At 41.1% G+C, this 288358-nt stretch overlaps 11 protein-coding genes, 2 long non-coding RNA genes and 1 other non-coding gene across 27 annotated transcripts in view; 10 read left to right on the plus strand and 4 right to left on the minus strand.

Moving 5' to 3' along the window:
* The window catches only part of LOC120718992 (deoxynucleoside triphosphate triphosphohydrolase SAMHD1-like), a 10092-nt gene extending 2435 nt beyond the window's left edge, over positions 1-7657 (plus strand). The window contains exons 2-15 of the mRNA XM_040007810.1: positions 2784-2944; positions 3036-3166; positions 3443-3516; positions 4349-4516; positions 4617-4717; positions 4918-5026; positions 5121-5212; positions 5305-5420; positions 5525-5652; positions 6305-6334; positions 6417-6503; positions 6659-6766; positions 6846-6959; positions 7045-7657. Coding sequence (XP_039863744.1) covers positions 2784-2944; positions 3036-3166; positions 3443-3516; positions 4349-4516; positions 4617-4717; positions 4918-5026; positions 5121-5212; positions 5305-5420; positions 5525-5652; positions 6305-6334; positions 6417-6503; positions 6659-6766; positions 6846-6959; positions 7045-7062 — 1437 coding nt within the window. The 3' untranslated portion in view covers positions 7063-7657. The remainder of the gene's footprint in view (positions 1-2783; positions 2945-3035; positions 3167-3442; positions 3517-4348; positions 4517-4616; positions 4718-4917; positions 5027-5120; positions 5213-5304; positions 5421-5524; positions 5653-6304; positions 6335-6416; positions 6504-6658; positions 6767-6845; positions 6960-7044) is intronic.
* A 2485-nt stretch (positions 7658-10142) lies between these two features.
* Positions 10143-22452, plus strand: samhd1 (SAM domain and HD domain 1). The gene is made up of 16 exons (XM_040007805.1): positions 10143-10490; positions 10615-10681; positions 11665-11737; positions 13008-13168; positions 13635-13750; positions 13985-14055; positions 15235-15393; positions 15983-16083; positions 16195-16303; positions 16400-16491; positions 16603-16718; positions 17456-17595; positions 18792-18887; positions 19076-19180; positions 19305-19442; positions 21587-22452. Exons 1-16 carry the CDS (start codon positions 10310-10312, stop codon positions 21728-21730), a joined length of 1869 nt encoding a protein of 622 aa, XP_039863739.1. The 5' UTR covers positions 10143-10309; the 3' UTR covers positions 21731-22452.
* Positions 22453-39671: 17219 nt separating this feature from the next.
* On the minus strand, positions 39672-42061 carry snai1b (snail family zinc finger 1b). The gene is made up of 3 exons (XM_040007820.1): positions 41740-42061; positions 40913-41449; positions 39672-40592 (listed from the first exon to the last, which is right to left on the minus strand). The coding sequence occupies exons 1-3, from the start codon at positions 41819-41821 to the stop codon at positions 40411-40413; spliced, it is 801 nt and encodes a 266-aa protein (XP_039863754.1). The 5' UTR covers positions 41822-42061; the 3' UTR covers positions 39672-40410.
* A 10068-nt stretch (positions 42062-52129) lies between these two features.
* On the minus strand, positions 52130-52201 carry trnaa-ugc. The gene has a single exon. It is a non-coding gene; the product is annotated as a tRNA-Ala (tRNA).
* Positions 52202-57971: 5770 nt separating this feature from the next.
* Positions 57972-68068, plus strand: LOC120718995 (tumor protein p53-inducible nuclear protein 2). 4 transcript variants are annotated; one of them, XM_040007818.1, is made up of 5 exons: positions 57980-58299; positions 62672-63022; positions 63730-63906; positions 64147-64303; positions 64398-68068. In XM_040007818.1, exons 2-5 carry the CDS (start codon positions 62899-62901, stop codon positions 64660-64662), a joined length of 723 nt encoding a protein of 240 aa, XP_039863752.1. In that variant the 5' UTR covers positions 57980-58299; positions 62672-62898; the 3' UTR covers positions 64663-68068. The 4 variants fall into 4 exon arrangements, with proteins under 4 accessions (XP_039863751.1, XP_039863750.1, XP_039863752.1 ...); XM_040007817.1 differs by having other exon boundaries at positions 57972-58299; positions 63733-64303; XM_040007816.1 differs by having other exon boundaries at positions 57974-58299; positions 63730-64303.
* A 3836-nt stretch (positions 68069-71904) lies between these two features.
* Positions 71905-91926, plus strand: LOC120718987 (glutathione hydrolase 7). 7 transcript variants are annotated; one of them, XM_040007802.1, is made up of 17 exons: positions 71905-72170; positions 72846-72984; positions 73185-73435; positions 73552-73778; positions 73962-74113; positions 74203-74320; positions 74441-74508; positions 75009-75082; positions 75182-75375; positions 85597-85684; positions 86104-86231; positions 86338-86426; positions 86526-86678; positions 86800-86914; positions 87010-87147; positions 87253-87352; positions 90266-91926. In XM_040007802.1, exons 3-17 carry the CDS (start codon positions 73219-73221, stop codon positions 90436-90438), a joined length of 2034 nt encoding a protein of 677 aa, XP_039863736.1. In that variant the 5' UTR covers positions 71905-72170; positions 72846-72984; positions 73185-73218; the 3' UTR covers positions 90439-91926. The 7 variants fall into 7 exon arrangements, with proteins under 7 accessions (XP_039863736.1, XP_039863738.1, XP_039863733.1 ...); XM_040007799.1 differs by having other exon boundaries at positions 71906-72170; positions 72846-73072; XM_040007800.1 differs by having other exon boundaries at positions 71907-72170; positions 73142-73435.
* A 2100-nt stretch (positions 91927-94026) lies between these two features.
* On the plus strand, positions 94027-109032 carry ncoa6 (nuclear receptor coactivator 6). The gene is made up of 17 exons (XM_040007823.1): positions 94027-94157; positions 97297-97634; positions 98073-98228; positions 98374-98496; positions 98750-98872; positions 98969-99775; positions 99892-100023; positions 101097-102408; positions 102504-102622; positions 102803-103012; positions 103427-103665; positions 103796-106817; positions 107181-107237; positions 107351-107381; positions 107835-107876; positions 108125-108258; positions 108349-109032. The coding sequence occupies exons 2-17, from the start codon at positions 97337-97339 to the stop codon at positions 108393-108395; spliced, it is 6852 nt and encodes a 2283-aa protein (XP_039863757.1). The 5' UTR covers positions 94027-94157; positions 97297-97336; the 3' UTR covers positions 108396-109032.
* A 247-nt stretch (positions 109033-109279) lies between these two features.
* Positions 109280-109924, minus strand: LOC120719008. The gene is made up of 2 exons (XR_005692613.1): positions 109875-109924; positions 109280-109720 (listed from the first exon to the last, which is right to left on the minus strand). It is a non-coding gene; the product is annotated as an uncharacterized LOC120719008 (long non-coding RNA).
* A 235-nt stretch (positions 109925-110159) lies between these two features.
* Positions 110160-126206, plus strand: top1 (DNA topoisomerase I). Its single transcript, XM_040007793.1, has 21 exons — positions 110160-110818; positions 111132-111156; positions 113180-113276; positions 113826-113958; positions 114254-114309; positions 115194-115298; positions 115382-115472; positions 115576-115661; positions 115777-115892; positions 115980-116101; positions 116187-116309; positions 116390-116577; positions 117473-117617; positions 117767-117910; positions 119145-119330; positions 119850-119918; positions 120040-120154; positions 121865-121992; positions 122155-122249; positions 122493-122642; positions 125261-126206. Exons 1-21 carry the CDS (start codon positions 110786-110788, stop codon positions 125361-125363), a joined length of 2310 nt encoding a protein of 769 aa, XP_039863727.1. The 5' UTR covers positions 110160-110785; the 3' UTR covers positions 125364-126206.
* A 2497-nt stretch (positions 126207-128703) lies between these two features.
* Positions 128704-158354, plus strand: plcg1 (phospholipase C, gamma 1). Its single transcript, XM_040007777.1, has 33 exons — positions 128704-128985; positions 130137-130424; positions 138836-138988; positions 139168-139261; positions 139360-139407; positions 139946-140030; positions 140190-140273; positions 140612-140634; positions 140725-140794; positions 140885-140986; positions 142506-142624; positions 143139-143224; positions 143679-143799; positions 144059-144227; positions 144325-144447; positions 144801-144902; positions 145076-145263; positions 145716-145916; positions 146008-146127; positions 146241-146421; positions 146573-146650; positions 146749-146852; positions 147068-147161; positions 147316-147385; positions 148650-148813; positions 148936-149032; positions 149134-149358; positions 149473-149621; positions 150241-150355; positions 151301-151462; positions 153473-153561; positions 154824-155089; positions 155196-158354. The coding sequence occupies exons 2-33, from the start codon at positions 130208-130210 to the stop codon at positions 155230-155232; spliced, it is 3936 nt and encodes a 1311-aa protein (XP_039863711.1). The 5' UTR covers positions 128704-128985; positions 130137-130207; the 3' UTR covers positions 155233-158354.
* Positions 158355-160107: 1753 nt separating this feature from the next.
* Positions 160108-174279, minus strand: zhx3 (zinc fingers and homeoboxes 3). Of its 2 annotated transcripts, none has more exons than XM_040007778.1 (7): positions 173885-174279; positions 167173-168089; positions 166929-167036; positions 165285-166853; positions 163965-164678; positions 161870-162155; positions 160108-161392 (listed from the first exon to the last, which is right to left on the minus strand). In XM_040007778.1, the coding sequence occupies exons 2-7, from the start codon at positions 167911-167913 to the stop codon at positions 161382-161384; spliced, it is 3429 nt and encodes a 1142-aa protein (XP_039863712.1). In that variant the 5' UTR covers positions 167914-168089; positions 173885-174279; the 3' UTR covers positions 160108-161381. The 2 variants fall into 2 exon arrangements, with proteins under 2 accessions (XP_039863712.1, XP_039863713.1); XM_040007779.1 differs by lacking the exon at positions 173885-174279 and adding an exon at positions 168243-168480.
* Positions 174280-178896: 4617 nt separating this feature from the next.
* On the plus strand, positions 178897-184256 carry rab5if (RAB5 interacting factor). Its single transcript, XM_040007822.1, has 4 exons — positions 178897-179219; positions 180302-180405; positions 180526-180655; positions 182787-184256. Exons 1-4 carry the CDS (start codon positions 179112-179114, stop codon positions 182826-182828), a joined length of 384 nt encoding a protein of 127 aa, XP_039863756.1. The 5' UTR covers positions 178897-179111; the 3' UTR covers positions 182829-184256.
* dhx35 (DEAH-box helicase 35) lies at positions 182152-194746 on the plus strand. 3 transcript variants are annotated; one of them, XM_040007796.1, is made up of 21 exons: positions 182152-182156; positions 186465-186592; positions 186704-186796; positions 187132-187209; positions 187356-187460; positions 187855-187916; positions 188157-188226; positions 188356-188415; positions 188944-189056; positions 189162-189258; positions 189382-189540; positions 189792-190002; positions 190143-190267; positions 190514-190568; positions 190732-190922; positions 191035-191112; positions 191222-191351; positions 191487-191568; positions 191702-191773; positions 191926-192037; positions 193064-194746. In XM_040007796.1, the coding sequence occupies exons 6-21, from the start codon at positions 187870-187872 to the stop codon at positions 193100-193102; spliced, it is 1641 nt and encodes a 546-aa protein (XP_039863730.1). In that variant the 5' UTR covers positions 182152-182156; positions 186465-186592; positions 186704-186796; positions 187132-187209; positions 187356-187460; positions 187855-187869; the 3' UTR covers positions 193103-194746. The 3 variants fall into 3 exon arrangements, with proteins under 3 accessions (XP_039863730.1, XP_039863728.1, XP_039863729.1); XM_040007794.1 differs by lacking the exon at positions 182152-182156 and adding an exon at positions 185932-186067; XM_040007795.1 differs by lacking the exon at positions 182152-182156 and adding an exon at positions 186168-186291.
* A 430-nt stretch (positions 194747-195176) lies between these two features.
* LOC120719003 lies at positions 195177-223041 on the plus strand. 2 transcript variants are annotated; one of them, XR_005692608.1, is made up of 5 exons: positions 195177-195960; positions 196653-196721; positions 197339-197444; positions 220214-220278; positions 220439-223041. It is a non-coding gene; the product is annotated as an uncharacterized LOC120719003 (long non-coding RNA). The 2 variants fall into 2 exon arrangements; XR_005692607.1 differs by having other exon boundaries at positions 220214-223041.
* Positions 223042-288358: the final 65317 nt, after the last annotated feature.

A 288358-nucleotide genomic window follows, 5' to 3' on the forward strand; every position in this document is an offset into this window, starting at 1 on the left:
GCAGTGACCAGTTTTGCTCACAATAACTGCATAAGAGGAGACAAATACTCCAGTCTCAAGAAACAGAGGTGCGTCATGTCATGATGCCGTCACCTCAGTGCTACTGTTTTTGTTTTGTTTTTATTCCAATAAAGGTAATACATACTATTGGTGATATTGTAAAAGTGAGTGAGATTTTTTGTTTTTTATTTCTTGATTGGCTGCATCAGTCTTGTGTTGTGGCTGTCTGTGGAGTTCTGAAAGTGAAATTCCTAGAAATATATGTGTAATGATGTCACAGCAAAAATGACAGAGCAGGTGGGGTCGTATCTACCAACTGTCTTCACCAGACATTAGTGTAAACTAGCTACTGATCAAGAGGCACAGTATCGGTTTGGAACTGAAAGGCATTGACAGTGAAGGTATTTTAGTGGTTGACTTTATCAGAGATGTATTTGTAGGAGCTTCCATTAAAGCACACAAAACAATTTCAGGTTTACATGGTAGAATAGTTCGGAATAATGCAGCTCTTGCCTCTGGATAGGTCTACCTGATACCCCCATATTAGTTTTCTTCCTATATCATCATAATAATAACATTGGCCCAGGATTGTGATTTTCACAGGATAACCGATGCCCTCTAGAGGACTACATATATCCCACAACATGCTAGAATGGCAATTTATAACATCTAGCCCACAAAATACAGTTTTTGTGGGCTAGATGTGAATGTGATGCTATTCCTTCAATAGTTTGTTTGAAGTCCTAAGTAGGTGAAATAAAATACGTACTTCCCCTAATTCTCCTAAGCATTGTACTAATACCATTTCATACCATAAAATAGTCACACAGTGGGCCCATCTATTCAGAACCATTTATTGCAAAGTTGATTTAACAGTATTGCCAGAATGTTCAAGGTTCCTTTATTACATGTTGCCACCATTTGGAGGTACAGACTGCGAACAGGAAATAGTAACTTCCAAACCTCTTTATAGTAGAGAGGAATTGGGCTCTTACTAAGCAGTAAGAAACAGAGGGCAGTTTGTCAATCTTTTGTTTAAATAGCCTTTTAGTCATTGTGAATAAATTTCTGTATTTGTGATTTTTGTGTCGAAGCCTCAGAAGTGATAAACAGAATATCGTTGTCATATTTTGGTTATGAGTATCGAGTATAAACTAATTAATTACTTGTATGGTTTGTTCTTAGGGGAGGGGCTTAAGCTTTATGAGGCTGAGTTCCTGAGGGTGGAGTTCAAGGTGGCTCTGTAAGAATAAAGGCTGGTCGGCCTTTGAAATTATCTGTAGTTGATTTATAAGTCTCCTTCATTTTTTTAACAGTTTGTTTGTACAAATTTACTTTTGGTTGTTCATACCACCAACCTGTGCCGCCTGACTATCAGTATTTCTTCTTTTTTTTGTAAACAAATTGCACCTCAGGTGAAGAGAATCCCTGCATCTGTGACCTCCTTAATGTGCCCTCTGGATTTGTGCTCCACTTGAGTCTCAGTCCTAAAGAGCTCACACAGTCACAGAAATTTTTAATATTTTACTTTTATATCAAAACCACATTTATTCTTCTTCAGCGTCCCCAAATTTATCTGCTCATGATGCTTTCAGGAAAAAAAACATGCATAAAACCTGCACTTTCATATTACCCACAGTATTATTATTATTTAAGACATTGTTGCCTCACTGGGAGGGTGTGCTTGTTTTTAGAATAGCCTTTATTGTCATTGTACAGAGTACAACGAAATTGGAGTGCCACTCCCTTGGTGCAAGTTTCAATAATAAATATAAATGTAAAATATAAAAAGTACAAAAAAAACAATCGTAAGTACTCAAACAATAGTATGTACAATATATACAGGATAGCAGCATTAATATAATGACAAGGTTTTGGCGACTGCAAACATTCAAAAATATCCACATTAGAAGTAAAAACGAGCACCAAACTGGAGAGCTAAGAGCCGCTGCACCCGTGCGCGCCGCCATCTTGAGATCAAACTTTTTAGGCATTTTTAAGATTTTAAGGCACTAATTTGTGCTACTTGATAGTAATAATTATTGAGATAAACTGAGCAGCTACATCTTGGTATAGAAATCAGTGCACTGTCAGTAGAACAGTAAAGAACTTTCCACTCCCATGTTTACATATTTTCAAATGTGTCATCAGGCTAAATGCCCCCCAAAATACTGGCACTGTTCCTCTTTAGTAAAATCCAACAGAAGTGACTGCCCCTTGTGCAAAGCACTAGTAAATGTAGACCTAAATATCACATCACAGCTTTGACCAATTTTTTTTGTCTCTATGGGCTTTCTTGCATCACATATGCTTAAAGTGTTTGTTTGGTAGCATCTTGCAGTAAAATGGCTGATCATAAGATGTTAAATGTGTTATGTTAAACACAGAAAAAAGGTAAGTTGTAGATTATGGTTTTTAGGAAATATTTTTTGTTGTTCATGTTTAATTCCTTAACATTATTTGTTTAATTCTATGACTCTTTTCCCTCTTGCATTGGAAAATAAATGGGTGTGTGGGTGCAGTCCTGAGCAGCACACAGCATTACATGCTTTACTGTTACCTTTTGGTTTTTCAACAGCTGTTATTAATCCATCCACATGTACCTTTTTAATGGTTATGGTATATTGAGCCTGTTGGCAGTCTATGACAAATAAGAAGTGAAATATAGTAACAAATCAAATTAAGGGAGAATAAATAAAAAAATTTAAAAAAGACTCAGCGCTACTACTCATCTTTAGATAGACACAGTTTATCAAAAAAATGTCTTTCTTTTTTTCACTCAGGTGTTTAATGATCCCATCCATGGCCACATCGAGTTACCTCCACTTCTTGTCAAGATCATAGACACGCCCCAGTTTCAGAGACTACGAAAAATCAAGCAACTTGGGGGCGGTTATTATGTTTTTCCAGGAGCGTCACACAACCGCTTTGAGCACTCAGTTGGGTATGTCAACATGTTTGGAGTTACACATTTTTTGATAAATTGTTTGTTTTTTCAGTTTTTTTCATGGTGAACTGTGTGTTTTGTGATACAGAGTGGGGCATTTGGCAGGAGAGCTTGTAAAAGCTTTGAGGGCAAAACAGGAGCAGTCACTGAACTCAGAATCCCTCATCAATGACCGAGATGTCCTTTGTGTGCAGATTGCAGGCCTTTGCCATGACCTGGGTAAATCATACACGCGTTTTTCAGTATTACATGCATTATATTGAAGATGTAAGGTGGCTCTGTCATGTAGTCCATACACCCCTCCTTCAAACAAGTTGTTCTGTTTGAAAGTTGGAGGAGACTGTTTTTTCCTGGAAATTTACAAAAGTATTAATAACCAAATATAATCAAATAGATTTTTATTTGATTTTTGTCAGTGCCTTACAGGAATTTATCACAAGTCACCCAATCTGAAGTTCACACACATTCACCTTTTTTTCCCCCCTTCAATTCAAGGTCACGGGCCTTTTTCTCATGTCTTTGATGGAATGTTCAACCCTCAAGCAGACCCAAATGGTGAAAAATGGGAGGTAAGAAAGAAAAATATTAGTTTCAGTTTGTGTGAAATGGGTCGTAGCAGTCATTCCAAAAACTGAAACATATATAAAAATACAGAAAAAAATGGAAATGGACCAGCAATTATTTCGCTGTTTTTCTGGTCTCATTGACTACTTGAAGCACTACAAAACTTTATTTCCACACACTTTGAGCACTTTCTCTACTTTACATGGCCCATTGACAAATACATATTAACAGAATATGCACATCTTTGGATCATGTGAGAAGTACCTGGAGGAAATCCAAAGTCCATACAGAATAAATATAGGTTCACTGAGTTAGCTCCACTGTGACTGAAGACTGAAGACTTAAAACAAACTGTCTCTGTCCAAAGTTAGGAAAATCTGAGCCTCTGTAAAAGAAACTGAAGAATACTAATTTAGATGGATGTAAAAACAAAAAACAAAAAACAAAATCATATTGGTGCAGGCAGGGGGTGAAAAGAAGAACAGTAAATCTCTCCTTTTGTTACTGCTGTCAATATTTTGCATCTATTATGATGGGGCTTTTATTTGTTTAAATAAAATTTAATTAATAAATTTGCCAAGTAACATTAGCTACAGCAGTTCCACTAAATGGTAAATTAACAATGAACATGCATTTCACTGGTTAGGTCAGACCTGTTGGCTTTGTAAAAGGAATTGTGACTGTTACATTTGAAATTTGAAATGCATATAAATGTTGTTTGATTACTTATTACCTGAGAAGTTAACCTGTGTTTTTGTTTGTTTGTTTTGGGGGGGGGGAGGGGGGGTCCACTTTGAATCTGTGATCATTAAAATGCTTGTCTTTGTGTTCTTGCAGCATGAGGATGCCTCTATATTAATGTTTGATCACCTAGTGGATGACAATAAACTGACGCCAGTGATGAATGAGTACGGACTGATAACAGAAGGTGACAATGAGAATGACCTGGTGTTTATCAAGGAGATGATTAAAGGATCTGTGAAGAACAATTCACCTCTGAATGAGGTATTCATCGTTTTTTTTTGTGTGAATGTTTTGAAATCAGTCAGGATTATTCCTGGAAAAAACTGTGCCTAATGTTATTATTCTGGCTTCATCTCCACAGCAGTTGTATAAAGGTCGAAACAATGAAAAATCCTTTCTCTATGAAATTGTGGCAAACAAACAAAATGGAATAGATGTGGACAAGTTTGACTACTTCGCAAGGTGAAGCTTGCTATCCAGTAAAACTGTCCTCTTTTAACTTGTATTGCTAAATTTCTCTGTGTCAGTTCCTGTTGAACATCAACAATATTCAATAATGTTTGTTTTACTACACGATATGAAGAATCTCAGGAATACTTTGAACATCTTTGTGGGGGGAATGGTTGTTTTTTGAAATCCACATCTTCTCACTCCTATTTCAGGGATTGCCACCACCTGGGCATCCAGAACAACTTTGACCATCGACGCTTTATCGTATTTGCCAGAGTGTGTAATGTGGACGGGCAGTTACACATTTGTTCAAGAGACAAGGTGCTGACCTGTTTTGGGTTTTTTTATTAATTTTGAAAAGAGCGAGCTATTTATCTCATTATCTGTGACTAAACTATAGGCATGCTTTCAACAGGAAATGGCAAATCTGTATGACATGTTCCACACAAGAAACTCTCTCCACAGAAGAGCCTACCAGCACAGAGTAAAAATGGCAGTAGAGATTATGTGAGTACCTGTAGTTCAGGTGTCAGTACTACACAACATTTAATTTGTCTACTGTCTCACCTAAAACTGACATGTTGGCCATTTTTATTCAGGATTAAAGACGCTCTCTTAAAAGCAGGTCAGGACCTCCAAATTAAATGGGCAGAAGGGAAGGCGTGCTGTCTCTCCAAAGCTAAAAAGCACAAGGAGGCATACACCAAGCTGACAGGTAGAGGATTTGAAGTGTGGTGTTTAAAATTAACTACTCATTTAACTTTTAAAACATCTGAAGTTGTCTATACATGCATTTTATTTGTTCTGCTTGCTCTGTAGATGAAGTGATTGAACAAATACTCCACCATGGTGCCTGTTCTTCCACCCCTTCCTCTCTGGAGGAGGCAGCACAGATTATACAGAGGATAATGTGTCGAGATTTGTACCAGCTTGTGGGTGAAATAAAGGTCTGCAGTTAGATTTTCATGAGTTTGTATTACAAGTTCACTATTGACAGCTGAAGATGTTTTCTTATCTACAATTTCTAAACCTGACATTATGAATATGCAGTCATGGCCAAAAAGTTTTGACAATGGAACAAATTTTTCATGTGCATGGCTGCAAAAAACGCTTAGCAACAATAAATCTTTGTCGCTAATGTTGCTTGACGAAAGGAATTTCAATACATAGTCTTTAATAGTTATTCAGTAAACCTCTCTTATTAGCCCAGTTTAATCTCCATGTTTATTCCCTGTTGTTGTTAATAAAATCAACCTAATATAAAGCCTGGTGTCAGCACGTGATATGTGACTGGCTTTTCTGACATTGCCTTTTCACACATGCCCTAACAGGAGCTAGACAGGTATACACTACTACTACTTTCTGAGTATTTTTTCTATGTGTGAACTAAAACACCAAGCTGTAGATTTAAATATTTTAAAGTCTTGGAAGACCTAAGAAAGTCTTGAATTCAGGAATCTAAGAAAAGTCCAGTTTCAAACCGAAAAAAAATTGAAAATTGAGAAACACATGGAAGGAGTGTAAGGTAAAGGTTCTCTTACTGTTACCAATAATGAACAAATCTCTGTCTTCTCACTCCAATTTTTCTGACTTTCTCAGCTCAAGAAAAAAGACCAAGAGAAAGCAGAGGTAAGAATGAGAATTCATCATAAAACAAGATTAACATATCAATAATAAGATAAAGGCTCAGGTTCTCTCTTCCTTATTTCAGGACGTGACTAAACGTTTAAAAACAGAACTGACTAAAGTCATTCCTAAGGATGGAAAACAGGATGAAAACGACAACTTTGAAGTTAAAGTGAGTTTTTAATTTAATTGCCTTCAATAAGTCTTTTCTTAATATCTTGGATTTTGTTAATAATCATTTGTTTCAAAAGACGTTGCGAACCTCCAATGAGCCATTATTTACATGTGAATATAAACACCAGCTTCTCTGTCACACTTCTCTTTTAGGTTGCCAAATTTGACTATGGAAAGAAAAATGAAGACCCGATCAGTAACTATACATATTTCTACAGCAAGTTTAACCCTACCATTGGATTCAAGATCAAGCCAGAAGAGGTCAGAATCACAGTGCATATATAGGGCAACTTTCTGCTGCATATTTTTGTCATTTTTATGTCACTGTCCTTGTTGTCAGGTATCCAATCTTCTCCCAGAATGCTTTTCTGAGAAGCATATTAGAGTTTACTGGAAGAGACGTAATGATAAGCGTCTGGAAGATGCAAAGAAGTGCTTCGAGGCTGTGAAAAAGGTATTAATATTAGAGTCCTAATTACGAATTACAGATTTATAACTTTGCCTTTTTGGTTGTACTAATGAACTTTATATAAATACAGGAGGTGGAGGAGAATTAGAGTGACGTCAAAAAAGCAACACCAGGAGACGCCCAGTGAATCTGAAGATGTTAAACATTCAGACACTAAGTTTTAATGATACTGCAGAGATTCTGAAACAGGAATTTAAATCATAAAAGTTAAGTACTTTGTCTATTTTACAATATCTTCTTTTTGTTTTTTGTCTTTTATTTTAACTAAGTGGTTTAGTTTGGAAATTAAATATAACCAATATATTTACATACTGAATGATTTGTAAATCTTCCACATCTCCGGTTGATATGGTTTTGTGGTTAGCAAGGCTTTTTTACTTTCTGCAATATGTATCTATGTGAAGTAAGAACCTAAAATCTAAAACAAGTCATGTATTGCATAAACTATATATCACGCAATTTTCACTATTATATTATATCACATAGCTCAGCTCTGATCAATATATGGTTAAGACAAGCATTGGGTACTCTTGTGAGTTTTGACTGTGTGAAAATTTATTCTTTATTATGTAATGGGTCTCTAAATGAAAACCTACCAAAGGTTAATTGAAACTTTTAGCTGTTTTACTGTTTAGATGTGTTTGTTGATTTCGGGTCTATTCAAAATAAAAGCTCCTTTTCTCTTTCTGTTGTATCATTTTGAAGTTACACCAAAAGAAGAGATTTTGATATAATGCTATATTTATAAAAGTATATATTGACTTCCCATACATACAACGATGGAAAAAAGGTAAACATTTTAGTTTACCTTACTTTCCTAATTTAAAGGCCATTTATTTCCCATTTTATGGGGCATTTTCTCCTATCAATAACAGATGATAAACTGGTATTAAAAAGATCATCCAAGGCTGAGCCAAAGGAGGGAGGTTGCAGGAATTAGGCTGGGGAAGAAGCACTGATGCTATCAGGCTAGAAATGCACCTATTCTTAACAGCTACATATTCAGCTAAGTGTTTTAACGTCAGTCTACAATGTGGCAGGGTGTTGGAGTGGGCACCAGGTATTTATGACAACAGCTGATTAACAACAGCTGGTGACTTGAAGGTCCACACCTTACTACTGCAAACAAGCATCTACAGGCAGAACATACAGGAAGTAAAGGGGACAGAGTGCACAGCCAGATACTAGAAAACTGAGGTAGAGCTTTAGGACATGTCCAAGCATGTGGTTTATATGTAGTGATTTTTGAGAAAATAACACTAAATCAAATTACTGATGGTGAATAGGAACAAGTTCAAGGTATAATGGATGACTAAAAATCCAGCAGCAGGTTTACAGTTTACATTTATCAGAGTGAATTGTAAGCACCAAAACTGATGGTAGAATTGATTCAAATGGGGTTATCATCAGTACATTAGTATCATTAGATATAGTTATAAGAAATTAGAGAAAAAAAATTATAACTATGCAAATATTTATTTTACTTGTTTTATAAACCATTCAATTAATTAATCAAAGTAAATAGAATAAAATTGCTACACTTGTATTTTAAATATTTAAAGAACAGAGCAGACTACTATACAGTGTTGTTTAATCAGTGTGTTTTACCGGACAGCGTCCATGATAATGACCGTCTCTCCTTGACAGCTCCGACGGTTTTAATCCATATGAAGTTACTGTACATAACACCGCCTTTTTTATGCGTTTACGTCACCGAGTCACTTTATGTGAGGCTTCATTCGCTTCATCGCAATTTGCTCCGCCCCCTACTTGTCATCCAAGTACTTGCGACGTGCATCAAGCTGTCTGCAAGTAGCGAGTTATAGACCGGAAGCAGAATGTGTTGCCTATTTTTTAAATATGTATCAAGAAGATCTTTTTCATTTATTTAATTATTAACCAATACTTTAGCAGCACTCTTTATAAGGGGTTATTGATCTATAAAATTTAACAGTGAAGTAGGGAGCGTATCAGAAAAACAGGAATAAAATTGTTGTTGTTTTTTCAGTCATCTTTAGTCATTGGATACTTTTATAATTCAACATCATAATCTTTGGTGTATAAGTGTCTGAGTTACGGGTTTCTGGTTTTGTTCTGTATTCAGAGTCTGCTGTCATAAAGACCCAGAACTTTATGGAAATACTTTTTGAGGTAAACACAGATATGTCAGGCTCAAAAGTGGCCCAAATGTGCCATTCCTATAAGTCAAACCCGATCCTGAGTGATATTCTTGATTCGGGTCAATATTAGGTCAGCTACAAGTCTGCCGTACAGTACAAGCCAGATGTCAGAGATATCAGGTGTTTTATAACATTTGTCTCCAAAAGTTGATTCTGTTCATCTGGACATAGCGTTTTGTGGGAGAAACATTCAGTCCTTCAGTCTCAAACCTTCAGTCTCAGCTGACTGCAGGTTTCCCCAATCTCAGTGGTTGTTGATCAATGGTCATGAGAATTTGCATAATTAAGATTAAGGAACTGACCTCCCAGCCCATTGTTCCTTCAGTGGGCTGGTTTCAGTCATTATGCAAATGTACTGTTTATAAGATTGGGGAAACCTGCAGTCAGCTGAAGAAGTCACTTGGATGAGTGATGAAACGCTACGTCCAGATGAACAGAATCAACTTTTGGAGATTTACTTACGTGGATGATTGAGCATGCATCAAGACCTTCTAACATTTGGTTATAGCAGACCCAGATGGCACTTGCCATCACATATACCAAACCCAGTTCATAACTTCTGGGCCTCATGTGGAGAACACCATAGACTTTTAGCCCAAATAACAATTTAGCAGTGCCATTACTGATCAGTCAGTAATAAAAAATAGCCCAGATTAGATGGGGGATGGAAATGTGGAACGATAATAGTTTTGGGGGGATCTTTGCTTTTGCTTTTTGGTTATGCCACCCAAAAAGCAGGGCGTTAAGATGGGTTTTATGCTGCAATATCCCATTAAAATGGCATACTGAAAACATTATTTGGACACACAAATTTTGTTTTCACATGAAGAGCAATTTTAAAAAATCACTATAGCTGAGCATAATATAATTTATCTTTAAAAGAAAACAATGAGTCATAACGTCTTGGTCGGTCAGCCATGTGAACAAAACAGTCTTATTTTGAAAGGAATCCCCGGAAGCGCTGTTAGTGTTTCGCTATGTTTTGTGGCTCCCTGAGGAAAGTCAAAACCCCGGCATTTTTCACTTCTCTCGTGTCTTCTCTGCACAGTTGTCAGATCAGCTGCAGTAGTCGACGGGAGAACGGCTATCGGCTATAATTTCTCGTGCTTTAACTTGCGCATCTAAAGCGAAAAGGTGCCAATTTGTTAGCTCACCATGGAGAACCGAAAGCGACCATTAGCAGCGGTTTCAAGCCCAGATGATAGCTTCAAAACGCCGGAAAAGAAAGTGTCAGTGGTCCGGGTGTCGGATTCGGACTACATGCAGTGGGGAGTGGAGGAAATGTGCCGGTACCTGCGAAGAGAAGGTCTTGGAGAATGGGTGGACACATTCAAGGGTTGGTTTTCTGCTTTTGCCATCTTAAATTAGGCGCTCGAAGCTAATTGTTATTAGCGCTAATCTGCGGACTTCTGTTTTCATTGTAACATCTAAGCTAACATTGAAACTGTTGTGTTGTACAGCGCAAAAAATCACAGGTGTCGGGCTTCGGGATCTCAGGGATGCTGACCTGGAGAAGATTGGCGTAAAGTAAGTGCGTCCTCTGTAAAACTTGGGTTGGGCGTGTGGACTGGGGGAAGTCTGGTGTCCTGCCAAAAAGCAATTTCCGGTTTCTTTGCCAGAAAACGATTACCAATATTTAAACCACTGTAAACGACACGCTGAACTGTAAGCTGTCACATACATACGTACATACATACATTTTGACTCAGAGAGAGCATCCCTGTCACAGGGTACAAGCTGACTTTTACATATCGTTCATGTCATTGAGATTTAAAATGTCTCTTTCAAAAGCGATCTGGCTGACAGGACTGTATAAATTGCAAGAAATAAAACAAAGCACGTATATTAATATATTTAAAAGTACTGGGTTGGATTACCGTGTGGAACTTAAAGTAGTTACAGTAATTCAGTCATAACAAAACTTGCAAAAATGGTAATTTCAATATTTTCATATAACCCTTCGTAAATCTTCTTACTACAGGCTATTTATCAATATAGTCAAAGTTATTGGACCTAAAACAAATGCATAGAAACATCAGCAATCAGTTTGTGTCACAGCTGGTTAACCCATTAAAGAGAGCAGCGCACACCTGTAGTGTCAAAGAAGGGCAATTTGGTGTGTATGTACAGCACCCATAAAAAAAAACACCAGAGCCAGGCTCAGGGAGGATCAGCCATTTGCTGCGGTATAACTAAGGTATGATTCAGGATCACCTGATCCAGGCCGAACTATGAGCTTTATCAAGCCTCAGACTGAGAAGAGTGTCTGTTTCCTGAACCCAAAGTGGAACTGGTTCCACAGGTGAGAACTCAAAAATTGAATTCCTAGCCTCCCATTCTGCTTCTGTTTTCACAGCAACCTGGTGGACTAGTTTTTCAGCATCACTCTGACACAGGACGTTTCTAATTTTATCAATATTACGCAAGACATTTTATGCATCTCACCAGATATTCCTGCAACTTTTTCACTTTTATTTTTACCTCTTCTTTTTCTATTTTATTCTTCCAAGTTGTCTGGGTGACCGTCTGCGGATCCTAAACAGCCTCAGGAAGCTGTGGCAGATTGAAACTGAGCCAAGCAAGGTAACAGTTGTTTCACTGTTTTGTGCGCTTTCAAGGCTGTGGAGATAAGTAACACACAATTTGGGAAACGGAAACGTGGAGCACTGCAACCCTGATTTGGATAAGCTGTTAGGAAATGTGGCATAACACCACAGTCTCTGAATGAAAGACATTCTCTGTCCTCATTGGCAGAAGGACCTACCTGATAGTTCTACTAAGAAAAATTTAGAGCTTTTTAAATTAACCAAATTCCTGTCACTCTGCAGCCATATTGATAACACCTCTTTTGCCATTTTTTTCAGGCAGGAAATGTTAAGAATTAATTGCTGTATTTCAGTCAAACCATAAAAGATTAAAATTGAAGATGTGTGCTGAAAACAGGGTTTCAGAAAGTCTTTTTGGTTCTGGAAGTCATCTACATTTGGGCTATATAAATATATCCATTGGTAATCATAAGGTTTTTTGTCTGATTATTCACACTACAAATAAAATGTGACAGCAAACGCGCTCTAGTGTGAACCGTTCACAACCCTCAAACCCTCACAACCGCATGCACAAAAGAAGACGTCACACACAACGCGCTCTGTTTACACCCAGACCAACAGTATTGTTTGACTGATGGCCCTTAATATAAAGACTTGTTTCAGACTTTACGTTTCCCAATTTTGCTTTAAGTTATAAAGTTATTTTGTTATTTACATTTGGCCTAATAATCATCCTTATTGCTGTTTTAGAGAGGAGCGGTGCTTCAAAGGATAGTTGCAGATTTCTGTCAGAATCTGCAGATTATACAGTACAAATAAAATGTTCACATTTCTCCAACGTTGTCTTCCCAACAGTTTCACTAACATCTACACTGAATGGCCAGGAAGCGTTCACGATGTCTTCTCCAGCGCTGATAATTGGCGTCTGTCTTGTGTCGGTGACGTAAAAGACGGATTTAATGCGACATGACCGTTCAAACAGCAGTCGCTTTCTAAAACATCAGATATGTATCGGATTCAGTACCACATACAAAAGTGACCCAGATCGGATTTGAAAATATCGGATGTGTGCTGTTCACACTGTCATACCATGATCGGATACGGGTCCCATAGGGTCAAAAAAGTCAGATTTGATGCGCTTTCGCCTGCAGTGTGAACGTAGCCAAAGAAATGTTTGCCAACATTTCCACTGAAGTGTAAACTGAGCATATTTGCACACTGCTGTGTTGAATATACTGTATGTACGGCCACATAAATGTCTTTTGTGGTGATATACTCATACTGTTTGTTATTGTTTGTGCTTCCAGGTGTTTAACGATCCTATCCACGGGCATGTGGCGTTACACCCGCTTCTCATCAAAATCATCGACACACCTCAGTTCCAAAGATTGCGAAACATCAAGCAGCTAGGAGGGACCTACTTTGTCTTTCCCGGAGCGTCCCACAACCGATTCGAACATTCGCTTGGGTATGTTTTTAGTTCAACAGACTGTTTATTGAGAAGTGTTAAACTGATCTTGTTTTGCTGTTAACTACACATAAAGCTGTAAAATCATACCGAAGAGCATATCCTTCTCTCTAATATAATAGTATTAGAGTTTTATCACAGGTCACACAGAAAAATTAGCTCCAAGTGTATTTTACAGTGACAAACAACCTATTCATCCCTGCCTGCCTCTAATAACAGCTTTCTGTTACACTGGCAAATATGGGTGTGGCAGAAAATAAGTGGAATAACAACACACAAAGTCAACATTTCAATGACTGTGAAACATAGATGTGCTGCACATTTTTAAACCTTGCCAACCTTTTTTCAGATAAACTCATTGTTTGAAATACCTGAAATTGCTAAACTAAAAGTGAAATTTATCACATAATCAAGTTTCACTGTGTATCTTATTTGAAATTAGCGGTTTTGTTTTGTCCTGGCACAGTGTGGGTTACTTGGCTGGACGGCTTGTAAAAGCTCTAAACGAGAGGCAGCCGGAGCTCCTTATCTCTCGCAGAGACATCTTGTGCGTGCAGATCGCTGGGCTGTGCCACGACCTGGGTAAGTGGTGTTATAAAAGAAACTTATTAAAACGTGTCACATGATACTGATGTAAATTAAAATGGACTAAAGATGATTTGCTCAGCCAATGCTGCGTTTACCGTGATTACTTACTGGGTCTGAGCACAAGTTAAAATAAAAGTGAAGCTGTGTTATTTTATTCTTATCATCTGTTTACCAGACCGCAGTGGAGCAAAGTTAACACAAACACATTATGTACTTTTCCCTTCCTAGGACATGGGCCATTTTCCCACATGTTCGATGGTGTGTTCATCCCCAAAGCACGTCCTGGTATAACCTGGAAGGTACTGAACTCCGTGGCACAAATGTTAAATGAAAACAGCAGTTAAGGAGAACACACAAGGTCGCATACAGGGCAGTATCAGCCACAGAGGGAGTCGCAGTAGTTCAGCACCACTTTATTCTGAGTAACCCAAAATAAAAATATATAATTATATATTTTTGTAGCTCCACTTTTTCTCAGTAGCAGCGTGGAGCCTCTCTATGTCCTCAGTTTCATTTTCCCTGAAATTACTCTTGCATTGTTGACATGTGTTGTTTTCTTGAGGTTTTAGCTGCTTAATAAAACTATTTGGCAAACAAAGAAATGAGAATCAGCACCAATGAGTCACATCTACAACCTACTTGCCCGATCTTGCATTTAAGCATGCAAGGAAAAATACTTTTTTTTTTTCTTTTCAAAAGCCATCATACTTGACCTGAAGTCCTGAAGCTAGTTATGATTTCTAAAGGAAATAATGTTTCTGTTTCTGAGTTGTTTAAAATTAGGAAGTTACTGCTTTAACAAGATGTTTTTAAAAATAAAACCACACTGGATCTGACTTTTTCCAGACAGATGATGACTACTGTCTGGAAAACAGGCGATCTTTGTTGTGGCTGTTTTGGGAAGTTAATGGAAAAGGCCTCGAGTTGTCTAAGTCATCTCACTTTGGAGGATAATGAAGCTTGAGTGCTATTGTGTAAATAATTTCACTGCTACCTAAAGACATCCAGCTAATGTTAACATTTAATTGGTGATGTAGGCTTTTAAAATGCCTACCTGCTCAACTTCCTTCATTCTATCGATAGTTGAAACAGTTTTTTAAAATCAAATCATAGTTCTGAAATTATTTCCACTCGACCTTACAGTGAAGATCAATTTGCAGCAGTTGCTGGCGATTTTTGTTTACAGAAGCTTTTTATTGGCAATTATAACAACTGCGGGTCAAGACCTAAGCACAAAGCATTATTTGATTTGATACTTTCTCAGTTAACGGCAAAGATAGCGATTGTAGTGTTCAGACTGATAAGGAGAGCTGATAAGAACCACTAAGCACACGGTCATTGTGTACGTTATGACCACAGGCATGCTGTCTGGCAAACGTGAGAGATAAGACGAGCTTTCACGGTTGTTTCCTGTCATGTTTATTCTGAAGTCAGCACTTTCAAGTCACTGATAGTTCAATCTACTGTGTATCTCCCAGCATGAGACTGCCTCTCTCTCCATGTTTGACTACCTGGTGGAGGCCAATGGGCTGAGGCCTGTGATGGAGGAGCACGGGCTGGTGCTGCCTGAGGACCTGGACTTCATTAAGGAGCAGATTGCTGGACCATTAGACACAATAGCAGCTAAGGGCAAAAAGGTACCTATCAGTTATTCCTGTATATTTGTATATGTATATTTACACGCTGGTGTGTGTGTGTCTGCAATGCATTGTTATACCATCACAGGTGAAACTGTGTCTTTATGTTGAGACTTCTGTTAGAGTTTCTCTATATTGGGCACATCAGACTACAGTGTAGGTTAAAGGTTTAGACTAATCCAAAATCTTCAGGTTCAAAAAAACCTTGTTGAAGTTTAGTTTTTTATATTTAACCTTAACTTTTTTTTCTTAGATTCTTTAGATGAATTTACTTTGAAAATGTAATTATTGAAAGACAATTGGAAAGTCTCCTTTAGCATAAAGTGCAAGTTTATTAGGTTAACCATTAACCTGATTTGGTGCCATCACATTAATTGTGAACTTAAACAACTTTTATACAGGTTATCTGTCTCAGAGCTGTGTGTTTGTTTTTTTTTTTTTTCCTAATGTTTTCCTTGGTTGTTCATGCTTTTGTTTTTTGTCTGTTTGTATATTTGTTTTTGACACTATAAAAACCCAGCAGCTGGAAATTGAGGCAGATAACTGCCCTGTTTAATCACACTTCTGATATTATCAATCATCTCCACAGTGGCCGTATAAAGGCCGTCAAAAAGACAAGTCCTTCCTCTACGAAATCGTGGCCAACAAAAGGAATGGCATTGACGTAGATAAGTGGGACTATTTTGCAAGGTGGGGCTTATTGAGTTAGTGTTGTTTTAAAATGATTTCTTAGTTTGTATATTTTCTATTAGATTTAATTACCTATCTCCCTTATGTTTCTCTTTCTCCATCTTAACTCAGGGACTGTTACCACCTGGGCATCAATAACAACTTTGATTATAGCCGCTTCCTAAACTTTGCCAGGGTGTGTGAGGTGGACGGGCAGAAGCACATCTGCACTCGAGACAAGGTGCTAGATTTTGTTGCATCTGTTTGCTTACTTTAAGCAGCAGTTTGAGTTTTAAAAGATATTTGGTCACTAAAATACATCCGCTCCCTTCAACAGGAAGTGGGAAATCTATATGACATGTTCCACACCAGGAACTGTCTTCACAGAAGAGCCTACCAGCACAAAGTGTGCAACATCATAGAGACTATGTGAGTAGCTGATCCCTCCGATAGTTTTGCTTTGCTTCATGCTTTATATTCTCTAACTGTACACAGCAAAATGTCCTCACATGTAAATATCTGTTGGACATGTTTCTCCAGGATCACAGAGGCTTTTTTAAAAGCAGACCCACACCTTCAGTTTGAAGGTACAGAAGGCAAGATGTTCACACTCTCCACAGCCATTGATGACATGGTGGCCTACACCAAGCTAACAGGTGTGTATGAAGAGTGTTGTTAGCTTATATTTGTAGTGCATCAGGACAAAAGACGAGGCGAGGTCAAGACTTCATCCCATCAAAAACTATCTGTATAAAAGAAAATTTAATTTCTTTTTCAGTCAAAACCTGTAATTTTCAAGCTTGTGTTTCAAGTGACAGTATAGTAAAGATCTTTATCGATATTGATAACCCAAGAAAATTCTGCTAAATTAAACGTGATCAGTTTTTATTACTTGTGCTTGTCGTTACTTGTTAATAATCTGCAGAACTAGCTGGCTTCTTTTAGGTGTGCACCTGCAGGTTTAGTGACTACAGAGTTTTGGCAAACCCTCAGTAAATATTTTTATTCTCTCAGACAACCTTGATCTGTTTGTGCACTGTGTTAACTGCCTCTGTGATTAATGGTGAACTTGTGGAAATACCAGTTTGGATTAAAGAACAACCTCGCTTTTAATATATGGAGAAAAAAAGAAACGTTATGATTGGTGTTAAGGTACAATTTCTAATCAACTAATTAACTAACTAATAAACTCCAACCACTTATGCACTAAAATACAGTATGTGTTGTGCGTGTCAAGTAACTCAGATGAGTAGAAAAAGACTAATTTGTGTTTCTGTGATAATCGTGTGCATGAGAGATTGAACCGTAAAGCCACATTTTTATTGAAGGATCTTTTTAAATACTGACATTTTTGGTTCTTTATTTACCTGTACCCTCTTTGTTTGCCTGGTAGATAATGTGTTTGAACAAATACTCAACTCCTCCTCCCCCGAGCTTGCAGAGGCGAAACAGATCCTGCACAACATCGTCTGCCGGCGCCTCTACAAGTGTCTGGGCCAAACTACCTCAGAAACTTCCATACATGTCACCCAGGTATTTTTTTTTTTTCTTAGAGGATTTCTTATAAAAGCAAAAGAATTAGCAACAAAGCATGAAAAAAATTAAAACAACTTTGCTCAATAAAATAATACATAACAAAATAGCTCAGAAAGGTTAAAAAATTGCCTTCAAAATTGAAAGTAAAATGCAAAAGATGGCAGGGGTGTTTGAGTAAATCAGAACCCCAGTAAATAGGAGCAGGTTTAGCACGTTTATTGGCCCGACGAGGTTCTCCCACCTTTGTTTTCTCTCAACAAACAAATTTTCTAATAGAAAAAAATATTGAAAATGACACACTTGCTTTCAGTGTTATTTGTGATTGAGCTCCAGCCTCTACTCTACACACACGCAGAGGGATGAAAAGAGGCTGCATCCAAGTGAAGTAAAAGTTGAGCTGAAGTTAGTAATTAATTAAACTCCTTGTGGTTAAAAAAGCCAAAAGACTCAATTTTAAGTTCAGACTGAGCTTAAATGTGGAGGAAGGTGATCTTTTCACTTGTTTCCATTGATAATGAGCATGTTCTGCAAAGCAACAGCACAAATGATGTAAGAAGACACTAAAACAACAACCGTGTATGCAGTTTGTAACAATCTTCACACTTTGCAGACTAACAGCAGCCGTCTTTCTGTCTCATCACTGCAGCATGCAGGGAGAAAGCATGAACTCCTCCTAATTTAACTTCCTAATTATCTTTGCACTTTGAGATGATGATGATGATGGTGGTGATGAGGGGACATTATGCGTCCTGAAAGTAAAGACATAATGTTTCAGTTAATACTGAAATGAACGTAATCTGACAGCTGATAACGTGAGTTGCAGTCCGAGCTTTCCCGGTTGCTTGTTTTGTGCAACCAAGAAACAAAACAAAACAACAAAACACAGAGAGATTCTCTGTTCACTGACGCATACAGAAAAGAAAATGATCAGTACTGAAGTTTCAGCCAAATGTTGACATTTTGCAGTTCGCTAATTAAAAAATGAAATTGAAAAATCTGCCTGTTATGTTTCTGCTGTTTTGCCAAATGGATTTGATATGAGAAATTGCTCAATCTGTGGTTCTGTGTTTGTTAGTTTGTTTGTTTTTTTATTTACATGCTATATATAGAATTTCAGTTATTTATAATATGTAACAAAAAAATATGATACAATGATATATTTGTTAACTCTGCAATTTCTTGCTGTTTACAAGGAGACGATCAAGAGCTTGGAAGCTGACCTGGCCCGATCCATCCCTCAGAGCGGCACCCAGGACGTCAATCTACAGCCAGAGGACTTCGTAGTTAGTGTGAGTTTTTAATTAATGTAAATATATTCATCATATAATTTGCTCATGGCCTTAAAACCGGGAGATTCTTTTTAATATGGATATGCTTTTGTTGCTTGTCATTGGATTTAGTTATATTTGGAGTCAGGGTGTTGCCTGTACTTTTGGGGCTTTAGGCTCTTCTCGATCTAATACTTTGTCTGTTTTAGGTTATTGTCATGGATTATGGGATGAAGGAGAAGAACCCCATCAACAATGTGCGTTTCTATTGCAAGAACGACGTGACTAAAGCCATCCAGATCCGCAAGAATCAGGTCAGAAGTAAATTCTTGAATATATGAGCACGTTTCCTTTGGTTTTTCATTTATTCTTCTTTTAAAAAAAGAGTGTCTCTTTCCCTCCGCCTCTGTAATTTGTGGCTGCTGTTGTTCTTGTCAGGTGTCTAAACTTCTTCCAGAGCACTTTGTTGAGCAGCTGATCAGGGTCTACTGTAAGAAGACAGATGATAAGACTTTGGAGGCTGCCAAGAAGCACTTTGTTCAGTGGTGCATGGACAGGAACTTCTCAAAGCCTCAGGTACTGTTTATCTGCTGCACTGTAAAGAATTGCAGTTGAATGCAGCGACAGTGGTTAAAATATTGAATGAAGTCACATAATGAATAGGTCTGTGTTGTTACCTCTCTGCCACGCCTTCTAGCCTTGCAGCGGTAATGCAAGAGTCTATGTGGATTGCATGGGCTTAAGTGCTAATTGCTTTTATCCATATGTTATTATGTGTGGATAAAGGCATGTGTAACAGTTGTCCTCTCCTTGCGGCAGTTATGCAATTTATCTCCAAGTTTCGGCTGCAATTATCTGGTGCTTTAAATTCTAAAAAGAGGCCATTAGTAGCATGTTATATCTGCAGAGTGTGCAGGTAAGTTATGTTAGATTATTAGCTGATTCAGTCAAGCTATAATAGATGTTTTTAACATTTGTATCAAGTGTTTACATTCACAGAGCTTTATACGTCCCACATAACTGTTTAGCTGCAACAGTGTGCTTTTTGTTTTCTGGCTTTGGGACACTGATCCAGCTCTGCACCCTCTCCAGGAAACTTGGAGAGGCATGTTCTTTGTGGACTTGGAAAAGGCTTGGTGTATCCTCCCACAGTGTGCCCTGTGGGAGTGTATATCGGGCCCATAAGGGCACAAGACTTGTTCACTGAGGGCGTAGAACTCTGTCAGACCTTCTTTTTGTCACATATTCTGTTCATCGCTCTTATGGACAGAATTTCTTGGCTGTACCTAGAAAGTGTGTCCATAAAACACTGGAAAGCTTTCCAGTGTGGTGGCCTCAGGATGGAAGTCATAGAGCTGCTTCTCTGCTCCTCCATGACAAAAGGAGCCAATTAAAAAATAAAATTGTACACAGAACTTTTAAAAGACTGTGTGGTTTGCTTTGTAGGTTAGATATAATGCCACTTCTGTTTTTTAACATAATGAACATACAGCTCATTAGCATTCGTGTTTACGAAGTATTATGTATGAATTTGAAACCGATATGCTGTTAAATCCGGAATAAGTAGCATCACTTAACAGTCGAACTCCCTCTCGTGACTTGCATATCATTTTTTCCACTGCAGCTGGCAGCTCCTCATACACTGTACCAATAGCAAACAAAAGCCCTTTTCATGAAGGATTATTATTTCCAGGGTTGGTCATGTGACTTAGAAATGTTTTGTCACATATTTGAGCTTGTGATTCCTGTAAAAAACAAAAACAAAAACAAGTCTCCATGCTTTGAAAGGACCAAAACCTCAATTTGCATCCTGAATATTTTCCAAAAACCAATATATTCTAAAACAAACTCCCTAATTTTGTTATTCAATATACTCAAAATGGTGATAAAGACAATCTGAAACCTTGTGGAGGGAAAACAAAGAGCACAAATAGCTGAGATGCCATCTGTGAGTTATATGGTTGGGAATTTGTGGTGCAGTTTGTACAGAAGAAGTAACGAACATGTAAATGAGGTTAAACCTGGTGACGAAATGATGAAGAGCTTGGGATTTAGCAGCTAAAAAGCCAAATATACAGACAAAAAAAAAAATCGAGGAGAAATGTAAATACTGAGTTTACACTTGCCACGTGGCCAGAAACTGCACTATAGAGGCTCTATAAAACTGCTCTGTGACTGCTAGATGATTTAGTAATCAGCTGTTTTCTAAACAGCAGGCTGAAGTAAATAAAAGGTGCTCACAGCTGGCTCAGACCCTGAACAACCAGGCAATATTTTTCCATGTATCTATTTATACACTTATAATTTGCAGTACTGTAGTGTAATGGCATCTCTCCATATTAGAAAGGACAGGGGGTAAACACTAATCTTTTGTTGCTGAAGAGAAAGCAACTGTTTGACAGCACTTCCACCGACTAACAGCAGAGAGACATTTTCTCTGTGCATTAAAGGAAGTGACAGATCGAGATATTTTAGTTTTAATTTACATCTAGTATCAGTACTAATCATATAGAACATGCTCTGAGGCCTTGTTACTTTAGCATTTTTGCATAATTTAAAAAGGCATAAGTTGCTTGCTGCTCCTGTCTTTTGCTTAAAGACTGTAAGTCAATGTCCTAGAAAGGAAGAATTGTCTTCCAGATCCTTCAATTCCTGCAATCACTTGTTTATTTCCACCGCTCGTCTCAACATCAGTATCTTTTGTTTCTGTTCTCACGCAGGATGGAGACATAATAGCCCCAGAGCTGACTCCTCTGAAACCCAGCTGGTCGAACATCAACGAGGATAGTGAAGAGGGCGCATCCACAGAAGCAAACGGTGTCAATTTAAATGGAAAAAAGACGGCCAAAACGAAGCTTTTCTAGTGAGAGAGGGAGATTTTACATATGGAGAAAGATCAGATGAAACGGTGTGCTATATTTTTCTGTGAGGAGTGTGCTGATGAACACAGCAAGTTGTTTTATATCAAAAAGGTTTAAAATATTCAAAAAGAGAAGAAGCATAGATGTCTTTCAGAACTTCTCAGGGTTTTTTGTTTGTTTGTGAATATGGTTTTAATTTAGACTTCTCTGGGGGGAAAAAGGTCTTATCATGTCATTAGATACCAAATGATGAATCAGGTCAGTTCAAATGTTACACAGACTACATTTCAGGGCAGTATATCTTATAGCTGGGATTTAGGTATTTTATTCAGCTTCAGCTAAAGTTTGAGGCTGTTTTCAGAACTCAGGCTTTCACGCACAAAATGTTACATATGAATCTGTGATGATATTTAAAGTGAGCATTTGTTTTTACTCTTGGGGTGGTTTGGAGAGTTGGTTTGATTTTTGTTTTGTGGTGTTTTATTTATTCTCCTTATTGTATCTCAGATTGCTCACTGTCATCTTCACCTCAAAGTTCAGTGCGACATTTTATTGGTAATGTGTTTGGGACACCTTTTAAAATGATTCTTCTCTTGCCACGATATGGGGCATCATCATCAGATTTTTGCTCTGTTTGAAAATACATGTATTTTTAAAACATGCGATTTAAAACAATCAAAATGATGGAGATAATCCTGTCAAAATAAATACTTTCCTTCAACCATGTCCTTCTGTATGAAATTTTTATTGAACACTAGAGGGCAGCATGCTCCCAGTCATGGCAAGGCAAGGAGTTTAATAAGTAAATGGCAATTTTGTGGTGTGATGGATCCAGCTCAGTGTATGAGCATGCAAATCACATGTCAGATGGCTGGAGTGCAGCACCTGGGTTCAACTGTGCCTTCTCTCTCTATCCACACCTGTCTGTTTATTGACTAAAATTAAAGAAATAATAATTATATTTCCATACACATAGAAGCTTTATATTGTATTGAATTGAGCTCTGAGTTGTGGATGTGGCAAAAATTGTTTTGCAATATATATGTAAATGTCAGATGTTTTAAAAAAAAATAAAAACTTAGCCCAAACTGCAAAACATTTTAAGCCAAGAGTAACAAGTTAATAACAAGTTTACCAATAAAAGCAGAATAAATGTTTAAGGTTCCCATAACTAAACTAGGTTTTGTTTGCTGTCATATCTGCCTATCTCACAATAATTTAAAAAAATGTCTTTTAAACATAAATTTAGTACTTTGGATAACATTTTGCATAAACTAAGTCTAAAGCAGTGTAAGCATGGTAACTTAAGGAGGAACTTTATACATGTAGAACACCTTTGTGAGGAGCATGCTACAAACACTTTAGACATCATCAGTACTCCCAAGATCAGTACACACCTGCTTTTTTGTTTATATTTTTGTTTTTTAAATTATACAATAGACCAAATATGACAGAATTTTTCATTCATTTACAGAATTATAGTTTTTCAGATATTTCATTGCAAGCACAGCAAGGTCTGCAGTTTTTCAGTGTCGCTAAACAGATTTTGTTCTGAATAAAACAAACATGGTAAGACAGCTGTATCAATAGATGGATGGACAGACCAACTTAATACTTCGCTGAATAGTGAAAAAGTGGACTTTCTCAAAATAAATGTTGTATACATCCAACAAGTTTAAACATGATTCTTGAAAATTATTGGCACATAGTTCTAAAATGTATTTACAAACGTTTTAAATGCATTTTTTGCAAAGTTTATCTCAGTCTTGTCAAAAATGTACATTTAATGTTATAGTGTGGGTTGTTTTAGGTTTTTTTAATCCACTGAGTCGTTTTATTTCTTTCTGATAGCGGATCATATCCCGTCCATGGTTCTCCGAAGAATAATAGTAAAAATGGAAGAAGAAAAGTGCTTGACTCGTGCATTCAGTAACGGGTCACTGACTGTTTTGATTACACAGCCTATAATATTGCAGTCATATGGTCTTTGTGGTGGCCTCAGGGTCGGCAGCACATCATGGGTTGTGATATTTGCGGCTTCAAGATGAACCCATTTTATCGCCATTCTTCTATAAATCACGAGGTAATCTAAGATTATCCGCCTTTAAGCAGGTGGGATTGACTGTTTTGACCCAAATTTAAGAATGGTTCATCGTCTGAGTTATCCAAACGTTTTTTGATGTAACAAAAGTTTTTCACTGATGTAACAAGGAATGTTCCAGGTTTATTGTTGTATTTATAGTAGTCATGTTTCAGCTGTTTTAATAAGAGTTCTTTTTAAAATAATGAATCTGAAAATTATTTCCCTGCTTATTAATATTTTTGCGGTGCCAGATTAAAGTAGTTGTTTTGACTTTAAAAAGAAGAGAAGTATTATAGCGCCATCTGGTGGGTTGTTTATGGACCCATCTGCTGTTGAGAGTAATCGAAATAGAGAAGTGAATCAATTGATGTATTCAATATATTCTAAAACAAAGTGACTGATTTATTATTGAGGAATAATATATCTGCAAAAGAATGAATCAATCATGAAAAGTCTTTCTTTGCGTGCTGTCAAATATGAAGTTCAAAATCTTCTGTCTTTCTTTTTTATCTCTTTAGATTGACAATTTGTTCTTCATATGATAATTTTGGAATGTGATCAGTTGTTTTGTTTCTTAAATAATTTTTGTTTGCTATGGTACAGTTAGTGCCAATAATGCAGCGGTCCCCAACCTTTTTTGCGCCACGGACCAGTTTATGCCCGACAATATTTTCACGGACCGGCCTTTATGGTGTTGCGGATAAATACAACAAAATAAAACTAGTACCGGTACCGAAAAAAAGAAGATTTATTCATAACACACGTGAAAAGACCCAGGAAAACCGAGTTAACGATAAAAACGATAACAAAATAGCGCTGAAAACCGATAAAAACCCTGAAAACCATACATTTCACACATGAGCCTCAACTCTCGCGGCCCAGTACCAAACGACTCACGGACAGGTACCGGTCCGAGGCCCGGGGGTTGGGGACCGCTGCAATAATGGATGTATTTAAACTGATAAATCTACCTTATGAGTCAGGATTAGTTTAGGTTTCAGTCAGTGTAATCTTCTGATCGATCTGTACAGGGAGTGCAGAATTATTAGGCAAATGAGTATTTTGTCCACATCATCCTCTTCATGCATGTTGTCTTACTCAAATCAAATCAAATCAAATCAAATCACTTTTATTATCACATCACATGTGCAGGCACACTGGCACAGCACATGCGAGTGAAATTCTTGTGTGCGAGCCCCACAAGCAACAGAGATGTGCAAACACAACAACACAAACGAGCAAAATACAAGAATGGCCAACCTGAAACTAATAAATATATGTACAATATATAATAGTGTATGCATTTCTGGATGCAAGCTGTATAGGCTTGAAAGCCTACTACCAATTAAGCATATTAGGTGATGTGCATCTCTGTAATGAGAAGGGGTGTGGTCTAATGACATCAACACCCTACATCAGGTGTGCATAATTATTAGGCAACGTCCTTTCCTTTGGCAAAATGGGTCAAAAGAAGCACTTGACAGGCTCAGAAAAGTCAAAAATAGTGAGATATCTTGCAGAGGAATGCAGCAGTCTCAAAATTGCAAAGCTTCTGAAGCGTGATCATCGAACAATCAAGCGTTTCATTCAAAATAGTCAACAGGGTCGCAAGAAGCGTGTGGAAAAACCAAGGCGCAAAATAACTGCCCATGAACTGAGAAAAGTCAAGCATGCAGCTGCCAAGATGCTACTTGCCACCAGTTTGGCCATATTTCAGAGCTGCAACATCACTGGAGTGCCCAAAAGCACAAGGTGTGCAATACTCAGAGACATGGCCAAGGTAAGAAAGGCTGAAAGACGACCACCACTGAACAAGACACACAAGCTGAAACGTCAAGACTGGGCCAAGAAATATCTCAAGACTGGTTTTTCTAAGGTTTTATGGACTGATGAAATGAGAGTGAGTCTTGATGGGCCAGATGGATGGGCCCGTGGCTGGATTGGTAAAGGGCAGAGAGCTCCAGTCCGACTCAGACGCCAGCAAGGTGGAGGTGGAGTACTGGTTTGGGCTGGTATCATCAAAGATGAGCTTGTGGGGCCTTTTCGGGTTGAGGATGGAGTCAAGCTCAACTCCCAGTCCTACTGCCAGTTTCTGGAAGACACCTTCTTCAAGCAGTGGTACAGGAAGAAGTCTGCATCCTTCAAGAAAAACATGATTTCCATGCAGGACAATGCTCCATCACACGCGTCCAAGTACTCCACAGCGTGGCTGGCAAGAAAGAGTATAAAAGAAGAAAATCTAATGACATGGCCTCCTTGTTCACCTGATCTGAACCCCATTGAGAACCTGTGGTCCATCATCAAATGTGAGATTTACAAGCAGGGAAAACAGTACACCTCTCTGAACAGTGTCTGGGAGGCTGTGGTTGCTGCTGCACACAATGTTGATGGTGAACAGATCAAAACACTGACAGAATCCATGGATGGCAGGCTTTTGAGTGTCCTTGCAAAGAAAGGTGGCTATATTGGTCGCTGATTTGTTTTTGTTTTGTTTTTGAATGTCAGAGATGTATATTTGTGAATGTGGAGATGTTATATTGGTTTCACTGGTCAAAATAAATAATTGAAATGGGTATATATTTGTTTTTTGTTAAGTTGCCTAATAATTATGCACAGTAATAGTCACCTGCACACACAGATATCCCCCTAAAATAGCTAAAACTAAAAACTACTTCCAAAAACATTCAGCTTTGATATTAATGAGTTTTTTGGGTTCATTGAGAACATGGTTGTTGTTCAATAATAAAATTATTCCTCAAAAATACAACTTGCCTAATAATTCTGCACTCCCTGTACAGATATACCTCTTTGCCTTAAGTTATAGCAGGAAGGAAAGTATTAATAATACACTGTGGAGTCTATTGTTTAATCTATTGTCACTGGGGTTTGGTAAATGACTTTGTAGTGGATATTTATTAGAATTAAACTGGTTTAGGTAAATAAATATTTTTGTAAGATTTTAACCAGGAAGCCCAGTCCTCGTCATGAAATAACAGCTACTAATATCAGCTGCTAAATAAGATGTTAAGCATGGAGAAAGACTTGGATTTATTAAAGAGTTCTGAAAAGGGTTTATGAAATAAGTTGTCTGACAATAACTGAGGAAAAAAAATTCTTGCAAATTTATTAAAAGTAAAAAGCAAAAATATAACATATTTATAAGCTTAGCAAACCTAATTTCAGACAGTTTCTCCCATTTGTCTTTGCACAACCTTTCAGTTCAATCCTCACTGCATCCACTTGTATTAAACTGTGTTGAACACAAGAGGGAATCATACACTCATCTTTGGCTGCTGATCAGGAAATGCTGCTGAACTTCTTTCAATATAAACAATAATCATTTGATACAAAATACACAACACTCACCAAAACTCTGTGTTTGTTTGTTTTTCACATTTTAGAAATATGGGGACTAAATGTCTCTAAATATTTGTATTTCATGTAGGAAAGAAGCACTTTTGTTCTTTGTGCCAGAAAAAAGTAAACGATTGATTTGAATTCAAAACTTTACTGATTCACTAAATATCATTTCAGTCATAGTCAGTCTGGGGTCTGACTGTGATTGACTAAAACATCATTTTTGTAATCTTTTTCTTTTTTTAACTACCTGAACAACTGGTGCAGCAGTAATTGATTAAAAAACAACAACATGGGATGAGCCCCTGTTACTCAACCAGGAAGGTTATCTCACAGGATGTATGCAGAAACACCCGCCCTGATGCACCATGGGCACTCTTCCACATCCTGTGGCACTGCGGCAGGCAAAGAGTATCTGCCACACACACTCACACTGTGCACCGGCAGGACCAAGGCCAACTGCCTGCTAGTATTTTTATAATCTTCATCCTCTCTGACCTGTTGCACCCCTCCTGGCGCCACTGGTCTCAGCCCTCCCCCTGTGATGCCTCAGCTTTACACACATGCACACACATACACACACATGCTCCTGTACACTCAGCAGTCACTCCATGTATAATTGAGACCAGCTGTTGCAAGGTGCCTCTTCCCTTGACCCTATACCCTTCCCTCACCCTGCTGCTGCTGCTGCTGCACTTGCCTTTCTGACTTAAAGCTATTCCAAAGCCCTCCTCCCCTCCCTTTCCTTTCTCTTGCCTTACTCACCCTCCTCCTATTCCTCTCTTCCTCTCCCCCCCCCCCACATGCCTCCAAGTGTGTTTACTATCAGTTGTTGTGCTGATTGATAAATTGGTGTGATTTTGTTTTTGTTCTGCTCTTTTGTTTTTGTCTTTTCTCATTGATGATGCCTCTCAAGGAAAAAAATGTTGTTGTTTTTTTTTAGCTGAAGTTGAATCCCGAAACAGATTTTTTTTTAATTTAAGAGAAGACATTCAATCCACACATTGTAATAGTCGTTTAGAGTCACAGCAGACTTTACTGATCTCTCAAAGCAAACTTTTCTGAGGCTCATCTGCAAGGTGGATCTATAACCTCCAGCTTCTCTTTGATTTTTTACTAATTTCAGCCCAGTTTAAGTTTAAATTGGTGAAAAGGCTAGCCCACAAACAGCAACACTGTACAGACATTAAATATAATCTGTAGCTTTTTTTAATAACAAGTAATTTAAGTTAATTTTTAAGCACATATTTTTTTTAAAAACAATTATCTCGTGGTAGATTTAGATTATTTTTTAAGGTTTTGGCAATTCTTTGATTAAATGATAACTAAATAATTACTTTTAATTTCTGGACATTTCTGATTACCATGCCAAACATAATCAGAAGTAACTTTTTCTTATGAAGATGTAAAGATTTTTCTTTACTTTTTGACAACTTCACATGAAACAGTCACTTTATTTACAAAGTTTTGGCAAACAAAACTCCAGTTAAAGTAATCCTTCCTGTTTGATAGATATCCATTGGATTGAGGTATGTTAGGGAGGTGAGATGTAATTGGCCCACTGGTGACGGCGAACTGCTGCACTGGGTCTGGAATGTGTGGATTTTTGGCAGAGGAATGGAAGAGGCAAGTGGAGGAAGGAGGGTGAGGAGAGGGCAGTAGGAACAGGCATGTCAGACTCTCTTTTCCAGCTGGTCGTGAGGGGTCAAACTGTGCGAGGATGTGTGCATGTCATGGCCTCTCATTAGGGGGTGAGACGCTGCGGCTCCAGACCCCCATGGTAGGATTGCTGGGTGAGTCTGCGGTGATCCTGCCACTTTGATGCCCCTGACCCCCACACCCCCCGCCAGGAGGTTAATGAGCCTCAGTGAGCTCCTAAACTATGCTGTTATTGTGTGTAGCTGTGGGTGTCTGTGTTGTTAGATTTGAGCTGCAAAGACCCTCCATAGTTTGCAGTGGTTAGATCACATGACCAGGTTGCATATGTTTGGGTGTGAAGCAGGATGTTAGAATCATTTCCAAACAGCTAAAGTAGCACCTGCTCCTCGTGGCGGCGCCGTCCGAAGTATCACATTCTCGTATCGCCCATTTAGTTGTATTTGTTGTCTGTAAGCTGCTGCATGTGTCACTGCAATCAATAATCACCATCTTCTAATTTGTTTTTCATCAGCATTTTGGCCATCATTGGACTTGAACACATGGAGTATGCATGGTTAACAAGCATTAGAAATAAAAAGTATGAAAAACTCAAATCATCTTTTTCTCTTTTGTGCTGCCAGTTTAAAGTAAAAGGCTTTTTCTCATATCTTTTGACACAAACATGTTCCAAACCAGTCATATAGAAAGTGAAATCATTTCCTGATGAGAGCACAATGGTAAGTATGGCAGTGTTATCACACCTGCAGTGTGTGCACAGATCACTTTTTTTTCACCTGCAGATGGTTGAACCTTTTTCAGAGCCACAAAATGCACCTGTTTGGTTTTCAAGCTAAAATAAAACAAACCTGCATTTTGCCGTTTGTCTTCTCCCCTGTTCACGTTGCCTCACCATTAGGCTGCTTAACAGAATGAAGTCTGCTGTTTTGTGTACTGCCTCAACATTGGTGATTACTGACCATAATTGCCGGTCTTACTTGACTATTTTCCCATTTGTGTTTTCCTCTAACCCCTTGAAAATTGACCCCGGCATTACTTCACATTGCTGAGCAGGCACTGAGACGTAAATGTGTTGTTAAGGGCGGGGCAGAGCGAGCCCCAGCCTGCAGAGGGAAGGCACGGGAGTCCAAAACAGGTGCTCATGTTCCCTTTTTCTTTTTTTTTCTCTCCTTTCTTTTCATCATTCGTTCTTTTTCCTTCTTTCTTTTCTCCACACCTGTTGAAGTGTGAAGAATCATGCTGTTTTATCCAAGCAGCTTCAGCCAAGCAAAGCTATGCCAAAAACAGTGGGAGTCTGTGGGTAATTACTTAACTAGTATGTTTTATCTCCTCTGCCTCCTCCCCCCCCTGTCCTCCTACCTAATTCCCACATTTTATATCAGGTGTTACTTCTGGGCTGATGAGTTGTGTGTCTTTTAGCAGGTCATGCCAAAAAGGGGGAGGGATGGGGCAACATGTTTGTGAGAGTGCAAATGGCAAACCCCCAATAAGTAAGAAAGGTTACATGGATAAGAACAAAACAGAACGCAACCTGTTACGTTACACCTGTGCCATCTGCTCAGAGCTCAGCACTGTGCGCTCTTACTGCAGTAGAAACCAAAGTGGCAGCAGAGACCTTCAGTGATTTGATTGTGGGGGGGGGGGGGGGGGTCTCTCAGGTGGAGCACCTTATGGGGCCCACAGAAAGCCCTCTGGCTTCTGTCTGTTGTCCCACAACAGGGGATCAAGATTTACCCAGCTGTTTGGGATCTGTGGTTATGCTTGACAAATGAAAGTTGACTCTAGGTGCAAAGCCCAACTGATGAACACTACTGTCTGCTGAAAACTATATAAATGTCTTGAGATTATTGGGGTTTTTATCAGGAGCGTGTGTGAGGAGATCTGTTAAAAAAGAATAAGATAACACCACATAAATAAATGATCAGCAGCCCTCACCAAACAAAGAAGGTCCAAGAAGAGTACAAGAGATGCACGATAACTTTTTTTTGTGTAACATATGTGTATGATGTACACACCTGTTCATTAGAGTGTCTGGAGATCAGCAGCTGGTTTTCCTACCTGCAAGTGTAACCCTTGGATGTGTTAGAGAAAGAGGTCAGGAAAGGTAAAGACTTTGACAAGACAAAAGATTCAGCTCAGACAGCAAAATACAAGTGAACTTTGACAGAAGGTTTAGTCTAAATGTGTCTAATTTTCACTGACAATACATCTGTCTGCAGAGTTTTCTGCAGTCTGAACCTGATATCAAAGCTTTGCCCTGAACCGAATGAACAACAAAAGAATAAAGAAAAATTAAATGGGAAGAAAAATTATTAAGGTTGTTTTTGTTTTCATTTTCTATTATCATCAAGTGACGTGTGACACACATTTTAATTAAATTGCACACCTCTGGTTCTCAGCATAGAAAACGAAAACATCTTTATTGTCACACAAGATGACAATAAAGACCAAGCCCAAGGTGAGCACATTATCTACCCCGTTGACTCTCGTTGACTGTGCTACACACATTGTTTATTGGATGACCATGGACGTTTATTTCAGCGACCTCTTATTTAATTATAAATTAGACATTTCCTGCAGACACAACCATTTTGCATTGTTTTGTTTTTTCCCTTGCAGTTTCCTTGCAAATGTTCTCATTGTTTTCCTTCACGCTGGCTTGAACAGACCAGTGAAATCAGGTGGAAGCTGACGTTGTTGCTGTAAGTAAATAGCACAGTTAAATTAGAAGTTAGAAGAATTAGTGTGACAATATCACTCACTTTTAATGTCTCTATATTAATATGGCCACTCTTCAGGAAATGATTGTGATGGAAAAAGAAGGTATGTATTTATACTTGATGACTAATCGTGAATACATGGAATAAAATATTGACAGTGCTATCAGTTTTATACTTTTATTTTAAGAATGATTTCCTTAAGGATGCTTCGGCAGTACTAATGTTTAAAACCAATGAGTTCTGCAGCCTGAAGACTGCAGCTAACCAGTATGTGGGAGCTAAATAATGTAGTACCAGGACGTGTTTATTGTGCTGCATGGACTCACAGTGGAGCAAATTACATATTGTACACTGAAATAAAGCTTTACAAATAAAATCAAATTGTCCAGCCACAAGTCACCCAAAGTCAATCATTAAATGAAACACGAACTCACACTACTGAGGGCTAAATACAACAACTTTTTGCATATAATGAAAAGTTTCAGTTTCTATAATAATACCTGAATGTAACTGCACATTCAACTATAAGTTATAAGTTAATTTTTACAATATGGCGATTCAGATGAGATAATGTGTAATTTAAGTTTGTAGAAACCGTTTGAAATAAATATGTTTACTGTAACTCTACAACCAAATTGACACTTATGCTTTCTGCGCTGATTTTCTTCTACAGGTGAGAAAAATAACTGCACCTAGTATTTGTTTCACTGATTAAATAACTGTGTTAAATCTAACGGTGGATGTTAAAGTGGCGTCATTGCAGTGAAAACTGACTTGGTCACATCTGGAAAGGCTTTGTGTGGAGCCTCTAGTTTCAAATGCTGCATTTTGTGTGTGTTTGGGTGGCACTGGGAGGCTGTCATGTGTGAATCCTTTCAGCATTCTCCACAGGGGTGTTGTTTTCTTTGGGTTTCAAAAAAACAAGCTCTCGGGTAATGATTTCAGCGTGGGGTTTTTTTTTCTTTGTGCTACCAAAAGTTCTGCCTCATTCAGTGCAACGTATCAGGTGCAAATCTTCCATTAAAGTGCTGCGGCATCCGGCAATGTGGCGTGTTCAATCGATAAACCAACGGTGCGTGTCAGATGATGTGCTGTATGTGTGTGCTCGGGCACATGTGCGTGCATGCATGCCACCCTGTGCTCCTGTCATCTGTTTGGCCCCTCTAGCTGGTAATCTGAGCATAGAGATTAGAAAGAAAAACACCACAGAAGAATGTCTTTGGTTGAGCCAACGAGGAATTTACAATGGCCTTCAGGCTGCTTTGACCTGTCCCTGCCTTTCTCTTGCTGACTCTTTCTCTCACACACACAAACACACACAAAAATAAGAGAAGAAAATATCAACCTGCACCCTTTTTCAGTTTATCAATTATTAAAACATTTATTTCACCAACTTCAAATTAGGCCAAACAACACATTCGTTCGAAAAATAACAAATATTAGAAACTTTATCTCATTTATCTGGCAGCAAACCAAATGTTAGCTCTCAGGGTAAACTCTAATTATCCTTTAAAAATATAATAATATGCACTTGTATTGAAGCTGTAATATCAATTAACAATCTGGGTAATCATTTCATGAAATTGCCTGTCTTTTCTCTTTTGATGCTGACGATTATTTACAGTTTATATGAACTTAACAGTGTTATCATTCCTTTTCCCTTCTCTACTGTTCACAGGGGCTGAAGCATCTTAAGGAATAGGTTGCAGTAATGTCACCATGTGGGTAGACATGACAACATGTAACATGTTGTAGGGCAGAAAGGGAGCTTGAGGTCGATGCGTCGGTGGAGTTCTAGTTTCAGTGGGACAGCTGCTTCAGCGCCCAGGTCAAACTGGACACCAGACCGTCTGATCTGATTCCTCTCACTCCGTCACAGCCCAGCAACCTGCCTTCCTCATAGACAAGCCACAGCCGGTGTGTGTGTGTGTGTGTGTGTGCGTGCGTGTGTAACACAGGCAAAAAGGAGGTCTTTGCCCCGACGAAGGGGACAGGTGTTAGGGACAGGAGGTGCCGTGTGGCCCGGGGGTGTGGTCAGGTGGTGACACACCTGTCCCCCCTTGCACAGGCGGGTCTAGTTACACACAAATACACGCTGACTCGCATGCAGACGACTCACATCAGCCAGACCATGTGTTCTGACATGCACCATTAGACCATCTACCCGCTGATGCCATCTGGGATTGATGACAAACCTGGTGCGCCATAGAAAGCAGTAGATATGTTACACAAAGCTTTGCGTGGATATTTGGTTACCGTGAAAAATGTGCATGACAAAGAGAGAGAGACAGCTTATAGAAAGTTTGTCTGGATGTGATAGATAATTTTTCCAAATATACTGTGGCTTAAGTTCCCCTATGTAATGTGGCTCAGAAAATCAGTGTTGACTCTGTTGATGAACTTAGGAAGATGGCAAACCAGTGAAATGAGGAGGTTAACTCCCTACATCCAAAATGTTTAACCGCTAGTACTTGACTAACTAAGAATATCATCACAGCAGAGGCTGATTTATTCTCCTCTGAGTTCGTCTGAGAGCTAATGTAGCCTCAAGCCCTTGTGATTTTTTTTTTTTTTGCTTTTGCAGACTTGTCATCTTAAGCTGAAACGTACACTGACTCAAGTTACAAAGTTGAAGCAATTTATTGGATTTCACTCAGCTTCCCCTGGAGCCATTAAATGTGTTATACAGCTTCTTTTTACATACACTATTGTCATCCTTAAAAGCTGTAAACAGACTTCAATTCCAGATTTTGGACCCTTAAGGTGCACCGTTGCTACATGTCCCTCTGTGCTTTCCATTTAAAAGAGTGTAAATGGACACCAGTGTGTGTGGCACATGCGGCATTTCTGTAAAACCTTGGAGATGGGGAGATAGGCGTCTGGCCCTGGGGTGTGGATTTCAGGCAGGTGCATGTGCCTGCCCTGCGGCTCCTCAAGGGACAGGACAGGACGGGACAAAACGAAGAGGAGGAGGAGGAGAAGAGGGGAGGCAATCTGCAGTAACACACACAAACCCCAGATCCTCACTCAAAGGCTGTTCCCCACCCATCTTGTCCTCCCTGCCCAGAGCCCCTCCTTCCTTCGCTCCCCACCATATCCTTCATTGACTGGAATGTGCTTGGACAATAGAACTGTCCTGGTCCTTCGGCTGGTGCCCACCCACTCCACGCCGGGCCCACACAGGCCCTGACAAGAGGACAAAAGTGCACCTTGCACTTCTCAGCACTACCAGCAGCACCCTGGGGGCGAATACCTGAATACCTGAGGTAAAGAAAAGGAGACAGGCGGCCAAGAAAGAATGAAACAACACGAGGAGAGAGAGGGGAGAAGGATGAATTTTAAAAAAACAAAAACAAAATAATACTCAGCGCAAGATAATTTTCACTCTCAGCTGCCAAATGAAACACAGACTCCTGGAGAGATCCAAGCAAAACACAAGAGAGGTATTGCAGTTTTAATATCCTCCCCCTCATTAGTCATTATGTTGCTCATGCTTATATATTATATCCATTTTGATACCTGCTTTCTTGGCAATATCTCACCCAGAAAGTGTTTGATCCTGCTCTTCCTCCAGTACTCCTTTATTCCCTCATGTCACGACTTGCTGGCCCCTGCCTAGCTTGTCCTGCGTGTGGTTTGCTCACAATCAACCCTTACACTCCTTTTCTTGCATCACAGTTAGTCCTAACTGGCTCACAGCTGAAATACACACCAATGCCACTGGCAGAGCAGCAGATTGGTGATTTAACTGTTGAGCTTCGAGCAACTTTTCTCACCAAATTGAAGCTTCACAGCCTCTCCTTTCATTCCCTCCTCCTGTCTCTGGGCGAAGGCGTGCTAATCAGTGAAGTGAAGTGTGCTAAGCCTCAGTCACATTACCACTGATGAAACCGCAATCACTTTTCCACTGCACGGCAAATGTATGTGAGGTCATGATACTGAAAAAGTAAAGCAACTTTTAATAGAACACCCAGTCGCTTCACCTCTGGCAATACTTCATCAGTGCTTCTGCTCTTTGCCCAAGTAAGAACTTCATGAAGCATACTGTATGCAAAACCTCTCCTCCACCATTTCCTAAACCATGCTGCTCCCTTTGCACATGCATTACAATACCTACAGGTAGTGTGCAGTTGCAAAAGGTTAACAGATAAAATAACGTCAAATAAAGTTGCACATAAAACAACTTCACAATGAATATCTGTTGGTAGACACTGAGCATGTGCAGCCAAAACTACACTGATCCACTGGGGCAAAGACACAGGATCTCAGGGGGTTTCCTGTGGTTGCACTGGGATGTTGGCAGCAAGCTCTTTGGGATAGAGCCTCCGTGAATCGGGAATATTCCACCATCTTGAGGGATTGTTGACCAGATTTTGATGTGGGGAGTCTGGGCTCTTTTTTTCCCCCTCCAGCTGTTCTTGAGCACTCTTTATGTGTGGCAGGGAGTCTTGTCCTGCTGTTGACTACAGGGTTTTGCATGGCGGTCTTTAACAATGTTAACGTGGGTGGTACATGTCACGTACACATGAATTCTGAAGATCACTGCAGATCATTGCACTGTGATGAGATGAAGAATGTCTCTCATTTCACCAGCCATGTTGTGGCTCATTAACGGACCTGTTTGAATCTAAATCTAACTTGAATCTAAGTTGAATCTAAAGGAATTTTGTCCTAACATATTGGTATGTTTTAACAATTACATAATCATCTATTTATTTTTGTTTATTCTGACGAGAGATATTTGCATCCATACTACCCCTGTATTCTCTTGCCCCATATTCCCATGTAACTAAAGATTAGTAGTTCTTTAACTGTTTATGAGCAGTAGAAACATTCATGTAGACAGCTCTGCAGGACACAAAGTTGGAAACTTCTGTTAAGCACAAAGTATCTCATTTGTTTACGCTCCTGTTTCTTTATGGCTCATCCTCTACCCTCTGACCCTGTGGGACAGAGTGTCTGTGTTTAGGAGGAAAGCACTGGCCACATAACACTGATACACTCACACACTCACACACACACACACCACTGAAAGGGGACAGCAGGAGTGCGGAGGTGGGCAGGAAATGGCGTGTACCCCCTCCTGCAGGCCATATCCTGTCCTTGGGTAAAACTGGTTTATTTGTGCAGAGATCTGAGCTCTGCGTGCGCATGTCTCACATAGTTGAATGTGGATGTCTTCGGAGAGGTATTGAAAAACAAGAATTTAAAACAAACAGAGTTGGAACAAGAAATAATTTCTTTGGACTCGGCACAGGAATAAAAAATAAATTTAAAAAAAAGATCTGCACGTGATTTGCACATTGATTGTGTGTTTGTGGGAAACTCTCACTTGAAAACCTTCCATAGTCAGCATATCTCACACAGCATGTCATTGATCAAGTCTGCATTGCAACATGTAGCATTCCTCTGTAAATTCTACTCCCTAGTGATTTGATTAATGGCCCACAAACAGAAACAGTCATTCTTCTCCAGACACCCACCAAGCCACCCCACCCCCACGCTCCTCCAGTGTCCAGTCTCCTCTCCCTCGTTCTGTTCCTCCTCCCGTTATTATCTTCTTATCCTTACTTCACCCTCCCATGCAAACCTCAAGCCATTACTTTCCCCATCCTGCATTATTTTCTGGAGTAGAGAGGTGGAGATTTGTCAGCCCTCTGAAAAAATTGAGCTTTTTTAATGGCTTTTTAAGGACAAAGGTAGACAAGAGTCCATTGGGACAGCTCCAGGAGAAGAGCGGTGGCATTGTGTAAGAGCCACTTGCAAAAAAAAAAGTTTGAAACTTTAACCCAGTGACTTAACCCTCCTGGCTTGAATCTGATCCTCTAGTGAATTGGTTTTGCAACCCCTGCCAATTCTGATTTCAGCAACATACCTTCTTCAATATGGACCACTGTAAAATCCCAGCAGAGACACATCAGCCCCTCACAGAGACTCACAAATGCTCTCATGCAGTATGTGCACAGAAACAGCCGTAGCCGCACCCAGATGCTTTATATCAGCACTTTTTGGGGCAGGCTGTGTTTGTACAAGACCGACAGGCCACTTCCCGTGTCCTAAACATTACCCGAAACCTTTCAACATATCGGGTCCCAAAAATGGTCCCAAAAATGTTCATGCTACACGTTTGAAAAAAGTTTATTTCATTGTTGATATCCTCTGCTGCTTACCATTTCTCAAATCCAGAGACCCGGCTTAACCCAGCCTTGTGATCTGTTCTTTTACACTCATGCAAAGCCCCACTTATGAGTCAGGGTGATTGTTTAGAGAAAGCCATATATTTTGTGTTTCCAGGATGACGCCATCCTAACAAAATAAAACTCATCCCACTGCGTATTGTCAAACATCAGCTTTTGCATACACAAAACCAAAAGCAGGGTTTGTTCTTCACTGGACACCGTCCAGCTTTTAAAATCACAGAGTTATCAGTGAATACATTTTCACTGTTTCATTTGTTGGAGCAAACTAATAACACTTCAGACATTCTTTCCATGACAGTAACACATGTGGTATATTTAAATGATCGGCAATCCCCTTTTCTTCGTAATCATCTCAGCATTACATTATTTCCTGTTACTGGAAAATCTAATTATTACTTTAATTCAGGAGCAAACTGCAATGACAGTAGACAGAGCAGCCCTCTCTGTGTTAGGCTGTGGTATTGTATGTCTGTCACTAATGGCTCAGGAATGTTAAATTAGTCAGGGGCTACATGCGTGACGATGTGAACATTAAAGCACTTTGAGGAGACCAATATGATATTACACACACACCGAAAAAGAAAGGTGACAGGTCCAGTGATCTCATTGCCTCAAAGCTACAGAGTGATAGACTGCCTCCCACACACTGCAAACCAGGAAAAATGCCCCCTGAGCAAGATGTCAGAGTTAAATTTCAAAACGGCCGAAACACATAAGAAATGACAGTCTGTTTGGTGGCATTGTTTTGGATAAATTTGGTTTGGCCGAGCTTCAATGTCCCAAGGAGAAAATGCAATATCTTTCTTTTCTATCTTTCTTTTTTCTTTTTTGCATTATTTGACATGTTTTGCATCTATCTAACACATAAAAGTGACAAGTTCAAGCTCAGTTCAGTCCCTTGTGGCGTGCTTTTCTGACTCACTGCCTGCGTAGGTGTGCAATGACTAAATGACTCTCACCTCACAATTAACAGGAGCCCAGGACAGACAAATGTTTAAAAAAAATCCCCCTTGATCACCTCTTTATTCAGCCGGTGTGTGTTTGAATGTGTGCACACACGTGTGTAGTCTTTCGGGTGCTGTTTACATTGGACAAGCTAAGTCATGCAATCTGATCTCAAGCTTTTTGAGTGCCCCCGCAAACCCCTGTCACACACACACACATGCATCCACCTCTCAACACCGTGAGCTATTGGAGGAAACACTTTGTTACCTCACTAAGACATGCTGGCGTCAGTGTGTGTGGGTCAGGAGGGCAGTAGGGATTGGAGACACATTGCTGCCATGTGTTCACCCTGAATGTTCACATTCAGGTTGTGGAAGACTGCACTTTCACCAGAACTTCCTACCAGGTAACCCAGAGATTAACCATTCCTGCACAAGCTGCAAGTTATTTCTGCATTTGCTCATCTTGACCCCAGAGCGCTCCTTCCTCTCCCAAAGCTGGATGTGGGTCAGTGGGACTCTTCTCAGCTGATTTCACACAAATTTTCTTCTGAAAAATAAAATCGCATCCTTTTTCTAGCTTACCATCTTCTTTGACGCCAGTTTACTTGCCTGCCTTTTCCCCCCGCACCTGCAACCGCAGTGTTCCCCGCCTCTTGGGCATGTGTCCTCCATCTGTGCATGCTGACAGCCTGGCAGGTGTGCGCAGGTGTTCCCCTCATCACTCAGCATTATACAAACCCATCACCGCTCCCCCTTAACACACATGAACCCATATACAACAACGCACAGCTCTATCTTCCCATTCAGAAACTGTCATGTCTGTCCTGATGAACTCATTTGTATTTAAATAAGAAGCCTGCTGACACACTTCTTTAAAGGACAAGAAGCAGACGAGAACGAGCTGTTATTTTAAAACAATGCTTTTATTTACAAATGACAGAAAAATTCACAACCTTTAAAAAAGGCACATTCAGTTCAATGTTTCATAAAAACTGTATGTCAACACTTATCCTAAATACAAATGTCATTTAGATTGTAAAATAGCCCTGAGCAGTTAGTCCCTGGTTCAATTCCTGGCTGACTGAACCATTTGTTGCACAGTCATGAGTGTTTGTTGTATATTTCCACTATTTCCTGTGACTCTCCACTTAAAAATGACAACTTTTTTCTTTTCAAATGAGACATTTGTAAAAAGGCAAGGTGTATTTTTGGTCCTATAACACACACATATTGGAGTGCCTATTGAAAGTGTTTCTGGCTTGCAGAGAGGCACACCAGGCGGGGGGTGTCACCTGTTGTCGAGGTCACAGCTAACACGTCCCTCAGCGCCCTGCCTCCACAGTGCACCATGCAGACAGCTGTCTCAACACTCACATTTGCTCAGATACACACATGTCATGTATGCATAGTATAGTGAGGAAGGACATCCCCACATACACACACACACACAAGCAGCTGCAACATTGCCAAAGTCCCGGACTGGCGGGCACCAACGGGCTCCCCTGGGAATTAATTGAATGTCCACCTGCTCTCAAATCACAATGGATGAGACAAAATTGTGCCACAGATAGGACCTCAATCTGATCCTCTAATTGATTAAGGCACATTTCATAAAAGTATAACTGCATTTTTTTTCCATGTGTGTGTGTGCAGCTAATAGCATTGGCTCCCATCACAACAGGTAGCTTCAACTGAAAGGACAACAGGAGGAATGTGACTTTTACGAGGAAGGACAGCATCCAGAGGCGCTGTGTTTGTTCAGAAGAGACATGCGACTGAAGGTCCTGGAGCAGGAGCCACACTGGTACTTCTTCACCTCAGAGTGGGTCTGCATGTGGGCGCGCAGGTTGGAGCGATCGGCAAAGGCCCGGCTACAGTGCTGACAAGCAAAGGGGCGCTCACCTGGTTAAAAAGAAAAGAAAGAAAGAGAGAGAGAGACAATCAGTGCCAGCCCAACACATTAACAAAAGTTTACCCCCGAGTCATTGTTTTTTTTTTCAGATACTCTAGAGATAACAGAAAACAGTGGTAGGACACACTAACTTCATTAATACAGAGTGCCTTTTAACATGCAAAGCACCTGTGAGGAAGATTAGATTATGTCCCCCCCAGCATTTGCTCACACATCAGGAAAAATCAATGAATATCAATGAGAACAAGGTGCAACCAGCTGTTAAGTTAACAAGCCTACAGATCTTGGAAAAATCAATTGTCTGACATACCTGTGTGTGTGCGAATGTGTCCCCTGAGGAGCCACGGTCTGGAGAAAGCCTTGCCACACGTGGTGCACACGCAGGGCAACGTGTGTGATCGAATGTGCATTTTCAGGGCACCCAGGCTATTGTACTCCTTGGGGCAGTGTTTGCAGTGGAAGACCGGGCGTGCTGAAGCCTCTGTGGTCATAGGAGTCTCGGGAGCACAGGGGGGGAGCTGGTGGGACATCTGATGCTGGGAAAATGCAGAGAGGCTGGTGTAGCTCTTGGTGCAGTGCAAACAGTGATAGATTGGCTGAATTGTATCTGGGCTTGGTGGATCCGAAGTACGTCCGCCGTCCTCCTCTTCCTCACCGCTGCTGCAGGAGGGAGAGCTGCTGAGGTCCAAAGGGCCCATGGGTGAAGGGGGGAGAGATTCTGGGGAAATCAGGGGGTGAGGTCGAGGCAGGATGTCCACGCTGAATATTAGTGTGGCGGGTTGGCAGGTCAGTGCAGAGCTGTTCTCTGATGGAAGCTCAGCCAGTGGAAAGTTTTCTGGCACAAAAGCTGGAGATGCAAAGGAAATGAAGTCAGGTTAGTTAAATGGGACAGACGATCTAATAAACCACTAAACCCGTTTTCATTCTTCGGGTTCACGTTACAGCCTATTTTAATCACAAGCTTTCTTATCATGAGTTTTTCCAGGTGACAGGGACAAGAATTAGGAATGCCCAAGCTGCTACATGACTGTTATGTGTCTGCAGGTAACTTAATGGGGAGCTCATGACTGTGATTCCCTATGTGTCTAATGCACTCGCAAATATCTTGCATACAATCACGGACAATAGCAAACTTACCTGTGTGGCTCTCCGGGTAGCTTTCCCTATTATGCTGCTTCTTGTAGGGAAAATACTTCTTGACAAGGAACGACCGAGGCATCTTGAGCTCTAGCTTCACCGATGGAATAACAATACAAAATTTAAAAAAAAAACGGGGGGGAAAAATACAGTCCAAGGCGTTGTGCGCTCTAATCACAGCTTGAGCAAACAGCGGATTCCTGTCGGGGTGGAGAGAAAACTCTTGGAAGATTGACAAGACGACTACCAAAGTTGAATCTGTCTGGGGGATCCCAAACTTGCCTCCTCATATAGTAAGCAGAGGAGAGAAGCAGCGGAGTGGGTGGGCACGTCTCCGCCCACATACACACCCCGTGCGTCCGGGCTGGGCGCCACCGGCTCCATTCATCACAGGTGACCAATGTGCCAAAAGCTGTTGCAGCGCCCTGATCTAATTATGCATTTCACGCCTCTAATGGCTGACTTTCAAACATCGGGCATACTCGTATTGTCATGAAATGTGAACGGCCGAGTGTTCGATTCAATGTGAAACACGGCCGAACTGTTTTCATAGCCTACCTGAACTGAAATGTGCATATCAATGCTTTTCATTGTGAGGAAGACCCGGAGGGAGAAGTGAATATGTAAAACAGACGGAGGGGGAGAAGTTTGCCTTCAGGGCCAAAAAATTACTTTTATATTGTGTTCAGTCGAAGATCCTGATATGAGTTCAAATATGTCCACGGTAATCCTAACGGGGCGTCCTGCAGGAAAAGCACCAAAACCAAAGCATTTCCCATTTTTGCAATAATTTTGCAAAGAAATAAATCATACACCTTACCAAAAAGTCGCAGCCCTTTAAAAAAAAAAAAGGGCCAGCAATAACTTGAGCGTCCTCTGTTGGTCCATACTGCAATGCAGTCAGTGGTTTGTGGTGGAAGAATATGTTTTGCACAATATATATTCACAAATACCCGAAAAGCAGTGTTAAAAAATAAGATTTGGGGCACTGATTTGCACAAAATATTGTTCTTTCTACTTACAACCCGCACAATAATGTGCAAAAATGTCAGAAGTAATCGCATAAGCAGTTTGAGAATTTCACCATTATCATTGCATTGCAAAACAAGTGACACTACATGACTTTTACAAGCAAATGAGAATAAGCTGAGGTTTTGTCCTCACTGACTACCCCTCTCATTCTCTCTCTGCGGGGGACACGTCCGTTTGAATAAAGGCGCCGCTGTTCTCCAGATTGCTCACAGCGTGATATAAGGTAAAAAATTAACAGAGCCGACAGGAGCACATGATGATGTAAACTGAGACCTATTAAATCCACTTTAGGCGCTTCTCTCGAATGCGCATCACATGATGTTTTAGACTTCACCCCAAGGTTTTCCAATCAAAAGTCATGTCTTTGTCTCCGTTGTGTTTGTGACTAAAGTGAGCATGGGTTACAGGGACCGTTGGAAAGATCAGCAGGCAAAGGTTTATTGTTGTTATTATTATTATTATATTTTTTATTACATACCAGAAAGTTATTTTACCTTTATGATCACTTTAGAAAGCTGTATTATTCTCTAATATCCTTGCTTAGATTGGTTATAATGGTAAATATTGTCTAGTCTTAAAGATTTATGTATATATATAAAAAAGAAATTACCTCTTTTTGTAAATATCCTTATTACTTGTACCCATTCTGTGTTTTACGTAATAATCAATCCCAAAAGAAGTGTAATTTATGGACAGATAAAATACCTTTATGGTACTGTTGTGTTCTATTTGTTGCTGTTTCTGCTGCTCTCTTGACCAGATATCGCAGTGACACTTTTTACCTGGATAAATAAAGGATAAAAGTCACCTTGCCAAAAACTGTTTTGAAGCATCCTCCTGAAATGACAGATGTATATTTAAAAGACTCTATGTCGACGGGTTATCTACAAAATGTTAAAAACCCACAATCTTTTTTTTTTCTTTTGCAAATGCCAGCAGTCACTGTGCACCCTCTAAGTGTGAAAATCACGTGAATGCCATTCACTAGACAAGACCATCACAGTCTTCACTGGTCCTATTTAGCACTGCAAAAGAGAGTGTGTGAAGGGTGTATATACACCTGTCTAAAGGCGCCATTGTCATGGCAGGCCCGATAGTTCACACATCGTTAGAGCGCTCCTTGACTCCGACGCCACGTAGGCTGGAGGGTCATGAGGGCAGGTCGGCAGTAAAAACAAAAGCAAATAGCAAAGACACACGTGAAAGTGATCTGAGCGGTGCTTCTGTGCATGTTTAACCTGACTCTTAAAAGTCAGTTGAAATAATTGACATTAAAGGTATGCGCAGTGATATGATTACGTGTGTGTGTCTAACCCTGACACACTTTCATAAGATTTTCTCTTTTGAAGAAGTCGTAAGAGTGAAAACAGCTGATTATACACTGCTGAATCTGCCCCTCCGTGCAGAGCAGTGTGTCTGCGGACAATTTGTGACACAACAGGGTTGGAGTGACCTCATGACACAGTGGGGACACGAAGACATGAAAAGTTTTCTGCTTGGAACAGATGTTATTCTTTTTTCTGGCCTCCAGAATAAAGCAGCCAGTGTTCTCAAAGCCTCCTCAAAAGGGAACTGTTGTGGAGGACGAGTCTTAATTCAGACTCATCTTAGACGGGCTTTACTGGTGGAGAACCACAAAACTAAAACGACACACTGTCTGTCTAACGTTAACTGGGTTCTTTAGAAAACTGAATAAAGATATGGATGAAACCAAAGGGTAAAAGAAAAGGTGTCACACAGTCCAGGATAAACTGTAGTACAGAGCAGGTTACAAAAACTAAACTCTGGGCGTTTATCAATAAACTCAGAGTACAAAGAACAACTTACTGTTTTTCTATGACATTATAAAGCATCATAAATTGTCTTCTGTATGAGGATAGACAGTTTTATAATGACAGGAATAGGTCATTTCATTGAATTGTACATTGCTAAACTAGTAATTATTTTATCACCAGTGTACTGTAGATAAAATGTGTTTCTTGTATGCACACATAAATGAATGCATTCATTCATTTATAAATTATAACTTTTTTCATGCATTGAATGGAACATTTCAAAGCAAGCCTTACCTGTGCAGCTGCATATGTAAACAAAGCATATATCAAGTATTATAAACGTGAGTTGTGAAAGTGATACAATATAAAATCAGTGGGAGTCAAACTGACATTTTAAACCTCTGTAGCTGCTGACCACTGCTGACCGCCCCCATTTCATTCTCATTAGATTCTGTGTCCTTGTGTGGGGACATCACATTGTGGCTTTTCTGCACCTTTATCCCCTGTTCTTCTCAAGAAATTATTAGCAGTCTGTTCTAATGTCATACACAAACCTTTACTTCAGGATTCATTTTTTGAGCACTTAATCCTGAAATTGAAGATCCAGAGTTTTGTACAGGGTCAAAAATTATTCATTATTTATATAAGTGATATATGTCAGGTATGTGATATTTTTAAATCAGTATTTATTGCAAATCACACAAATATTTTTTTTTCTCTGGGGCTAATCTAAAGGAGCCACTGTGGTCACTTCATAAATGTGCAAAATAAAAAAAAAAGAAGCTTGACAGGAACAAACTGTCATTAAATCTAAAGAAAGTTAAATAAGGTCATTTGGGAATTTTAAAAGAAATTAACAAGTGCATATAGATGGGCTCGACATGGAAGAAGTTCATGAAAATAGGTTTGTTGGTGTGATAATAAATAATAAAATAAGCTGTAAATCTCATATAAAACATACAGTATTAACTAAAGCAAAACATATACTGGATCTCAAATCACTTCACATTCTCGACTGCTGACAGATATCACTGTATTCAAATTACTGTGCAGAGGGTTTCATTAGTGCTTATAAATGTTCCATATTGCAGAGAAGAAGGGTGGGTGTGTGTGTGTGGGGGGGGGGGGGGGGCTCCTTAATACTGGATATAAATCCACTATTCTTAAAATCAAAAATACAAAAATTCTCTGATCAGGTTCAATTTAAAGCAGCACAAATTATGTACAAAGCTTTAAACAACCTACTTACTCACAGTATGCTCAAATTGTTTTCTAGAGAATAAGTTAAATTTAAAACTTTCATGTATCCGTACGACATAAAAAAGGAGTGAAGCTGTGGAACACACTGAGTGATGAACCATCCCAGCATGACTCTATTAAAAAGCAGCACAAAAATATGTTTTTGCAAGGTACAGAGTGTGCACTATTTAAACACTATGTGTGTTTATACATGTATGTGTGTGTACATTTATGTGTATATATACATCTGTAAATATCTAAATCTCTTTTCATGTTACTGAGGTTATAAAACCTAATTCATGTAACAAATTATAAGAAAGGATTTATGACAGGACAGGGCATAAACAGGGGGAAACTTGTGGTTATAAGTTACTAAATAGTTTCAAAGTAGAGGGAATAAATAAGATTGTCTCCTCGTACTCATTTTAGACATTTATAAAGTTATTTATTAAGATTTGTCATTTTACCCGGGGGGGGGGGGGGGGTCTGTGTTGTTGTTGTTTTATTATTTTTAACATGTTCAAAATAAAGGCACACATCCCATCTCATAATACAATAAGGAAAAACATTATAAGCTCCTAAATCTTTTATTTAGCCAACTTTTACTGGAGCTGAGGATATTTATTTAGCATGTTTTGATATGTTTTTCTTTTGTTTTCTGAGCAAGTCACCATTTCATTATCTTCACATCACACATCAGATCAACATCCAAACACTTGCTTGGACATGTGTTTTTTTTTTTGTTGTTTTTTGCTCAAGTGCAGCTTAAAACCCCTTTTTTTTGCATTTTAAAACCACCTTGATCACCTTTGGTCAGCCAGGTGCATTGTTACCATTCAGTCTATTCAAGCAGCAGGTAACAGCCACTCAGGCACATTAGTATTTGTTTATGCATATTGACTTCCAGGCTGAAAACAGGTCAAGTCTTCTTTGAACGACGATTGATGATAGGCAGGAATACTGTAGCCCTCCTGGTGTGCCTCTAATTTAATCTGGAAGAAAGGTGATAAGTCTTTAATTTTTGGCTCTATTGAGTTTTTTTAAGGGTTTCATCTACTAACTAAGTGATGGATTTTCACATATTAAACTGAGCAGTTATATCTTCAACTCACAGGATGGAAAATATTTGTTCCTTGAACAAAATGCTCCATCCTTTCACCACCACAAGTTTGCTTTGTTTGTGCTTGTGCATGTGAGAGTGTTGCCCTACAGTTCAGAGGTCTTTAAGCTCATCAGCAGGGAGATAAGATTATCCCAGAGGAATGCAGAGGTGGACTCCGACACATATGTTCTGTGGATTTCACATGTTTCTGTTCCAGTCTCTTTCTCCAAGACACAATCACTGGTTGTTAAACTCCGGCCCATTCAAACACATTTTGATGTGGGGAGGCAAACCGACATATCATGCAGATTAAAGCTGGTCTACCAGGAGTTTATACAATCGACTGGATATTGTCTGTTTTTGTAATCAGCCAAGTGAATTGCACACTCACTTACATTTACAGTGGCTCTTTCAATCATCACTAACAATTTCAAAGGCTCGGTTCAATTCGTTTTCATTTAAATGCGCCAGTTCACAATAACAGTCTGCCACTGAAACTGTGGAGCAAAAGCGTCGTTAGATTTATAGTAAAACATTAAGGATAAGGTCAAGTTACATATTTAAAGACATTTTGTGCTTTACTTTAGTGGTAAATATTGTACTTTGTACTCAACTAAATGTAACTAAAAGTTGCATTACTTCAGCTACAACTTTATACAAAACCTACGAGTCTTACAATAAACCATGCGACACATGGATCATGATAAATAAAGCCTGAGCTTTGGGAATTAGCTCATTTAAATGGTTAAACATCTGTAGTGAAAGGGTTTCTATGCTAGACTTTATTTCATTTTTTTTATGTCACCTTTATTTATTGTGATACTGACATTGTATCCTCTGTATGCTTTAACCACGGGTTTTGTCTTAAACAGAGACAATAACTACATTTTGGTTCTAAATTCGTTTTGTGCTTTTCTACCAGACTCAGACTGTTCAAATCTCACGTGTGCCATCTCCATCCTAAACTTGCAATGTCTTTCTGAACTCCACCCCTGCCATGAAAATATGATAGGAAGATAAGCTGCTACTTTATAAAGGCAGTTTTTCTTGGATTTGATGCTTTGTGTTCCTTATATCAGTATATGTAAGATATGTGCATATTTCTACATTTTGACAGTGCACTATGAAACATACAGACATATACAGGATAAGAAAACGAAACATACATGCAAACAAAAAACACATCATCATAACACAAGTTACGCTTCATGTCAGGATAAATACTAATAACATAGGATTTGCATAACATAACTTTAAATAAACTATTAACGCTACAGCACAAAAATGACGATGTCGAACTGAAGTGGCCAAATCAGGCGGTCAGATTTGACTTTGATTTTCTCGTCAGTTATAATTCATTTACTGTTTTTTATATGCTACAAATGTGGAGTTTGTTGTGCTGAATGCCAGATATCATAATGACAGTTGTTTCTTTACAATCAGCACGTAGCAGAAGTCTAAAGACTTGAAATAATAATTTGACAAACTGTCAGTGATTACCACGAAAATACAAATTAACAGTGTTTTTATGTTAAATATGAAGAGCTAAGTTGGTCAGATGAACAAATAAAAGTGAGATTGTTTACTCTTTACTATTATATTAAACACCCATTTTCGGGAACTATTAAAATGCTGAATAATAAGTATCATCGCTATTCTTATTCTCATCAATGTGCGTATGCTGCACAAGCGTATTGCATTATGTACAGTTTTCATACACCTGTCACCACCAGATAATAACTCTGGTGATAATAGACTTCTGCCGCTGCACGGTCATCTAAACAAACATTTGACAAGACAACAGACTTGGTAATGAGAAAACACGTAGATGGAAACATTTTCTCTCTTTAAATGAGGCGATGAAGGCTGATGTTTGTTTAAAACAACATCTGGAAATTTGAAGCACAGAGTTAGTTTCTGTGCCTTTACATTTACTTTTCTTTCCTTCAATCCTAAAACTTGGATCAATTCCCATCTCCAGATGCTGACAGAGATGGAATTTGCCCAGATGCATTCAAGCGTCTCTTTCTGTGCGTCTGTTTGCAAGCTTCTGTTCTACCCTTATCTGGATAACATGCAGACACCACAGTCCAATCACAGGCAACCTTTGATGTAATATATGCTACAAGCAAAGGTCAGTTGATGGCCAGTTTTTTTCTAGGCAAAATTAAAGCTCTTGCAAAGAACACATAAGGAAAGTGCATGCTTTTTTTTTTTCTTTTTTGCTTTGTTTTTACAGCATAGTGTGATCTAATCTAAATTACTCCTTTGAAAGTCTTTTATTTTTCTTTTCATTCAAAGCTCATGTCTCACGTAACGCTTTGTTAAGTATGTTTGCAGAAAATGTGTTAATTAGAAAGAAAGAAAGAAAGAAAGAAAGAAAGAAAGAAAGAAAGAAAGAAAGAAAGAAAGAAAGTTAACAACTTTATAAAAACATATGCAAATTTGGGGGATTAAATCAATAAAAAATTCAATACTATTTTTATTTAAAACATGTAAGTGACAAGCATTGATAAGCATAAAAAAACGGAACATGAAACCTGGGAAAACCTTCATATTCACATTTTAAACATCTGTTTTGATCATACAGTCTGATATCTACACGAACTCTATAAATAATACCCTACAAATAGTTTACACTGGCAATACTAACCTGTACCTTTGCAACTGTGCACACAATATATTAATCATTGTTATAAACATTAAACAGTGTTATATAACACTCATACATTCTGAATGTTTTAACATGCATAACTCAATGCACATTATATTCTGACCATTATTTTCACTCGCAACATAATAATTTCGTTCCCCAGGGTAACCAGTGTGTTTCACAGTGTTTAAGACAATACATTTTTTGAGTCTTGATAAATATACCTTCCCCATACACAGCCTTCACAATCACTAATTCTCTGATATCTCTTTCCACTTTAATTTAGTGATTTTTCAGGAGAGGAATTGGCGCCCCCTACTCTTCATAAACTGAACTGATATACAGAAGGGATATTCTAGGATTAATCACAGGGGGGCGACTGTAGACCAGAAATACCACTGCTGTTCACGAATCAATTATCAGGTCAGAAACAACTAAATAATCTGGCCAATAAGATGGCTGCTCCGCATTAACCTGTTATGTGTGATTAGTAGGTGAGAAAACAGGTTGGATCATAACAGCACTTAAGCTGATGACAGGGTGAAACACAAGAATCCTACCTGCCCAGAAACACACACCAAACACACTGTTGGTGGGGTTTGTTTGTTTTTTTCTTTAGTGGTTATCAATGAAAATCTTTATGCAAACCGACACTTGCATGCGTTCTGTAGAAAACATGTTATGTAACACTTTGATAAATAAAACACTGACCTTTTTGATAAGATGTTTTTGATAAGATTCTGATCTCTGTAGGCAATATGGTTCCTCTACAAATCCTTTATTAACTTGTTTCGCTGATGAGCTTGTGGCTCCTGCGTTTCTGTTTTTTGTTTTTGTTGTTGTTGTTTTTAAAGGTACACTTTTTGCACGCGTCTAAACGTGCATTTCAAATGGGACAAACACGTGGTGCAGCAGGCAGCTGGGGTGTTAAAAGTGACTGACGTTTCTCCTCCTTTCCCACCTTCAGCAATATTTGCATGACACTTTGTATGCATGTATCACACTTTGGAAATGTAAAGGTTCTTGTGATACAACATTTTCAGTTCATAATGTGCTGTATTATGTGGGTCAGGCTGGATCTAGATTATTTTCTAGGAAGCATTTTGAACGAAATATAGGTCATTTTTAAAGTGTTGCTTCACAATTGTAAAAATAAGACAAATATACACCAATAGAAATCATATGTAAATATCTGTGTTTGCAGTGGGTGTAAAATAAACATAGTTTTTTGTTTGGTTGTTTTTAATGATTAAGCTACGTTAGATTAACTTACAAAGTTTTCTCTTAGGTAAGAGAACTGTAGACTCTATGACTCTTAATAATTAAGACTTGCAAGAACTAAGAGACATACACGACCTGATGACATACTGCGAGAAAATGCAGGTGATTAGGTGTGGCTGTTGCGCTTTTGTCTGAAAACTCAGCACAACTTACTCATGTACATGAAAATCACCATGTGTACCACACCTTTATATTTATTCATTTATAGTTAAAGGCATCTGAAAAGATGGACCTGACTGTCCAAACCGGCCCTTCAGTTTCTCAGAAAAATGTCTTGGAAGTATTTTGCATAATGATTGTTAACACACAAATGTAACAAAGAGGCTCTGGTGCTCACGTCCCTGGGTTCACCCTTTCCTCAAACTGAATAAAAACTACAAACAAGATAATAAGATTAAGTTCAAGACCCCTCAACACAAAAATGTAAAGGGCATTAAGTAAAACATAAAGATGTAGACGTGCAGAACCTGATGATGGTGTGAAGAATGTAATAATCTGGATTAGCAAAACATTACTGTGTAATATAAAGATATAAATACAGGTGCAGACATTAGAGCACAGCATGTAAGCATATTTTATAAGGTTATCTGATGAATTAAAATAGCAATTAAAACTTAAGCTTATATTAAATAGCCAATATTCACGTTTAATGGCGTAGAGCACAGACTAGTCGAGTTTTTATTTGTACAAAAAATAAAGTACCCTATATTTCATTACTCCTGTGTGTTAAAGTTTTGCTCCTCTGCTCCATTTTTCATAAATCTCAACGTTTTAGTGACTAGATACAGTAACATTCTTTGTTAGGCTGAAGAATAAAATGTGATTCAGCGCCTCCTGGCGGTTGAAAGAAGGGCCTGCCAATCAAAAACACGCTAAAAGTGTATCGTTTAATTTTTATAACAACATCTTATTTAATTATGTTTTACTGTGGATCTTGGGTTGCTAAAGGCCGCGTGTTTTTTAATATAAATGTACAACCCCCCCCCCCCCAAAAAAAAAAAAAAAACACACACACATACACCCTCCTCTTGAAATTCTAAGTACAGCAAACGCGATTTAATCAATGTAAGCAAAATAAACAGGCGTACAATTGATTAGCTGCTAGGCTTCTACTCAGAAAATAAATTCAGATAAAAGCTAACAGTTTATCTCAATCTGATTTAACCTGAGTGCTAGATCCAAATCAGATCACTGCTAAAATAAACGTTATCGTTCAATAATAGCTTCGTAAAAAGAGAAGTTATCGCAGTATTTGTTCGCCTTCCCCCACTCACAACATACAAAAAATATAAACCCTGGTAAAAGAAGTGGAGATGCCGGGGATTGAACCCGGGGCCTCATACATGCAAAGCATGCGCTCTACCACTGAGCTACATCCCCTGTTGGAAATCATGGCGCATTACTGCGTATATAACATTACGCATTTATGAACCGGAAGTTGATATTCCTTCTGTAAAATGAGTCGACGTTGAGCAGGTTATTTTTGTTCTCCTTGAGACCAGGTTATATAATTTCAGATCACAGCTTTAGCCTTTGACCCTTGCAGTATTTCTCTGGGTACAAGTACATTACTGTAAGTTACCTTTTTGAATGGATGAAGAAAAGTCCCGAGGTACTCCAGCTCAAAGGGGTGTTTTTTTTAGTAGTGGTTTTGTAAACACAGGAACTCAACTGACGTCAGGATGGATGAATGGGAAATGTATCTGCTTTTTTGTATCCTTGTTTTGTGCTATTTTTAGCCTGCACATCTGAGCAATCTGCTCCTCATTTTCCATGCTATCTGTAAAGCAGATAAACTGATGGTGGTGATGAGGGCTAAAACTATACTGAAAGACACAGGCACAAAGCCTGATTATAATAATTCTGAAATGAAGTGAGTTTGACACGAGTGGCTGAAAAGCAGGTCCTTCTCACCATCCTAGGTACCCTAATCCTTCAGAGAATTTAAAATAGCTCCCCTCATTAAGTTTCATAATATTCTCCAGGGGAGCACGAGCGAGGGGCTGTCGGCCCCCTCTGGAGAGCACAGTCTGTCCTCACTCATTCTGTGTTTATCTGCACACCCTTGCCAAGGACACCACTTACAGGCCCTGTTTGCTCTGCCCATGTAGGGACAGACCCGACCCATGGGATGCACGCATGGCCTGAGGGTTGAAGGAGGGCTGAAGGAAGGAGAAGAGAAAGGGTGAGAGCCTTTGTCTACACAGGGCTCTCCCAGGATGAGGAGGGATGGGCACACACTGATGCTGTTATTGTGTAAATTGTGTAAATTTGGACTGGTGACAGAATGCCACCATGCTGAGTCTGTGCTGAGTAATAAGGAAAGGCTGACAACCATTATGTGGTGAGGGTTATCTGGGGACTGTAGAGTGCTGCATGTACAGACAGGCTGTATGCAATATGAGATCCAAAAAGGAATTCTTTATCTAAGGCCACAGACCTCCAGATGTTACACTGGACAGTGTCAAAGAGGAAGACTCCAACTTTGGAGTTTCAAGTGTTTCTGTATACAGTGTTACATATTACAGTAGTTTATACAGTTAGTGTGGATTAGTTATAGTGTGGATTTATAAAAGAATGGTTTGATATTTATGTTTTGACAATGTTCTTGTAGTCTTAACACTTGCAAAGTTAGATGACCAGTGCATGAGCTTTGGTGGTAGAGCTACCATATCCAAGTAAAACAGAGCTGATCAGTAAGTCTAGCTCTTACCAGATTTCAAAAATATACTTAAAAGCCTTAAAAATAAATACATTTATTAGCAAGTCTTCTCTTCACAATCAAATTGTGGCTTTGCATCTTGGTGTCATTACTACCCTCCACTGGCTGCATTGCAAACCTCATTGAGGCAGGATTATGCAACCTTTTTCTCCCCCATATGATCAAACTGATGTAGACAAAGTATTCATAACGCCACATATTCAACAACTCATGAAAATAGGGCTACAAGCTGCTATGAAATTCACTTACTTACGACAGCTCTTCGACTGCATAGGACACTGATGAATCACACTAAACATTACAGTCACTTGCCTCGAGCTTCTTTGGCACGATGATACCACTTATAGATTTTTGTGGGTTTTCTTTTGTTTTTCTGGATAGAGATGTGCACTCCAGTTTTGTACCTCTGCCTGTGTTTGTTTTACCTAAAGGTGTTCGAGGAAGTAGGAAGTAATGAATTGTTTCAACATATAACGTACTGTTAAACCCTACAAACTGCAATGTCAGTCAGTCTGTCATTTTTATACAGATTAAAATATCTTTTGTACAGAGGCTCATAATTCCTAGAGTATAAATCCTAATGATTGGTGCTCTAGTACCTACTAAATTAGCATTATCACTTCTTTGAGTGACCAATATCAAAAAGATGACTTCCAAAGAGTGTGGCACCTCTGATTCCCCTGTGAACTGTAATAGTATTGGTAAACTTTTTAAGCCATTAACACCTTTTTTATACAAATATCAGAAGAAACTCGCAGATTATTCAATTAGTCCTTTCAGTTCTCCACCCCTTGTAATGTGTGTCATTTACTTTACTTCTGGCACTGTTAAGTTGTCTGACCTCCTATCTCCTGGGGCTACTGTCTTATCATCAGCTGACAGCCAGCTACGCAGAAGCAGAAAGGCCCGAAAGAAGAGAGGGGCACCAAAAATAAAGCCTTCATAACAGGGTGAAGAAGAGGTGAATAAGGTAATGCTGGGAGTCGACTCAAAACAAAGTGACATACTTTTGAAAGTATGTCAGATCAGTCGATTTGATTTATGAGCCAAAATACAAAAAGATTTTATGCAAACCACGAAGAAAATAAATTCTCTGAAGATCAAACTGAAAATGTTGTTTAGAAGTAAAACACAAATTTCTGTGAACACTAAGTCCTAATCGTCTCTCCTGCTCCCAGCAAGTCCCATCAGTATTTGTTTTGTTCCAGTCAGGAACTCACTTTATTGTCTGATTCAAGCTTCAACATGCAAAAAAGCTGGACTTCCAAGTGAGCTGAATCATTGCTGCGCCTCTGTATTTCACCACAGTGTTATCCTTCTCTTGCTGGGAACCTGGGTTAGCTGTGTTGGCCATGAAAAGAACAGGTTTGCTGTGAAATAGGAACATGACCATGAACGTGAACCCAGACAGGGAGGGGGAATAAGGGAGCTAGAGAGGGAAATACTGCTCTGACCTTTCACCTATATTTTTTCCAGCTGGTAGGGGAAACTGTGGGAATCCGCGAATGCAGGAAAAAGCTCTATAGCCTTAGGCAGAAAATGGAAAACCGGAGCCTCTCTTCTCTGTGAGCAAGCTGGTGTGGCTGTGCTGCTATTCATTGCAGCATATTGCTAACACCTTAAAAAGCATCTGAAGCACGTCATAGCGACTGACAAAGTGTTTTACAAAGATGTACACAGGAGCGAGCCAGTGACATGTACTGATTAGTTTGAGAACACAGACATTACACAAACACAAGCACAGATAGCTCTTCCTGAATGTTTGTGTTCACTGTGTTACTGGGGTTGAGATATCATCATCACTGCAGGGTGAATGAGTCTGTGTCTTCATGAGTTGCCAAGCACCTGGTAACCGTATAGGCCGAAACCTTATCAACCTGACGTTAGAAAGCTCGTGCTGAACTCATTGTCTGTGAGCAGGCAGCAATTACATACCAAATGTCTAAAGCAGAAAAAACTAGCTCTCAAAGAATGTGTGTGAAACATGAGAGGTGTGGCACATTTGTTTGTTTGCATTTGAGACATCCAGTCACACACCCTGGTCTTATTACTCAAGTTCAAAGATGCTTCAAAATATAAGACAGCATTTCTGGCTAAATCAACCATGGAGAAATTTCAAGATCATGCTCTTGTCATTGTGTAAAAGCTTTTTAACTTAAAAATATAAGCATAGGCCTTTAATAACATGTTTATTATAATCTATTCTTAAGAAATACACCAACAGATTTACAATTAAAAGCTCTCACACTCAGCTGCCGCTTTAATCGGTATGCCTGTTTGCCAGCTTTTTAGTGCAAATATCTAATCAGCGATCACATAGCAGCAGCTCAGTGCATATCTACATTTTGGTCTAGAAGAGCTCCTGAAGTTCAAACTAAGCATCAGAAATTGAAAGCAAGTGTCAGTGTCAGCTATCTCTGGGATTTTACAGAGAATGGCCCAAAAAAGGGAAAATACCTTATTGATGTTAGAGGTCAGAGGAGAATGGCGAGACTGCTTTGAGCTAGTAACTCAAATAATAACCACATATTTATCTAAGGTAAGCAGAAAAGCAGCTGCACAAAACAGCAAACCTTGAATCAGATATAGCAGCAGACTGCGTGGCCTCACGTTGGCTGGTCTGAGGAGTCTCGATTTCTGCTGTGGAAAATCAGACACTAGTCTGTTGGATTTGTTGTAAACAACATGAAAGCTTGAATCTGTCCTGTTTTTTATCAACGGTTTGGGCTGCTGCTGGTAGTTTAATTGTGTGGGGATATTTTCTTGGCACACTTTGGTTCCCTTAGCACCAGTGAAGCCTTGTTTAAATGCCATAGCCTACCTGACTATTCTTGCTAACCAGGCCTAACACTTTATGACTACAGCATACCCATCATTTTGTTAACACACCATGTCACAAAGCTCAGATGAACTCAAAGTAGTCTTTTGAACATGGCAATGAGTTTGATGTATTCAGGTGGTCTGCACAGTCGCAGAACCTCAATCAAATAGATGACCTTTGGGATGTGGTGGAACCGAAGATTGATCTTGGATGTACAGCTGACAAATCTGCATCATGGTATCATTTTAATATGGACTGTGTGGAACCTTTAGCACCTTGTTGGATCAGTGCCATGAACTATTAAAGCAGCTCTGGGGGCAAAAGGAGCTCCAATCCAGTACTAGCAAGTTGCATCTGATAAGGTGTGAATACATACAGTTATCCACTTATTTAAAGAGGACCAGCTGCTACTGAATAATTCCCAAATTTATAGCAGCCATGTTATAAAATTTAAATAAGTCATTATGTGTTTGGCTGAGTTTCAGCTAGAAGAACAGAGGTATGTTTCACCCTGAATGATGACTGAGAAGCATGCAGGTACACACCCATGGAGACATAAACATGCATGTTGCCAACAAGAACCATTTCTATTAATCATTATACAATATGTATTTTATAAAAAAACACAACACCTAAAGAAACACACATGTATAAAACACACACAGTAATGGGAACAGTCACAATGTGCTAACACAAAGAGCAGTGGATAATCTCATTGCTTTACAAACTGCTGGGTACAAAAGTGACCACAAGGGGTATTTCAAACATCTAAAAATCCCATTGGTTACACAAAAGCTGCATTCAAAATAGCAAATATGATTGGCCGATATAGGCTGAAAAGCAAAAGTCGTCCCCACCAGTGGAATGAAAAAAAATATGCTGAAGGGGAAGAGAATGAGGTTTATTTACTATTGAAATGTAAAGTAAAACCACCAGCATCACCGGACAAGAAAAAATTAACATGATGTAAACTGCGGCTATTAAATGATTTGAATATTTGAGGTTTTAGTAAATAAGTCACCCTCAGGGAAAAACATGCAAATGAGATTGCTGTTGTCAGTGTTGTCCAGCATCCAGCATATGAGTAGAAGTAAAAACTACACCGGAAATGATACTGTTTCATATTTTAAATATCTTGTTTATAGGATTTCACCTCATATCACATTTGGGCCCCTAATATGTTAAAAATTAACTGCAAAGGCCTCACTAAAACTGGATCACACAAAGTTATTGCAAACATGTTGTGTCTGTGGTTCAAATTCCATTCAGATGGTGACATAACCGGTTTGTTGCATCAGATTCCTCTTTCTCATTCTCTTGATAGTTTAAATACTTTCATTTCTACATCCTACTTTTTCCTAGTCCTATATTAAAGACGTGTGAAAACAGACCCAGAGTCAGTTTACCTCCCCCCAGCCCAGCTTTCAAAAACCACGGATGCTGTTCGTGGAAGCTGATTAGAGTTCAGATTCCCAGTGAAGTCACCCTTTCCATCTGGGTGCAGGTTGACGGCTCATCTTGCCCAGCCCCCACCCTGTCACCAAGTAGACCGGCTTGCATCGGGTGTAATATTCTGATTGGCCGCTTTCTTTGGCGTGGGCGGGGTGATAGGCGTGGCTCTGAGTGATCTCACAATCAGCTGTTTTGTACGCTCTACATTCTGATCCGAGGATCAGCTGGAGGCAGCAATAAACAGGAAAATCTGCAGCGTAAAAACTAGAGGAAAGGAGGGGAAAGCTGCAGATGTTATGATCTGAAAACGTCCGTGTAAACATTTTTACACGAAGCCCTTCTTCTAAGAAGAAAGCCTTTTATTTTTATATAATGGTGTTCTAACTACCTCACATAAAGGCTATCTAAAGCTATGCTTTAAGAGTTGTCGTTTCTACTGTGTGTGAGATCTCGTTTACAACTTGAATAACACTGCAAGGGCAGGTAAGCTATTTCATTTTCTGTATTTTTTATCTCTATTTCTTTTTCCAGATTAAACGCTCGGTGTGTTTTGTGTCTAACTGTGCTTTTAAAGAGGCATCAGACTAACCTACATCTTTGCAATTGAACCTGCTGCTTTCCTTTTAAGGTTATTCATAAAAAATACCCATTACATATCAGCTGTCGTGAAATCATAGGGAGTCTTATTATTGAATTGCATCCCTTTGTCTTGGCCTGCCTTTGAGTGTGTGTTTTTTCTTATACTATGAAATGACCTGTTAATAGGACATGAATAGATGGGGAAGCAGTATGTTATAGGCCCAAACAGCCTTAGTTGGGTCGATTCGACGTCCTGCAGCTGCAGAAATGACACCAGCCTGCATATAGATTAATCCTATAGGACGCCAGCAGTCGTTGTTTTGCAAACTGCACCAAATGCTGGTGTGGAGTCGATGGCGGATGTTGATGTATTTGTTGCAGGTCGACCTTTTTAGGTTTTGATTTCCACTAAAAATACACCAGGCCTAACCTGAGCTGCTCTGTCAAATAACCGACTCGCTGTGTATTCAGGAGCCTCTTTTCTCCTGTCTTTCGTGCAGTGTTGCTGAGCCACAACTGTCATTGCTTTGACCCCTCAGCTGTAGCCAGAGCTTATACGGATAATTCATGTTTAACCTGGATACCCTGCGCAGAAAGTCGCGTCTTCTCTGGGCTCGTCGACGCTCTGGCATCGAGGTCGATGTTTTATTTTACATGAAGAGGCTATTCTTTGTGTTGGAAACGTAAACACCGCTGCATATTTTTTTCATAAGCGTTTGAAGTCCAGACGACAGCCGTCGACAACAGCAGCCGCTCTCACACGGATGGTTTTTCGGTACCGTGTTGCAAAATGCAGATCAAACACGAAAACTATGTCGACTGCAAACACGCGATCAGAAAATCTCGATATTTTTCCCCTGTTTGTTATTCTGACCGATTTTCTTTTTTCCTCCGGTCGCAAAATAGGCTGGATCCTCTCCGTCAGTGTCAGTGGCGTGACGTCAGACGCAACTTGTTTTTACTTCTCGGGAGCCCCGCCCACTCCTCTTATGAAATAAATAAAATAAAAAACCTCAATCAATAGAGCTGCCTATAAATCCGGAACATATTAAATATATACTGTTGTGTTACTGCCACATTTTAATAAATCCACAAAACTTCTTGTTCAACATGTAAGAAGGCTTTCTTCTGCATTATTCATGCCAATTCTGTATCTGAGGTACAGTCTAATATATATATATATATATATATATATATATATATATATATATATATATATATATATATATATATATATATATATATATAGTTCCTTTTGACCTGTAAGGTCTCCTTATTATCTAACAGCATCAGTGATCATATAAACTATAAATGAGCTACAGTTACCCTAGAGGGCCAAATGTCACCTGCTGTCCCTGGCCAGATAAGGTATCCTAAAATAGAAAAAATAAAATGTGTTATGAAAATATTATTTACCTCACAAGAAATATTCAATCAGCTCTTATTTCCTACTGTACTGTACATATGCTCAGCTACAAGCAGTGATAATAAAGAAAAAGAAAGGGAAAATGTAATGAGCGAGAGTCACTTTTATTGCTTTTAACTTTCAGATAACACATATCTTTCTGCTTTTTTACAAGACAGTCAGCATCATGAATCTTTGTCATTGTGTTAATGGGTGGATTTGACAAGGTTTCCACAAAACATACATCATCTGGTCATTAGCTATCATTGTTTCTTTGGGCCCTTTTGGCAGTGTCAGTACCTATAAGGCCAATCAGTAGCTCTCAGTTGGCAAGCTAACAAAATGGTCAGGGAAGTGCTTCTTACGAGTCCATGTTGGGTGTTTATTGTGCGGATCTCCTCTCCACCTTATGCAAAGCAGCACTGAGGCCTGAAAAACGTTGTTTATCAGAATTTACTTGTCATAGTCCCATGACTTAATGCTTTATTAGTCAAGGAATGCATTAATCTTTGTGCTGAGGTATGCACTGCACCGCATCAGCTGAAAGACAGTTCCTCAAAAACATTTCATAGTCATTGTTTAGTGACTGAATGTTTTTTTTCTCACAAGATCTAAAAAACAGGTCATGCAACCCAGATCTTTTTTTAATTAAGAGATAAGAGATAAGAAAGATAAGTCTTTATTGTCATTGCACAGTCATACCTAGTACAATAGTACAACAACATTGGAAACTGTCCTGCATCGGCACTATGCACAACAAAACACAACACAAATAAGACAACACAACACAAGACAATAACTTAACTGAATACATTTAAAAAAGAATGAGTGTATGACAGTAACTTAATTATATATATAACAAGTTAAATTGCTTTCATCATTTAAAGAAAGGTTTAGCTTTTTTTCTTTTTGCACCAGTTACTGCTTCACTTGATTTATTTCATATCTTATCGTATCACTTCAAGCACCTGACATCAGCAATCCCACAAGCATGCTCTGTATGACTGCAATTAGGATGTGTCTTCCCTTTTTTGCTCCGTTATCATGGTGATTCTCCAAATAAGGACAGAAACCCATCATGCATCCATGCATATCTGCTCCCATGACTCTTTGCTCTATAAATCCTTGTCTTTCACCTTATCTTTACTAACCTTCTCATTTATTTAGTGAGAAAGTTCAGCTTCATACACTTTACATTATAGTCAATGAGATTTCTGGGGCAAATGAGACTGTGGTTGAATGTGATGATTACTTAAATAGGTTATGGCCTGATATCGAACCTCTCCTTTAGTAAATAAACACTAACCTTGAATTCACAAACAAAAACAACTGTGTCAGACAGTTGCAGAGCGTGTTGAACTCTGTGATCTCTTGGGTCTCTTTGCCCTATATACTCAGTTTAAATAAAACTCAACCTTCGAACATGCAGAACATTGTCACATAAGCTAAACTTCAGGTTAACATTACATCAGTGTGTTCACATGTAGTTCACATCCTCGTCCTTTGGCCTCTGCACCTGCTGTCACAATGTTTCTGGTTTTCTTTGCATCTTTCACATGTGTACACACACATTACTTGGTTTTGTAAGAGTGTGGCTCTTTGTAAATATACCTTTTTTAGTTTTGCCTACCTTTTTCTAGAGGTGGATACCAACACTGGACAGATACTTTGTTTCACTATGTTGCCTTCTTAATTGTGTTAAATACTTAATTATTTCAAAATTAATAATTTCTAAATACACGCAAAACTGAAAGGTGTGTTTTGTTTTATTAGCTAATAATTAATCACAACCACAATAAATTACAATGAAAAGTCTTCATTCAAATTTGCACAGAAATGCAAATGAATGTTGATTCAACTCACAAACCATGACACACTGCTCTCCCCTACATAAGCTGCCTTTATAGGTTAAAAGTATCAGTATTGGTACTGGTATCAGTAATACTGGCCCTATATTTACTTGGTATTAGATGAATACCAAAATCTTCTTCTTCTTCTTCTTCTGTGCTCTGCCCATCTGTCTAGAAACTGAGAGTTGATTGGTTTTCTTGACCTAATAGGGGAGGGCAGTGTAGTTATTACACACTGGCTTGCTGATTAACTCATTAACTCCTGTTTCTTATGTAACTTCGCAGTACCTTCACAGTCCACTAGGGGGGGCCCGACCCACATTTTGGAAATCACTGCACGAGATTGCTTGTAGTAACAAACCTGTAATTATTATTCGATCGTTCTCAGCTCTAAAAAATATTTCAGCATCTTTCAAGTATTTGTCCTTTTGTTTAGTTTCATCTACTATTACTGCAGTAACTGTTAAAAAAACGCATTCATTAACACATTTACCTGGACAGGCAGGCAAAATTAGCAACTATCTTGCAAATATGAGGAGATGTTTAGCTGCTAAGGCCAAATATTCCCTCAGGGGTGCATGGCAACCAAAAACACAGCAGCCAGAAGTAAGATGCCAAATGAATGACAGGCACAGTGTTGATGTGCAGCCCCCAAGTGGTCAAAACATTTTTTTTTCAGTTTTCTGTGACCTTTCAAAAGTGTTAAAATATAAAGTGTTTAAAGTGAGTGTTGTTGAAGTTTGTTTGTTTTTTCAAAAAAGCCCTGTTGTTTTATAAACTCATTATAAGATTCCCACCTCTTCTAATTAACACGTTAATGTTCAAAATAATAATAGTAATTTTTTTAAAAAGAGCAACACTTTTAATGCCACTAAGGTTTGAGTTCAGGCTAAAAACAATGACTGCATTGCATTTTTAAATAATCCTGACCTCTTTTATTTCTTACTCTCTTTATCTAATGTATGTTTCATCTTTTCATTGCAACTAATTATCCCCTTTTTCCTCTCTCCCTCTCCCTCAGGCCTTTGCTCCAAACCAAGTGAAACCTTATATTTGCACTACAGAAGCCTGTCCACACCTGTTTGTCAAAACAAGGTCCAGCAAGAGGCTTCAAGTTGGGGAAAAAAATAATCAAAGAACAGCGTAAAATAGCAACCGACAAGAAATTCAAAAAGGCAGCTACAGCTTTTTCTTTGTGCACCACAACAAAAGCACCAGAGTCATCAACACTTGACAATACGCGCAGCAATGTTTCAGCGTCTTAGCAACCTGCTGTTTGGGGAGGTGGAAGAGGTGGCAGCTGAGCTGAAGGGACCCAACCCATGTGTGACTGAGGCCGACGAGGAGGGATGGATGATTGTCAATCTGCCTGGTGAGTCAGAGAGAGCATTGTGCTGGGCTTGTGTTGAAGGGATGGTTATTTTAAAAGCTACATCAAAAGTGAGGAAATAGTCAAATTATGCTTTGTGTGCTGCTGTGCATGTTTATGATACTGACTAATATATGAAGTGTAGTGATAACAACAGTGGGATGATGAGATGGGGTGAAGTATTATGATAAGGGCGTGGCTCAGCTACACTGCCGCTCATCCATATTGCTGCCATGCCAAAGGTTGTGTTGTCTGTCAAATGGCGGAAACACATAGCTACCTGTGAACATGCATCTCCTTCCACTTTGTTTATGATCTTGATCATGACAAAGACAATTTTAAAGTATGAGAATGTGCTTTAATGCCTGCTCAGAAGAAGCCAAGCAAACAACATAACATAAAAGTACCTCTCAGCAGAGTCAAGGCAGAAATTATGTCAATGACATAATCACAGCTTTAGAGGGTCAACACAACTAATGATGTGACTCTTTTATGTTTCCTTACCCCTCCTCCCCCCTCTTCCTTTCCTCCAATTTTTTTAAATACCCTTACATTCCTCACACTGGTATGTGTGTGCGTGCGTATGTGATCCCTTCTTTGACCTGCATGGCTTTTTGAAAAATCTGCCACATTTGCATAACTTGTGCAACATCTTCCCCCACCCTGACCCCCCTCTCATCTGAACCATCTCATCGCTGCCATGTGCTCAGAAGAGTCTGACTGCATGATGCAGGTTGATGATGAGTCAGGAATCCCACTGATCGCACAATCATTCCCAGAGAATAACTTGTCAAATCGTCAAGACGCACGTACAAGGACTGAATGCCCGGCCCCTGTCCCCCACCCCCCTCACAAGCGTCGTAGGACACATAAAGGCCGGCCACAAGGTGCAGTAGCATTAGTAGACCCTGTGTCCTGTCCCAGCCCCAGCCCATCAGACATGGGTGCTACTACACCCGTGACCCTGCCAAGACGGGTCAGACTGTCCACGCCCTCCTCCACGCCGTCAATGTCCCCAGGCTCTGGGAGTGAGTGTGGGGGCAGTGAGTGTAGCAGTAGGGCAGGCTCAGAGAGAGGCTGCATGGATGAGAGCTGGTTTGTCACCCCTCCCCCCTGTTTCACTGCAGAGGGAGCCACTGCAGAGGCCAGCCCGATGGAAGACCTGCTCATAGAGCACCCCAGCATGTCTGTGTACGTCTCCCCGAGCAACCTGTCCATGGTGTCCAACAGCAACCTGTCTGCAGTGGCAGAGGAAAGCATGGTTAGCCTGGGGGGCAGCGTGAGGTGAGAGCGATTGGCTAAAAATATACCTGCCCTTTATCCACTTTTTTCCCCAGCATCAGCATAACTATGTTATCTTTTCTCTCTTTTCCATCAGAGCGGCTGAACCAGCTTCGGTCCCCGCCACTCACGGCACTATGCCCACCAGGGTGAGCCGTGGAGCAGCTGCCCAGGCCGGTGCTCTGGCCAAGGTCACCCAAGTGGCCAGGGTCCAGCGTAGCAAAGCCCGAGTGGAACGCCGCCATCTGGGGCGCAACCGCATCCAACGCCAAAACCGCACCAGGGAGCAGATCCCTCGCCACGCAGCCCACACCAGAAACACCTTCCTTCACCAGCCCAGCAAGCGTAACTTCTGCCACTAAACTCCCCAGCGCACATGGGGCATTGTTTACTCTGAGGGCATTAGTAGTCACACATGAATAAACGCAGTCAACCACAGCATTTTTAATTTCCGTTGCACTTAAGATAACAGTAGTGTTTTGTTGTTTAGACATAATCTGACTTCACCTGGTAGCTCAATTCCCATTCTGGTGTTATGAAACCGAACCCTCTGAGTAGATGTTGTTGACCTTTTTACTACTTATTGTCCGACGCAGTATCCAAACCACAAAAAAAGTCTTTAAAATCTTAAAAGAAGCTATTCGTAGTAATAATAATGCTTGAAAAGCACGAAAAACTTGATTTCTATAAAGTTTCTGTCCAATCTTGCCTCCCCAAGTTCATTCCTCCACAGTGCATTTTATTTTAGAGAAATTAATTCAGCTAATACACCTCCGTTAAATGTATTTAATTATTTTGGAGACAATAAACTCAAATTGAAGTTTATTTTTCTCTGGCTGGAATAACAGTTTTCTGATTTTTCCGGTGGAAACAATGCAAGACAGGTTTTTTTCTTTATAACACCAAAAACAAGTCATCATGTCTTCAAAGCTTTATGTTAAAGAGATAAAAGGATTCAATCAAAATATGATTTTTTTTTTAATAGTTCAGAAGAGGTGGAAGGATATACCGTGTGTGACGAGGGGGAGAGGAAATTCACTAGACATTTGTTTCTCTCCAATTTGGTGCGCTAATGAGCAAAGTACACGACAAAGCCCAGGAAACATGAAGCAACCGATTTCATCAGAGGAAACCAAATGTTGTGAGATTTTCTCTCTTCTTACTTTGTGAAGGATAACAGCAAGTTGATGATGGCGAGAGCAAAACAGATTAAAGAGTAAAGCAAAAAGACATGATGAATTGGAACATAACTGAATGAAGACTGAGGTGGTTTAACGAGAAAGGTTCACAGGAAAGTGTAACGTAACCCTCTGAGCAGCCTGAGTCCTTAAAATGTAACATCACATTTTATTGGAGAGCTTTTAGAGTACAGCTGCTGCTTTTGCATATTCAAATAGTTGTCGTTGGCACTTCTATAGTCATTAAAGGTGAGGATTATAAATGCAGTGGAAATATCCAAGGCTAGCCTTTGGGTTACAGGGTATGGCAGGTCATAGTAAGTGCAGGGCGGTATCGGTGGTAACTCATTATTTTGTTTTGTCATGTGTTTTTCTGCTTACTTTGTCTCGTAAACAGTAATTTTATTGGACTGTTTCTGTTTGCATGATTCCAACCGGAGAGAAAATCTAAACTGTTCCCTGCCAGATAAACAGAAAGTAGACATTTGGGCTTTTTAAAGTCAACACATTATAATCGTTTCTCCCCCTGCAGATCATAAAACAGCACGATTATCATTATTTGTGTCCTCTGTAAACTAAAGCAATGTGCCCAGCACACACATCAGTCATTCTTTTTACACAGTGTGTGCTGTGATCTTATGTTATCCATGTGAACACCAACACAGAGAGCATTTTTACGTCTGTCCCTTTTATGGATAAAAGCACTGTCTTCACGGGACTTTTTTTTTTTTTTTATAAAGCCTAACACAAGCATCTTCATCCCAGATTCAACACTTTCAACAAATATCATCTTCCTCATGGACGCGCAGCACATTGCTGATATCTCCTTCATGGTTCTCATATTTCATATTAGCACATGCAGCTCTAACAGTGTCCACTTAAAAATCTAGCTTACTGATATGTATTCAACAACAATAGTAAACAATGGTGCTGAAGTGTATACTGATGTTTGTAAATTATTTGAGAAATGGATGTACGTTTGCACTGTCATACATTTTGTGAGTCAAAAAGTTTTAGCGGTGTGCCGTGTGCTTGTTTTGTTTTCTTTTTTCCTTTTGTGATCATTTTTTCTTCTTTTCATTTTGACCCAGACTGTGTGTGAGGTGTCCCAATACGTTGAATCCTACGAAAAAGACACAAATATCTGTCATCTTTTTCTTCTTGTAAATATTACAGAACAATTTATAATGCTTTGCTAGATGTCATAGCCTCTCAGGACTCGAGTCCACATTATTGTGTCCAACGGGACTGATGAGAATCCAGTCTCTGCCGCATCTCTGTGCTCGCTTTTTAAACCAGGAGGGCCACAAGTGGTGTCATTGCTCCATTTTCAGTGTCACCTTGTTGAGATGCACCATTTAAAAAAGAAAAAAAGATATAGGCTCAGAGTTGACGTGCCATAGGCAAACACTGCCCTCCAGAGGGCCCACTCGACACAGCGCCAGCTGCTGTGTAAATGCTGTTGAGGGTCCAGTCTTATGACCGTACTGAAGTGTTAAAAGGACAGACTGAGATACATCGAGAAAATAGATGTCCTGTGTGGTTCTTGAGTCACATGCTAAACCTTTTTTTCTGTCAATAATCCTACAAATTACTTCATTTTATTAAATTACAAATGTTTCTGCTTTAAGGGTGGCTATAATGTATCCTGTCAGTCTCTCAAGTGCAGTGGGTGTATCTGAGGTGATGAGCCTGCACACATACACATCAAGATATCTCTGTTTAGGCTTTCACACTCTCTCCAAGGGGCTTTTACTATTCTCACTGTGCCTCAGAGGAAGCATCTTGTTTGAGGGGAAAACAGAAAAAACAGGTTAATGATGAGAGATCACAGGTGGATTATGGGTGCATGCCAAATCGCCGCAGATACCACTGATGCTGCAAATTTCATTTACTTTTATTTTCTGTCCTTTATCAGCAATGAAATGTAAAAAAGGAAACATGTTTAGGTATGTTGTGTGTGATTATTGCAATGTGTGGTTTTAGGAGGCAAGGTCATTCAAAACTTGCAGGGGAGGGAGTGGGCACCCACTGTGTTGAGCCTATAGCAGATGTGGGATGTGGATAGTGACAAAATGAGGCAGTAGACATATAGTTTATATATTTAAAAAAAAAAAGAAATGTATTATAAAAATACAATAGAACATGCTTGTATTTTCCCATATAGTTATTAGAAGAGTTGTTCGACAATATAATATTTTAAATGAAAGCGTTGAATGTCTGGGGAGTTTCACATGTTTTACGTCGTGCCCTAATATGACGGCAGCTTCAAAACACTTGGGGTTTCCCCCCCATGTTACATCTCAGTTAGTACACCCTCCCTCCCCTCCATGAAAATGAAAGATATAGACATATAAAATTTGATGTATCTGATATCTATGGTGATTGTGCCTTTCACTATTTCTGCATGGTTTTTGTGATGTACTGATTTTTTTTTCCACACCCAAAGCGGACAGTTGTCCACTGACAGGCAAGACCTATGCAAAAATCAACGGATGGGTTGTCCAACATCCATTCAGAAAACACAGGTACCCTGCCAAAAATACCCCCACGACAATAACAACAATAAATGCTCAGGTTAACACCTGAATCTCGTGTCATTATTTTCATGTGGGACCGCAAAAAGAGGTGTTGGAATGCAGTCTTACATAGGAAATCTTAAAAAGGCCGTAGTACTTATTATTATAACACTTAGTGTTATTATTTTATAGCCTAACATTTAGAAATAATGCATAAGCACCTGGTTGAAAGTGCAATAATTGTGAATATTAAACTATATATGGTAAATGGCCTGCATTTGTATAGCGCTTTTACTCAGTCCCTAAGGACCCCCAAAGCGCTTTACACTACATTCAGTCATTCACCCATTCACACACACATTCACACACTGGCAATGGCAAGCTACATTGTAGCAGCTGCCCTGGGGCGCACTGACACACTGACAGAGGCGAGGCTGCCGGACACTGGCCCTCTGACCACCACCAGTAGGCAAACATGGGGTTAATATCTTGCCCAATGCCATATTTGGCATGCAGCCAGGAGGCAGCCTTCTGATTAGTGGCTGACCTGCTCTGCCACCTGAGCTACAGCCACCCGCTATATGGCTTGTGACTTGGCATTATAAATATCCAAATTGGTTGGATTATAAAATTTTATAGCTGAAGTATTTAACCAAATAATTGTACAGTGTAGGGTTAAGGTGACCAGATGTCCCTCTTTAGCATGTTTATTCCTTGTCCCCCTGTCCCACATCTGGAGACAATGTCCCACATTTTGACTTGTTCTACACTCCTTCTAAAGTCTTTCTTTTACCAGACGTGTGTGAAGGGAAGACTTTTTATGATATTCAAAACACAGAGGGTCAGTTTGTTTAATGCTTGTTTAATGATTTTGTCTTTTTTTCCCTTAAGTATATTTTTCTGTTTCATGCAGTGGCAGTGACACTCAAAAAGGTATGCTAATCTAGTGATACATATGAACTGAAAGTAAGAATGTGTTAGCATAGAGAAGAGCAGCTGAAATAACACTTAATATATAAAGTGGAATTTATAAAGATTGTCGTATGAGAGCATGGACACGTTGTATTTGTTTGGAGAGAGAGCAGGGGATATATTTGGCATGTGCTTGCTATTAACAATATAAAACCATACACATTTTATCAAATTTCTATTTGCAAGCTAGACATGAAAATTTCATTGGTGGCATTGATGATGTTTTCCTCTCTGCCCACCAAAAACACAGTGTTTGTTTTGCATTAGTTTGCTGAGACCTGGCTACCAAGTAGCAAGTACCTTTAAGTACACCTATTTGAATATAGGCAGTTCTTTAAGTGTCTTAACTGCTGATGAAAGTAGGTTTTTTTTGTAGGCAGATGTAACTGTTTGCAAAAAGGGAACAAGCGAATAGACAGGTGTGGTTAAAGAGAGTACTGTCTGTGGACTGAAACTGGGTGGAGTCCTGTTATGCTTAGCTTTGAGTACATTAGTCCAAGCTGAGCAGGAAACTTAAAAGGCTGACGAGGATTTAAAAAATAAAATAAAATAATTATGTCACACAGCATGGTTTTTCATTGTTTTAAACAAACCAAAATACTTTTTATTATTTGGATTTCTCAAAGCTGCCACTACTGTTTGTCCTGATCCAGCACAGACTGCTGCTGTCTGGTAAAAATGCAAACCAATGTGCAAAATACAAGTGAACAAAAGAATCTAAATGAAGCTTAATTTGGATAGCGCCTCACGTACCTTAAAATGTTCTTGTTTCAAAACCTAACCCAATGACCCTGAATGTTCTAACAAGGACAGCGCCTGCAATGTTTTAACGCTCTGAGGGGTTTGCTGCCAGTCAACATCGGGCCCATTACTCCCCCCTAGCGGCCAGGAGTACTTCCGGTTTCTTTCTCGCGGTCATTCACTGTTTATGATGGTAAATGGTTTATGATATGTATGGAGCGCATTTCTCTTAATGTGTGTGCCTTTACTCATACATCTGTTGACTTTACAGTTCTCCGCTATTACTCAGCTCTATGATATGGCAAGTTAGAGCCTGCCCCCCAAAGCTTCCTCCAAATATTTTTAATCATTAACAACAAAAGAGGATCCAAGTTAGAATGTAGAGACATAAAGGTCACCATGATAACATTTGCAAACACTTCTTTGTTTACTTTTTCCTGTTTAAATCGTGCTAACAAGACTCTTATCAAGTTAGTTACTACTTCTCCACAGTCCAGCCCTTTAGTCGGTGCAAGAAGTTTTCAGGAACTTTAAAAATGTCTTTGAGTGCAAGAAAGTAAGATTAATCACTACAGAGGATGTATTCATTAGACACTGGGGACTGACAGTTAAAAAAGTCTAAGTCAAACTAATGGTTTTTGAAGTATAGGGAAACACAAAAATGCAAAGCTCAGGGTTCACATAATAAAAGCACAATAATAAAACACGACATTATGCTTCGATATAGAGAACAGAAATTAAACTATGTGGTAATTTTTAATATATCATTCCTCCATTCACAGAGAATATACAGTGATTCTTGAATTTGCAAAGCATGCCCCGAGCATCTTAATCTGAATGTTAGAAGATGTACTGTATGAGATTAGATCATATATACAATACGTCAACACTTCACAGTTCAGATACATATCTCAGCAGGAAGCTGCATGAACCAGATCTTCAGACTAGAAACTACAAGGCTGAATGAGACAAGTGAACATAGATAAAATGTAACTCGAGAAAGGGGACTTCAGTTAGTGGAAAATTAGGTCAGGATGACTTTAAATGTATGTGTTTGCTGGGCACAGAGAATGTGCACTGATTGTACATGCATATGGATTCTCTGTTGTGAAGCCTGAAGCTAGGGGCGTGATGGTATAATGAGTGCTTTGCATTTGACACTGTTTTTTTCTTTTTTTAAAAATCAGGTTTCAAGGCAACACTTTATCAGCAATGGTAGTCCCAGAGTAGCAGCTACACAAAATCCCATTTCATTTGTGCTCATGGGATTCATTTATCATCAGGAAATGATGCAAAAACACACAGACTTACACCACAGACTAAGAGGAATAAACTGAAGTAGCGACCTGACCTCCATAATCTCCCGGCGTGCAGCTTACATGCTTGGTGAATGTAATTTATTTGGTTTTGTTTGTTTTCCTCTGCACCTTGTTTCTGAAATCTGTCAGATTTTTCAAGGTAAGTTCTTTACCCCTTTGCCTCTACCACTATTGGATTTGGTATATTCCTACTGATCTACCACAGTAGAACTTTGGTTCTTCAATCAGTCAACCAAAACTTTATTTCAAACATATAAGTAACAAATGTTCATACATATAAAATAATAACTGAAAGCATCATATTCACATGAAAAAGAAAATGTTGACCATTTCCAGTTCAAAAGAAGCAGGAGGAAGCAAATCCTTTTTAATTCATACCCCTGTCTAGCTCATCTTCTATACTGGTTTCAGTTAATAACAGTACCACTTTTAAATATGTCCATTTAACACACTGATTCATGCTATGTTGATACATAGATCTTTACACATTGATCTATAACTATTTAACTACACTTATGCAAAAGTATTGCTTTTTAAAATATATCATTATATGTAAATATCAATTTTGTAATGCACAGTACAAAAGTATAAACATATAACACATACCTCATCCATAAACTGCGTTATAAATGGGTTTTTTTTACACAATTTCAACACTGATTCATATCCTTAGTGTCCTTGTTTTAACATATGTATTAAATATGGATTATTTTAGCCCTTAATTAGACTACCTTTCTTTTAATCAGGCTTATTGTTGTTGTTTAATATGAAGCATAAGATTCCCCCCCTGCATCACAGTTAATCTAACCCCAGACGCTTTGCTTTGAAAGAAATAAACAGAGGAATTTCCCATTAAGAGATGACATAAGCAGGCCACTATTGCAACTCTATCACTGAAGTAATTTCATGTCTCTTGCCTCCTATTTCACAGACGGAGGAACAAGAATAGAATAAGGCTTTATGGGAGGGACCGAAGTTTTGTGAGTAGAACAGGTTTTTGTGCACCTGCTGTGACCTGTTTGTCCAGCTCACAAACACACAGGGTGGAGGTGGACGGTGTGCTATGGTCGACCCTTGTGAAAACAGAACTGGATTAATGGTCTTCAGCTGTGAGGCTGTTCGCGGCCCCAACGCTATCTAAGTAAGTTTAATATTGGTAGGGGGACTGTCGATGATATGCGTGGTTTAATGATGTTTATTTACAGTGTAATATATTTAAATTATTAGCTTCCCTCGGTTATTAGTTCGCACTCACATGTATATTTAAAACACCCTTATCCCGAACAAGTCCAGCCGGTTATCCTGAGCTGTGGGGCTTTGGTGTGGGCTGTAACACGAAGCTAGCTTCCCAGAGCTGCGCGGTGGTGATTCAGCTTTGGCGACGGAGCTGCGTTCACCTCAGCTCACCTGCTGCTTTTAAAAATCCAAAACAACCCAGTCGGGAACGACTTTTTATTTTAGTATCACTGGTATTATTTGACTGGAGGTACCTTACAACGACGGTAAGTGACGTTAGCCGAGCTCCGAGCGCTTTGTAGCTGAATTTAAAAAAGGAGATGTGCTAGCTTGTGGCATCGCGGTGGTGGAGGCGCCGCGGAGGGAGGAAGGTCCGTGTTTAACCGGCAATAACGCTGTTATTCTGCAATAGTAATAGTTTATGTGTCTGTGTGTGTTATAGGCAAGCATGAAAACATTTAGATTAAGCCATATTTCGCGAGGGTTTAGATACATAATAAGCATGGTTATGAACATGTGCGTCTTTAAGGAAATTCATCCTCAAAAACTAGTTATTCTGCGTGGTTTCTCGTCTTTGCAGGTTGTAGAAAATGCACCATCACTGGAGCTACACATCCGCGTCTTGGCCTATTAATAACATTCCCCTAAGGAGGACAAATGAGGCTGCTGTGATCTTTTTGTAAGGGTGCCAATGTCACACTAGAGATTTACAGATCACGGTAAGAAAACTGTGATTTATTGGGACATTAAAGATAAAGCAGATGAGGTCATTCTCCAGCGCCACAGCAACACTAGCGGTCCATAAAGGTATATTTTAGTGATTTATTTGTGTTTTAGTGTGGGTAATAGTAGCATGTGTGTGGCTTACTATCCCAGACAAGGAACAAGTGGGACAGTGAATATGGATATCCTGCATTAGGTCCTCAAAGATAAAGATACAGTACGTAGAAGTCATGCACAACGCTGCTCCGGAAATCGTGGCCGGATACCCGAGTGGAAGCGTGGTGGATAAAGATGCCAATCCAGAGACAACCTTGGGGAGCGCTTACTCTCCAGTGGACTACATGAGCATCACCAGCTTCCCCAGGTTGCCAGAAGATGACGTGTCTGGGGAAAATACCCTGAAATCCCGCAAGGATGATGACAACGTCCTGAGTGAGCAAGATACAGGTCAGACAGAAGTTATCAAAGAAAATCGTTTATCTCACACACCGTCATGGTTACAAGGGAGCTTTTTTTGTGATTTGCTGACTAATAGCATTTGGTATGGTGGTGCTGTGTCTCAGACCCAGATCTGTTTCTGAAGTCGGCTCGCCTCCAGCGCCTCCCCTCCTCGGCTTCAGACCTAGCTAGCCATGATGCTGTGTCGCTGCAGGAGACCAACAGAGACCCTTTTACAGAAGAATGTGCCTGCCAGCGAGATGGCTTGACAGTCATCATCACGGCCTGTCTCACCTTTGCTACAGGAGTCACTGTGGCTCTCATCATGCAGATCTACTTTGGAGACCCACAGGTAGGGTTGCATGTCATTTTTCTGTAGTCGTGTTGCAATGCTGTTGCTTCACTCAAATAAGTATGGGTTATTATAGGATTACGGGTGACTCCACATGCTTCTTAGCCTCCTTACATGCAAGCCTCTGTCATTCTGAATGTTTTTTTAACTGCCTCTCTCCCTTTCTGCTTTGTCTACTGCAAGGTCTTTAACCAAGGAGCAGTGGTGACAGATGTGGCTCAGTGTACATCTCTGGGCTTTGACGTTCTTGAAAAGCAGGGCTCCAGTGTTGACGCCGCCATCACCGCTGCTCTCTGTTTGGGAATTGTGCACCCTCACACGTCTGGTATTGGAGGGTGAGTTATAGGAACAGATCAATCTCTGCTAAGCAGAACCACCATTAAGTATGAATTTGAAGACCACTTTTTGCTCTTTTGATGATCAGTGGAGGCGTTATGTTGGTGCACGACATCCGTAAGAATGAGACAAGGGTCATTGACTTCAGAGAGACAGCACCATCGGCAATCGACGAGAAGATGCTGCTGACAGACCTTCAAGATAATGTAAGGAATTACTCTGGAGGACTCCTTATTATACCTATATGGGGTTGCTCAGAGAGTTGAAGTCAGCCTTGTCACTCTTTTGATTATTTATGCACTGTTTACTTTGCATTGGCATTTCAGAATGGCTTGCTGGTAGGAGTTCCTGGCATGCTCAGTGGGCTGCATCAGGCACACCAGCTCTATGGCAGGTAAACAGCATATCATGCAGTCCTTTCTTCTTATGCCATAAATAGTTGCGGCTTTCTGGATTATCTGCATTCCTTTCTTCTTGGTTATTGTTTAATTCACTTTGTTTGTGACACTCCTCAATGAAACAAATCATTTTCTTTCATTGTTCTTTTAAGGCAAGAATAGCAAAAGCTGATATTTTGAGCTGTTGACAATAACTGTGCTTCTCTCATTGTTCAGAACTTAAGCAGTGACTCATTGTGAATGTACACCAGCTGTGTTTAAAGAAAAGCCAGTAGCTTATTTTTGTCAGATTGTTAAGCCGCAGTTACTCTAATGCTGTGTAATTATCCTGATCCAGAGGCCTCGGCTGTTAAGAGCTAACCTGTTTGATCCGTTTAGGGAGAAAATGTGGCTTCTCAATTTGGCAAAATATACTCTTTGAAAATGAGGAGTGTCTGTATGAAACATATCATATTTGTAAAAGAAGGCAGACTTGTATGACCTTTGATTTCAACAGGATCCCCTGGAAAGATGTCGTTGCCATGGCAGCAGATGTGGCCAGAAATGGATTTAACGTTACTCATGACTTTGGTAAGTATAGGGTAATATATAGAACAAATTGCTTGGTGTGAAATCAGTGGGGGTTTTTTTTTTTTAATCTCATCTGCCTCCCTTTTGTTCTCTCCACAGCTGAAGCTTTGGCAAAAGTTAAGAGCCAAAACATGTCGGCTGCATTTCGGGATTTATTCCTACCCAAAGACCAGGTTCCCCTCACCGGACAGTTCACCAGACGCCTCGATTTAGCAGCTGTTCTCGATGCTGTCGCTGTTAAAGGGATATCAGAGTTCTATAGTGGAATTGTGGCTCAGAAAATGGCATCTGCAGTAAGGATAAACATTTTTTTCACCAAGCTACAGATGTGATTATATAAGTGGTCATGAATCCTGCATAGTCTCAGTGGCGAGTCGTTTCCCTCTCCTATAATAAGTCACTGTTATACTTGCCCGCTTGTTCCCTGTACGACTCAGGGAAATAAGGCTTCAGAGAAATTCAACTTCACTGTGACTCTCAACTACCTATCTTCAGATTAAAATAAACACATTTTATAAACTAGAAGTATTGCTTCTTTTTGGAAGTACTTTCATGTCTACAAAATTAAAACATATAAGAAAAAGCTTACATAAATACTAGGGGTGCAACGATACTCGTATCGATATTGAACTGTTCGATACAGTGCTTTCGGTTCGGTACGCATATGTATCGAACAATACAAAATACATTTTTAATTTATTTTATCAACTTTCCTTCTGACGATGCTGTCTGTGTTGAGCGCTCAGTGGATCTGCGCTCGACAGTGCAGCCTAGGCGGAGTAGTCCAACGCAGATTCACTGAGCGCAGGGCAAGCTAGCGAGACAGAAGTTAAGCTGTGTTGCAACATGGCAAATTGAACCTCCCCCACCCTCATTCAGATCTGGCGTTTGGAACTATTTTGGTTTTCATGTGACGTATGACCCTGAAGGTAAGCGCGTCATGGACTAAAGTAAAACAGTATGTTGGATGTGCCACGCAATGCTCAATTAGATGGGTGGGAACTAGTGTGTTAGGCAGTTAGCTCGTTAACGTGTTGGCCGTCCAGCCCCATGCACAGGCGATCTGCGGTAGCTCGTTAACGGAGATTTGCCGTGTTTTGGCGTTAACGTCATTTCAACGAGATTTATGCTGACAGCACTAGTGGGAACACAACAAATATGACTGCACATTTACACCGACATCATCCTAGTGCAAAGACAAGTGGAAGCAGACAAAAACAACAAGCACGCATGCTACAAACTTTAGCCGAGTCATTTAGACAGCCGTTAGCACATGATTCTTCTTATGGGGACCTGATATGTTTAATATGCTGCTGAGAATATAGCCCAGAAGAAGCGTATAGTATAGCTTTTATTTTGGAAAGAGCCATTTCTCTGTAATAAACTCTCTTTTCCAAAGATGAGCGATTCCTCAATCAGATACAGGGCTCGCAAAATCGCTAGCCCGATGTCCCGGGGCTAGCGATTTTTCCAGTCGGGCTACCAAAATCTATCTCTGCCCTGCCCGTCGGCCTATCATTGGCATCGGTGAGCCACTGTCAATATGTGACATATTGAAATCGCGTTTGAATTTGCGCTTGTTTTTTTGCTTTCACTTTGCAATCGCGCGAACTGTGTATAGAGAGCGACAGCACTGATTGGTGAGTGATGATAATTTGCGCACCAATTCCTCTGACATCGTCTTATCAATCGTTAGCTTACTATGCAAACATGACAAGTGAAATCTCCCGCAGCAAACTTAAACATGTGAGAGGTTGATCGCGCAGAGAATCGCTGAGCGTTATGTGAGTGCGTGTGTAAAAGCAGCAGGATATATATTGTAGCGGATCAGGGCTGTTCGGGGTTCTGTTTGTACAGTTATGTTTTGTTTATGTTGCCATAGTGACGGGTGACGCCCTCTCGCTGCGACGGTGTGTCCTTCCGGAGTCAGAGGGCGCCCTGTGTGGTGGTGTTGTTGTTGTTGCTGTGCTGTTGCCGCGCTGAGCAGTTAGCTAGCGGCAGTGTTCTTCTGCAGATGTCAATAAACGGCTGTGCTCCCTGGCTAGCTCACGGGAAGCAAGACCAAACGATACCTCCGTCTCCTCCTTGTCTGAGCTCGCCACATTGGTGTCAGAAGTGGGATGATGGTGGCACCCCATGTTCTGAGCCGAGTGACTTTTCCCCCGCCGGTCGTGACCGGCCGGTGCGCCAAAAGAAGGCACCTGGACATTTGCAGGACTTTGTGTGGGGTAATGGGGTCGTCGGGGACGACTGACCCCTTAAGTGGGGGCTATGTAGCGGGTCAGGGCTGTTCGGGGTTCTGTTTGTACAGTTATGTTTTGTTTATGTTGCCATAGTGACGGGTGACGCCCTCTCGCTGCGACGGTGTGTCCTTCCGGGGTCAGAGGGCGCCCTGTGTGGTGGTGTTGTTGTTGTTGTTGTTGCTGTGCTGTTGCCGCGCTGAGCAGTTAGCTAGCGGCAGTGTTCTTCTGCAGATGTCAATAAACGGCTGTGCTCCCTGGCTAGCTCACGGGAAGCAAGACCAAACGATACCTCCGTCTCCTCCTTGTCTGAGCTCGCCACAATATTTTAGTTCTGCTGAGCCAAATAAGACAGGTCAGGGTGAAGAAGTGACAGCCAAAGAAAAGCTTACCACAAAACGGAAAAGTTATGACAAATCAGACTATAAGGCAAAAAGAAAGTGCAGCTTTATGGTTTCATGGACAAAAGAATTTCTGTGGCTGCAATATGACAAGCGAAATAACCAGGGCTGCACATAAGTGGTCCGCAGGTGCGCATTCGCTGTCAAAATAAAAAACGGGCACAAGATAAGAAGTTGCAACGCGTGTTTGCATACATAAGATTTTCAGGAGGAGGACAGACATTTGTTTAGAACTCTTAAAGATGTCGAAGAAGCAAGCTCCTTTAAGCAATTACTGTGATGTTCCTCCACCTCCAAAGAAATGTCAGAAGGAGTCCGAACCATAAAAGAAGCACGTATTCTCGGAAAAGTAGTTGCAGGAGGTGAGCTGGCTTCAAACAAATGATGAACGCACAGAGATGTGGTGCAGAATGTTCCGTGAAAATTTAAAGGTACAAAAAAAATGTTCATGCCTTTTTAATTTGTCATTTATTAAAATTATAAATATATATTTTAACTCAAAAGTACAGTTTTTAAATTTAACCCTAACCCTTGTGCGTGTTTTTTATTTTGACAGCGAAATGCGCACCTGCAGACACTTATGTGCAGCCCTGGTTATTTAGCTCGTCATATTGCAGCCACAGAAATTATTTTGTCCATGAAACCATAAAGCTGCACTTTCTTTTTGCCTTATAGTCTGATTTGTCATAACTTCTCCGTTTTGTGGTAAGCTTTTCTTTGGCTGTCACTTCTTCACCCTGACCTGTCTTATTTGGCTCAGCAGAACTAAAATATAAATCCTGCTGCTTTTACACACACACACATAAGCTCAGCGATTCTCTGCGCGATCAACCTCTCACATGTTTAAGTTTGCTGCGGGAGATTTCACTTGTCATGTTTGCATAGTAAGCTAACGATTGATAAGACGATGTCAGAGGAATTGGTGCACAAATTATCATCACTCACAGATCAGTGCTGTCGCTCTCTATACACAGTTCACACGATTGCAAAGTGAAAGCAAAAAAACAAGCGCAAATTCAAACGCGATTTCAATATGTCACATATTGACAGTGGCTCACCGATGCCAATGACATAATTACCCAGCTACATTTCTGAAAGAATGCAAAAGCATTGACATATATTTTTCCTTCCTACAATAGCCCAACGGGCAGGGCAGAGATAGATTTTGGTAGCCCGACTGAAAAAATCGCTAGCCCCGGGACGTCGGGCTAGCGATATTGCGAGCCCTGTATCTGATTGAGGAATCACTCATCTTTGGAAAAGAGAGTTTATTACAGAGAAATGTCTCTTTCCAAAATAAAAGCTATACTATCTGCTTCTTCTGGGCTATATTCTCAGCAGCATATTAAACAGCTGTCTAAATGACTCGGCTAAAGTTAGTAGCATGCTTGCTTGTTTTTGTCTTTGCACTAGGATGATGTCGGCGTAAATGTGCAGTCATATTCGTTGTGTTCCCACTAGTGCTTTCAGGTTAATCTCGTTGAAATGACCTTAACGCCACAACACGGCAAATCTCCGTTAACGAGCTACCGCCGATCGCCCCGTGCATGGGGCTAGACGGCCAACACGTTAACGAGCTAACTGCGCTAACACACTAGTTTCCACCCATGTAATTGAGCATTGCATGGCACATCCAACATACTGTTTTACTTTAGTCCAGGACTCGCTTACCTTCAGGGTCATACGTCACATGAAAACCAAAATAATTCCAAACACCAGATCTGAATGAGGGTGGGGGAGGTCCATGTTGCAAGGAGAGCTTAACTTCTGTCTCGCTAGCTTGCCCTGCTCTCTTCCTTCTGACCATGCTGTCTGTGTTGAGCGCTCAGTGGATCTGCGCTCGACAGTGCAGCCTAGGCGGAGTAGTCGAACGCAGATTCACTGAGCGCTCAACACAGACAGCATTGTCAGAAGGAAAGTTGATAAAATAAATTACAAATTTTGTATTGTTCGATACATATGCGTACCGAACCGAAAGCACTGTATCGAATGGTTCAATATCGATACGAATATCGTTGCACCCCTAATATATATATATATATATATATATATATATATATATATATATATTTCGTTATTGGGATGAGAAATATCTTATATTTGGTAATATCGCACAGCCCTATTATTTAGAATCTCAGGATTAATTTAAGATTGTGTAATTTATGATTTTGTTTACAGAAAAAAGTAAAAAAAACAAACAAACATTTGAAGACTGAAAATATCAGGTCTGGTATAACCTGCTGTGATGCCTGCTACCCCACATGTTAAAAAAACAAACAAAAAAAACCCCACAACAACTTATGCTTAATTAGAGAACTCATATTCAAATTTCATTGCAATGAATTATTTTATTAAGCTAGTGCTGCTTGGAATATCATTAAATCTACACCAGTCACTGTCACAATAATTGCATGTAATGATTTTCTGTTGTGAGATCTGTAATTTTAGCCCAGTCTCAGAGCAAAATGTGAAACAATCACAAAAAAGCAATTTCTGTCATCATCCATCTTCGTTGACCTGAATCATGACATCACTTATATTGTCCAGACAAAGTGGGGATGGGTCACCTTGGCAACCAAGAAATCTGCCCTGTAAAAGAAGTAGCAACTGTTGCATCTTATTTTTGTTAAACCTAATCCACTAGTTTTTAATCCCCAGCTCTAAACAAGTTCTTTAAAATGTCTAATCCAGTTCATGTTGATTTTGTGTAGATTTACACACACCAAAAAGTACTCTTTTACACAATGTTCATTATTTTACTGAAATGTAATGCAGTATTTTACTCACACAGTTACTCACCGGAGAAAGTAATTTGTTACACTACTTGTTGCATTGCTTTCTAGTTATTATTAATGAGGACACACCTACTACCTACCTACCAGATGCTTGCAAAGAGCAAATGCTGTGGTTTGCATTTTGCTCTTCTCAGAAAAAAACGTGCAGTAAAGATAAAAGTCGTCTCAACATCTCCACTCCTCAAAGAGTGGAAACCGCTCCATCATTTCCCTTCTGACAAACTGAAATCAGCTGATTGCAGCGCAAGTGTACAGGAAGAAAAAGGCATATATTTTTTGTAATTACTTACAGGTATTAGCGCAGCGATACCTGTAAGTAATTACCGGACTAACTGTACAAATAACTGTAATGTTATTACTGAATTTAGTATCGTAACCTAGACCTTTACTGAAAACTGTTACACCCAACAGTGATGGACACGTTTCAGGACATATGAGACAAGACTAGGGATGGGTATCGTTTAGGTTTTATCCGATACCGGTGCCAAACCGGTACTTTTGAAACGGTGCCGGTGCTTAAACGGTGCTCAAACCGGTGCTTAAAGAATGGAGAACACAAAATTGGTCCAAAAACCTCTCATGTTCAGCTGTTTTTTTGTAAAAAGATAACAATGTTAGCCTTTTCTGCAGCTATGGGGCATATATGGTATCACTCTTGGCTGGAAGCAGTGCTTAATCAATGGAAAAAACACAAACTTTGTCCAAAAACCTCTCATGTTTAACTGTTTTCCACTTTTTCTTTGGTCATTTTAGCCTTTTTGGCCAGGGTGAAGGGAGTATCTGCCATCAAACAAGAAGACAGCCGCATGTAGCTATGATGATGTTTGCTAGTTCACCTTACATGCATTAATGTAATAACGTGGTTAGCCTACTCAACGTAAATTACACACGAACAACATTAAGCTACTCACGCAGAGAAGAACGGCTGCTGCTGCCGTCATCGTCCGTCATCATTTCTGCTACACTGGCAGGGCTAGGGGCCAGGACTCTATTCTTCGGGTTTTTGGGGGATGTTGCTCCGGGTCCGATAACTGGCAACCCACCCGCAGTAGATGTGCACGGTGTGAGGTCTTGCAGCACGCTATCAAATACGGCGCATTTCTCGGCTTTTAAAAAAAAAACGCTATGCGTCGCCAGGTGTTTCATCGGATTTGAGGTGTTATCTCCTTTGACAGTATCACAGTATCACCTTAAAGCACTTGTTGCAGGCTGCTGAGTTTCCATATTTTGCTGTGAAGTACATCCAGACTTTTGACCGCTTTGTCTTGGGCATTTTAATCTGTAGCTCTGCATAAAAGAACGTACGTACCTAGACCCGCCTACTATCCTCGGAAACGTAAAATGATTGGCTAGAATCTAAAGTGTATCACAGCTTAGGAAAAAAAAAGCACCGAAATAAAGCACCGAAATGTGCGCTGCTTTTCGGTCTGGTTACTACCGTTTATGTCAGAACCGGTGCCATCATGGCACCGGATACCGGTACCCATCCCTAGACAAGACTAATGAAAAATTATGTTCAGGGGCCTAAAAATAATAGAAATTATTGCCCAGGAACAGGAAGAAGTAGATTAGAGGTCATGGCTATCTCATGAACTGCTATGAATATTGAATACTGCACTAAATATTTCTGTATTTATTAGGGGTGCAACAATACACAAAATTCACGGTTCGGTTCGATACTTTGGTGTCACGGTTCGATATTTTTTCGATACAAAAAAAATGTTCATGCCTTTTTAATTTGTCATTTATTAAATTTTCACGGCACATTCCGCACCACATCTCTGTGCTTTCATCATTTGTTTGAAGCCAGCTCACCTCCTGCAACTACTTTTCCGAGAATACGTGCTTCTTTTGTGGTTCGGACTCCTTCTGACATTTCTTTGGAGGTGGAGGAACATCACAGTAATTGCTTAAAGGAGCTTGCTTCTTCGACATCTTTAAGAGTTCTAAACAAATGTCTGTCCTCCTCCTGAAAATCTTATGTATGCAAACACGCGTTGCAACTTCTTATCTTGTGCCCGTTTTTTATTTTGACAGCGAATGCGCACCTGCGGACCACTTATGTGCAGCCCTGGTTATTTCGCTTGTCATATTGCAGCCACAGAAATTCTTTTGTCCATGAAACCATAAAGCTGCACTTTCTTTTTGCCTTATAGTCTGATTTGTCATAACTTTTCCGTTTTGTGGTAAGCTTTTCTTTGGCTGTCACTTCTTCACCCTGACCTGTCTTATTTGGCTCAGCAGAACTAAAATATTGTGGCGAGCTCAGACAAGGAGGAGACGGAGGTATTGTTTGGTCTTGCTTCCCGTGAGCTAGCCAGGGAGCACAGCCGTTTATTGACATCTGCAGAAGAACACTGCCGCTAGCTAACTGCTCAGCGCGGCAACAGCACAGCAGCAACAACAACAACAACAACAACACACAGGGCGCCCTCTGACCCCGGAAGGACACACCGTCGCAGCGAGAGGGCGTCACCCGTCACTATGGCAACATAAACAAAACATAACTGTACAAACAGAACCCCGAACAGCCCTGACCCGCTACATAGCCCCCACCTAAGGGGTCAGTCGTCCCCGACGACCCCATTACCCCACACAAAGTCCTGCAAATGTCCAGGTGCCTTCTTTTGGCGCACCGGCCGGTCACGACCGGCGGGGGAAAAGTCACTCGGCTCAGAACATGGGGTGCCACCATCATCCCACTTCTGACACCAATGTGGCGAGCTCAGACAAGGAGGAGACGGAGGTATCGTTTGGTCTTGCTTCCCGTGAGCTAGCCAGGGAGCACAGCCGTTTATTGACATCTGCAGAAGAACACTGCTGCTAGCTAACTGCTCAGCGCGGCAACAGCACAGCAACAACAACAACACACAGGGCGCCCTCTGACCCCAGAAGGACACACCGTCGCAGCGAGAGGGCGTCACCCGTCACTATGGCAACATAAACAAAACATAACTGTACAAACAGAACCCCGAACAGCCCTGACCCGCTACAATATATATCCTGCTGCTTTTACACACGCACTCACATAACGCTCAGCGATTCTCTGCGCGATCAACCTCTCACATGTTTAAGTTTGCTGCAGGAGATTTCACTTGCCATGTTTGCATAGTAAGCTAACGATTGATAAGACGATGTCAGAGGAATTGGTGCGCAAATAATCATCACTCACAAATCAGTGCTGTCGCTCTCTATACACAGTTCGCGCGATTGCAAAGTGAAAGCAAAAAACAAGCGCAAATTCAAACGCGATTTCAATATGTCACATATTGACAGTGGCTCACCGATGCCAATGACATAATTACCCAGCTACATTTCCGAAAGAATGCAAAAGCATTGACATATATTTTTCCTTCCTATGATAGGCCGACGGGCAGGGCAGAGATAGATTTTGGTAGCCCGACTGGAAAAATCGCTAGCCCCGGGACGTTGGGCAGGCGATTTTGCGAGCCCTGTATCTGATTGAGGAATCGTTCATCTTTGGAAAAGAGAGTTTATTACAGAGAAATGGCTCTTTCCAAAATAAAAGCTATACTATACGCTTCTTCTGGGCTATATTCTCAGCAGCATATTAAACATATCAGGTCCCCATAAGGAGAATCATGTGCTAACGGCTGTCTAAATGACTCAGCTAAAGTTTGTAGCATGCGTGCTTGTTGTTTTTGTCTGCTTCCACTTGTCTTTGCACTAGGATGATGTCGGTGTAAATGTGCAGTCATATTCGTTGTGTTCCCACTAGTGCTGTCAGCGTAAATCTCATTGAAATGACGTTAACGCCACAACACGGCAAATCTCCGTTAACGAGCTACCGTGGATTGCCCTGCATGGGGCTGGACGGCCAACACGTTAACGAGCTAACTGTGCTAACACACTAGCTCCCACCCATGTAATTGAGCATTGCGTGGCACATCCAACATACTGTTTTACTTTAGTCCATGACGCGCTTACCTTCAGGGTCATACGTCACATGAAAACCAAAATAGTTCCAAACGCCAGATCTGAATGAGGGTGGGGGAGATTCACTTTGCCATGTTGCAAGGAGAGCTTAACTTCTGTCTCGCTAGCTTGCCCTGCGCTCAGTGAATCTGCGTTGGACTACTCCGCCTAGGCTGCACTGTCGAGCGCAGATCCACTGAGCGCTCAACACAGACAGCATCGTCAGAAGAAGGAAAGTTGATAAAATAAATTAAAAATTTATTTTGTATTGTTCGATACATATGCGTACCGAACCGAAAGCACTGTATCGAACGGTTCAATATCGACACGAGTATCGTTGCACCCCTAATATATATATATATATATATATATATAGTGCTTTTTCTGTAAATTCTGTGAATCTCTGGCAAATCGACTTATGTGAAGTGTTTTCAGCTGGGCGTCATGTACCTGGAGTCGAGTGTTTTGACCGATGCATGAAGTGATATATTTTTTGACGTAAGTTGTAACAGCCACCATTTTCTTTGTGAGTATTTATTACATGGCGTGCTGCAGAGGAAAGCCTGTTCTAACGTTTGAGTCTAGGGTTTATTTTGAGCACCTGATGCCTCTTTTTTGTTTCTCATCCGTAAACTCTCTCCATTCTCTTTCATGTGATTCTTGCATAGGTGGTTGACGAGGTTTGTCGTGTTTGAGTCCGTGTTGGGACCGGTTTGTGGCATAATTTGCATAGTTTTCTGGTCCGTGTCAGACTTTTCATAACCAAACCATGTCCATGCTACAGAGGTAGCCTCTTGTTTAGGAATAACGTCCTCGATTTGTTTTGACTGATCTTTCTGTTTGGAGCTACCTGGTTCTGCCTCATCTTCACGGGCTATGCTGGTATTCTCTGTGCTGAAAAAATATTATAAACAGTGTATTTTGCGACAACATGAAACAACAATAACGTATCATTTCAAAAGATAGATATTTTCATTTCGTCATCCAATATATTTCTTCATATCGCACAGCCCTACTAAATAAGCATAAGAGTAAGGTAAATGAAATGTTCCTGACTCTTAAAATGTCCAGTTAGTAACAGTAACACACAGGATAAAGAATACTCGCCTCTAAATTTCAGTTTATCCTTCATTTTTTAATAGGTGAAAGCGAGAGGCGGAGTGCTCACAGAGGATGACATTCGAAACTACAGCTCAATCATACAGAAGCCAGCAGAAATCACCTATCAGGGTAAATACCAGTTCAGCTATTTTCAAGAACACAGCACTGATCTGAAGCAGTTCTGTGAACACAGCTTGTCCTTCCAGTATTTATTTAGTAACAGCCAGTTACATTTGAAGTTGACAAGGTTAAAGGGTTAAAGCTGGGTTGGGCAACATGTTTTTGGTATCATCAGACCAAAATCCGTAACAGCCTTTCAGCATATTGTTATTTAACCGATCTGTAAATGAACTGCACCGCCTCCGCGCTTCAGGCGCTGTTTTGCAGCTAGATAAAATCCAGCCCCTGACCAGACTTTGGTCTGTTTTTTGATCAGATCAGGTGTATAGAGTGAAGAAGTCCATGGCAGAAATGAGAGTTGGTGCCCTTGGCGAACACATTAAGGATTTATATCTATTCTGTCTAATGATCTGTTGGTGTTTCTGAAGGACACCATGTGATGGCAGCCCCAGCCCCACATGCAGGCGTTGCTTTGATCACTGCACTCAACATCCTTGAAGGGTACAACATCACCAGCCAGATGCCGAGGACCACTACCTACCACTGGATTGCAGAGGTAATGCAAAACAGTTTAGCACAACTTACAAAGCCTATTAAATGTGTGTAAAGTAAATTAATTGACAGGATTAAAAAAATATGTTAATTATGCGTTAATCTTCCAGGCTGTGAAAATATCTCTGGGCCTGGCTAGTAAGCTGGGAGATCCCATGTATGACTCCACCGTTCCAGAGATTGTTGATAAGATGTTGAGGTAGATATCAGCTCCCACTGCCTTTTATATTTTATAAATACAGCCTAATTAAGTAAGATATTTTATTTGAACCCTGCCCTTTCTTATGCAACCTTCAAGCAAATCCCAGGCTTCCCAACTTCGCGAGATGATCAGTGACTCTCAGGCATTCCCTGTCCAGCATTACACAACAACCTTTACCTTGGAGGACGGTGCAGCAGCGGCCCAGGTCATGGTCATGGGCCCAGACGACCTCATTGTGTCTGTAATGAGGTATGCAACCCTTTAAAAGGACTGTAGGGGATTTAAACAATCCCAAAGATGTTTAAGAGTTGATTAAAATTCATGAATAATACAAGTTAAGACTTTTTTTCCTCACTTCTGCTTGTTTTAGCTCGCTAAACAAGCCCTTTGGCAGTGGGATTGTGACTCCTTCAGGAATCCTTTTGAATAGCCAGATTCTGGACTTCTCATGGACTAATAAAACACAGAGCTCATCACCCAACCCAGTAACTGCGACTTTTTTCTTTCAGTGTTAACGGATTTGTTCTTAACACATTTGCAGCATTTCTTATGGATTTTGTTTTCTTTTGGTTGGCTGTAGCATAACAACCTCCACCCTGGGAAAAGACCCATGTCCTTCTTGATGCCCACAGCAGTGAGGCCAGCCGTGGGGTTATGTGGCACATATGTAGCCGTTGGATCATCCAATGGAGAGAAGGCTCTCAGCGGCATAACACAGGTTGCTTGATTACTGGAGGAATTTGTAACATTCATAGTTATTCTTATAAATGTGGAAATACACGTTGACAGAAGTTTACTTTGATGTTATTCTGATCCTTCGTAGGTGCTGATGAATGTTTTGTCTTCACGTAAAAACATGAGTGACAGTTTAGCATATGGAAGACTCCACCCACAGCTGCAGCCCAACACCCTCCTAGTGGACTGTGAGTTTTTCTTACTGATAACCTCTTTTATCAGGTTTGATCCAAGCATAACAGTGTTGGCTCACCATTACTGCTATGACATGCAGTATACACCATGCAGAGAGTCCTGTAGTACCCTTGCACCTCTATGGCGTTATTTTTGTTCCACTCTTCTGAGCGCACGTAAAAAAAAAATTGAGCGCACGTAAAAAAAAGTTTGCAGGTGCAAGTGTTGCATTTTGAGGAGAAATTTATTTTGAGTGAAGAAAAGCTGAATTTGAGTGAACAAAATTCATTGCTGCGTGCAAAAAATGTATTTCTGTGTTTGCTATTATCCACACACACACAATAGCAGCCCTCTCGCTCAGTTTTTGCATTTGCGCTTGCTCACATTGTGTTGCTCGCGCTCTCAACATTTCTGCCCGTGCGTGCTCAATTCTTTCTGTACACCGTTATATTTGTGCCACAAAACCCGCCAATCACAGACTTGGATGCAAAAAAATAAACTTATATTTTGAGAGCACTTGTGCAAATATGTGATGCCTTGATAAATCGAGCAGGTATTTGAAGTTTACACAGAACCATTCTCGCATGAAAATATCTTAAAAGTTTATTTTGTGACCCAGAAAGAGTAATATTTCAAATTCTGCCACTCTGTGTTCCTCCGCCACTGCCTCGTTTGAGTTTCGGACGAAATGGATTCTGGGATATTGCATTTCGTCATTTCAAGCTGATTGGAGACCAGAACAGCCAATCAGATTTTTTTGCATCCAAGTCTGTGATTGGCTGGTTTTGTGGCACAAATATAATGGTGTACAGAAAGAGTTGAGCGCACACGGGCAGAAATGTTGAGAGCGCGAGCAACACATTGCGAGCAAGCGCAAATGCAAAAACTGAGCGAGAGGGGCTGCTACTGTGTGTGTGGATAATAGCAAACACAGAAATACATTTTTTGCACGCAGCAATGAATTTTGTTCACTCTAATTCAGCTTTTCTTCACTCAAAATAAATTTCTCCTCAAAATGCAACACTTGCACCTGCAAACTTTTTTTTACGTGCGCTCAATTTTTTTTTACGTGCGCTCAGAAGAGTGGAACAAAAATAATGGCATACACCTCTGCTTACGTTGTCTTTAGGTTGTGTTTTCTGTTTACACTATGCAAAGTAGAGGAGGAGCAGGAAAAGCAGCAGGTACTTCTGCTGTAATGGGAAGCAGATGCTGAGGTTTAGTGTTTCCATGGAACAGCGAAGTGTCTTGATTAAAAGATCAGTCTTCTGTAGTTTTAGTAGGATGTAGCATAAATGGACTGGAGTGGTACTTATATAGCACTTCTCTGACTGAGCACTCAAAGTGGTTTTTACTACAAGCCTAATTCTATCAGTCACACACACATTCACACAGCGCTTCCATTCTATACCTTAAAGCACCATGTCTTGCATTCGCACACACCCTCACACTCAGACTGATCCATCGAGAGCAGCTTGGCCAATGATCAAACCACCAACCTTCCAATCAGTGGACGACCTGAGCCACACCCACCCCCTAAATCTTAAGGTCATATGTGGAAATCCCATGAGAATTTTGTTTATGAATAATAATATAGAATCAGTAGCCACTTAATTAGTTATACATAGACTAACCGATATTGGACTACAGAAGAAAAGCATTGCCTGCTCTGATGGGTCTTAATTTGCGCTGCAGCATTTAGATTCATACTTTGGCAACATGAAGACATGGATCCAGCCTGACTTTCCTCAACAGTTCAGGCTGTTGCTGGTGGTGTAATGATGGGGATGATATTTTCTTGCCACACTTTGGGCCACTTAGTAAGAATTAAGCCTCATTTAAATGTCACAGCTTAACTGAGTATTGTTGGTAACTGTTATGACCAAAGTGTACACACCTTCTGATGGCTGCTAACTGAAGCCAGCTATTGATCTGGCTAATAATGAACCCACAGTTAACTTGTCCACATAATCTAGCAACTTAGTGCACGGGCTCTTAAAAAAGAATGAAGCTTGGCAGTTTGATATCTATTATTGCCTGGGAAAATTGTGAGGATGAATACTGTGTTACAAAAAACATTATCTGGTTTATACACTTTAATTCTTGTCCTCTGGCTCCATTTTTATAGCAAGAGGGACAAACTACTAACTGAAAGCTTCTAGATAGATCTAACCAATCTACAGCATTTGGCTCCAATCAGTTCACTAAAGAACAAAAGAAAAATGTGACCAGCTAATCTAGGTAGCCTGAATCTATTGGTATTAATTCAAAGGGATCCTAATGTAGAATCACGAATTATCATCTTGGTTGAATTAATAATAATAATGGATTGGATTTATATAGCGTTTTTCAAGGCACCCAAAGGGCTTTACAATTCCACTATTCATTCACTCTTGCATTCACACACTGGTGGAGGCAAGCTACGGTTGTAGCCACAGCTGCCCTGGGGCAGACTGACAGAAGCAAGGCTGCCATATTGCAGCAGCCTCCTGGCCAACACCAGTAGGCGGTAGGGTAAAGTGTCTTGCCCAAGGACACAATGACCAGGACAGAGAGCCCGGGGATCGAACCGGCGACCTTCCGGTTACAGATACGGTTCCCAACCCCCTGAGCCATGGTCGCCCATGGCTCAGGGGCAATAGTCCATCTCTCACCTACCAGAGCTTATTGACTGGTATATGAGCAGCAGAGTGATGATCATTGGCTCAATCAGAGCCTCTGCTAACTTCTCACTTGTCTTAATCTTGCCCTTGAATCCATTCATAAGTCAAAAGCCAAAAAACACGTGCTTGGTTACAAACATGATATACTAGGTCCTTGTAGAATTAGAGTTTAACCTAATTGTGATCCCACAGCTACTGTTTTTATTAGCTCAACATTATGTTAGTACCGTCTTCTGTCTCACACTTTGTCTTTCTCTCTTGCAGCCAAGTTTTTAGAAGAGGATGTGGAGGGGCTGGAAGCTAAAGGTCACAAAGTTCAGAAAAGAGATATTTTGTCATTGGTGGAGGGCACACGGAGAACTAATGACCTCATCATTGGAGTGAAGGACCCCCGTAGTGCAGATGCCTCTGCCCTTACTATGTCCAATATGCCTTAGTGCATCCGTCCAATCTTACAAACATATAATGCCAAGATAGTAAGACTTACTCTGTATGATGCCTAAAGAGGGAGTAAGGAGGCTGCTGATCAGATAAAAGTAGATAGGCAAAAGATTCTGAAAGGGATCCTCTGATACTAATTTGTTTTGCTCACAAGAATACTAAACTGGTCACCATCTTGCATATCAATCACTCTGCCACATCCTCACATAACGTCCAGTCACGGTGTACATAGTGTTGAAAATGTGTGTTCAGTACCTTTACCCTTAGTGGCATCAGTCTGCAGCCTGCATTATGCAGAGCAGGGTAAAGAAATGTTAGGTGTGCTCATTAATTATTATCCAACACACTCGAGGTCGGTGATGAAAACAGTAATTTTTAAAGGTTAGAAATTATTGGGAGTAGCAGCTAGTTGAGACCTGAGTGAGCGGTTTTATATAAATTAATGAAAGAAATGATGCCACACCATTTAAACGACACATGCATGGTGCAAAGTGCATATGAGCCATCGGATTGCTTTTCATCTTTTGCACTACATTTCACCATTAAACCAGATTGCGCGTGAGATCAAGTGGAGTGGTGAAAGTGATTAAGACGTGTATTGTCACGCATGAACAAGACTGTCCTGAACTGAAACACAGAGGCTAAAGCTTTTACTTTCCTGCTCGTTATATGGTGTGTAACTGTGATTTGATGTTGTTTGGTACAGCTGCTGCAGCTTTAACTGTTGCAAACAATCAGTGGCTCTCTGGACCATTTTTAAGACTAGCATTGTATGTTGTACACAAATGTGATGAGACCGTCCTATCTCAATCGATTTCCTTCATCAAGTGGATTTGATTCAGTTTAAAGGGTTTTAAATATCAGTAGAGTGAACGTATTTAAATACATAATTTAAGAAATTTGAGTTGTTGCATGATTTTGTTCTCACTTTGAACCTGTAAAGGCTTTTTTTTTCTAGAGCTGGGTGCACTTGTTCGTAAATTTGGATTGATCAAATTCTTTAGAGATGGAATGAATGTAATGACTATTTTTATATGAACATTTGTTGTGCTGTACACATTATTTTTACTGTTGGAGCATTACATTCACTCGGCACATATTTAGGAAGGGATGTTCTGTTTACTTTTTGCCTACTTTTGTTGTTATGTTAGCTAGAATATTTGAGGAGCCAGCAACTTTTGTAAAGCATTGCACTTGTACACAAAATGGGTTTGATCTTTGCGTCCAGAACGGCCAGTGCTGACTAATCAAATTGGGGTTTTCACCTTGTTTTCTCCCTCACCAGTGCAATATGACTGTTGATGCTTGTTTCCTGTACTGTAGAGTGCCATGCCTTAAGGCACACATTTGCACAGTCTGATGTTGCACCTGTCTGATTTTTTGTTTGTTTGTTTTTTTATGTTTGCATTTGTTGCTGATTTTAACAAAAATCGGCACTGTTCAGACCCAACAAATAAAAAGCTTGCACACATCCTAAACAGTAATGATTGTTTATCTGTTTTTTGAGTCTTCATACACTGAGCAAAACATTTGAGCCACCACCTATTTCCACCAGATTTTCTTGTAATTTTTACAAATTGGTCTTGAGCAGTAGCTCTCCAGGTTTTTTGAAGACTTTTCAAAGTGTTTCTCTGGACGTTACTACTCATTTTCATTCCTATCTGTTTAACTGAGGAATCTGTTTTTGTCAGTTAAACCATTTGACACTGACCTCTCAATCATTCAAACAACAAAAACCTTAGCAAAGGATTTTTAATTGTATCTTTACATGACTATGAAAAATACAAAATATAGCAGTTTAATTGGCATAAAATTTTCTTTTTACATTTAACAAGGTGATTCCCAAAGTGCTATTAGCTGAAAATTTGGGTTATCTTGGTCCTGTGTGCAATGTGTCCCTAAAAAAATTTGAGTAAACTGGATAAGTGGAGGACAGAAGAAGTGCCAGGCTGAGAAAACTACCTACACCAGATAAAGATTATCTGAAAAACATGCCTTTAACAAAAAGAAAAAAAATCCCTGCAGTTAATACATCTACTGAAGCCTGATCGCAAATGATCTTAGTGGAAGGGTGTCATCAAGAAATCATTAAGGAAGGGAAATGGGGAGAAAATGCTGAGGGATGTCAAATTATGCAAGACCTGAACTGAAAATCAGTGGCAAAGAGTTATATGGGGTAATGCATGAAAGCAAACATTTTCCAAGCAAAGTATAAAGAAATGAGGGGTGGGTCAAGGCTTTTGTACTGTACTGTATTTGACCAAAAACTGAAGGAATAAGGTAGACCCTGGTAGACCAGGGTTGGTTGTCACATGCTTTTCTCTTGCACAAACTGCTCTTTCAGTACTCCTTCAGTAACCATTCCTTTGTTCAATCAAAATGTGTGTCCTTCTCATTTTTGCAATTAATTGCAACAAAACGTAATTAACCATCACCAGCACTGACACTTTGTGACAACCAACCCCATAGCAGGTTTGGTTGTACCTATAGTTATTAATTGGGTTTCAATAAAAATTTTGATTAAAGAATGTGTAATGTTGTGAGGGGGTTTTCTGCCTTTCAGATAGAGCCATCCATAAGTTTGAACACCACCTAGTGTTCTGTGTATTTAAACTGTGAATTTGAAGCAGTGATAATTATTGTGACTTATTCTACAAATGAGCAGTTAAAATTAGGAATTTGCAGTGCTTTGACAATGTAACCTTTATTAAAGCCACAAAAACAAATGAGAACAGATTCCACATTCATGAGTGTATTCTGAAGTTTTGTATCACTGATATCATTAAAACAGCCAGAATCTTTTTAAAATATTTTTGTGCAGGATTTTTACAACAGGTAATCTACGCAATAGTGAACAAGTCAGTGTAAACATGTCAGAAGAAGAATGAAAGTCTGGATGGATGCTCAGTTATACATGTAAGGAAAGAGATGTATTTTAAAGTTCTAAAGATCTAGCAACCCTGTAACTTACCCAGGTCAATTATGACAAATCTACACCCCTGGACTGGTACAATATTTGTGAGATTATTTTTTCAGACAACAAATTGGGCTGGCTATTTGTGCATGATTTAACACAAACCATTCTGCCAACCAACAAACAAAAAGATTTGTCATACCTGTGAGAACCAACCCTAAGACTAGTGAGACAACCTTCCCCAACTGATCTCTTGTTAAACATTTTAACTTTTCTACCACCACGGCTTGTGAAAAACTGTTTCAAAGCAAAGCTACTGCTTTGAGCTTTTTAATAAGTGTCTATTTTTAATTACTAATATTATGGGATCTTTTAATACCAAAACAAAACAAAAAATAGTCACACCAATGAAAATTACAAGATACAAGTGCAAATGTGTGATACTGACAGAATTCCATAGTGCTTTCTAATGTGGTAGTAACAAGTAGTGACAACCCCACTACTCTATTTGACAGAAAATGCCCATTTAAAATTATTCAGCTGGTATTTTACAAACCGAATTATAAAATAATAATATTTATTATTATTATTACAATTTTAGAATGATGTAAATTATTTTTATTTACTTCAGTTACCTTTATTACAAAAAAAACGTTGTTACTTCCTCTGTTTTTATTTTGAAAATCATCGCCGGAAGTTGTAACTTGCTGTAAATTTACACTGTATTTGATTCATGTTTTGTTAGCTAATCTAGCAAGCAGATGCCGACTGCTTCAACTTATTTTCAGATGAATATATGTGGTAAGGCTTTTGTTTTTCTTACGCATATTTTACTTATCATATGTTGTAAGCTAAACTTAGGGAATTGGAAAGCTAATGCATTGCGTTTCAATGCATTCATGCTGAATTACCTTCTGTGCTAACCAGCTAACGTAGCTAACGATCGCTAACTGGAGCCTATGGAGAAGCCAGGGGGAACAGCCTTGACGTTAATTTTGACGTCTTTCACAGTGTGGTGAAAACCGTGTTACTTTCGGCTATTAAATGTGCTCAAGAGGCCAAGAAAATGCATAGCAGCATAGGATATGGGCAATCTGTGGTCGCCCTGCGGATTTTGATCGCTTTACGTTAGCTTATGTTTGCGCTAAGGCCTGTGCCACGGCTGGGCCGTTGATGTAAAGCAAGTTACGGTTCATGGCAGTAAATTTATGTGTTGTAACACTTTAATTGGCAGTGATGGAAATTAACCTATACTTCAAATAACTGTACCTCTTACAGAACAATCTTCTGTTATTTGACATGTCTTCGATAAGTTCACCATCACCGGTCAAAGTGACGTCATTGTATTACAGGTGTGTTAACGTATGATTTGCAATGATGGCCATTTACATACTTGACGGGAATTTATAGGTCTTTGCTGTACTGTGCTATTGTCTTGAGCCACTACTCATTTCTGTTCAGTTTGCTTGAAAAATGGTGCAGAGATTTAGTTAAACATGTGGAAAAATACAGTATATGAGGTGAAAGCAGAGTTTGTACAATTCTAAAAAGCTTGAAAGTCAACATCTGATATGACCACGTTTATTCTTCAACACAGCCTGAACTCTTAGGCAAGCTTTCTTTTAGGGAAGTCATTTCCTTAAGTAGCCTTTAGGAATAGTTCTATGGAACAGAGCTAACAACCATGCCACCATGCTATTGTGCATGGTGGATCAAAATCTGACGGTGCTTTTCCTCAATGCAGCCCTAAACCAAGACAGAGTGGTCCACCGTGTTTGACAGATGGTTGTAGATACTTTTTTCTCTCCTGACTTCTCCCATATATTATCTGCCATTTGACACAGAACAGGGCTGTAGACTAGCCTTTTGCCACGGTTGCACTGGTGCGTCTAACTTTTTTTTTTTTAGGTGGACCAGCACAAAAGAACAGCTTGATAGCTTATGGACTATCCTCCATTGCAGTGCATCATGTTGTCAGCTTTACTGTATCTTGTCAGGGAAACTGGTCAAGCCGCTCTCTTCGAAATGTATACACTTTCCCCCTTTTACTTTCAGTGGGCTCTGGCTCGGAGTTGATCGTATGTGGCTCATTATCTGATGCGGTCTCCAGACCAGTATTAGACATAACCTGAGAGGATGATGGGTCCGTGTCAGAACACTGGCTATGAATTTCGGACGGATCGGGCCTTAACTTAACGAAGAAGTTATCAAGCGTTCTTTTCATCTTTTCTCATTACCCACAGCTACATCCACTTCTATCGAGCCTAGGCTACTTACCCCTTTCTATCCACCTGCACTTTCAAACGTACACACACACACGTAGGCCTACAGGAATATCTGGACCACGGACAATCAGAGAGGTCCCGCACCCTTGACTATCTCTGATTGGTTTAGACCACGATAAGGGCATAATGTGTGTCTGTTGTTGACCACACAGAGACTTTTTTTTAATTTACTCGAATGGTTGGTCGCACCGGTGCAACCTAGCCTAACCCAATTTTTTTTTTTAGTCACACCATTAAGAAATTAGGTCGCATGTGCGACCAAATTGGTTGCACTCTAGAGCCCTGCAGAACTTTCAAATTTCAGTTCATCACTCTAATTTTTGGTCCATTTCAGGCGTAATTTGGCATACCACTGCCTTTTTTCCTCTTTTCCCTTTCCTTAAGAATGGTACTGTTTTTTTGCAATATGTAGTTCAGTTTAGGCCTGTCACTTCTGTTGTACCCCAGATTTTTAAGGACACTTTTTTTGTTTCACCTCAAACAAAACAAGATGTGTCCTGGGAACAAATTATGTTTTTGCAACAGGCTGCTTGCAACAAAGTGCCTTAAGATACAGTTTAGACAGGTTCTTTGCTGTCTGTTATGTGTAGATACAACACGGGTCATTCCTTTAGTTAGGTGCCTTTTTATGTTTGAATGATTCATAGGTCAGTGTTAAGTGACTTCACAAATAAAACCACATTCTTCTGAAATGGTCATGGACAGTGAATGAAAAAGCCAAAGACCAGTGAAAATCTTTGAAAGACCTTCAGAAAGCCTGGAGAACTATTGCTGGAGACCACTTAAAAAAATAAAAGCAAGTGTAGCTCCATCCTTCTATTTTCGTCCACTTATCCAGGGTTGTTGGGGGTTCTGGAGCCTATCCCAACCTGCGATAGGGCTACAGACTGAGTACGCCTTGGATAGGTTGCCAGTCTGTCGCAGGACAGACAGAGAGACAGACAATCATTCACACTCAAATTCACACCTATGGACAATTTAGAATTACCATATTACTAGTTAACCGAACCTAACTGCATGTCTTTGGACTGTAGGGGGAAGCCAGAGTACCCGGAAAGAACTCACACAGATGTGGGGAGAACATGTAAACTCCACTCGAAACTGCTCAATGTGACAGCGGTTAGCATTGTTACCTCAAAGCAAGAAGGGCCTGAGTTTAAATCTACCATCAGGCCAGGGCCTTTTTGTGTAGTGTTTCCAAAGAAAATATAAACAAATGAGGGGTCACGCAACTCTTTTTCATAGAACTTTGTGTCCTTACCTTGTTTCCCTTTAAGATTGGCGCCTACCACCTACCGTTGAGCCATCAAGCATATATATTATACTAATATATAATACATATTAAAAAAAAGTCAATTATAACTCACATTTTCAGTTATTTGTCACAAACACTGATGCTGTCCAGTTTATTTTATTTTTTCAACTGAGACATTTTGGATTATAAAATGAATTTGGGATTATTTATGTATTTAATCTTTTTTCTGAACCAGTGTAGTTAGTTTGGTTTGGGTTTCAACAGAGGTCACATATCAGTTAAAATGTAAAATAAAATAATTGGCTGTATATTGTCTATCAGGCACCATGTGGCTTAACATAAACTTTGTGTCAGGCCTACCCTATTATACTCTTAATCTATGTCTAATGTGTGATTGCAGCATAAAACAGCTCACACGCCACTCCTACTAAGAAGGGAGGATGGCACACCACCGCACCCCACCTGAGACATCCCAGAGGACGGAGTACCTAGAGGCTGATAATGAATCCGACAGGGACTCTGGTGTTGGGGATGATGCAGGAGAGGATGCTGACAGTTGCCATGAAAGCACAGTAACAGAAGAAGAGAAACTTGAGAAGCACGATGGCGGGGAAGGAAAAAGTGGGGAGGGAGAAGATTTTACAGTCTTTGTTGCCTTTCAAGGAAATATGGATGATGAAGACTTCATTCAGAAACTTGAGACAATCCTCAGAGGGATACCAAACGTGCTTGATATGGGTTAGTTCTATTTCCTTTAATGCTTTTATTTTGAAAAAGTTATTTGTGTTTGACAATTTGCATTTTAAAAAGCTGCTCATTAATAGATGAACAAATGCAAACTTTCAAGTGCTACTGAAAGTTGTTTCTACTGATGTCTGCATTTATATCAGTCTTGAGCAGAATCCACTTGGATCTTTCCATGTTTCTGATTGTAATGTTGACTCTTAGGGGTCTGTTGACACTTGACAATATAAAATGGCATTCTAATGTCATGAATCTTTAATGATCTATGGTACACTGACTTTGATTCTGTCTTGTAAAACAAGTTTTACAAGGATTGCAAATGCAGACATGTTACCATTTGTGTCCTGGTCTTTCCCCCCCAATAACCAGAAAAAAAATTCCCTTCTGTGCACTGTAATTGCAAGACCACCTCATTAATTATTGCTCCTCTAGGCCCTGAGCGGCTTCAACCACAGCATGTGGAGCCGTGGAACAGTGTGCGGGTTACCTTCAACATTCCTCGGGATGCTGCTGAGCGTCTCCGTCTGTTGGCCCAGAACAACCAGCAGCAGCTCAGAGACCTGGGGATTCTCTCTGTCCAGATAGAAGGTAACGGCACAGTCCTCACGGTTCACTGCACGTCAAAGCAGGATGCATGAGACCATTTTTGTCGATGGCACTTCAATATAAAGCATGCAAACAGGACTTTCTGTACAGATTAAGTTACTTATTGTTTCTGTCCATTGATGTTCAGGGGAAGGTGCCATCAATGTGGCTATGGGACCAAATCGAGGACAAGAAGTCAGGGTGAATGGACCAATGGGTGCACCTGGTCAGATAAGAATGGATGCTGGTTTTCCTGGTCAGCCTGGTCCAGGTATTACTTTACTCAAATTAACACACAGAGTAGCCATAGGAAGTTCTTGAAAATTTGTTTAATATTTCTTTTACTAGTTTTTTGAATAAATTACAATTTGTATTGGATACTTCTTTTTTGGTTCTTGTTATCCCTAATGTGGTCTTGTTAGTAATTGTGAATTTGTTTTGTTTTCAAAGAAGTATTTACACATTTTTGCATTATTTTTATTTTTGTATTTCATAATGAATAAATATGCTTATATTTCCTCTAGGAGGGGTTCGAATGGCTAATCCATCAATGGTTCCTCCAGGGCCTGGCATGGTAGGTCAGACTATGTTACCAAGTAGTAGTGGACAGATCCACCCTCGACTTCAGAGACCACCTTCACAAACAGGTTCAGGTTTCTTATTTCTCTACATGTTGCATTTTAGGATATGTTGCATTTTATACTGTACTGTAACAGGAAAAATTGCATCTTCCTGACTCACAGATGCGATGGATCCAATGATGTCAGTCCAGCAGCAGCAACAGCTTCAGCACCAACAGGCTGGTCCCCATGGCTCAGGCCCCATGCCTCCTCAAGCTGCCCATCACATGCAGGCTCTACAGGCTGGGAGACCGCTCAATCCTGCTGCACTGCAGCAGCTACAACATCAGCATCACCAGCAGCAACAGGCTCAGCTCTCCCAACTTGGACCTAGACCTCCATTCAACCAATCAGGCCAGATGGCTGCGCCCTCTGGCTGGAATCAGTTGCCTCCTGGTGTCCTCCAACCACCCACAGCCCAAGGAGGCCCTGCCTGGAGAAAGCCCCCACCCCAAGCACAGATGGTTCAACGCCCACCTTCCCTTGCTACAGTTCAGACCCCCAGTCATCCTCCGCCCCCCTACCCAGTTGGCAGCCAGCAGGCTGGACAGGTATTCGGTGCGATGGGACAGGGACAATTACAGCAACAACAACAACAGGCTGGAATGGGTCAGTTTGCTGCTCCCCAGCCTAAAGGTCAACAGCCTGCCACTGGTGTTGCAGGGCCACCAAGACCCCCTCCACCCCTACCACCAACTACTGGACCACAGGGTAACCTCACTGCCAAATCCCCTGGTTCGTCCTCATCTCCTTTTCAGCAGGGTTCACCAGGGACACCACCTATGATGGCTCAGAGACCTACAACTCCACAGGGCTTCCCCCAGGGTGTAGGTTCACCAGGAAGGGCAGCCCTCAGTCAACAGGGTAACATGCAACAGGCATTTATGGGAATGCCCCAGCATGGACAGCCTGGGGCCCAAGTTCACCCAGGTGAGATGCTTCATAATTATTTATTGTCACACTAAAAACACGTTTTTGGTTATCAGAAAAACATTACGTATTTGGTTCTAAGATGTCTAAAATATCAAAATGTTTTATATATGCAGGTATGCCAAAGCGACCCATAGGCTTTCCAACCCCAAACTTTGTTCAAGGTCAGGTGAGTGCTAGCACTCCAGGAACCCCTGTTGGAGGCCCCGGCCAGCAGCTACAGAGCAGCCAAGCAATGGCTCACACAGGTAAAATGTCTACAACACTGCACACATGTGGGATTTATGTCTTAGGTGCAACACAGTTATCTGCTTTCTAATACATTAAAATGGGCGTCTTTTATATAGTTATTTATTTTCTTTTGGCCATTAAACTGTTAAGACAATCAGAATTATTTACATTTAATAAATATATTTGTATTGTTAGAGCGTATAGTTGCAGAGTTTGTAGTTTAGCATTATTAGATCACTGAGAAACAGCTTAAAATAGTTAATAATGTATAATAATGCAATAATGTATAATAAATAGCAATAAATTCATTATAGGCCTTAACTTTGATTTTGACAAACTTAATAGCGGTCGGCAGGCCATACAATGCCATTTGTACTAAAATAAAAGGGTTCATTAAAAAAATGGCATCAGTAAGTAGCTTAATCTATTTTCCTTTTTGTTAAGAGTAATGTATTCTGTTTACCCTTGTTAAGACCAAGTCACAATTCGTCTTTTTTTTTTTTTTTTATCAAGTTTTTCATTAAAATATTAGAGTAATGTATTTTAAATTATTTATGCTATGGATCCACCTGTGCCGTTTCTGATAAAGATGAGAATGTATTTGTCAGTGTCAGTGCAACATGCGTAAGACTGACACATTGAATAAGAGCACGATCTTAACTCTGCAAAAAGCCAGTGCTCCATTTTGTCAAGCAGGCCTAGAGACCCATCAGCAAGCCCGTAGCAACTCAGCAACCTAGGCAGACCGGTCTCTAGGCCTTTGTGACTGGGGCTTTAAAGAAAGTGATGAGAATTTGCACCAAAATTTAATCGACTCTTCCTTTGGACATGTTTCACTTCTCCAGCAATTCAGATGAAAGATATGGTAGTTTTTGTGTGAACTTCATGTCAAACAAATTAACTACACCTTTCACATAATAGTAGGTGACTTATAGTAGACTAATAGTAATTTATCTCTGGACACTTTATAATCTAATTTAACAAAGCATGGCTCTGTGTGCAGTTAGCAGAAGGCATAATAGCTGATTACCTCACATGAAATCCATTAAGTTATTGTCTTTATGTTCCTCCCCAACCCATTTTGCATTAGGAGCTCAACCATCAGCCTCTACACCAAACTCAATGCAGGGACCACCCCATGCTCCACCTAATGTTATGGGTGTTCAAAGTAGCATGGCAGGTTCAGCACCTGGTACAACTGCTGGGCCTAGTATGGGCCAGCAACAGCCTGGCCTCCAGACCCAGATGATGGGCCTCCAGCATCAGGCCCAGCCTGTGTCCTCCTCCCCCAGCCAGATGGTTCAAGGCCAGGGTGCAGGTCAGACTGTCCTCTCAAGGCCCATCAATCAAGGGCAGAGAGGAGGGATGACCCCACCCAAGCAGATGATGCCTCAGCAAGGCCAGGGGGTGATGCATGGGCAGGGTCAGATGGTTGGAGGCCAAGGGCACCAGGCCATGCTCCTGCAGCAGCAGCAGCAACAACAACAGCAGCAACAAAACTCAATGATGGAACAAATGGTTGCCAACCAGATGCAAGGCAACAAGCAGGCTTTCGGGGGCAAGATGCCAGCCGGGGTTATGCCTGGGCAGATGATGCGTGGCCCTTCTCCAAATGTACCAGGTAACATGGCTCAGTTCCAGGGTCAGGTTGGTCCACAGCAGATGACTCCACAGCAACAACAACAAATGGCTCAACTTCAGCAGCAGCAAATGCAACAACACCAGCTGCAACAGCAGCTGCAACAGCAGCAGCAACAGCAGCACCAGCAGATGAATCCGCAACAGTCTCAGCAGGTTCCTGTTGCTGGAAATCCTAATCAAGTTATGGGCATGCATGGGCAACAGATGAGACTGCCTTCAGGGCACCCTCTCATTCAACAACAGTTGCAACAGCAGCAGTTACAACAGCAGCAGAAGCAACAACAAGCCATGATGCAACAGCAGCAGCAGCAGCAGCAACAACAACAACAACAGGCAGCTCAGCAACATCCACATGCCATGGGGGATCCAAACAGTGGGACAGGAGATTTGGGAGTACAACAAATGGTTCCTGATATGCAGGCACAGCAACAGCAAAGCATGATGGGAGGCCCCCAGCACATGCAGATGGGAAATGGGCACTTTCCAGGTCATGGCATGAATTTCAACTCACAGTTTCCAGGTCAGATGCAGATTGCAGGACCTTGTGGACAGCCAGGTGGCTTTCCCGTTAGCAAAGATGTTACACTGACTAGCCCACTGCTGGTCAATCTGCTGCAGAGTGATATTTCAGCCAGCCAATTTGGACCAGGAGGAAAACAAGGAGCAGGTGGGGGAAATCCAGCCAAACCCAAAAAGAAGAAGCCAGCACGCAAGAAGAAGCCCAAAGAGGGAGAAGGTCAACAGCAAGTAGAGGGACTTGGGTAATAATTTGTACTTGTAACAGTTTTTGCCATGGGATGCAATTTATTTTCATCACTCATTGGTTAATTGTTCAACAATTTCTTTCTCTTCTTAGTAGTCTTGAAGTGGCTGCTGGCATGGAGGATGCTGAACTGCCAAATCTTGGTGGTGAACATGGTATGGGCTTAGACAACGCAGGCCAGAAACACCCTGAATTTGCTAACAGGCCTGCAGGTAAATAGCAACATACATTTCTAGTTATTTTGTGCACATTTAAGTTGCATTCGGTCCAGGGTAAATACCCTAACATTATTTATTTGCAGTAAACTTTTTTAATACATGGCATCTTTAAAAAAGTGTGTGTGTGTGTGTATTTATTTATTTATTTGTGAATCTTTTTATGCTTTTACTTAGGCTTTCCTGGCCAGCCTGGAGATCAGAGAGTATTGCAGCAAGTACCCATGCAATTTATGCAGCAGCAGCAACAACAACCACCATCGCAGCAACAACAACAACAGCAGCAGCAACAACAACCACCATCGCAGCAACAACAACAGCAGATGCAGCAGCAGCAGCAGCAGCAACAACAACCACCATCACAGCAACAGCAACAACAGATGCAGCACATACAACAACAGCAGATGCAGCAACAACAAATGCAGCAGCAGCAAATGCAACAGCAAATACAGCAACAGCAGCAACAGTTGCAGCAGCAGCAACAGTTGCAGCAGCAGCAGCAACAGTTACAGCAGCAGCAACAGTTACAGCAACAGCAGCAACAGTTGCAGCAGCAGCAGATGCAACACATGCAACAGATACAAGGTCTCCAGAATGCGCAAGGACAGCAGGGAATGACAGGACAGCAGACTACAGGTCAAGGCCAGCCCCAAATGCACCCTCATCAGCTACAGCAGCAACCACAACAGCAACCACACCTGCAACAGCAGGTAATGAAGTTATGTACATTGGTGATAATTTTTGGTATTAGCATAACAATATGTCAGTTCATACTTAGCAGTGAGCCTCATGTTTCTTTCTAGCAACAACAGCAGATGATGATGATGCTGAAGATGCAACAGGAGCAGGCGAAGAATCGTATGCCCATCCCTCCAGGAGGGCAGCTACCTCCCCGAGGAATGGGCAATCAAACTGAGGTGCAAAGACATCCTGTCTCACAGCAAGGCAACATGCCTGTGATGATCAGCCTTCAAGGACCTGGAGGGGTGCCACCATCACCTGACAAAGCCAGAGGAATGCCCCTGATAGTGAACCCACAGGTGAGGGCCCTGTTGGGACATACATTAACATAGTGCTGAAATTCTCATCTATTTTTTTTTAGCATTTAAGTTTGGAGTGCAAAGATGTAATATGAACAATTTGCCTTTGTTTTTCCTCTCTACTTTTTAGCTTGCAGGGGCTGCACGACGAATGTCCCATTCTGATGCAGGACAGGCTCCTCAAGGAACTGGATCTGAAGAAGCCCCTTCAGGTGCCCACTCAAAGCAGGACAGACCTGGTGGCCCAGAAATGGGGGGACAACCAGGAAATGGCACTCAACAGATTGTGGGCAATCAGGCCTCCAACACTCACATGATGAAGCAAGTCCCTGGTTCAGCGCAAATGCCCCAGCATACTGGAGCTAGTCCTCAGCAGCAGTTACCCACTCAACCTCAACAAGGAGGTCCCATGCCTGGTCTTCATTTCCCCAATGTCCCCACAACCTCACAGAGTTCAAGACCTAAAACCCCCAACAGAGCCAGCCCCAGACCATACCACCATCCCCTCACCCCAACCAATCGTCCACCCAGTACTGAACCCTCAGAAATTAACCTTTCACCCGAGAGGCTAAATGCCTCTATTGCAGGGCTTTTTCCTCCCAAAATTAACATTCCTTTGCCTCCAAGGCAGCCAAACCTAAACAGGGGATTTGATCAGCAAGGTCTTAATCCAACAACTCTGAAAGCCATTGGACAGGCACCTCCTAACCTAACTTTACCAGGAAACAACAATGGCAGTGCTGGTGGAAATAACACTAACAACAATCAGCAGGCATTTTCTGCTGGTTCTGGTACTGGGATGGTAGGTGCTAAACAGGACAAACCAGCTGGAGTGCAGGGTAAGAGGGCAAGTCCCAGCAATAGTAGGAGGTCAAGCCCAGCCTCTAGTCGTAAGTCAGCCACCCCGAGTCCAGGAAGACAGAAAGGGGCAAAAATGGCTGTCACTGGCCCTCCACACCAGCAGCAGTTGGTCAGTCCTCAGGGGCAAACAATGATGCTAAGCCCTACCTCAGTACCTCCAAGTCCAGTATCTATGGCTTCACAAGTGACTGGTTCCATGGAGGCGCAGCAGACCCAGAGCAACCTTCATGGAATTCAAGGTAACCCTGCTGATGGAGTCAGGGATAGTCAGGGAATGATAACAGCAGAGCAGCGACAGATACCACAGTCTCAGTCACAGCCTTTAAGGGAGTTATCAGCACCCAGAATGACTAGCCCTCGTCTGCCTGCACCTCAGCAGCCTAAAACTGACTTGGAACTGCAGGCTTGCACTGTTGATAGGCAGCTGACGCATTCAGCACCTGTACAGGAGTCCGAGGTCTCACCTGCTATCAGAGCAGCCCCGACTTCCCTAAACCAGTTACTGGATAACACAGGTGTTCCAAATATGTCCCTGAGAACCGTACAGAGTAGTACTGTTAGGGATGTAATGGGAAAGGACAGTCCTAAGTCTGCTTTTGATCCAGAAAGACCACTTCACAGTAATTCCCAAAGCACAGATGTGGCAGTGTCTGTTGCTAATACTGCAGAAACCGAAGCTAAACTCAAACCTGCTGTCCCAGTCCCTACCAGCAGTCCTAACTTACTGCCTGTTTCAGTTCCTGGTTCACATCCTCCCAATAGCATGAACTCCAATACCACTCCCAGCCTTAATCAAAACCCAGTTTCCAGTCTTGGTGTCATTCCTAGTTCAAATGTAAATGCAACACCTACACACACAGTCAGTACCAACACTAATGCCACCACAAGTGTAAACCCCAGTACAATTGCTTCCAGTCAGATTAGTTCTGCGTCCACTGTTAGTAGTAGTTCGAACTCTAGCTCTGCTGTAAACCCAATTGGTTCGGCTACTAAACCAAGCCCTAGTCCTAAAACTGTGACAAGTGTCCACTCAGTCATACAGATCCCTGCCTCTTCTAGCACCATTTCCCCCAACCAGATCACTGTGTTTGTGGCCTCAAACCCTATCACTTCTGCCCCTGCTTCACAGCCGCCCACATCTATGGTTTCAACTATGGTGGCTGTCCCTCACAGGAACATTAGACCTCAGGACATCCGGCAGCAGAGCTCAGCATCCCGACCTCCTCAGTTCATCACAACCACCCCTGTATTTATCAACCCAATTTTCCAGGTCCCAAGTTCATCTGTGGCTCCCAATACTACAGTGGTATCTCAGTCAGTCACCATGGTGGGGTCTATCCAAGTGTCAAATGCAAATATCCAGCTTTCTGCTGCTCCAAGCTCTACCCAGTCCTCAGGGACTAACATGACCAGCAGTCAGCCCACTAGAAATGCTGTTGGACAGCTTCAGATTGCCACTAGTATGTCATCACCGGCCCCAGCACCTCCCCTAGGTCTTCAAAGTAACCCAGCAGCTAACAAAACAGAAAGCCCTGGTGAGGCTACTTCTACTCCAAAATCTCACCCAGTTCCACAGCCATCTCCTCATCCCAACCCTTCAGCATCTCCCTTTCAGCCACCTCTGGCTTCTCCTCTTCCCTGCTCTAGTCCTGGGGCTGTTAACACCGTCCGGAAAAGCCCTGTTTCTTCATCTCCAACTGCCCATTTAAGAAGTAAGCCTGCACAGGTTGCTGTAGCTGTTTCTGTTACAGCGGACTCCCAGCAAAGTCCTGTGGAAAGGCCTGCACAGGGGCACACAGGGGCTGTGCCACCACAGGTCTTTCATCCTCCTGCTACTCCAGCCATTCAGATTGAAGCACAAGCCCCCCATACTACTGCTGTTTCCCAAAACACCCTTGCTATACCTGCAGTTTCATCTCCAGTCCCAGTTCCTGGTCAAGTCACGGCTCCTACTCAGATTATAAACCAGACTCAAGCACATGCACCAGCTTCAGTCTCAACCCCAATGCAAGCTGTAACATCTCAAGCTCCTGTTGTGGCTGTAGTTGGTACTCCCACTGGTGTTTCTTCTTCAGCTGTGCTCTCCACGGTTCCTCTTGTGCAAAGTCCAGTACCGTCCATTATTCCAACCCTTGCCACACCTGGACCTGTTCAGGAGGGTTCCCAGACCACATCCTCTCCAGCTGCTAACCCAAGCGGAGTTCCAGCAGGCCAGTCTGACCCTGCAACAGCTGTGGAGCCCTCCATCCCAACAGCTGGAGCAGCTGCTGAAACCACTCAGACCACAGCAGGTAAACGTGCAGCCGTGAGCTACATTAATTTTTGAAGCTGATGAGCACCTTAATGCACCACATGTCAGTCATGTGCTTAGGTCCACTTATTGTATGTTACAATAAACGTGTATAATGCTAGCTTATGTATGAAGTATTGTTTAATGTTTATGTCTTTTTCGATAGAGAAAGGCTGTTTCTCTGTGCAAATATTCTGGCAACTGATTCCCATAGTGGGAAGAATCCACTGCTTAGCTCCCTATATACAATTACATAGCTATATCATATCATATGTGCCCATATGTGAACAGTTAGTGGTGTGTATTTTAATGTGTTATTTATTTAGATATGTCAATTGAACTGTTTTATTCTTTCACCTCCCAGCACCTATTCAACAAGAAGCTCCACAGTCACAGGAACCTACTGCCACCGAGAAGACCGGTTAGTGTTGTCATCCTTGTTTTTGAGCTGTTAAAATACTTCTCGCTGAAATAGAATATAAGCAATTGGAATTTAAATTGCACGTGAATAATTCCTGTTTTTGTTTTGTTCAGGTGAAGAGGCTTCGACCGGTTCTGAACAGGGGTAAGATCATGTTCTTTGTTATGGTTTGTTAATTGCTGTGTAATGTGTCACGGGCTAGGGTTTTTAAGGTGTCCCTTACTGCTGATCTTTGAAAAAGCTGGCCTAATCTTAAGATTGATGCTTTTGAAGAAGAAATGCTTAGACATTTCAAGCTTCACTGAAACTCAGGGAGTTCATTTGCTTGGCCACGGAGGGATACATGGTGAAATCAATGAGCCAAGTGGCCCCAGCAATGGGTACGTATGATAAGCATGCAACAATATAATTATATTAATGCATGTCAAAAGGTTGAACAATGAGCAGCCTATCACAGAACAAATTGCAGCTCTCCCGCTGACCTTTATGGCCATGTTTCTTTTCCTGGGGATTGTCGTGTTGTGGTGGGGGGAAGTGAAGCCATGTTTTGTTCAGCACAGTGTATAGTTTACCGCTGTTTTTCCACTTCTATCACAGATGGGCAAAGAAAAGAAAGGCGCCCATCAACTTAGTCTCAAGGTATGTATTTTAACACGTTTGTGCTGAAAAGACACAAGCAGTGATCATGTCAGCGTAGTGGATGCTGTCGGGATGAAGATGGACAGTATCTGTGGTAGACGAGGAAAAACAGCAGAGTCCTGATTGGTATTATATCTTTCTCTGACTAGAGCAGAGTTAACTCACACCGTTGTCTGTTTGGTAACACTTTCTTGTGTTGTTCTCCTTTTCTTTTCCATTTTCCCCCCTTTTCTATCTTGTTCTCCCAGAGCTGCTGTGGAGAAGCCCAAAGGGCCAAGCAGGCGCAGCTCCCGGGCTGAGAAAGAGGTGGAGGAGGAGCCAGTAGCAGACAGCAGCCTTAGGAAGAGATCGGCCAGGCCTGCAACCAGTGCTGCTGTGAAAGGTAATTAAAAAAGACACAGTATCAATCACTATATCCAAGCTGTGCCTGCTACCATTTCCCCGACACAAATGCATGTCTTCTCTTTGACAGAAGCTGGAGCGAGCCCCACGCAGGCCAAGAGAAGGAAGTCTAAGTAGGCACGACTACAGTTGTGTTTACCTGTGAAATGTACTGTAAATGTTTTTGTTTCCCCGCTGTGAATCACTTGATAATGGTTTCTCTGAGCAGGATTATAAATTTTTACTAGAGGAAGAGACCTGTGTACAGATTGTTTTAAAAGGAATCATGCTATTGTCGTGTCCACGTGAGATTGTAGTTAGGTGTGCATACAGTTTGTGTGAATGTGCTTTTTATATGAAATGCTGGATTAATCATGTGAAGATAGATGGTGCAGCTTGTCATGACGGTATAATGTAAAACAAATAAAATTTTCTACCGCTTTTTTTCTGTGGAAATGAGTCATTTGATCTGTGTGTTGCCCTTAATTCACTCTTTAGTTGCTTTAAACAGGAATGTCAGACTTTGAGTTTAAGCGGGCCAGACCAGTAAAACTATATAGAGATTGACAGACCACGTGACTTTCGCGCATTGCTTTGTGGGTACCTGTGGCAACAAAATCAAAACACTGCGTCAAGCGCTAGTATTTCCAGCATCGGTAATCATTAATTCTGCGGTTTTAATCCCTACTTGCATTTTATTCGCCCCAAAAACAGTTATGTACAAAACGACGGAGAACACGGCAGGTCCGTACAAAGACAGACTTGACGAAAAGGCAAAAAAAGGACGAGGAAAAAAATCAAAGGAGTGAAATGGTCAGACCCATACGAGCATACAGAGTGGAGTAAGGACGTTAGCGTGGTGTCCACCTTTCATCACGCACATATTTATTATTATATGGTCCTAAGTGTGAGTGCATACACTCACAAAATGTTTAGTAACTTCAGATCCCTGCAACAAGCCCAGGTCCAGTTTACTTTGGTGATTTGGACTATTCCATTTAACAGCTGCTGTTTTTTTCCCCCCCTTTATCTCCTGTACAGGCCAACGTCTTTTCAGGTTGTAGTATTACACAACATTTTCAGATCTAATATAAATAAAATGAGTGTTTCGTAATTCATTCAATTTATTGTTTTTATTTATAACTGGCATTATTGTTTCATTCTATTATGGAATCTTACAAGAAAGAGGCAAAATTGTATTCCATTGTGCTTTATTAGCTGCCTCGGTAAAAAACAAAACCATTGCAAAACAACATACTGGAAAACAGTTATTCATCACTTGAATGCTTCAATACAACTCTTGGGCACATATATGCGGGACGTTTCGTGGCTGTTTTGATATCGCTCTCTCTCTCTTAACCGATCAAATCCCGCTGTGGTAGCAGCTTTCCACTCGGTATGACCCCGGTTGACAGAGGGTGCCCAGTCTGGATCGCATTCCAGCATTTTGTAGGCTGTTTTTCCTACAAAACACAAACATTAGCCCGCAAAGCCACAGTGAACAAAGCAGCATAGCGCAACGAATTCAGTTCAAATCAATATAAGACTTATTTGTAACCTATATCAACAATTATATTAAGATAAATTACGCAATTACAACTACAACAGAAGACGTACCTTTGTGGAAATGCTTGGCGCAGACTAACATGTGAGCTGGAGTGTTCAGAAACGTTATATTTGCTCTGCAATCCAGGCCATCCGTCGGCTCTTTGTTACTTCGGAAACATGGCTTAAACAATTTCTCTTCCACGACGTAATCCGATAAAAACCGATCTCTTTACCGTCGGCTTCCCGTGGCTGTCATGCGACCGGCTATTGCAGTTAATAATACAACAGCTTCTTGCCATTTTTTGTGTTTCCTTTTATCGCTGTGTGACTGTTTTCATGTGAAAGCCTGCGTGCGCTAGTACCGCTTGCCACTCGTTCCCAGAATCCTTTGCGGTTTTACCCCTGAATGACGTCACATTTTCAATCTCATAGCCGTCAAACATGAGGCCCGAGGATCAAAAGACACTGTGGAATGTGGCCACTGGACATGACATCAATTTTGGACTTAACATAACAAAGTGTGGGGTTTTTTGTTGTTGTTTTGGTTTGGTTTTTTCAATATGTACTATAGAAACATTCTGTAAAATAACAACAAATGTTCACACTGAACTAACATAACTTTTTTCCGTAAGTTTACACACATATTTATCAAATTGAAGCCCAACAGGAAAAGCTGTAAAAGCTTGTGAAACAGCTAAAAGTTCAAAATCTTTGCGCTCCAACACAATTTCCAGTTTTCCGATCTGTTATGTCCAGTGTCCTCACCAACCCGGTAAAAATGGTGTTATGATAGCGGTTCAGGTAAGGACCACGCACAGCCTTCTTCCAGGTTGGGTTGCGCATGCGCAGTCGGTAAACATCGGGACTCCATTCCAGGCTGTCAGTGAGGGTTCCCCGAGCCTCGCATCCTGTGCGGCTGCATCCTTTAACAGCTGTCTACTCTTAACTTTACCTGCGTAACAAACAAAAACAACTTGACCATGAGCGGAGACCACGGACGCGGAGACTCCCAGGTAGCTTTTGGCCGATAATTAGTGTCTTCTGTACAGTTTTGGATCAATTCTTTCAGCAATAACAGACATAACACAAGTATTAACCATCAGGATATGAAATGAGCGCAAATTAACGTTAGCTGTCGCTGCAAGTTAGGCTGCTCTGTTTATTTTAGGAGAAAACTTTTACATTTTTGTGCTCTCTCGGCTCTTTGTTGTGCAGAAATACGCACATTCCTAGGCTCAGCGTATATTCCTATTGAAACTTGAATAAGCGAGCTTACCGGCGTTTTTAAAATTGAAATATTAAAAACATTTTTTTCACAATTTTCAGGTCAATTCCGGATCTAAAGGAAGCGGTAGGACCTCTAATGAGGATTTTCTTGTTCATTCTGACTCTTGATTTCCAGCTGGAATCTGTCTACTGTTAGTTTTTTTAAAGGACAGAAATGGCGTCCCAGAGACTAAGTCCCTTCTCCTCCACTCTCTTGCGGCTATTGTTCAAAAAGAGGGTCTGAAATGCACACTTCCCAGTCTCGTTTTTTTAATCTGACGGGGTATTCCGAAAGGGCCTGGCGTCGTGTAAATTTTGCATGCTTTAGACTGGCGATACGTGCGTGGAATTGCAGCGAATTTTGGAGCCGAAAGTGGCCGAATTGGGGCTGAGGACTTAGTCTCTGCGCCATTTTCTTTTTCTGTATGAAGCAGGCAGGGCGCCGAGCACAGAGCCAACTGTCTGCCGTGATATGGAGGCGAGAGCTGGGAGCTTATCGCCTCTCCCTGCCCCTATCTCACCACCACCTGTGCTCTGCCTCCATCCTTCCTTAAGAGATATTTATCTGCACTGTTAACGAGGAATACTCACACCAAACTTCAAGCCCTCTCACACACACTGAAAAAAGTTGCACGGCATTATTAAAAACATCCACATTTTTTTATTTTTTGGCACAAATTATACTTAAATTACACTTAAGTTGGGAGCAGCCTTTTTTGTTTAAATGCTTTATTTGATGCAAAGCAAAGCTGTCTGAGGGAAATTAGTTTCTTATTAAAATGTGGTATATATTACAAAAGCTGATTATGTGGTTATTAAACTGCCATGACAACAGAGAGTCACAAGGTGATGATCAGGCTGTTTCAGGTCTACCTTTGGGGGGATTTTACTCAGCAGGAAGCATTTTAATATTAGGAGAACATGCAGAATCATTACGGGCTAGTCGTTTGGCTGGCAGCAGGAGTGTATGAAAACAAAATTGATCTTTGTGGAAAATACCCGTGGAGGAATGATGTTTTGCTGGGTGGGTATGAAACATACTTAGCCCCCCCCAGTCCTCACCAGCCAAGTTCTTCTTTTGGAGATTTGTGTCTCTTATTGTCTCATTGCAATTATCTCTGCATGCATTAAGAGATTTTTGTTTTGTGTGTTTGCATGTTTGTTGACAAAGTGTTTCTCTGAGATTTGGAACCAGAAGTAAGGGAACGGACGTTTGTTGCACAGTTCGTCCTTAAGATGTCACTTCTCACTAGATTTGTTGCAGCTTTACCAAGGCATGTACATTCAGCTGCCACTTTATTAGGTACACTTTGCTAATAGCAGGCTGTGGCCTGCCTTCAGAGCTACTTTAATTTCTAGTGGTATAGATTCAACGACGTGCTGGAAACGTTCCTCAGAGAGTTTGGCCCATGTCGACATGATGGCATCATAGATGCTGGAGATTTGTAAGTTGCATATCCATCCAGCCATGCATCCCATAGTGTGCTCTTTTGACTTGTGATCTGGTGATTGTGGTGAGCCTGTGCAAATTTTAGCCTGTTCTTAGCTGACAGGAGTGGCACCCAGTGTGGTCTTCTGCTGCTGAGAGATGCTCTTCTGCACATTTTGGTTGTAACAATTGGTTATTTGACTTACTGTTCCTTTCCTATAGGCACTTTGGCCATTCTACTCTGATCTGTGGCATCAACAAGATGATTTCTCCCAGATAACTGCCGCTCTCTGTAAATATTTTTGGACCATTCTCTGTAAACCTAGAGATGGTTGTATGGGAAGATCCCAGTAAATCAGCAGTTTCTGAAATGTCTGGGACATCTGGCACCATCAACCACACCACATCAAAATCACTTCACCTTTCCTCACCTTTTTGATGCTGCCTGAATACATAATAAATGCTTTCATGTGAATGGCTGATTGGATATTTGCATTAACAAGCAATTGAATAAGTGTACCTAATAAAGTGTTGGTAAGTGAATGTTGCCTTGGAGGTGACACATCCTGACAAATCATGCAAATTGCAAACAGCTAATTGTGAAAGAATCATTTTAAAAGTTTTTGTACTGATATCTTTAAATGCTTCTCAACAAGTTGATTTCTCCCTTGTACTGTAGACACACACAAACATAAAGACAAGCACAAAGACAAGGAACACAGACACAAAGATCACAAAAAAGACAAGGAGCGAGAGAAATTCAAGCACAGCAACAGGTAAGATGTCTGTTTCTTTGTCTCAGTTATTTGGTGATCTGCTAAACATCATTCACACCTGCCTTTATGTTTGGCTGTTCCCTTACTCTCTTGAAATAGTCGGTTTTCAGAGTTAAGTCTTAGTAATTGTATGTATTCACTTTTGCGGTGTTATGGGAACATTTTAAATGAGGAGGATCCTGACAAAATCCAAATTTCATTTTGTCAGTATCAAACACAGTAATATGAAAGACTCAATAAGTGACTGCTGATTTAACTAAAATAAATACAGCAACGCCAAATTAAGTTTCTTAATGAAATCCTTCAATCTTGGAACCATTGTGGATTTGTTATGGTTTCTTTTTGTGTGTCATAAGTAGCTGTCATTACTTTGTCCGTTATTGTTGACAGCCTGCGTCTCTGTCTTTGTGTGATTAAAAATGATAAGCGTACGTTGCTGGTGGTTGTTTTTTTTTTTTTTTTTGTGATGGCATCTTCTGTGTCTGCACATCCAGACCTCGTCTGACCTTTTACGCTTGATCTCTGCCTTTTGTGTCTTCTGTGTTCTAGTGAGCACAAGGAGCACTCTGAGAAGAAACACAGAGACAAAGACAAAGAGCGACTGAAGCACAGCGACAACAGCTCAGATAAACACAGACAAAAACACAAAGACAGGGACAAAGACAAGAGGAGAGAAGAGAAGGTTTGTTTATGGGTCGTCGGTATGCTTTTAAATGAAAAGCTTTATATGTGTTTGGAGTAAAGATTGTGAGTCATTATTTTTTGTGACAAATTGTTTTTGGTCCTGTTTTTTTAATGTTTCTAAAATCCTCCAGAGAGATTGGCCTCATTAGAAACAAACACTGACAAGCAACCAGAGCCCCTCTGGTTTTCAGTTAACTCTGACTATATGCTAAAGTTTAAAATTAGTTTTTAAAGTTGGCAAAGGTGTGGCATACGTTTTAAAATGGTTTTCTATATTTTCCCATTTCTCTCAGATTCAATCATCTCATTTAGAGAAGCCTAAAAGGGAGAAGGAAAATGGATATGTGAGGTAAACATGATCGCTTTGTTGCAACTACAGACTCTGCACAAGTCCTGAAGCACATTTCATTTCTTTATCTATTACTTCTAGTGGTAAAATGCTCTTGAACAACAGTTCTCCATTATATCCGAAGGTTTTTCAAAGTTTTACTTTGAACATTGGCTGATTTTTTGTTTTTTTTGTTTTGTTTTGTTTAATTATTTTCAGTCCAGTCCTTGTACCTGACCATTTTCAGAGGAATGTTTTTTTTGTTTGTTTTTTAAGACACTTAACACTGATGTATGCATCATTCAAGCATAAAAATGCCACTTGCCAAAATTGATAAAATTATGAACACAGTAACGTGACAGATTTTGATTGAACCTGGAATATCATTTGAAAAGTGTCTGGCAAATCCTTTATTTTTCAGCTTGCTATTTATCCCAAAACACACTACTAATATAGTTAAAAGCAAAAAAATAGAAAGTGCAGAAAGAAACACGGTCAGTCATGGATTAGCCAACATCCAACGAAGAGCTTTGAATGTCCTTCTAGAAGCCTGGAGAACGATTCCTGAAGATTTAAAGAAATTACAGGCTTGCCTAAGAGACTTTATAAATGTGGTCATACCAAATATTGACTTTCATTTTAGAATTGCACAAACTCTGTTTTTGACTTATAGTCTGCAGTGTCATTTGTGCCTGCACGTTTCAGTCCATCACTGCACCCATTTCCTGTTTTTCTAGTAAAATAACAAGAAATGACGGATGGCTAAAGACCTTTGCAGTTATCATGCAGTAAAAGAACTCATGAATCAGCCGTTATTTACTTTTAAAATAATTATACTAAAGAGCAGTTATTGCTTTGTTGTCATTTACTAAAATGCTGTTCAATGTCTTTGACGTGCCAATTAGAGACAGGAGCCCTGCTGGCATTAAGAGTGAACCTGAGGAAGACAATGGCTTCTACCCCTCACCCCAACACAACAAGAGCTCCAGACAAGAGTATGATGATGAAGAGTAGGTGTCATTCAAATGAATCCAAAACGCTTGTAGTTACAGTTCAGCTTTGGTTGTTCATGTAGTGGTGTAATTTTCTACAGATATGAATACAAGCCCAAAAAAGTCAAGTTGGAACACGACAAAAAGGCCAAAAAGAGGAAACATGAGTACGAAGAAGACGAGGAAGATGAGGTTTATTACATGTTAATACACTGTAATGACAAAAATATTTTCCGGGTTGGGGCATCTGCTGTGTATCTCCTTGTAGATCTATTTAGTTGAATCCATTTTTTAGGGTATAAAGCACAAAAAGAAGATAAAAGACAAAAAAGGAACAGACGGGAAGAAAGTGAAAAAAGAAGAAGAAGAGAAGTGGAAATGGTGAGTTAATTATAGACACAAATTGATCTTTTCCTCAGGAAATTACAAACCACTTATTTAGATAAAGTGCAGTTTTTTCTCTCTCACCGGTTGTGTTGTTGTTTGTCATGATTAGGTGGGAGGAGGAAAGATATACCGACGGCTCCAAATGGCGCTTCCTGGAACATAAAGGTCCAGTGTTTGCGCCTCCATACGAACCCTTGCCAGGCAAAGTTAAATTTTACTATGGTGGTGAGTCAGTTCGTATTAAACAAAACTTATTTTTGTGTACTTATTATTATCTTTTTATTAAAATAATGTAATTTCCTGTATTTGTAGGTAAGCCTATGAAGCTGAGTGCTCCTGCTGAAGAGGTTGCAACATTTTTTGCCAAAATGTTGGATCATGAGTATACCACGAAGGACATCTTTAGGAAGAACTTCTTTAAAGACTGGAGGAAGGTGAGGAAAATGGACATGGCTCTGCAGATAGTGTGAAGTTCCAAGTATTTAAATGGGGCTTCACATGTCTTCTGTTTTATTTTAGGAAATGACATCAGAAGAGAAGTCTGTGATTACTGACCTGAATAAATGTGACTTCAGTGAGATGAGCGAGTACTTCAAGGCCCAGTCAGAGGCTCGGAAACAGATGTCTAAAGAGGAGAAACAGGTATTCCTGCTGCAGTTAGGTGCACTCTTCCAACCTCGAGAACTCTGGGATTTCTCAATATATCTTCATACATCTTGTAGAAAATCAAAGAGGAAAATGAACGGCTCCTTCAGGAGTATGGTTTCTGCATCATGGACAACCACAAGGAGAGAATCGGAAATTTCCGCATCGAGCCGCCGGGCCTTTTCCGAGGACGGGGGGACCATCCAAAGATGGGCATGCTGAAGCGGCGCATCAGACCCGAAGACATCATTATTAACTGTAGCAAGTAGGAAATCTCTTTGTCACCATTATCGCCACCTCAGCTGCCCTGATCTTTAACCGTTCCTGTTCCAGAGGCGAAGCATAGCAGAAACATAAAATCTGGAGACAAGTTGTTGTTATTGTGTTTAGTTATGAGATTTACCACAAGGTGGCCCTGTAAAACCATTTTAGGTGAGGACATGTGAAAGATTATGAGACTGTTGTTGTTAAAGGAATAAAATAAGAGGATGTGCGCATGTGAAAGGATATAATTAGCAGCAACTGATGAGGCTTTGAGTATTGATGAAGTGTTTGGTCAGGAGGTCACAGGCGTTTACCCCACACCGATCACCTTGTTTTACCACCTGTCTGCCTTGTTTTCTGTTAATCTGTGCTTCTGTCTTTTGATTTTGTGATTACGGTATTTATTTACAGACTGTGGAAATGATGTTGTTTTTGCTTTGGAGGCGGGATGTGTGTGAGAGTTTATGGGAAAGCTAAATTGTAGCGGTCAGTTGCCATCAAAGAAAAACACTGGGTAAAAGATTGTACGTGCTGCCTGTCGCATATACAGTATGGCAGATGTATCACTGACACACACATGCGCTTCTGGCACCATGTCAAAGGTGGTCTTCCTGTCAGTGTAAACTGTATCTGTGCAAACAATAACACAAGCCAGGGAGGACATGTTCACCCCCGCATACTGGAAGGTGGGATTTTATGTTCTCTTTGCACTATTGTCTCATAGCTGTGGTGTTTACACTGCAGAAAAAAGATCAGTTATTTAATTTTTGGTACCTCTGAGGAACGCTTTTAAATCAGCACAAAGCTCCACTGTGGGAACAGCTCCAAACATAGATCAGTGGAAATGTGCCAGCATGTTTTGCACCTGTTTGGTAACTCTGGCTCTTTTTCTGTAGGGACTCCAAGCACCCCAAACCTCCCCCAGGGACAAAATGGAAGGAGGTTCGACATGACAACAAAGTAACCTGGTTAGCATCTTGGACAGAGAACATCCAGGGCTCCATCAAGTACATCATGTTAAACCCGAGCTCCAGGATCAAGGTACCCGCGCTCTCGCCGCCTTTTCCCCCAGTAACCTTTTTTCTTCTACCATTTTCCCAATGATGGGATGTACGTGTGTGTGTGTGTGTGTGTGTGTGTGTGTGTGTGTGTGTGTGTGTGTGTGTGTGTGTGTGTGTGTGTGTGTGCAGGGGGAGAAGGACTGGCAGAAATATGAAACTGCCCGGCGTTTAAAGAAGTGTGTGGATCGCATCCGTGCTCAATACAGAGAGGACTGGAAGTCAAAAGAGATGAGGATCAGACAGAGAGCTGTGGCGCTGTACTTCATAGACAAGGTAAATAAGAATACAATAAAATTATGGTGACTGCACCAAGTGATAAAATAGATAAAGTAGATTATAGACAAGAACGTACAGTAGCTTTGATTTAAGTAGTAGAAGTAGAACTAGTGGAAGTAGTAGGTTGAAAAGGGAAATCGGTGTAAAGTGACGTGAACTATTGTAGATAATTCAGCTGAATTTTCACATCTCGTGCATTCCCTATGCCTCCAAGCACTACGTTCTCATTTCCGTCCATCATCCCCTTAATGTGTTGTCCTCCACAGCTGTCAGTCACTCACCAGTTCCTATTCAGAGCTGAACATATTCCAGGCCACCATAAGGCCATTGCTGACTCCTCGTCTCATCTCTCACTCCAGACATCCAGGGCCGTGGGCCCACGTGCAGAGGCAGTCCTGATGTCTGTGCTTGAGATATAAACCCCACCAAATTAGAATGAATTTCCTTCCAACTTCAATCTACTTTTCCCTTTTTCAACATTGCTTCTTTGGCTAGTTCCCTATCATACGTCATATCATCTCCATCTATAAAAATCCCAGCAATTAAATCTTATCTTAGACGGCTTCCCCTCTTCTTCCTCCCTCTTTGGCTGGGGTCAGTGTCACTACTGGTAGCATGAGGCAACACCTGCACCCTACAGAGGTTTCACAGGTAGTCCAGCTCCTCCAGGATGGCACATCAATACGTGTCATTACCAGAAGGTTTGCTTAACCCATCAGTAGGACCAGTATCTGCTCCTTTGTGCAAGGGGCAGGGTGAGCTGGGCTCTGTGCTCACTGCATGAAACCGTGGAGCCTGATTGGCATTTGCCATAGAAGACCAGCATCTTTGTGGTTTTTGGGATGTCTTTAAATTCAGCCCTCTGTAGGCTGAAAATGTTCATTTCCATCAAACAATGTGGTATCCTTTCATTTCTAACACATTACCCAGTCTGTGTCAGCAAATGACATTTACTGTTAATTTACACAAATCATAGGTCCTTCTTTAGTTCCACTGGTAAACTAAGTCTAAGATTAAACCCCAAACAAATCTGCTCCATTTATTTTCTTATCAAGTCATGCTGTTCAGAGTCACATGGGTGACATGGAGTTTATCCCAACTGTCACTGGGCCGGGGGCGGGTTACATGCCGAACAGCTCAGCAGTTCATCACAGGGCCTACATAAATCCTGACCAAATGTTCTGCTCTGAAGTTTTGCTTATGTTTGTGATGTTTGGTGTTTTTCTCATAGCTGGCTCTGAGGGCAGGTAACGAAAAGGAGGAAGGCGAGACGGCGGACACCGTTGGCTGCTGCTCGCTGCGAGTGGAACACATCAAACTGTACCCCAAGCTGGACGACCAGGAGTACGTTGTGGAGTTTGACTTTTTAGGAAAAGACTCCATCCGCTACTACAACAAAATACCCGTGGAGAAGAGGGTAAGGAAGGAAATGAGAAGGGGAGGAGTTAATGAGGGAAGAAAGAGGTGCTGTGGCAGATATTGGTTGTGTAATGACAGATGTGGAATTTAGTGTTGATGAGATAAAAATGTTCTAATCTATGGAGGATGTTTGTGCAGGCAGGTGATCAGAAAGAAATAGTTTTCCGTCAGCTCTGCCTCACAGGGTGGTCTGTTTCCTGCCATTAACAGAGTGTACAAACTACACAGACACACACACACACACACAGAGTGTTTCGTTTTTAATTGCAAATTCTTCAGCACGTCTGGGTCCTGTCTATTTGGCTGCATTTCCTCTGAAGTACCAGTTAAAAAGCACTCACACAAAGCACACTAACCTGCAGTCTATAAACCACCTGCACTTGTCATCATGGGCACAAATAAGCCCACACCCTCTGCTGGTAACAATGTGTCAGTGCATCCATGGCCACAGTTTTAAGAGTTAAATGTAAGTGACTGATTTCAGGCTGAGTACATCTTCATTCTTGTTTCCTGTCAGGTCTTTAAAAACCTCCAGTTGTTCCTGGAAAACAAACAGGCTGAAGACGACCTCTTTGACAGACTGAATGTGAGAAACACACAAGAATACCTGCCTTCACGTTAACTGTTTACTTTAACTACTTTGTATAATTCTGATTCACCTGCCCTCCTTAACTGTTGTTCCCTCTTCTTTTCTGTGTTTCCTGCAGACATCTATTCTAAATAAGCACCTACAGGAGCTGATGGATGGACTTACAGCCAAAGTTTTCCGTACCTATAACGCCTCCATCACCCTGCAACAGCAGCTCAAGGAGCTGACCTGTTGTGAGTGAAAATGGTTTCATGTAGTCTTATAGCAACTCATTGTCATCATTAAATAAGTTAGTGCTAGTCTCAATTTATTAGGTACTCTTTGCTACTCTCAGGTTTGGCCTTCACAACTGCCTTAATTCTTCATGATATAGATTCAACAAGATGCTGGAAACATTCCTCAGAGATTTTGGTCCACATTCATATGACAGCATCAGTTGTTGCAGATTTGTCAGCCACACATCCATATCTCAAATCTCCCATTCTACCTCATTCCAAAGTTTCTCTATTGGTTTGAGATCTGGTGACTGTGGAGGTTGTTTGAGTACAGTGAACTTCTTGTTATGTTCAAGAAACCAGACTGAGATGATCTGAGCTTTGTGACATGGTGTTTTATCCTGACAGGAGCGGGGTTAGATGGATTCAGCAACAATACTCAGGCAGGCTCAGCTGGTATTAAGGGGCCCGAAGTCTGCCAAGAAAGCATATCCCACAACATTACACCAGCAGCAGCAGTCTGAACTATTATAAGACAGGATGAATCAGTGTTTTCATGTACATCAAATTCTGACTCTACAGAATGAACTCAAATCTCATCAGATGAGCCAATCTTCTGTTGTGCAGTTTGGGTGAGCCCGTGCAAATTGTAGACTCATGTTCGTGTTCTTTGCTGACTGATGTGGCACCGGTGTCATCTTCTGCTGCTGTAGCCCGTCTTCTTCACTGTTAAATGTGTTGTGCTTTTAGAGGTGCTCTTCTGCATACCTTGGGTATAACAATTGGTTCTTTAACTTTTACTGTTTCCTTCCTGTCAGCTCGAATCATTCAGATTATTCTTCTCTGATTTCTGACATGAACAAGGCATTTTTTCCTAGAGAAGTGCTGCTCACTGGATATTTTTTCTTTTTTATACAGTTCTCTGTACCATTAGAGATAGTTGTATGGGAAAATCCCAGCAAATCAGCTGTTTCTCAGATACTCAGACCAGCCTGGCACCAACCAGCACGCCAGGTTCAAAGACATTTAAATCACTTTTCTTTCTCGTTCTGACGCTCACTTTGAACTTGACCGTGTCTGCATTCCTAAATGTACTGAGCTGCTGCCATGGCTAATTAGATATTTGCAAGCAGCTGAACAAGTTTGCATAATAAAGTGACCTGGGAGTGTATGTCAAGCTGTAACTGGTGGCTTCGGTGCTGTGTTGTGACCAGTGACTGTAGAAGTGATTTTGTTTTCTACAGTCACTGTTTGTGACACCTGGACTCTGGAGTTTATATTCATGACAGTGCAGGTATTAAAGTATTGTTTCCACCATGTAAACAAAAGTACTGACTCCTGCTCCTCTCACACAGGTAACTTTAAGCCTGTACTTTTAAGCTGTATACCAGTCTACTTGTACTGTACAGACAGATGTCATTATACGCGTGTCTGTTCATTAAAACTGGGAGAGCAACAGCGCAGAGGAAAGGTGAAAAAGGAAGAAGGAATGACTAATAATAACTGTTCACATGAGCATTGTACACTTAATGCCTTTTTGGGCCTTTCCATTCAAAAATAACTACTTTATTACATTATGTGATATAATTATAGTAACAGCAGGTTAGCAGCAATTTAGCAAATTGGCTAAACCCTTACTGCGCCTGCAAACAGTCACAGCAAAGTTTGGGTCATTTTAAATTTAAATCAATCTAAACTTTTACTCTTATGTTGTTTTTGGATCAACAGCTGATGACAGCATCCCAGCAAAGATCCTGTCGTACAACCGAGCCAACCGGGCCGTGGCCATTCTTTGCAACCACCAGAGAGCTCCGCCCAAAACATTTGAGAAGTCCATGCAAAATCTTCAGAACAAGGTAAACGTCTGTGTTACGATTGTTTCTGGTTTTGTTATTCCTCCATTAGAATTTTTTCTCAGTAAACAGGCATTTTTTTGTACCCATTAAAGATAAAGCTATCCACTCTTTTGGTGGTGCAGGTTTTAGACTTCACTCTGTGTGCATTTGTTGTGATTGTAGATCGATGAGAAACAAAATCAACTATCAGCAGCCAGGAAGCAGCTGAAGGCTGCCAAAGCTGATCACAAGGCTTCCCATGATGACAAGAGCAAAAAGTAAGAAAACATTAGCACCGCTAATGAGTACAAGAGAGTTTGATCAATTACTTAATTACTTAAACATCTTTGCTCCTCAGCAACGAAGTTTAAATGGTGTCCAGGGCATTTAAAGTCTGTCGTTATAATTCCTCGTCTCTCTCTGTCTCCCCGCCTTCGTACACCCCCGTCTTTGTTTTCCTTTGCATCTTGTGTATCTGTCTTCTTCCTTCTCTCTGCCCTGTGTTTGTTTTTCTTTGTAAGGGCTGTGGAGATGAAGCGTAAAGCTGTACAGAGGATAGAGGAGCAGCTGATGAAACTCCAGGTGCAAGCCACAGACAGAGAGGAGAACAAACAAATTGCTCTGGGAACCTCCAAGCTTAATTACCTGGATCCACGCATCTCTGTGGCATGGTATTTATTGTGCACAGAAGACATTCTGTATCTGCGTTTATTAGCTGTTAATTATTATTTAATCAGAGCATCTTTTTTTTGTTTGTTTGTTTGTTTGTTTGTTGTTTTATACTATGACTTTATGAGCAACCCCCCCTACTGATAAATAGGCAGGCGGCCTCTGGGTGGGTGGGCATGTGCAGTCCATACCTACCCTTGGTGACAGAAAGGCAGGAAATGCTTTTGCATTGTAGGAAAAGGAGCAGCTCAAGCAAAAAAGCTAACTGCTGCAAAAGGAAAATAAGAGGAAGAAAAGCGTGTGAGCGTGAGGAACAATGGGGTTTGTTTCTGAAAGCTAGGGAGCGTCGCAAAACAGCCCTCCTTCCTGCATGTGGGAAGGCAATGAGGTGCTGTCTGTGGGTGAATGGAGGGACTTGGCCATAGAGAGGGGGAACATGGCGGTCCGCCCTCCTTAACCGATGCCCCACAGCTATTTATGGAGAACCTCCTCCTCAAGCACAATGGATACAGGAATCCTCCGTGATTTTCTTGGTTGTAGGGCGTAAGGGATGGGGATCCTAGTAAAGGGTGGTGCATGGGAACATGGTGTAAACTATGGTATTTGTGAGTAATGGTATGGTGAAGGTACACTGGCTTAACGGCTAGGAAAATTAAAATTTTAGCTAGTTAATCATGGTTTCTCTCATTTTATTATATCTCAGTAACAGCTTTAGCTTTTGGATGACTTAACCAGGAAAGTCATTATTGAGTCTTTATCTACAAATTTCTAAATTAACTGTCAACAAAATGATAAATCTGAAGCAAGGACTCAAAAGTTGAACACAAAGATCAAAAACTTTAAACATTAAAAGCAGCAGCAGCAATTAAACAGAAACTGACTTTCACTAATGTTAACTGAGAGTCCAAATAACACACAAGACCCTTGAGACCATAACTTAAACAGTACCGCGCTGCAGAAGAAGTATAAATACTTAATATACATCGTAATATTTATTAAGTAATCTTTGTCAAAGCTGTCTAATCAAAAGTGTTTCATTCTGTCTTTATTCTTCTTCTACTCCATTCTTGCCACATTTTATGCTTTTAACTTTGCCCTCAACAGTCACATAAAGCTGTGTGAAGTGTGATTGTTAGTTTGTTAGAGTATTGGATCCACATGTTAAGGTTTGACCTTCAATTATAAACCGTAATTGTTTTTCTATGTAAAAACTACAAAATCAGAAGCTGTGTGTTTGTTTGTTTGTATGTATTAGAAATAATATGAGAGCATAACGATTCACTGTCAACCTGTCCACTGTGTACCTTTCACCCCAACACAGTCGGGATAGACTCCAGCCTCCCTGCGACCCTGAATTGAATAAACAGATCTAAAAAAGGATGGATAAATATGTTTTATGTCCTGCCACAGGCAGCAGGCTTGTAAAATTTTGTGTGTCATTTAAGTACCTTTGTTCCAGACGTCTCAAATCACAATGATGTGAAAAAGAAAGCTTTCAAAAACTCGACCCCAACAACCGCCTTTAGCAGCAATAACTTAAAGTAATTGTTCTCTGTAAGACTCGTTCACATTGTTGTGAAGAAACTTTGTCACACATTTCTTTACAGCTTTAGTTTTGCTTTAGTTCATTGAGGTTTGTGGGCATCTGCACAGCTCTCTTAAGGGCCTACCACATTTCATTCGGGTCGAGGTCTGGACTTTGACTGGCCTGTTGCAACACCTCGACTCTTATTTTTTGTAGATTTGCTGCTGTGCTTGGAATTGCGATTGCCCATACTTGTGCTGAGCTTTAGCTGTTGGACAGATGGCCTGACATCTCCCTCAAGAATACTTGAGTTCCCAGGTCAAAACAAGCCCAAATCATCACCCCTCCACCACCGTGCTTGACAGTTGGTATAAGGTGTTTCTACTGATAAGTTTGTGGTAGAAAAAGAAGCCTACACGAGGGCCGTGTAACCAGAGTGAATCATTTTTTTACCATCACCAGTAGTTCAGTGTTCTGTGAATGTGTGCATAAAACCTTTCTTAGAAAACAGAAACTAATTTTCTGTTTGCAGCTGATTTGCTCTCTAATATTCTTCTTAGACTTTCCTGTTCAGTGAGTCACATGGACACTTTCATGCCACATTGTTTAGATTGCCTGCAAACCAAGGACAAATGGCCCAGTCAGAGTCTCCAAGCCAAAGACGATGTGATGTCCTACTGATATCCAACAAACTGCTGCAAATTTACCAGTACTGTAACAAAAAATAAAATCCAGTATTAGTATTGACGTGACAGCAGACTTTCACTGCATGCTTTTTGTGGCCAAGTTATAACAATATGTATAGAATATATGAAAAATTAAGTCAAATCTCTTAATCTTGAAATTGTTCATATTGTGTTTTATTGTTTTTGTCAAATGAAACACTCAAAAAGCAAAAGAGAGAGCGAGGGGATCTGAAACCGTAATTATACAGAAGCGTAAGCAAACTGCAGTTAACGGAAGCTCGCAAGACCTGACAGCAGCCATCAACTGAAACAAAACCACTCTTTTATCAACCTATTTGTCGAACTGCCACTGTTGCATTTCACCCAGTATTTCTTTTTTCATTCTGTCTTGTCTTTCCTCCAATCCCAGGTGCAAGAAGTTCGGTATTCCCATTGAGAAAATCTACAACAAAACCCAGAGAGAGAAGTTCGCCTGGGCGATCGACATGGCCGATAAAGACTATGAGTTTTAAACCTATTTAATGTTTTACCTTTTATACCCATGCCTTTGATATGAAAATGGTTTGCAGGAGATGTCAAAATGTTTCCACTGTGTTGCTGCTGCAGGGCAGTGAAGGAGGAAGGTAAGCCTCTGCTCGAGAGCCAATCGCAGGTGAATAATTGTGCTGTACATAAGGATTAGCTATGTATAGGAAAATAACTCCTTAACCATTTGACCAAGCTGCCGAAGGGCATCTCTCTCTTACAAAACTACAGTAGTGCGTATGTAGCTGCAGCTATCTGCCTGTGACCCAGCAGCGACGGACGCATTAGTATTATCTTTTGTGAGATAAAATGTACTGAAATTTGTAAGCCATCAGATTTATTGAGAAATAAATCTATATTGTCATAGAATAATGAATTAAACAAATGTTTGTATGGGAGACTGTGAGACGCAACACGAGAGAGAGGTGATGTGATGACTTTTCATTTGTGTAATTTTAGTGTGAAAGATGAAATGAAATGACAGACTGGTGACAGTGTGAAGATCAGAAAACCCCCAGCACTATGCTCGCACAACTATTAGCGCACAGAATGTCGTCCTTTTTTCCATCACCTCTCTGAGTTTGCTGTTTCTTTCAGGGATGTACATATACTTTTGTCTGTTTTTTGTTTTGTTTTGTTCTTTTAGTGACTGATTCAGTATTTTTTAAAATGTGTGCTGTAAGCATTATAACAGAAGGCTTTTCATTGCTCAAATGCAACTTTTACGTGTTCGTTTCCTCAGTTTTACGATGAACTCTGTGTAATATGGATCTTGGTTACTTGAAGCAGCTGAAAGGCAGTGTATGTACTGTATGCCAGAGCTAAAAAAATAAAAAATAAATACAGGATAGCTCCTCCTGACAAAAGGGGTGTGGATTTTTGCCAAATAAGATCTCAAAAGTCTGTCATTGTAACGTGCTGTTTTTGTATTGCTCTGATAAAGCAGAACGTGTCTTTGAATTCATTTGCAAATGTGAATGGATATTCTAACTTTTGTCATTAATATTTCTTGCTATATGATCTTGTACCACACAATCGCAATCCTGATTAGTTGAATGCTTGTTTTGAGCTTTGTAGGTTTCAGAATAAAACATCAGACTTGTCTTTTTCGTCTTTTTGTTGCCAGCTTTGATTAGTTTTCAAGTGGGTATTAAAAATAAGCTCATTGTCTGATTACACATGTCTGTGTAATCATTGTCTGATTCCTGATGTGGAGGGAATCAACAGGAATCAGTCAACAACTTATGTTTTAAAATGTACAATTATAATGGAAAAAATAACTAAAAAAAAAAAAAAGTTTATTTAAGGCTATGTTTAGGAGACACAGTAAGCTCTGTGTTCAGGAAAGGTCTGGGTCTTTAAGAGGCCGATACCATTCCGCTTCAACTGCTCGTTGTGCTGTTATTTGCAGTCAGAACAGCAGGGTCAAACCGGAAGTTCCATGATTGACTACAAATTAAGTGCATGTCTTTGTCACAACGTTTGCCCTCAAAAAGAGTTTTGCAGATGTTGGCTTTAGAACGCAAATCAGGTAACGATGCTTTACCTCGCAGCAATTAGCAGCCATATACACATATTTTAGCTGAATATTGTAATACAGGGCTACTGACTGACTTTTAGAGATGGCAAATCAGGTCAAAACAACAACCCTTAGTCCTTGGGTTTATAAAACATGGACATTAAAGGCAGCGGGAGAAATTTAATGTCACAATTCTGTTGAGCAAATACAAAAAATATCGGTGTGTTGATAATACTGTACACTGAAGAATAATTAGGGAAACAGGCGTCAGTGGTTTCTTTGAAGGACATAAATCAGTCTGATTAAGTTATCTACCTGAAATGTAAGTGACCTTAAAGTGTAGTTATTGGTTTTATTTAGTCACTTTTTCCTACTAATAAGTGTGACTATTAGAGAAACAAACTGTCTGATGTCTCTGCTTCTCCACATCTACGTACAAAGAAATCCAAGTTAAACAACAAGAAGAAAGAATGTTTCAAAATGATGCAGTAAGAAAAATTACAGGCATATAATTAGATGGTATCAGTAATAAATGGCTTGGATGTAAACTTAACATACAAGTGATAAATACCTGTTTAAAACTATAGACTGTATACAAAGATGGACATAACCACTATATGACATCAACCTTGGCTTTGGAACTTTGGATTTTAACTAAAAAAATAAATTGCCCTACTGAAGTTTGTTATGAGGGCTGAAACTGTCCAAATTGTATTTTGCAAACGTTATTTTGTAAATATACTTTTTTGTGTTGTGACGCTGAACATTTTACCATAAGAGTGTATGGAATCGGACTCCATTTAGGAGCCATCTTCAAGTGACAACTACTTGTTTTTTAATTTTAATTATGTTGCACCAATTCACAACATCAGCCACCTCATGGTGTTTTGTATAGGAGAGTAAAGGCCCTACAACATTAGAAACGCTCCCCAACAATCAGACGCTCTCCCCTATGAGCCCTGTCATATCTTGAAAATATGACAGGGTCACCATTTCCTTCAAGGAACCTCAAGGAGCGGCAGTTTTTTCTGCTTCCTCATTCAACTGTGGATGTTGCTTCCTATTTAAAACCAGTATTACAACATGCTTCACCGTCACCACAGATGATAAAGCAACTGCATAAACAGAACACTATAAGTACACACGCTCGCCAACACTCATGGTGATGCCTCTGTTTATTTGAAATAAAGCACAACTACTTTGATAATAAACATTGATAATGATAATAAACATGCATATGTTAAATGTGTGAAAGATATGTGAAGTGTTATGTATCTGTTTTTCATACAGCTGTTGGGAATAGGGCGACCAGATCGCTATAAAATAAATGCAGACTAAACACAGTTTGTGCGAAATGCTAGCTCATAAGGAGGTCGAGTTATTGTTGAGGTTTTCGCTATATTAATGTAGGGTCATTACTTTACAATACAAAGCACCTTGAGGTAACTGTTTTTGTGATCTGCCACTATATAAATAAAAGTGGATTGAACTGGCATTAGGATAACCTTTTTATGACTATATTAAAAAGTTTTTACAAAAGCCAGAAATGTGCATGAACCAGTCAAAATGTGTAATGTTGTCTCAAGACGTGGGAAAAGGAATAAAACAAAAAACAAAAACGAATAAATTAAACTCCGCTGCCCCACATAAAGAGGGACATCAGGTCGTCCTAATTAAGAAACGGGCGCGTTACACGAAATTAATCTTTTTTTTTAACTACATTCTCAACCTCTTTACGCGACGCGAGTACTTCTTTTATTGTGAAAAGCCGCGACGGAAGCCTCGTGACAGACTCCGGGTAGCTTGACGTGCCAGTGAGGGCCTGCGCTGGCTTGATCCGAGAGCAGACAAACTTGCGTAGTCTTACCACGGGCTTCGGTGTCTGTCTGCCTCTCTCTCTCTATGGACGGCCAGAGGCGAGAAGAGGAAACGGGAATTGTTGTTGTCCGGACCGCAGCGCCTTATGAGAGCCCGGCGATGATTTAATCACGGAAAACCTGAGTGTGGGTGGGAAAAAAGAAGGAGAAAAGACGCGAGGAGAGAGGAGCAGCCAGCCGTTGGAGATGTGCGGTCGGGCCGAGATTGCGGCGGTAGGTAGTTCCAGCACGGCAGCCCCTCTCCGACGTGTTGTTTTCCCAGTTAATTTTTCTCCGCACGGAAAAGGAAAAGGAGGAGTAGGAATGAATAGAACAGCTACTGCTACCTCAGCCCCCCTGTTTTTTTTTACGGGTCTAGCAGGGTATGTTTGTTGTTTTCGCCCAGCGAAATGCTAGCACACACCGGCCCCGTTTCCACGCCGTGAAAATAGCCAGACGGTTCTTGTTACAGCGTTAACCCCACTCTTCTGCCATTCGCCACCAGTTGTATTCCTAAAACTGTTTTCACAGGAAACTTTTTTTCCTGTAGGGAGTTACAGGCCTGTTGGTCTTTTTCTTTTTTTAATTGAAAAAGCAGTCTAAATAACATTAAACCCCGTTTCTCCTTTCTGTTGTATTTATCTACATCAACATGATTTCTCGTTGCACGATGGGTTTCTGATGCAGCTCTCATTTATTCACACCACTCTTAATGATACATAATGCACTCTGATGGGATTGAAAGGTTGTAGCCTAATCGTTGCTCTCAGTACTTGTACCCTTAAGTTAATAAGGTCAAAGGTATGTTTTGAAATATATTCTTTGCCCACATTTTCATTATTTGGTGAATTTATGTGCTGCAAAACTACATAGTGACATTTTGTATTATTTTGTTTAGCTTGTAAGTACGGAAGATAAAATGATCTGAGAAGTTGAATGTTTATAATCAAGACGTACAACGTAAAATATCTAGGTTATTATTAAATATATGTGTGTGTGTGTGTGTGTATGTATATATATATATATATATATATATATTATTTGTGTGTGTATGACATGAGTCATTTGTGGCTTCGGGGCTGAACATTAAAGAAGAGTTTTTAGAAATATAATTTTATAAATGGTCATTATAAAGCATTATTACTGCCTACGTTCATATTTGACATGTATCTCAACATATGGGTAGCAGTGTCTTACAGTGTGCATTTATTTATAAAGATTGGATGATAGAAACATTTACACTTCATGCAATATCGTTTAAAGCATGGCTCTTGACAGCATCAAACTCTTTGGTGCCTTATAATGTGCATGCAGCACTGACACACATGAAGTCCCAGAGGAATTGTTGTTTCACGGGCTTCCCCTCCCTTCTTCTCCTGCTGTAGGTATCCCTGTCTAAGCCTGTACTGAGCAGATTGTTCTGAGAGGAAACGGATAACAAACAGGGGAAGTGAACATGGCTGGGACCTCTGGCTTCTTTTCCAATGGACCTGTGCCGTGGATGGACAACGCCACAGAGATGAACAACCTGTACCGAGACCTGGAGCTGGGGACAGTACTGACACTATTTTATTCTAAGAAGTCCCAGCGGCCAGAGAGAAGGACGTTTCAAGTAAAGCTGGAGACCAGGACTATTATCTGGACTCGGGGCACGGATAAAATAGAGGGCGAGAGTGAGTATTCTGTCAGTGCAAACATGCTCATACAAATATCAGCGCTCCTGATGACTGGTAAATTTGTAAGGTATATGTGCCAGAACTGGTTGGTTGGCATACAGTCAGAAATATGATGGGTGCAGCGTTTTTTTTAAGATGCTTGAATGCCTCACAAAAGACTTGCACGATGGGCCGACATGATGGTATTGTGAACAGTTGGATAGTGTTGTCAGTTAGGATGTGATGTCACATCTAAAAGCCCCAAATAATTGAATTCATACAGCAAAGACGCAGTGAAATCTCACAGTTCCACTGATCAATAAGAGACTGGTGGTGCAGTGATATTGTAGATGTGGGATTTTTTTTTTTTAATACATTACAGCTAAAAGTGCTTTAAGCGTCAAGTAACTAGTCGCTATTGGTGTAAGATATTTTAGTTGATGTCTACATTGGAACCCAAGGCAACTGATTAACCTTTAAAGATGCCAAAACCTTTGTGTTGTGAAAAATGTAAGTTGTACTGCCAGGATTAAAAATTAAAGTTACTGAGCAAATACATGAGTAGTTTAAGAGGTTGGTTGGTTTTACAAGGTTTTTACACTAAAGACAGTTTGGAGAAACTGGGATCAGTACGGTAGAAGTAAAACTGAACCGGCTGCTTTTTAAGCGCATAAATCAATCTGATAGCTAAAGTTGTATGATAGAAAGAAAACATGCAACCCCGCCTGTGTGTCGTAATATCAGTGTTTAAAGTGCTTCTTACTGAACGACAGGTTGCTTAAATGTTCAGTTGTTTGGGATTATTTTCTTGCAATATAATATATTTATTTCTCTTGGAAAAAGCAGGTATGAATATCAGAGGAAGAAGAAATTAAATCACGTGTCGGGTACAAATAGTTGTAGGGTCGACGCAGAGAAGAAACACTGTTTCCTTGCGCTCTTTTGTTCCTTTTTAATAGGAATATTCTGTATAGTACCAGGAAGCTGGCATTCAGGTTAATCTTCAACAAAGCAGCGTGTCTAACTGAGGACGCACAGGCCTTTAGTGAGTCGTAATGTCATCTGTCTCTTGGGTAGCAGGATGCCTTGTGCACAGCTGCACTCTGCTCCGGATGCAACAAAAAGAGCACACACACACACACAAAGGAGGGTAGGCTTAGTGGTGTTCTTTTCTTTTTTTGTTTTGATGTTTTGTTTTGTTTTTTGTTAAATCAGTATCATCTTCTTAGTGAAGGGTTTCATACGCCCATGAGCTCATAGCTGCCATTTGATACTCCTGGAGAGGTGAAATTGGCCTGAGCTGCTCATTAATGTTCAGAAATAGAATACCAGGGTTTTTACTGGAAGTGTGTAATCGTTCAGGAACGATTTGGCCCCGTGTATTTACCCCTTATCAATGGCAATGAAAGAATGATGTCCATTAACTGTGGAAACAGCAGTCTCGTATGCTTCTAAATATAAAGTGCTGAGAAGTGGACCCATTTGTTCCATCCTCTCTTAAAGTGTATTTTGTGCATTTTTTTTCACCACTCCACGTGATTTGCCTTTCAGTTTTTGCCCCGTGTTTCCAATCAGATAATTGGCTGCACTCATTTGTGGCTCGCACACTTGTATATTACTCTACAGCACACTATGATGTATGTGTGGCTTGACATAGCAGGATGTGGTCTTGCAGAATGATTGTCAGTAGACAGACGTGCCTTCTGAGCATGTCATAAATATGCAGCTTGGATACCTGGGCTTCACAGTCTGTCTTTTTAAGTGAAAAAGTTTGCTCCGGTTCTGTTAGTCACTACATGAGTGTACAGTTTGTTTTCAAAGAGACTGCTGCAACACGTCCTGCACAGCACCCTCAGTAAAACTCAGCAGTATCATGCTAATCATTTTCTAACCCCCTCGTTTAGTGTGTGACAGATACCAGGTGACATGTACATGAATCGAAATCATGTTTGAGTCATTAGGCACCATCAACTCATTTTAATATCAGAGAGCTACGGAGATGGAAAGTGAGTTCGCTGGCAAGCTTTGATGAACTCTGAGCCGCTTCTAGAGTTTTATGAATGAATACTTTTATACTCTCAACCATTTCTTTGAGTTTTGTGTCCTGGTTTGAAAAACCCCCAAAACAACTTAGTTCTTGTAACCTCATAGTCATACCCTGTTATGTTTACAAGCTCTGGTTGGAGAAACTGAAATACAATTGGCAAAAAAAGGCATAAAAGCCCATTATTTAACAAAAAGTAAGCCAAAATGCAGAAGCAGTGTGTGAAAGACTAATGCTGCCAATCAGATGCACTTATTTGGAATAGAAGAGAGTACGTCTTTATTGTCATTGTACATGTACAGCGAAACTGTGCAGGAAATATAAATAGACAATAGGACAACAGTGATAAATAACAAAGCAAGATGAAGTCACTCATTAAAAGGGCAAATTGCAAAGGACTTGGTCTGTATATATAGTCTGTAATGTAAGTAGCCTGAAAGATGAGGTGCTACTTAGACAATGGCTCACATTAGTGGGGTGGTGGGCAGGTGTATGTAATGAAGACATGGTGGTGGTGGCCTTAGCTGTTTGTGAGTCTGAAATTGATCATCAGTGAGTGTGAGCATCTCTGCAAAAGCAGATGTTTCGGGAATTTACTGCTCTGGGGAATTCAGGTGTGTTAACACAGTGGCAAAGAGAAAAGACATCAGGGAAGTATATGAGGCCATTTCCAAGTCCATCAGTCTTTAAGTGTAGATCTCCTAACAAATTCATTGCAGACCTTGCAATCCTCAGAAAACTGCAAAAAACCTAAAAGCTACATCTCAGACTGTACAGGCCTCAGTTAGCATTTTAAGTATTAAAGTTTGTGACAGTAAAAAAAGAACAAGATGGAACAAGTATGGCTTATTTGGAAGCCTCTTCTTAATAAAAAGAACATGACAGCACCGCTTAGGCAAAAATGCATCTGAGCAAATCACAAGACTTCCGAGGCAATGTTATTTGAACAGGTAAGACCAAACTGGAGATGTTTGGTAATAATGCAAAGCACCACCACTAGTGAAAACTAAACGCAGCATGTCAGCACAAACACCCCATACCAGTTGTCAAGCATGGTGGTGGAGAGGTGATGGGTTGGGTTTGTTTTGTAGCCACAGGAGCTGGGCACCTTGCAGTCATTGAGTCAACCATGAACCATAAGTATTCTAGAGTGAAGCCATCTGTCTACAGCTAAAGCTTGGCTGAAACTGGGTCATGCAACAAAGCAGCAAATCTACAACAGAATAGTGGACAAGTCAAAGTCCAGACATCAGCCTGAGTGATATGCTGTGGTGGGACCTTAAGAGAGCTGTGCATAAATGAATGCCTGCAAAGCTGTAAAGAAGTGTGGGACGAAACACCTTCACAACAATATGAGAAACTCATGAAGGCATACAGAACATAATTACTCCAAGCTATTGCTGCTATAGGCGGCTCTATATGTATTTGAATCATGTGGTGTACTTAATTTTTCACGCACAGTTTCTTACTGAATTGTGGTTTATTTATTTTGTTATTCATCTGAAGTTCTATTTACCTAATTGTAAGACCTGGTAAAGACTAACTAGTAATTTATTATGTCCTGATATGAAAAATCTTTAATGTCCTTCCTTTTTGCCGTGGCGTTGAGCAACATTAAATTGCTCATCTTCAAACACAGCGTCACGGGCTAGCTGCACTGTTTAGCAGGTTATATTTAATAACATACTGTAGAAATGTTTCTGTCATCCAGTTTATCTCTGGTTGAAGAAAACCACTGTGGGTAAATTTGTTGCATCTTGATAAGCCTGGTGTGGTGTTCATTAGAAGTTCTACATCCTTTCCACTTTTGCTCAGTTGAATGTTGAGAAAATCTTCTCTAAATCTGTAAGTGTATAGTTGGACATTAAGTTTTTATGTATATTATGGACAATAATGAACAGTTTATTGCAAACATTACAGAAAACCCCCCCCAGATTTTTGGTTTAGAATATGTAAATGTGTGTGTGTCTCTATATATATCTATCTCACATCACAGCTCAGACACTGATAAAATTAAATATAAACATTACAGATTTTATTAAACACTTCTCACATGTAGTGTGAACCACGCAAAGATAAATGGTCAGCAGTAAGCATGAAATTCAACTCGTGGGCAAAGTCTTGTAGAAATGCAAGCTGCAGTGTAATATTAATTCCAGGACAAATACATATAAACTTGCTAAGTAATGACTGACACATCGTAAGTTTGAATATGAGACTTTTTTTTCCTTTTATAAACACTACATAATGATGCCGTGCTGCAACTGCTCCTAGGTTTGGGACAAAATCGATGCTGCAGTATACCACATCCGCTTCCTCCTATGGTGTTATCAATACACTAGCAACAGAATCAATTTTTTTTTATTTAACCCTGTGAGGCCTCAGTCAGTACTCTGACCCCTAAGCCTATATTATCAGAGTATGTGATTTTATTTTTTATTGTTTCATTTTTTTTTACCTTTAAAAACTGACAAGCGTCAGTCCTTTAGTTTTTCTCCAAAGCTTACAGTAACGCTAAAATGGCTATGCGAATTAAACTTCTTGCGCATCCTGCCAATCTAAATAGATTCCTTAGCTAGAGCCACAATTTCTTGACTCTTCATGTTGACATTGAGCAAATAAAAGAGGTTAAAATGAATGTCGCTAACCGGCTTGCGTTGAGGAAGAAGCAGCTCGGAAAGCGACAATGGCAGACTGCAAGAGAATCGGAGAGCTAACTGAGTGAATTTACAGATTATTCAAAAGTTGAAAAATTGTGATAATACTCACTGACAATACAGTGCACTGAATACACGGATAACTCGAGTTTTTTGGTCTTTTAGGGATATTTTTCACAGATATTTGTCTTGCACTCTACTGGATATCACTGAACTGTTGCATTGTAATGACACGAGTTACTTTCTACATCTACTGTTGCATTGATCTGCTCAGTCACAGAGGGGCAGTTCACATAAATGCAGAAACGGTCAAATTCATGGCATTTGAATAATAGCAGTAATTCTAGATGAGCACAAGAAAAGAAGCCACATCTATTTTGATAGTAATTTATGTCTTTTAACAAAAATTCCTCAAATATGTTTATAGATTTTTCTACTGTAAACATTGTTGTTTGCTTAATATGACTGCTAACTCAATATCTTTGGGCTGTGGACTCTGATCGTGACAAAATTAGATATTGAAATTTGGACTCTGGGACACTAGGATGGGTATTTTCCACTCCTGCCCTTTTACACTGTCATCGGGGCAATAATTGGCAGATTCATCTACAATGAAAGGATTCATTGACAACCTTTTAATTTGAATGGTGCAGGAATGTGAGGCGTGTTCAGGTATAGACAGGATTTAGAACTGTGTTGTCGTTGTTGTTGTTATGATACGTCGGTGAGCAGTTTTGACAATAATTCAAACCACATACTGTGTTTTAACACGCACCACGACATTGGATGAGTTCCTTTTCAGCAGCAGTACCAATAAATGTTCTCACCTGTAGCCTGGAAATCCTTTTTTGAGAATGAAGAAGTCTTTGGGTTGTTTATGTTAAGTTACATAACCAGCGGGTGGAATTAACTTGCACACACGTGTGAAAACTGTCGTCCTTCTGATGCGCTTTTTCCATACCTCCCGCAAAGGACGTGCATACACTGTAACACCTCAGACGTGATGTCATTTCTAACTGACCCACCTTTTTTTGTGTGTGTTTGTGTTACTCGTTTGGATCTGGCCGTAGTTTATATGTAAGAACATTTTCAACAAAATACTGAGACATTAGACATTGTCTGTATGAAAACGTTGTAAAGAGCAGGCTGTTGCTGGAAAACAAGCAGAACTCAACAGCAGACTCGTTCCATTTAGAGATTGTTGGAAAGGGGAACTGAACCCTTTTAGCGGCTTGTCAGATGTTTGTCAGAGGAAAAGTCTTCTGCTGAAGTTGATCCCATATGCTGTCAGTGAAGCTTACATGGATCAGCTGATGTGGAAGTGTGCAGTGAAACATTGTCACAACATAGGCCGCATAGTCACTTGGAAATGTTCAGGGTTTTTTTTCTTGCTTTAGAATGGATGGTGCACATAAACAGGATTGATCTGCTTAATAGTTAAAAAGATGAATCTGGGGCTTACCTCACAGATTTATTTCTGGCTATTTAAGGTTAAAAATATAAAATATGCAGTCCAAGTAATTTGTGGATGTGCCCATATGCAAGAAAGATCCTACAGTGTCAAGTTCATATTGCATACCCATATGTTTTTATTTATTCTATAGTCATCTTTATATTTTCTCACTTAGAATATTTAGCAAAATAATTGCTCAATGGTCCTTTGCTGACATTGTGAACATGATTATCAGTCAAAACTCTTAAGTCTGCATGGCCGAGTGTGACGTTTTCAGTTGCCATGAAATTCTAAGCGAATGCTGTGAACGTATTGACTTTTGACACCACCGTGGTTCAGTTGTAAACACTGCAAGAAGGTGTGCAATTTGAACCCATGCAGAGTTGAAAAATATGGGCTATCTGGGAAAAGGACACTGTCACAAAAGCGATTCTTAATCTCAAGATTTTGAGTCGCTGGTTGAATGCAGTTCAGTAATAATCATAGCTTATGTCTTTACCCATCCAATCCAATATTTTAGGCTTTATAGCAACACTAAAGCTGACAGTTACTTTTGATTTGTTTTATTTGTAATATTCTTTTTTTTAATTTTCTTATTAAATGTATGTGAAATGTCAGAAAGTTGGGCCTTCTTCCTATATTTTATTTTTGGTTCACAGTATTTTCAGTTATATAAAAATGGAAAAGAAGCACATCCTGACATTGTGTGTGAAACAGTAGAAGTTTGACATTTTAGATGAAAAACAGAAATGTTCTTTTTGATCGTTTGCTTTTTTCACAATATCATAACATTGGCTTATTTAAAGTAAAACAACAACAACAACAAACAAAAAGGAAATTGGGGGAAGGGGATAAACTTTACATTGGCCAAAGTTTAAACATCAGGCTGTCATATTTTTACTGACAATACTTTTGCTTGGGTATGAAAAATGTTGGAAGACAGGGCACAGCACAGAAGGAAGTGTGGTAGTGTTTTGCAGGATACCTCCTCTCATCTCTTTTGGTAAGGTTACACCTCTGGCTATCTCTTTCTTTCCTGCATCTGTCTGAGGCAAGCTCCAAATATTTTGACACAAATGACTAAAAGTGTTGTCTAACAGATCAGCCTGTCAGAAGTGCTTCAGTCTAAACGGAAGTCTGCTGGCCCGTGTGGCGGGTTAAGTAAACGGAGATATGATATATGATTAGAGCACAGTTTGGTGAAATTCTGTGAGAAGACATTTTTATGCTTGAGAAAAGAACATGCACATGCTCACCTATACGCAAGCACAGATGTGGTGTGTAGGCGACAAAGGCACAGGATGTGTGGTTCAGGGGCAGGAAGAGGAGCAGGAGCTGAAAGAAGTGTGTGTGTGTGTGTGTGTGTGTGTGTGTGTGTGTGTGTGTGTGTGTGTGTGTGTGTGTGTGTGTGTGTGTGTGTGTGTGTGTGTGTGTGTGTGTGTGTGTGTGTGTGTGTGTGTGTGTGTGTGTGTGCGCTTAGTAGGAGAGTCCCTGCTGTAGGTCTTGAACTGCAGTTAATGTAACACTGATAGGAACCCGCTGTGCTACTTTGCAGCCCACACACTTGTAAAGTTTCTCAATGATTGTTTATGGAGTTGAGATAAAATTATATCTGGTCTTTTTTTTTTTTTTTTTTTTTTTTTTTTTTTCCTCATTTGTCATGTCTACAGATAAACCGTGAAGCCGTTGTGTGAAAACGTTAGCATGATCATAGTTCCGATCATATATTGTTTAAATGTTTAAACACGCACACTTAACAGCCTGCACTTACGAGCACAGGTAGGTACATACTGTGATATATTTGTCATGTATATTTATATTTGAAATCTCAATCATTTAGACCTGACCAGTAGCTTCTAAAAAAACAAAAAAAAAACCCAAACAACAACAAAAAAACTGCCCTCTCCCCATTGCTTACTAATTGGTGGTTTTTGATCTATACTTGAATGTGGTTTGGGTCACCGCCTCAGCTTCATTGTTTTATGTGGTCAGAGGGGCTGCAGGTACTTGCACAATGTTTTTATTTTTTGTATGTTAGACTGTTAGGGTTAGTACTGAAGTGTTTCATGTTTCCTACATGAAATGGAATTAGAAAACAAGGAGAGCTTGGAGCTAAGTCGGCAGTTTTGTGCCAGATACTGTTATTTCGATTATTTCCATATCATTGCATATAAGTTTTGCGCACCATATTCACACCAGAATATTACCGTGTCATGTGTTGAGAACCTGCAGCTTTGTGTTTTGCTAACTATTACATATCTGTCTGTATCTACAGTTGATATTCGAGAAATCAAGGAGATCCGTTCTGGACAGAAATCTCGGGACTTTGATCGCTATGTGGAGGACTCGGCAGCACGGCTCGATCAGGCCCACTGCTTTGTTATTCTGTACGGCACAGAGTTTCGCCTTAAATCACTCAGCCTGGCAGGTATGCTCAGAGAAGGACTGCTTACACATTGACAAGAAGTAGCCTGTTACCATTGTACCTCAATAAGATCATTAGTACCATTGATAAATCAAATCTTCACATTTTGTTTGTTGCTAGGCTTCTTGTATTTTTAGCCTGTGACAGAATTGAGTTATTTAGATCAGCTGTTTTTGCTACAGCAACATCTGATGAAGAGATGACCATGTGGGTGCAAGGGTTAACCTCGCTTGTGACTGACACATTGAAGTCTCCAACACCTCTTCAGATCGAGCGGTAAATCTGAACTCAAAGTTTGTGTAAATAGACGGCATTATCTGTTTTCTGTATGCAATAAATCGCTTAAGTCTTTCTTTCTTTTCCTTAATTTTAAGGTGGTTACGTAAGCAGTTCTACGCAGTCGATCGCAACAGAGAAGACAGGTAACTAAACTCGGTCAAAGGATATCAGCTGCAGAGTTAATCAGATCGCCCTCACAAGAAATGGATGTTATAAGATGTAACTCAATTGTTTGCTACACCAGTTTTGTGCCCTTTCATCTAAGAGCACATAGACTTGCTGCAACCGGCTGGTAGGTGTCTGTGAGAGAGCTCAGTTGAGGTGTAGTAAGGGAACTAACCCCTCAGCCGCACACCAACAACTCTTCCTGCAGCAGGAAACAGACTGCAGAGAATGGAGAGGAGATGTACAGAGATGTTTGTCTGTTACATCCCTGGCAGGCCTTTGTTGCTGTGTGTGCGCCGTGTATTGTCGTTTCTGGCCAAAATTCCAAGCTGTGTAGCAGAAGTGAAGCCCAAACCACTCAACAGAACATGCAGGGTGTCTGTTTACAAGGTTTCAGCCCATCTGTAAACTCAAAATGGCATTTCTGCCTCACAATAGTATCTACAAGTAGAAGTGTTTGCACATGTTGCACATGCTTATCCGTGTTTGTTTTATTTTTCAACAAAACGTGTTTAGGATATCCTGTAAGGATCTGAAGAGCATGCTGAGCCAGGTCAACTACAGGGTGCCCAACATGAGGTTCCTCCGAGAGAAACTTCCGGTAACCTCTTGCTGCTTACTTTCCTTATCACAAACCTCCTTCCCACTCCCTCTCCCCGCCAACTTCCCTTTCACGATGATGTTGTTTGAGGCTAAAGATTTATGATTTGCCGTTAACAGTCATTTCAGTTTTCTTTCTGATTCTCTGCTTCTTTTATAGGACTCGGAGATGAGGAATGGAGATGTGTCCTTCAGCCAGTTTGCGCAACTTTATCGTAGTCTCATGTTTGATGCCCAGAAAAACGTAAGTGCAGTCTTTTTATGTATCCACAGATAGTCCCTGTGCTTTCATCCCCCTAGCACCCCATCTGATGCTCTGCCAAGGCTCACTTCATCTCCCATCTGTCCGTTCTCAAATGGCTTCAAGATCAATATGCACCAGCTAAAAACCCACCAAACCTCTGTGGTGGAGGCCATTAGGACACACAAACACACACACTCAGAGAAGAAGGCAGGCAAGCAGGGGTCAGATAAAATGGATAACCTCAGTGCCCTCCCCCACCTCACAGGATGTCTAACACTGAAAGTGCAGCGCTTTGATTAATTACTTTAAATGTTTTTTGTTTCTTTACTATCTTTTAGATGGAAATCCCATTTCTACAAAGGTAGGTATACAAAACGCACACACATACACAGTGATGTTTTCTCTTGCATCACGGTTGTTTGCTGAAATTAATCAGTACTTTTTCTATCAGGTTCATTGATAGACCAGAACAGAGGATTTCCCTGGAGGACTTCAAGAGCTTCCTCTTGGAGTCTCAAAAGGTATTCTCTCAGTTGTTGGACATTTACATACTTTATTGCCGATTTGTTTTGTTTCCATGCTCTAATGCATGTTTGTGTTTGCTGTTGCAGGAGATGTGGGCCACAGATAACAACAAAGTGCAAGAGTTTATGTTCGGCTACCTGAAAGACCCCCTGAGGGAAGTGGAGCAGCCTTATTTCCAGCAAGACGAGGTATGCGCACCTCGATGCCTCACTCTTTCTTTTCCCCCCTTTTCTCACTTGTGTTCTTGTGTTTTTTTCTGGGTCTTCACTCACTAACGGAAAAATGTACCATGTTTTCATAGGTTATGTTTTCCGATTTCCCCCCTGTGTTGTTAGTGTGGGAGGGAGATGCTCAGAAATTAACATGACTGGCCATGATCTTGGCCCTGAAGCACCTCCTCCTACACAGATATAAAAGGTTATTGAGTATGGTGCGGCATGACAGTTCTGCAGAAAGCGAAGGATGATTTTTGTGGTCACCGTAAAGTCATGAATAAAAGAGGAAAGTGGGACAAGCGAGCCTGCAGGAGGTGATGCTGTGTCTTCGTGCCAGAGGATGTTAGATCACTGGTGCCCAGGCCTTGATTATGTGCAAAGAAAAGCCCATGAATAGTTAAAAAAAATAGATACTTTATTTTAAATATTATCACTACATGGAAATTATTATAGTTGAAGTTTAATGGGGAATCTGATATGTACAAATCCTACTCTAATGTGATGTTTTTGTTTGCTGATTATGGAATCCAATGTCATTATGTGTTTAATACACAAGTTAAATCTAAGAATCTGGATTAAGCAATTATGACAATAATTATGACAACAATAATTATGACATTTTGAACCCCACATGTTCCCCAGATGTTCCATCTCAGTTTTTCTTAGTTTTTGTAATTTATTCATGTTGGCAGTTGTGCGTGGTCGGTGATTTAACAGTGTTTTTTAGAAGCATTCATATTATTTTGACATAAAGTACTAAGATAAATGTTTCATCTTGTACTTTTCCTACTTGTTAGCATGTGTACAAGTTGACTGCCCTGTGGTTTAGAGCAGCGGTCCCCAACCCCCGGGCCTCGGACCGGTACCGGTCCGTGAGTCGTTTGGTACCGGTACTAGTTTTATTTTGTTGTATTTATCCACGACACCTTAAAGGCCGGTCCGTGAAAATATTGTCGGGCATAAACCGGTCCGTGGCGCAAAAAAGGTTGGAGACCGCTGTTTTAGAGCATTTGTGTTGTTTAAGCATGTGGAAATGTGCCAGAAAAATGTATATTTGCAAGGTGTACCTGCTTACAGGATAGATGGGCTCGTGCAATGAAATGTTTAGGTTTTGTATTTGTTTTGTTTTTTTACTTTATATCTTGGAATTTAGAATTATATTGAAACCAAGATAGACCTTTTCACCAGTAACATAAAAATAACAATAATTTTGGTGGAAACACAAACTCAACAGTTCTCACAGTCCAAGGGCTGGATCAGAACTTGGCAGTTCGCCTCTCCTTGGGGGCTCTAGTGCATGCCTGTGCATACAAACAGGTGTTGAGCCACTTCTTAAATGCCTTAAGCAACGATGCCCTGATTCCTGAGTATTTAGGTCAGATGTTTTTAAGAATGTGATCATTATCATTTCAGTGCCACGTCGGTATATTGCTTTAAGTTAGGGTCTGCAATTCTTCCCACTTTTCACTTCTCCTCATTCTCTCTTGTGTAGTTCCTCACATACCTGTTCTCCAAAGAGAACACCATCTGGGATTCCTCCCTGGACCAAGTGTGTCCTGAGAATATGAACAACCCCCTGTCTCACTACTGGATCTCCTCTTCGCACAACACGTAAGCATGAAGGGCATTTATGCATGTGTCTGGTTTGCCTGCTTTAATTGGGCCCTGGGAATGCTGGAGTTCTTGAAACCTCTGCCCAAAAAGAGGTCTTTTGAACTGGCTTCACACATCAGATAAAAGTGTATTATTTAACAATCTCTTTCCCGAATGAGATCCAGGCGTTTATTTTGCAGGAAAATGTATTTTTCCTCCCATTGAAAAGTGTGTGAAAGTCAGCGCAAGTAATTCTGTACTAAATGTGAAACAATGCTCATTGGAGCGACGGAATGAAAGTTTCCCATGTTGCTTTGATTAGGCTTGAATTGACTGACTGAATGAGTAAGAAGTATTTATCCGGTCAACAGAGGAGAACGAGCCCTTTTGATATGACTGTATCGATTTATTTATGTAATCACCATAAAAAGTGTGTTCGTGTGTTAAGACACTCCCTGACATGTTAATCCTGTGAGAGCCTGTGTGGCTGTGTGTTTTGTGTACATACTTGACAATGTGTGCTTATTTTTAGCTACCTGACAGGAGACCAGTTTTCCAGTGAATCGTCCTTGGAGGCATACGCACGCTGTCTGAGGATGGGCTGTCGCTGTATTGAATGTAGGAACACACACACACACACACACACACACACACACACACACACACACACACACACACACACACACACACACACACACACACACACACACACACTGGAAGGTGTACGGTTTACCCACGAGTAGTAAATCACCACTGCTTGACTTTTAACCAACTAATTAACTTTTACCCACTTTCTTATCCTTCACAGCTCGACTTTTAACCCCAGCTAATACACCCTTAACCAGGTCCTCACATGCAAAAACTTATGCAACCGTTCCCGATATTGCTTTTCAGCAAACCCTTGTCAGGCAGGTTTCTATAAATAAGACTTGTTTGTTGTAGATCTTGTTTGCCTTGAAACATACAGATCCTACAATTGTCCCGTCACTCACACACGTCTGTTTATTTTCTTTATCCTTAAAGGATAAAAGATAAAATGATGTTGCATGCATGTGTCTATGTTTTTTTTCAGTGGACTGCTGGGATGGCCCTGAGGGAATGCCAGTCATCTACCATGGGCACACCCTTACAACCAAAATCAAGTTTTCTGATGTCTTGACCACCATTAAAGAGCACGCCTTTGTCACATCTGAGTGAGTGTGCATGACAACGCGCTATTCTTGTTTTGTTTTTTCTTCTCTTTTTATGACTGTCAGTGGGGATGTGGTGATTAACAGGATAAGAGATGGTGAAGATAAAGAGATGACGGGCACACACTAATGTAGAAACACTGTGGGCAGGCCACAGTGACATCACTGTGAGAAAATAAAAGTCACATCAGAACAAAGTTAAACAAGGGGTTTCCTTGGATTTGCCACTCCTCTGAGGTTGAATCGGTGGTCCCTTTTACAGATATCCCATCATCCTGTCCATAGAGGACCACTGTAGTATTGTGCAGCAGAGGAATATGGCCACTCACTTTAAGAAGGTGTTTGGAGACATGCTTCTAACCAAGGCAGTGGATATCGCAGCAGATGGGCTGCCCTCACCCAATCAGCTCAAGAGGAAGATCCTCATCAAGGTCAGAGCCTCTTGGAGTCATGAGAAATCTTTTGATTTTTGGGGGGTGGGGATTAGTAACCTTACTCTGTCTGTCCTTCTCCTCTTATCTGATGCAGCATAAGAAGCTCGCAGAAGGCAGTGCCTATGAGGAGGTGTCCACCACCACTCCCTACTCAGAGAATGATATCAGCAACTCCATTAAAAATGGCATCCTGTACCTGGAAGATCCCATTAACCATGTAAGCATGTTCAGTGTATAAATAGTTTCTGAATCCTGCACGAGAAAGAATTTTTGGGCAGAAATGGTCAGAAAAGAAAAACTAGCTTCTGTATCACATATGCTTTATGTGGTGTTTATCAGTAAAAACATGAAAAATCACGTTACGACAAATTATGTTGCAGTCTTCCTTTATCATCTCTTACACTTACAATTATAACTCAGACATGCTTTATCAGCATTTTTTCCTTGGGATATCAAGTTCTTATTCTGTATCATCTTGTGCCACTTTGCACTGTAACACATGGATCTTGTAAATATTTGATCCAGCTATTTGAACTAACAATCTGTCTCATTTCTCTCCCTTCATCCCAGGAGTGGTACCCTCATTTTTTTGTTCTGACCAGCAGTAAGATCTACTACTCAGAAGAGACCTCCAGTAACCCAGGAAATGATGATGAGGAGGAGCACAGAGAGGTTAGTAGGTCTGACCTGCTGCTGAAGTACAGAAATTATTTTTGAGCGTGAACATTTGTTCGCATTGTTCGGAATTTGATGCAATTTTAATATTTAGAGGTCTGTGGGAGGCTCTTATTTAGAGATAAAGTATGTAGATACACATAAAGTGAACACATCTTGAATCTTCCCAGGTGTCCTATGGTATGGATCAACATGTGACAGAGAAATGGTTTCATGGAAAGCTTGGTGCTGGGCGGGATGGACGGCAGATAGCAGAGAGGCTGCTGTCTGAGTACTGCCTGGAGACTGGAGCTCCTGATGGCTCCTTCCTAGTTCGCGAGAGCGAGACTTTTGTCGGAGACTACACTCTGTCTTTCTGGTAAAGTACACATATTTTGTATTTAAAAAAACATCTATTGGATTTCAGGGTGGAAAGGGTAATTTAGGGGAAATCACTTTTAAGTATAGGAAACTTTAACTTGTATGTAGAAAACTAGCACGTGCCACTAAAATATAACCAAATTTAAGTGTCGCACTGGCAGATCAGTCAGTGATCATGGCTGTCACAGTGTGGCGTGTGATCTGTCTGATATTATGAGCTCTTTGTGAAAGGAGGGCAGGACAGATCAGTCTCTGTTATTTACCTGCAAGCTATGGGAACAATGTAGAGATGGTATCACAAGGCAGTTTGTTAAAGATGAACAAGAGTTCACGTGTTCTTAACTTGTTTATCAAACTGGAAGAAAAACTGACCTTTCATTGTATCTCTCTCTATCTATCTATCTCTCTCTCTCTCTCTCTCTCTCTCCATGCCTCCCATCTTTGCAACAGGCGCTCGGGGCGGGTGCAGCACTGTCGCATCCACTCTCGTCAGGAGGCAGGCAGCCCAAAGTTCTACCTGACTGACAACCTGGTATTTGACACGCTCTTTGCTCTGATTACCCACTACCAGCAGGTGGCGCTGCGCTGTAACGAATTTGAGATGAAGCTGACTGAGCCAGTACCTCAGACCAATGCTCACGAGAGCAAAGAGTGAGTACACATATGCATTTTCAAAGATTACTGAGAAAGTGCTGAATTTATTACGTGATGTGCATCATATTTTTGTTTTTGTTTGTCGCAGGTGGTACCACGCCAACCTCTCCAGGAGCCATGCAGAGAACATGTTGATGAGGGTTCCTCGCGATGGGGCTTTTCTAGTCAGGAAAAGGGCAGAGCCCAACTCCTTTGCCATTTCATTCAGGTAACTTAGTTGCCAGTTTAAATCTTAGATGATCAGCATATTGAGTGTAGATGCACATAAATGCCTTGGATCACTGTTATTTAGCAGAGTTCTCTCTTTGGGTTTCTTCACAGAGCCGAGGGTAAAATAAAGCACTGTCGTGTGCAGCAGGAGGGTCAGACCGTGGTGCTGGGCACCTCAGAGTTTGACAGCCTTGTAGATCTTATTAGCTACTATGAGAAGCACCCTTTGTACCGTAAAATGAAACTACGCTATCCCATCAACGAGGACACACTGGAGAAGATAGGCACTGCTGTAAGTACCACATTATACAGTCTACAAAGGAAACGTCTGGCCAGTGAAAAATGTTGTATTGTTTCATGGCATTATGCTAGTTTCATTCTGTGGTGAAATCACCACCAGCCTAGCAAAAAGAAAAACAAACTCATAATGTATTGCCCAATAGGAGCCAGACTACGGGTCACTGTATGAGGGAAGGAATCCAGGCTTTTATGTGGAGGCTAATCAAATGCCAACATTTAAGGTAAGAGTGCAGGATGGAGAAATCGACAGTTAGCTGAGATCTGCAACATCAACACTTGGACATGTAAACATGACGTAACCTTGTGTGCTGTCTTTCAGTGCACGGTGCGAGCCATGTATGAGTATAAAGCCCAGAGAGACGATGAGCTTTCCTTCACTAAGAATGCTATCATCTCTAATGTGGAAAAACAGGAAGGGGGATGGTAAGTGGCATCAAATCCATTCAGGAAGTAGCTCTTAATTATTAATTTAGACTGCGAATACGTGCTTAGCATTAGAGAACTACGGTAAATTAGTGAATTACACATTTAAAATTCTCTTAGCTGTCCTGGGATCATTTTCTAAATATGAAACTCTTCTAAATATTTACAAACCACATCCCTTGTCTCTTTACCCCTCCCGCCTCTTCTTCTTTCAGGTGGAAGGGTGACTGTGGAGGAAAGAAGCAGATGTGGTTTCCGGCAAACTACGTGGAGGAGATCAGTCCGTCAGCAGCCGAGCCTGATAGAACTGTGAGGATCAAACCCTTAAAACGAGATGCTTACTCAAGCACATCTTTTTTGTATTTATTTAAAGAGAAATGAGTACACCTGCTCCCACCACAGTGAGGTCATTCATGTCTTCATTTACAAAGATACATATGTGCTCTCTGTTTTCTGTCAACAGGAGATTACTGAAAACAGTCCTCTTGGAGATATGCTGAGAGGAAGTCTTGATGTGTCTGCCTGTCAGATTAGTAAGTAGCACCTTCGCTTCCTGTAGCAAGTCACCTTGAGAGCAGTAAACCCCTACTAACTGCTTTTAAAAATAAATTTAATTGTAGGACACAGTCATCACTAGGGCTGGGCAAAACGATTATTTTCCTAATCGATGAATCTAACAATTAATTTTTCAATCCGATTCTATTTTGATTTGATTCGATTATCGATTATTTCCCCATTATTTGACTTGTACAGCAATTTCACATTTGCTAATTTATGTATCTCAATGAAAAACACAAATTTCTTCATTTGAACACCTTTTAATAAAAAAATTGCAAAATAAAGTTGTAGTATTACAATCTTATATTAGAGATAGCATTTAACAAGAAATGAAATGTACAAAGTGCATAGCCGTCGTGCTTTTATGATAGGCCATTTCCACCTTACAAAGCCGGCAAACGACGACTGAATCACTTCCTTTTCTATTAAAATATCCCCATACTGTAGAACTGCGTGTTCGGGTGGAATGATTTAAGTCGACTGCGGCTGCCTCACTTGTGTTGCCGCTACTCACTGCCGCCATGTCTGTTTTGAAAGTGACAACGCGTCGACGTATTTTACGCGTCGGCGTAATCGATTACGTCGACACGTCGTCCCGGCCCTAGTCATCACTCTCTTTATTGTTATTTTTCTCCATTATCAGCCTCTTAGTTTAATAAGTCTTCTCTGTTTTTATTATTACTGTTGCTTTTCTCTCCGATTTGCATTTGATATGTTATTGACATCCTGCAGCCTTGTCAGTACACCCCTATTAGGTCTGGCACATGCTGCCTTGCATTGTTAACCTGAGTCCGTTTGTCCATTTGGGTGGCTCGTTGGCACCATCTAGTGGTAGTATGAAAGATGAGCTAAAAATGCTCAGAAAGTAATTGCATTCATTTACAAAAACATGAATGTTTTAATTAAAAAAAAACAAAAAAACAACTATATTTTAAAAGGGATTATTTGGTTTTATATAATCCTTTCATTCTTTAAAAATAACTCCTTGCTGAATGTTATCACTTATTGTCTAATACTGGATGATACAGATGGTTTACAATAATTGCTATGGATTTGTCATCTTGGGCTCTTCTCAGGTGGTTCTTCTCCACCATGTCTTCTTCCTTTGCTTATGGTCTGTTAGTCTAGTATGTCCATGATTTCAGCACCAACCTCATTTATTTACTTTTTTAAAACCGTCATTACTTCCATTTATTGGTTCCCTTTTTCTAACTTTTTTTCTTTTTTTTTTCTCTTCAGCTGTTCGTACCGAAGGGAAAGGCAGCAGGCCTTATGTTTTCACCCTGACACAGAGTACCCCTGTGCGGATAGGCATACCGCTCGACATCGCTGCAAACACGCAAGAAGAGCTCAAGGAATGGGTGTTCAAGATCCGTGAGGTCACCTTGACCTCAGAGGCCAAGGTAAATATACAGAAATAATATGCTTCACATGAAATGCACTCACACTTTGGGTTTAAGCTGAGCAGTGATGTGCCTCACTGTTGGTACTACTATATTTATACTTGTGCCATGTCTGTGGCCAGATAGAAGAGGGGAAGATGATGGAAAGGAGGAAGAAGATTGCACTGGAATTATCTGACCTTGTCATCTACTGTAGGCCTGTGCCATTTGATGAAGAAAGTAAGAACTATGTGCACTCACTCACCTGCACACATAATAAAAAGAAAAACACCAAATGCAGATGGGGTCACATTTCTCTTTTGTCGTCGCTTTTTTTTTAGAGATTGGCACAGAGCGAGCCTGTTTCCGGGACATGTCATCCTTCCCTGAAACCAAGGCAGAGAAATACGTCAACAAAATCAAGGGGAAGAAGTTCCTGCAGTACAATCGGCTGCAGCTGTCCAGGATCTACCCCAGAGGCCAGAGATTAGACTCTTCTAACTATGACCCGCTCCCCATGTGGCTCTGCGGATCTCAGCTGGTAGCACTTAACTTCCAGACAGGAGGTATCTTCTCTTCCCTTTTGAGAGCAAAGCTGGAAGACAGACAGTACATTTCATTTGTTTACGTGCTTTTTACATTTTTTTCCCTTCTATTCCTTCCTCTTTCCCTCCCTGCAGACAAGCCCATGCAGATGAACCAGGCCCTGTTCATGCTGAACGGAAGAAGTGGCTACGTCCTTCAGCCGCCCATCATGAGGGACGACAACTTTGATCCCTTTGACAGACAAACACTACGGGGTGTGGAGCAAGTCAGTCTAGAGATTGAGGTACAGTAGACTGAGGACTGGATTTTTCTGCTTTCGGGTGTGATATAGTTGTGCAGAAACGAGTCTGCCCTTTATCTCTTTGGGATAAATGAAGCGGGTGGTGGTTATGGAGACAGACAAGGTGAAACTGACAGGTGGTGTTTTGTTAACAGTGTGATCGTAGTTGCAGCAGCAGTGATTGTAACACAGCTCGGAGAGGTAACCGAGGTACTTTACAAAACCTAGCAACCAATTGCTGCAATTTACATATAAATACATTCCCCTTTAGTTGCAGACGTAATAATATTTTTTGATTAAAGGTAACTCACTTTTCATAAATTATGAATAAACATTCATGAACTTGTTTAGAAATCAAGTCAGGAAGCTCATTGTTGTTTCTTCACTGTGAGACTCACTGACTGCTTCCATGGGTGTACTGCAAACACTGCTCATAGTCATGCTTTTAATTACACATGTTTAAAGGAGGAGTTCAACCTGTAGTTCAAACACTCAGTTAGCAATTGAGCAGAAAAACACATTATAAGATGTCACTGATGGAAAAGCATTGTGTGTTTGTTTGTAGCAACATGTTAATGTAAACAAAAATTCCAAAGACATAATCGCTTTTTGTCCTCTGAAGGTCTTGGGCTCCCGGCATCTGCCCAAGCATGGACGTGGCATCGTTTGCCCTCTGATTGAGATCGAGGTGTGCGGAGCGGAGTACGACAGCGCCAAGCAAAAAACAGACTCTGAAGGTGAAGCTGCTCTTATTTAAACACGAGTTCCTCTGCCAGCAAAGGCAGGCCCTGCCAAAACTGGGGAGGAAGAAAAAAAGAAAAAAAAGCAGTTGCTGTTTACTGGATATATTTTCCTCGTGTAATTTCCTGTATGGTCTGAGGAAAAACAGGAAGTTATACAAACAACTGTGCCATGTGTGGGAATACAAAGGGAAAACATTGAAACTCGCACAGCTCTCATCAGGTCGTTATGACAGAAGAAACACTTTTTTTTTTTTTTTTTAATGTTTTGTTGGTTTAATGCATAGATTTTGTTTGCTACATACTTTGATGTGGATACTGGGAAATTTTACTGCAACCTATACTTTACTTATAACTACTTTTTTTTTTTTTTTTTTAGTATATTACTAAAAAGTGATATATCGGCATATTGTACTGTGGGCTCTAGCAGCATTTGTTCCCATTTATATTTATTTGCCTGTACTGGTTGTACACACTTTTTAAATGTCAATCATTTTATCAGTGAAGTTCATCATCCCTTTGAATTTGGCACTTATTCAAAACTAGGTCATCAGATAACTTCTGTTACTTTAGATGGCAGATTCTGATGTAAGCCCAGCTCATATTTATCTTTTAAATATAAATACATAAACATAAACTCAAAATTTTAACACATTTGGCATTTCCTTCTGCTGTTTTTTTCTCACTGCTCTCTGGTTCTACAGAAAGGGCAGCGAGCCAAGGAAAAATAATTTTCTGTTAATGACATACTCTTTTCTTTTTTTTTTTTTTTTTTTTGTCCTGGAAAGGGTTTTATTTCCGTGTAATGTAGAGGTGCAACCTTTATCTAGCAGCTAATTACAGAAGTCTTTATACTGCTGTTACAAGGGAAATATAATTGCACAAATGTTAGAGAATTGAGGATACACCCTTTACATTTTCAATATTTATTTTCTTCTGTAGCTGATAATGGTCTCAATCCCACTTGGCCGAGAAAGACATTCCAGTTCACCGTGTGCAACTCTGCTTTTGCCTTTCTGCGTTTTGTGGTGTATGAGATTGACATGTTCAACGACCAAAACTTCCTGGCTCAGGCTACGTTCCCCATTCACGGGCTAAAGACAGGTACGCCTTCAACATGTGTTCTCTGTAAATAGTTTTTACATGTTTTGTTGCTGACTTTAAGTATCTCGGGGTCTTGTTTGAGGTGAGGGGTGAGTAGAGCGGGGGATTGAGTGTAAAAGTGAGTTTTACCAGTCGATCTACATTTATCTGCTCACTTACGGGCATGAGCTTTGGTAGTGACCAATGCAAGCACTGGAAATTAGCTTCTTCTCTACAGGGAGTGCAGAATTATTAGGCAAATGAGTATTTTGTCCACATCATCCTCTTCATGCATGTTGTCTTACTCCAAGCTGTATAGGCTCGAAAGCCTACTACCAATTAAGCATATTAGGTGACGTGCATCTCTGTAATGAGAAGGGGTGTGGTCTAATGACATCAACACCCTATATCAGGTGTGCATAATTATTAGGCAACATCCTTTCCTTTGGCAAAATGGGTCAAAAGAAGGACTTGACAGGCTCAGAAAAGTCAAAGATAGTGAGATATCTTGCAGAGGGATGCAGCAGTCTCAAAATTGCAAAGCTTCTGAAGCGTGATCATCGAACAATCAAGCGTTTCATTCAAAATAGTCAACAGGGTCGCAAGAAGCGTGTGGAAAAACCAAGGCGCAAAATAACTGCCCATGAACTGAGAAAAGTCAAGCGTGCAGCTGCCAAGATGCCACTTGCCACCAGTTTGGCCATATTTCAGAGCTGCAACATCACTGGAGTGCTCAAAAGCACAAGGTGTGCAATACTCAGAGACATGGCCAAGGTAAGAAAGGCTGAAAGACGACCACCACTGAACAAGACACACAAGCTGAAACGTCAAGACTGGGCCAAGAAATATTTCAAGACTGATTTTTCTAAGGTTTTATGGACTGATGAAATGAGAGTGAGTCTTGATGGGCCAGATGGATGGGCCCGTGGCTGGATTGGTAAAGGGCAGAGAGCTCCAGTCCGACTCAGACGCCAGCAAGGTGGAGGTGGAGTACTGGTTTGGGCTGGTATCATCAAAGATGAGCTTGTGGGGCCTTTTCGGGTTGAGGATGGAGTCAAGCTCAACTCCCAGTCCTACTGCCAGTTTCTGGAAGACACCTTCTTCAAGCAGTGGTACAGGAAGAAGTCTGCATCCTTCAAGAAAAACATGATTTTCATGCAGGACAATGCTCCATCACACGCGTCCAAGTACTCCACAGCGTGGCTGGCAAGAAAGGGTATAAAAGAAGAAAAACTAATGACATGGCCACCTTGTTCACCTGATCTGAACCCCATTGAGAACCTGTGGTCCATCATCAAATGTGAGATTTACAAGGAGGGAAAACAGTACACCTCTCTGAACAGTGTCTGGGAGGCTGTGGTTGCTGCTGCACGCAATGTTGATGGTGAACAGATCAAAACACTGACAGAATCCATGGATGGCAGGCTTTTGAGTGTCCTTGCAAAGAAAGGTGGCTATATTGGTCGCTGATTTGTTTTTGTTTTGTTTTTGAATGTCAGAAATGTATATTTGTGAATGTGGAGATGTTATATTGGTTTCACTGGTAAAAATAAATAATTGAAATGGGTATATATTTGTTTTTTGTTAAGTTGCCTAATAATTGTGCACAGTAATAGTCACCTGCACACACAGATATCCCCCTAAAATAGCTAAAACTAAAAACTACTTCCAAAAACATTCAGCTTTGATATTAATGAGTTTTTTGGGTTCATTGAGAACATGGTTGTTGTTCAATAATAAAATTATTCCTCAAAAATACAACTTGCCTAATAATTCTGCACTCCCTGTAGTGTGGCAGATATCTTCCATAGAGAAGAGCGTAAAGCCGCTACTCTTTCATATTAAAAGGAGCCAGCTGAGGAGTTTCACATATCTGACTAGTTATGGTATCTCCCCAGAAGACCTGGAGGAGGTGGTGTGGGCTTCCCTGCTTAGACTGCCTCCCCAATTGGCAAAAAATGGATGGATGGATCTTTTTGCAGACCACTAATAAAAAATAAATAAATAAATCTTTTGCTTCTGTCTTTATAGGTTACCGGTCAGTACCTCTGACGAACAGCTACAACGAGGACCTGGAGTTAGCTTCTCTGTTAGTCCACATGGACATAACCAGAGGAAGGGTGAGCTCCACAATGTTTGTACTGTCAACAAACCACTCAAAAACATGCAGACACAACTTGAAGAAGGCCAAGCAGACATATTGCTGACAAATTAGTAATGAGTGCCGTGAAAGCCAGATCTTGATTTTTTTTATTTTATTTATTTTCTGTTTTTTTAAATTTTTATTTTTTTTATGGAAGAACAAATAGTCAAATGAGCTTTACACAGATTTCGTTACCTTTGGATCGAGGTAATCGTACTCCTACCCTGTTTCATGACTTTATGTAAAGCTAGGTGAACATGTAGCTGTACAGTTACTGAACAAACATGAGAGTGCTTTTACTTTTTGCATCTAACCTAGGTTTTAATTTCCATCATGTTTAATTTCCTGTATGTTAATAATACCACAGGACAGCCTCTTTTTTTTGATTCTTACTTTAAAAGCAGGGGTGAGTGTACCTCATGTCTTAGTAGTGATAGTATACTGTACATTTTTCTGAATTACATGATTTGTATGAAAAACAATTAGCTACTAACTGGTGCAAAAATGTAAGGGCAGTGACATTATTAAAAGAAGAAGAAATGCATCACTATTTTAACACTTAAACCATGAGCCCCGACCCCATCACACCCTCTGTATACAAACATAACCCTTCGTTTAACTCAGCCCACCGACTGAGCTTCGGGTGGGATCGCACAATTGAAATACGAGCAGCCACAAACAAAAAAACAAAAACAAACCACCAAATGTATAGTCACACATTAGCCGGCAGGTCTGCAATGAGATTCGTCAGATAGTGAATGGTGCAAAACACCCAAATGGGCCATAAAAGGCTTCCATGTATGAAAAAATGTCTCCCTTGGGCCTCTCAGTACAGAGGACTGATGTTTCTGTGTACGAAAGGTGAATGCAATTATTTTTGTTTAAAGCTAATGCTTCGTTAGCAGTCCCAGAATTTGCTATTAGTGGACATTGTTGCAGGGGACTCTACTGCTTTTATCTCAAGCATCAATATAAAGCACAGATTTGGAAAAATGAGTCCTTTTAAAAAATACTTCTGCTTGTCTGAGTTAAGTGCTTGTATGTTCTTTGTCTGTAGCTGCCTCCCTCAAATTATTTCTTAATCCCTCCCCAGCTTTTCTTCCCATTTACTTTTTCCTTTATAATTCATCTTATGTTCTTGAATGACCTGACAAAATTATAAATGCAAGACTTTAAGCTCATCTTTGATTATACAGAGAACCACTAGTGTTTACGCCTTTGTTTTGTTTTTTATTTCAGGATGAAAACGGTGAGGTTCTCAGCCCATTCGCTGCAGTCGGGGCCTCATCAGTGTCGGCAACAGCTCAGTCAGTGCGGGAGCGTTTTGGGGAGCTGAGCTCAGTCTCCTCAACGTCCTCCAGCATGTCTCCTTTGCCTCAGTCTCCAGCCCAGGCCATGGCCTACAGAGGGAGGGAAGGCTCTTTTGAATCCCGCTACCAGTCCCCCATAGATGACTTCAGGGTGTCCCAGGAGACACTGCTGGACATGGACGCGCAAAACAGAAGGTGTGTGTGTGTGGTGTGTCTCTCTTTGGGGTGTTAGATGCCTGTACAGAGTGTTTTGGACGTGTAGAAGATTACAGACATCATCCTGTCTTTGTCTTCACTTCAGGATCCCGCGAAGGACCAGAGTGGAGAACCGTGTCTAAGTCCAAGCCAATCAGGACGCATTTCTGTTGCAACCCCCCCTTCCTCCTCCCCATCCCCACCACCCAGTCGCCTCTCCCCCGTACCGATGATGTCACTGACTGCTGTGAACAGTTTCCATGGAAACGCCCACCACCGCTTTGGCCTACATTTCAGGCAGCTCTCTCTCCCTCCATTCGCCCAACCCCCCCCCCCCCCCCCCTCATTTTCTCTCTCTCTCTCTCTGTCTCTCTCTCTCTCTCTCTCTCACTGTCTTTCTGTCTCTGCCCCTCCCTCCCTGCTGCCCAGCCTCTCTTCACCACTTGCCAGACGAGAAGGTGAAGGGGGGCATACTCGGACATTAGAGGGGCGAGGGGGGGTCACTAAGAGGAAGCTGACCGCTGTGGGCAAGAAGAAGAAACGACATTCACAGTAGAACAAAAAGCAAGACTGAAAAAGTTCCAGCTCTGGCCTGACTGTTTGTAATCTCTCGTGTTTTCAGTGTGCACAGCTGCTTAGTTTGAAGGCTAAGATGAAGAAAGGGGACAGTTATAGAAGGTATCAGTTTGAAGCTGTTTCCAGTTAAGTTTCTTTGCTCTTCTCTATTTGGCGAATATGAATATATATATATATGTATATGTATATATACACATATATATTTATTCCTGCTGTGCTGTTGGCCAGAGAACAGCACCAGCTCACCTGCTCTCAAAGAGCTCCTGTCTCTATGTTTTTAATTATTACGATTATTTAAACCTTTAAACATTCATAATGTGATTTCTTTTTTTATGTACATGTGTAAAACATGAGGGCTCTCACTGCTTTTAAAAAAAATTTCTCTTCTCTTCTTTTGTTTTTGTTTTTTTGTTTTTTTTGCAGAGGAAATAGTGTGCCTCCAGCATATCTCCTACCCTAAACTTGGAGTGATATTAAATTTTTATTTTATGTTTTTTTTTTTTTTTTCCTGTTTGTGTTTGGAGCAGTGAGAGAGCAGATCATATGTTATGCCTGCACATATACACACTTATTTCTAACCTACATTCCAGGAAAAACAAAAAGTGCACATCATTCCGTGTTTGCTGCGTTTCACACGCATTTACAAGCCAGTGTGACACATTGAGACATGTCCTGGGAATCCAACACCTCACTGTGTGACGAAGCAGGACCAGGGATAAACGTTAAGCCAAAAAAAAAAAAAGGTCTTATTGTGAGAAATGTGCTTTTTATTTTTATTTTTTCCTTCCACTTCTTACTTGTACTACCAATGTGTTACAGGCCATATTTATAGATGTCCTGTCACTCAGAGGGACGAGTCACAGGGCTGTGGGTTACAGCCAAAACATTATCCTGTTCACTCCCCTCAGCAGTGGTTATTATTTACAGTCGCAGTCAGACATATTGGTTTGAGGGACATGAATGTGTGCCTCAAACTACTATAAAAATAATCTAATTAGATTAATTTACAGGGAACACTGTAAATGTTTTAAATTTGTCAGTGCGCCATGATTACTGTAATTATGATGATTGTAATAGTTACCCTTTTAACTATGCAGCCCTTTGTTGCCAGGATTTATGAAGCAGTGGATACTCCTTTGAACTCAGATTTCACGTCGTAAAATTATGTCTGGCCACTTTATTCTGAGCATTTTAATTTGTTCACATTATCTCTTGGCGTAATGGCCACAGATCGGGGACAGTTCATATTAAAGAAAGTGTGTTTTGATTACAACAAATATGTATTCAAATGGTTCTAAGAAAGTGTTTTAATGTAACCAAACAGTTTTAGATATTCTTTGTTTCTTGTTTTGTTTTGTTTTTTAGTTAAAAAGGAAATCTGTATTGACCAGCAGTGGTTGAGTGAGAAGGGTTGAGTTGCCAGTGTTGGGAATAAAGTAATCGTGCCATCTGGTACCCATCACTGGGCCACAGCGACATAAAGGACCGTTCGTGTTTGTGCTGTTGTGGTATTTTTGGGCAGCTTTGTCATAGCTACATGCTGCTTCCCAGAATCCAGTGAGGATTACACTGCCTAAGAGGTAATTAAATTGCCACTGCCCTTGGTTTTATTTGTAATGAAATGTGCAAACAAAACAAGAGGGAAAGAAATAGAGGCTTTGTGCAAAACACTGACTGATGGATCGAAGCGAATGCAGAATGCTACATTTCATTATTGTGAACGTTTGTCCAGCTGGTGGATCAGGACCTCCCTTGTGCATTAAGTTCAGGGAGATGTTCTTTCCTGTGATTCTGGGGTAAGAGCAAGATTGACATGAACAGGCAGAGTTAAAGCTTGAATTTTTCTTTGTTTTTTTTCTGTAGCTCATTCATGGATGACAAAGGTAATCTGCGCCTTCATTGAACCCAGAAGGAGCACTTATGGTGTTATCTTTCCAGGTTTGTACTCGAAACAGTGTTTTCTCTGCTTGTACGTGGTGACTATATGATGTAAGCTCAATATTCTTGCTCAGTGTTCAGTCACTGGGGCACACCTAAGCCATATGCTATGATTAGAGGTAAAGGCAGGGTCAGGAGTGAATACTTGAGGTCTCAAAGAAAAAGACAAATGTTGCATTTGCACCCCCATACTAATTCCAAAGCTCCTCCGTGTAACATTTATTTCTCCGATGGATAAGAGCTCACCCTCCAATGCTGCATTGCTCTCATTGCTGAACTGTCTGCTAATGTCTATGTGCCTCGATCTGTGTACACATCACATTGAAGCCACGTCTTTCACCTGCCCCGCTGGGCATAAATCACCTGCACAGCCATGGTACACCCACACAGGTGCTGTCACTTTGCTTCTCTGCACCGTGTGAGCCTCTACAGACCACGTTTGACTGACACGCCCCCGACTGTACTGTTCACTTCTGTCGAGACAAAACGTACTCCCGCCAACCTGTAATGAGCTCTAATCTGCCAGAATAACCGAGAACACCTGTGTGGGTGCACAGAGCCCTTAACTGTAATTTGAGTTTTGCATTTTTGTTTTTCTCCGGTCTTGTCTGTTTAGTTAGTGACGGCTCCATTTACAACCGCCTTTCTGTAATGTGCCTAAATATGGAGAGGAAGAGTATTCATCTTAATTTTGCCTTTCATATGAAACATATTCAAGCCTGAAAAGTAAATAAAATACTTATTACTTATACATCTTTGTTAGCCTTTCTTTTTTTAAATGTGCTGGTGTGACTCAGTGAGGTTAATTCTTTTCAGTTCCAAGACCAAAATGTAACTGCAACAGGTGTCACTAACTACACTACGCCACAGGAAATCTGTACTGTAGTTTCAATATGAGAATGTGTGAACAGCAGCCTGAATGTGACCAAAGTGTTGCTGTGCTGAAAGTTTATTATCAATACCTTAAACCCAACGATCTGAAGGCAATTCTACTGTAAAAGAAACATAAGTACATTATTGGAAAACAGGGCAAAAGGCCACGTTGTGGTAGATACACCAGGGAGGCGACCGTTGCTCAGGGGGTTGGGAATCGCATCTGTAACCGGAAGGTCGCCGGTTCGATCCCTGGGCTCTCTGTTCTGGTCGTTGTGTCCTTGGGCAAGACACTTTACCCTACTTGCCTACTGGTGTTGGCCAGAGGGGCCGATGGCGCGATATGGCAGCCTCGCTTCGGTCAGTCTGCCCCAGGGCAGCTGTGGCTACAACTGTAGCTTGCCTCCACCAGTGTGTGAATGTGAGAGTGAATGAATAGTGGTATTGTAAAGCGCTTTAGGTGCCTTGAAAAGCGCTATATAAATCCAATCCATTATTACTCGTATTGAGTTAGACTTGCGTTCTTGCTAAACTGGTGTAATTCTTTGTGGGAAAATTATTGGGTTGAGAGCTGGCGCCTGATTTCAGTACACTGAAGTCATTGTCATGTTCAAGAAGCTTTGTGATATGGCGCGTTATCAGCCATCAGAAGCCATTGGAAGATCTGGGATAGACCGCAGCAATACTTGGGCTGTGGCACTGAACTCGGTAATAACGGACCCAAAGTGTGACAAGACTACATCCCTCACACCATTCATTACATTATCACTCCCAACCTGAACCTTTGATAAAAGGGAGGATGGAGTCATGTGCGTATTGTAGCCCCAGTTTCCTAATCTTAGCTCAGAGGATTGGCACCCAGTGTGGTCTTCTGCCGCCCAAAGATGCTCTTCCCCATACCCTCGTTGTAACAAGTGGTTACTTTTGTGGCTGTTGCCTCCCACTCAAAGCAGTCGAACCATTCTCCTCTGGCACCAAAAGGCATTTTCACCCAACTGCTGCTCTGGATATTCTTTTTCTGACCCTAGACATGGTTGTACGGAGAAAGAAAAAAAATCACAGTAAATCAGCAGTTTTTCATATACTCAGACTAGCCAGCGGGTGTCCAACTCCAGTCCTCAAGAGCTACGGTCCTGGAGCTTTTAGATGCATCCCTACTAAGACACACCTGAATCAAATAAATGGATTGTTTATCGGGCTTTGCCAAACGTGATGGCATGCTGAAGAGGTAATCCAACCATTTGATTCAACTGTGTTGGAGTAGGGATGCACCTAAAAGCTGCAGGACAGTAGCTCTTGAGGACTGGAGTTGGACACCCCTAAACTAGCCCATACAACCACACTACTTTTAAAGTCACTTAAAGTCAGTTTGAACCCAAGCATGTCATCTTGACCATGTTTACATTGGCTGATTAAAGATTTGTGTTAATGAGCAATTACAACAGTACCTAAAAAAGTGGCTGAGTGTTTGCAACAAAGCTAGCTCGACAGGGACTTAAAATTACTTATGAGATAAATCTTTCATCATAAGGCCTCAGTGTTCTTATTTGAGGTTTAGTCCTCTTAATTTGCCTCAGTGCTGTAAGCCATGTTGAAAACTTTACTTATGAACAGACACACTGAGCCACAGCTTTCTGACATTGCTTTTATTCTGAAATGCCATCTGTAAAAATTATACATCAAGCCTATGGAACTCTGGTAGTTCACAGTTTGTTTACAGTGTGATTTGTTTCATAACAAAGTCTCATAAAAACAAATATACGTACATATCCGATAGGTAAAGAAGCACTTGATGCTACAACACAAACCGTATGTCATGTAGTCTAATATACTGTGTCACTTTTTTGTTTGTTTGTTTGTTTGTTTGTTTTAGACCCTAAAGGGTGCTTGCCCTCTTTGGATGAAACAATCCCCGATGTCGCCCCACGCTGAGCAATTTCATGTTAAATGAAAAGTATGTACAGATACGAAAAGTGTGAACAAAAACATGTTCCAAAATAACCTCGGGTTGAATGAGCGTCAGTGCTGCTTTTCACATTTGTTGCTGTGAACAGGGCAGCTAGCACATTTCTAAAATAAACTGCAAGCATGAAGTCAGAGTTTGTGATGCAGGAAAAAAAAAAAAAAAAAAAGCAGCATGAAGACGGCACAATGGGAAAATAAGGTTGATTTGATTTACGATTAAGGCCTAGGCAAGCACCCTGCAGCAAAACTGCAGTTTTTCGTACCCCAAAAAACAAACAATGAACAGTCTCAACGCTTCACTGAATCGTGTCTCAGCTTAGTCGATAAGAGTCCAAACCCAACCCCCACCTGATCAACATCTGCCAAGTTTGCAGTCTCAAACACACTTTTTTCTCCCTCTTCTTCTGCTTCCACACATCCACCCCTCTCTCTTTTTTTTCCTTCCCACCCCTTCCTTTACCCCCATCACAGCAGGCAGTTGGAAAAAACATGGCAGCAAAACGCTGTCAGCCTGAACGCCTACACTGCCACCTCCACTCCTGCACCTCAGTGTCTACTTTCTCCTGAAGGGAAAATGGCGGAGGGGAGAATAGTGGAGAGTTGTAGTGGAGATCTAGACAAAACTGGAGAAGGAGAGAAGGGAGTGGGTGGCTGGGTGGGTGGATTTTGGCGGGGGGGGGGGGGCTGCTATAGCGTCCATCTCATGTAGGCGGTTTGGGGGATGTGGGGTGTCATGCCCACCTCGAGGGGTGTAAGCGGTAAGGAGAGACAGAGGGGGAGAGATGGGTGGGGGGGCAGTAGGGAGGGGTGGGTGGAGGTGGCTCCAAGATCCATTTCCTTCCAGTGATCTTGTTACAAACGCATCTGCCGTCTTTTAGTCAGGCTCCCGGAACAAAGACCACCTGCGATGTCAACTCCATCCTCGCACAAAAAGGCCTCTTCAATCAGTTCCTGTTGCAATTAAAAAAAAAGAAAGAATTAAAAAAAAAAAAAAAAACGGAAAAAGAAATTAAAAATCTGTCACCCTGACAACACGCTCCAGAAAACACGTCTGAATTTCCTTCATTGCTACACACAGTGTGCAGGAGTTACACACGCACTGGAAACAAAAAACCTGCCACAGCATGCCTCATTACTCATAATTATGATGAATGTGTGTGTTTGTATATTCTATCTTAGCGCTTCTGTATCACCTGAGTGACGATCATAAACATTTAGGTGTGTTCTAATTATCACCTTTTAACACCTAAACCCTGCCACGAATAAAATTAATTGTTACGGAGGCGCAAATAATATTTTCATAATGAAACACCTTCTGCTTCTGCTTTTAGAAGTTCTGCAGCTTTTCTTTAAGTGTTTAATTGCTCAAATCAGGATATTTGGTCAGACCCTGCAGGGAGAGCTTACGCTCACGCTGATGAAGATTACCTTTAGTAGCATTCACAGTCTCGTCAGCGTTTGCGTCCTCTGCTTCTGTTGCGACACTGCACACCGATGCCTCCATTTTCTCCTCCATCCCACCTCCTGCCTGCGACTCCGGAGGGGAGGATCCTGTTGTAGGTGGCTCTGCAGCCACACCCGGTGCAACCGGTCGCGTTCCTGTTGTATGAGCAGCGGCACTGGCGGCGGCAGTTTGTTGCAAAGACGCCTTAGTGGTAAACCAGTGTCGCACCAAGTCTGTTGTCAAACTGCTACTCTGAGCAAGTTCCTGCAACTGTGCATACAGAAGGGGAATCAAGAGGAAGGTTCACGGTTATTTTAGGTGCAAAGTGGACACGTAGATGACACATTTCACCTTTTCATACTCATACCTGTTTGCAACCCAGTTCTTTTAGAATTTAGACAGTTTTCCTTTAATGACATGTTATTGAAAATACCCTCAATATATTGCAATAATATTACATCTTACACTAGTCTAAAACATCTTATTTGATTTTCAATGAACTCTAAAGTTTTAATATCATTTTTATATCATAGTTGCATATACATGTACATATTTAGTTCATATTTATTTAGGAATCAATGAAAATCTGAAGACAGATGCTGATGCTAAATGGCAACAATTATATTAAGGCAAAAAAAAAGGATCAAATTTGAAGATTTTTTTGCAATTTGAAAATGTATGTTCATCAAAGATCCTGATGTTCACATGAGCCTGCAGCTCAGTTTATGTGACTCGTGAACACAAGTGTAAATTTGAACAAAAATGTAATATTGTAATAATGAAACTCTTTAAGTAGCACTGCTTGCTTCTGTTCACACAATGGCATTTTTTTCAGCTCTTTCACTTTTTTGTCAAAGCTCTTTAAAGCTACTTACAGAGAGGGAGAGAGCAACATGATCAAATTTTAGCCACATGTGCAAGAAGAAAAAAAAAATTGGTGCACTTGTAGCTATGACTTTGTTTTAGTTCCTCCTGACACCAAGAACGAGTTCAGAGAGAGATCGAGAGATCTCACTCCTGTCCAGACAGGACATGAAGAATGCATTAAAAAAAAAAAAGAATGAATAAATACATTTTTATTGCAATTTAGAAACAGGCTGGATTACAGTTGTTTACTAAAACGTACGTGGATTGAAATCGATTTGCAAATGCTACTAGGTGACACACTGACAGATTAATAGAAAGGAATGCACATGTCAGAGTGGCTTCAGAGACATTTACATATATTTACTTATAAAATAAGATATAATCCACACACTGCTTTGTTGGTGAACTGTATCCAGAATTACATCACATGATACCGTTGTATCCTGCATTTCCTTTTCTTGGTTTGGAATAAATGCATTTTACTTCATGTAAAAGTAAAATGACCACGAAACAAATAAACAAAAGCATCAATTAGCCAACATGTTTTTTTCTTCTAAAAAGCCCAAGCTCGAGCCCTCCTGAGGTATGACCCCAGTTCTACCAATCAAATTCCAACAGACCCTTGAATGCATCCAACATTTTCACTGTTTGCAACCCAAAACCTTCCTTATGACCTCACAACATCTCCAATCAAGCACATAATCCCATATCCACTTCCTGGATTATATACAGGAGTGTATAGAAAGATGAGTGGGGTTAATTTTGTTTGAAGTGTGTTGCCAGAAAACATGTAAATTAAAATATATAAAGCAATACTTTTGCCTTCGCAGGTCAACACTGAAAGAATTGATGGGAAAATAACACTTTAATCATGAGTAAACCACACACACCAACCAGAGGAGATGATTTGCTAAAATAGTGAATGCCCCTAACATTGATATAACAGGAAGTGAGTCAGGGTTTTTCGATCACATATGAGGTTTCAGTTATTTACACCTAAAATCCCCAAAATATCTATCTAATGCAACAGAAGCATTTTGAAAGTGGAACTCTAAAAGCCTAGTGTGACTTTCAGGAGTGACATGCCTGTATAATTAGAGGATATGCTGTCAGCTTTTATAAAAGCAATAGTACAGAGAAATCGTTTGATTCTCAGGTTCCTGTGTTTCTCAGCTACTGAGCTATAAAAAAAATGTTTGGTGCTGTTGATACCTGTGAGTCTTCCAGCCTTCCGTGGACGTCAAGGTGAGCCTGGAGGACGTGCACGTTCCCCTTCTGTAGGTCTTCCTCCAGAGCCATGTTCTGGTACGACTCCAGCCACTTCAGCTGCCCATTCTTCTGCACATAACGGCAATCTCCGAACCAGCGCACCACTTCAGGCCTGGGCAGCCCAGTGCTTGAGATGAGTTCATCGTACTGAGTGGCGCTGGGCCACTGGGTCCGAGCGTAAACTTGTTTCAGCAGATGCAGCTGGTCCGCTGTCTTCTTACCTCGGACGCCTGTGGGTTTGGGGGAGTGAGCTGGTTTGGGTGTTGGCGTGGAGGTCTGCGATGTTTTGGGGGTGGCAGATGAGGCAGGACCCAGGGAGGATGCGGCCGTACTATCCAGCCCTTCGCTCTCAGTTTTCCCATTGGCCTCTGTCACCTTCAGCATCTTCAGATTTATTTTAATAGGGTTGACTTTTGGTTCCCCTGAACTTTCATCTCTCTGCCTCTCTTCTCCATCAACCTCGATATCCTCACCCTCCTCCTCTCGCATTGCCCGCTCAGCCTCCTCTTTCTTTTTCTCAGCTGCCACTCTCTTCCTCCTCTCAGCAAACCAGCCGTGGATTTCTCTTCTGGTCATCTTGGTCTCAGACCGCAGTCTATCCACTTCCTCGCCTGATGGGTCTGGGTTCTGGGAAAAGCTGCCCTCTAGGGCTTTAACCTAACATAATAAACGCAAGTTAATTATTAGTATCGTCTTTTTTTCAATGAAGACAAAGAACTGGCATCTGTGAGATATCTGATTAATGATTTTGTTATTCAAGTTAAAAATAAAACTAGCATCTGTAACAGTTCAGACAGAGTGAGATATTTAAAGATATCATCTTTGTAGTTTAAAAAACAAAACAAAACTCTGAATACCTCATTTTACAATTTTTCAAGCCTTCCAAGACCAAAAACTAATTCACTTATTCATCTTATAAGCTGTGCATGGAAAGAAAATAAAACATGTCCTCTTTTAGGTTTGAACTTTACTGCTTACATTTCACTTGCACATTCAAGATTGTTGTGGTAGTAGCAGCTAATGTAGCTGGAAGTCTACACCCCCGGAGACACACTATTTATCTAATTTTGTGCAGCTCCATCTGGAGCCACAAAAGTAAACTCTTACAAATAGAAAGCTGATCTCCCCTGCATTTATAAACAGACTTTGATGTGGAAATCCACAGAACTGAGTAATCACGACAAAAAACAGTGAGGAAACCTGGCCACCTGCTAAGCTTATTACACTTATATTACACAGCAAGCTTGCGTAGTAAGGCCTCACCTGGTGGGGTTCTCTCTCCTTGTAGCGGATGGCTGTGAAATCAGGTGACGGTGGCCTGGGGAGTCGGCGGGAAGGTGTGGTGGGAGAGGTGGGTGTCTGTGATGATGCAGATGGGCTCAGGGGTGCAGCGCTGTGTTGGGGAGTTTTCGCACCAGAGTTGTTGCTACTTTCTGACAGATCGATGGGGTTGGCACTGCCAGCGGCGCTTGTTCCTGGCGTACTCGGACTGCTGCCCATTCCGGGTGTGGTGGTGGGTTTAGTCTGCGGTCCTGAGCCGGCACGTGTACCTTTGAGGTTGCGAAAGTGGTAGCGCCGGTCACTAAACCACTTGCGAACTTCTCGCACTGTGAGCCCCGTCAACGCAATGAGCCGGTCCACCTCCTCCTGGTCGGGAAACTGACACACCTGAAAACTGTCCTTCAGGGCATTGAGCTGCTCCTGAGACTTTTTGCCTTTGTAAAAGCTGGGATCCAGGAAGGGGTTGACGGGCGTCCTGGATCCCAGCGTGCTGCTCGAAGCAGATGCAGGGGATGGGGAAGAAGACTTGGAGGCAGGGGAAGAAGCCTCCTCCATCTTCATGGGTGGGGAGTCGCTGGCAGAGGGGTCGACGTCATCTGCGCTTGTCTCACTATTTTTGCTGCTGCTCCCATTAGCATCTTTGCTCTTCGGTAAACTGTTGCCATTGACGGTTTTGATGTCTGTGATGTTTTTGCTTTCTGTGGTTACTTTGTTGTCACTCTGCAGCACGCTGGTGTTGTTGGCATTGCTGACATCTGTGTTCTTGGCATTTACATGCCCAGTTGCATCACCGTTGCCCTTATCGCTGGAGTCAACATTACCGCTGCTGTCTTTACCATTGACACTGCTCACCTTAGCATTACTATGACTACTGCTTCCCAAGCTGAGGTTGATCACGCTAGTTTGACTGCTGCTAAGAGCACTGCTAGTGCCCCCTCCCCCACTCCTACTACTATTACAGCTGCTAATGATATTTGTTCCTGTGCTGCTGCTTCCAACTGACCCGACCACCATGCTCACGCCTTTGTCTGCCACCAGGGCCGCTGCAGGTCGGGCCTGCATCATAGGCCGCGCTGCTGCCTGGGGCTTAGGTGTGACAGCTAGGGCAACAGGAGTACTGTTAACCTGGATACCGTTTGCCATGACCGGCTGTGTGACGATTACCCCTCCTTGGCCGACGAGAGACCCCTGCAGGATGTGAGGGATCCCTGTGGCCCCAAGCGATGCAGGCAGGACTGTGATGGTTTGCTGGGCTGGGCTGTGGTGACTCTGTGGCTGGTTGTGAGAGTTGGAAGGTGCCGTTTGAATTATGGTGTTGAACATCTTCCTCCTGGCCTCTTCTATCTCTTCAGGAGACCAGCTGATGCCTTGCTTCAGTCTCTGGGCTGTGAACCAGATCTTGATCTGCTCTTCTGGGAACTTTGTGACCACAGTCAGGTAGCAGAGCTCAGCTTTTGTGGGGTACGGAAATTTGCTGAAGGAGGTCTTCAGGAAGGAAGAGGAATCCATGGAGGCACTGTAGGTAGGGATGCTGCTCAAAGGAATCATTACCTGGGAGAGAAAGGTTGAATATCAGCCACTGATTTTACATTTAAAAATTCATAAGATTTGGATAGAAAGAATTACCTTAGGGAGATTTTCTGAGGAGGAAGTTGAGGAACTGGAGGAAATATTTGAGGAGGCGGTGACTGGCGCAGAATGATGAAGGTTTCTGTTTTGAACTACTGAAACCACCTGAAAAAAAAAAAAAAAAAACACATTCAAGAATCAGAACAAGTGACTCCAATAAAAATATATTTTTAAAAAAAAACATGTTTTATCTAAAAAAAACCCATAAAAAACCCCAGGAGAAATAAAAACTGACATTTACCTGTGTGATTGGTGTCTTTAACATGGGTAATGCTCCTGAGCCATTCACTATCTGGATTGCTGAGGGAAGTGTGACCTTAGTTGTTCCATTGTGGACAATCGTAGGAACATGGGCGACTGTTACTGAGGCAGTTTCTTTTCTCTCAGTCTCTCTAGATGCAGAGATAGTGTGTGGGTCTGAGGACGCCTCATCGGAGACTGGGTGAGACACCACAATCCGTTTAGGCTCCGATTTGCCCTTCAGCATCCGCATAATTGGGGTTTTAGTGATAGAAATCTCACTGTCCTTCCCGCTCTCTGGCCCAGCCACCAGATGTTGCTCCACCACCAGCCTCCTGTCTCTCTTTCTCAGCCGCAGAGTGGTGTTCAATGTGCTGGGGTGAACCCTGGCGTTGTGCAATGCTAGGCCCTCAAACTTGGGTGCTGAAACCCCACAGCTGACACAAAAGAAGCTGGGGTCAGCACGGAAGTCTGGGTGCCCGGAGTAGACGTGATCCAAAAATAAGTTGAGGTCATGCGTTTCGAAATTACAAGGCTTACATGTGTAACTGCCTGCACCATCTTTGACTGCATCCCCCGCCTCTGGTTTGGAAGACTCTCCAGGGTCTAAGGGGCTCTGTGTGTCACTGCCAGAAACCCTTGGCTGACGAAGAGCAGGAGAGTCCTGCTCAACCTCCTCTAACGGGCGAATAATCTTGCTAGGTATCATACAGGGAGTGGACGACTTCCTTTTGCTGGCCATGGTGTGAAAAAAAAAAAATGGGGCTGGGGGTGGGAGGAGTGGTCAAATGGCTGAGAGTGAGGTGTGAAAAAGAATATGGGTTTCGCGTTGACTATAGACCAGGCATGGGGGAAGGGGGGTGGCGGGTCTTGTCCGTGGGTCCACTTGTGGTTATCACTTGAGTTTTTCGGGAAATCCTGCAAAAAGAGAGTGAAACACTGATTAGTTTGTCAATCACCAGCCAACAGTTTAGTCAAGTGGTTTGGTGAGTTACAAACACACAAAAGAGAGAAAATTTACATTTTAAGTGCAAATGAGTTGGGCGACTGAGAACAAATGAAATATCTTACTCAGCGCAGCAAAACCCAGGTCCATCTCAGCAGAGGAAAACACATCATTGCTGACGTCGTTTCCAGGTAAAATGTCAACAGCACAGGTAATAAAGGACACCTCGTGGAAAGATTGAGCTCGAGCGCTTTAAAATCCACAGATCTTGCTGCTCAAAACCTCTGATCAGAGAAACCCAGGGCTGTCTCTCTTATGAAGGCCTACACACAAGCTCACTCTGCATCTTCACTGATGGCTTGTAGAGAGAGCTCCTGTCCTACCCCCTTTCTTTCCCCTCCCCCCACACAACTCGGTCTCACTTCCCCTCTTTCAGACACACCCCCAACAGAGAGGGCACATTCTGTATTTTTTTTTAATCCAGGGCCTCCGTAGTTTAACTGAATATCTTTATTTAAATTCCTACAGCAATATAGTGCACGTAACATCTGGGCAGTTGAGCAGTTCAGATGAACAGATGTTCTGCGGAAAAATGGCTCCATCCTAACAATGGTACACACTGTACAGACAGGAATCACACCTATATAAGAATTCAAATCTTAAAACCTTCACAACACCTCTTAGATTCTTTGTCTTCATTAAGAAAAAAAAGCTTCCTATTGGAAGACTTTTCCCTCTCCTTCCTTCGCACTGAGAGGTAGTGATGCAGTACTAGAGGACAGCTCTAGGGCAATTACTCTCCCAGTCACTCTGCCCTGACATGACACCTCATGCGCAGAGCAGCAAAAGCTCAACAAAGTTCAGCGGCTTAGAGAAACACAACAGGAAAATGCTTAAAATCTCACCCAGTCCAGCCCAGATACTTCACAAACACGTCCAGTTTTCACATTTCAGCGCTCAAAAGCTTAAACCCTTTTGTGCATGCAAGCAGAACAACTCCATGCTCATATTAAACTTGGCTGGGGGGTGAGGGCGTGGTATACCTTCAGATGCTTAGCCTCATTGTGCACGAGGCTGTTCACTTATGACAAGGTGAGCAGCAAGCTCGATGTCTCCATTCGAAAAATCCGCTAATGATGAATGTCCTCTTTCTAAAGTGCCCACAGACACATTAGCAGATCTTCGATTTGCCATAGAAAAGATCACAGTACACTAATTCAAAACCCAGTTAACTATTGCAGGACGAGGGCTCCAACTGTGACCGAGCACAGGTATGCAGAGTTGACTCTCCTGCACTAAGAAGCCTACGACAACCCAGACAGAGGCGGCAAAAGCAGTTTCCCAAGTTCCCATCATCTGCTGTCTGCCTTAGTACTGCTAATAGTAAAATGTTTTCTGAGCAGTCTGTGAAAACATTGCTGGACTCAAAACAAATTGTATCTTCTTTTTTTATTGTATTTTATTTTTTTGAACAGTAAGACTGGTCCCCTCTCTTTGGATCTGAATGTGAGGGGTTAACAGGCAAATTAAGTTTGCTACTGTGGAAGGAACGTGATGCCCCTTGTCCCCCACCCCACACCGCGTGCACCAACTTGGGCTGTCGTGCACCCCTTCGACTCCCCCTGCCATTGAGTTCTGCATCAGGGGGCACCACTCTGCCAAGGCTGGCTGGTCACATGACCGACACAAAGGCTTATGGGTGGGCAGTCTCAACCATCAATCACGTGGTTCTGCTGGGTGCGGATGGCAGGCGAGAGGAGAGGGACAGCGAATGGGAAAGGATGGTGGGGGATGGGCGAGTCGGTATGGGGTGAGGAGAGTTGTTAACTATCGTTGAGGAAGCACTGAGGTGTTTCAGTGAGGAATTTTCCTACCCGATACCCCCCTCCAACTAGCCTGCCCAACCCTGCCTTCCCCCGCGCTTCAAAGCCCCCTTCTAGCTCCAAACTACAATCACAGTCCTTCCCTCTCCTCCCTCCCTGCTGCACTGCAAAAGCCCAGAACATTCAGCCAGCGGACATAACCTGGAGTCCTGCTTCAGCGCCTGCATGTGGCGTGCACACCCGTGCAGTCAGCAGGCATGTGCAAAATAATCACTAACACTAAGACACCCAGCAAAACACAATGTCAGAGCTGCTAAGTATGTAATCCTATTTCCACGACTGATCAAAAGCTGCAAACACTGACTGACAGACAGCAACTACCAACTTTACACATCACACTGTGATGGGCCTGTGAAAAATCAAAAACCACATCTGTGCGAACACAACTCCAGATAAGCCCTGGGCCTCAGCGAATGCGAAAGCAACCAGCAGAGACGCAGAGGCCTCTCTCACTCTCTTTCACACACACATACAGCCGCACACAGGTGAGCATCAAAACAGCACAAGCCCGAGCTATAATTGGCGAGTCGAAATGGGCAGCTCATGCCAGGATCAGATGAGCTCTCTGTTTACTCATGGGTGTGAGCGCATCAGCTGAAAACTTTTCATTTGAATGCCGCACATGCGTTGACTGACCATGCAGGGGACGGTGGGTTTCTGTCTGTTATATGTGTGTGTCAGCATTTGCATGTGTTGGTTTCCTGTGAGATTGAGAATAGAGGGGGTGGGGGGTAGGAGTGGAGTGCGTGTGAGCTCTTGGTGAGTGTGTGTGTGTGTGGCGTGTGGGGGAGGCTGGCTGCATGCCTCTGTGTGAGGCTTGTTTATCGAGGTAGTCAGGCTGCAATTTTTCCTGTGTGTGAGAGTCAGAGAGCTCTCCCAGTGACACACAAAGACATTATTTTTGACCTCACGGTTCATAACCTATATTATTCTTAATGTCATCATTGGCTCAGCAAGGCGTGACCTCCTTTCATCCGGTGGCCTGACTCTCCTCTAGGCTGGGGATGGATCCTCTGAGCACAGACCAATAATAGCTCTCTCTCGCACGCACACCTTTGTATAGCTTCACACAAACTAAACTAGTCATCTCGTCACCTCGCTGAGAATGCAGGTGTAACACTGATGTGTGCGTGTGCGTGAAACAAATGTTCTCCCAGTAGGATGACGAAAAGGTGTACAGCACAGGCAGCTTTCTCCTAGTTTCCTCGCTCTTCCTCGTCTTCTTCACCCTCACTCCCCCTCCCTTTCTCCAACAGCCTCTGCACCCTCTGCTTCCCCTCCCTCCGCTTCCTCCTCTCAGAGCAAGTTTGGCCCAGGGAGACAGGTCGGCAGCGCCACTGGTGTGTTACTGTCCCCATGGCAACCACCTCCTACCCCCTCTTTCTCTCTCCTACCAGCTCATTTCTCTGAAGTACACGCATGTGGGTAAACACACACACGTCTCCTATGCCATCCAGTCTCTGGCTCTAGCGGGGCTTGTTTGTTCCACACGCCCCTGTCAGTGGTATTTGGAGAGTCCCTGCCCTGCTCCTATTTCAGTGCCTCCCTCACGCAGTGTTCATGTCTCCCTGCTAGGTGTGGTCGCCGTCACCAAGGCACACTACTCTCCAAAGCTGATGGCGTCTCTTCCTGTTAACTCAGTGTCTGTGAGTCTTGGTTCAGGCATCTGCCCGGGCTACTGCTCTGGGGCTCCTGTGTTTCGGCCTACAGGGCCCTAAAGTCACGCAGGGCTCCTGTAGTCACTGTAGGCAATGCAGCCATGAGCGCATAAACAGGCCTGGCCTATCTGCCAGATGCTATCCTTTCAGGAGATGACAACCTCTCGCCCCTGTGCGTTTTCCCCAAGCCCACCCTCAAAAAAAAAAAAAAAAAAAAAAATCCTACGCTGTGTTTTGTTCTGCCTCAAAACAAACAAACAAACAAAAAAAACGCCTTAAGCTGCTAACCTTCTCTCATCAATCATTTTCAGGGTCTTGTTCACTCATACACCCCTGCTCTTGAACAACCCACCACCAGAAATGCTCACAGGTTCTCTGCAGCCCAACTTCTTTCCACTCCCTCTTCGGCTCGCACACAATGCAGGCAACAATCAGAGCGCCTCTGAGCCTCAGTGACAGCACAGTGTCATTTTCATGTGATCCTGAGTCTCAGGTCAAGGGAGCGTGTGGCTGTGTGGGTTGTGCACGGCCGCATTGCTGTGGCCGCTGCCGGTGCATGCGTTAAAATTGGGTTGCTGAGAGGGGAGGGAGAGAAAAATGGCGGAGCACCATGCCTCTGTGCTGTCCAACCTAAAATGGCTGACATCACAAGCTGTTAACCAGCCAAGCAGAGCCAAGAGGCTGCTGCCGCTGCTGACCCAGACCTGCTCGCTGTGGCTGTGCGAGTGGCTTACTCTGCTCTTCCCCAAGAATGTGAAAAGGCTCTTCAGTAGCAGATGACTCCTGTTTTTGATTTTTTTGTGTGTGGCCATACTTGGTAGAGATCTGTAAATAAACTGTCTTACATGGGTCTGCAGGCACAGATGTGATGGAAAGTCATTACCTACAGACTGACACCCTCCAAGAATTGTTCAGCTTTATTAAATCATCAGCACAACATTTAATACTTAACAAGGGTTGCCAGTAAAGCATTTAAAAAGTTGTCTAAAATATGCAAAGGCACCATGGATTTTAATAAGCGACGTACTGATTAATCCTTCCACACAAAGCCACTCAACCTGTGTCAGCTACTAACCTAAATCTGAGGAAGAGAAAGGGAGGAGAAAGGAGGGAGGGAAACAGGGCCCAGGAGGTGGAGGTGGTAGTGATGATGGCAGAAGAGGAGGGGGGTAGAGTGTACTATTGACTGAAATCTACAGCCATCAGCACACCAGCACAAAGAAATACAGCAAGATAGTAACAACAATAACAATACTAATCATCACCTACAGCTCCCCTCACAGCTGATCCACGTGTGATCTGAGCAGCAGTGTGGAAAACCTGGCCTGTTTCTAAAAGTGTAAAAAGGTGAGCTGGATTAAGCTAAGTGTCCGTGCCTGGGACTCACGTGGACATCAGACACAAATTAGCGGTGTGGGAAATCTTTGCTCTAATCCCTGCAGTCAAACTCACTCGTGACAACAGTGAAATAACAAATAAGACAAGTGGCTGCTAGAGAACAACAACAACAAACTCAGCTGGTGGAAGAAAAAAAAAAGGTGTGATTTTCATTTAAAACCAAGGTCCACACACATAGCTTTTTCAAGCTAAATTAAAAAAAAATGAAATAGATGGTAGATATATGATGGAAGTGACTGGGACTTTTAAAAATGACTCCCAAACTTCTTCATTCATAGCACGGATTGACGGATTGGAAGAAATTTTGGAAATTCAGCGCATTGTTTACAGGACATATTACAGGATTTTTTCCGGGTAAGCGGGTGGGGGCTACAGTGCACCCTGACAACATCTAATTGGCGCTAATTTGGTGATTAATCGGCGATATTCCGCGAAAATAGGAGGTACAATAAGAGTCTGCGCTGCAATGTTTCGGTCCCTGAGCGCAGCAGCGTCAGATATTTCCGAAAAATGATGCGTGTTCATCTTCCGCTCAAGTTAGGCGGAGTGAGCCCCAACTTAAAGGGCTTGTCTGCATTATAGGTTTGAACACTACGACCAATTCATACCGGAGAGAGAGAGGAAAAAAGGTAAGCCGTGCCCCCCTCCAAGCTTTTAAAAAAACTACTCTCTCTACCACCCCCCCAGGTTGGCTGTCGCCATTTTAAGCAGGCGACATGCAGCTGGCCAGCGCCGCTGAGCCACAAGCCCGTAAAGGTAAGACAGCTCGCGCACAAGTTTAGGAAAGGTGAACACTTAAGTAAATGCGTATCAGTGAAGCACACTCACCTCGCTTTGTCGGAGCTCAGCGTATGCATCGCAGGTATTAAAAAGTTTACACTGGTGCGGGTTCAGTGGAGCCAGACACGGACGGGGTCGGCTTTGGGCTTCTCTGATGGTAACTTATAGGTGTAAGGACCCCTCTGACAATCGGCCGCTGGTAATAATAAACGTGACTGGAGCCGGACCGGTCCCCCCCCCTCCCTCTCACAACAACAACGGCCCCTCTCTTATTTTTTTGCGCTTGTTTATTTCGAGTGGCTCTGTGTTACAGCAGGCAGTGAAAGGGGAGGAAAATACGACGGACGTACCGAGGGAAGAGGCAGACACGTGACGCCGACGTCACTGACGGTGGAATTGGCGTGAGAGCTCGAGCTCCGCCGAGCAGAGTATGAAGTGACTCACGTATCCCGTACTGACTTTGACCCCCTACGCCCCCCTCCTCACCCAGCAACACCATCACCCCACCCCATCCCATCCTAGCTACACAGGTGGGGGTCCGTGTTTGAGGTTTTGAAAGGGTCACAGCACCGTTAACCGTGCACGGTAACGGTTACAACACATCACACCTGTCCCCCCCCCCTCCTCCTCTCCCAGGTGGGCTAGCCGCTCTTAAAGAGATAGAGCCAAACGGGTGCATGGCAAAAGGTTAATTAAGACGCACAATAAATATGAATCTGCTCTTAAAGCTCCATTCAAACATATTAAACACACACTACAGTTAGACGTGTTTTAGTCCACGTGACCTTTTAGCTGTAATTACGCAAATCTCAGTTTACATAGCCTGCAATTTATGGATTTCACTGAGCGGGCAGTTATCTGTGCTGTGAGAGTGGCGAGCTTTGAAGCTGAGTGGACAAATATTTAAATTTGCCGGGTGACCACTCAAATGACAGTTTATTAAGTACAGGTGAGGTAAAAGCTAATTTCTTTTCGTCAGGCTACTGTATAGTCTTCCTTTGTTCACAACAATGACTATAATAATAATGACTTTGACTTTGCCATCAGCTTTGACTTTAATAATAAAGTTTAATAATAATAATAACTCTTTATAGCTTTAAAAAAAAGAGTCAAAATAAACAAAAGTATATAAATAAACAGAGAGGCTAGAAATTAAAGGCTTTGGTGAAGTGATGAGGTGCTGCAAAGCATACTGAAGGCTCTGTTCCCATAGGTTTGGAGGTTGGTGCAAGGGATTGAAAACATTTGTTATATAAAAGGACAGAAATCAGCATATCCTCTACATTGGTGTTACAATTCAACTGCAACATAAACCACATCCTCAGCTGGCCCAGCACTTGAGGCAACTTTAAAAGAATTTAGTTTTGCTGCCTGTTGCATTGTAACGGGTATTTTGTTAAACCTGAGAGCTTTCCATGCACGTTGGTGAACTCACATCACAAATCCCTAAACTGACTAAAGTAGAAAGACAACCAAAACCCAGCAAAGTCAGAAATGCTCACAAAATGGACCACAGTGCAAAGCCAGTCGGCAAAAAGCAGCTGCATGGGAGCATCACTTTAAAGACATTTGTGTAAACTCATTTGTAGCTGATAAAGCAGATAAAACACATCATATAGTATTCTAGTGTTACTGATTTTCCATTGGGCCCTGTTTGTTATATGTATGTTCAGTAAGCTTCAAATTAAACACGATGACACATCCCCCACATCTTTCTGAATGAGTCACTGCTCGGTGGGTCAACTTAAAAGAGTCAAAGTGAAATTCTCTTAATGGTTTTCAATAGTGCAACAAATAAACTGTAGCTAACATTAGAGACCCATTAATAATTTATTGGAGTCACTAGTCAGACACATTAATCAATTATTTTGCCAAACTGCTTTATTTGCAGTGACTACATTAGTTGTTCAGCTGACATACGTATAGAGGAGATGTTTAGGAGAGAGGGCAGTGCACTTGTTGACCACATTGTTTAACACAATCTTGGAGTGAGAGAGGATGCCGGAGTGCGTGAGAAGACGTGTGATGAGACATATTTTCAAGAATAAGGGTGATGTGCAGAGCTGTAGTAACTACAGAGCTGATGAGCCACAACATGAAGAAATGGTAAAGAGTTGCTGAAGCTAGGTTAAGAAGGTGATCAGTGAGCAGCAGTATGGTTTCATTCTGAGAAAGAGCTCCACAGGTACCATGCTTGCTTTGAGAGTGCTGATGGGGAAGTACAGAGAAGGTCAGAAGGAGCTGCACCACCTTTGTGGATGTAGACAAAACATAAGATAGGGTGCTGAGAGAGGGGCTGTGGTACTGAATGAGGGAGTCAGAACTGGCTGAGAAATATGTGAGGGTGGTGCAGCACACGTATGGGGACAGTGAGACACTGCTTTAATGTTCACAGACAACATTGTGATCTGTAGCGAGAGTAAGGAGCAGGTGGAGGAGAGCCTGGAGAGGTGGAGGTATGCTCTGGAAAAAAGAGGAATGAAATTCATACAAGAGAGAATACTTGTGCTAATGAGATAAAGGTGGGTGTAACAGTAATGATGCAAGGATCAGAGGTAGTGAAAGTGAAGGAGTTTAAATACAACCACCCAAACTAATACACAGTGCACAGGAGAGGTGAAGAAGAGAGTGCAGGCAGGGTGGAGTGGGTGGAGACAAGACTAGGGGTGATTTGTGACAGAAGGTTTGCAGCAAGAGTGAAAGAGAAGGTTTACAGTATGTTAGTGAGACCTGCTTTGGTGTAGGTTTGAAGATAGTGGCACTGACAACAAGGCAGGAAGAAGAGATGGAGGTGGGGGTGAGAAGGGAATGGGGTTGGACATGATGAATATGTCAGAGGGACAGCTCAGGTTGAGCTGTTCGGAGACAAAGTTGGAGAAGGCTTGGACATTTCCTGATTAGAAAGAGTGGATATAGGATGCAGGATGTGGAGTTCCAGGCTCGAAGAAAAGAGTAAGACCACAAAGATGTGTGGGTGTTGCCTAAGGACGGTAGAGATAGGGTGAAATGCAGGCAAAAGGAGCAGCCAAAAGAACAAGAAGAGGAATAAACTATTTTACACTGATTAATTGATTAATCGAATAAGTCAGTTTAGGTTAAATAATCATGATTACTGTAGTTATCATGGTATACGTTGGGGTTGCTATGAGATATGACTTGAACTCAATGGGGTGAAGCTCAATCAAAACAAATGAAGCCCTCTGCTGGACAGTATAGAGAAGTACCTCTATGACTGTCAGAGCAGCCAGTGAGAGAAGTAAGCAAGCATCCATTCATCAATTTGTCAGCTAAAAAACTCATATTACATCAGTTATTACAGTTAAGTCACACGTCTGTGAAGGTTCTCAGTCATCCAGGTCATCGTAGTCAAAGGAGCTTGCAAAGAAAAGTGTCTGGACTTCTTTATGCACAGGAGAACTAAAGAAGTCCAGACGCTTTTCTTTGCAAACTCGTTAAGTCACACCTTATTTCTGTGATTTCATTTTTTAATCAAAACATATAAATCTTGCAGCTTGCGTGCAGTAAATGCTATTTTAGGAAATCTCTGCATAGGCTATATATAACTATGGATCCCAAACTTTTTATCTAACGACCATTTTTTATGATGTATTATTTATATAACAAGCTGGTGCTAGAGAAGAAAAAAAATCCAGGATTTCACATGGAAAAAAAAAAAGACCAAAAACCCCCTCTTGTAATTATTTTGATATCTTGGAGAAGTCCTGACACAGCATGCAGGGAAACACCGTTCTGTTTTTATACATGCTCACATCCACTGAAGTGCTTTTGATGTTTTCTCACCACAAGACATGCAGAACACTGTCCTTATTACTATCCCTTAGTTTTGAAATATACTTCAGAGCTGCCACAGTTCTTCAGCAAACAAGAAAAAGCAGCAGTCTCACAGACCAAATGAAAGGTTGGCTTATTGAGATCAACAGATCAGTTGATTAGTCATTAGGTGCAGCTCCATGAGCTAACATGTGCTATTTGTGGAAGTCTCTGATGTGGAGATCTCTGAATAATCATAGGATTAAGGAAAATAACCATGGAACCTTTTTTATGCAGCTTACATAAAAATACACCTTTTTGGTCTTCATAGCTGCATGCCAGTAATTTATATACTCTGAATTTTTTGACTTTTTGTCAACATTACAACAGTGATTTTCAAGGAGGCGTATTTGTACTCTGGGGGTACTTCTGCAGTTTCAAAGATCCATCCACCCATTTTCTTCTGCGTATCTGAAGTATCCTACACAGGGTATTCCAGCTACAATTTTCCATTCCTCCTGTTGGCTTCCAAGGCTTTCCCAGGTCAGACGAGGACTATAATCTCTCTGGGGTGATCGTGACTCAAGAGTTGGCAGTTCATCTTGTAATCGGAAGGTTGCCGGTCGCCCAGCTCCGACAGTCTCTGTTGTTGTGTCCTTGGTCAAGACACTTCACCCGTTGCCTACTGGTGGTGGTCAGAGGGCCTGGTGGCGCCAGTGTCCAGCAGCCTCGCCTCTGTCAGTGCGCCCCAGGGCAGCTGTGGCTACAATGTAGCTTGCCATCACCAGTGTGTGAATGGGTGAATGACTGAATGTAGTGTAAAGCGCTTTGGGGTCCTTAGGGACTAAGTAAAGTGCTATACAAATACCGGCCATTTACCATTTAGATTTCTTTTCTGATTTACTTTGAAAATAAAAATGACTAAACCAAGTCACTAAAACCAGATCTCAAAAACCAAAGGAGATAATAAATAAATGGTTGAAAGAATCAGCCCAGAATAATAGCTTAAGTTAGTTAATACTTCTTGTGCTCCAACGTCTAATCAGTGAGACTTTTACTTGGATAAACAAAAGGTAATAATAAGATAATTACATATACATTTCTGGATAGCTTATCAATATAGATGGCAGATTTAACTGTAATAGAAATGGAGAAGCTGACTAAATATAATAGATGCCAATATATGTGTCAGTTTCTGAGTTTCACCATCAGAGGTCGCTGTGGAATTTATAGCGATTCTGAGGAATAGCGGCGCAGAAACGTCGCACTCTCTGATTGGCCGTCGCTGGCTGGGTTCAAACGATATTACGCATGCTCAGACTCCCTTTTACGGTTAGCTTCTGAAACCTGTCAGCTCAGCGAAGCGTAGATTTTCTTAATACCTTCAAATATTTCCTAGCACTTTCTGCCTCCGGTCGGAGAAGAACAGTGAAATCTACCTGTAGGTGTCACCGAGCTTGGAGTGTAACTTTTCCACGTGTGTCGCTGAAAGAAAGCGCAAAGAATGACGAGCATTTCAAAGCGGAAAGAAGAAAGTCATCTAGTGAATGGAGGTGTAAAGCAGTCCACATGGAGCAAAGCCTTCAACAGTAACGCTGTTTGGGAAGAGAAGGTCAGTCAGTTTGTCCTTTTTTGTTATGTTAGTGCTCTTGTTGTTAGTCGCCTCAAAGTTGTGAAAGCGTGTAATGTGGCAGCTATGCAGGTATGGCTGCGAAGGATTAATCTGGGCTAGCTGTCAGATCTAAAGGGAGTAGAGTTAATCGTCTTGGTGATTTAGCCCTACTTTCAGATATTGCTCTTGTTTGTGGTTATTCATAACGAATTTCATTGCCTAATAAATATTGTAAGCCTTTCAAAGTCTGACTGATATATTGGTTGGTCGATAATATCACTGACATGTCCCTATAAGAGAATTTATTTATACCGCTAAAATGTATTTATTTTAGTGGTATACTCAGTACTGGATGCAGAACATGTAGCTGAGTGTGTCAACATACAGTGCTGTATAGACAAAGGTAACCCGAGTAAATACAAAATGCAGGTTTTAAAAGATGAGTTCATTTATTAAAGTGGAAAAAATAATCCCCCACCCCCCGCCCAAGCTACATGTCATAACCTAATAAGAATCTTGACAGTCTGGAAAGGTTTACAAAGCCATTTATAAGGCTTTGGGATGCCAGTGGACCACAGTGAGAGCCGTTATCCACAAATGGAGAGAACCTGTAGTGGCCCAGTGGTGAGCCTTCCCAGGAGTGCCGGACACAACTATTCCAAGAGTGCTTTGTCGACTCATCCAGGTGGACACAAAAGAACCCAGAACAACATCTAAAGAGCTTCTGGCCTCGCTTGCTTCAGTTAAGGAAAATGTTCATGATTCCGCAACAAAAGACTGGTCAAAAATTGCATCTATTGGAGAGCTGCTGACTAAAAAGAACACAAAGGATTGTCTCACATCTGCCGAAAAGCATCTTGATGATCCTCATGACTTGTGGGAAAATATTCTCTGAACTGATTAAACAAAAGTTGATTTTTTTTTTTTCTTTTCACAAAATCTGTTACAACTGGCATAAAACTAACAGGGCATTTCTTATAAGCATCATACCAACAGTCAAACATGGTGGTGGTGGTGTGATGGGCTTGGGCTGTTTTGCTGTTTTAGGACCTGTTAAATAAAATGTTTGTTTTATTCCACAGGACGAGTTCTTAGATGTGATTTATTGGCTCCGACAAATTATTGCAATTGTCCTTGGTGTGATGTGGGGTGTAGCACCACTAAAAGGGTTTCTGGGAATAGCCATGTAAGTATTGTGTACAGCTTGTCTAAATCTTACATCTTTCACTGACCCTTTACATATCCTGTTGTACCAAAGGAAACACTGAAAAGCTAACATCTTTGTGTGTTTGTGTGCGCTTTTTAGATTCTGCATTATCAATGCTGGCGTCCTGTATGTATACTTCAGCAGCTTTCAGCAGATCGATGAGGAAGAGTATGGGGGCACGTGGGAACTCACCAAAGAAGGCTTCATGACATCTTTTGCCCTGTTTCTGGTGGGTTTAGTAATGTCTTTCAAAATGTATAAACTGTTGAAGTGTAACAAAACTTCTTAGACTTTCAAAATAGGCTATTTTGGTTCCTGGTGTACATGCATGTAAATTCATGTTAGCTGTCACATTGGGTTAAGCAAGGGTAGCACATTTGTAGTATGTTAGCAGTTCAAGGATGGCCCATTTACCTCTAGAGAGCTGTGTCAGTGGAGGCAGTGTACAAAGTATGTGCTGCTGTTGATCCGTCAGCCAGCCACAGAAATTCAAACATACAAAGAGCTGAAGTGAAACGGAGTGTTAAAAGCAATGAAAAGCATCCACTGTCTGGGCTTTTCGTGCTGTTTTTAATTGATCTTTGAAAATTTTTTTGTGTTTCTTCCATTCCCAATGAACGTAACACTAAAATGCAAAACTGTTACAAATAGGATGAAAGATTAAATCTTTAGTGCAGTGGCACTTTGGTGTCGCTGGAATTTGTTGAAATGCATAATTGTAAATAAGTGTTCATCAAGCAATTACACTAACAGTGCCTGTAGTTAATGACTTTATCTTATATGATTAATATGTAGCTTGCAAAGACGAGCAATAAATATTTATTCATTAGTGAATAGTTTGATGTTCTTTGTCATCTTGCTATATACAGTGATATGATAAATATAATAAAAATAATATTTTATTATATTTATTCTAATTTAAAAAAAACATCATAAATGAACATGTGTGTTTTTAGACACGAGGAAGGCGACAGGCTTTTTCCACAGGCCTGTAGGGTGGATTTTTGCTACTACACATAATTATGTTAAATTCTTTTTAGTTTATTGCTTCTCAAACACAGAAGAACACACAGAGAAGTACTTTTTCAATTCTAGACTGCCCCAGGAGAAAGGAAACCTCTGAGTGAAATGCAGTGAAACTTTAAAAGTTTACAGTTGCTTGATTTTCAGATGAGGACCAGATGTTAAACTGTTACTACCAAAAACACCGTCACCTTAAACCTCCATATTCTCTTTTTTTTTTTTCTCCCTTTTTTGTTTCCCCCCTCCCCTCAGTTTTTATTTCATTTACAGATTTTTATGATCCATCAAATTTCAGCTCTTTGTCTAAAGCTTTTTAATTGTTTTCTTCTTATAGTATTTGATATTAATTTTCACCCTACTCTCTGACATGTTAGTTGATCAAATAAAAAAAACAAAAAACCTTCCAAATGCCAAGGAAGAAAATCCAGAGAAATATGTGCTCCTTAATAGGAATGTTTTTTTTGTTTTTGTTTTTCTGTGAGATGTAGTTAAGGTGGTTTTGTAGATGTTTTTCTGTTTTTGAAGAGCAAAAACCCCAAACAAACAAAGAAAAAATACCACCTCATTGAACTAGGTCCTTTTTAGATTAAATATCTGGCACTGTGGCTCTGAGTACAGACAATCAGGAGTGTAGCTTGATGTTGATGGTTGTTTGAATTCTCTAAAATATTTGCCTGTCCGACATCTGACAGCAGATTCATACGTGTGTGTAGAAACCACAGTTTTGCAGGCAGGGCAATGATGTGCTATTTATAGTTTCTCATATGCCAAGCACATGATATTCTTTTAAATGGTCCAAATCAGGTGACTGCATCACAAATATAATAGTTTCAATATGGAAACAAAGATTCTCATCCAACTTCATTGTGATATTCCCCCAGGCATGCAGTAAATCCAAACGTGTTTACAAAGAGCAAGTTTCTGTTAAAGTTCAATCAAAATTTGTGATGTTCTTTCTCACAGTAATACATTTTAATTCTGTGTATTAAGCCTCACAGCCCAGCAGGAAGTTTGCTTTGGAAAAGAAGAGAGAATATGTGCTGAGAACCATTACCAGAAAAATTTGGTTTGTTGCCAAAGTGCTTGCTCATAGGGGGTCATGTGATTGCTGGGTTTTTCTCTGTATGTATTATTGTAGGGTCTACCTTACAACATAAATACATGTTCTTGTGAGAGATGAATATGATACAGTGTGAAGGTACCAAAAGTTCTGTATTACATCAGTGTTTTTAAGGCTATCTGATGGTTTTCTTCAGCTCAGTTTGAAATTTGTCAGGTCTGAGGCCCACGCTTTGATTGTCAATGTAATCACATCTTTTTCTCTCTCTCTTGATCAGGTGGTGTGGATAATCTTTTACACAGCTCTACATTTTGACTGAGGAGGAATCTGTAAGACACTTAAAAACATTGAACATTTCTGCTAAAGTAAATTGTCAAGATACAAGAACTCAGTGGTATGGGATTATCAGTGCTACTACATAAAGTATGACTTCTCAGTGTGCAGCGCATCATGGGAATTGTCTTTGGAAGATCCAGGAAGAACACAGCAATGAAAATGTTCAAATACTGTCTTTTTTTTTTTTTTTTTTTTTGAGAGTTTCTATTGAAGGCATATTTGATTCATTTATTTCCTTAAACACTTGTCTGTTAAAACACTAAAGGCACAGGAAACCATTTGGTTGAATCGGTATCAATTTTTGTAAACAGTAGCTTGATGAGCGACATGAACATCGATTTCGGAGTGAAGCGGAAACGAATAGCGAGCACGGCCACTGTTCTCGCGGGTTATTGCTCACGGGCTGGCCAGTCAGGTGACAGGTGCAGGACAGTAAAAACAGCGTGTCATCATTTAGTCGAGAGGGTTCAATCAGTCCACGGTTGAATGTTAAATGTCTCCTTTTATTTCAGGGACAAAAATCCACCATACCGGATGAACAGAAGTACTAGTAAAAGATTCAATCTGTGGCTTCACTGTTAATCCCCCCAATCTACCTTATGTATATTTGTCTCTTTCTTTTTTTTTTTTTAAGATCTTAGCTGCCTTAAAGTACAGCATATTACAGCTTACTGTTATGGTTACCAGCTACAGTATATGTATGTCTGTATTTTGAAGGCTGGAGTTATGTTTTCTTGTGAAATAGAACTCTCCTCCCCCCCCCCCCCCCCCCCCCTCCCCCCCTCAAGTGGATATAAACCTTCAATTTCTTATTATTTCTAAAGATCTGCTGTCAAATTTAACGAATGTGAAAATTGTAGCTGGAGTCTAACTTTTAATATTGAAATAAATGCTGGTTGTAAGAGCGTGTATTGGCTAATATCCTATCTCAGTGTCACTAGTGTCAATGTGCTGCAGGAACAGATAACTATCAAATTTATCTCTCCATACATGTTCCTCAGTGGAAAAAGTGAGGAAACTTGCATGTTGTGGTCATATGCAATTAACAGATTTAAGTCAAACCTGATCTGTTAGAATTATTTAAATTTAATGTCGTTCTCTTCCAGATCAAAGTCTTAGTTCTTGTGTTGAAATTAATTTAAACTTGTCTGTAAAATGTCTGCATTGTCCCCTTTCTTAAATCCAGCTTGTATTATGCAGATTTATTTGTATTTATGCCTTGTTTGATTAAACATTTTTCAGTATTTTATCATGAAGAACTTAAAAAAAAAAAAAAAGAAGCAGTTCATGCAAAGTTAATGCAATGGTACTGTTATTAGATATGCAGCTGGTGTTTGAAAGGTTTGTATTTTCTGATCAAAATTTTGGGAATCATTAAACATGGGCTTTATTTGGCCTCCATTTTCAAAGAGGTGGTCTCTTGTTTATTGAATCTAAATTTAAAAAGTGATTGAATGAAGACTGAAACTGTCATTGGAAGAATATTTGTGAGTGTTTACTGTGACTGTTTTGTATGTAAAGTTGCGAGAGGTAATGGCCACGAATTTTTATTTACCTGCGGTGTCTGCAGGAGGTTGAACAGCAGGTAGGCAGGGTGGGAGCAGTCTTTTACAATGTTTGGGTTCTGTGTAAAGGTAGCGTGTGTTTAATGTTAAAGGGGCCGCCAGTGATTTCTTTCTTTCTTTTTTTTTTTTTTTTTTTTTTTTTTTTTGATTTATTAATTTATTTATTTTTGGGCCGGTCTGGGGGTGACCTTCTGTAGAGCTACTGAGCAGTCAGCATTTCACACTGTGAGGCACCATGTTAACACACTGTCTATTGTGGAGTGGTAAAAGGTCACAGCAGCTTTTCCTTGATGATTCCCAGGCAGTGCAAATTTTGCCATGCCACGGTGTTGATGGCTCAGGAGCGATTGTCATGTTCCTTCCCAGGAAGCCACATGAAAGATGAATGCTGTGGACTGTTTCCACACTGTCTAAACTTGGTACCGTTTAAGACCAAGATCTCAGCTTCTGGACTCATCTCCCCCTCTGTGGGGATGTGATGGAACAGGGAGATTCAAATCATGGAGGTGCAAGAATATTATAGCTATTTAAAATAAACTTTTAAAAAAAAATTAGATGTAAAAATAAATAAATAAAATAAATACTAGACTTTCGAAAACCAAGCATTTTGTGTACTGATTTTCCTCAATCTTGCCCTACAATATACTTTCTTTCAAAAGTCTTTTTATTAGACAAAGGTTTCAGTGCAACGTATTATACAAAGTACCTCACAATTTTCACTGTCTGGTTGCCCTACAATATACATCGCATACATCAGGCTAAATGACCTCCTCAACATGTCTAGAAGTTCTCGAGAGTCCTGGTAATGAACTAATCACTTGATTCAGGCATGTTGACCTAGGGTGATATGTAAAACCTGCAGGACAACGGCCCTTGAGGCCTTGAGTTCCCCACCCCGGACATACATTAATAAATAAAAAGACTAGAACTAACACTGAAACTAATAAAAACTAAACTAAAGCTAAAAAATTAAAAAAAGTAAACTGAACAACTGAGCTTTATATCACACGCCCTACGATGTCACAATGATGCCATAAAGTTTCACAAAATCACACGCTGCATGAATTCTGTGTTAACATGCTGTCTGCGTCACCAGTTCTGCTCCAATCATATGGCTAGGAAAAAACTTTAGTTTCTATTGGATCATCTCCGAACTTTAAAGAAATTAATTGGGTGACATGAGCACTTTCTTTGTTTGAGCTTTTAAAACATTAATATCTCAATACAATATTATATGACTTCACAATGACACAAAGTGACACTAGATTTCCAAGTTAACAATGGTGGCATCAGCATAAAAGCACAAAGTTTTTAAACAACCCTTCCCGTTTAGGGGGTTTATCTTGTTGAACCCGTGCCATGAAGGCGGGTCAGAAGCCAAAAGGGCTCCAAACTGGTGCTACCGAGATGTACCTAATAAAATGTCCAGTGTGCGTATATATTGAAATGTAGTATTTATGACGTATGTAATTAACAGCTTGAAAAGTCAGCGTAAACTTCCCCTTGCACCTGTTTTTGAGCGAGCTGACATCGTTCATAAAAACGAAGGAAACAGAGCTTGTGACGTCATCCCCCGGCTATGCAAAGGGGGGGGGGATATGTGACGTAGAAGCCAAGATGGCGGCTCCCCTCTCCACGATGAAATTTTGGAAGCCGGGTAAGTAGCAATAAAAGAGGATAGATTAGCTTGTTGGTGGTTTGTTCGGGTTTGTATTTGTTAGCGTGAGCTGCTAACGTCGACCAGCGAGTCTCGGTGCGGCTGCAGCGGCGTTCACGGCAGCTGCGTGATTTCTGCAGCCGGCGCAGATCAGCTCGGTTTAACTGCGCGGAATCAAACTATAACCTGCCAGAGGAAAACAGACACACGCACTGTGGAGCAGGGTACAATAACACACATGATGGAGTTTGTGTGCGCTGAAACCTTTCTTTTATCGCTCTGCCATGACATGTTCATTGCACCAAATCAAATCCTCCTAAATCCCTTTTTCCTCAGCCTGCCTGCGTTTAAATAAAATATCTTATCTTCTCCTCCTTCACCATCTGCTCTGCTTCAGGCTCTGAGGCACCGGGGATCTCAGAGGAGCGGGAGCTGAACTCAGAGACCACCGGCTCCCCCATCATCTTCAACCCCCACACCGCACTCTCCATAGAGAAGCAGCGACAGAAACTCCCCGTTTTTAAGGTTTTTAAACCGCTTTTGCACCTGCTCTAATGTTACAGGGTTATTTTGTGATCCCCTGTGCTTGTTGTTTAATTGTTCATTAAGTGCTTCTCGTTACTGCTGCCCCTCCAGCACAGAAACAACATCTTGTACTTGGTTGAGAGCTTCCAGACTGTAATCATAGTCGGTGAGACTGGATGTGGGAAGACGACACAGATACCTCAGGTTAGTGTGATTTACTCCTTGCAACATTTATGGCATAAAAAATGAATGACAAAGAACAGTTTTCTTGCATTTATGATAGCAGTCAGGAAAAAAAAAAAAAAGGGGGGGGGGGGTACCTTCAAAGTCATGCTGCAGTGACTCACACCTTTTCATGTGGATTAACTCCCACAGTGGTTTAACATGACCTTGTTTTTTGGTGCTTAGCAGCCTCTTTTGAAAGCAAGTGTTTGGACCACATCAGCTAGAATGTAATTTATGCACAGTCCACTTTTCATGCTTTGTACTTCCCTCCTTTTTTGGATCTACCTTCTCTTTTTTCATGTGATTTTCGTCAGTACCTGCTGGAGGCTGGCTGGGCAGCGGAGGGGAAGGTGATTGGAGTGACACAGCCTCGACGTGTGGCTGCTATCTCTGTAAGAACCCCACTGATCTCCTCTTATTGCGCGGCTCCTTCGCTGTTTGCCAATGTCATTCCCTTCACAGCAGTTCAGCTCACACCGAAGGTCACACACATTCCTTAAACTCTGTATTTTCGCCCCTCTTTGTTTCCTGCTGATAGGTAGCTAACCGTGTGGCAGAGGAGAGAGGGGCCCTGCTGGGCCATGAGGTGGGCTACACTATTAGATTCGATGACTGTTCTGATCCCCACGCTACGAGGATCAAGGTATTTGCTTGTCAGACGTGTTTGTGGCCTTAGCGATAAGCGTTTTACATGTGTGGTTGTAGGAAAGCCCAGTTCTGTTTGTGTGGGGGGGAAAAAGGTTTTAGAGGTCGTATTTGAGAAAACCAACTTGGACTTATCATCGGATGTGAATGTTTCTCAATATTTTAAGAGGCTAATTGGGGATCAGCCTCAGCAATACTGATATTTGGGGGGCAGTCCTAACACTAATATGTCATTATTTGGGGAAAAATATCTCATAATCTAAAGATAAGAAACCTTGTTTTCAAGAAAGTGTGTGGCTGTGATTACTGGATCTTTGTAACCCATGGGCAGAAATTTCATTGAATCTCTCTGTAAATGTCCTTCAGTGCTTAACTGCACCTGTGTGCTTCAGTTTCTAACAGATGGCATGCTGGTGCGAGAGATGATGTCTGATCCTCTTCTGAAAAAGTACAGGTACATGATTGCAATAGAGCCATTAAGCAGTCCCTTTTCTCTGCATGGCAAATACGTTACTAGGGAGGCTGCATGTACAAAACCAGGACACAGAGTTGTCATGATGCTGGCCTGTGATCTTCACACTGAGATATCTGCTAAAAATCCTAACTCTTACATGTAAAGTTGTTTTTGTTATAAAGTATTAATTAATGTTTACTTTTTTGCAACTAATGTTCTTCATTGTACCCTCACCCAAAGTGTGTTGATGCTAGACGAGGCGCATGAGAGGACCCTCTATACAGACATAGCGATTGGTCTGCTAAAGAAGGTAATGCCCGCTGAAACGAATCTAAATTTTATGTTAATGTCACTCATTAATTTACAGCTGTTTAAGTAGGAGAGAAAGTTGTGGATCATTCCTCTGACTTTCATCCGTTTCTCTCCGATTTTTCGGCAGATTCAGAAGAAGCGACGAGACCTGAGGCTGATTGTGGCCTCTGCCACTCTTGATGCCAAGGTGACTGAATCATTAAGATGAGCAGATATGCTTGATTAGACAGAAAAGATAAACAAAAGACCGACAGAGGGAAAGCTGATGTCAGGTCAGATCACGTTGTACTGACATCTGCGATACCCTGATGATAGAAAGACACAATCAGGCCACGATTGTGCTAAGCATTACCCGAGTCAGCTGAAATGTCATATCAGATGTGTTCTGTACGTTCAGTTTAAAAAGGCTTTTATCTACACGTGCCATGTTTTTCAGCTAAACGGCGCTGGAAGTTGTGAACTTTCTCAAATGTCAGAGTGAGGGGAACAACTGTTTCTTTGCTTTGGTTAAAGTGAATTACACATTAAATTCAGTTTTAAATGTTTAATGTGTTAAATCTTTGCCAAGCCTGCCAGCTGTGGAAGCAGTGTAGTTGGCTTCTTTAATGTTAATGCAATTATAATGCCTCCATTCAAACGTGAAACAATTCAACTAGTGGTTAAAATGCTTTATTAATGTCCATTTTATTAATTGAAATACGAATATTATGTGAAGAAATTCCATGACTTCTTCAACCTGAATGAGTCCGGCGATCCGAGCAAAGACACCTGTGGAATTCTGACAGTAGAGGGACGCTCTTACCCGGTGGATATCTTCTACACCGTCAGGTAGGCAACACACAGAATCCAAACTGAGCAAATAGTCTGTTATTTTTGCATATTCCTTTTTGTTGTTGTTTTTTTTTTCCTGAGGTATGTTTGGTTTGCTTTCAGTCCTGTCCCAGATTATGTGAAAGCTACGGTGGAGACTGTGCTCAAGATTCACGAGACTGAGGATGATGGAGATGTCCTGGCTTTTCTCACTGGGCAGGTTAGCAGCCATATAATTTACTGACCTAGCTTTTATTCGACATCAGTGTGAAAACAGTAAAAACCAAATCATCCCATATACCAGGTTTCTTAATGGTTTCGATTGTTTTCTTTTTCACCTTAGGAGGAGGTGGAGAAGGTGGTGTCCCTGCTGCAGGATCAGGCCAGGACTCTGTCACGGTATGGCATGAAGAAGCACCTGAGAATTTTGCCCATGTATTCTGGTCTTCCTTACGCCGATCAGATGAAGGTCTTTGAGCGGGTGCCCTCTTCTGTTCGCAAGGTAAAAATCTTGTTTTTGTGTGTTTATATGGACAATCCAAGATGCAAGTCAAGCCAAAAATGTAGCCGGATAATCATATCAACATTTTTAGTTAATGGATGAAATAACTGCCATTTTTGGCATATATTAACAATCTTTTACTGTTATGATGAATTTCTTGTAATGATAGAAATGGTACAGACTGGTGACGTATGAGCCAGCACAAGCAAATAAACCTTTATTAACACAATATCATTTCATTTTTCTTCCAGGTTGTGGTGGCCACTAATATAGCTGAGACCTCCATCACTATAAATGGAATTGTATTTGTCATTGACTGTGCGTTTGTGAAGCTGCGAGCCTATAATCCTCGCACTGCCATTGAATCGCTGGTGGTCACGCCCATCTCCAAGGCTTCAGCCAGTCAGAGGGCGGGGAGAGCTGGACGCAACCGACCTGGGAAATGCTTTCGACTGTACACGGGTATGTGTGAACCTCCAGCCATATGATACACGCAATGAACATATTTTTATTTACATTTTTGTTCATTATAACTCTCTTTCCCTGTCTTTTCTTGTCTGCATGTCTCCCTGTCCACTTTATCGCTGCTGTTCCTTTGTCAGAGGAGGACTTTGAGAAACTGCCGGCTTCCACTGTGCCAGAGATGCAGCGCTCCAATTTGGCCCCTGTCATCCTGCAGCTCAAAGCGTTGGGCATTGACAACGTGCTGCGGTTCAGCTTTCTCTCTGTGAGTGGCTCGCTTTGAATCCACAGAGTAGCTGTGATGTGTTCACCCACTGTGAAAGGAATCGTAGTTTATATTTTTATTAGAAAGAGAAATGTGCCAAAAATGTGCATAGCAACTATAAAATGAATGCAGTTTGTGTTTTTAAAGATGTCATGGCCTCCTAAGAGTGCTAATTACCACTCCATTGTGTCTTTTAGAGTAAATATTGTGCTTAAAATTGCCTTTATTTTTATTATGATTTATTAGCCTCCTCCAGCTCAGACTATGGTTCAGGCACTGGAGCTTCTCTACGCTCTGGGAGGTAAGAAACAAGGTCCTTAAAAATTATGTGAAATAGTGGAAAAGCAAAGTTTGTCCTTCAACTATAGGACTAGCTTTCAAAATCCTGCACTCACAAGCTTCTTCGAGGTAAAATGTCCTCGTGCAAAATGCAGACTCGTCGCTAATTTTGTGTCTCTTGGCAGGTTTGGATCATTACGGCCGTTTGACTGATCCCATGGGTGTGCGGATGGCAGAGTTTCCCCTCAGCCCCATGTTTGCTAAGATGCTCCTAGAGTCGGGAAACTTTGGGTGCTCCAAAGAGATTGTTACCATAGCAGCAATGATGCAGATTCAGAATATATTTGTCGTGCCACCCAATCAGAAGAAAGCTGCTGTAAGTGGAAACCGGCCCTCAGACGGAGCATGTTGTATTTTTAGCAGAAATGCTAAGTCAGCAAAATAATTATCCTATTTATTTATTTATTTTTTGTTATCTCTGCCTGCAGGCCCGCGAGCACAGGAAGTTTGCAGTTGCAGAAGGAGACCACCTCACCATGCTGAATGTGTATGAAGCATTCATTAAGGTATAGTTGTGAGCGCACGTATGCACATTCCTCAGACTGTGACCACGAACTTTGCCAAAGCCTGGAGTAAAGTCAACTCTGACCTTGTGTTTTTACTTCTTTCCGGCAGCACCAGAAGAGCTCCCAGTGGTGTCAGGAGCATTTTCTCAACTACAAGGGTCTGCTGCGAGCTGTGACTGTACGAGAGCAGCTCCGGCGCCTCATGAACAAGTTTAAAGTGCCGCGAACATCCAGTGAAGGTATGCGTTTTCTTTCTGGGCTTGTACCAGCCGAGTACACACATTCAGTCCAAGACACATTCTGACTTGTTAGGCACGAAGTCTCCTGTTTTTAAGCTGTTTCACCGTAATCTTCTTGATGTGTGTCTCGCACAGGTGATCCAGATGTGATCTTGAAGTGCATTGTCTCTGGATTTTTTGCTAATGCAGCTCGCATTCACCATTCTGGTTCCTACCGGTAAGGACAAACATCTGTCACTTTATTAGATGTCTCAGTTTTGCCACTAGAGGGGTTTTAACAGTTTTCATGTTTTGTTTTGTTTTTTACAAAAACCACTTGGTGCACTCCGTCATTCTTTTTCCTTTGCCAGGACTTTACGAGACGATCGTGAGCTTCACATCCACCCAAACTCTGTGCTGTACGGAGAGAAACCTCCAAAGTGGTCAGTGTTCATTCTTTGAGCTGCTGAAGTGTCAGTAATGATCTTAAGGCTTTGCAGAGAACTGAAATGCCTAATTGTTTCTAAAAGCATCTTTTATTTGGACATGTTTGAGAGAAACATGCTGTAAACATTTCTGTGTTGCATTCTTTCAGGGTTGTCTTCAATGAAGTGGTGCAGACATCAAAATACTACATGCGTGACGTGACTGCTGTTGAGTCGTCTTGGCTGGTTGAGTTGGCCCCTCACTTTTACAAGCAAGCCAAGGTATGTCAAACAATTAAAGCTGACCAGCTTATTATTTGTTATTAATCTCAAATATATATTGTGCAATAATTGTTGTGTTTTGTTTTTAATCTCAGTTCCAAAAGAGTTGCGATGCTGTGTAAAAATATAAATAAAAATGATGCGCAAATCTCGCAAACCCATATTTTATTCACAAGAGAACATAGGAAGTATCAAATGTTTAAACAGTGGCTCATTTTGAATTTGGTGGCAGTAACGTGTCTCAAAAAACTGGGATGGCGTAACAAAAAGCTGGAAAAGTAAGGGGGTATTGAAAAGAAATGGCTGGTGGAATATTTTGCAACTAATTAAGTGAACTGGGACTGCGCCTACAGATTGTTTCAGAATAATGGTCTTCAACATAAAATTGCAAATAATTTGATTCATCATCATCCATAGAACAAACGATTCTGTAGAACACAACTGTTAATCTTGACGTAGCATTTTCAGTGGGAGAAACATTTAGTCTCTCATCTAAGTGACTTCTATTCAATTCAGTTCTATTCAATTTTATTTGTACAGCGCCAAATCACAACAACAGGCAGTTTATATTGTAAGATAGATCCTACAACCCAACAATCATATGACTCCCCTATGACAATCATATTACTCAACAATCCATCCGAAGTCCAGCAGCTGGTCTCCTCAGCTCATAGATGGTTACATACTACTGTTAAAAGCAGAGGGGATGCCACGCAGTGGTAAATGTGGGCTCTTTCTAACTTTTCTCAGACATGTTGGTGCTATGACATTCAAAACAACCCTTTTTGTTTTTTTCTTAAGAAAAAAACTTTTTATTTTTATTTCCACGTTCCATCTGATTTGAAGAAAGATGTGAAAATCACTGCATTTTGTTTTTATTTACATTTTACATAGTTTAACAACTTATTTGGAATTTGGGGTTGTATGGAGACAGTCTGTGAACAAGCTCACAGCTTCTGTATTTTTTTGATTTTGTTTTATTATTATTATTATTATTATTATTAATTTATTTTTTGTGTCTTTTAGCATGGCTCGCTGGCCAGCAAGAGATCCAGGGTCCTCTAAATCTCCTCATCACTTCACCACGATAAAAGAGGAAGAATAATTTACCACTGTGCCCCTTCTCCATTTCACTGTATATAAAGATGTAATATATGTATATTTATTGTCCACCTGCACAACCCCATCTACACTATGTGGCCATGCTACACTGGGATTCAGCGGTATAATTTAAATGTTGATGTAAACATTTAAACTTGCTCCATTTGAGTGTGTCTCGGTTTTGGCTGTGCTGTAGTGTATATTCAGTCTATGAGAGTAAATGCTAATGAATGTGAAATGAGTCTAGGCTGTGCCTGACCCAGTGTCCATTCTGGGACGGTCATGTAGTTCATTCATATATGTGTGTGTATATATATATATATATATATATAATCATAGCAGGCTCAGGTCCAGGGAAGGGCTTCGGTGCCACAGGCCTGTCCACACCTGGTCCCAGGCTGCATTTTTTTTTTTTTTTTTTTTTTTTTTTTTTAAGTGCTATATTTTGTTTCCTGTTGCCGATGGATGATAGACCCTGGTCGGTGAGGACGTGCCCTTTAAGAGCATGTTTTTGTTTGTTTGTAGTTATTTTGCTTTCCCCACAAACTGGGTGCCTTTTATGTTTAAATTAGTTTACTTAACCTCAGATTTAATTTTGATGTCTTATAAATTTCTTTTCCTTCATACAGAATGTAGTGGTATATATTTCCAACACATCTACAGCATACCAAAACTCATGATTTTGTTCAGTCAACCTGAGATCCTCCAATAATGATACTGTGAAGGGATAGCATTACTTTTGGATCCTCGTTTTACACTCTTACCGCTCGACTACAGTATAGCTCAGACATAGTGGCCTTGTCACCACTTTGTGCCAGTTTATTTTGACAGTGTGTTTTGCATTTCATTTTGAAATGTAATTGTAGATGTAAGGGGGGAAAATTACACCCAAACATTGTAAACAAAAAGCTGTGAAACTAAAACAAATGAAGTGCCATTTGTTCCTGTGATGACGCAAAGTGCATCCAAAGCCTCAAAAGACACTGTAGCAAACATCTGACTTCTTCTTATGGTTTCATAGTTTTAACAAGTCCGTTTGTTTGTTTTTGTGTCCATGAGTATTGTCTAAGCAGCTGTTTAGTAAAAGGGTTTTTACATTCCACATGTATGGATTCATGAGTTTGTCTTTTTGTTGTCCTTCAGATGTGTTTGGCCCTGAAAGCTTCAGTGAGCTGTTTAATAAAGGTTTTGATATTATACTCTGCTGGGATCAAACCAGTACAGTTACTCCTGCCACCAAATTTTACATCTGCATGCCTGTTTTGTCTTCTTCTTTTTTTAGGTTATAAATGTAGATGCAAACAAAACAAAACACCAAACAGTAGGTAGGCAAACAAATTCAAATTAGATGACTACGATTAAAAGTATCTCTGCATGCTAAGTTGTGCTCTGATGTAGACCTGTACATTTAAGATCACCTTGTAGACTTGTTGCAGATGAAAATATTTGAGGTGACTTGTTCTCTCTCATTTTGTGCAGACATTGAGTATGTATGCAGCCAAAGCAGTAATCTGTAGACCCGTGTAACAGCTTACCTCTGAGATACAACCTGCCACCTGCCATGTCTTCCTCCCATCATCAAATAAAGCCTTACTGTCATACACTTAAGTGCTGAGTGTCATTTGCTGTGCTCACTTAACTTTTTAAAGCCAAGTGAATTATATTTGATATATAATTTTTTTGAGACTTTTACATCATCAGCATATTGTGTTTTTTTTTTTTTTTTGTCCCTTCCCGAAAAACCAAAATAAATGTCACATTAAATTTATAAGGAATAAATTACCCCCAAAATAGCCTGATGTAGCATATATGTAAATTAATGTCTTTATATAGACTTTTAAATTTCAACAGAAGTTTCAATAAATGCTATTTTCAAAAAATTTGAATTTTATAAATTATTTAATGTTTCAGGCTTTAAAAGGTTAACTGGTGTTCTTGCAGTACATGTTTTCCGCCGGGGGGTGTCACCATTGCACCGCAAACAGTGCCGCTGAGGCACAATTATTCAGAATCTCATCAGTAAGTGCAGAGGCATTTATCAGTGTCTGTATGTATATTTGTTCCGCTTGTGGTAAGTGCATGTGCTGTAAGCGGCTGCTTTTGCTGTGACAACTTGCTTTGTGGATCATTTGGAGATGCGGTCTGATGAGCGCCTGGGCCCTAGCTGCAGTAATCTGTGTACACAGTCGGAAATGTAGACACTGCATGAGTATATTTAAGCGCATTTGGCACAGATGTAAGTTTTGTTTAACTGAGACTTTTCTGTTTGCTTTATTTTTTTTATTTATTTTTTTTAAAAGGCTCTTTTTTTCTTTAAGCTTTCCTCCAACTTCTAAGAGTGTGCAGCAAATGCTCTTTGGGCCACATGTTACTAGATACTACAAAACAATCCAAACAGCATGTCGCAACCTTATTTTTTGATATATGTGTTGCATACAAAATTTTACAATACACACAAACAACAAACCAATCAAACAAAAATAAAACTCTTTGGAGTTCCTAGTGAGGGTGGAAAGGTCCAGGGGTTCAAATAATGTGAATTATTTGAAGAACAAACTTCTAACACCAATAATTGTATGCCTTTTGAAAGCTACTTGGAACAAGAGGGATATGGGTTTAAGATGGTAGCCAGGTCTCGCAAACAAAGGCTAGCTGAATGGCAGGTGAGCGTTTTACAGGTGCTTCAGTGTACGGCACACACCTGACATGCAGGCTGAGCAGCAGGCGCCATCTTTACGTGCATTTCTACCAAACTCACTGCATCAATTATCTACTGAATATCTACTGAGTGCTTCCCCAGACTGTGCCCCAACACAGACAAGGTATAAAGTTAAGATGTTGTGTACAGCTTTGGACGCTTTATTGCTCATTGAACTATTTTGCCTTTAAGCTGTTAGCTAGTAATGTAGCTGGCTAGATTTATGGCAATGCTTACCTAAAGTGATGCTTTTAGTCTGATGCTGCTGATGTTAACTGACGGATTTAAGATGAGACGATAATGTTAACTTTCAGGCGGTAGCTTGTGCCAGGGTAAACTTTATGAAGGGGTCCTAATTAAACAAACAATAACAAGAGTCCCAAAATTACAGGCCTAAGGAGTAAAAGTTTCTTTTCTTTTTTACCTTTCTGTGAGTTCGGTTGGGGTTGAAAGCCTGACTTTTTTGCTTAAAGTCTTGAGGCTAACCTGTGCTGCACATTTATTATTAGTTAATGCAGGTGGTTGTGGTTTGATAACAAAATAAAGCATGCTGAGAAAGAGTTGGAGTTTACAGTAGAAATGAAAGCAAGGAAGAAAGCTTACATACTTGCTGTAGCAGCCAGTAGCCAGCCTAAATAAAGAGGGGGGGGGGGGGGGTTGGTGCAGGCACATATCTTTCCATGGTGTAGATAATCAACAAGACAATATTTTAAATTGGGCCAGAAGCAAAAATAATGAGCTGAGTTTTGTTTTTGTAAATTATTATTTAATTTCTAATTCATTTTTCTAATTTAATTTCTTTCTGTATGTTCTTAGTAGGCAGGTGAGTCACCCAGTGTAAGGGAATAGAGGATCTCCTCCCCATCTTAAGGCTTGCGAGTACAGGTGAGTCCTTTAAAATAGGGATAAATGAGAATTTCAAATAATGCATATGTCTCAGTCTCCACAGAGATGGCCAGCATTTACACTGCACATGTCTTTTTAAAGTGAATACTTTCTCAGTCTATAAATGGATCAATTTTACCTTAGTTATATAACGCCAGTGCACAACAACAGTCATTTCAAGCCACTTTACATTGTAAGGTTAAATTCCCTAGTATAAGAGGGATTTAATATGATTAATATGATTTATATAGTTATATGTGGTTTTTATCATTGTTAGAAGCTGGAAGAAAGGCCAGAATTTTAGCCCTTAGTTGACCATTCGACCAAATATTTCCATAAATTACTGCAACTGTATAATTTCCATTACGTCCTGTTATTCATTTTTTAAAATTCAGATTGCTTTTATTTGTTTTTCTTGCCTCTGTTAACCCACCTGTGCTCTTTCATAGCCATTTCTGTTGTTATCTAGTGATGCCAGGTTATGTGGTCATTTGAGTGTCTTATAAAACACTAAATGCACTGCAATGCAATGCACCTATAACATAGTTTGCTCAGTCGCATTGTCACAAAGGCACTGCTGATGCATCTTATGCATTTGGTGTGCTCTTTGTTTTAAGGATCTTCGGTGGTACGGCGCATTAAGCTATGGTGTTTCTGTCTCACTGTCAGCTGACGGGAATGATGAATTTCTCAACCTGACATCTTCGTGGAGGACAAAAACAAGTAAGAGATGAAAGGCTACATTACTACACGTGTTTTTCAGTTCCACTCAGTTGCCCATTAGTGTTGTATAACCACATACATGTTAGCTGACAGCCGGAGGTATCAGTGATTAATAGCATGCATGTGACTCGGACGAGGCAGCAGTTTTGAACAGGTTGTGCGTATGTGGTTGAGCGTTCCTCGCCATATTTCAGCACTGTCAAAAAATCATTGACATGTTCCATCCAATTCAAAGAATGTTTAACTGTTTTAAAGCACTTGATGGGAAAGCAAGCCATGTGTGACTTGTAATTACCCCCTGTTCAAAGTTTAGATGTGTTTTGAAAGAAAACATTGTGGTTAATATTTCCCCACTTAATTGGTAATGAGTGCTTTTTTACAGCTTTTGCAAGATTTTGTTTGTCAGAGGGGTTCGCGGTGTACTAAGATTAGGTTTATGATTAGAAATGTGATGATGTTACTATTTTACCTATTTACTGTGTGGCTTGACCAAAAATTGGGAAATACATTCTTGTTTGTTATTTGAGTCCGTTAAGATTTTTCTCAGTAAATGTTCTTAAACATTAACAATTTCATGATACTTACACAGTTAAAAAGTTTAATCCGCTTAGAGGTTGATGCTCATTGCTGTCATTACCTTGATAATAAGGCTATTTAAAAAAGGGAACGCTTCTATAGTTGGTGCATTTAAAAAGAGTGCAACATAAGATGGTAATTAGCGTACTCGTGCAGACAGATAGGAATTTTTGCAATCACGTGCAAAATCTTGAAGAATAATCTGTTAAACTACTAGCACCTATTTTATCTGACCATATTCATTAGAAGAAATAACATGTTCTGGGATATATGTATGCGATTATCTCTCTGAATATTTTTTATAGCATCAGAGGCTTTATTTCCAAGCAGCTGTATGCATGGGCGAAAAAAAGAAGCCTTCAAGCACAGGAGGAATTTTTACATTTGGGAGGGAGGATGCAATCAGTAGCGTGGGACTTGCAGAGGCCTCCTCGGGTGACAAATTGAAAGTGTCTCGGTCTAGTTTATAGCCCTGATCAGGTCAAACGAAAAATATTGGAGGTCTGGGTGAGGAGACAGGCCCGCCTGGTGCAGATAAATGGACTGATCATTTCTTATTGAGAAACAATTCCTAAAAGGTAGTTTACTGTGTGACTGGCGAAGCGGCGAGCGGAGAGCAGAACACGCACCCACTGCTCCCTCCCTGACCCTTCCTCCACTGCCGGAATTAAATGGATAGAGAGAACGCGTGTTTCTGATGGCACTCCTCCGCCAGAGAGACACTCCATTTGTTATGAAGTAGGGGTTCTGATGAAGTGCAGGGAGCTCCTTTTTCTTTTTTCCTCCTTTTTTCATCCTTCCTTTCTCAGGCACTACAAGGCCGGCCTTCAGTCTGCTTCACATGAAATGGATGGAAGGAGCCGATTGAATTTTACACTCCCCTGGTCATGATTAATGTGTTTGGTGAGGACTGTCTTGGCAGTGAAACGGCTTTACCACTAGCTGGTGCTCAAGCTCCTTCATGGCTGTAGTCTGATAAGTTTGCACAGTGGTACTGTAGGGGTGGGGGGAGGCTGTTAAAGCGGGGCAGTTTTGTTGAAGAAACTGGTCTTCACATAGCCAGCAACCCTTTTAACTCATCTCCCCTTGTGTTAATAGAAAATCTCTTGCCTACGCTCGCTTGTTATTACTTCACGGTCAGTTTCTCAGTGTGCTCTCTAACCCGTGTTACTTGGCAGGCCATGCTATAAATGCCAGTTTATCACTTAACCTTCTGTGAAAAGGTGGGGGGAACTAATGAAAGATGCCAGGTGATGTTAGCAGACACCTTAACAGATGCTGTAAGTTTACTTATTCAAACTTCATGCATGGATGTGAAATGGCACCACTTTTTTTTACAGTGCAACATTTGACTTTGAACATTTCTTTAGCTTGTAATGGTAACAGCCAAGGTTCAAATTAAATTGTTAATTTTATGTTATGCATATTTAATTCCAAAGCAAGTAGAGCCCTAATTTAAAGGCACAAACTTCATGACACACCCAAAGCAGTATTTCCCGAGCACACGCATTCTCTGGATGTTTTCAAGCACACCTGTTTTTTTTTTGGCTCATGAAGTTGAATATGAGGCATCGTGATAGTTCAACAAACGATAAGAAGCATCTCCTTGGAAATTGCCTGGAAAGTACAAAGCGACACAACAACAACTCATCAGAAAGTTTTTCAGCATCATCTGGTCTGATTTATGTGGTATTTGCACATGACTGTCCACTGTGAGATAAAACACAGTGGGTAGTAGTTAATTATGGCACTGCACTTCTCAAATCAGAGGATGCAGATTTAACACTATACTCTGCATCAACAAAAGTACTGGGACAGCGGCACATTACAGGAGCTGCTCAGCCATGGAAACCCATGGCATGAAGCTCCCGGCACACAATACTGAGGAGGTTTGGAGCTCTGTAGTCATAGAGTCAGCAGGTCTTTGGTGAATTTTCACATCATATACACCAGCACTTGGTTACCTGGTTGCTTTTGTAATGTGGCTGAGCTGCTGTGTTTTTAAAACACTTGTACTTTGAAATAATGCAACATGGATCATGGAATATCTAGGACAGAAGAAATTTCACAAATGTGCGTGTTGCAACTGTGACATCCAGTTACACTACAATGTCAAATTCCATAAAAACCTTGGAACAAACTACATGGCTAAATGCTTGATTTTATACATGTGTGGCAATAGGACTGAAAATGCCTGAATTCAAAGAATAAGGGGATACTTTGGTCCATATGGTGTAGGGATCACCAAGTGCGTGGAAGGATTAATGAACTAAAGGAGAAGCCTTTTACATAATTCAAAGCAGCTATGCCTTTACTATTCATTATGTATTATTTTTAGTCCACTGCAAACTGTTTTACTGATGCACATGTTTAAACACACTAGGGCTGCCACGATTAGTCGACTAGTCACGATTACGTCGACTATCAAAATCGTCGACGACTAATTTAATAGTCGACGCGTCGTTTGAAGCTTTGTAAGATCCCAAAAGACGCAGGAATAAGTGGTAGGATTTAAGAGTGTAATAACGGACTGAAACAGAAGACGGCAGCACTGCATGTACAAGGATGCCAGCTGCCGTTAAACGCCGAAGAAGAAGTAGCTCTGTCCCAGAATTCATAGCGCAGCCCAGCTCAGTTTCCAACAGTGGTGGCAGCTAGTTAGTTTTAATATTACTCTTATTATTCTTTCTGGGTCACAAAATAAACGTTTAACATATTTTCAGGCGAGAATGTAGCTGTGTAAAATTCAAACATCTGCTCAGTTTATCAAGACACCACATATTTTCAAAAGCGCTCCGACGTTTTCGGAGACGTCTGTTACCCACTAGCTCGTTAGCTAGCTGGGGGCAAGGCTCACTAGAGCCGGTGAGAACACCGGACTCCCGGCAAATCGTTTTCAAACCCACCGCCGTTTTTCGCTACTCAGGTTAAACATGATATATAAGTCACTTAGATAACTTAAAAATGTTATCGTTTGGCTTTTTTCAGTATTTTATTTGTTCCTGAGTAAATCGGTTTGGATTCGATTGAAGTTATAGTTTTTACACAGCTGAATAAACGTCAAGCAGACAACTGATTATCAGAAGTGTGAGATGCTCGAGAATATACTCCGGTGTCCTGTTATATTTTAAATAGCAAGGAGCAGACGGCTGAGTTTATTAAACTTCACCGAAACAATCTGCAAACTTCATTAAAATTTAATAAACTATCATCTTGTCTTTATTTTTAGTCAGCACGTACCTTAAACACTTAAAGCTGTAAGCTAATGATCGTTATATAAGAGCAGATGCATGCTGGTGCAATAAGCTGTACGTTTTATGTTCAATGGATACATGATCTGATTAGTTGACTAATCGCAAAAATAATCAGTGGCTAGTCGACTATCAAAATAATCGTTTGTGGCACTGTTTTTTCCCAGCTAGAAGGTCCTGAATTGTAATCCATTACCTGGCCGGGGCCTTTCTATGTGGAGTTTGCATGTTTTCCCTGTGTCTGTGTGGGTTTTCTACAAGGTACTCCAACTTCCTCCCACAGTCCAAAAACATGCAGTTTGTGGGTTTAGGTTATCCTGAATTGGCCATAAGTGTGAGTGTGACCGGTTGTCTGTCTCTCTGTGTTGGCCCTGTGACAGGCTAGCGACCTGGACAGGGTCTACCCTGCCTCTTACCCTGTGGGCAGCTGGGAGAGGCTCAAGTGGCTCTGGGACCTTGAATTGGATAAGCTGAAGAAAGTGGATGGATTTATTTTGTTAGAAATCACCAAAGCACCTGCAGATTAATGTGAGATGGGGATTAGCTTCTGGTTAAAGTCCAAGACACATTTTGCACCAAAATGCCACTTTGCGCCTCCTACCTGTTTTCACCTTCTCTTCAAAGCTGTGCACGGTGTGGTTGGCATCCAACTTCTACACATTTATTTTAAGTTCATGATGTTACCAAATTGGTGGTGTTCTGCTTGCACTGTTTATTGCATTTTAAATATCACCTTGAATAATAAAGAGATCATTCATCCTGTTTGTGTATCTAATGATTGTGTATCCAAAATCTGTGATCACATATCCAACCCTGTATTTGAGTAACATGAATTTTGTAATTTTCAAAAGTCATTATGTTTGTAAGTCCAATCAACATCAGCTCATTTCTCTTTTGTTATAAGGAACAGTTTGTAAATGTGTAAAGTAGTAAACAACTCAGGTAATCACAAGAATGTGTTTTTACAGGACACAAACTTTAAATAAACATAGTTTTACTAAGATAAGATTATTCTATTATCCTTTGAATTAGAAAATGAACCCAGAATTATAATCTGGGGACAACAAGCTAGATATCTTCAAAGTATCTGGTGATAAGAGACCCATATTTAATGGCATTAATGGCAGCAAGGCTGGAAGGAGTGGACTGGATTTACAGAAGTGCCTTAGATGAGAGATCAATAAAGAGGTAACTGAGTGGATAAGCCAGACTAAGCAGGAATAGGAGCAGGTTTAATTTTGCATAAATAATGTACAGTGTGAGAAGAGAGAGGGCAATAGAGGTTGGACACCCAGATTGTGGGTCAGTCCTCCATTTTTATGATATGTCTCCTCCAGTATTCAGGTGCAGTTTATTTCATTTTATCTTGTTTGTTCATCAGTGCTGTTCATCTGTTTCTGAATTAATTTCACCTTCTGCTGTACACACATGTAATCTGTTTATAGAGTTATAGCCAATAGAAACCCAGTAAGTGGATTTTATGTTGCCCTGCTGGAACTCCCAGAGATTTCTCCTCCATCGTCCAAGCCCTGCTTCGATCATCAGGACTTCAGTGGATGATGGATGGAGCTGTCTCCCTCCAGGTTGTCTTAGCATCTGTTGCATGGTGCTCACCGTATCCTGCATGGTTAATGCTTGCATGCACACAGATAGACCTCTACCACTGTTTGTGTGTGGGCCGTTTGGTGGGTAATGATCTAAAATGAGAAACACAAACCTACCTTTCAGCACCACATAGAAATGGTTTGAAATTACTGTGATCTTACATAATGATGTACGCTTTTACAAACTCTCTAAAGGAGATGATCCACCCTCTTGAACCTCAGCTAACTCTTAACAAAATGGGTTTCTGTGGCTGAAATAGTCTAAAGGTGGTTAGCTGACCAGTTTCAGCTAAAGGTACGGAGGTTGGGGGGAGAAGATAACTGAAGATAAAAACAATAGGAGAGTGACGAAGGAAGGGATGGCTGAATGAGGGAGAAATCAATAGGAAATCAGTGTTTGGGGAAGGCCTGTCGTTTATCAGGTGACACGGTTAAACAGCGTTAAGGCACTAAAAGTGAAAAATAAGGGCCATCCCCATGCTGGTATTGATCACAGCGGAATGGGGCGGCAGAAGGCCGAAGCCACTAATAAAATAAGACGTATCTGAGTGGGAATCAGCCAGGGATCGATGGGCTTGGTGATCAAGGCCAAAAACATCTTCACTGGGATTTAAGCTCGTTCTGCTCTCTTGTGCCCCCGTTATACACCTCAGTGTGAGCAAAGGATGATGTGATAGAAGCGGTGGGGTCACTAAGAGGCTCTTCAGACGGGGCTCACCTGTTCAGTAAGAAATTGTAGCACAGAGTGGAGTGAAGGTGTCGATTATCTGAGACAACTAGACAGAAGAAGGGAGAGAACGTCTCTCTTGACCTCACCAAACGCTATGTAGAAGGTAGATGTAGCCAGCAGGATGTCGCTGGCTTTGATACCTGGTTTAACTCTATCTGATGAGACACACGTCTTTATTTTTAATGATTAATTTTAATTACCTACAAGTGTACATCAAGATCTTAAGAATGATCCGACAGGATACATTTCAACACAACCTGGACTATTCAACTTAGCCCTTTCTATGGACTGTAAATCATTTATCCCTGTTTAAACTGTTTAATTTACACAGATTTAAAAAGTAGCTAACCCTAATATGTGTTTCAAAGTATTGTGAATATTAAAAAATAATTTGTCATTCTGGGATTATTGAGTAATAGCAGACTTGTTTTTAATCAAACACAAAAAGAGCCAACACACAAAGCTTTATATACTTCACAAAGATTACTTTTTAGGTTTGCCTCATCAGCTCTTATTGGTGCTCTGCTGTCAATAACAATGACAATCCTGCAACATCTTTCATTCTCTTCTTGTCTTTATCTTCATCACCCTCATTTCAAAGCAGCTGTGTTGGTGTCATCATGCCAGAGGTTTTGTCTCAAAATGGGGCCATAACAAAGAGGGAAAAAAAAGAAAAAATCAGTTGTTGCGGCTGTTTAACATCTGGGTGTGAACATTTAGCAAGTGCAGCAAAGCCTGGAAAAGGAGGGTTTTTAGTATTATTACAGTTTCTTACTTTGGCACACTTTGGCATTAGAGGGGTGTTGCAAATAGACAGAACAGCGCTATATGGAACATAGTTTCTTACTCCCTCTTTTTCATGCTCTTGGTCTTCAATTTTTGCAGACCAAGGATCATCTGGAGAGGATAGGGTAGCAAAGATGCAGTTAAGTTGAAGCCCATGGAAGCCTTTGTGTCTGTTTAGTTCTTCATAAGCAGACACTAGTGAATCCAAGTGTTCCAAATGTGAATGAGGACCACATGTTTTTATGTTCTGAACCCCGTTTGCTTTCTCTACTCAGTATAACGTTTGGCACATTAAAATGTGTAGAAACTATTGGCCAGCTGCTCTGTTCACTGCTCAAAATGAAGTCTTTTAGTATTTTCTTGTACATGCAGCTGTGGTATTCACGTTATGTATAATGCAGAAAGAAATTTCCTGTGATGGGGATAAATTCCAATAATAATTTAGAGTCACCAGGGGGTATGACAAAAGTTTTGTGAGGTTACATGGGCTGTAAAAGACTTAAGAAAGCCAAGCTGCTGAATGAACAGTGACCACTATCAGTATTAGTGAGGAACAGTGTTTTCCTTCTATCGCCACATTTTTCTTCTCCTCTTTCAGCTCTATGTTTAACAAATCCTACAAGTGAGAGGCAACCAGAGGAGCGCAGTGTGACAAATAGCAGCAGATCATGCAGAAAATGTGCAATGCTAAACATCGGTTACTACACATGGGAGAAAATGTGTGTTTGTGCAGTGTTTGCTGTCCAAGGAGTTCTGGTAGCAAAGTGGAAAAAAAACAAAAACAGGATCGCTCTCACAGCTGGGGACTTGGAATTGAATACATGGCTTCATTTTCACAGCTTAAAAAAATTATGTTGAGGAGGGCAGAAAATCTTGCTGGGGTTTTGAGTTTCTTTTGATGTGTCCTGATGACGATTATGAAATCCAATAAAAACTAATTAGGAAATTAGGAGGTAGATCAATAAGGTTTGCTCTGGTGGAGCATGCTGTGTGCGTGTGTACGTGTGCGCATATGTGTGTGTATGCGTGGCGGTCATTTTTTGTCGACCCCCTTCTGCCCAGTAAGTGTGTTGCAGCTCTGACCTGGCCAAAGCAATTGTTACTGATACTCCTCTGTGGATTCAGTCTGCCCTACGCTCATATGGCTGTAATTTATATTTTGTTGACTGCCGGTTTCTTCGGCCGTGTGTAATCAGATTCTGTGAGTTCTCATTTTTGCTAATTCCACCCTTCTAATGTTACAACTAATGTACCCTGAAACCTCTTTATTGCGCTTTATTGCTCCAGCATTGCTTTACTTACTTAATTTATTTATTTAGAGTTGGTTTGACCACCCACAAAAACAAGTGACGTAGTGGTGGTGCATTGACAGGAATGTGATGGAGAGTTGTATGAGGTTTCCGTCTCGCCCTTGCCTTGACAGATGAATCGGTGTGTTCGGGTTTTGTATAGAAAACAATTTGATCTTGAATTTTACACTTTCAACAGTCATGAAATGAATCTGTTTATAGGATAGCCTTCCAAACTAACCATCATTTGAGAAGAGTAACCAAGACCATGAATACAACTCAGTTTGAATTGTGAATGGAGTTGAGGTGTGCAGTGGCGTTGGAGCGGGGGTTTAGTTTTGGGGTATGTGGTTAGCTGTGTAGGTTCAACTCATAGGCCTGTAGGAAAATAAATGAGTTGCCAGGCCAAGCCAGGCCAGGGCAAGATGGTCACAGGGTGTATTGGACAGTACCAGCTCCTTTCTGCTTCCCTCTCTGACACCCCAGTCCTCTCCTTGGCCCTACTTGCCGCCCACCTTTCAGTATGGAAACAGGCCCTTATTTAGCGGCCGGACTCGTCCGTGTCCGCGGCTGGCTATTTGTCCTTGTCTAATTATGGCTGCTGGCTGCTGCCCGCGTGCACATGACTAATGGAGGGGCTGGGAACGGGGAGGGGGTGAGGCTGGGTGCAGGGAGGAGGCAGTGGGGGAAGAGGAAGCAGTGGACGAGCAGACCGGCCGCTGGTGATTTGTGGATCAGGCACTCTGTCATTGCCCTGGACCCATTTGTCTTCAAGAGCAGTCGGGAAGAAGAGGGGTGGAGATGGAGGGGATGGTGAGGGTGAGGGGGCGGTGTTGGTGGTGGGGCTCCAGGGCAGAAAATGGTTTACAATGACTCCCATTTTCAAGCACTTTCATCCTTGGCCGTAGCAGTCTGCATGGTTTGCCAGGAGATGGGATGGAATGGGCGGCTGACGTGATGTAGGATATGACAGAAACCTTGACAACTCACTGCTGCTATTTCTTTTTAGGGGTTTAGCTTGATGGCCACCCTCCCTCTCCCCTGAGAGCAAGCCTTATCTGTTTTCTCCCTGTCATGTGGCGAGAGCAGAGGCTCTGTGGATTCAATCCTCTGCTGCCTGCACTCAAACTTAGAAACTAGCTGTACCACAACATGCCTGACTATGCACACACATTGCGCACACCGTAGGCCTTGTCTTACATATTTTTTAAGGTGATCCTGAGATGATCCAGAGAAATTAAATAGTGCTTTTAAAAATTCCTATTTGGTGGTAATTAGGTATGTTTGTAGTAAAGTACTTTTTAGGTGGATTTTGTACCAGGCTCTCATTCTCTGCTGGCTTTTTTTTTTTTTTTTTTTTTTACCACATTTCCCTCCAGTTATGTGGAGGTAGCTGAAGGCACCTGCGTCCCTTTTCCTCCTGGAGTCCTTATTATCCCGAGCTTAGGTTTCTTCTGCTGCTCAGACAAGAAAGAGCAGCAGCAGGGCAGGAACTACTAACTCTGTATTGATTTTATACAGTTTTTTATCTGCCCCCCTTTTGCTTTTTCTCCTGGTCTTTTTAAGTAAATAAACACAAGATTTGTCATGTTTGTCCAGGGAGAAGAGGGGGTCGATGGAGGGGATAGGGGTGGTGGAGAGGAGCCAGGTCCAAGCCTCGCACTAGGTCAGCCATGATTAATTCTGCCATCTCATGGATGGAGGCATTCGGGTAAGATTGTTGAAGGGTGCCTGTGGAGCCTCTCTCTGACCTCCCTTGCTCCTGTCCCTCCCCTAACGCTCCTGGGCAGCCCTGGTCCTAAATCACCGACTGTCAGTGTGTTGGCAGAACAATGGTGCAGGGTCTTCTGTTCCATCTCAGGCTCCAGCCGACTGGACACGGTTTCCTCCATCGTTAGTGTGAGTTCGTAGCCTCTCTGGTCCTTCCTGGCCCCTGAGCCCCACAGGACCCACAGGAGGCAAGGGCTTAAGCTTTGCCTGGCTGTCTGATATGTTATTGGGCCTGCAGACTGCTGGTGTGGTTCTATATGCAGATTATTGTAGTGTAGTCATGAAGTCTGATTTAGAGTGTTTTATTTATCTGCTTGTATAAGTACTTTTTGAAAACTTTTTGACTGGTCATCAGTAAGCAGTTAGAAATTGTGTCAAGGTGACTTTGGGCTCTTAGAAACCAATATAATTTCTTTCTTCTTCTTTTTTTAACAGGCTAAAGGTTAATTTGCAGTTGCATTCTTAAACGCATGAATTGAATTATATCTGTTACTTTTAACCTTTTCCCTCAGTTGTTTTCTCAGACTTTTTGATTTGTCCTCCTCGATTTACTGTTTAAAGTCAAGAGTCTCGGGTCAATCTATCAAATCTTCTAACTGAGGGTCGATCAATATGTCAGCAGCCCAGCACACCCTCAGCAGTTATGATGATGTCCGTGGTCCTGCGCTTGGCTCGGCTGCTGTTACTGCCGCTACAGCGCGCTGAGCAGGGGATCGAACCCAGCCTGTCAGGGGGCCTGACGGAAAGCATGAATCACTATTACTGGAGCTGCTGTTTGCTCCCCCAGTGGAGAAGTGCAAACTCTGATGCACTGCAAGGAGTGTACTGTTCTTGACCACACACACTCACACACAGACAGATTGTTTGTACCAAGAATAGTATTCATATACAGGAATCTAAAGGAGAATTAAACAGGAAACCCCCCCCCCCCCCCCCCCCACCCACACACACACACACAAAACTAAATGCGCACACTTTATCACGCAATTAAGTGTCAGTTGGTATTTGACCCATTAGCTCCTGGAACCTGATCCAGCCTGCTCACCACCTCTGGACTTGTTATCCTGGTGTGAGCTCAGTTCAGTGGGCCTGGAAGGGTTCCGGTTACCCCTCTAATCTCATTGAAACGCTTTAGCCACGGCCAGCGGATGCCTGCATGTCCGACAAACAGCCCTCACACTAATAGCACCATGCTTTGTGTTTATGGTTTACGTGTGTATGTTCAGGCACACACATATAACAATATGGATCTGTTACTTAATAGTGAGCACAGGACGGGAGAGTATGATGTTGAAAAATTATTTGTGTGTGTGTATGGATACACAGCATGTTTGTGTGTAGAAATAATATTCTAGTTTACAGGATGCAATTCCCCTTAATATGCCCATCCTAATGTAATTTGGCGTCTATGGAGTGTCTGTGAGCCGGGCCGGGCTGGTGTGTATTTCTGCTGACTGCTCCTATTTTGTGTTTATATGGATGAGTGGCTCTCTGGGAGAGCATTATGCATCCTTTTCAGCATTTAAAGATTATGTGCATGTTGGCGGCAGAAGCATTATACAAACAAGGAAATATGTCTTTGATTAAAATATCTTTTATCTCTTTATTGATTAAAAGGCTTAGTTTGATAATAGAATTCTCTGCCCCTCCCCCCTGGGCTCTTCGTTTCATTTTTGTGCTCTCAGTTTTATCAGTTACCCCTCTGTGGTTGTGAAAAAAAAGATATATTTAATTTTAAGTTTTTCAACAAACCAAATCAAGTTGTCAGCCAGTCAAATTGAAAGGTCAGTTTTTGACCTCTGTTACAGGATAATTATCACTTTGTGAATTAATTGTCTGTTTTGCAAATTTATGGGTTTTCTTTTATCAATGCAATTAAAAAAAACAACTGTGCCACCCCAGGAGCCAGGGATGGGACCAAAAGCACTTTACTTGTTGTCAAATGCAGTGAAAAAGTATTTGCCCCCTTCCTGATTTCTTAGTTTTTGCATATTCGTTACACTTACATGTTTTAGATCATCAGTCATATTTTAATATTAGACAAAGATCAATCAAGTTGATATAAACTGCAGTTTTTAAATGCTGATTTCATTCTGAAAAGATTCATATGTGTCTTTCATTGTCCTGCTGCATATTCTAGGTGTGCTCAAGGTTCAGGGCATGAACTGATGGCCCGACATTCTCCTTCAGGATTTTTTGGTAGAGAGCAGAATTCATGGTTCAATTAATTCTACTGGTATGATGTTCTTTTTATGAAATGTTTTGATGGTTTTATGCCACGTGTAATGGGACTTATAAAAAGTTCAGGTTTTGTCTTGTGACTCTTGTGAAGCCTGGAGAACTTTTCCTGAAAACTATTACAAGAGAAACAAGAAAGTGCAACAAAGTTTTGCTACTATAGTTCTGCTGAAGAATAAAGGTGGTCACACAGAATATTGACTTTCAAGCTGATCAGAGTGTGGTTCAAGACTGTTGTACAGTGCTGTAGTCATATTTCAGATATATATTTCATTCATTCTGACTCAGTAAATCCAACTTCCTAACACATTTTGTCTGCTTCCAGTTGTAAGAGCAGTGATACATTAATTATTTACTAATGGACTTAGTTGCTCAAATAGATTTCTTCCACTAGCATATGCACCTTGTAAGTGGAAAAAAGTTGTTAAAAAAAGCCCACTTGATTTCCTGGGAAAGGTCATACGTGGCAGCTGAGCTGACAGACACATTGACACAAACACAGGGAGCATCTTGTCTACAATGGCTGTATATTCTCCAGCTCTGTTAGCGGTTGACATCAGGGTCACATCATCTGTCTGTACCTCATTAGTCAGGTCAGGAAAGGGTGAGAGCTCAGATCATGTCTTTAAGACCCAGCATGTTTACCTGTGTCCCTGTGAACACCGTACTGTCAAGTTTCTTGTCTTTGTGCCGAAGAGCGCCAGCAGAGTCAAAATGTGATTCAGTTGTGTGTGTTTGGGTGTGTGTGTGTGTGAGACTGTCTTGCGTGCTTGATGGGAAGAGACTGAGCTGAGGCTGAATGAGAACAGATGGAGATGTGCTCTTTAATTAACCCTGCGGAATCACAGGGCTGAAAACAGGCCTCGGTCCGTGAATAACATCCAGCACATCCAGGGTGTTGTAAGGTGCAGTGTTAGTGTATATGACTTGTGTGTGTGCGTATGGAGTCTGCTATGGAGTAGCCGGAGCATCGACCCATTCCCCCATCCCCCTTCCCTAGAGCGGGGCGTTTTATTTCTCATTAGCGGGCAGCAAACTGCTGGGGGATGAAATTTGCTAACAGGAATTAAAAGTGCATTAACACATCTGAGAGATTCATTTCTGCTAATAGTTTTATTAGTGCTCTGACCTTTCAGTTCATTAGAGGACTGCTGGAGAAGGGAGGGGTGGAGAGGGGAAGAAAAGGGTGGATAAGAGGGTCTTAGGGCTCATTGTACTTGGGTAGACCTTTGGAAGTAGATTCAATCACAAAACGACCATAATGGTGGCAAATTACTGGACTTGGAGACCTTTTTTTGATTTGTTGGCTGTAATTGCCTATTTAAAGACATTTATACAGTTGCCTTTCATGTTCCCCTTGAAAAAAGTGTGGTCCTTTGTCACCTTTCATGAGATTATGATGGTTCAAAAGTGTCACCCCCCCCCCCCCCCCCCCCCCCTTAGCACCAGCTCTAAGATACTGCCTGCTCAGTCTCAGTGGCCTGGTGCTCACCTCCCTCCAGTCAATTACCAGAATTTAACACAATGTTTTTCAGGTCTGTTAGCGCTTGAGTGTATCACTTATCCAGCCGGTTAATTGTTTATGAACTGTGCCCTCCCCTTCTCTGAAATGAAGTGAGGGAACCAAGAAGGGAGCAGTGTGACAAGAATGGCATTTGTCTGAGAGGAATAGGTCAGAGTAATCAACAGTGCTGTGAATATAAAGTTGACCAATCAAGTAAAACAGTCGCTAACAGCGTCCCCTCTATTTGTCATAGATAGGGCGATAATGTTTGAATTTACCTCGCCAAGGAAAGCAGCTAAGAGGAAATTAATGTTGTTTTCTTTCTGTTTTATTGGAAAGCAAGTGAGGCAAGTTACAGTGCAATTTGCTTCCCCCTGTTCTCTATAATTAGCACCTTACAGAAATGAAATAACATTGACGAGAAGGTCAATAATCCTGATCTATAGTGAAATTAATCCTGCTATCGACACAACAAGCAAACAATACAATTAAGAGCAGAGGGAGGAGAGAGTGCGGAAAAGAAGAAAGAAGGAAAGGAGCAGGTCTGAGGAATAGGATGTTTTTATCTCCTGGGTTCACTGTGCAGAAATCCTGTGAAGGTTTCTAATTAATTCATCCATTGTTAATGAAGGCAAAGCAAGGAACCAGAGATTATACACGAGGAGAGGAAGGAACACAATTAGTGATACCAGCTTAATGATTGCTTTTTTAACTTGCTGTTGTTTTTCCTCTTGTACTTAGTTGACTTGCTGGGGTGCTTTTATTGCATATTTTCAAATTAGCGTAACCTCTGCCACGTGCCACCACGATGAAAGGCGTCTAGAGAAGTGGTAAGGTAAAGTTCAGTGTCATGTGAAATTCACTAATGTTTTAACAGCCTATGCCATTAAAAACAACCAATTGATTATTGTTTTTAAATACTGCACAGACTTGTGGAGACGAGCTGAGCTGCATGTCTGCAGGCATTATCAAGGATCCTTGTTTAGTTAGTATTGCTATAAGCTTGTTAAACAGCATGAAGCACCAAATTATATTCTCTCTGTATGTTGGTGCTTAATTGTCTCATGTTATATCCAGATGCGAAAGAAAGCTTTAATGATTTTTTCCGTTTTGTGCCCTCTGATTGCCCAACTTCCTTTCCGAACAGTCTAATATCTAATCCACCCTGGTTTCAGATTCAGAAGACTTTATTTATCCCCAAGGGGCAATTAAGAGACTGACCTTGCCGACCATACATACAATACACAAACATCACAATGGGGAGACAGGTCAGGCTAGGTAGCTGGCCGGTCAGCTGCACGAGCAGCGACCCGGAACCGAACAATGGAAAAATGCACAACATCAGGAAGGACAAGGAGAAAAAAGAACTCCCCCCAGACTGAGCTCCAACCGGGAGATCAGTTTGAACAGAAAAAAAAAACACCTCAGCGCATAGCACATGAAAACTCTTAATCCACCATAGAAACACATGACAAACAACAGGGATGGGTAAAAGGTGAGAGACAGCCAGTGTAGACAGCGCATCCGGGCCTGCAGCATATGCGCCGGTCCCCTTTGATCCACTGGTGTCCTTTTATTGTGCAGTACTTGCTCAATCAATTCTTAAAACTTAATTTCAACATTGCTTTTGAATTAATCAAGTACACGTTTTGGTTTCCTCAGTCATGTGTCGTCTGCCCATTTTCAACATTATCTGTTTGGTGCACAAAGTATTTCAGTGTTTATTGGCTAAATATAGGCAACCACTGTGTCCTAGTGTAAACAGGAGTCCATTATTTAGAGCGTCTGAGCTTGGATTCTAATTTAGAGGTTTTTTCAGTCATCATAAGCACACGGTTAGCAAAGCCTATTAGTCTGAACTCTGTCCTGCCTTAAAGACAATGTTTCACGACCTCCTCTGTACCCTTAATGATAGGTTTTGACACCTCAGGGTATATTAATAAAGACGTGATTTAACGACCATTAGAATAGTTTCCAGATTTTTCCGAGGCTATCTGCATCGACAGGCACCCTCATTGACTTCCGACAGCTGACTATTTTTCCTATAATCGGGTCTGGAATATGATAGAAATCCTACGTTTGTGAGAAGGGCTTCAAGGGTTACCACTAGTAGGATTTCAAGGGGTTAAAAGACACCTTTTATAATATTGTTTAATTAGCCATGTGCCGTCCTAATCATCTTCCTGTTCTCACCGATCCGTTAGCACACAGTAGTCTCAGATTCACAAGCAGCATTCCTCACAGTCTGCAAAAAAACCTTACCGGGAAGCCCTGCCCTGTCAGCCCCCAGCAGATCATCCAGTGCCACTGATGGAAGGGACCTGGTGCTGTTTCCAGCTGAATAGTTTTATCTGGCGTTGGCCTGGCCTGGGGATCTGGAGAGGAGCACAGGGCAAGCATGGTGGGCTGCCCGAACGATGGTGCATCTGCGCGTCAGAGGGTGAAGAAGGATTGCCTTTCAAGAATTACGAGCCATTAAATCAGGGCCTGGAAATCTCAAGGTTCCCCAAGACTGCTGCACAAGGAATCTGGGCTCGAGAAATATTGTTTATGGTTTAAAAGGCCTGGCGATGGATTTATAAAAGAAACATTCATCATTGCAGGAAAACGGAACAAAACATTCCGGAAATAAATACTCACTCTATAGGTATACTTGTCACCCAGACAGCACAATAACAAGTGAATTGGGAAGGAGATCCTTCATTTGCTGGCAGTTGGCCCCCAAAACATGCTCTGTATGTGTGTGTCTGTGAGGGGGGGACTGTGTATGTGTGGTCACACAGTGATTGGTTTGAATGTGAGAATATCTTAATGATGAAGCATATCAGTATTTTTCATCAAGTCCCCCTTGTGCTTAATTTGCATATGAAAGACGAATACTTCACTGTTATAAATGGGTTATGTAAACCACAAAGTTTTATAAGGATTTGTACTGTGAATTTTTTATACTCAGTTTAAAGAATCAACCTTTATTTTTTTTTAACATTTCCCACTTGAACTGTCTATTTAGGTAAGACCTCCACTAGACATAATTAATGTTATTGATTGTCTCTGGCTAATCCGTCCCTGGAAAAGAAAAATATGGCTTTAGTGAAGTAGCACTTAACAGGAAGGTGATGGGTTTTTGTGCAGTGGTGTGACCTTGAGACAGTATGAGAAATCTATGCTTTGGTCTCAGTGCTGTCTAGTGCCCTGAACAGGAGGTGCATTTAAGGTTTTCGGTAAAATTTAATTTGTAATACTTGTTTAATAACGCATCAGATGATCTAGTCCTCCCTCTTTTAGGGGTTTTCTATTTGAGCTATAGCTCATACAAAGTGTTTAAATGACCCAATAATCTACAGTCTGTGAAATACACTGGGGCTCTACAGCACAAACATTGCAAGCAACTTATAGTGTCCAAATGTGAAAGGCGGGAGCAACTTCATTCATTGGGTTGATGGTTAAAATGACTAACAACAGGTTTTATCTTAGTAGTAATCATTTAATAATTTAACTTCATGACAGGCCAAAATTAAGCAGATTTTAATTATTTAAAATTATTTATATTTTTTTAACATAAAGTATGGGTGTACTATTTGTGCCCCAAATAAACGTCTCTCAGCTTTGTAATCAATGGGAGGATTTTTGACCAAAGGTCATGTGATCGGTCATGACTTTAGGTATTTTCAGTACACTGGAAATTAAAGTGTGGAACATTATACGTTGTCTGTATTTACACTATGCAATATATTGAGCACCTTTGCAAACATATTTCTTTGACGCTGTATGTGAAGCTGTTCAACTTTGAGGTTATAGCTAGAAGTGTGAAGTGGACTTAATCTCCTTACGGCCTACAAATTTTAGCTGGATTGTCTGGTTGTTAGCATTTTAAAATTTACTCTTGAATTTCAAAATTTACTCTGGAAACTTTTAAAAGTCAACAAATTAGATTAAATCAGGTTTGGAGGGCTCACACTAAATTTCTGATTTAAATAATGGATTCAGAATGGATAAAACTTTTCGAAGCCTTCACTATGTTTCTTATTTGGTCAGAGGTTTTTTAGTGCATCTTTTTTTCACAAATAACTGAGTTCATGCAAAAATATACAGATTAAGATAATATTTTATAAAATGTTCCCAATTTCACAGACAATGTTTTTCTGATTAATTGTATGAAAGAAGAAACTTAAAAGGTCCTTAAATATGCTTGATTAAAAATTATTTAGTATTTTAAAGCTGTAAATTTTACATATTTAAAAAAAAATAATGCTTAAATCGCACTTGTCACTTTCTTTGCACGAGGGTTGCCACCTTCAAATCTCTGTTTCCACAAAGATAGCCCCCACCACTCTCCCAGTCATTATAAAGGTTGTGATTGGTTGGATTTACACACTTGTCCTCTGTGCAAACATGTTCAAAGATCCCCCGAGGGATAGCGTGATCTGTGCCCGGGCTTTCTTGAAGCTATTGATTGATGAATCTGTAAGATTATGCGTATTGACTGATATTGATAAAAGAGGATTTGACCAGCGCCATGCTCTTTCACATAACTTATTCTCTTGGGAATTTGTGATTGGGAGACAGTCTTTACGTATTGAAAATGAGAGCGGGGAAAGCAAACAAGCTAAAGAACAGATGGGAGTGATGAAGTGGTATTACTGGAAAAAGAAATGTGGGAGAATTCGCCATTTGATCTAGCCATGTAAGTGTGTGGTGTAATATTCCCTTACAATCACATTGGTGTGGAGATAAGTATATAAAAGCTTATGTAAATGTGAAAGCATTACGTACATATATACGTCTGTGTTTTTCTTACCCAGGAATACTATGTGCTGACAGTCGGTGGGTAGACATGTATACATGTGTGCCTGAGTGTGTCTGCCTGTTGATGGATGGGCCGGCAGGGCAAGGCCGCGGATAAGAGTGCAAACAAACTGGGTAATAAATGAGAGCGACAGAGCAGCAGTGATGGGGCCCACTCCCAAGCTCCTGATGCATGCCGACCAGCACTGGCAGCCATTTGTATTAGAAAAATGAGGAAGCTGTCACAGGGATGAAGAGACAGTGTTCATCCTAAAGTGAAAAAAGGTCTCTCTCTCTTTCTCCCTGTGTTCCGTTTTCCCTTCCTCTGCCTCGTCTTGATTTCACACACACGCAAACACATTTGTACTGTGGATTTGAGCTCAGCAGGGGAGTAATCAGGGCGAGGTAGGGTGCTAATGTAGGCCATAATGAGTTGAGCTCTCAGTGACACATCACACACCACTAGCTCTGTTAACACAGTGGTGGGAAGCACAGTGGTAGAGCTGCTTGTACCACATAGACACACATGCAGACACAAACGCAGGTGTAACTGCGAGCCTGGTGACACCTGGGACAATAACTTCAGAACAAAACCAATATAAGGGAAAGAAATAAAGGAGTGGAGGATCACAGGATCACAGATGCGTTGTAGTGGATAATGCTGAAATAGGTGGCAGAGGTGACTAGTATGTTTCTGAAGCTGCACTATTATTTCCATAATTTGAGTACTGTAATAACTGTAACTAAGTAGTATTATAGAGCACCATTTGGACCATGCACACTATTAGAATCATGACCATACAATAGATTATAGTTACACAACTGATAAATTCAAACAAACTTTGTTGCTTTGGAAATTGGACTTGCTAAAGGTCAGTTTTAGTGCTTTAAAGCTTGCAGTGGAGCCTTCTTGGAGCATGGTAAGCTTCTCAGAGAAGAAGTGGAGTCAGGAAAACCACGTTTCAGGACAAACTCTGTGTGCGTCTATTCGTGTTTGCAGTTGGTTTGTTATTTGCGTTTGTGCTAAATCTGGGTGCACAATCCTTCACGGCTGTGACGGCCAGTGTTCTCTGTGCCACCCAGACACCATAAGTACAGCCTGGCACCACAATGAGGGCAGGCTGCATGCGCTTGCCTTATTTATTTATTTGAGTCTTCATATATGTGTGTGTGTATGTGTATTTCAGTGCATCCCAGCATACGGGTACAGCTGGGGGGATGAAGAATTTGGGCCTGCACCTGCATGGGGATAATTAATGTGGATGGAGTGGTACCAACATAAATCAGTGCCTCTTGCAGCCTCAACAGGACTTTTCTGTTTAGGGTCAAAATCTTCTCACGCTGCACTGGATTAATCACGCCCGCAAGCGAAGACGAGGTGGTACGGATGCAAACTGTATTTTGTGTGTGTGTGTTAGCGAGTCTGTCTTTTTTGTGTGTCTCTCCTCCTTCATGGAGCACATGAAGGAGGAGAAGCTGTAGGGCTATTTTTTCCCCTCTACACCTTCATCCTCAGCATTGTAATCTCTTAGAGGACAAACAAACAGCAGAATGTCATAATTTTCACAGCTGTATAATTAGCCCCACCCTCCTCTCTACAGTGATGAATAGGTGAACCTTTTGTTTGCATTTGTCATGCAGCGGTGGCATTGTCACAGATGTGAGATGTAGAGGTGCAGGAGGTCAATGCATGCGGGGATGGGTGTGGATGCCGGCTCGTGATGAGATGTTTCTCATTCCGCTCCGCACATATATTTGGACTCTCTAGTCAAGACATCCCGGTGTTTTACAGATCAGAGCTTATCTGTGCCTCTTCCTGCTATCACTGACAGCAGGCCTGCTGTTCTAGTCTGCAGCAGATCTACATCCTACTCTGTCCACTCCTATCTCCTGGACTGATAGCCTCTGATTGATCTCATCACCTCCCTCATCTATTATTCATGCCACCTTTCATGTCCTGATGGAGGAAGGGCAAAAAGTGGAAAGGAGATACTACCTGTTTGCTGGCATGTCTGTTTCAGAGGAAGAAGCCTACACCCAATTAGTTAAAAAAGTTTATTTTTTTCCCCCTTTTGTCTTCACTTCTAACTCTATTCCCGAACATGTGTTCATAGATCTGCCCTACTGGACTGATCAGTATAATGGAATGGAATAGCTTTGAGATTGACGCCCCATGGGGGTACACAGAGATGGGCACTGGGACAGAGAGACGTGTACTTACGGCTGTTTGGGAAGGAAATTAATGGTGCATTTTTTGTTTTTATAATGTGATTTAATGATGCAATTCGTCTAATAAAAAGAACATTTTTTAACATTCACACGTTCATTTACGCATTCCCTCCTTCACAGAGGGGAAACCCAGTGGGCCACTACAAACATCTCACTCCTCTCACCCACTCAGAGCGCTGCAGGCCTTTATATTGCATGGTGATGGATGATTTCAGTTTGGCATTTTTCACCACCGCGCACCATCCAAATACTCCCCCCCTCCTCATTTGAGTGCATAAAGAGGCCATCCTATATTCACAAAGCCGACATCTAATGCATATTGAGTGTGTTTTGTAAAGGATCATTTGATTGTCTTGTAAATGAAGCTTTGCCTCTCAGCTGCTAATTTAGCCACATTCCATCTCATTAGAGAGGAGAAGGAGAACAAACAACAAAGGCATTCGCCGAGAAATGAACCCTTCTTTGACTTCAAGCTGCCATCGCGGCTGCTGTAGTGCCAACAGTTTGAATAATCTTGCGCTAACAGAAGAAGCAGGAGGGCTACAGTGAAACCTCAGAGTGACTGGCTCCTTCTCTACTTTTGCTCTTACTCCATTTACCCCTCCAACTTTCCACCCTGGACCTCTGTCTGTTTAGAGGATGTGCAAGTGTATCTGGTTTCCTGAAGCATTTAGCACCTTAGCCACAAAACCCGGACAGGAAGCCCACTCTATTCACAATGTATCAATTGCTCTGAACAACACTCCTCTTACCTCCACCTCCCTTCAATCTGCAGCTGGCTCAGCAGACACTTCTCACATACCTTCACGTGCAGCGACTCGAGCTCAAATTTGCAGTAGCGCAAAAGGATTTTTTTCTCTCTCCTGTAATGTTAACAACGGTGCATATACAGTAACCAAACCAAACTTCATCAGCATTAACACCTCGAGCTAAATGGACAAGTATTCCTGTGTTCACACAAACACACTCGGGGAGAATCTGACCTTGGCACCAGTTAGTCCGGGAGTTCATCCTCCGGCCAAGCTGGCAAGTCAAATGCTTCTGGCAGCCAAGACAGTGGCCTCAGCCACTGCAAGGCTGCTGTCATCCGTTATGCAGCATGATACACAGTGGGACGGTTGCAGATAATGAGCAGAGAGGAGACAAATAAAGTTTTAAACTATAAGAAGGGTCTGATTTTTTTTCTTTAAATTGTTGTATGTGTGAGTAAAAATGCAGGTGTGTGGGCAGGGCCATTTCTTGCACGCTAGCAAAAGTGTGTGCACATGATGTATACATATAGAAGTGTGCACGTGCATACGTGTGTGTGACGGAGCAGAAATAAGCGCCTGAGGTGATGCCTTTCAAAGGCACTTTAGAAATTAAAGCAGTGCCACTGTTCTGTAATGGGGCTTAAATGATCCAGAAAACACAAGATATATTGAGCATTTAATGAAACACACAGCACACTCCTTAATTATGCTCACTGCTTCACCAAATTGTCTGCCAAACCTGCGTTTATGCCTTGCATATACATACAAAAACACACAGGCGGGTTTTTTTCATGCATTTATTTGCATTTGGGGAAAAAAATTCTTTGATTTTAATTGTTGTTTTCTTAAGCGTATTTCCCTTTGGATGTATACATTTAAAGATATGCACAGATTCTGGTTTAGAAGAAGTTTGATAGTCAGCCCTGATTATAAAATTTGGAAGAAATTCATTTTGTAGCAAAGAAATTCACTGAATAACTATGATGTGGCCTTTTGAAGTCATTTAGGGTGGCACACGACCTACTTTAATCTTAAAATCTACCTTCTCTATGGGTTCTGGTGTAAAGAGCAGAGAAGCAGTCACTCTGTTCCTCATTGTCTGCGAATGTCCTTTGTGGTTTGGCCATACATTAATAATGTAAAGGTAATGATCTCTAGACTAAAGGCCCTGTCCTGTCTTGTCTCCCCCTCTCTCCCTCCCTCCTCCTTCGCTCGCTCTCTCTCTCTCTGTGACCCTTCCCCCGTTTCTCTGTAGACCAGCCAGAGGAAGGACGTTGTAGCGGGCCGGCCAGAATGGGCAACGACTGTTAGTTGTAGAGGGTGAGTCACAGAAACGGAGGAATTCCTGTGCTGTTGGAACATCGAGGGCATGGTTTTGCCTCATTGATTACTTGAGGAAAAGTGGAAGGAAGCAAAGAATCATTCTGAGAAAACATCTCTTCTCATCCTCTCCCCTCGCCCTTTTCCTTTGCTTCTAAAGTTTGGTCTTACAGAATGATGGATGAGGAGCTTGCACTGTGGCCTCCGATGTCCTCTCGTCTTCCTCCCTCCTTATCCTCCTCCTCTTCCTCCTTCAGACACACGCTGACTTCAATGCACAGTGTTAGCCAATGATGGATGGAGAGATGGCAGTGTGGCAGTAATAGAACAGCTCTGTTGCTCATTGATTTGTTTTCATTTCCATGTCTTTATGTCTTTTGCACATCTAAATATCGATGTACATAATGAGAAAAATCTAAATTTTCTCACAGATGGCTTCTAGAAGTTTTATTTTCTGAACAAAAATGTTTATAAGACTCTGATGGATTATTATTAATATCTTCAGGGATGTTGCATATATTCGTTGCAAGTTTATATTTTACCTACATCTGGTTAACACAGAGTACACAAAGTATTAACTCTGTTCTGGTTTTAAAAAATGTCAGACAATGCAGGAGTGATGGACAGAAGGCTGTTTATGCAACATTACATATTATTAATCATCTTCACATTTTCGGAATTGGGGGGGGGGGGGCTGTACAAAGATGAGGAGGAGGAGAGGGGATGATGAGGAGGGGGAGGACGAAAAAAAGAGGAGGAAGAGGAGGGGAGTGGAGGCAAAGGAGGAGGGTTAGAAAGCCACAAATAACTACCATCAATCATCAAGCAGTCAACATTTTCACATGTTAGGATTGCCTCTTATTGGCAGCAGCCAGAGATCCGTTTGTGTGTGCGTGTGTGTTTGCTCTGTCTTGCCCAGCCTAGACTTCTCTCCCTATCTCACTGTCTTCACCTTTCCTTAAACTGACGGCACGAACAACAACAGTTGAGAAATCACCCTCGTCAGCAGGAAGCTGGCAGGTGCGTTAACTCCCCTAGTACCAAATTAGGATGTGCAAGATTGCAGAAACGCCTCGGCTCTCATATCTCCCTTTTTAATCACTAACATTTAGACGAGTCTGGATGGAAACGCACATTAGGCTTTAGCCAAGGATTTTCTTTGGATGCCGAGCCAGGTCTCAGATCGCACTCAGCCCTCCAAAATCTAAGTGGGATCTTTGCCTTCTAGCCTGAGAGAAAGATCTTAGGTCAGGCTTCAACTTGGGTGTTGTAAAACTACTCATTTATTCAAATGTTACTGCCCAAAAAGAAGTTGGGCTGTGTTAAAGTGCATGTTAAAAATCATTCCAATATGACCTCTTAGGATTAAATACAGGGAAAATGAGTTTAAAGGTTTGTTCATTCAGATATCTAAAATGATATTGTGTGGGACAGTCACAGCTCTGCTCTTAGACGGTGGCGATCTGAGTAGTTTTTCTTTTATAATTAATTTTGTTGTTAGTTTTTAGAAAATAAATCTGTTATTAGAATAATGCTTATGCTTAATCCTTATGTTGCTGCACTTTGGCTCGCAGAATTTGATGGTTGTTACGAACACCGTCATCAAAAACACATTTTGTTGAGATTGTGGATTATGGAAAAGTGACACTAGGGGGTGCTCTAGGTTTGTCAAGCCAACTGTTGAGGCTTCACGCTGCTTACAGTTGGAGCTGTATGTCCAGAGTGTTGGTGTGCATGCAGATGTGAAAGGACTGGCTGTCCAGTCGGAGTCACACCACATCCTTCCACAAGACATATTTATGATTAACCCTGTGTCCCTGTGTATGTCCGCGAACGGTCAGAGGTTAAGCTTCTAAGTTACAAATTATTGTGTGAGAAAAGAGTTAATAGATGACGGCTTTTCCAGGAGTTAGTCCGCAGCTTCATATTTAGTTACCTAATACCACTGAATATGAATAAAACTTGCTGAGTGGACAAAGAGTGAGTGCTCTAATTGGGTATTTGAAAGATATACTGTTAGTCTTGTTTATGCATTTTCCGAATTGGAAGGACTCGCTAATTCTGTCCTTAATTATGTACTTTTTGCCCTTTCTTTTTTTTTGTGCACATACACTCACGCACTAATTCACGACGTTTGAGATGTGTCTTCTCAGTTTCAGTACAGTGAAGTACTAAAACAAGTAAGTGTGTGTGTGTGTGTGTGTCTTCAAACCTATAAACTCAGTAATTCAATCATACGGCCTTTAGGGGAAATGCTCTATGATTAAGCTGTCCTTATAGAAGCACAACATTGCGGCCCCATTGTTTCAACACAGTATTTCTTCTTGTGTATTTTTCCAGCTTTGTGGCATCTCGTGCACTTTCTTTCATTTGTACTGACACAGTATGAACCCTTTCATTGACCTCCAGCTCTATTGTTGTGGGACTCACTTGTCTGTGGCTGAAAAAAATATAATCCTGGCATGATTGTAAATTAGATACATATTTTTTGAAAGACAGAGCTACAATATGGAAACTTATTAAAATCAGTTTCTGCAGTGTTTTGAGGTTTTGGTTAACTGCATTTGAATGTTTGCCTGTGTTTGTGGCCAGACAGTGTGGCTGAAGGATACAGCACCCTGGGCAAAATGTTTGTGTCACACTCTTTAAGTTTGCGCTGCTTCAAGAAGCACAAAAAAAAGAAGATTTTTAGCATGTGTTTGTCTTACATTGTTGAAGCCATTTTCCCAATACAATTTATTCCACTATAAATCATTTGTCTTGTTTGCCATGGTTTTGCTTTTGTGACGAAACACTGGAAAAAATTCCAGAACCAGAAATGAATGAAAATGTCTCATGTGTGTGTTTCAGATTTTGATTTGTATTGTTAATGTGTTTATTTTCTGCTTTTATGCAGATCCTTAAAAAAACTCTATACATGCAGAAGTTTTATAGTATTTAAACACAACCTCATTTTTTTTACTTGATAATTTCCTACCTCTCACTGTCAGATGAGAAATTGTTTAATCATTGAAAAAGCCATCCCAGGCCCTCCAGATGTGTGGCGGCGAGAAAGCGTTAGGAGCGACAGCACTGATGTTCAAGCTCCAGATGAGAGAGACAAGTAATCCTAAACATGGATGTGGAGAAAAACGGCATGCATCTGTTCATTGTCATCTTGTAGGGATGTTGACTGATGATGCACCTGATCCTCTCCTCTCCTCCTCTTCCAGTTACTTTCAGACTCCGACAGACCTCCCCACCCCTACGCTGAAAACGGGGGAAAATCACAGAAATACACAGCCAGATTATTCACGGTACACCATTATTGAATATGTGACTAACACACTGAGAATCGCTCTGGTAAATCAGATTAAAAAATGAATTATTTATAAGGACATGGAAAGCCGGTCCGACAGGGTGCAGAGACTGGAAGAATACACCAACAATATATCCCAAATAACATTACAACTTTGATCATGACACATACTGTAGTTATTCATTTTTATAATGTTCACAAATGTTCCCCTTTATATTCTGATATTGAAATATAGCTCATGGTAAAATTACATGGTAAAAGTGGTTTATTATTTTTGTTCGAATAATATTACCTCTGCTTTCACCGCCTCACCCACACGCGCGGTCTAAAAGACAGTTTGATATATTTTCACGGATGCTATAAAGCCAGATATCAAATCAGTTAAAACCCACTTTTGTTGCTATTTTCGTGTCACCTCTCTCTGGTGCATGAATCGTATAGTGCATCACACTATGATACACATATAGGGAAAGACTGAATCCCTTATTGATAACTCGCAAAACATCAGGCGGGTTGTTTTTCTACTTTACGGTTTCATTGTTTCGTACACTAAATCAAAGCTCTGTTGTTAAGGATGTAAATTTATAAGGTAGGATTTTTGATGATCTGACAAAATTTTAAGAAGAAACAAACAGTGTGACAGAGAGACGAAGATGAAGCTTTTTCTGTGTTAAAGTGTCAGAGCTATTTTAAGAGGAATACAGTGCAGTGTTATTTTTTTGTAACTTCCCTAATACACAGGCCAGGGTGGATGTGGTTTTTAGCACCTCGCTTCATGTGCTTTAAACAGCTCGTCTCTCTCTCTCTGGAGTTCTTTTAATTTTTAATTAATCTAAAAGCCTTCTTGTTGTTCCTCTCCAGGAGTTTGAATTTCTGTTGGAAGTCTCTGCTGGTTGTTTCAATTTCGCTCACCCCTTAAACCACCTTCTGTGGCTGAGTGAGCGCTTACACCGTCACCAGGAGAGACGCTTCACCCTTTTCCTGTCCGTGTTTTTCCCCAAACAGTTTTGGCTTCAGTGGTAGATTCGGTCGGTGTTTCCATCTCAGTCTCTCTGTTGCTCTCTTTCTGTGCTTTGACAAGCAGCCAATGTGCTGACACCGGGAAGCGTTTAAGCGTGCAGCGATGTGCCAGAGTCGTCCTTGTCTAAGTGATTACTCTTTTATCTGATCCTTTGCTCTGATGTTACGGTCAAATATTTTTCCACTCACTTAGCTCTTTTTTTCCTTTTCTCTCTCGATCCCATTTCCTTTATTCCTCCTCCTACAGCTCCAAGTCACACATACTGTATACATATACATATACACCTGGACTCCAGTGGCAGGTGTGGTGCTTGAGTCCCGCAGGCTGTCACAGGTGAATGTGGGTGAAGAAGGTTATGTCAACACCTCTAGCCTCCTTGACACCCGTCTCTCCACTCTCTTATGGGTCAAACCACACATTTGGCAGGAGGCAGGGGATTGCCAGGGAGTTTCCACTTTGAACAGAGATGAGGTATAGAAATAATTCACATCTGGAAATAACCCTCTCCTCTGTTTCCTTAAGACTTCGCCACTTCCCTTTTGCCTTTTTGACCTTTTCTAGCTAACATAGGTGTCAGTAGTTTCACATTTACTACTCCCTGAGATCATCATCTCCACATTGCGGGAATTTAAGAGTTGACATGCTAATTTTTTCCTTTTGCTTCAACCTAGCATTAAACAGTGACTGTTAATAGAATAGTGACACCATCAATGTTTGGATTTCTTGTTTAGAAGTCTTTTTTTTTTTAACCTATGCAGGTTTATCTGCCACCAGCTACCAAACCTCAGAAAAGTAGGGCTCGATTGCACAACCAAAACAGGAAGACAACAGCACTGATTTATGTTTTTACATTGCTCATGTAAAAAGACAATGAGACAGCACAATGAAACTTTACCTGAGCAAAGGAGAACACTCGTTATCAGAGGAAGGCAAAACAGGATGAAGAGGGAAGTGGATAGAAGCAAAACATAAAACAACAGAAGCTTCGGATTTAAACGAGATATTCATATCAGTAAGTAACATAACCTTCCTTTTTATTCTAATACAACATCAGTGCTTTAAAATTGGCATTTAAAAAAAAATCTAGTTATTTATCCTACTGTGATCACAGATTTCTTTATTTTATAAAATGTCTTAATTATTTTTGGAGCATCCAGTTATTTTCACTAGTTGTGCTACTCTTTTCATTCACTGAACAATCTGGATGTTGTTGGTTTTGAATGGAAATGGATGCCCCCGATGGCATCGGGAGCATGCTGAAAGCCACATGGGTATAATGTTTGCAACAAAGCTCAAAGCTAATATTCATATCCATAGGTGTGTGATAAGAGTGGGAGGAAGAGGGGAAAGATGGGAAGGATGAAGGAGTAGTCGCATCAGCAGAAAGTTGTTGTTCTGTGGCCTGGAGACTCTATTTAAAGTGGGGTCTAGGGGTAGCGGGTGCTAAGGAGGGGGAAATTTGGAGATAGTCTTGGAGTGTGGAGTGGTCCGCAGCCTGGAGAAAGGTAGGTGGGATGAAGGAGAGAGTATGGGTGGTGGGAAGTTAGGAGAACCCTGCACCGAACCCCTCTGTTGTTTTGAGTTCAGATTGAGGTTGGAGTGTTTGTGTGCATTTGGTGACGATCTACGAGGGTACCTTGCTGCGTGGGCGCGAAATGTGTGTGAGTATGCCCTCGCTTGTGTGTCTGTGTGTGTCTGAGGTATTAATCTTCTTTGTCAGTGGAGCCCAGATGCAGGGCCCTTCTAGCAGCACAAGCCCGGACTCAGCAGTCTGCACTGGGCTCTGGGAAGTAGGCATGGGGTGTAAGGCGGGGGGGATGGGGGGAAGGATGTGGATGCTGCTGGCTGTGTTACTAGAGTGGGTTGCTCTGATGAAGAGGGCAAAGGGGACAACACACAGCAGATTAGCTAATGATATTAGCCAGAGTAGACCCTCAGGTAAAACCCAGTGGTCGCAATTAGTGAAGTCTCTCCAAGGTTGCCCTGTGGCCCCTTACACACACCTATACACACACACAGACACACACACAGACACACACACACACACGAGTGATCACTTGCATTAAATACTGACGCAACTCTTGCTCCACATTAGATTATAAACCCCTATTCCCTCTATCATATTCCGTTGCACCTCCGCAATCTACCCTTTAGCCCGCTCCATCTTCTCTCCATTAACATCACTCATGAGCCCCCTTCACTGTTTGCCCACTGTGAGAACAGACGAACTAACATGTTTGCTCTGCAGGAAACGAACGCTCACAATCACTCAATGGGAGCGAAACTGGGACTGCGAGCGAGCCGACTGACTCTGTTCACAAGTATGCTGATACGCACAGTTGCTCAAACAAACGCACACATGCACTACTACTACCACACACACACACACACACACACACAGGCTAAAAAACCTCAAAGCAGGGGGTATGGAGATTGACATAACAAGCTGATAAACCTCTTTCTCCCGTTAAGTTGCCAGGACAGCACTGAGAGGAAAGGTGTTGGTATCTGTTGGTGATGAAAGATATTAATGTACTAACAAAACAAAGTTGATTTCATCCATAGGGAATGCTGAGAACAACACATACTGATGATCATGCTTGTGATCAATCACAAACTCATTTAAAAAAATAACTCAATGGATTCAACTTAATACACCGAGAAGTAGATCAGCTTTAAGCCACTAATAAGTAAGGATTGCACGACAGCATATGCAGAGTTCATTTATGAGATCAAGCAGCTGATTAGTCAACTGATAAAATAAAACAAATCAAATCAAATTAGATAAATATTCATTACAGCTTCTCAAATGGGAGATTTTGTGGCCTTTTAAAATATTTTTCATTCTTCCACAAAAAAAGTACAATTTCAGGTTGCATTAGAAGAGTGGTTCTCAAACTTTTTCCAGTTTTCCTACTCCAAGAAAAATTTCTGCCTGAAGCACCACAATTTTTAATCAATAAAAAGGGGCCAATTTAAATTTTAGTAAAAAGAAAAGTGACCATTATGGAATTAACAGTTTCTATTTTTTTCTGTTAAAAAATCATATTATCTAAATTAGGCTTCACTTTATAGTGTCTCTTGGACATCCAGTCTCCACCAGCGAGACCTGCAAAAACACAGCATTTGCTTTTGGGATATCATAGTAGATATTTTTCACTTTTACCCCTCAGCCGTGAAAGGCTGATGGGGTATTGTCACCGTGCCGGGTGGGCTAGCAGTGTGGACACCCAACTTTGTGAAAGTGCTAACTTGAGAACGAGACTGACTGACTTTTCACTTTCCTCTATTTATAATATTTATATGTGTGTGTGTGTATTATATCATTAGTAATATTTGCGATTATTGTCCAGGTAATTTTCTATTTATTTTGTTATTTTCTGTAGCCATTGACATTCATTAAATGTACAGGGTGGGCCATTTATATGGATACACCGTAATAACATGGGAATGGTTGGTGATATTAAAGTCCTGTTTGTGGCACATTAGTATATGTGAGGGGGCAAACTCCTCAAGATGGGTGGTGACCATGGTGGCCATTTAGAAGTCGGCCATCTTGGATACAACTTTTGTTTTTTCAATAGGAAGAGGGCCATGTGACACATCAAACTTATTGGTAATGTCACAAGAAAAACAATGGTGTGCTTGGTTTCAACGTAACTTTATTCTTTCATGAGTTATTTACAAGTTTCTCTTTCTTCACAGCCATTGACATGTCGAAGAGGTTAACACGTTCAAAATTGTGTTGATATCTGCTGAACGCAGTAACCGGGTCATTGCAGCAGATTTCAATGCAAGACACCCTACGAGACCACCCATCTCCCATGCTACAGTTAGCAAGCTGCTTGATAAGTTTCGTGAAACTGGTTCAGTGTTGGATTTGCCAAAACGTGGATGCAAGAAAACTGTCACTAATGAAGAAAACATCAGTGGCTGTCCTAGCTTCATTCAGCAAGAGCCCACAGCGTAGCACTCGCCGCATGTCACTGGAGAGTGGCATTAGTCGAACATCCCTTCGGTGGATATTAGCTACTCACAAATGGCACCCTTACAAACTCCAGCTACTGCAGCATCTCAACGAGGATGACCCAGATCGGCGCACAGAATTTGCAGAATGGACAAAACAAAAATTGGAACAGGACCCTCAGTTCACACAGAAGATTTTGTTCAGTGATGAGGCAAACTTTTATGTGAATGGTGAAGTTAACAAACAAAACCACCGCTATTGGTCTGACACTAACCCACATTGGATGGATCCCTCCAAGACTGTTGAAACAACAAAAGTGATGGTTTGGTGTGGTATATGGGGTACAACGATAGTGGGTCCATTCTTCATCAATGGAAACCTCAAGGCCACTGGATATTTGAAATTGCTACATGATGATGTGTTTCCCTCTTTATGCACTGAAGCTGGCACGTTCCCTGAGTTTTTCCAGCAAGATGGTGCACCACCACATTATGGGTGCCAGGTCCGAGCATTCCTAGATGAACAGTTTCCTGGAAAGTGGACTGGTCGTCGTGGGCCAGTTGAATGGCCCCCAAGGTCTCCCAATCTGACCCCCTTAGACTTTTATCTTTGGGGTCATCTGAAGGCAATTGTCTATGGTGTGAAGATACGAGATGTGCAGCACCTGAAACTACGGATACTGGATGCCTGTGCTGGCATTTCTCCTGCGGTGTTGCTATCAGTGTGTGAAGAGTGGGAGAAGAGGGTTGCATTGACAATCCAGCACAACTGGCAGCACATTGAACACAAGTGGTCAGAAACTTGTAAATAACTCATGAAAGAATAAAGTTACGTTGAAACCAAGCACACCATTGTTTTTCTTGTGACATTACCAATAAGTTTGATGTGTCACATGGCCCTCTTCCTATTGAAAAAACAAAAGTTGTATCCAAGATGGCCGACTTCTAAATGGCCACCATGGTCACCACCCATCTTGAGGAGTTTGCCCCCTCACATATACTAATGTGCCACAAACAGGACTTTAATATCACCAACCATTCCCATGTTATTACGGTGTATCCATATAAATGGCCCACCCTGTACATTCACTGACCACCTTATTCTGAAGGCAGAAGAGGATTTGACCTCTTTCGTCTTCAGAACTGCCTTCATTCTTTGTTACATAGATTTAAACAGATGTTTGAAAACATTCCTCAGATATTTTGATCCATACTGACATTTTAGCATCATATAGTTGTTGGGGATTTGTTGGCTGCATGTTAATGATGTGTGCCTTGTATTTCACCACATACAACAGATGCTCTGTCAGGTTAAGTTCTGGTGACTGTGGAGATCATTTAAGTATATTGCACTCAATGTCATGTTCACTAAACCAGCTTGAGATGATTAGAGCTTTATGACTTGGAGATATCCTTGCATCCAAGTATTGTGGCAGGAATTGAGACCCAAAAGATCAGCTAATTTCTTTTCAATCCTATTTTGTCCAATTTTGGTGAGCCTCAGTTTCTTGTTTTTCGTTGACAGGAGTGGCATCAGTGTGGTCTGTGGTCTTATGGCGCTGTTACCCATCTTCTTGATGGTTTGGCATATTGTGTGTTCATAGATGCTCTTCTGCATACTTTGGTTGTAACGAGTTGTTATTTGAGCTACTTTTGCCTTCATTATCAGATCTCTAACATCAACAAAGCATTTTTGTCCACAGAAATGATGCTCATTGGATACTTTCTCTCTTTTGGACCATTCTCTGAAAAAATCCCAGTAGATCAGTAGTGTCTAAAATACTCAGACCAGCCTGTCTGTCACCAACAACCATGAACATTCAAAGTCACTTAAATCACCGTTATCCCAATTCTGGTGCTTGGTTCGAACTTCAGGAGGTTCAAAGTCTTGACCATGTTTTTACCATGGCTGATCAGGTATTTGTCTTAATGAACAATTGAACAGGTGTATGCAATAAAATGTATTATTATTTAATACATGCATTTATTTAATGCCTTATTTATTAAGAGTCGAGTTCAGCATTATTGTAACTGTATTGTAATTACTGAATTTAGTACAGTAACAACGTCCCGTTACTGCACTACTGAAAGATTTAATGTGATTATAGTAAGATGTTACTTTGGAATATGTTACACCCCACACTGCCTGCATGCGACCGCAAAGTTCATCCCTGGTAGCCACTGTTGATTGACTAACCACTCTGATTGGCTGACTCTTGCAAACAAAAACTGTAAACAGAACGTAATAATAATAATGGATTGCATTTATATAGTGCTTTTCGAGAACCTCAAACTGTACAATTCCATTATTCATTCACTCTCACACCACGTAGGTGGTGCTGCTGTGCTCACAGGCAGAGTTGTACGCAAAGGTTGATCAAACACAGGGAAAAGAGTAGAAAAAACTTTGGTCATGCTTAATATGGGCATCATACAGTATATATAATCGATAGAATAAGTAGAACCAGGGCAGGTGATAGGGTCATAGGGTCCTTGCAGGTGGGACCAAGGCTCAAAAGACAAAGTCTAGGGATTCAGCTTTAATTTTCATTCTTTCTGTTTTTATTTTGTTGGATTTTTTTTCTAAGACTTTTTATTAAATGTCTTTTTCTTCCCTACCTGTCCTGACTACATTACTGCTTCTAAAACATCCTGTTTAAAACTTTCTGGTGCCATCCAACAACTTCTTCCCCTCACACAGTGTCAGAATAAATACACACAATGATAATGTCTTCATATACCTCGATGTAAAACCACAATCAGTGTGAAACCTGCCAATGCACACCAGCACTTTAGATTTCTTTTGACTGACATGATGAGCTGCTTGTCATCTTTCTTTTCAGCTGAGCAGATCTTCTCTTGCAGTTTATCATATCTGAAATAAATCTTTCCTCAAATTGACAAACACACTGCTCTCGCACAGTGGGAAGTGTTACTTTTCCTCCCTCTACATCTCTGTAAAGTGGTGATCACCACTTAGAATTACACACACAACCTGGCTTTCCTGTGACAAAGTGATGAATTGTAAGAGCTTAGAAAACATCTCTTTTGCCCTGACTCTTTCTGTCTCTCGCTGGCTCAGAGAAGCATCTTTCTGTAGTCCCTTGCTGGTATTTTTCTCACAGCGTCTTAATTTTCTCTCATTTGTCTGTCTGTCTTTTTTACAGAGAAAGACAAACTGTCCTGCAAAAGGGGTAACATTATTTTCACTTTAATAATAAGGTTAAATTACTGATCTTTACAGTGTGTACGCGTGTGTAAATGTGTGCTTTTACTGCTTCCCTTGGCTTGTCAGCTGTGTCTCTATTTTTTATATGACCTTCTTTCTTATAATGCTACTTATCTTATCCAAAAGACCATCAGGCTGGGCGATTAATTAAGGTGCTGTATCCCTCCAAGTGATGGCTTCCTCTTCCTTCTTCTCTTGCTTCTGTCCCTCCCTCACTTGCTCCGTCTGCAGGAGATTAAACCGAGACCAGCTCTACTTTTCTTTCTCCTTCTGTCCATCATAGTGAAAAATTACCTTTTAGTCTTCTCCTTAATCGCGCTGGCCACAGAGCAATCAGACAGGAAATAATGGCTCGGCGTCTGGCTGTGCAGGCCCTCGACTACAATGCTTCAAGACTGGACTGAGGTGAGAATGGGGAAACCTCATATTAATGACTCCTTGTAAGTGTCATCTTTCTAGAAATACAGATAGTGTAAAACTATCGTGCTGTCAAACCTTGGTGGAAATACATTTATAAATGTTGGACTGCTTCTCAGAGCACTCTCTTGAGTCAATTTTCTCCTGCTTTTACCCTCCAGATCTACATCCCGCCTTCCTCATTTGTCATTTATTCTCTTCTCTGAGAGCATTTGTCCAGAGTTTGTCTGACTTAAAAGAGAATTGAAAATTTGGACCCGCTCTGAGCTCAAAGCTAAAAGCAATATTTATTTTTTAAAGTTTTGATCTCCGCAAAAAAACTTCAAACTACAAGCAAGATGTTTCCTTTCTCATTCGCTAAAAACTTCTTCCTTCTTCATCAGGAGCCATTTCTGCTGCCCGATCATCTCTACTTTTTCTTCTCGGCTCTTTCAGTTTGATTCAGTGTGAATTAATTGTTCCTCATATGGGAGACGGCACACGATTAGTCTCAATCCTGATAATGGCGTGTGGCTTGGCCGCGGGGAATACACTGCCAATTTGCTCACAGCGCATCTGCCAAATGATTGGTGTTTACACGCCACATCCCCCGAGGAGTGTTTGTCACAACGCCACTTCTTACATCTCAATAACGCACACACTCCCGAGGCAGATGTCATGAAAGACGCACACCAGCTCACTTGCATCTGCACTGACACAATCTCAAGCAGGTAACACGTGCTGGACTGCATTTATTGCACTGACTTTTGGGCTTATACATATTTTTTCCCTAATTTTCTTAATTCGTACATGACACAATCCTCTCTCTCAAACAGTTTAACTCCACACCCCCACCTGCCTGCTCGCCTAAACCTTTCCTCCTTCCTTCATATCTCCTCCCTAACACAGTGCTTCTTCTCTGCTGTCCCATTAATCACCCCTCTCTAATTAACAGGCCCACTGTTCCCAGTCTTCCCACTGCTCCCACTCCACACCTGGCCCAGCCCTGCTGCCCAGCAGGCATGCAGCGCACGCCAACCCTCAAACGCATATATGCACACGGTACAAACTGGAGCGCAGCTGGCAACTGACCACCACTGAATTGGGCTTTAGTAAGCAAAATTGGTGTATAATACAACAAGAATTGAATAATGCTGCTTAACATTAAAGTTTTGTTTTAAATATTGTTGTAAAATGTAAAGGATGAGGTAAAGTTCCTTTACTGGACACTTTCTACCCGTTGCCTGCTTGTCTTTCTCGCCCATTCATTCATGATGTTATCAGTCCTATCTTCCTTATAATAACTCAGCTGTTCACCCCTTTCCTCACCTCCTCCCCTTTCATTTTTACAACAGACCTCACCCACACCGTCTTTGACTCACATCCGATTTCCTCCTCCTTTCCCACCTTCTCCCTGTCCGCCCCCTGTTAGCCAGGGTGGCCCGGCATTGCAGTAATGCCATCTGCCAGCGCAGCATGCCCACAGCCACGTGTCCATGCACACTTGCCCACAGACTTACACGAACACACGCACACAAATACAAGCTTGGCAAGGACACCTTCCAGCGCAGGATACACCAGTATCCACGCTTCCGCCACCATATCACCATAGTCCCACGCATTGTGTAACACACACACACGCGCACACTAGCACAGCTCTGTTGAGTCACACGCTTCATCCGTCTCCCAACAGGGGGAGCCGGGGAGCATCTGCTGGAGCTAAGACGGGAGTCAGACCGGCTGCACTTACAGTAAGAGAGCAGATCATTGCAGCAGGCACATAGTGCCTAATCATAGACAAACAGAAGAGAGATGACCACATGGGTGTGTGTTCCACACCGACTACAAATGAAGTAAAATAAAGGAACGCAAACTAGCAATTACATGCAAATGCACATTTTTGAGGTAGCAGTCTATGGGAAATTTTTGCGGCCTCCTAAAACATTACATTACCGTGTGCTGCAAAAGTGCTTCAGATGTTTGGTAGCTTAAAAAAAAGGTACATAGATAGAGAAATATGAGGGCAAAAACAGTGTTGTCCCACTTGGGAATGTGTGGATAGAGACAAATATGCTTTCATTTCACATGATTAAGTCTGGCTAGAAAGAAGTTTGTTATTGTTGTTTGACGAGTTTTTTTTTTTTTGTATTTATATGTGTGCTCACAAATATAAATGGGTGAAGATATGTCATGTCATAGCATGACAATGAAAAGCACCGTGCAAAAAGACACGTAAGGAAGTATTGCTACATGTTTCCCCTCTGATTATTTATTTAATTCAATAATTTATTTAAATCTTCTCTTGTTGACATTGAACAAGACAGAAGCAGAATTCACGGGAAACGCAGCAATTAGCAAATGAGCTCTAGGATGTGTTGCTGCTCGAGCTGCGTTTTGGTGCCGCATCGGGCTGCTGGGGGTGGCAGAATGAGTGTGTGCGCGTCTCGGGGGGGTGAGGGTGGTATAGTGTGTACTTACAGTGTGTGTGAGTGTGGTGCGCTCCCAGGTGCGAGTGGGGGTCTGTGGCAGTATATTTATTAGCGGCTGTCAGGGAGGTGACACTTTGATGAATGGTGCAGAGTAATCAGGGCTGGGCTGTGACAGGCTGCACTCACAGCCTTCTACCTGCCAAACAACCCAATCACATGCGCTCATATGCACACTTGCATGCGCTTACCCCCCAAACACACACACACACACACACACACACACACACACACACACACACACACACACACACACACACACACACATATATCCAAATGCATTTAATTCAGCACACAAATGTTGCTGTATATGCACGTGTTCAAACACAACCTTCCGTAAATATCCCCTCGCCGCCACCAGATGAACTAAGTCATCAGCGTCCCCTCATCGGCTCCTCTTTTAACAGCCCTTGCTCAGTCCTTTCATGTGACTCTTTCGCATTACAGTCATCTCCGCTGTGACACTGTGGTTTGAAGGAGGACATTTTTCAGGAGATAATTGAAAAGGATAAATTAGGTCGAGATAGTTTGAGTGGAAAAGACAAAGAGACAGAGCAATTTGGGGGGAAAATTTGCAGAGCTTTGTTGTTTTTTAATTGCCGGTGAGAGACAAGGTAGCCTTAATTAGTCCTTGTCTATCTCCTGTTGTACTGGAGGGTCATATTTCTGTGACTTTTGGCTAATTAGTCAACTGCTGCAGACGTAACACCTACTTTCCCCCTATAGGATGAGAAATATCCTCCAGTGGTGAGTGGGAGAATTTAGGTTTGGTAAATTACCCAAGTTTTCCATTTTTGTTCAGCAGAACTGCAGTTGTCTTTTTTTTCTTCTTTCATCCGTTCAGTTCTATCTGTGTTCTTCCATCATTTAAAAAATGTCCAAACAACTGAGAAATTAAGCAACTGCTATGTGCTGTCCTTGGAAAGAAACCGCAGCAAATACAACTGAAACACTAAATGGAAATCATTACTTCTCAGCAAGTTTTTAATGCATCCAAACCAGCAAGTAATGAGAGGTTGTAATCAAATAATTTCACTGAGGTTTGGGTTTCCAAACAGTTTTCCACTGATTCTATCGACAAACCACAGTCTGGCCCTAAAGAGAGGAGACCAGAGGGGTGTGTGTGTGTGTGTGTGTGTGTGGGTGTGTGTGTGTGTGTGGGGGTGTGTGTGTGGTGGGGAGGAAAGAAGAGAAGAGAGGGAGACAGATGAGAGAATGAAAAGACAAAATGAGAAAAGACAGAGAGAAGAGAAAAAGAGATATGGGATAGGAGAATATATGAGCCAAGAAAGGAGGACTCGTGTACGTTTCTGAGTTTCTCTCTCGCTGTCTTTTAACAAGCTACGGGATGGGAGCCGCTCACACATATACTCACTTCATATGAGTCTGTATGTGCACCTTCTGTAAAACCTCAGAAAGAGGATGATCCTCACTTGATAGCACAGGAGCCGTCCACTCCTACTCCTCCCTTTTTCCTCTCTGTCCCAAAATTGCATTTTGCCACTGCCAATAGGGTGAGATCATTTTACCCCATTTCCAATGCTAGAACACTGATCAGCATATAAGCATTATTATCTAAACCCATTTATGGATTTAACAAATATCACGAAATTATATGTTCGGATGGACATTTTCTGTCTGTGGTTTTAGGCTGAATTGAGAGGTGATTTTGAATATTGCTAAAGAAGAAATATGACCATTTTTAAAGTTATTACAGTTTATATTAGATCATCAACTGCTTCAATGAGTGAATAAACATTTGCACAAAATTAAATGAGCGTACTAATTAATGACAGAATGAATGAATGGACTGAAAGGATTCTCCCTTTCTCTCAGTAGAGGATTCACTGCAAGGTTGAGTGAGCATTGACGGAGTAACACTTATTCTCTCTGTCAACCAATGGAAATCAATTGGGTGGTAATTGCAGTATTTGACCCCTCTCCTGTCTCCACCACATCCCATCTTCTCTCTGTCCATACATCCTCCACACTCTGACCATAACGACGGGTCTGAGACAGTCAATTCATTTTATACACTGGGCATTTCCCCTACCAACTAGATTAATGCGATATATTTAATCGGGCATGATAAAATCTGTGAGGCAAAAAAAAAGACAAACAGGAAAAGGAGGATGAGGGGGAGTGTGGACAAAGTTAACAAATTCGGGGAAAGGGAGTGGTGAATTAAGACTGGGAAGAGTTTACAGAAGCTTCTTATTGCAGTCTGTGTTTTCGTGCGTGCGCTTTCCTTTATGTGTTTAGGTTAGAGATGGCTGGTCAGATGGGTAATGAGTGACCCTTCCTCCCTGGCATGGTTCTGCCGTCACACCAATATTAATCTTCCCACATCACCCCCTCTTCTGAACCGACAGCAAGCCTCTCGGGACTGTGCGCACAGACACACACACAGGCATTGATGCATAAACGAGGTGGCAATGATGAATGGAGATGTTCCTATGATCTGTTTAATAAGTGTTAGGCAGGGCACTCTCAGAGCAATGGGGAAAAAGATGGCTTATATACATATCTGCAAATGGAGCCAAAATTGACTGCATTTTACTACATTTGCAGTGATCACCAACAGAAAGCAGCGCTCATGATGCACAGGGAGGTATTATGTGGAAAGAATTTTGTATTTGTTGCACCTGACTCAGTCGATTGAGGAAAAATATATTTGATAAATAAACAGTTACTTTACTTGGGTAATATTTAGGTAATTTTCTTGGGTTTTTTTCTTTTTCTTCATTGTGGTCAAATAGCACCTTTTGTCACATGTAAATATGATTATTGTTGCATTTTGGACTTTGGACGACAGACAGAACGAGATTTAAAAACATCACCTTTTTACCATTTCACACGCCTAAACATTAATCAATATTGATGATTAGCAGTTGCATATGTATGTATTGAAGTACTGCATTACTGTGTCAACTAGCATGGATCAACCATGAAAAAAATTGGCCCCACCTGTTGAATCTGTGCATGTGTTTGCATGGTAGCTGCTGGGAAGGGTTGAAGGTGCCAGAGCTGTGAACATTAAGAGTCAAACTGACAGTCTGTCAGGATTTCCCAGGCAGAGCTGACATCTCAAACAACCAGCAAATATCCACATACAGCAGATGTTAAATTAATCATGCCAAGCGCTGATTTCAGTCTGAGTTCATGAATGCAGTACAGTCAACACATATGTCATGTAAACACTTTTATGTCATAAAAATATTAACATTATCATTTAAATGATAACAGGTCAATTGAAAGTGACAAGATTGAATCTTCAAAAATGAGTGTTGGGTTAACTGTTGCTGTAGCTCAGTCTATTTTAAAGTGTAGCAGTCAGGCTGCTGGGTGCATGCAGATGTACTGGTTCTAGAGAACTTCAAGAGCTCCAATCTCTTTTATGTGCTCACTAATCTAATCTATTTAGTAGTTTGTTTAGTAGTTTGCATTTGCATGTCTTTATCTTCTTATCTGTTTGAGTTCCCTCCTTTTCTCTAGCTCTGAGCTTAGACTTCACCTCTCAGAAGACCCTTGGTTTTATTTTTTTCTCTCTCTGTTAAGAGCCTGGTCATGGAAGCTTGGGTTCTGTGTTGGCTGACAGCTGCTGCTGCGTGCCTTTTTTTTCCTCTCCCTCCCTCTCTTCCCCCTCTTCTTCTTTCTTTTAAACACGCGTCCTCATTTCTAAACTATCTATCATGCTGGCAGGGCCAGTGGGGCCTTTAAACTGTGGGATTGGCACTTTCTCAGCTGCTGAGCTGGAAAAGGGGGCTGCTTGCAGACTGAGACACAAGCAGTAGGCCAGCCTGCTGCAGGCGGGAGGAACAGGAGGTCTGTGCGAATGCAGGTGGACTGACGGTACACCTTCGTTCCTTGAGTTTGCGTATGTGTTGAGGTGCATGTACCTGTGAAGCTTTTGTGCTAAAAGAGCTCCTGCTGTGATCCAAAACACTCCTTATTTTAAGGCTGTTGAGTTTGAGATTTTGCTAATGCTGCTAGAAAACCCTCACTCTCAAACAAATAAAAAAAAAAAAAAGTTCAGTGGAGTAAAGAGTCGTTTTAGGAAATTAATTGGAAAGGAAGTTGATGGTTTTGAGATGGGACTGTGAAACAGAGTGTGCGTATTCCACGCGGGTCGTCTGCAACGAGTTGACAAACTCCGTCTCACTCGGGAGTGAGAGGTGTCTGAAAAGATGGGAACTGCTGACAACATCTGTGTGTATTTGTGCGTGTGCATTGAGATGCCACGTTTGACAAACATGAAGAAATAACAATGAGGTGCTGTCAGCAGGTCTTGTCCCTGCCAGGGGGTTGGAAGCGAGCACGACGTGTGATTTTCTCAGACTAGCAGAGAACCCGCGATGACGCCTCATACCGATGTGCACATGCGAACGGGCTCAAACGTGACACATGCATGTCTGCACACACACTTGCACACACACACTCACCAGGGCACTGCTGTTGGATCTTTACCAGTGCTGGCACTATCCCCAGTAGGGCAGAAACACACACACACACACACACACACACACTCACTTATAGTATGTCCTTATGCTAAAGGACCATGTGCCAGTTTTAACGCTTTACATGAGGTCTGTTTCTCACCCACACATCTTGCCCTTGAATTTCTCGGTATGCTTTTCCTCTTGAGATCTGACGCAACTGTTCCAGCACCACACGATATTCCCAGGGCTCTCTGCATCTTCTGGTGCCAGAACAGTCACACTATCACCTCATCATGACAAGCAGAGGTGTGAGGGGATGCAACAGTAAGTCCAGGAAGAACACATATGTCCATCCTTTCAGTCTTACTCTCACAGTCAACAGTTAGCAGTCTGTGCCTCTTGGCTCTCCCTGCTTTGTCTCACAGTCAGGCTATTTGACAGTAAAAATAAGTGACGCAGCCACTTTAAGCATGACAAACAGGTACTTAACAAGGTGATGACTGGAGAAAATATTGAATCACTTTGGAATACATGGGAAAAGTCATGAATTTATTCAATCCTATTTGTCACTGTTAGTTTGCCAGAAGTTCTGACTATTCCCTTAGAGGTCCACTCCTTTTTTATTGTTATTTTATAGTTTAGCTATAATAAGTGGAGACATATTAAACAAAACTAGGGGACATTTTGGTCTTAGGTGCTAAAACTAAAATCCAGACTTTTGAAGTTGAGTTGCACAATTTTAAGGCAAGTGTATTTTCATGCCTATGATGTTTACAGAAGAGAAGTCTATTTATTTCTCAGTGAGTAAGATTTAAAACATTATTGTCACACTGATTGCACTTACAAAGTAGTTTTTCTTTTTCTTTTTTAATTTTGTTGTCTATTTCTCTTAAGCTTCATTCTGTTTGTACTTTGGGGTCTGGAAAAGACTTGCTTGCATAGACACCGACCTTTTCTGGTCCGTCAGTAGAGGGCGATCTATCCTCAGTGGTACAACCACTGTGTGTGCCTGTGTGTGTGTGTTTGTGTCTCATCATTTAGTTAATTTACCAGCACACTGGTTGTTTCCGTGTGCTCTAATTACACTAAGGCAAACAGACTACCTCTTTCTTTGTCTGCTTCTTGCTGCTCTCTATGTATCATTCTTTCTTTCTCCAAATGATATATTTAAGAAGAATATGCGAGTGATCTGTTGGGTTATGTGATTGTTTGGGCATGATTGTGGCCTTTGTGTATATATGTTGAGCACCTCCTTCAAGTGCTTCTCCGGAAATTTACCAAGTAAACAATAACTGGAGGTTCATAAAATCACATAGTGTCTGCAGCTGTATTTGAAGAACTGCTGGAAAACAAGCAGTTCATTTAATTGACTTTTGATGTTTTTATGAGTGAATTATCCTTTTACATAAATAAAATCACATTATTTAGAGAGCTGGATAAGATGTTCTCTTTAGCTGTGATATATACAGGAGATTTCTTAGTATAAACAGTGTTTCTATTGTGTGTTTTTATCATGGAGTTGCAAGCACATGTTTTAATGACTTCACTGGGAAATAACCTTTTGGGATCATAGGATTATTTAAAAATGTAGACAGTCAAGGTGATACATTTGGCTCATTTTCAGTTTTCAGTTTCTGTATTACCCTCATTGGAGTTCTTATTAAATCAACACCTTGTTTTATTAATAATTGGCACTGGCTCAAAGGGCAGAAAGTTTTTTTGGTGTATTTTTTTTTTTTAAATCAGGCACGCACAACTTTTCTTATCTTTTCAGTACTCTCTGTGATAAGTTTTAATATCCTATCCTATCGCATTTTTTCTTAAAGCAGATAGCTTTTTAGTCTTTATTTGGATAGGACAGTGGATTCCCTTTTGGATGGGTCAGGAAGTGCATCCAGCGTAAAACTCAAATCAAAGATGTGGCGCAACCAGCTGTGGCGACCCCTTGTGGGTAGGCAAAAATAGCTTTACTATTTGGATAGGAAGAGTCAAGTGAAAAAGACAAAAACACAATAAACGACCTCAGGATGGATTTCAGCCGAGGCCTCTGCATTATGGTTACAGCATATAAGTCAACTGCTCATCCCAGGTAGCCAACAAACCCTGTTACCGTCCCTTTTAAAGCCAGGTTGTTTTTAATCCAACTTGTAGCAACTTCACTATAGTTGAAGTGAAAGTTATTTATTGTGCATTCATCTTTTTATTTCTCTCCTCAGTTATACCGCTTGTATGTAATCTAGTGTTGCCATGTCTTTGGCCATGAAACACTTGGTGTGATGATAAAGAAAAGGTTGTGTTTGTGGGTATTCGTGCCACATGTTATGTTTATGGATATCAAGTTGCCAGAGAACTGGGTTATACTTGTTGTGCAGTCCTTTATAACAGACGAACTGTGCGTGACTTGGCATGAGTCACCCCTTCCCCATAGTTCACTAGATTTCACTCATCATGACTCTGAATCATACGTCTGTATATTCAAAGCATGTTTTTCTGCTCACTCAGACGTCAGGCATCAGTTGTTAGTCTCAAACTGTGATAACATTACCACTATTGTGATCACACCAAACCTTTATTGTGCCTTTATGGTAATGTATTAACTAGCCCCTATGAGACCCCAGGCACTGATATTATATTAAATTTTGGCAAACTGACATATTTGAAAATGCATGTCTAGAGCTTGTACACTAAATCAGCACTTTGCTATATATATAAAGGCTTGCATGTATTCTTGAGAATGTTGCACACGTGTGTGTGTGTATTTACGTAGAAAGTTCTGATGTGTCTGTGTGGGTGCGTGTTCGGCATGAGGGAGAGGTGAGATAAGAGTCTGCTGGAAGCATGTTCAGAGTGCCTTCAATTAGTGCGGTTCAGGAGAGATGAGGGGAACAATGGGATATAGATTGGCACTCCACTGGACAAGAGACAGCGGAAGATGGAGAGTGTGTGAAGGTGGGAAAGTGAGGTTAATGACAGTCTACTCACAGACAGATAATCTCTCTCTCTCCCTCTCTTCTCTTTGGGTATAATCAGATTCTTTTCTCTATCTTCTCCATGTAGTCTTGGTAATTATTATAACAATTAGCTGCCTTCCCTCTGCCACTGTGAACTGTCCACTGATGCTGGGACTACAGTTTTTGTCATGTTCAGCCCTAATCTATCCTAAGAGCCTGGTATTTCTCTGCACCATCACATCCCATTGCACATGTTTAGAAATAACTGAGCATTTAACCCACTTCAAAGCACCTATGCTCACAGGCTGTGGGCAGTTAATAAGTGAGCCTTACAGATGCTGGTGGGTTTTGTGACCATAGGGCATAGCCAGGCTAACGATGTGGGCCTAAAAGGTTCAACTACTCCTTCAACATTGTGACAAACACTATATTTACAAGAAACCAGAACTGTTTACTGTGAACTGTGAAAGTTTAAGTGCCTGAATTTTACCAACTGAATAAAGTTCAGGGGTGGAAATGACTTAAACTTCTACACTCAGTGAGTTTCAGTTTTTGTCTCACTTTAGATGCATTCATTATTTAAAAAGCACCTTTCTGTGAGATTTGTTACGTGCTTGTGAACATGTATAAAGCCCAACACCTTGCATGTATTCATGATCAAGAATTTGATGCCCTCCAAACAGCAGGAGAGAACAGGTTTCTCATTTCTGTGATATTTGAGAAGTCAGATTGAGGGCTTAAGCTTTCTTTACCGGATGGACGGCAGATCGGTTGAAAATATAGAGAATAAAATCGGATAAATGGCAGTTGCTTTGAAGATGAACCCTGTCGGGTGTTTTTTATCCTGTGGTTTTCCCCTGTTGCTACCATGATGTTGATATTTGTTGTTCTTAGTGAAACCTGAGACTTTTCATGTAGCTTTTGAAAAAATATTCAAGGTAGAGAGACTAACCTAATAACCTGAAATCCTGTGTAAAAATTTGTAGTTACAGCAGTAGGCCTCACATGCTTGTACTTGTTCTGTGCAAAAAATAGTTTGAGTGTGAACACACAGTGAGACAAAAATGATCATTAAAACCTCTTATACTAAGACAGAGGCCTGGTGCTGTAGGCGTGACGTGTGTACATGTCCCAGCACAGGAGCCAGCATAAATTCATGGCAGTGCACCAGTAAAGATGCTGTAGGTTTGACATGTCAACAATTTCACCTTTAGATTTATATCCTGCAAAACTAAAAAGTGTAAATTAGGAGTCATTAAAACATTTTTAAAGAAAGATATTGGTTAAATGTTGCCGTTTATTGTTTGCCAAGTAGATGGAGGTCTTCTACTCTTTGGCTTGAAGATGCAGTAATGAACCTTTGACAACTTTCTTGGGTATGGGACACTGTGGCGGGGCGTGATTGCGGATGCCGTGCAGGTGCCTCTGCCTTCCCTGCATGGCACCGCCGACTTAAATATTGTGCTGGGTCGTGTGGTTGGGGTTGTTGTGGTAATGTTGAGCTGGCAGCGGGAGAGCTGCGGCTCTGTGTGCATTGTTAACAGCAACCTTGTGTGCTAATAAAGAATGCTGCAAAGCATGTTGATGTCACTGGGTCTGCCGTGGTCATTCACTTATGTTGCCATTTTCTTCCATGTATCCAGTTAAGGGTTGCATGGAGGACTGGAGGCTATCCCAGCTGTTAAAAGGCCTGGACAGCTTACCAGTTTATCCCAGGGCTAATAGAGCACCTACACCCAATTTAAAATTGCCTGTTAACCTAAACCCCTGCATGTTTTTGGACTGTGAGAGAAAGCCAGAGGACCCTGAAAGAACCCACGCAAGCATAGGGAGAACATGGAAACTCCACAAAGCAGGTGGATTCAAACCCAGGACCCTCTGGCTGTGAGACTCCTGTGCTGCCACAATCACAAAACAACTTTGAGCACGTGGACCAGCTGGTTGATGCAGAACATCTGCTTAACCTCATCACTGGGTTTAAACAACCGCATCTGGTGCCTGTTGATATTATTACCTTTTACAATGGCATTGAATTCATAACTATAGGAATACATTTTACATGTAAAGACTGCCAACAGCCATACAAATTTTCTTCCTTCAAACAGCTTCTTCAGAACAAGTGCTTAAAGTGAAGGAATCAGTTTGATTCCCGAATTATAGGAGTAAGTGAAACTCTCTCTCTTCTGTGTGTTTGTGTCCAGTGCTGAAGTGTGTAACCAGGCCTGCTAAGCTGAAGCCCAGTGCTGTCAATCACACGGGGTGGTGGGGGAAGAGGGGGGCTGGTATGCAGACACTACTGGCTGTCAACAGACCATAGGAAAATGGATGCCTGAGAAAGCCATAACTATGATAAATTTACTCCTTCAATTCTCGGAGTAACCCCTCCTCTCTCCCTCTCTTTCTGTCTCTCTCACTAACACATTCCTATAGACATGCATGCATTTCACATACAATGCCCCCTCCCCTCACTCCCCCAAAGCTCCATATACTACCTCTGCTAGGCCCCCACCTTTTCACCAGCAGTCTGCGAACGTGTGACTAATGTATGCGGTAAAGCTGCTCGCTACCATGCCGCTCACAAGCCCACCACCACGCCGATCGGCCCATCCATCTTTGCGTCTGCGTCTGAGGCGGCATTCAAATAAATTTGTCACTGTACGCTTATGAAATATTGATGGCGGGAGAGAAGGAGATGGAGAGGGAAAGTTTTGCTTAGGGACAGATCAAAAGGTTTGGGCCAGTGAAGGGAGGAAGAGCCCAGTGTGAACAGGAGGGTTGTGATTTTTTAGCAAAGGCCAGATGGAGCTTAAATAAAGACACAAAGTCTCAGTGCTGCTGGGAGACGACAGCAGGGTTCATATGCTTCAAAACTTCAGGCAGTAATGAAGACACAAGCCAAAGCATTTATTGTGAATATAGACCTCAAAATGAAATGGGTAATCTGAAAGGTTCATGCAAATGACAAAGAAACATATTTATCTTTGTGGTAATGCCTTCAGTTTTTTTTACTATCCCCTGAGATTTATTTTTCTACCTCATTACAGTAGAAATACAAAGAATTCTCAAAAGCAGAGCTGCGAGCTAAAATATGACCTTTACTTTTTTACTTTTATTAACCTGTTGATTTTCAAACTTATTCAGTACTGCAGTTTAGTCTTTGAATTCTTTCTCCAAGTACATGATCATCTACATGATCATCCTGCTAGTCTTCAGAGATTTCTGAATGACACACATTTGGGCTGAAAATGAGGATAAAGCACACAGATAGAAGAAATTGTGGCGGTGATAGTTCACACAACATTTGAGATGTGGGAAAAACCTGAATAAACATAAAAAATAGTGTAATATTTGCTGCCCTACCATTTCTTTACTCAACGTCTCGTCTTTACTTTTTAAAATTTCATTCATCACTCGTTGCAAATACCAAGACCAATAGATCGCTAGTACCGGCCGATATAAATGAGTCTAAGTGAGTCTTTTTTTCTGACAAAACTCAAATAAATTCATGAGGAGAGCCAAACCTAGCCTCAGGGGGTCACAAGCTAGTGTAATCTAGTGCTGCTCGGATAATAAACTTTTGGTGTCAAGAAGAGGATCGGATGTAAAATCTGTGCAAAATCAAACATACAAACCCATCCATTGGAGCGACACCTTGGGAAATAAGGGAACAGCCAAAATTACCTCCAGTTTGAATTTTCATGTGTTATTATGTGACACATAGAAGTAAATACAGCTGATAGGAGCACTGTGCTCGAGCCAAAATATGTGGCAAAAGAGTTTTCTTGTAAACAAAGATACTGAAGTGTTGTAAATTGGTTGAATGTATTTCCTGCCTTATTAATAGTATGGAATACATATTGCAACAATTATAAATATTGATTACCTAGAAAACAAATTGTGATAATATTTTTAACCATATCAACGAGCTCTATGCTACAGAATTAGGACTGAGGCAATCTGCCCTGCTGAGGTAGATTACCACTTTAAATAATCTTTTAATGAGGTAGATAGATGTCAGTACGACAGAACGCTTCAAACCTCCACTAGTAACAAAAACAGACTGTTCTGTTAAACCAATTAAAAGTGCAGAAACTAAAAAAAAGTGCTTTGTCAAACTCAGGACGCCGTATTCCAAAGAGGGCGGAGACTCAGGAGAACAAGCTGCATGTAACTTGTTCCAGCACAAAACAACCCGAGTCCAGATGTCCATTTTGTGTGCAGTTGTGGGTACTGGCAAGTTTGTGGGTGTTTGTGTGATGCATACCAGAGCACAAAGGTCCCAAACATCTCAGATGAGCAGAGGAATGATAGGAATTCTGGTAGTGAACTAATGCACTTTCATAATGGTCATCTTTCCAAGACTTCTCCTCAGGTGTAAGTTACACAAGCGTAAAAGAGCAGCAGGGTACAGCCTGTAATGCTTCCAGTAATATGCGCGTGGAGGTAAGAGGTAAGGCTTATTGACTGTTGTGATTATGTGTGGTTATTGTTAAGTATGATAAGCCTTCCATTGTGTGGTGTTGATAGAAAGAGGAGAAAGAGGAGTCTGTCAACAATAATGACTCATCTTTAGATACATTCCTTCTTTCTCTGGCCTCCGGGAAGCACATGATCCTTCTTACTCCCTCCTACTAAAACCTACAGTATCTTTTGGACCCACCATCACTCCCTCCCTCGCCAGCCTTCTTGCTGTTTTCCATCTGTCCGTCTTTCTCTCTGTCCCTGGGCCTATCAGCATGATGAGTCACAGGACTGTCCGTGTCAGGGGCTAAATGTTTAGTCCTCTGTTTTCAGCTCTCCGAGTACAAATGCACGGCAAAGAGAGATCCAAACTGGTTAAACATGATGATGCCAGAACTTTCCACCCTCATTGCAAGCACTCTTGTGCTGTATTTGGTCAGAGATAAACACAGTGTCAACAACACAGGGGAGACATGTTGTGCTTATTCTGAATTTGATGATCCTCAAGGCCACATGAAGAGATAAGGGGAATCAAGTGACATTTAGCGGGAAATGAGGGTAGAGTTATCTGTCAAACATCTGCTCCACAATATTAAAGACAAGTTTGTGTTCGTGAGTCTTAAAAAAAAACAGATGGATGATTAAGATTCTGGTCAAATGGCTTTGTGGTTCATGCAAGGTTTATTTTCTGCATGGGTGCTAAAAAATGTCAAATTTGGCTGTAATCAACATTTCTATGATGCCAGTGTATCAAACAAAAATATAAACAGGGTCACTTTGAGTGATAAACTACAGAGAATTAGAACCTAAAGTGGAAGCTCCTGTGCTGAGTTTCTGTTGATAGTCTTTCGTTCACTGTCACTTTTCTCATGGGCACAGCATATAGCTAGTTTCACTAAAAAGCTCTGAAACACCACTGAACACCTCCTGCTCAGCACTAAATGGCATACAGATCCTGTAAGTGACTAACTGCTGAAAACAGTTGAGAATTTAGCAGCTAAAGAGTCAGCTATTTCCCTCGGGTTTAGTGAAGACTTTAACTTATCTCGACATTACCCAAAGGAGCTGTATGTGACAACACAAATGTCTGAATCAGTCTGCTTGGACATTAAACAGACTTTACTCTGCCAGCTTGCTACTATGACATCTCCATAATGTCCCTCTGAGCCCAAGTTTTTGTGAATCGAGCAAGTTTTTGTCCAGAGAATTTACAGCGAGTGAGTGAATCTCATGTGTCTTGCCTCTTGAACACTAAAAATGCACCACTTATTTCTAATAAGTGAAGAACACATCTGACAGGGGCTATCCCGTGTCATTCTTTGATGCTGTCTGGGGTTCATGTGATAAAATGATGAGGTTCACCAGAACATGTAATGTGTAGAAAGTTTGAGATCTTTTCCTTATCTGGCTTTTATAGAGATATTCAGCCTGGATTCATAGGTTCACACAGAGGTGGTTATCAAATTCATGAGAACTCACACAGGCCTAGAGGCCGATCAGTAACCCCTGGAAACCTCTGGTCTCTAAGCAAAATGTCATTTGGCAAATGATTGCAAGAGGTTGCTGGGTATTGCTGGGTTTAAACCAGTTGCTGCAATGCACCAAAAACCTCCTTGTAATTGCTCTGGTTGCTAACAGATTGTTGTGGTTGCCAGTGGTGGTTGCAGATGCCTCCCTTTTACTGTCCAAGCTGTTATGAAAATTGGAAAAGGTGCAGCACAAACAGGAAATGGAGGATGTTTGCCTGTAAAAGTACACGTTACACTTTTTGAAATATGTTTGATTTGGTGGCAAGCTCACACTCTTCAGTTTTACTACTCCAGTAATTCATTGCTGCAGACCAAAGCATTTGCAGGGAGGTTTTAAGTGAAGTACTGTGTACTTCTTTTTGACCAATTTCACACTAAGCTATCACTCACCAGTCATCTGGAGAATACACAATTTTTTCTCACAACTATTGGATGTCACTGACCTGCATCTATGGGGCTTGACAATCAATTTCACAGCGACTCTAGCAACCAGTTGCAACTGGAATACATATTTTTTTCTTGTAGTCAGTAGTTGCCAGAAGGTCAATGATAGGCCTCTAGGCCTGTGTGTGAGTTAAGTTGGTATTATTTGACCAATCACATACATTGGATGAGTCTGCTGGCAGCAGGACAACATGCTTTACAAATAAAGTGAAAACTACAATATTAGAGAATATGAAGAACTTAAACATACAATTCAAGCTAAAAGAAATATATTTGCTGCAGCTAATGCAGCTGTGTGTGCGATAAATGCAGTATGTGTGGGATGAAAAAATGGCTTATTAATGCTTGACTGTGGCTTGCAATGTAAATCACTTTAAGTGGTTAGTAATACTGGAACAATGCTGAATAAATATAGTCTATTTCAAGCCAGCAAGGAACGCTGGCAAAAATGGGATGCCTGTGTCAGTTAATAGACTTATCAGCATCACAACCCTGCCATTAATGCAGAGGAAGCCCTGACTATAATTACAAGTGTGCATTCTCTTATAACTTACACATCCATTTATAAATGAATGTGTCTGATGTATTCCTGTGGTGCCTGAGACATTTTAGCCGTATTCTTTGTGGCACTGGTGGGGTAAACAAGAGACGGCATCTCTTTAAGTTAAATGTTCTGAAAAGAAGTAAAGAAGAAAGATAAACAGAATTCAAACCAACTAGTAGGCTGATTCGCAAATTTTATATAAGGTCAAAGACGTCTTATATTTACAGGTCCACAGGATTTTCCAAAACTGGTAATGCTCTTTTCCAGACAACTGATTGGCGAGTAGGTGTAGGTTTTGCATGTCTTGACTTCCTATTGCAAACACATCCTGGTCTGGAGCAGAGCAGCTGTTCAGCATTAGTTACCATCCATCTATATGGATAAAAGTACTGAGCCACATACACTTTACACCTACAGAAGCTGCTTAGCCATTGAAGCTCAGGTCATGAAGCTCCTAGCGCACACTCTTTGTGCTGATGTTAATTTCTGAGGAGGTTCTTAACTCTGCAGTTACTGAGTCAGCAGAGCATTGGCAACTTTTACACACTGTATGCCTCACCTGCAACCTAGCTCTGTCATTTTTGCATAGTCTGCAACTTCGTGGCTGAGTTGCTGTGGTTCTTGAACTCTTTGACTTTGCAATAATGCCACGTACAGTTCATGGAATATCCAGGAGGGAAGAAATTTCAGGAAGTCACTTGATGTAACGGTGGTATCCTATTACAGTACCATGTCCAAAGTCAGTGAGGTCTTTAGAACGACCCATGCTTTCAAAACTTTCTGTAAAGGGAGACTGCATAGCTAGCTGCTTTATTTTTATAAACCCGTGGCAATGAAACTGAAAACACCTGAATTCAAAGATTAAGAAGTGTGGCCCAAAGCTGCAATATAGGCAATCATAGAGGTGATCGAGCTTTGATAGTTGCAACCCCTAGACTCTGGAATAACCTTCCACTTGATTTTCGTACTGCAGTTTCTATACATTATTTTCACTCATATCTTAATACTTTGTTTGCTTTTTTTTTTTTTTTTTTACCTTTGCTTTTGATTCAAGTTCAGTATGAGTCCATCAGGTTTTTTATTTTGTGGTGTCTTTTTGTTTTAGTTTGTTTTTGGTCAAATTTATTGTATTTGTTTGTTTTTAACTTAAATTTTATTGTTTTATTTTATCGATTTAAGATTTCATCTTGTTTCTTTTGAAAAAGCCATAGAAATAAAATAATAACAATACTTTTACTCTCCAGTACCAGTAACCAATACTTTTGTCCATATAGTGTACCTACATACAAACAGGTATTACATACATTTTGAGCCATATTTAGTTTTTTGTTTTCAGTAATACAAGGGGAATCCTTTTCATCACTCATTCTGGACAAATTAGGCCACATTTCCATCCGATGAACAAGAAGTCTCACTGGTGAACTGGTTCAGTTTAAGCCTTCGTACACACTCGTCACTTTTGTATTTTGTCAGATGTTCAGCTTTGTGCCTCTGATCTAGCTCCACACCACTTACCTATTTGATTATCAGGTATTATGACATGATTCTTTTATTCAAATATCTAAAGTCTGCTTTCCCAGTTTTTTTTTTATCTCTGTTGTTGCATGTTTGGCTCTTTGGTGCACCTTCCTGTTTGTGCTTTGCTCTTTTTAAGTGATGTCATTCTGGGCGTTCACACAGTTGAATGGATTGGAGTCAGAGGGTAACAGATGTGGATGTCTGTCTGGCTAATGTGTTCTATGTGTACATTTTTCACATATGTCTGTGAACGCATGCATCTGAATGTGAAGTGCATTTTATTCCATCTTGACCCCTGAGATGTATGTCTCAGTGTGTGTGTTTCTGGTCAAACAGCGAGACAGATGTATCGATACTTCGGACACTCATAGGTCATGACTCTCTATTATTTAGACAAAGGCTGTCTGTCCCAACCTGTGTCTCGATCTTTCTTTTCACTTCTTATTTATCCCTTCTTCCCTTCCTATTTATCCATCTCTCCCTCCTCCCTCAGCTGACACACACGCAGACGTGCAGAGTCCTCCCTAAATCACTCTTTGACAGAAAGAGGGAAAGAATGGGGAGACGGAGAGAAAGAGAGAGATAAAGGGGGTAGATAGATAGAGAGGGGAAAAAGAGAGGGATGAGGGTTTGAGCGTACATGGAATGAACCTATCAATCCAGGGTGCCTATTATCCCGTGTGAAATGCCTCTTGCTAGCAGACGCCTAGTTAGTGTGCCTGTTCAAAATTAATAAAACGCCAGCCGAGTCTGGGCTGAGACTGCGACAGGCCGGGTTATTGATTAAGTCATGTCACAGGAATGGAAGGCTCTGCCATTAAAAGTACAAATTATGCAGCACGTTTAGCCATGCCTCTTATTCATGTAAGAGACAGGCAAGAGTCACTGGAAGAATGGAAGCCTGCTCCATTTCCTAACACTGTCCAATGCATCTCTCCCTCTATTGTTTGGGTCTTTTGTTGTATTTAGGATCCTAATAATGTGAAGTTGTGTGAAAAGAAAAGGTTAGATTGCCTGTGCCTGGAAATAGCCCGAGACAAGACAGTCAGAGTGAGACAAAGAGGAGGAAGGCAGAGAGCGATTGCTTTTGTCGTGGACGACGGCACAAAGAGAACTCATAGCGCAGTTTATAAAACGTAGCGAGAGATTTCAGAGCCTTAAAATACAGCAGCGAAGGGTTCCCAGTGAAAAGAAGCTATTTAATGATGTAACATATTAAATGAAATTATTTTGACACACAGCCAGATGCCAAGGCTCCTCGTCTTCAGTGTGAAGAGTGATGGAGGTTTGGAGAGGGGTGAAATTAATTTGTCGGGAGTACGTTTGTTATGAGCTTTCCCTGTTAGGTGTTCAGAGTCACAGGTGTGATGCGCAGAAAGAGCAACAAGACAGACACGAGTAACGGGAAAGGGTGCGATCAGCAGGCCTCCTCCTTTCCTCCCTACTGTTTTTCTGCTTCACACATGGCCCTGCAGAAGGAAACATGGCTCGATTTCTTTTAAGTATTTGTGTGTTGTGGTGGCGGTGGGGTTCAGTGTGTGTGTGTGTGGGAGGGGAGATAGATGGGAGAGAAATGAGAAGATGTGGGAGTGTCAATAATTTATAGGAAGTGCCTTGTGTCAGAAGGGCAAAAAGAGCTCTATCCTGGGATCCTAAGGCCACTGCCATGTTTAGAGCACAGGCTCTCGTTAACACAAAAACGTGCACTCTATATACATGCACACACATGCAGACGACAACAAAAGGCATATGTAAATGAGCATTTGCACACGCACACACACATATACCCACCCTTGTGCACAGTTATACAGACACAAAGCCAAAACATGCACAACAACAACAAAAAACAGCCTCAGTTTAGTCAACTGGCAGGTCATTAATTTCATGATGCAGAACCAGAACGCAAGCGATGAAGATGGAGAGGAGAAAAAAAAGTGTCATGTGTAACTGTGCAGGTCCTGATCCATGTAAGCAGCTTCCACCAAACCCTCAAGAAACCTGCGTTCATGTATTCTAAAGTCTTTTTGTTGCTGTGGTTGTTATTGTTGTTGCTTCCAAAGCGCCAAAACCGTCCTCTTAGATCTCAGAAGGAAGCGAAAGAGAGTTTTCTGAGTGGCAGCCTCTTTGTTGTATGATTTATTACCTATCAAAAGTCAGAACTGAAGCCCTGGTCGTTTGTGAGTCTCGGGTGGACAAATGCTGCCATTTTTCTGCCAGAGACGTTTGTCTTCTTATCTGACACATCTGTACATCCGGGCACCTGAAAGACTCATTAGGAAGAATCAAATTGCTGCTGGGAGAGGAAAGAAGGTCAATAACAGCATAATACGGCCTCATTTTTTTTTAGCTACTTGTGAGTAAAGGTACAGTGATAGAGGGTAGTAGGCAGAGAGGTGGGATAACAGAGGAATGTGACTAATTAAACTTCTAATTGGGACTATTACAGAACAGATGCAGGGGGAATTAAAGGAAAGTCTCCATTACCCATCTCTCTCTCTCTCTCTGTTTATTTCTACTGTCCCCTTTCCCTCGTCTAAAGTACCTTTTGGCAGTCACTGGCTTTTTTCCCTTTTCCTCTTGGCTAAAGAGCCAGCCGTGGCTAATGGCACAGTGTGCGGTAGGCAGACTGCCCCCTTGGCACTACCCACTGGAGGAGTAGAGGGCTTTAAGATGGCACAGAGCAGTAAAAACTGTTAGCTGAATAAAAAGCCACTGCGGGGGAGGGATAGACTGGCTTTATGGCCCTCTGTGCACTTTGGGGTGTTTAAATTTTTGTGGCTTAAGTAGCAAATTATGAAACGTCTTAGAATGTGATTGTGCAAGGTTTTGTTTTTTTTAAATTTGCATATTTGTTTATACACGGATGTACTGCGCACTTCAACTTGTGACTTAACAGCCCCTCAGATGTGAGGCAGAGGAGGAGGAGTGTTGGATCGAGGTAGCGACAGAACGACAGAGGGTTAGAGAAGAGAGATGGGGGAGGGTGTGAGAGCTGAATCAGCGGGTAGCTCCGCTAATCGCCGCTGCTCATCTGTTAATGGAGTTAATGAAGAATGGGAGCAAACCAAATGCGCTGAGATGAGAGAAGTTCCACCACACTGCATAGGCCGCTGCTCTCTGTGTGTCTCTTCCACACAGTCACATCGACACAAACACAGTCATACACTCACAGCAGCTTTTTATTTCTTTCACTTGTTCCCCTGCTATCCTGCTCTGCTCACCACATTTCCAGAACCTATTGACACAAACACTTTCTTCTTGCACTGTCCCACACCTATGTGCGCAATCTGCAACTTTCTCACTCGCCCTCCCCAACACCCTGACATATGCACACTTACACACTTTCATTGCTTGTCCTCTTTCCATATGTTTCCTTCTTTCGCCTCATAAAGATTGCAGCCCCCTCACCATTCCCTGGTGAGCAGATACATTGTGACACCACTGTGCTTGCGTGCGAGGTGAAGAGATATTCAGCGACGCCATGTGGACCTCTCACCCAGCCGATAAGGCTGATGGGTTGACAGGTCCCTGCGGAGACACGAACACAGCCAGTGCTCACTTGTTACTGGCTCAGTAGCACTTATTAGCAATCTATCAAACACTTGTTATTGACACAGCAGTTATCGCTCTATCATGACACAATTTTGGAGTTCATTCCCATCAATCAACGTTAAATTCATAATTTAGATGTTGCAAGAGAGCTTACGGGTGTGATTGTATATGCCGTGCTATGAAGTAAACTGTTGAATTCACTTAGAAAAGTCTGTGACAGTAATCTTGGACAGAAAACTTCCTCAACATGTTATATTTAATAAAAGAACGACTACGAGAGACTGTAAGATATGAGTTAGAAGAAATTGAAGACGACAAATGACAACCTTGGTTTATAGTCACAGTGTCTCATATAGTTTGTCCACCAGAGAGCATTGATAAGCTACTTTTAATGACACAACACCTCATTCAGGGGCCACACTTAATCTACTGATATCTATCAAGATTGCTTGATTATGCAATGTTAATATTTCTTTTTATTTCCTTTGGATAAGGATGTCATTGGTATCTCATTGCCCATCCCCCAACCTAGAGGTCGAGGGGACACCTTGCAGGTGGGGATGGGGTGGCGATCTCTGTAATACTGTATGAATTTGCAGAATTTTTACAGTGAAGAGAACATTTTTGCAGTTGTTCCATGTGTTTATTTGTAGTCCCAGTTCTATCAGTCATGCGGTATGATTTGGCTGCCCTTACATGAGCAGTACTTGTGGAGAGCAAAAATGGGGCTGCATATGCAAATGTAGTTTCTAAACAATCAGCTATAGTCTGAGAATGCTTTTGTTTGTCTGTTTTTTGAAGTGTATTATTATTATTATTATTATATAAATGATCAGTACACAGAACAGGAAGTCTTCAACTGGGCTATACTGAACACCCTGGCAGGAAGGAGCAGAGACTGAACTACCAACCCTGCTGTAAGTGGATAAGTTCTGAATGCTTAACCATGAACATGCCTTTTGTAATGTGTTAATGTAAAAAAACCCCTCCACATAATTTTATAGTTAATTAATTTTGATATCCATAACCTTAACTGTGGAAAAAAAATCCGAAGAGGATATATTACCTAATGTTTTCATGTCTTCTTTACTTTAACGATCCAAAAGGTTGTTTTTATAAGCACTTCTTAAAATGATCTTGGAAAACATTTTCTTTCACTGTTTCATTGCACCGAAAAATAAACACTTATGCACTCTTTTATGCAACATTGTATTGTGTATTGCAATGCTGCATAGATATATCTTAATTTACCTACTCTGTATGTACAGCTCTTCAAACAAGCTTGCAGAAACAGTTTTTTGCAAATCTACATATCTAACTACCATTTAACACTTTCTGACAATATGTGCAGATGTCTATATTCATGTGCACGGTCAAAGAAGAGCTTATTATTTTGTTGTGTGCATGGCAAAAATACAAAGCTTGATGAGCTTACCAAGCAAATACTCTTGCAATGTTAACCACACATACACATGCACCCCCCCCCCCCCCCCCCCCCCACTCACACACACACAGCCTGCTGGTTAATCAGCTGTGTAAAGTACCATATCTATCTTTCAATTTCCTCCCATTAGGGCAGACGCTGGCTTGATTAGGCCCTTAATCTCCTGAGATTGAGACATTAAAGCATGGAAGTGATGTATTCACACATGCTCGCAGAGTGTCACACGTAGCCAGGAAAGACTCATCTGCCACAGCCGTGCCATGCTTGCTGCAAAACAGCCGTAGCGCTCTATCTATGATGAAGAGTTTTTTTGTTTGTTTGTTTTTGCTCGCTTTTTGCTTGTTATTGTTATATCCTTCTTCTGTTCTCTGTCACCTTCAGGCCTCTACAATAAACCAGGTCTTGCATTGCAGATGTGTTTCCCATAATTCCTGCTTACATAAGGGTCATTAAGTAGGAGCTGGTTGCAGAAATGGAACTGGGCAGCAGAGGAAGCTGGGATGGGCCTTCCTGTAATCTCAATGACACTCACACATGGGTGCATTTGGCTTGTATTTGAGGTGATTCAGCTTCTAAAACTAGTTTATTTTTCTGGATCTTGTTAGTTTCACACTTGCAGGATTTAGAAATATTTGTCTTTCTTTTTTCTTTTTTTAAAAAGAGAGCAGCAGAGTTTTCACAGCAGAAACACAAAGTAGGAGGGGCAGGTGTATGGAACTAAGAAGCAAAGATGTCTTGAGTTCTGGACCATTTCCTCCAAGGACAATAACCCCATCTTGTTTAACAACTCACCCAGCAGGGACTATTACGTTCATTTTAATTGGCTTTCACTTTAATTGCACAGGTGGAAGGAGGGGGTCTTTTTTTCCCTTTTTCCTTATGCTCTTAAAGTTAGGCTTGACAAAATGAGTTTAATCCAGAGCTGTGTTTGTGAGAATCTTTTAAGTGAAACAATTAAAGCTAAAATAATCGTTGCATTGTTTTCATCCATCCTTTCACTTTTGATATTATGATTGGAAGAACATGTGGCTTTGATTGCTGTCTGAGGTGGAGTTCAGAAGCAGCAGGAGAAGAGGAAACGTCCTGTTCAATATCAAACCTCTACACATTACAGTTTGAGGCAATTAGCCTCCTGCCTTTGCTACCAGTGGTCTCCACTCTCGCCTGAACAGCTGTGGAATTAGATGGGGAGGACCATGAGTTGGTTAATGATGAGGAAAGTGAGAGTTTTGGGTTGGTTGAGAGTGAAACAAAAAGAAGGGAACAGTGCACTGACAGGCAGGTCTACTGAAGTAAAGGATGCAATGAAGAAAAGGGGACTAGTGAGAGTAAACATGCAGCAATGTGTACAGTTAAATGTTACTGTGATGCTCCGCTCCACTCTCATGTAGCTCTGCTAGTGATTTTCTTAATTGAACAGCAATTGCACCAATTAAAACTATTGAGTGTTATTCATTACTGCTGTCTAGGAGCAAGCTCTTGCCCTCATTAGGCCTTGTCAACCCTCTTCATTTATTATTTTTCTACACCTTAATTTTGTCTGTCCTGTCTTTTTATGTTTATGCTATGTTTTGGTGTTTTCACCTTCTTTTTTCTCAACTGTTGTTTGTCCCGAGTCTTCTTTCTTCTTTGCCTCACATCTATTGAGTATCTGCGTGTGATCGTGCATATGCGCGTGTGCACGCACCACTGAATTTATTGTCTAAAGGGGGCAGGAAAGCGTGTCCTATCCTTCACCTGCAGGCTTCTTAGCTGTATGAATGTTGGACAGGGTCAGGAGAGGTGAGGACATTAGAGATCATGAGGATCCAACGGGCCTCATATCCGAGTGCAGGGATTCCCCCAACCTTTTCTGACAATAGGGCAGGAAGGAAGGAGTGTGCAGGCTGCAGGAATGGGCCAGGCAGTAACAAGAGACAGGGCAGAGATTCGCACGTGTGTTTGTGTGTGTGGCAAAGACAATGTAAGGAGAAAAGAGGACGAGAAGCACCTAAGCTAATAAAGCTTCCAAAATGAAAGTCGACACGCACATCCAGCACACAGAGTCTAGTGCATATAATATGAAAGGACCAGGCAGTAACAAAGCACTGTGTGATTAGAGACAAACACTCTACGCACATGTTATACGCTCCTAATTCTTCTTTTTGTTAGTTAAGACTCTGCAACACGTTAAAATGTGTTTTCCTACCTTGAATGAATTGTGTGCGGTTGTGGCTTTAGACAGACACAGGAACCGTGCTAACACTGTAGAAGTCTAGTGGAAAATTGTGACATGGATGTGGAGAGGTGGATGGAAGTGCTCGACTTCAGCCCCTGCAACCTTGGATCAGGTCCCAACATATGCACTGCGTATTTTGTTTTTTCCTCATTTAACTACTTTCCAAAGCTGTTTTTTTTTTTAATTGTCCAAATCTTATTAGGCATTAAGTAACTATGTTTTAGAGATAAGCTTTAGTGTTTGTTTGTGAGTTCTCTCTCCAGTTCTTTTTGACACTTTTCATTTTCAGGGTTGGTGGGGTCATGTGTGTGTTTTAGGGTTTTTTTTTCACATTTGCCCTGAAAATCAAATAACAGAGAGAAAACCTTGGTGTTGTTTCCAGAACTGAAATCTCTTTAGTCAGCTCCTGCTTTTGACCTTGAGCTTCTCTCTAAGACAAAGGTTGCGTCATTTAGCTTGACTTCATTATGCACTACAAAGCTTTGACTTTCTCTTTGGAGGTAGTTTGATGCTATCTTAGGCATCTGATTACCATCACGTTGTAAGTAATATGATTCACCGTGCAGAGTTAGGAGTGTCAACAGCTCAGGTTGTCTGTACTGCTAAATGAGCAAAAAATAATTAAAAAAATAACGAGAGAAACCTGCAGTTTAGCATAATCTTTAATGGAGCTGGTATGTTTAAAGCATGGTATTTGGGATGCCTTGCTGAAAAGCCCTGGTTTAGAACAGGAAGTTTGAGAAATGGCTGTTACGTTGTAACCTCTGGCTTTTATCTTCCGTGCTTGAAAAGAGAAAGAAAGAAGGAAAAAGGGAAGGAAGGAAGGGGACCAAGATAAAGATTTCTTATCTCAATTGTCTTGGCCCTGACCCTTTGTCTCTCTGACTGCGGATACTAAATCAAAACTGTAGCGTGACCTATGACCCGACTGCCTGTTTCAGCCTCTGCTCATAAATGATGCAGAAAAATATATCTTAAATTAGATTAGATAGCAGTGATTTTGACATTTATTATTAAAAGCAGTTTAGATTACAGTACACAGTAGCAGTAGTTACACAGTAGTTTTAGCTCAATCATAAAGTGATGCTGGAAGGTATGAAACACAGCATTAACTCTGTGTGTGTGTTTGGTTCGTTGATAAAGGCCTTTAGAGGACAGGGCCATCAAGAGCTTCCCTGCAGCTGGATCCTGTCTATAGTGCTTTTCAGAAATATTCTTCCCTCATGACCTCTGGCACACTTCGCAGCGCTATTAAGTTATTTCATAACTATTTATTCTGGATTTCTGGGAAAAGAAGTCTCAATCAATTTTTTTTAAAGTCACAGCCACTGGCTAAATTTCCACAGTATAAATTGGGTCTACATATGTAAAAATACATGTTGGAAAATATATATACTTGCTATCGGTATAATGCGTTGTGATAATAATATGACTATAGGAAACACCCTTAGTAAAAATATGTAAAACATCCTGATCCTTGATCCTGCTAGCCTCACTTTAACCAAAATAAATCTTAAATTAACTGATTGGGGATAATCTGAAGAATTGTTTTGCAATTTTCTTTAGCAAAAGTTCAAAACGCTTGCTGGTCAGATCTTCTCAGATGTAACAGTTGGCTGCTTTCCTTTGTAAAAATAGTTTTGACCTGTTGACTAAGTAAAATAAGCTATTTGTTTATGTCATCTTGAGCTTTTTGAACATTGTACATCTTTAGCTCTTGTGGGACAAAGTTTAGACCAAGACGTTACTGTATGAATCAGAAATGCAATCTGCAGTTTATTCACTAATAAATACATTCTTAGCTGCAGCCGCAGTTCAGTGGTGACAAAATTGACTAGCACTGACCCATTAGGTGTTTACGCGATCTAAGAACGACAAAAAGGGTTGCATTGTTATACAAAGATAAGATTAAATGATCGAATCCTGTGGAAGTTGAGGACTTTCTTCGTTAGTTTGTCATTCAATGCAAAACAAAACAAGAAATTTGAAAACGGCACGTTGGGCTTTGGAAAATTATGTGTGTTTATGTAGAAGACTGAATAAATACAATTAGCTTCCAATATAAACGTTTTATTGGCAGCATGCCTATTGAGTTGTTTGTGATGAATGGAAAACTACAGCTAGGATGGTAACCCTCAGCGTTACCATCCTAGGGTCAGCCAGCAGATGGACTCTGAGAGAGATTTACGCCACGTTACTATAACCCTGCCATACCTCACTCTCTGAGGCCTTGATGAGAGAGCGCGCGACCGAGACAAAGATGTGTGCTGATGTACGAACACGCACAGACACCATGACTTACAGCCCAGTTCTTTTCTTCTCTGCACTGTAGGAATGCTGTTGTTATGAAGACCTTCAATCCATTTCTTCTTTGTCCCCTCTCTCATGGACTCACTGCAGCCCTGTAACTCACACTGATGTCAAAACAAACACACTGATAAACAGCCAAAAGCAAACACCGCTCCCCCCCCCCCCCACTCGTGCACATGATCGGCGGAGACATGAGCGACCCACCCCTCTACTTTTACCCCCTACCCACCAATCCCCACACCGCCGTCCCCCACATTGCCACCAATATTTCTCATGAGCTCTCGGCCACCAGCCCTTCATGAATTTTTATTAAACAAAACTCTAAGCAGATTGATTTCACACCGGCTGCTTTATTGCATTTTTATTTAATTCTTTCTCTCACTCAGATGCTCACTTGCTCCTCCCTGCCCTTACCTCAGTTTCACTGCTCCATCCTTTCACCTCTTCATTCCTTCCTGATGCTTTGTTCTACTTCCTTTTTGTGTTTCTTGCCCGTTTTCTCGCTGCTATCTTTCTTTTTTACACTGTCTTCCCCTCTTTCCCATCCTGCCTCCTCTGCCTTTCATTCGCTTCATTTCCTCAAGCCTCATTTTCCTGCCAGTCCTGATTTATGTTCCTGGATTTGTGGCCCTGAAGAGAGTTGTTGTTGGTGGGCTGATGAGCTTTGTTTTGAGTTTTGTGTGCGTGTGTGCATGAGTGTCGACTCTTGTAGGCATGTTTGAGTTTGTTGAAATGCATTGGGTTTTATGTGTCATTTGGGCTGTTTATTAAGTAGGATTGAGTTGTGTAGTCAGTGTGATTAGAGAGCATTGTTAATACATGCAGATTTCATTTACCATTATCTGACCTTGGTCAACGTGTAGTATGTTGCAAAAACGTGAGGGTCATGCACTCTGATTCACATAATTTTCACTTTAAACATACAATATTTTGGAAAATATGAAAGCCTGTTTTACCACCATGTTAAAGTGTAAAGATGGGGTTTTATGGGAGGCAATTTTAGTAGCACTACCCCTAATAGTCAGCCAAATGTTAAGCTGTAATCTGACCAAGTTTTTTTTTTAGTTGGTCCTCTATTACTCTGTCAGAGATTTTTGTTTTCCTGGCCAGTGCATATGATTATTAGATAGTAATTACATAATGACTACTAGCTGACTTTGAAAATCATTATTCAGGCTGAAGGCAATAACTTTCTGGATGCTCGCTGTCACTCTGGCGCTGCTAGGAAGTAATTTATGACCCTGTTAAGTCGCTGTACCTGGCCAAGAAATAGTCCACTAGATACACCCCTTGCAAAAATGCACTGTGATGTTTTGATGCAGGATATGGGTACTGTGTTTGTGTCCGTTTGCGTAGGTATTTGGCCATGAAGTAGAATTTAATTTGCTCCTTAGCAAGGTAGAGTCATTCATCCATCACTAGAAATAAAGCGCAATGCTTAATCTTTTGCACTCAGAAATCACCACTGTAGCACGTTCAAGGACAGAGCATGGTCAGTCCTCTGCCTATGGCTTATTATCTATCACAGGAGATCACAAGTTTTAGAGTTTTACTAATGTTTATGTGCATTCCCACCAACTCATACTTAACAATCAAAGATGGTGGGAATGCTCTGACTTTCGGAGCTGGGAGTCCGACGTGACAGGGAATCACAGTTTCAAATTCCAGAAAATGAGAAATTCTGACTTCAAATGGAATTCACTTTAAAGATGTGTTGGTTTGTCAGCTTAAGAGGTGTTGGGAGGTGGATTTTGTGACCACTGGATAGAGCCAAATTGCCTGTTTCCCATTTTTTTCCTTCTTTTATGCTAATCTGTATTTAACAGACTTGATGTGAGTGAATGATGTTGATTCTTTCTCATCATTCTGAGCAGAAAATAACAAAACAACAACAATAAAACCCCTCCAGCTACTTCACAAAAACGTTTGGCTCTTTATTGACGTAACCTCTTGCGTCTGAAGCCGTCTGAATCCCGTTTAGAGCTCAGCGTGGTACAGTCATGGAAAATGTGCTCCTGTATCTTTTATATATTTATCGTAATCTGTGACGATGGTTCATCCAGATAACCAGGAGTTATAATTTAGGAAAATGTCTTTGTCAGTCATAAAGCTGTTTGCATAACTGATGCTCAGCTGGGAGATGGTCAGCCTCTCTGTGCTTATAGCATCTGGTACTGTGGTGTGTGTTTGTGTGTGTGTGCAGCAGTAAGCAGTCGTTGTTCCCAATACAGCCTGAAGTGATGAGGCTGTGTGAGGCTCCTGCTGAGTGTAATGAGGCTCCCTGCAGCTCTGCGCTGCCTCACCGAGTCTTCCTCTGTCTCTTGACCCAGCAAGCTAAACCACACATGCACAGACACACACACAAAGAAACTCCTCTTGCTTGTATTTTAAATGTTTGTTGTGTTGCTTTTTTCTCTCACCTTTCTCTCATGTGCTCTCCTGTACTCTTTCTTATTTTTTTGTTCTTTGGGCCCCTTCTGCTCCACCGTTTTTGCTCCTACCCTTGTTTGTCACCCTTCGTTTTTTTTCCACCCTCCCCTCTCAACAGGAGTTCTTTGTAATTGGCCTGTCGACAGCACATTAGCCCGGATTAGCACTGTAGTGACTTCTGGCTGATGCTGTTGACCCCTCCAGTCTTAGGCTACAGGTCATAAACAGCAAAAATAGTAGAAGCTGCTTAGCCAACTTCTGCCATTGTGTATGCGTGTGTGGGTCTGACTGAGTTAAAGTATTATAAGAACTGCTTGATAAATGCATACACTTTACAATTTCATATAATTTTACTGTGTATTTTTTTATGCTTACTTGTGAACAGTTTACAAATCGTGTGTTTGGTGTGTGCGTGACGGGGTTCAGTAGTTAAGACCTCAGACACATCAGCCTTGTGCAAAGGTTGACGTATGTATATGTGCCGACCATGTGTTAAGTGTAAAGACCCTGCAAAGTGACAGGTTATCTGTCACTACGCAGGACCCCACCCTGTCTTCTCATCCAGCTGACACCTCCACGTGTGTGTTTGGTCCCGTCACAGTGTTCAGGTGGGGGAGGTGAGCAGAAGCAGAGTAGTTGCCGATGAGCGTACGTGTTGAGTGTCTAATAGATCAGACGAGACAGCCCTAAGGCCACTGTCTGCCAAGCAGTCGTTCTCTCAGTGGCGCTCTCTGTTATGTCTGTGTCGTTGCTATCTCTTCCTCTAAGTCACTGTTTCTCCTTAAACTTACAACCTTGAAGTACAGACGGGGTACGGACAAACTGGCCATGGCGTGCACGCGCGGGGAACTCCTTGTTTTGATAACAAACGTCAAGTTAAGGACTGCTGGCTGTGTAAATGGAAAAAATAACATTCATCTTTTCTCCGTGTTCCATCGGTGTGAGGAAATATCTGTGTTCAAGGACATTTTGACTAATTTTGTCTGTCTGCTTTTTGCAGTTTTCCTTTCTCTCTGTCTTGCTCTCTTTGTCTCTGTAGGCCTCACATAGCTCCAGAAGCACCACCTCGTCCTTGTCCACCCACCTTTGTTTCTAAACAGAGCCACTTTTTATTGCTGCCCCAAGGCAGATCGAGCTAAGCTAAGGAAACAGAGAATCCTAATGTAAGGCTAGGTATGGAAATGAGCCCTCTGTCACAGTACTCAACAATATCTCCTGCACTCCGTCTCATTCTCCTGAAAATAGAGAAGGGGGAGAGGTAGAGGAGATGCTGGCCGGCATTGTTCTTCCTGCCCAGTTTTGTGAGAAATTAATTAATTATGAATGAGTAAGTGCGTTAAGAAAGGGGCTTTTGGATTCTATTGGTGTTAACATAATTACAATTCTCTCTTTTTTTAAATGAAGGGACTGGGGCTATTTCTCCCGCCTCTCAAATGGGTTTTTATCGTCTTCAATTTGGGAAAGAAAAGCTGATAAAAGCCTTTATAATGCTTTAATTTGGCATCGATTTGCATGAATCTCCTTCAGTAATTATCAACTTACCCCTCCCCTTATGGATGACAGAAACAGCAGATTCTGATAAGACAGAGGGGGAGAGTGTGTGTGTCTGTAAGGGTGGGGGTATCTTCTACTCTCCATCTCCCATTTTTCTATTTCCATATCTCATCCCTCTGTCTTTTCATTGGGAGAGGCGTGGAGCGAGTGATGGCAGTGGCAAGGGAGAGGGAACAGAAAAATCCTAAATCAAAGCACTCAATTATAGGGCTGCAGTAATTATGGGAGCCCTTGAATTGAAGTGCTCTCGGAGGAGAGATGGATAGATATATGGATGATGCATGAGGGGCGGGACAGATAGGTAAATAAATGAATATGCCACACAGAAATACAATGTAGCCTCTGAGTCCGGGATGACATAAATACATCTATTAATCGATAGGTCGCAAACCATCCCAATGCAATTAAAAGGGTATTGAGTGGAGTGGGCCACACTTGGGCTTGGAAGTGACTTTTGGCAGGCTGTGGTGTGTCAGAGCCCTGACCTGAGGGAGGGTTAATGCCCCCTTGGCCCTCACTAGCCTCTGGCCTGTGTATGTCCAAATGCTGAGGGTCAGTCCATAAAGGGACTCCAGTCTCTGTGGGACCGTTTACAGGTCAATACAACAGAATGAGTTCTATCAGCTTTACCACCATGAAACCACTCCACTGCTGATAATCCTCCTAACACTGCTCGGAGCATCTGTTTTTCTGTTTTTTTTTCTCTTTATGTCAGAGTGTATTTTCCTCACTCCTTTGATACAGCCTTATTGCAGATCTCTCACAATAAGCACATCCATGTGCATGTGCCCATATGCGTTTGGGTGTCAGAATGTGCGTAAGTGCGCGCCAGCTTGCCATTGACTGGCTTGAAAATCCATCCTCGTATTAGCACATGCAGGAAGTTTGTCATGGGCCCTCTGCTGTGCCAGAGCTCATTTGGTGCGAGGTGAAATTTATCACAGATGTTTCTCTTCCCTTACTGAGCCTGGCTGCCAGAAAATACAAACAAAAGACTGGTCTCTGCACACAGATTAAAAAGAAAACATCGCAAACTAACAGATGCAACCTCTTGTTTCCAATTAAAACACACTGAAAGCAAATTGTTTCGATTAAAATGTAGTGTAAATGTAGTAAATGGATTAAAATTATTTTTTTTAAAAAAGGGACTTTGTCTTACTTTTAATGAACTGTGTATTAAGCATTGTGTCTTGATTAACATGTTCGTGTGAAGTTGTTAGTCTTTGCTTTCATCTCATCATTTCTGTATGGGTTGTCTCCATAAAGTCGGTGCTAAATGGATAAATGGATGGGACTCTGCTGTACCTACAGCACAGAGTTGGGGCCTGTGTTTGTGATTAATGTGCTCCTGTCTGGGCTGACAGTGTCAGAGGGAGTGATGCGTTGGGATGAGTGCCACAGCAGCCTGCTGAATTACTGGCTTCCTTTCCCACTGGTGTAAAGTCAATCTCCATGGAAGGTCAGTCGCCCCCACACGTACATTAGCGTCTTTTAATCCCCATCCGTCAGGGCAAGCCAGCACTATGCAAGATAATATAGGAATATAGAAAAATGCAGGAGGCTTTTCTGGAAAGTGGAGGGATGTGGACACACACACTTCCTTTTTTTGTACTCATGCAACTGACTGGACTCAAAGTGTGGAATCAAACTACAGTAGTGTATTATAACATGTGTGTGTTGTCTGTACTGAGTGTGAGTTGTACTTGTTTCTTTACTTGCTATATTTTATGATGTGCTGCATTTGTTGCAACTTCTGCTGTCCTCTTGGTGAGGTCTCCCTTAAAACGAGATTTTAATCTCAATGACACTTTTACCTGGACAGATAATAATAATAATACTAAGACCTTGTTTGTACCTGACTCTAAACTTATTGGATTATAGAAAAATGATCCATACTAAAGGGAAACCTTTTAGCTGTTTAGAAAATAATTAAATTATCTAATCTTGGGATCATATTTACTTTTTGGTTATACATACTGTTTATAATCATTCTTTCTAAAATGGAAATTTCACTTTTTTAGTTTTTGAAAGCCAGAAATAAGACACTTTTTTTTATTATAATTTATTTTTGTATATATCATACATCAGTGGTTCCTTTCACAATTTACATGGTGACAATTTAATATAAAACCACTTTTAAAATTACATCAAATATTAAAATATGTTTTTGGGAATGTTTCCATTACAAAAAGCTGCTCAGAGAATTCCAAACAAGAGCTGAAAAAAATGGCTTGCAAAGACTGCTCAATCCAAATTTGGCAGCAGTCTACTCTTAAAATGGTTCACACCACCAGGTGCTTTGGGATGTGTCTTCGTAGTGCTGTTTGATTTATTTCTACCAGCATCCAATAAGTCTATATGTCCCAGAAGCTGGCTGTTTGTCTTTTAACTCTCTCTCTCCCCTTTCTCTGCCAGCCTGTCTATATGGACATGATGCCTGCTAAATAGAGACCGATTGATTGTCTGATTGATTGGTGTCAAAGAAGAGTGTTTTTTTATTGCAAACTGCAATGATTAGTGTCTCTGAGTCTGCCGTCCCATCCTTGTCAGACCACCTGCCTGTACAATATCATCCAAATTTTCTTTTTCTTGCCTACATAAAAATGTTTTACTTTACTTCTCTGTCTCCTACTGATTGTCTTCGGTATGCATTGGCCTCTCTGTCTGCTACAGAGTCTCTTGGCTCCTGAAGGAAGACAGCACTAGACAGGTAATCTTTTAATCTCCCCTCAATCTCCCTGCCTTTTTAGTCCATTCACTGGTAAAACATTTCATATTCTAATCGGCTCCTATGTGCGTCACATCCCCTGCAGCACCTCTTAATACTATTCTATAGATCCATCAAACTCACCAACAATCTAAGATTATTTAATTTTTTCCCCCCTCTCTATCCATGTTCTTTTTTTGGGGGGGGCATTTACTGGAATTCAAATGCAGATTTCTACATCTTCTTCCTCTTACCTCAGTCTCCTCTTCTTCTCGTCTTCTCTGTTTTTGTACCTTCATTCCTCACCACTCCTTTTTCCTCCGTTTTTCCCCCACTCACCTCCTTTTCTTTCCCTCACACTTTGCCTGGAGGTTAGTGCTAAACGTGCATCATTCAGCGAAAAACAAAAGGAGTGAATTGATTGGGTTATCAGCTGCTGCTCTGGTGGGCCCTTTGATCAGAACTGAAAAGCAGCGCTACATGTCAGAATTCTGCTTCAGCAGCTCTTTCTGAGTTTTACAATTACTACACGCCACGGTCACATCCAAAGTTTCCCCTTCCTCTCTCCCCACAGTCTTAGGGTTATAGCCTGCGGCAAAAAGCGTTATTACAGCTCATTCCGCTTTCTCCCTCCTGAGCATTCAATGGGGAGATTGTGTTAAGAAGATGCACTGCTGTGGTAAGCTGGCTGCGGTAGCATAGGTGCACCTGGGGCTGGCCTGTGCTGCTTTGACACTGTCGCCCACAAAGGGCACAAACTGTGGATATTCCGACTCTGCTTTGAATACAAAAGTATAAACAAGTTTATCTTTGGATGAGTTATCCTTGGAGCAAGATAGAGGAAATGCTGAAACTTCCCAATTCATTAATTACTAAGCCGTGCAAGGCAAGGTCAGCACAGAGCAGTGGTGTTTGCTCCGTTCTACTTTTCTCAGGTTTACCATAACCTGCAAGGTCAACGACAACAATAGAGAGGGAGATTGGCTCTGTTCTGACCTGATGAGAGGCAGCAGTTCACACATCAGATTAATGTGCGCTACATTACGGTAAGTGTACGTTTGAGGAAACCACTTTGGTAGAACAATGAAGCAGGGACTCACAAAAAAATAGAGGAAGTTCACTGAAAAAATAACCGCTTAGGATTTCAAATGAAACACACACACACACATGTATGCACATGTACAGAGAAAAACGCATGCACTAAAACAATAGCGTCGTTCATTTCTTTTCTCTACAGAGAGCCTAAGGGTCTAGGCTCCTAAACAGTCACCTCGCTTCCTCAGTAATTGGCTGGCTGGTACTTAAGGCCAACAGCTTTTAATAAGCAATATAGGCAGGAGCCAAACTGACAATAACAGCTGCCCTACATCAATTATTGGATACATATCCATCACTTGCTGACTTATATGTGACCCCAGGCACCTGCCAGCTAAGGTATTGACTGGCCAGCTCTCCCCAGTGCAAGTGACAAGTTCCATTTGCAATCACATTTATTAAACAGCTGTTAGAATGACTGAAGGTGTGGGCCAGCCCACGTTCCTCCACCAGCTCTGGTGCTTATTAATCTAAAGGCACCAAAGAATAGATAAGTGTCTGAAGTGGATCGCTATGAAGTGGGTAAAGTATGCAAGAGAATTATTAGAAGTGTTTCTCACTCTCTGTCTCACCTACACCTGACTAATGCATTGTAACAACTTTATCTAGACGTTTGTAAACTGGGTGAACTCAAACTGTGTTTGCTTGTGTTTTTTCCTTTATTACACTTAAAACTTTCTTTTTAGATAAAGGGCTGGATCACCTTCAAACCTCCCTTAGTTAGACTGCAATATGCCTAGGCTGCTGGGGGCTTCCCATGATGCACTGAGTGTTTGTTTTGAATCATTAATCATTTAATCATTAGTTATTATTAATCTCTGTCTCTCTTCCACAGTGTGTCTTTTGTCCTGTCTCCCTCCCTCTACCTCCAGCCGCTCAGATTGCTGGCCTTCCCTGAGCCTGGTTCTCCAGGAGGTTTCTTCCTGTTTAAAGAGTTTTTCTTTCCCACTCTCGCCAAGTGCCTGCTCATAAGGAGTCATCTGATTGTTTGGGGTTTCTCTCTATTTTTGCAGCGTTTTTAACTTACAATATACATCACCTTGAGGTAACTGTTGTGGTGTTTTGGAGCTATATAAAGAAAATTGAGTTTGTAATAGATGTTCACTCTAAAATGTTCATTGTAACTTTTGAGTTCACTCAGTAAGGATATAAGCCTTTGCATTTCTAAATGTATAACTGACAGCTCATTAACATGTGAAAATACCATCATTTTTATTGCCATTTGTAAAGCCCTGTAGTTTCTGCAGCAGGTCTTTAAGTGCTTTAACAAGAAAGAAAAAAAAGCTTAGGAGTTCACAGCCAAGTCTCTTTCAAAAATGAAGAGAGAGGGAGATCAGAGTAGAAGACCTGATTAAATGAAAAGGATACTGCAGAGGGGCTGAAAGTAGTTCACTGCCATATCAGTTCATATGTAGTTAATGTCATAATATTTCTTAAAATAACATTTGAAGTTAGTTTGTCCCTTTGCACTTTCGTAAACACCTGCATTGTTATTTTTGTCTAATTATTCTCTTGTGATAATTTCCACACACTGCTACCTGACCTAAATACCTCATGCTATGTTGTATGCAATCTACATCTTAATACATTTAGCAAAAGCATAATAGTCCATCTGCTCATAATTGCCCACCTTATACATGTACATAAAGGAGAGAAACACACCCTTTGTCAAGCTGAGTTGACAGGGAAACTGTGCTTCAGGCTGTTACTCGTGTTTTGTAAATAAGGTGCACAACTCCAGGATGATCAGAATCAAGATGCAAAAGGCTTTGTTAATCTGGTTGTCTGGGTAAAAGAGCAAGTGAGAGGACGAGGCAGCAAAATGATTAAGGGCCAGCTGAAAAGCAGCGTCCTGTCTTCTTTTCTCTCTCCTCCTTGTTCCCCCAGCCTTCCTACCTACTTCATTCGCTGCCCCATTGAATTATGCCTTCCCTAATTGGCTTCAGTGGCGCTTAAAGCAAACAGTTTAAATAAGTAAAAGGCACTTGGATGAGGAAGCCGGGCCCTGCAATTATTGGAACTACATCAGTCAGGGTGCTGCTCTACACCAGTGCTGTTCTTTCTTCTCACTCTCACTTACTCTAACCCGCATCCACCTTTCTTTCTTTTTTTTTTGATGGTGGGGGGCGGTTAACCGAATAAGAGAAGATAAAGTGAAGTCATGTGTGCTTCTGTGTGTGTTTGAAAGCGACAAACTGAGCCAAGGTAGCGCTGAGCTGGCCTGACAGGGAGTGACAGGCAGCCCACAGGTACAGGATCCATTATCTAATGACCGTACCGTTTAATCACGCGTCTCACTGACATGTTTATAAGGCTGAACTTTGCGGTGCTATTAGAGAAAGAGACGAGAGAGGGCCGCAGCCCCAGCCTCGACGCCCCCAGGGCAGGCCTGGCCCTTTACCTCCTCTCCCTCACCTATTATATGCTAATTACACCCATTTTTAAACCACGCTTACAAGGAGTTAATTTAGTGGGCCATTACGCTGGTCTATATTTCAGGGTGCTGTGCGTAGAGCCTTTGTGGGGCTTTGGGGAAAGTGTAGAAGTGAGGATGAGAAGCTGGAGGAAATGGGTGAAGGGTGCTTTATGTCTCACAAGGGAGATGGAAACAGAGGAGGGAAGAGTGGCAAGTCTACTGGCTCTGCTATTTGTCTGAGTGGAATGAAAGAGCTGGCACAGCCACTTTGGGTCAAAGGCTCAGCGACAGGAGGAAAACTGTGGGCCTGACACAGTCCTGGTGTATATGATTCTGCTTAGCTTGGTGGGTTACAGACATACATATAATTGAATTACCTAAATTAGTTATTTTATTAATATGACTGTCTAATAATTATTTACTATTGTTTCATTATACACAGGATAATAATTTACTTATATTATTGTGTTATAACCCTACAAATGTCTGGTGTGAAATTTTATGAGACCAAGCCAATTATAGATAAAAACTAACAAAATTCTGTCAGATCCTTTCAGTGAAAATGACAGAAAATGTGTGAAGATGTTTCCACCACTTGCTCTAATTTGAGACGGACCTCAGTGACTGTAAAGTATGTTTTTGCGATTTTTTAAATAGTCTTTCTGTGTAATAATCAAAGTATATTAATATTAAGAAAGCTCACACAACTGTCATCAGCAGCAAGCATCACTCGGATGTTTTATTCATATATTCTGAGTTACTTTGAGATTACTTTGCTACAGCTGGGGAAAAGTGATTTGAGAATTTGCTGCTAGCTTATTCTCTGAGAGGAGGGTAGGTAAAAACAGGCGCGGGGGGATATGTAGTGTGTGAGAGAGATGGGAAGGTATGGAGCAATAGGGACATGAAATCAAAAGGGGAAAGTGATATTTAAGAACTCTAAGGGGACAGAGGCCCTGTGGAGCGGCAGAACTGAGTAAAGGCAAAAAAAAAGATGGAAAGATGTGGAGACCGGAGAAGGAGGGAGTCAGATCAGTGAAACAGCAGAGACGTAGTGGTGATAAAAAAAGAAAAAGCAGGTCCCTGCTCTGGGGGGTAATTAAATGGCTTTCTTCTTATCTCTGTTTGTGACACTCAGACACACCACTCTATGTTCACGCATACATGTCTACATCCTACACAGTGAAAGCTTGTGTCAGTTATCTGTCTTCATGTCTGTGAGCATGTGAAGATAGCAGTCACAATGTGTTGTCTGTTTATTTGAGGCTATGGCTCTGCTGTGGCTCTACCTCCAACAGGCAGGAGGCTATAACTCCATCACCTCCCAACATATCGACTCCCTCTAAGGGGGATCGATACTGGAATGATGGCCCTCCTATGTCTTCCCCATCCATCCGCTAGGCCATTGAGTGTATGTTAATGTTATGAATTATCGAGAGAACAGTTACTATTGATTGGCTGAGGATTATTGGTGGGCTGCATAGTATGGAGTGGGGAGGGTGAAGTGAGGCTGGGGAATGGCAGACCAGAAGGGAAGGACAGGTCAAAAATACTGCAGAAAGGTTTGAGTATCTACTAAGACTCCTGACCCCTAAAGAGCCTAGGTCAGAGGTGGCCTGAAGGGCAAGGCTGACTGATGTTTTCAGTCCTGTGATCGTGTTCACAGCGCTCGCTATCGTATCAGTTTTCTGTTCACAGCAGTGCTCATTTTCTCTGCAAAACTTCAGTGCACACCGTACTACTTTGTTGACGAGCTCTAAATGAAAATTAAATAAGCTAAATCTTTTTTCAAATAAAAAAATATCTATATCTCCAGCAGTTCTTGGTGTAACGTTGGAGCTAAGTAAAGCCATTGTTAAACAAATTGCTTTACAGGAACAGTGAATTTGATTTCCACCAGAGTTGTTGAAAGCTTTGAGAACGTGTTTGCTGATAGGCTAGTGCATAGTATTCATATAGTTGTTCATTAAAACGATAAAATAAGATCTTTATTGTCATTTTTGCAGGAACCATGAAACAAAGTTTAGCAGCTCTTTGGTTTAGCAGCAGAAGTCCAAAATAAATAAAACGTATAAAAGCAGCCTTACTCTGGTATATGGTTTTTATTTATTCTGTCAACCAAATGATATTAATCAGTGTTAATACATAAACCTGTTTTTACCTCAGTCAGGCAAAGGAATAATGACCCTCTGTGTTGGTGAGCAGTCTGTCCACAGTTTACTGTGGGTCACATTTTAGTGTTAGTGTTATTTTAGTGATCACCTAATAAGTCCTAAGAAGTTTTAAGGCCACTTTTCCTTTTTCACAGCATAACCTTCATGTAAACTACTTACAGTTTCACCAAATTCTCACTCCTGATGTACTAAACAATATTCAATTTAGACTATTGTTGTTAACTGGAGATTCTCAATGTTAATACATTTTACATAAAATAATGAAGGAAGAACTTACAGAACAATGAAATAGTAAATGATGCCTTGCCAAACAAGTTGCATACCACCACTTCTTTCCTATTAGATGGTGATGACCATGACCCTATTGGTCAAGATCATAGGATGGGTCCTATTGGTTGACTCTCACTTTAAATCACCATAATACTAATCTCAGTGATGTGGTAAGTGCTATGACATGCTGCGCAATACAAGAAAATCACGTTCTTTCTGTACTTCACACATTACATTAATAACAACATATACACAACAATATGATTCTTTAAGGTTATTTAATATGAAAAAGAATGTTGTACTCATAAATATATATTTATTAGTGTGTAATTATGTCTTCTATCAAATTGATGTATTCTCATTAACTTTGAATTAATCCATTAAAAATATATATGTGTGGGCGGCAGGTTCTAAAAGCTGCTACTGCGTCCCACCATGCTGATTACAGTGGCTGAGATGGACTTCGCTGTTCCACCAAATCACATTTATTCTATGTGGCCAGAGACCACCCACATATGTAATGTGCCTTAAAAGTTAGTTTTAATAAGGATGAGAAAAGACAGTGACAAGACAGGAGGAGAAACAGAACTGAAACACAAAGGGGAACCAACTAAATGCAAACCCAAAGTCATCAGTAAGTAAAGTAAAATTGAAAACCCTAGGTCCAAAACCCAGAGATGACGACAGAGACAAATAGATTTTGAAAAATTAGCTGGATTTACTAAGGCGAGCCAATCTGTTGCATCTGCAGTTGGACATTAGACAGTGTTAGAGGTGCCTTTTCATTCATCTCGGCAAAAACAAGAACAACTCTAACCATGGTATCTGCAAAAAAAAATGTCAACAGTTATTTCCTTAAAATATTAAGAAAAACAAAAAGCATGATAAACATTTGATATTTGTTTAACTGATAACTAATAAACCTTTTGACTTTAGCTAACAAAAAGCACTAAAACGCAGTTGAAACAGACATACATATACAAGAGACTGAGATTATATCTGCATAAAAGTTGCCAAAGTTAACACTAACTCAGACACATATTTTAAATATTTGCTTAATCTGCACTCCATCTGCCTCTTGCTTGAAGTTTTATGAGCCTATTGTGTGATTGTTTACAGTAGCATGCATTAGTTACATACGACACACATATCTAAGAGAGATTATTTATGCTAAGGGCAGGGTTCTTCATTTTTGGAAACTCACAGGTTATTCTTTATTATCTCTTGTCGTCTCGCTGCGATATTTTCATTTGAATGCATGACTCTGAGAGAGCGTTAAAGAGGGGAGATCAAAGTCTGTACACCTAATACTGTCAAAACACAGACCTCCACCCCTCTGGGAGGCATGTAAACACTCAGACACACATTCATACACACATGTGACCATGACTGCCTACATTTACAGTCTCTAGTTTGTATGGTTTGGAAATCTCTGAGCTCTCACAGAGCCCAGGGGACAGAAAAAAAAGCTCTTTCCCAGGCAGATGCTGAGCTTATTCAGCTCAGGGAAATTTTGCAGCCTGAGAGAAGTTGTGCCACTGCTGCCTGGGAAGCTGTGTGATTGCACAGGTGACCATAACAGGACTTCAAATGGGAGCTCGCTGAAAAGGTAAACTGTGTTAACAGATGCCCTAAGTTAACTGGTTTTCTCTCGGTGGCCTTGGTTCATTCACCGGTGATGAATGATACATGTGAGCATCCAACACTGTAGCTGACACTTTGTGATATAGTGTACTCTACTGGGTTTAGGGCATTCAACACAGAGCACAAGTACAAACGGAAACGGTGTGCTTGCCAGCAGCTCTTATTGTCCCACAAAATCCTTCAAGTCTTTATATGAGCTGCTGAGCAGTCACATCACAAAAGCAGTACCATAAGCTAAACCATTAACCATAGGATGGCTGATATAGCGCAATTATTTTTCTCTTTTAAACATGCAGTACAGTGTATATCATAGGTTTATCAAGTAACTAACCATTGTAGTCTCCTTTGTACAGGTATTATTTTTCACAGAGTAGTGCAAGCTGTTCTTTTTGGACATGAATGCATCAAAAACTAGAGAGACAGACATGGATTTTACAAAGAATCCCACAGCCTGTGGTGATAAAGGACCAGGCTGTTGAGTTTGTGCAGCAGTTTAAATACCTTGGCTCTATAATCGATAACAAACTGACCTTTGAGCTTCAGGTGGATTTTGTTCGTAGAAAAGCTCACCAGTGTGTGTATTTCTACCACAAGCTTCGTGGTTTTCATGTTGACAGCACTTTTATGATCATTTTAATTCCTGTTTTATTGAATCTGTTCTTACTTTTTTTTGTATGCTGGTTTTGGGTCATTGACCCTAAGAAATAACAAGAGAAGTGTAGTCACAGTGTGGGTCAAACATACAAAAATTGTAGGTGTAACTCTGAATGACCTTCCTCACCTGTATAAGGTTAGGAGGCCCAGTCTATCCTGGCTGATCCGAGCCTCCCCTCCTCAGAAGAGTTCAAGTTGCTTCCATCCTGCTGTAGACACAGTATCAGTACAGGACAGACGGACTCAAAAACTCATCTGTCCCCGCTGCTACAGGTCTTTCAAATAATTTTGTTTTTGTGTTTTGCTGATTTTGTTGTCTGATTGCTGTGATTTCAGGACAAATTGGCGTTTGGAGATAATAAAGATATCCTTGATCACTGAATTTAGTGAAAATGTGGGACATACCATGTTAAAAAACAGTCAGTTGCATCTGCCAGCTACAAGAAAGGCCTAGTTTTTAAATCATTAGATGAGTTTCAAATTAGCTTAGTTTAGGTGTATACATTAAAAACAGTACTTATTTCAATGGGAGTAGCCTTGAAAAAACAACAAAAAGAGACTAGGCTGTATGTACTGGTATGTTTTAAATAATGAAATGTTTATAGCGCTACAATGTTTTAGCCCATAATAGAAATCAGTGCAGTAAATATACTCTTAGACTTGCTATTCAAATTATCTGATGTGTTATGGTAGACCTGAGAGATTACCAATTTTTACAATGACTATTACTATACAATGCAGTATTATTACAGTAAGTACCCATAATGCAATTGCTATCCCTGCAAACTGCTGCCAACTCTTAAAGTACCCCAGTTGTTAAGTATAACTGCAGTGCTTGTCTCTTGCTGCGTGTGTGTGTGTATGAGTCAGTTGGAGGGAGTATTTTTATCTACAGATGAGTTAGAGAGAAGTGTTCATTTCCTGGACAAAGATGTGTTGCTCTTTAATATTGTTTTTTAATGTTTTACTCTTGTCATTTTTTTCCACCTTTGTGTGGTGTTCAAGGCATAGATTAAATTGATGATGAAGCTAATGAGTGCTGATAGAAAGCCTGGATAATGTGCTCATTGCCCGGTCCAGTGCTGGATAATGTTTCAAATCCACATTCCCAAAGGTTTTTGTTCAGAGTCAACAATCTGCACACCGGGGTCTGTTTGATCATAGCAAAAAAAGACGACTCAGAAAACAGCTGATATCCACTTATCCACACAGCACTGGGAGTGAGACAGGTTGATAATAAACATTTTTTATCTTATACTTTTCCAAAGCTCATTTCACATTACAGTTGTTTTAATAACCTTTCAATTTAAACAAGCAGCACAGTTATTTGGGGGCATGTCATAAACTGTAAAACTAAGATGCCGCAATATAAAAGGGAAATGAAAACCAAAAATATAAATGCATTGTCTATAATGGCAGAGGATGGGATTATTCGAAGTATCTCTAAGCCATTTATGCCTGAAGCATTCCCTGCTTTAAAGTCTTCTCCACTCTGAGCCTATAGACATTTACTGGCAATTGATCCTATGTCTAAGTGTTAGTCATAAATTAACACTCCTCTGCCCTCCACCTACGCCTTTCTGTATTGTCATCTGGCTCATCCAATCACTAGCTACACACACCATCCCTCCTTCCACACACACACACACACACACACACACACGGACAAAGTCTACATTGCACTATGACTCATTTGGCTTTAGTCATTCTAGGATCTTTTTGATTTAGCAGGGAAAGTGTATGAAATGAATTAGTTCAAAGAGACCAACGGGTGTAAGGAATTGGAAACAGGTGTGACACTGGGATTGGTGAAGACGATGGTACAACTACAGATATTGGCTAAAAAAGAAAAACATCAGAAGCATGGAGGGCTGAAGTAAAATGTGCGGTTGTTGAGAGAGTGTGCAACACATTAGGCCTCTCCTATGTCCTGTGGGATTAAAATAAATAAATAAATAAATAAAGTTAGTCTCTCCTAACAGCAAGAGCCCAGCAATCACTACCTGGTGCCACCAGTATGTTGAATGAATTTTTAAAGATGCAGATTACAGTGTGTAAGAAATATTTAGAAAGACATTGAATCAGTGTTTATAAACAGCCTTTTTATTATATGGTTGAAATCCATATTGTAATATAGAAAAGAAGGAAGTAAATCACACATTTTCCATCCATCTGTTTTTTTTCCACTTCTCCATTTCGTCACAGGGCTGACACAGAGAGACAGACAACCATTCGCATTTACACTTACAGGCAGTTTAGTTAACATGCATGTCTGTGGAGTGTGAGAGAACCCACACAGACACAGGATCTTCTTGCTGTAAGGCAATAGCACTGCCGCCACACCACTGTGCTGCCCACATCTTGTTAGTTCATAAACACTCAATGGCCAATCTCTTGCATAGATTCAGTAAGCTGGAAATATTCCTCAGACATTTTGGTCCATATTGTCACTACAGCATCACACAAGTGCTGCAAATCCATGAAGTGATTCTTTCTTTCCACCAGATACCAAAGATGCTCTATTGGATTGAGATCTGGTGACTGTTTAGGCCATTTGAGTGCAGGGAATTCATACTGAAGAAAAGAGTTTGAGATTATTTGAGCTCTTTGATATTATTGCATTTTCCTGTTGGAAGCAGCCATCAGAAGATGGGTATACTGTGATCATGAACGGATGGACATGATCAGCAATACTTAAGAAGGCTGTGGCGTTTAAGTGATGCTTAGCTGGTACTAAGGGACCCAGAATGTGCAGAGAAAATAAAGTCCAAGTCCAACTGTAGCCTGTTGTAGCGGGATGGATTCTTGCTTTCATGTTTACATCCCTATTATCTCTATGTCGCAACAGAAATCGAGAGTCATCAGATCAGAGAAAGCTTTTTCCAATCTTCTGTTGTCCAATGTTGGTGAATCCATGTGAATTATAGCCTCAGTTTCCTGCTATTAGTTCACATGAGTGTTTTTTAAAAAAAGAAAATTTGTATTTTAATTGATTTATATGGTGATGCAATTTTACTAATAACTGATAAAAATGATTAAGTATATTGATCAACAAAAAAATTATTAGAAATTTTTTGATTAATCAAATGTAAAACATTCGCAGGTGCTGCCTTCCTTTAAAGTTTCTTTTCTTTTACATATCATGTTATTGTAAACTAATTATCTTTTGGTTCTGGTTTGATTTTATATTGAGAAAATATTAGTCATAGTCATTTACTTAATTCCAACTGAGACATGCCTTTCACTATCGAATTTCAAATCAAAATCAGATTACTGTGTGAATAAACAGACTACCAGTCTAAAAACAACATATCAATGAGAGAATGTGGGAACAGGGCAGATATAGTTAGTTCATTAGATTTCCAATAAAATGTAACTAACCTGTGAATAACAACTAAATCAGTCTTTTAATAAGTTCATAAACAGTGAGCTGGTGAAGACTGGGCAAGGGGTGGGGGGGTTCAACAGGGGGCTCCTAAATAAGAGTTGCTGCGTGCAAAGGCATATATCAGGATCTGGCTATAAAGCCTGCCCTTTCTGGTGGGGAGTAGTGGGAGCAGTTGACTCCTGTCTGCTCTAAATCATTCAGTTCCCGCCTCTGCCAGTCTAGCGTGCACACTCCCACCCTCATAAATGTCACCTGTTAATCTGGCTTCAAGTGCTACTCAGTGCATTGACCCAGTAACATTGGTATAACATGTTCTACTGAAGACACAGAGTCAGTACTACATTATATACTTATATATTCACACACAGTGCTAATTGTCGTGCAAGTGATAAAATACAAAGATCAGACCTCTGGTTTTCTCTTAGCATTACTCTAGTGTTGCTGGAGACTCTTAGTATGTTGCCACATTAGTAAGTGATAGATTGAGTTGCTATTTGCCTTATCAAAGTGCAACGGTAATGATCAAGCATTGCAGAAAGTAATGTCTGATTTAGACTTCTGTGGTGTATCTGTGCCGACACAGTTACCAGCATTCGTGCACTTGCGTGTTCTTTTATTTGTTAATTAGCTTGTGGTAATGTCCCAGTGTTTTATACACGGTGCTAGCCATGACAGAATCAAATAAAATGCTGGGAATTTTTTCCCCTCCTGGGTACCTGCCCTTTGTTGTGGTCATTTTTAAATAGGCAAGCATCCTGGTCCCTTAAAATTTTCCACTTCTTCTGTAAATTCCTCCTCATGTCCATTCTGCTAGTTTCTGCAATCTCCTGCTAGGAATTTGCTGACCTATGTGAGTCCTTGTATTGGGCAGATGATCTTGACTCACTGATCCATCCTAAAACTGTGGCTAAAAAGTAGCTGGAAATGCGCAGAAGGAATCAAACACTACTTAGGTGGCCATAAACAAGCATTTAGGGCTGTGTTGATGCCATCGTACAGTTAAATTTCCACAAATGTACATGTCAGGTTACAGCACAGGTTATATGGTAGGGCTTCGAGGTGGTTTGCAGTTATGATGTATATATTTAAAACAGAAGTATAAATCCTCTGTAAGTGCTCCAAAAAATCTCCTGTTTAGTATTGGCTGAGAGAGAAAGCCTTACCAGCATTCACACCTACAGTCGATTTAGAATGACCAATTATTCTAACATGCATGTATTTGGACAGAGCCAGAGTATTAAGAAACAGGGAGAACATGAAAACCCCACAAAGAAAGGCCCCAGCCATCCAGTGATTCAACCCCAAGAACCTTTTGACATTAGGCGGTAGTGCAAACTACTGTCAGTTACAAGGAGTCCTTGGGTGGCTACTGCAATTACAGGATGATAACGACACCACCACACACACATACATACACGTTAGAGGTAAATAAACATAGTTATCTTTAAAGGGAAGAAGATGTGTAGGAGATTACAACCCCACAACAGTACTGTATGCTGGAAGTTTACTTGTCTGATCATCACCACACATGTATCTCTCTCCTATCCTTGCTCTCTTGTGCTCTCCCTGCAGCCCCAGCAGTGTAAAAAGCCAACTGGGAAGAGTCATGGTTCTCGTGATGTCCACTTTGGCATCAAATGTTTCTTGTTTTGTTTCCAGATTTGTTTTATATTAATTTCATACTAATCCCAGTCATTCTGCACACAGAGTAAAATTTGCAGGTTGCTGTGATTACACAGACTAATATATACCTTACCCCTCACAAAGACACACGCTTCAGTGGGGTCCAAGCCCACCAACAAAGACTGTTGTATCTCAATTTATTCAAAAGTGATATACATTTTTTTTAATGACGCATACGCCTGCTTGTTTTTGTGCGGATAAGTAGTCAGGTAGTCATGTGTCTTTGTGTGCGTGTATGTTTGTGTGTGTGCGGTGGGGGGGAACCCCTCAAAAGTGCACGCCGATATCCAAGTCACTGTATATAAACGTGCGCGTGTGGTGTTGTGGCTCCAGGACTGCTGTGAAGCAGCCCTTGTCTCATTAGCATGTCAATTGACTCCATCTGCTTTGCACATGAAAGAGCCAGGATGTGTAGGAGGACAGGAGAAAGAAAGAAAGAAGGATGTGGAGGGAGGGCGGGGACAGCTGTGTATTTATCTCCACCTTGTAGGAATTTGTATCATACACTGAGTGCACTTATTAAGGATCACAGTATGCTGTGCTGTCTCTCTTTCTCCCTCTCCCTCTTTTTCTCTCTCTGTCGCTCTACCACAGTCACACACAGACCTATAAAAGCAGAACACTTCTGGTTCTGATGTTCTGCTTTTTGCCGGCACAGGTTCCTGTCCTGGGGGACCAGAGAACAGAATTTGCACTGCTGTTGATAACAGAACAGTATGTGTGCTCATGTTCACCTTATGCTCCCTGTTCGCTAAAGTGCAAAATACGGTGCCAACACCTCTCTTTTATGCTCTCTGTCTGTGTGCGTCTTCACAGCAATGACGATTCCCATAGTCTGGTTTAAGACAACAAACCACATCCAGCTGTTGCGAAGTAAACACAGACAAACAAACAAACACATAGAGAAATGTACAGACAACACACAGGCTGTTGCTACTGTTGCTAAGATGAGGGGGGGAGGGTGATAAAATGAGAGAGGGAGAGGGTAAGAGACACACAAAGAGGCCTGAGGGGAGGGCAAACAGCAGGTCTGTTTTTGCCCAGCAAGCAGATCACACACCCCATAACTGCTCTCTCACTATCTGCACCTGTTGCAGATAGCGCCTGGATGCTCCCAGCCTATTTAACCAGCCTTTATTCACAGTTAGTTCATTTACAAGCACCTAAGTAGCTTGGTTGTCTGTTTTTTTTAGCAGTATAATGCAATTTCTTTAAATGCTTACACACTAGCAATGACAGTTGGCTTTGCTGTAAGGCATCTGTAACTGGCCATCACCTGTGTTGGCCTGTTCCACTGGCACATATCAGCCCTGGGTTGTGGTCTTTTAAAAAAATTATTCAACATGAATCTATTTAAACTTTTGCTGAATAAAAAGATAAAACATGTGGCTGCTCTCCCACATTAAAGCCCACCATTTCACTGTACTTCAAGTCCAAATGTTCTCACAAAAGGGGCAGAACAAATTCATTCAATTTATGGTCATGTTAAGATGATAATAGGCTTTGTGGGTGATGCGTGTGGAGTGTGCCAGCAACGGATTGAAGCTGACAATACATAGAACAACTGTGGTATTATGTTCCAAAATGAACATGTTAATATATGACTAGGAGCAGAAAACATGTCAGCCTGAATTCTTTGTAACAGATTTTGATGCCTGTCTTTGAGGCGCTTGCATAAGTTTTTACATTTTGGTCTTTGGGTTACTGATGCACCTGTACTTGCCACTGCCATTGCACATGATGCCTTAGTCAGTATCTCCCGTAAAAATATCTATATGGTAATTTTTTTATACTTTTAGTACCATAGAAACAAAGAAAAAATATTTTATTTTCAGACTTTTGGCAATGTTCTACAGGGTGGGCCATTTATATGGATACACCGTAATAACATGGGAATGGTTGGTGATATTAAAGTCCTGTTTGTGGCACATTAGTATATGTGAGGTTGCAAACTTCTCAAGATGGGTGGTGACCATGGTGGCCATTTAGAAGTCGGCCATCTTGGATACAACTTTTTTTTCCCAATACGAAGAGGGCCATGTGACACATCAAACTTATTGGTAATGTCACAAGAAAAACAATGGTGTGCTTGGTTTCAACATAACTTTATTCTTTCATGAGTTATTTACAAGTTTCTGACCACTTATAAAATGTCTTCAATGTGCTGCCCATTGTGTTGGATTGTCAATGCAACCCTCTTCTCCCACTCTTCACACACTGATAGCAACACCGCAGGAGAAATGCCAGCACAGGCATCCAGTATCCGTAGTTTCAGGTGCTGCACATCTCGTATCTTCACACCATAGACAATTGCCTTCAGATGACCCCAAAGATAAAAGTCTAAGGGGGTCAGATCGGGAGACCTTGGGAGCCATTCAACTGGCCCACGACGACCAATCCACTTTCCAGGAAACTGTTCATCTAGGAATGCTCGGACCTGGCACCCATAATGTGGTGGTGCACCATCTTGCTGGAAAAACTCAGGGAACGTGCCAGCTTCAGTGTATAAAGAGGGAAACACATCATCATGTAGCAATTTCAGTTTCCATTGATGAAGAATGGACCCACTATCGTTGTACCCCATATACCACACCAAACCATCACTTTTGTTGGTCCAACAGTCTTGGAGGGATCCATCCAATGTGGGTTAGTGTCAGACCAATAGCGGTGGTTTTGTTTGTTAACTTCACCATTCACATAAAAGTTTGCCTCATCACTGAACAAAATCTTCTGTGTGAACTGAGGGTCCTGTTCCAATTTTTGTTTTGCCCATTCTGCAAATTCTGTGTGTCGATCTGAGTCATCCTCGTTGAGATGCTGCAGTAGCTGGAGTTTGTAAGGATGCCATTTGTGAGTAGCTAATATCCGCCCAAGGGAAGTTCGACTAATGCCACTCTCCAGTGACATGCGGCGAGTGCTACGCTGTGGGCTCTTGCTGAATGAAGCTAGAACAGCCACTGATGTTTCTTCATTAGTGACAGTTTTCTTACGTCTACATTTTGGCAAATCCAACACTGAACCAGTTTCACGAAACTTATCAAGCAGTTTGCTGACTGTAGCATGGGAGATGGGTGGTCTCGTAGGGTGTCTTGCATTGAAATCTGCTGCAATGACCCGGTTACTGCGTTCAGCAGATATCAACACAATTTTGAACGTGTTAACCTCTTCGACATGTCAATGGCTGTGAAGAAAGAGAAACTTGTAAATAACTCATAAAAGAATAAAGTTACGTTGAAACCAAGCACACCATTGTTTTTCTTGTGACATTACCAATAAGTTTAATGTGTCACATGGCCCTCTTCCTATTGAAAAAACAAAAGTTGTATCCAAGATGCCCGACTTCTGAATGGCCACCATGGTCACCACCGATCTTCAGGAGTTTGCCCCCTCACATATACTAATGTGCCACAAACAGGACTTTAATATCACCAACCATTCCCATTTTATTACGGTGTATCCATATAAATGGCCCACCCTGTACATTCTTCAGCTTCTTGTCTTAACCTTGTTTCTTGCAAGCAATCGTCATCACCCAAGTGCAATTCTGTGCAAAGTAAATTCCTAAGTGGCTACCTCTCTTCAGCCTCCCTGCTCCTCTGTGATTAATCTTTTCAGTTTGGAGGTGTCTGATGTCCCAGGGATATTCTGCCATTGAGGAACTGTGGCCCACTAGCCTTAACACATTGGGGACCTGTGGCGGATACATTATGAGCTTTCGTATCCTGTCCACACGGATTCCCAACAGTCTACAGAGAGCTGCTGGATCTAGCATTCTTTGGGACAGGGGCAAGCTAGAGGGTAAAATAGGCAATTAGAGAGAGTTAAGGGCAGAGCAGTAGGAAGAAAAGGGAAGAAGGGTGGGACAACTAGGATATGAGATGCAGGGATTTACTCCCTAATCACAAATGAGGGGATGGATAAAGTGAGGGCATGTGACAGGATGCACCAGAGGAAGATATGGACAAAGACGCGCCAACATCAAAGACTGCATCTTACTACCTCCATTACTTCACTCTATACTGCTTCTGCTCTTGTGTTGGTGACTCTCATTCTCAATGCAGGCAGCAGCAAAAAGAATATGGCTCATTTACACATAAAGCTGGGCACATCATCTTAGGATGCTTATTTTTTATTCTTCTCCTTTTATTTCATTTATATACTAAAGTCCAGTTCTGCCTTAAAGTAATTATAACAAGGGTTTATTTTCTTGATGTATATTTTAAAATTCCCACTTTTTAATTTGTCTGCTGACTGTTCATAATCAAGGTGTCATACTGGCACTGTACTAAAATGAAAGCACAGCCGCAGCTTTGATAAATTAAAAATGCTAAATAAAAACTTCTTTCCTTTTCTGCCAAATGTTAAGACAATGGCAGATATTGTCCAGTACAAAATAGTTTGGAGCTCTGTGTTTTTGGGTTTGTAAGTATGATCCTAAACTGTGAATAATGTTGAATAATTCAGAGCTGTTATTAAAGAGATAGATGTGGTTGTAGTGGCTCTTTGACCAGGAGCAAAACGGTGAAAACGCAAAAGAGGCTGCAGGTGCCTTCAGACACTTCAGTCGTGGGTGTACAGCTGATTCTTGGAAGCAATAAAAAAAACGCCACAGATGTAAGCACAGTGTAGAGATCAAACACTTAATGTTTCGCTCTATGTGTGCATCTGTGTCTGTTTATGTCAGTGTGGGGGTTAATATGTGTGGGTGTAGTTTCAAAAAGATCGTCTTGATGAAACTCATTGAGTCAAAATTAGAAGCATATGAATGCATCTTTGCTTCTGAGTACTAATGTGGATCACCACTTTGATGAAAGGATGAAACACTGGAGGGTGAATCACTGGCATCAGTCGTGTAACATTGGGACCACTCACCTTTTACTCACAGTGTGTTTATATTGTCAGCCTCAGCCTCATCTCATTGTTATGTAAAATAAAATGTACTGACATGAGGGTGTGTGTCGACTCTGATCAGCCAGTCTGTAGTACGACTGTGTGCTTGTCTATATTCAGTCATACAGTAAGATTAACCATACATTCCTGTTAACCCTCAAATCTGAATCCAAGTGCAGAAAGCTGCTTCCTGGACTGGGCTGTGGCTCTGCCTGGAAAGCCACTGTCTTCCCCTAAGTGGGAGTTTTGATTGGACCAACAGACTCATGCATGCCGGTCTGAGTTGTCGGGAGGCAGCTGCCGGTCTGTGTGTTTTTCCTGGTCTGTTTGGTATGGTTTGAACTTGGTTTTTGTCAGTACCAGCCAGTTGTGACCACATCAGTGGTGCTTACAGGTTTTACTGAGGAAATGAACAGATACATCTGACTCAGCAGCACTTAGTTCTGGTTATGATCTTCATATAACACGCACACACACACACACACACACACACACACACACACACACACACACACACACACACACACACACACACACACACACACACACACACTATTCTGTCTTGATTACATAGTGTACTATAGAGGTTTACTCATACGAACACACTCAGCACAACTCGTCACAACTCTTTTTCCGTTTTTCTCTTGTCTTTGGAATTGCTCATTCTCCAGAAAGGCCACAGTTCCCCATGCCAGTGGAGTTAATTCTCAGGCACCATGACTGAGTCATGTGTTATGCTACTCAGCAATACATTTCACTCACACAGGTGTAGGATCTGCTGACCGGGCTGTGGGCCTTGTCCCAGTGGATCCGCAGGCAATGATCTAATGGTCATCTGATGCCCTCAGCTCCATCGCCATGACTGTTCTCTCTCCCCTCTCTCCCCTTTCTGAGTTTCTCTACAAGTCAAACTGCTAACTCGCTTTCTTTCTCGTTCTCTGAGCTTTGTTGTCTGGTTGAATGTGACCAGAATAGTCATGGTGATGTCATCGGTGTGAGTCAATAGGTGCTACAGCGTCCAGCTGAGTTGGCGTTCTCTGCAGGCTGGGAAGTTGTTCCATGTGATCACGGCTTAAAGCAATCACATCTGGGTTTCACTTAGCAGGGGCTTGGCCATAGCCAGCACATTTTTTGTTACTTTCACTGTGATTATGGTAAGACCTTGTAATATTAATTAAAAAAATGTGTATCTAGATATTTTGAAACGAGACTGAGTTTAACACAGTGTGATTTATATTGATGTAATTTTTTGTTGCATTACCGATATTGTATATTCAGTTTATCCAGTGCTTGCAGATTTCCCCTCACACACAATCCCAGCCTTGCTCCTACAAGTGAAAGACAGTCGGACTGTGAACATTCAGTTGACAAAGTTAGGAGAACTGTTAAAACAATACACTAATAAAGAGTTTGCTCATTTTTAAAACAGCCAGAATCTGTTGAGGGAAATAGTGATTTTTAAAAAACCTTGCAAAAAATGGGAGTTGCTGGTCTGCTTTTTAGAATATTTTTAACACACAATAACGATTCCATTGAGGCAACAGCAGACAAATAGCTTCCTTGATTGTATGTGGTACAATGACTGTCTTTGGCAGTGGAATCTGGGAGACCGGGTGGAAACACTGAACACTTTTACATAATTTCCTCAGGGATTAATAAAGTATTCTGATTCTGGTGATTCTGATTCTGAGACAGTAATTCACTGTCCTTGGAAAGAGTGCAGGTAGAGTGCAGAGAGAAGGTAAAGTGGAAGAATTATAGTGCACACTTAAACTGATTTCTTGTAGGTATTTGTCTGTTGTGGTTGCTGACTGTGTCTACAACAGGACGTGGCTCTAGCTTCTGTGCCAGTCAGTGCTCCTTTCTGCGTAGGATTATTCCTACTGCCATTCACTGTCGCTAACACACGACTCTGGTTTATAACCTCATTCAACCTAGAAAGAAACTAAACTACACTACATAGACAAAAGTACTAGGCTACTTTACACCTGCAGGAGCTGGTTAGCTGTAGAAACCCATGCCATGCAGCTCCTGGCACACAGTTTTTGTGCTGATGTTAAAGTCAGTTGAAGTTTGGAACTCTGCACTTGTAACGCAAAGTGTTGGTGACTTTGATGCACTTTGTGCCTCACCACCTACTAATCCTGCTCCATAACATCATGGTTGAGTCACTTTGTTCCTAAACACTTCCACTTTTCAATAATACCACTTACAGTTGACTGGAATAGCTAGAAGGGAATAAATTTAACAGATTGATTGCATCCTATTACAGTACCGAGTTTGAATGCAGAGAGGTCTTCTCTGCATTCTTTCACAAATGTTTGTAAAGACAGACCACATGGGTAGGTGCTTGATTTTAGGCACCAATGGCAATAGGAATTTAAACACCTGAAATTCAAAAATTAAGAAGTGTGGCCCAATTTGTCGATATAGTTTATGCCTAAATGGTTTTACTATATCCTGAAAATTTCCACAGCACCTGTCTGAGGAATAAACTACTTTTATATATGACCTATGAAATTTGTTTTGGCATTTTATTGATCCATGCTAAACATTACATTTACAAAATTGCCTAATACATGTCATATGTTGCTTTCGTAGAAAAATACAGAGATATTTACTGTGTATCGCTAGTCAGCCTAAACATAGTGAGGCATGATTTGGTCCACCCAGTCCTAGTTTGGGGTCTTTCCAAGTCCACATTCCAGTAAAGGAGTGCAAGGATTGTGGTAGCTATGTTGTAATTCTCTGCAGATAATGTGCGTGTACATGTTTGTGTTTAAGAGAGAAAAAGAAGCAGTTGGGAAAGGTGGAGAAACTAGGAGGGAGGTGTGTGTGTGTGTGTGTGTGTGTGTGTGTGTGTGTGTGTGTGTGTGTGTGTGTGTGTGTGTGTGTGTGTTGACGGGGGTCTTTTCACTTACCACTGAATGTGGGCAAAACATGTTACACCACTTGAAATTTCCCCTCTGCTGTGGCATTTTCCATAAACAAACTTTATTTTTCAGCGCCCAGACAAAACATCCAGCGCAGCTGAGAGCACATTCATATAGCTCCAGGCCATGCTAGAGACGTGTGGGCAGGAAATATTATTTGTTACATTGCGTTACACTGTAAATCGTATGTAATGCACTTTGCAAAGTAGTGGTAAGGACAAGCAAGTGTATTTTTAGGTTTATAGTCAGGGATGAAACATAATGACTGTAAAAGTTGATTTACTTGCATGTTACGTTGTTGTCTTGTTATGAGCCTCCAATGACACAGTGACCCTGAAGTGATTCAGAGGACAGATGATTAAATTGTAACATCTGTTTTGCACAGTTTATCGCACAGTTTCAGGAGAAATGTGTCTGCTCGTTTGTAAATGTTTTT

Source organism: Simochromis diagramma, unplaced genomic scaffold (assembly GCF_900408965.1).
Source record: "Simochromis diagramma unplaced genomic scaffold, fSimDia1.1 OVJJ01000545.1, whole genome shotgun sequence".
Lineage (NCBI taxonomy): Eukaryota > Metazoa > Chordata > Actinopteri > Cichliformes > Cichlidae > Simochromis > Simochromis diagramma.

Coding starts and splice junctions, on each gene's coding strand:
- LOC120718987 (XM_040007802.1), top strand. CDS start 73,219: ATGCACAACGCTGCTCCGGAAATCGTGGCCGGATACCCGAGTGGAAGC. Junction 74,114..74,202: donor CACACGTCTGGTATTGGAGG/GTGAGTTATAGG, acceptor TTTGATGATCAG/TGGAGGCGTTATGTTGGTGC. Junction 85,685..86,103: donor AGCAGAAATCACCTATCAGG/GTAAATACCAGT, acceptor GTGTTTCTGAAG/GACACCATGTGATGGCAGCC.
- zhx3 (XM_040007778.1), bottom strand. CDS start 167,913: ATGGCCAGCAAAAGGAAGTCGTCCACTCCCTGTATGATACCTAGCAAG. Junction 166,854..166,928: donor CCTCAGAAAATCTCCCTAAG/GTAATTCTTTCT, acceptor TTTCTCTCCCAG/GTAATGATTCCTTTGAGCAG. Junction 162,156..163,964: donor GAAGGCTGGAAGACTCACAG/GTATCAACAGCA, acceptor CTGTATGCACAG/TTGCAGGAACTTGCTCAGAG.
- dhx35 (XM_040007794.1), top strand. CDS start 186,028: ATGGCGGCTCCCCTCTCCACGATGAAATTTTGGAAGCCGG. Junction 186,068..186,464: donor GATGAAATTTTGGAAGCCGG/GTAAGTAGCAAT, acceptor GCTCTGCTTCAG/GCTCTGAGGCACCGGGGATC. Junction 187,917..188,156: donor CCTCTTCTGAAAAAGTACAG/GTACATGATTGC, acceptor CCTCACCCAAAG/TGTGTTGATGCTAGACGAGG.
- samhd1 (XM_040007805.1), top strand. CDS start 10,310: ATGGAGAACCGAAAGCGACCATTAGCAGCGGTTTCAAGCCCAGATGAT. Junction 15,394..15,982: donor TAGCAGCTAAGGGCAAAAAG/GTACCTATCAGT, acceptor TCATCTCCACAG/TGGCCGTATAAAGGCCGTCA. Junction 19,443..21,586: donor GGAACTTCTCAAAGCCTCAG/GTACTGTTTATC, acceptor GTTCTCACGCAG/GATGGAGACATAATAGCCCC.
- LOC120718995 (XM_040007816.1), top strand. CDS start 62,899: ATGTTTCAGCGTCTTAGCAACCTGCTGTTTGGGGAGGTGGAAGAGGTG. Junction 63,023..63,729: donor GATGATTGTCAATCTGCCTG/GTGAGTCAGAGA, acceptor CCATGTGCTCAG/AAGAGTCTGACTGCATGATG. Junction 64,304..64,397: donor AGCCTGGGGGGCAGCGTGAG/GTGAGAGCGATT, acceptor CTTTTCCATCAG/AGCGGCTGAACCAGCTTCGG.
- plcg1 (XM_040007777.1), top strand. CDS start 130,208: ATGGCTGGGACCTCTGGCTTCTTTTCCAATGGACCTGTGCCGTGGATG. Junction 138,989..139,167: donor TAAATCACTCAGCCTGGCAG/GTATGCTCAGAG, acceptor TTTTTGCTACAG/CAACATCTGATGAAGAGATG. Junction 140,031..140,189: donor TCCTCCGAGAGAAACTTCCG/GTAACCTCTTGC, acceptor CTTCTTTTATAG/GACTCGGAGATGAGGAATGG.
- top1 (XM_040007793.1), top strand. CDS start 110,786: ATGAGCGGAGACCACGGACGCGGAGACTCCCAG. Junction 113,277..113,825: donor AAATTCAAGCACAGCAACAG/GTAAGATGTCTG, acceptor TCTGTGTTCTAG/TGAGCACAAGGAGCACTCTG. Junction 116,310..116,389: donor TGTCTAAAGAGGAGAAACAG/GTATTCCTGCTG, acceptor TACATCTTGTAG/AAAATCAAAGAGGAAAATGA.
- ncoa6 (XM_040007823.1), top strand. CDS start 97,337: ATGGCACACCACCGCACCCCACCTGAGACATCCCAGAGGACGGAGTAC. Junction 103,666..103,795: donor CCCTGATAGTGAACCCACAG/GTGAGGGCCCTG, acceptor TCTACTTTTTAG/CTTGCAGGGGCTGCACGACG. Junction 108,259..108,348: donor AACCAGTGCTGCTGTGAAAG/GTAATTAAAAAA, acceptor TCTCTTTGACAG/AAGCTGGAGCGAGCCCCACG.
- rab5if (XM_040007822.1), top strand. CDS start 179,112: ATGACGAGCATTTCAAAGCGGAAAGAAGAAAGTCATCTAGTGAATGGA. Junction 180,406..180,525: donor GGGTTTCTGGGAATAGCCAT/GTAAGTATTGTG, acceptor TGCGCTTTTTAG/ATTCTGCATTATCAATGCTG. Junction 180,656..182,786: donor CATCTTTTGCCCTGTTTCTG/GTGGGTTTAGTA, acceptor TCTCTTGATCAG/GTGGTGTGGATAATCTTTTA.
- snai1b (XM_040007820.1), bottom strand. CDS start 41,821: ATGCCTCGGTCGTTCCTTGTCAAGAAGTATTTTCCCTACAAGAAGCAG. Junction 41,450..41,739: donor CTACCCGGAGAGCCACACAG/GTAAGTTTGCTA, acceptor TTGCATCTCCAG/CTTTTGTGCCAGAAAACTTT. Junction 40,593..40,912: donor ACACATTCGCACACACACAG/GTATGTCAGACA, acceptor CTTTTTAACCAG/GTGAGCGCCCCTTTGCTTGT.